The 217,063-nt window shown below is 36.0% G+C and overlaps 4 protein-coding genes, 2 long non-coding RNA genes and 1 other non-coding gene across 18 annotated transcripts; 4 read left to right on the top strand and 3 right to left on the bottom strand.

Moving 5' to 3' along the window:
• The first annotated feature begins 17,625 nt into the window (after positions 1-17,625).
• Positions 17,626-37,845, top strand: PDC (phosducin). Of its 4 annotated transcripts, XM_012444652.2 has the most exons (5): positions 17,655-17,728; positions 26,746-26,848; positions 31,851-31,935; positions 34,812-34,963; positions 36,910-37,845. In XM_012444652.2, exons 3-5 carry the CDS (start codon positions 31,875-31,877, stop codon positions 37,432-37,434), a joined length of 738 nt encoding a protein of 245 aa, XP_012300075.1. In that variant the 5' UTR covers positions 17,655-17,728; positions 26,746-26,848; positions 31,851-31,874; the 3' UTR covers positions 37,435-37,845. The 4 variants fall into 4 exon arrangements, with proteins under 4 accessions (XP_012300074.1, XP_012300075.1, XP_012300076.1 ...); XM_012444651.2 differs by lacking the exon at positions 26,746-26,848 and having other exon boundaries at positions 17,626-17,728; XM_064370569.1 differs by lacking the exons at positions 17,655-17,728; positions 26,746-26,848 and adding an exon at positions 29,541-30,334.
• A 3,477-nt stretch (positions 37,846-41,322) lies between these two features.
• On the bottom strand, positions 41,323-45,305 carry LOC135272274 (uncharacterized). Its single transcript, XR_010340374.1, has 3 exons — positions 45,237-45,305; positions 44,738-44,911; positions 41,323-41,522 (listed from the first exon to the last, which is right to left on the bottom strand). It is a non-coding gene; the product is annotated as an uncharacterized LOC135272274 (long non-coding RNA).
• Positions 45,306-55,667: 10,362 nt separating this feature from the next.
• ODR4 (odr-4 GPCR localization factor homolog) lies at positions 55,668-99,885 on the bottom strand. 6 transcript variants are annotated; one of them, XM_064370728.1, is made up of 14 exons: positions 99,696-99,884; positions 96,440-96,560; positions 92,849-92,983; positions 90,259-90,354; positions 88,199-88,305; positions 87,113-87,149; positions 85,895-86,035; positions 84,797-84,892; positions 82,778-82,846; positions 78,238-78,366; positions 77,628-77,724; positions 70,458-70,643; positions 59,161-59,271; positions 55,668-58,021 (listed from the first exon to the last, which is right to left on the bottom strand). In XM_064370728.1, exons 2-14 carry the CDS (start codon positions 96,536-96,538, stop codon positions 57,954-57,956), a joined length of 1,371 nt encoding a protein of 456 aa, XP_064226798.1. In that variant the 5' UTR covers positions 96,539-96,560; positions 99,696-99,884; the 3' UTR covers positions 55,668-57,953. The 6 variants fall into 6 exon arrangements, 5 of the variants coding, with proteins under 5 accessions (XP_064226798.1, XP_064226796.1, XP_064226799.1 ...); XM_064370726.1 differs by having other exon boundaries at positions 96,440-96,565; positions 99,696-99,883; XM_064370729.1 differs by having other exon boundaries at positions 70,458-70,645; positions 77,636-77,724; positions 96,440-96,565; positions 99,696-99,883.
• A 653-nt stretch (positions 99,886-100,538) lies between these two features.
• Positions 100,539-167,118, top strand: TPR (translocated promoter region, nuclear basket protein). 2 transcript variants are annotated; one of them, XM_012444396.2, is made up of 51 exons: positions 100,539-100,800; positions 102,203-102,307; positions 104,593-104,666; positions 107,663-107,759; positions 110,798-110,901; positions 111,556-111,720; positions 112,193-112,285; positions 112,704-112,784; positions 112,862-112,949; positions 113,688-113,828; positions 114,225-114,316; positions 114,590-114,787; positions 115,907-116,014; positions 116,937-117,163; positions 118,090-118,253; positions 118,772-118,905; positions 118,984-119,132; positions 120,944-121,106; positions 122,357-122,491; positions 123,004-123,144; positions 124,096-124,261; positions 125,654-125,820; positions 127,135-127,287; positions 127,778-127,894; positions 128,878-129,081; positions 129,371-129,555; positions 129,982-130,129; positions 131,970-132,107; positions 132,204-132,335; positions 133,612-133,742; positions 135,438-135,648; positions 136,472-136,615; positions 136,938-137,136; positions 138,087-138,292; positions 138,493-138,554; positions 139,084-139,292; positions 140,401-140,673; positions 141,427-141,593; positions 142,189-142,272; positions 152,044-152,244; positions 153,073-153,204; positions 153,449-153,539; positions 155,503-155,687; positions 157,030-157,098; positions 157,208-157,302; positions 159,354-159,460; positions 161,021-161,116; positions 161,253-161,409; positions 163,244-163,362; positions 166,060-166,155; positions 166,914-167,118. In XM_012444396.2, the coding sequence occupies exons 1-51, from the start codon at positions 100,650-100,652 to the stop codon at positions 166,967-166,969; spliced, it is 7,110 nt and encodes a 2,369-aa protein (XP_012299819.2). In that variant the 5' UTR covers positions 100,539-100,649; the 3' UTR covers positions 166,970-167,118. The 2 variants fall into 2 exon arrangements, with proteins under 2 accessions (XP_012299819.2, XP_012299820.2); XM_012444397.2 differs by having other exon boundaries at positions 100,562-100,800; positions 141,445-141,593.
• PRG4 (proteoglycan 4) lies at positions 167,061-184,224 on the bottom strand. Of its 3 annotated transcripts, XM_012444399.3 has the most exons (13): positions 184,167-184,224; positions 183,522-183,626; positions 180,389-180,511; positions 178,930-179,049; positions 176,437-176,586; positions 175,762-175,890; positions 171,809-174,376; positions 171,089-171,166; positions 169,815-169,951; positions 169,382-169,538; positions 168,602-168,799; positions 168,077-168,208; positions 167,061-167,259 (listed from the first exon to the last, which is right to left on the bottom strand). In XM_012444399.3, exons 2-13 carry the CDS (start codon positions 183,595-183,597, stop codon positions 167,162-167,164), a joined length of 3,966 nt encoding a protein of 1,321 aa, XP_012299822.2. In that variant the 5' UTR covers positions 183,598-183,626; positions 184,167-184,224; the 3' UTR covers positions 167,061-167,161. The 3 variants fall into 3 exon arrangements, with proteins under 3 accessions (XP_012299822.2, XP_064226678.1, XP_012299823.2); XM_064370608.1 differs by lacking the exon at positions 184,167-184,224 and having other exon boundaries at positions 183,522-183,628; XM_012444400.3 differs by lacking the exons at positions 175,762-175,890; positions 176,437-176,586 and having other exon boundaries at positions 184,167-184,223.
• On the top strand, positions 169,050-169,153 carry LOC135272352 (U6 spliceosomal RNA). Its single transcript, XR_010340513.1, has one exon. It is a non-coding gene; the product is annotated as a U6 spliceosomal RNA (small nuclear RNA).
• LOC105711612 (uncharacterized) lies at positions 173,552-197,594 on the top strand. Its single transcript, XR_010340383.1, has 5 exons — positions 173,552-178,626; positions 188,225-188,340; positions 189,628-189,747; positions 194,058-194,150; positions 196,658-197,594. It is a non-coding gene; the product is annotated as an uncharacterized LOC105711612 (long non-coding RNA).
• The last annotated feature ends 19,469 nt before the right edge of the window (positions 197,595-217,063 follow it).

The raw sequence follows: 217,063 nt of genomic DNA, 5'->3' as shown, positions 1-217,063 counted from the left end.
GGCAAGGAGATATGCTTTAAATGCATAGTGGCCTGAGTGCCAGACAAAAGGAAGTGTTGTTTTACATTTAAACATAAATTCAATAAGTTAATGAAACATTTCTCAGCATATCTGATATAGATAGAAAATCTGAATGGATTAATAATTGTTTAGACTAAGTTATGAATGATGGCCTTGTAGATCAAGAGATCTTAGCTTTTAAGGCTGATGGCAGGACAAAACATCATATCCCACAATATATTCCTCTCCTTCTCTGGAAATAGAGCACTGGAGTATGTGAGACCTGGACCATGAAATTGATCCAGTAACAATAATAATTCCTTGAGCAATGTGCTAGACACTGGGCAATGCAGTTCATATGTTTCAACACATTTACTTCTCACAAATCACCTATTAGGTTGGCGCTGTTACTATTGTTGTTGTTATTATTATTACTCAAATGAGGAAACCAGGGTGTGGAGGTTAAGTAATTTGCTCCAAATTGTACTGCTGTAAGTAGCACAGCCACGATTCAAGTACACATCTGTCTGACTCTGGAGTCTGACCTCTTTACCACTCGGCCTGTTTTTGCTCAGTCTGTAATCTACTGTTGTTTTGGAATTTTCTTTTACAAAGGGAAATTTCTGTGTGTGTGATTCATTACATTATAAATACTAGCTTCTTTTAAAAAATTTCATTCAAGCAAAACACTCATTGTCTAGGCAATCCAGCTTCTTTTAATTTAACTAAAACAGCAGACATAAACAAATTACAATTTATGTAGTCTGAATTTCACTACCATAAAACCAGAAGGCACAGTGTACATTTATCAATCCACAATCTTTTCCTAGAATGGTCTGAAAACCAACAATGACATCATTGGGGGGCAGACTAACTTCATACCATATGACTGTATGGTGATGTGTTCTGTGTATGTTATTATCTTGTTTTTTAATAAAGGTCATATGGGTAACACATCAAATAAGATATTTTTAAAACGTCAGCTTTTCCCAAGTCAGCCACATCGTCCAGTCTTTACATCTACATATTTGCACTGTCATTTCCTGGGTAATTTTCTATGTCTAATTTGACACCACTGTCTCCTATACAGTCTGGGTTCTTACTTAAAAAAAAAAAAAATCCCCTGTAAATAATTGTTCAAGTGATAATTTTATGCTCTGTAGGAGAATTTAAGTTTTAAATATTTATACTGGATCTGTGCAATGAAATAAAAATGTGTACAATGAAAGGAAGTACTTAGGCTTTACCAAAACTAAGTCTGACATCCCTTTCCTCCACCACATAAAGAAGCACAAATATGAACACAGAATTCACAAGGTTTCATTTAACATGATGGTGGTTTGCGGGCCCCAGCATCTGATGGTAGTAACTATAGCCTTCTCTTGCCAAATTTAGTATTTTTAAAGTTGAGTCAAAGTTTTATTGAAACCTAAATTTCAACCATTCATAAAGTTATTTTTATTATCTAGTCAGACATCTCAAATGCTGTTTCTCAGTGATTATCTTGAAACTCCAGAGACAGCCATTAAAAAATGTTTTCCTCCTTACATGCTCTGAAGTGTTAGGTTTTTGCCACTACTCTTTCATCTTTTCAGCTTTGTATTTCTAATTTTTTGGCCAGACCTAGTATAATTAAAGTCTAAAGCTATTCTAAAAGAGAGTTAAGATCCTGAGCAAATCACTCTACAAGCTCTTTTTATGTATTCTTTCCTAAAATGTTTTATTTGGATGAAATATTTAACATTTAAACTGGAAAGCTGCAAAATGACAAACCTGTTCAGAAGAGTGTATGTGGAAGAGAAAAAAATTGGAGATGTTGAACTCTAAGTGTATGAACAGGACTTCCCCACTAATTTTTTTTTTTAACCAGCTGAAGAAATACAAACTTAACCAACCATCAAAATCTGTGTGTCAATTTACACTACATCATTGATAGGTTTTAGGAAACTGGGACTTCAAGCAAAACAATGTATAACAAAAGTGGTTTTTATCACAGGCTAATTGACATAAACAGGAATTATATGGCATATTTCTGGTCATAAAAACATCACCAACCTCTAAACAAAGACCACAATACTTCCAATATTAAACATTTAAATAAGTGTGAACCCTATATGTATTTAAGAAAGATTAATAAAAACAAGATAATTATTTACCTAATTATTCCAGTTCAGGGTGGCTGCTGGCTGGAGCCTCCCTCTCCCAGCAGTTCAGGGCACAAGACAGGAACCATCCCTGGACAGGACACTATCCCATGGCAAAGCACACTTACACACACACACACACACTCAGACTTGGACCTTGTAGACATGTTAGTTCACTGAACTTGCACATCCTTGTAATGTGGGAGGAAATAGAAGTAATTGGAAAAAACTCACGCAGATGGAGAACATGCGATCTCCACACAGACAGTGGCCTTGGCTGGGAATTTTTTTTTTTAATCTCATCAATGTTGTTACAAAATGACATTGAATGGAATGATGTTATTCGAGGTCCTGATATATTTTGTTGTTGTTAGAATCAAGCCTTTCATTTAATTTAAACCATCGTTTTGGTCAGTCAAGAAAGTATAGCGATGTATTTCCTCCCACCCACTATGTGGCACTTGTAAAGTTATTCTTGCTCAATTCTCCAATGTGCGATTGTTGCACATTTCAAAACAGACTTACTCTGTCTTGAAATGAAATCCAGTGCCATCAATTCATAAAAACTGCCCAAAGTATATTTAATGATAGAAACAGGAGATGACAATACTTTTCCAAAACACGTTCATGGTAGGCTGAATAATGGCCCTCAGAGATACTCAGATCCTAATCCCTATAGCTTTTGAATAGTGCTTTATTTGGCAAAAGAGACTTTGCTGATTTAATTAAATTAAGAATTTTGAGACAGTGAGATTCTCCTGGGCAATCTGGGTGGCTCCAAATTAATCTTAATTTGAAGATAGAGAGTGACCTAACTACAGAAAGGAAGAAGGCCACATTATCACTGACGAAGAGATTGCAGTGATGTGACCAAGAGACAAGGAACACCAGTAGCCTCTAGAAACTGGAAGAGGCCAGGAACCCACTTGGCCCTGGAGACTCCAGAAGGAACAAGTCCTGATATGACAACCTTGACTTTAGCCCAAAAGATTCATTTTGGAATTCATGCCCTCAAATGTGTAAGAGAATAAATTTCTGTTTTTAAGACAGTAGAAATTAAAAGCCAGTACATTTGGGGTAATTTATTATAGCACCAATAGAAAACTAAGGTAACATTTTACATACATGGCTACATTTTATAAATAGGAGAATTGTTGCCAAATATGTTAAAGTCAATTTACTGATCTTTCAAAACCAGCATTTTTAAAGTTAAGTAATGAAGTTGAGAGAACTTCTGGTTTCCCGTTCAGTATGTAAGGAGCTTAAAAGTTGCTTCTGTATCCTAACAAGTTTTAAAAAACTCAACAAACTGAAAAATCAATTCTTCTTTAATCTGTCATAGAAATGAGGTCATAGGCACTTACCATTTTTAAATTTGTCTACATGGATTAACACAACTATTAACTGTGAGACAGAGAATTGAGGGACATTTTACAGACACAGAAATGTTAAGCAATTTGCCTAAGCTCTGTCCTCCATTGCACTCTGAGAAGGCACTAATGTTTTTTCTCCCTCATATAGGTAAACCCTTTCCATGTAAGCTGGCTATTTTTTGAGGTACTAGTTTGAAATATCCTTTCAAATAACTATCATTATTTAGGTTTACAAAAGATAAAACAATACCTAATGATCAATTCCAAGTTCTCCATTATAGTGAGATTTGAGATTACATTCTTTAAAATGTATCGATTTATCAAATGCAAATAAAGAACTTCTACGTGCCAGACACCATTGCAGTAGAGTTGGCCACTGAGGAGCTAACAATCCACCAAAGAATCGCCATGAGTAAGTATAACAAAGAGGTGGTCAGATAAATCATTTCCAAGCAAATGCTTTCTTAATTCACTGAGTTTAGATATTTTTAAACATTGAATGTATTTGTTTTCCTAAGTTTTGTCATTCTTGGCTGGGGTCAAAAATAAACGTCTGTTTCCTTATTTAATGTTTTCTTTACCAACCTGCTCACCACCAGTGGTTGTTTCAATTAACCAACTGTTATATAATCTAGCTTAAAAGAAGGGCCAGGCCTGGTGGCTCAAGCCTGTAATCCAAGCACTTTAGGAGGCAGAGGCAGGAGGATCACTTGAGCCCAGTGGTTTGAGATGAGCCTGGGAAATGTGGTGAAACCTCGTCTCTACAAATAATACAAAAATTAACCAGGCCTGGGGGCTTGCACTTGTAGTTCAGGCTACTAGGGAGGCTGAGGTGGGAGGATCACCTGAGCCCCAGGAGGTCAAGGCTACAGTGAGCTGAAATCACACCACTGCACTCCAGCCTGTGTGACAGGGATTGTAAAGGAGAAAAACCACTGAACAATTTAATCCAAGGACTATTAATGGTTTTACTATTATATGGTGAATGAATGAATAACTATGGTAAAACTAACTGAATTATAGACTCAGCGTCTGCTCAGTTCCAGAGAGTTGAACCACAAAATACTTTCCACTTCATGAGTAATATTTTTACTAATACATGGAATTCACTTTTTCTGCGTGAAGGATTTCAAGTAATACAATGTCTGTAATAGCACTGACTAGCTCTTTTCTGACAAGTTTTCTCAGTAGCAATTTGAGGTTTAATAAACTGTAAACCCTGGTAAGCCAACAATGTATTGCAATGGTAGTAAGAAATAAATATTCATTTAATTCAATAAAGTAACTCTTCAATGTTATTTTTATATTGGCCAAATATTTAAGCAAGAATAAGAATAAACAACTAAAAAAATCCAATGCAATAAAATAAATAGTAAACTTTCTGCTTATTTTTCAATACTTGTCAACTTTTATCAATGTGCAGGTCCTATAAAAATAAAAAAAAATAGTAATAGTTTCCAAACTATATACTCAAAATACAAAGCAAAAAATCAGATATTCTCAAAGAAAAATAATACAAATATATTCATTATGAAGGTATATATTTCTAATATTCAAAGGGAAGATATATAGATGTCTGAGCGTGCTAAACTGTAGTCTCCCATAAAAGAAATGAGTCTTGAACATCCCAGACTTAAAGGAAAGGATAAGGTTTAAAAGTAGATACTAAAATTATTTGAATTGCATTAGGACAAAAGAAAAGATACATAGAAAAGAGGGAAACATTACTTATGTGAGTATACTTAGTATACTTAGCACCCAAATCTTGATTTCTAAACAATGTCTTCACTAGAATAAATCAAGGCATTTTGGGAAAGAAACTAGGGCTGGATCAGAGAAAGTGAACCTGAGATATATCTCATGCCAAAAATTAAAGCATGCTAAAAAAAAAAATCATGGAGATGTATCAGAAGGAAACAGGAACCAGCTTGAGAGGGCTCTTTTTACTTAACACCATAACGGCTAGTTATCATTTTATAGATTAGAAAGCAGAGGCTCAGAGAAGGATGTCACTGCAACAGTAAGCAAAAGAACTGGGACTTGAGCATGGGCATTTCTTACTCTAAACATAATGTTATTAACCACTGCCATGTGTTAACCTACTTAGCAAGCAAAAAGAAATAGGAAAAATGAACTCTTTTAATTTTGTGTGATTTTTTTACTTTGAAATAATTTCAAGCACACCTAGAGGTAAGAATACTACAAAAGAGAGAATAATTAAACAAATGTGATAAAATATTAACAATTGAGGGATATGGGAGAAGAATATTATAGAGTTCCATGTATTTCCTTGTAACTTTTAGGTATGTTTAAAATTATTTCAAAAGTCACAAAAAATTTTAAATATGTATTTTTACACATTTTTTTCCTTAATCTGAATCATTAGAGAGTAAATTTTTTTTCAGATATGGTGCCTCTGGTCTCTAAGTACTTCAGTGTATATTTCCTAACAGTAAGAACATTCTCTTTTATAACCACAGTACAGTTGTCAGAATCAGGGAGCTAATACTGATATAATACTATTATTAAATCTGTAGGCCTTATACAAATTTTACGAATTGTTCTCAATAATGTCCTTAAAACCCAAGAACTATTACAATCCAGAATCTTGTAATCCAGGGTCATATATTGCACTTAGCTGCCATGTCTCTTTAATCTCCTTAATCTGAAATAGTTCTTTTTCTGTCTTTCACAACCTTCCCCATGGCAGGCCAGTTACTTTGTAGAATGCTCCTCAATTTTTGTTTTTGTCTGATATTTCCTCATGATCAAATTCAGACTGCACATTTTTGGTAAGAATGCCACAGAAGCTGTGTTGTTTCTTTTTCAGAATCAGAATGCACATGATGTCACTTTGTCTCATTGTTGGTGACTTTTAACTGATCATGTCATTAGATGGTTTCTATCAGGTTTTTCCACTGTAAATTTGATTTTTTTCTCTTTGTAATTTATACATAATTTGTGGGGAAATAACTTGAGGCTATATAAATATCCTGCTCCTTATCAAACTGCTACATAATAGGTTTAGTATTCATTAATAATTCTTGCCTGAATGAAATATCACCATGGTGGTTACCAAATAGTCATTTTAAACTCTCCTATTTCTTCTGCACCTTAGCTGGCATTATACTATAAAGAACGGATTTTCCTTTTTCCCCATTTATTTACATCAATATATACTCATAAGTCCTTATTTTATTCTATAGATTAAATCCATTATTATTGTTATTTTGATGCTCAAATTTTTCCAAATTTGACCAGTGTAGCCCTTTCAAGCTGCTTCCTGTATCCTTCTGAAACAGCTCCATGATTTTTTCAGCATGCTTTAATTTTTGGCATGAGATTATATCTTAGGTTCACTTTCTCTGATCCAGCCCTAGTTTCTTTCCCAACACACCTTGATTTATTCTAGTGAAGATATTGTTTATAAATCAAGATTTGGGTACTAAGTATACTCACTACTACTGGGATATCATTGTTTTGGGCCCTTTTAGAGCACAGAGCTGGGAAATGTATGTATGTGTGTTTGTATATACACACATACATAGGTAGATGAGAGGACAGATGGATGGATAGATAAACTTGATAGAAGATGGACAGATAGGTGATAAACAGAGATAGTTCGATAGATGATAGACAGATAGAACAAGCTATAAATTCATACTGGTATCTTCAATCCCAATCCAACATCACAGGATTCACTCTAATCTTTTCCCAATCCATGGCTTTCTGTCAACAATGAGAAATCGGACTTCTTTTACACTCAATTTATTTGTTTGCCCAATCCTTAAAAACACATAAAATAGTACCATACTACTGACTTACAACATCCCAAACAACAGTGCTACTTATTAAAGTTCAATATTTATGTATAGTTCTTTTGATCTTTATTCCTGGGTTAAGTTTCCAAAATACTGTATCAAAGAATAACTTGGGTCCATTGCCCTCACCTTCAATGTGACTGTATTTTTTGTTTGAAATAGTTTCACTTGTTTCTGTTTGTATTCCATTTTAAATTCCTCTGATTTTTAGTAGATTTACTTTATTTTGTGGGTTTAGTTTGAGTATGCAAAATATTAACAAGATTACAAAAGTTAAAACTGTATGAAAAATTATACTTAGGGAGGCATCACTGTCTCATTCTCAACTCCTGATTTTCACTCATTCCTAGTAAGTAACCAATCTTTTTGGTTTCTGGGTTTTTCATCCCTGCATTTCATTTTGCAAAAATACACAGACACATGTATATTTTCTTGTGTCTCCTCTCTCTTACCCAAAAGATAGCATGCTATATATACTTCATACAATTTTAACTTTGCTTTCCCAACTTAACAATACGTTCTGCAAATCACCTCGGATCAGTCTTAGAGATCTTTTTCTTTCAAACCTCCATAGTACTTCATTCCGTAAATGTGCCATAGTTAATTTAGCCAACCTCCTATGGATGGACATTTAGGTTGTTCCTAACATTGTACAATTATAAACAATGCTTCAATAAATGCATGTGTATATAAAAATTTCCATATAGAGATATATTTTCAGGGTAAATACTCAGAAGTGGAATTGCTAGGTCAAAAGGTAATAGCATATGTAATTTTGTTAGATAATGTCAAATTTTCCTCTATAAGTTTTGTACCAATTTTTATTCCTACCAGGAATGAATGAAAGTTTTATCCCACATCTTGCCAGTAGAATATGTTGCCAAGATTTTTGAATTCTTGCTTATCTGATGTCAGAAATTATATTAGTATAATTTTACTTTCTCATATTCTCATTTCTCATATTATGAGTAATACTGAGCATAATTCCTTATGTTTAAGAGCCATCTATGTATTTAGATATGTTTTTTATATAATATACATATTATAGAATATATGATGTTAGAAGTTAGGATAATGATTTCTCTCAGAGAAAGACAAATGGTGACTGGCAGCAAAATGTAAAAATTCAACAAGCTCATGATATGTGCACTTTTTGAATATATTTCATGAAAAGATTATTTTTAATAATGAATGTCTTTCAAATACAAGAAGAAATTAAAAGGGATTAAAGAAAATATAATCAATCAAAAGGAAGTTTGGTAATAAGAGAGAAAGGCAAAATTTAATCTTATGAATGTCATTAAAAAATTCAAACAAGGCTGGGCGCGGTGGCTCACGCCTGTAATCCCAGCACTTTGGGAGGCCGAGGTGGGTGGATCACGAGGTCAAAAGATCGAGACCATCCTGGTCAACATGGTGAAACCCCATCTCTACTAAAAATACAAAAAATTAGCTGGACATGGTGGCGCATGCCTGTAATCCCAGCTACTCAGGAGGCTGAGGCAGGAGAATTGCCTGAACCCAGGAGGCGGAGGTTGCGGTGAGCCGAGATTGCGCCATTGCACTCCAGCCTGGGTAACAAGTGCGAAACTCAGTCTCAAAAAAAAAAAAAAAAAAAAATTTAAAACAAAATAAAATGATAGGTGTTAAATCTATCACCCATCACAACAAATGAACATGGACTAAATTATCCAATCAAAAGAGAGACAGTAGCAATTTGGATAGAATACACAGTATATACCTATACGGTATTTACAAAAGCATTGGTTTTTAGATAATGGCCATCCTAACATAGATAAGGTTTTAAAAATATTTTAAAGTGGTTTTGATTTGCACTTCCCTGATAATGAGTAATGTTCAGCATCTTTTCATATACTTATTGGCCATTTGTATGTCTTCTTTGGAGAAATGTCTATTCAAATCCTTTGTCCAGTTTTTCTTTTTTTAATTTACTACTGCTCTGCAAAGGTTTAGACTTTTTAATATGGTTATTTGCTTTTTGCTATTGAGTTGAAGTAGTTCTTTATATATTTTAGATATTGACCCCTAATCAGATAAGTGGTCTGCAAATATTTTCTTCCACTTAATAGGTTGGCTTTTCATTATGTTAAATGTTTCCTCTGCTTGAAGAAACTTTTTAATGTAGTCCCATTTGTCTATTTTCATTTTTGTTGCCTGTGCTTTCAGTGACATATCCAAGAAATCACTGCCAAGACTAATGTCACAAAGTTTTCCCCTATGTTTTCTTCGAGGAGTTTCACAGTTTCAGATTTTACATTTAAGTCTTTAATCCATTTTGAGTTGAATTTTGTACACAGTGTAAGATAAAGGTCTCATTTCATTCTTTTACATATGGAATCCACTTTTCCCAACACTGTTTTGTTAAAAACCTAGTCTTTCCCCATCGTGTATTCTTTGTACCCTTGTTATAAATCAGTTGACCATATATGTGTGGGATTATTTCTGGACCCTCTATTCTGTTGCGTTGCTATACGTGTCTGTCTTTATGTGAGTACCATACTATGTTAATTACTGTAGCTTTGTAATAAACTTTGAAATCAAGAAGTGTTATGACTACAGTTTTGTTCTTTCTAAAGATAGTTTAGGGTATTTGGGGTCCTTTGTGGATTTTAAGATTTTTTTTTTCTATTTCTATTTAAAAAACCATTGGATTCTTGATAAGAATTAAATACAACCTGTAGATTGGCTTAAGTGGTATTAAAATTTTAACAATATTAAATCTTCCACTCTAGGAAAATTGGATGTCTTTATGTTTTTTTTTTTCAGCAATGTTTTGTAATTTTCAGGATTTAAGTCTTTTATCTATTTGGTTGTTAAGGATTTTATTCTTTTGATGCAGATTGTAAATCAGATTGTTTTCTCTAATTCCCTTTCACATAGTTCACTGTTGGTGTTTAGAGACAAAACTTATTTTTGTATTTTGATTTTTATCCTGCAATATCATTAAATACATTTGTTAGCTCTATCAGTTGGGGCTTTTAATTTTTTTATTGATACAGAATAATTTGCATATTTATGAGATATTTTAATACATGCCTACAATGTTTAATGATCAAATCATGGTATTTAGGATATGCATCAACTTGAACATTTATCATTTCTTTCTGTTGGGAACATTTCATTTCTCTTCTAGACAATCTATCGTTATTAGCTATGATTAGTAGTCACCTTAGGGTGCTATCAAAACTTATTCCTTCTAACTTTAGTTTTGAACCCATTAACCAATTTCTCTGCATCTCCTATCCCTTCCCAGCCGCTGTGAACTATGATTCCATTCTCTACCTTCATGTGATAAACATTTTTAGTTCCCATTTATAGATAAGAGCATGTGATACTGTCTTTCTGTACCAGCTTGTTTCACTTAAGATAATGTCCTGTCTCTATCTCTTTCCCTCTCTCTTAAAAAAAGTAGGAAATGTAAACTAAGTGAAAGAAATTAAGCAATAGTTAAGCAATGGAGCATTGATTATTTCCTTAGAGAATTTTATGGCCATGTGATGTGCTGACCAGTCAAAATAATAGTTCTGAGACTTGAAATACCTGGTGCCATACACTCACATCACAGAAAATTTCACTCAGTTGTCTATTTCTCAAATTAGATGTTTGAACTCATACAAATTAAAAGGTAGATTTGGCAAAATCAGCCCCTATTTTCATTCCTCTTCTAAGACACATATATGAATGACCTTAAATGTGTCGAAGAACTCATCTTCCATTGAATGTAATTATTTGTTTCCCAAATTCTTATCTCATTTGTTATCTTTCACCCAAATGCTTTGGTACTGTATAAGTAATATAAAGTGACCAAGTGCTTGGCTATCACAGAAGTCTTAAATAGTCTTACTTCAGTCTATATTAAACTTTGAAAAACATGAGAGAGACAATATTTTAGCTACATTAGAAAAATTAAAACTGGGGCTATTTCTAAAATCACATATTCTTTTTTAAAAATCCAAGCATGTTTCAATTTTACTCCATGTAATTTGCTATCTTCACAGGAAATGCATCCCAAATCCAACAAATAATACACTTTTCACATTCCATTATGCATATTTTTGCAGAAAATGAATGTTATTCTCAGAAGAGAACTCAAAAAGGATTTCTATGAAGTCTCTGGCAGAAAACCAACAAAGTTACAAATCCAAGTGGTATTTTCATTTTCTTCTTTTAAAGACCATGATGTAACATGAGAAAACAAAATACCAGAAGTGAAAGGCTGGCTCCACTAAAAATGTTCAATAATGAGGTTTTGTTTTTTTAAAATCACATCTTTTATGGGCTCTCTGGTCATGGAAACGAGATCAAGAAAGGTGGTTTTCTGGAGAGTTTGCAATCAAAGCAATGAAGATTTAAATCGGAATAAAAGGTAATGGAAAAAAATACAGTAAGGTAGAAAAAGATGATTCCTTGAAAGACATCAGAAATCAAGCCAGAAAAAGAGCAATGGTAAAGATTCACAGGAATTAAAGAAGAAATTGTGAAATAATTGGGAAGTGGTTTTAAATAATGATGTCAGCTTTTTTACATAGGATGTTAGATACTACGGTGCTATATTATTATATCATTTAATCCTCATAACAAGATATGAAGGGTACTATCACCTCTACTTTACTTTGGAAGCTGTTTTGGAGAGGTCTAGTAGCTAATTAACGGTCATATTACTAGGAAATAACAATCAACATTCTAACCCAGGTTGCAAGTCCACTGTACCTCCACTAGATCACACATAATCTATTTCTGTACACCACTGTATGGATCATAGACAATAAAATTAAACCTAAAATTTCAACAAAAGCAAGTAAATGCATCTTGGCATTTTCCACAAATATTTGGAATGACAAAACTTAGGGGAAAATGATAGTAAAAGAATAAAACATGTTTAAAAACATAAACTACTCTGAAGATAATTATACCAGGTCTCCCAGAAAGGAAGCATTTGAAAATCTGTGGGCCTAACAAAGGAAGTATCTGGAGATATGAGCAAAAACGCAGCATAAATAAAGTGATATTGATGTTGACATGTGCAGCGCAGATAAAATGAGAGCCTGTTATGTTCCCTACACAGGTCATAAAACTAACATGGGCAAGTAATGAGAGAGGCCGTTTCTTAGAAGCTGATACAGCTTGAATATTTGGCCCCTCCAAATCTTATGTTGAAATGTGATCCCCAGCTGGGCATGGTGGCTCATGCCTGTAATCCCAGCACTTTGAGAGGCCAATGTGGGGGGATTACTTGAGGTCAGGAGTTCGAGAATAGCCTGGTCAACATAGTGAAACCTCGTCTAAACTAAAAATGCAAAAATTAGCTGGGGATGGTGGTGCAGACCTATAATCCCAGCTACTCAGGAGGCTTAGGCAGGAGAATTACTTGAATCTGGGAGGCAGAGTTTGCAGTGAGCTGGGATTGCACCACTGCACTCCAGCCTGGATGACAGAGCAAAATTCTGTCTAAAAAAAAAAAAAAGAAAAGAAAAAGAAATGTGACCCCCAAAGTTGGAGGTGGGGCCTATTTGGAGGAGTTTGGGTCATGAGAGCAGATACCTCCCAGCAGTAAGGAGTTCACATGAGATCTGGTGGTTAAAAAGTCTAGGACCTCCCTCCTCACTTCTCCCCCTTTCACCATGTGATGCAGTAGCTTCCTTTTGCCTTTTGCCATTAGTAAAAGCTTCCTGAGGCCTCACCAGAAGCAGTTGCTGAAGCCATGCTTCTTGTATAGTTTGCAGAACCGTGAGCCAAATAAATCTCTTTTCTTTATAAATTACCCAGCCTCAGGTATTCCTTTATATATAGTGACACCAAATGGACTATCATGGAAGCTTCCTTCAGTACAAATAAAAATTTCTTGACTAGTTTCACTGACAATATTTTTCAAAAGATGGAAGATAAAACATTAAATTGCTACTCCAGAGTTATTTCTGTTCAGCAAAAAATAACCAGCAGGCAACAAGGATGTGTTGTAAACCTTCAAAAATAAACTAAGGTGTTTAAGCTACAAAAAGAAAAGAAAGGGAAAGGCTGAGTATAGAAGAGTAAGTGCTACAGATACACAGAAAGCAATAAGCATTGCAGGAGGCAGGTGCCTATAATCCCAGGTACTTGGGAAGCTGAGGCAGGAGAGTTACTTGAGCCCAGGAGTTTAAGGTCAGCCTGGGTAACATAATGAGACCCCCTTCTCTTAAAAAAAATAATAAAGTTAGATATTCTTTTGCCAAAGACTCTCTAAAAGAAAAAAATCAGGAGATAATACAATTCTGACAGTAACTATCTCTGTATATTTTTAGGAAAGGAGAAAGATAAAGTGGCCGATGGTGTAACATCTCAGCGAGTGCCTAGATTGATTTGTTAAGGGATACTATGAAAAGGTGGAAAAAAGGGTATGCAATCAAGTATGATAAAATAATATTAGGAATCCTACAATCCAAAGTGAACTAGGTTTCAGAAATATGTTAAGAAAAAAATAGATTTAAAATTAGGCATATAGTAAGAAGACAATGAAGAAGGATATATCTCCTCTTTACATGAATAATAACTTGCAAAGAGAAAGAGAAACTGGAATTCTAACCTTGCTTTCCTCTTCTCAATCAAGAAGAATAAAATTCAGACAAGAAAGAGTAGAATACATATTGGAAATGGGAAATAAAATCTTAAACAGAAGAAATCACAGCACTATCTCATTCTGGTAAATTGTTTCAGCATTATGGTCTTGTTTCCAACATGCCCTTCCAGCTCTAAATTTAATTCTGCTATTTGAAGATGAGGGACATGTTTTCAAGTTCTAAGTAGGGAAGGGTTTATTTTTAGTAAAAACCAGGTCTACCACAGTGCCTGCTTCACTTACAGCCTTCAATACTAAAAATGCCCCAGCCCCAACTGAAAGGGTAGCCCTATGTAGATCACATAACCTTGCCTTCTGGCTAAAGCTGATTAGACCAAGAGTGTGACCTTGGCCAAATTATGCCAGTGGCATAATGAAGCAAAATGATTTGGGCTAAACAATCAGATTCTCTCAAAATACTAATTTGGAAACATGGAAAGAGCTAAGGTGTTACCAATAGATGTGAGGCTTAAAAAATTTCTATAGATAGATGTCTTGAGTAGAGTCAAGGCCATGAGGGGTGTTATGGAAAACAGAACAAATAAGAAAATATATATTGAGGAAGCACAGGCTGTAAAGTAGAGAAAAGGTGATACGGAAGGCCTTAGGAAGAGTATTAACCACTGACAGAAGATCAGCCACAGTGGGAGGGGCAGGCATTGCATGAGGTTAGTGGGTGTAAAGCTGCAATCTTGGTGTTTGAACCCTACTGGGAAGATCAACAGATCCCGTCCAGCTGCTGAAGTGTTTACAGCAGCACTGTATACTCCAAGATTCTGAACTGACATTCCATTCTCCTAGGACTGGAGTGCATAGCTGTCCTTGAACTCTTAAGAAATTCATGCTTTTCTGTCAATTCTGTCCTTAGAATTAACTCTCTCACACTCAAAAAGAAAAAAAAAAAGAGGAAGTAGGTATGTATGACAGCCCTGGAACCAGAAAGATCTCCATTGGAGGCTGTTCAGGATTTAAAGGAAATTCTATAATTTCATCTTTTTAGAATGAATAATTTAATCTGCCCTAGGGAGGGGACTTTACTGGTTAATAGTGTGGACCACAGAATTAAGTCATACCTGAATTCGAACCCTTGGGTCTGCATAGACATAATGTCAACATTTGAAACATAAAAACTGTTTTCTTGCCAGTGTATATAGAAACATCTTGTCCACAGAAGAGTGCTTTCACACAGTAGGTACTCCACAAATATTAGGGAATACATGTATCAATTAGATAAGTTACAAAATTTATCTAAGCCTGTCTCCTAATCTCTAAAATTATACTTGACCTGCCTCAGAGGATTGTTGTAAAGATTACGTGAAGTAAACATTTACTGCCTCACCTGGTATGATGAGCACTCAGGAAGTATCCTAATTATTAGTATTTTTATTCCTGTTTCTAAAATATTTTCAGCTGGTTTGCAATATTTGTGCTTTGTAAAGTATTTAGTATTTGTAAAATTGGATGTAAAATCATATGTAAAAATCTAAACACTATATCAACATATAATTTTAAATGTTTTTACATCGATCAAGCATCATATGTGTGAAATAATGACCTTTTAGGCTTTGACTCTTTTCTTGATAAGTTTTCATGATCTACAAAATTGCTCAATTCATAATTGCAGCAATTAAATCAAATATGCTTGTCCAAATTGGAGGCAAGTGTGTGATGTCCATAATGCCCCCCAAATCCCTCCAATAAACAAGTGCCAGAGGTAGCACAAAGTAAAAAGCAAATTATGGAAATATCTGTGTTGGGAAGGTGGGGTAGGATAGGAATTGCTATAGTAATTTTTTTTTTTACCGTAACTCTCTAAACTTGTGCCTATATCACATATTTGAACATATGACTACCAAACTATATTTGACAGTAACTTAAAATGTATTTTTTTTTTTTTTTTTTTTTTTGAGACGGAGTCTCGCTCTTGTTACCCAGGCTGGAGTGCAATGGCGCGATCTCGGCTCACCGCAACCTCCGCCTCCTGGGTTCAGGCAATTCTCCTGCCTCAGCCTCCTGAGTAGCTGGGATTACAGGCACGTGCCACCGTGCCCAGCTAATTTTTTTGTATTAGTAGAGACGGGGTTTCACAATGTTGACCAGGATGGTCTCAATCTCTCGACCTCGTGATCCACCCGCCTTGGCCTCCCAAAGTGCTGGGATTACAGGCTTGAGCCACCGCGCCCGGCCAACAAAATGTATTTTTTAATGTTAAAACCACCATGACATTTTTTATCAACAAACTGAAATATTAAATTTCTTCACATTTGCCATCAGAAGGCATCTTTTTTTTTTTTTTTTAAGACAGTGTTTCGCTCTTGTTACCCAGGCTGGAGTGCAATGGCGCGATCTCGGCTCACTGCAACCTCCGCCTCCTGGGTTCAGGCAATTAGAAGGCATCTTTTAAGTTACATTTGTATTGTATCTGACTACATTCTACATTCTTTAGCTAGAGAGAAAACACTCAGTTCATAAAACCTGAGAGTGAATTGCCCTGAGAAACTTTGTAGAAATGCATATGTATAGCATACAAACTGGAACATGAAACCTGCTAAATGGAAGGTAAACATTTGACTTAAGGATGAAAATGAAAGTTAGTTTAGAAAATACTTTGATTTCTGGAAGAATCTCTATGAAACTATTTATGGTTGTGACTCTCTTAATTACTGTAAATTTTTATACTTTTCTCTATTCTTCAAATCAAATTCTATAATAACAAAATATATAAGCCAACAAAGTTCTGAAATGTGACAGTTTTCCTTCCTACTAACAAAGAGAGTAATTAAAGAACAAATTAATTTAGTATAATAAAACGTAACTATTAAAGTTTGTTGAGACACTATCACTGTTTAAATTGCATAAAGATCCACTTAAAGGTTTTGGGTGAAGTTACATATGACTAAATTTTATAATTTAAAAATCTAAATGTATTCATTTTAAGTGCCGTTAATATTAAAAATTTTGTCCTCTTCCTAACTAAAAATTTCCAGTTTTAAGCTTAGAGTAAATTAAATCTCCTACTTTGGCAAAGTTAGATGAGAATTAGGCTGTGAGAAATGGAGATGTTAGGAAGAGATGGAAGAGTGAAAATATGCATCTACTTCCCCTACATCTCTAAACTCCATTAAAAAACAGCAGGAAAGGAAGTTTTAGTGGTAAAAACCAGAAACAATAAGAAGTGAAAAGGAGAAAATGCCAATAAAACCAGAATCCAGAAAGCAAGTACATCTGTAAATGACAGGCCACCTGAAAAAAACTGTATTAAAAGCCTATAATGAGAGAAGATGAAAACCATAGTATCTCTCTTACTATTCCCAATGTTGTAGAAATCACAGCACTTCATTGTGATTATCTTTTTTACTTACCTGGACTTCGAGCCCCATGACATAGGAAATAGGGTTTATTTTTCTTTGTACCATAGTGCCTAGCTACTGCATGTTTCACATAAAGTAGGTGCTCATAGATGTTTATGGGACTAATGAATACAACTCATGTTACTGTGATAAACAAGTATTCATAATAACCCCTGTCTCATCCACTCGATGTGTTCTGTAAACTATAAACTGACTACTCTTAGTTTGTTTGGTTTTGCCCTATTATTAATCAACAGGCCTTGCTAATTCTTTAAATCCTATTACTTGTTCAGAGCTATTTCCGCAAAGGTCATCAATATCCAGGGATCTTAAATCTAAGCTTAAACCTGCCGAAGTTCAAGAGGAGTTCAGTAGACAGGGATTCTCACCCACTGAACAAGGACACCAGGCAGAGATCCAAACTGTGAGTCCACAAGTAGTCTTCTTGATCATATAATTTAAAAAATTTTACCTTAGGGGAAAAATAATGATTCACTGTTTATATATTATTGTATTAATTTAAAATAGTTCAAAGCACATAAAGTATTGATTTCTCTACTATAAAGACAATTAAATACTATGTATCCTTCTCTCTTTAAGTGATTTGCACCAGTCATCTTCACTAATAAAGATTCAGAGTAAACATGCAATTTTGAGCCTGATATTCTAGACTGTTAAAATAAGACCATGACTGGATAACTCATTTTGGAATTTTAAATTTCCTTTGACTGAAGAGAGAACTGAAGGGAATAAATGATAATTCCTTGCACTTTATGTTTGAAGATTTGGCTCCCAAGTTGTGAAAGGGAGTGCAGTAGTTGCCCTTTATCCAAGAGGAATATGTTCTAGGACTCACATTGGATGCCTAAAACCGTAGATAGAACTGAACCCTGTGTATACTATGTGTTTTTCTAAACATACATACCTGTGATAAAGTTTAATTTATAAATTAGACACAGTCAGAGGTTAACAATAATAACTAATAATAAAATGGAACAATTATAATAATATGCTGGCATCGTAATGTTTGCTCTTTGGGACTTTATTAAGTAAATGAGGGTTACTTGAACACAAGCACTGCAATAGTCAATCTGATAACCAAGACCGTAGTGCATACAGGGTGGATATGGTAGACAAAGAGATGACTCATGTCCCAGGCCACACAGAGCAGTATGATGTGAGATTTCATCAAGCTACTCAGTGCACTGCACAATTTAAAACTTGCAAATTGTTTATTTCTGGAATTTTTCATTTAATATTTTTGGACTGAGATTGACCAAGGGTAACTGAAATCAGAGAAAGCAAACCCTTAGATAAGTGAGGACTACCATATTCGTCCAGCGCTAAGGCATGTTTTGAGGCTTTTGCTTAGTAGTATGTTGTTGTGGTTTGTTGGTGGTTTTTAATTTTTAAGTGGAAATAATGTTTGTTTCGAAAGGTAACTTTAGAAATTTAATGAAAGAGAAATAATGTTTTTAAAAGAAAAGAACACTGAGAGTTTGCTGATATTTGTTAAACTCGGTAAAAATTTTCTTTTAACATTTTTTTCTATTTTGTTCACATGGAGGTTATTATTATTACTAATAAACCGTACAGTTTGCATGATGAAAATGAGTGCAGTAATTGATTTGCAATGGAGTATTTTTATTATCTACAAAAATAGCATTTAACTATAGCATCCATTTTAAATATATATATAAATATAAATATATACATATATATAAATATATATATAAATATATATGTAATATATATTTGTCCATCATATGTGCTACATAGAATCACTTTAGATCAAGGCTAAAACTTTAGAGGTCATCTAATTCATCGTGACAATTTCTGCCTAAATATTATGTTTATACATGGATTTGATATTATATGTCATTATCAAACTATAGTGAACCATTCATAATAATGTCTGCAGTGTAATTCAAACAATATGTACAGGAATATGTATATTTATAAGACAAAGAGATATCTAAAAAAAGTAACTGTTATAAATTTCTAACAATTCTATTTTCTCCAGAACAAGTAAAAGAATATCTGTACATTGTAGTAGCAAACTTGGATAGGTGGATGTCTTTTCACTAGGAGCAGGAATTCAGTTATGACTTTTAAAGCTCATATTCCCAGAGTAAGTTTTTTTACTGATAATACAGGATAACAGATAGAAAATTGATGTTTGCTATGCATTCCTAGCATACAAATTGTTTAAAAGGCTCCCTACAACTCCCCTACCTGGTCTCATTTGTTGAAAAAGCAAAACTGTTTGAGTAGGGTAGAAACAGGAAATATTACATCTGTTCTACAGTGTCTTATATCAAAATTTCTATCATAGTTTTTCTATCAAAGTTGTTATGAACTCTATCTAGATACTGGGGGTGGGGGGAAATCAGGCATAAAGTAAGGAACATTTTCAATAGCATCAAGATGAGTGTTTTATATATATATATATATTTTTTTTTTTTTTTTTTTTTTTTTTTGAGACAGAGTTTCGCTCTTGTTACTCAGGCTGGAGTGCGATGGCACGATCTCGGCTCACCGCAACCTCCGCCTCCTGGGTTCAGGCAATTCGCCTGCCTCAGCCTCCTGAGTAGCTGGGATTACAGGCACGCGCCACCGTGCCCGGCTAATTTTTTTTTTTTTTGTATTTTTAGTAGAGACGGGGTTTCACCATGTTGACCAGGATGGTCTCGATCTCTTGACCTCGTGATCCACCCGCCTCGGCCTCCCAAAGTGCTGGGATTATAGGCGTGAGCCACCGCGCCCGGCCGAGTGTTTTATATTTAAAAGAAAGAAAAACTAACATTTGCTGACTGCCAACAATTTTCTAATTTGTTATAGCCATTTTGAGGACCATGTGTCCTATATTCCACTCATGCATCTCAAAATTTAATTTTAAAGAAAACGCTTATTATGATACCACAAAATGTAAAAGTTGATCTATCCCAAAATTAACAACTAACATAAATGCAGGTAGCAACAAAAATCCTAAGTTTTGTCTTACTCCGTTAGAGAAATGAAATTCAAAAAACATATGCAAAGCATTACAACATAAATGCAAAAAGGAAAATCAAACAAAAAATCACTTATGATCTGCAAAATCATAGGTAGGGAAGACAATTCATTGAAAAACAAGTATATTACATTCAAATTAAATAATCATTACCATTTTCACTTAGGCATACACCTTCAGAAAGCCTTTTTACTATTTTTCAGGGCAATTTCATGGCTTTTTTTTTTTTTTTTGAGACAGAGTTGTGCTCTGTCTCCCAGGCTGGAGTGCAGTGGCATGATCTCGGCTCACTGCAACCTCTGCCTCCAGGGTTCAAGCAATTCTCCTGCCTCAGCCTCCCAAGTACTTGGGACTATAGGTGCGCGCCGCCATGCCCAGCTAATTTTTGTATTTTTAGTAGAGACGGGGTTTCACCATGTTGGCCAGCATGGTCTCGATCTCTTGACCTCGTGATCCACCCACCTCGGCCTCCCAACATGCTGGGATTACAGGTGTTAGCCACTGTGCCCGGCCTCATGTGCATTTTCTTAGCCTATGTTTCATGACCGCAAAATTAGTCTCCTTTCTATTTTGTATGTTCCTAAATGCCTTGAGGCAAACAAACATTGCCAAAAATAAATCAAGATATTACAATAAAGGATCTTAGCCAATAACGAGATAGAAGAATATAAAAGATTTAAGAAAAAACGTGCAATATGCATGTGACTATGTACACACATGCACACACACAGAAACACACACACACATTCTTTGGGCAGGAAAGCTAACTAGGCATAAACAGTGCATATATATGTTATTTCCTAAATATAATTTATATTAGTTTGACTATGTTCATTATTAATTTCAAATATTTGGTTTTAGTATTTTTAGCTTTTAATTATTTACTAATTATCAAGTCTTTACTCAATACCTATTGTCTAGTACAAATAATGTAGACTTTGCATAATTTCATTCATTTAATCTTCATGGGCCTTTTGAAGTAAACACTATAACTACTATAATTTTACAGATGAGAAAGCTTAACCACAGAGAATTTTAGTGATTTGCTCAAGGTCACACAGCCAACAATTGGTTGAGCTGTATCTGAATCCGCATTGTCCAAGTGCTAATCACTACGATATACAGCCTATTGGAAGCATTGTAATATATAATTCCCGCCGTCACAAGAGGCTTAATTAATCCTTTGAGGAAAAGACAAATATAAATAAATCAGAGAATAATTCAAGAAATTGTTAGGAGGCATCAAATCCCCTCTTTATTGATTAAAGCCTAAATACATCTCATACTTATTCTCAAGGTCATTAAATAAAATAGGGGCATGGAGTAGAACAAGAGGAAATTATGGCTTGGCCAAAATAATTAGATCCACCTTTATGATTTCAGAGACACTGAAGGTCTCCACAAGCCCAGTAATACTTCCATGATCTCGCATGGTGTTGTCGAACCTATCCGATATGAAACGCTCCCCACTGAAAGTTTATTTTAGTAAGAAAGAAAAGGCAGAACTGCTTTCTATAGTGTCCAATATGACACTGGGGAAGATACTCATGGCAGGGGTTAAAACACTTCACATTAATGTATCTGTCATGGTGAGCACATTCGCTTGGCTTAGTTGATCAGATTAGCCCACAGTCACCTTGAAAAACAGGAAAGCAGAGACGTAAGGAGATGTATGGTTCCAGAGGTAGAGAAAAGTACGACACAAAGCCCTGCAAGGGTGACCAGAATACAGTGTGACACTCTGTGGCGCACAGCTCCAGACACCAAATGTAGATTTCTAACAACAGAATGAAGCAAAATGTACATCCATGGAAAGATGTCGGGTATCCCATAGGTAGAGAGATAAGTTAATGTTTTGCTGTTTAACTTCTTTACTTTGTACTTGGGGAAACTAGGATCAGAATAAGACAGTGAAACCTTTCATCATAATTTGCAAAAAGAAAAAAGGTATGAGGATACATTTACCTAAACTTCAGCCCTTCTAAACAAAATAGATTACTTCTATTGAGCATTGCCCTTTTAGTTTGCTAAGAATAATAACAGTTATTGAAATGCTAAAAATATTTTTTCTTTGTGTGGAAAATATTGCATATGATATTTTTTTAGATGTTCTACCACTTGATCTAACCTGGACTAAAGTGAGTACATATGCTCTATACTATGTCTGTATACCACTCTTCTGATTCACTTTTTTAGAGCAATACCCTTGATTTTACTGCAGTTAGTGTAGAATACTAATATTTTCCTTAGACATCAAAACAAGCCAGAAACTGGCCAAAGAAATAACTGACATTTGCATTACCTAACATGCAGGGGAATACTGGCCTATATTTTTGTGGGCTGTTCTGTGGCATCCCGAGATTGGGGGTCCACAGGCATGGAAAGAACTAGTGAATAGTCAAAAAAAAGAAAGAGTTATTTTAGATATGCTTCATTTTCCTAACTGCAACTTTAAAGGGTAGGTGGGGAACCCTGAAAAATCCAGAGGCTCAAAGCTTTAGAAATTAAATAAAAGGCAGGCTATGGAGACACAGAAATAGTGGACAGCATCTGTGTAAAGTCATTCTTCGCAAAAGTCAGAACCAGGAGCCATGAACTGAATTATATTCTCTCAAAATTTATACATTGAGCCCCTAACCTCCAATATAACAGTATTTGGAGATAGGGACTTCGTAAAAGTAATTAAAGTTATATGAGGTCAAAGGGTATGGCTCTGATCCCATAGGATTACAAGATACCAGAGAGCTAACCTGCTCTCTGTCATATGAGGACACAGTGAGAAGGCAGCCATCTTTGATCCAGGAAGAAGGCCTGCACCAGAAACCAGTCTTACTAGATCTTGATATGAAGCTTTTAGCCTCTGGAACTATGAGAAAGTTAGCTTCTGTTTATTAAGCCACACAGTCTATATTTTGTTATAGCAGCCCAAGCAGACAAAGGCACCTGGCAACTGTGCTTATTTGTGACTTCTGACAAATAGATGAGTGGCAGAAAGTTTGAGAGACTGAAGTTTTAGTTTTCAAACATAAGCCACAAACTGGTATTTTATACAAAACTTGGGCTAGATCATGAGAGGCTTAAGAAACAGACTTATTTTAGAAATTGATCTTAAAGATTTCTGAATTTGGACGGGCACAGTGGCTCACGTCTGTAATCCCAGCACTTTGGGAGGCCGAGGCAAGCAGATCATGAGGTCAGGAAATCAAGACCATCCTGGCTAAGACAGTGAAACCCCATCTATACTAAAAATACAAAAAAATTAGCTGGGTTTGGTGGCACATGCCTGTAGTGCCAGCTACTTGGGAGGCTGAGGCAGGACAATCACTTGAACCCAGGAGGTGGAGGTTGCAGTGAGCTGAGATTGCGCCACTGCACTCCAGCCTGAGTGACAGGGCAAGACTCTATCTCAAATTAAAATAAAAATTTAAAAAATTTGAAAACAGTGTCTAGAGTACGCAGCACATAGTAGCTTCCTTAAAATTTACTGCTGTCATTTATGAATTATTTACAACATATGAAACAATTATAAGAAGTGCGACAACAAATAAAAACTTGCCTCCGTCCTCAAAGAATTTACAATAGTGGAGAAAAACATGTAAAAATAAACACTATAAGTTGTTGTGGATGCTAGGAGAGAAGTCAGTCTGTATCACAGAGTGATTAGATAATCCCAACTATTTGAAAATCTGCCAATAAACTACAATAGCTAGTCTTGAAAGCAAAGCTCTAGCCGGGCGTGGTGGCACATGCCTGTAATCCCAGCTACTCGCGAGGCTGAGGCAGGAGAATCCCTTGAACCTCAGAGGCAGAGGTCTTGGTGAGCTGAGATGGCGCTATTGCACTCCAGCCCTGGCAACAAGACCGAAACTTCGTCTCCAAAAGAGAAGAAAAGAAAAAGAAAGCAAAGCTCTTCTTAAGCAGTACTAAGAATCTACAAGTCAATTTAAAACTAGATATTCTGATTAGATTAAACAGATTTGAAGTAACTAAGGATAATGATGAATGAAATGTTTAGGGGTAGATTTTTTTTTAACCCTTTTAAAACTAATGTTTAAAAATTTTACTCACTTTCTTTCTATGCTAGATCATTGCTATCTTATGCGAAACAGGAGAAACAAGCAGGACCATTTATATTTGTCTCATTTTATTTCTTGGTAATTACTAAACCATAGTTGGGAGGTGTTAGAATTTTGAGGACAAAGTTTGAGAAGTGTTATCCTATATAAGCTATTATTTAAAAATATTAAAATCCTAAATTAAGAGTAAAATAAAACCCTAACTTGCTAAAATTCTATTTTAAGCTGTATTTCTCACCAATATTAAATTTCAGTATTACTCTTGAAGAGAGTGATAATATTATTTTAAGTGCAGGTTATTCTGTCAAAGGTCATCCATGGCCAGGCGTGGTGGCTCAAGCCTGTAATCCCAGCACTTTGGGAGGCCAAGGCGGGTGGATCACGAGATCAAGGGATCAAGACCATCCTGGTCAACATGGTGAAACCCCATCTCTACTAAAAATACAAAAATTAGCTGGGCATGGTGGCGCGTGCCTGTAATCCCAGCTACTCAGGAGGCTGAGGCAGGAGAATTGCCTGAACCCAGGAGGCGGAGGTTGCGGTGAGCCGAGATTGCGCCATTGCACTCCAGCCTGGGTAACGAGCGAAACTCCGACTCAATAAAAAAAGGTCATCCATATACAATTTTACTTAACACAGATTTTCACTGTAACAGTATTATAACTATTTAAAATAAAAAACATACAAAATCACATATTTTTATAATTATGCGATGTGGAATTCTTTTGAACCAAAGCAAATCTTGGTGAAGGTAAGATTTTTACCTTCTGTCTTCTTGCCTTACTTTATTACCAATTTCCAATCACACAAAGACGTGCTTACCCAAAACCCTGTAATAATCCTATCATAATTTTAAATGTTTCAGCCTAAAGTAGACATGGAATTTTTTAACCATGAAATAATATCATTGTAAACCAAATGTTGATCATATTTCTAAATGGCTGACACATTGTATGTACATATGCAAAAGATATATTTTTAATTTATTTAACAGACTCACAAAACAGTTACTATGTGCTGAGATCTAAGCACTTTGCAAATATTCCAATTACATTACTTGTATCAGCCAGTTGGCTCACGCTGTAATCCCAGCACTTTGGGAGGCGAAGGTGGGCAGTTCACTTGAGGTCAGGAGATCGAGACCAACCTGGACAACATGGTGAAACCCCATCTCTACTAAAAATACAAAAATAGCCAGGTGTGGTGACTATGCCTATAATCGCAGCTAGTTAGAAGGCTGAGGCATGAGAATCCTTGAACCTAGGAGGCGGAAGTTGCAGTGAGTGGAGATTATGCCACTGCACTCCAGCCTGGGCAACAGAGCGAGATGCTGTCTGAAAGAGGCAAAAAATAATTACTTGTATAATGCTAATGTACATTTTGAAGAGGATAAGTTTTTTTTGGGATAATCAGAAAACCCCAGAGTGAGTTGGTGACCGTTAATTAATAGGAAGGTAGATGAAACCTATTAATAGCTAATAATAATCTACTTGTGTCTTCCTCTAGGTGCTTCATGCAGTGCAAACAAACACACTCATGTCTTAATAGTTTTCTTTCAATCTGTTCACTGCTTCCCTGGCAGTAAAGACTAACAAATTTTGCCAATCCTTGTACTCTAACTCAAATGGAGGCATTAGGTAAGGATGGACTCTGTCCTTTACTTAAACAGGCAACCCAGTACTTAGTACTAGCGAGCACCATACTGGAAGAGTTTTGTTCTTCATGTGATTCAGAGCCCAGGAAATGCCTAGCATTAGTCTATTCTCAACATATATTAATCCAATCAACAAATAAGTTTTGCCTTAAGTAACTGGATTATCTTTTCATAAAGGGATTCCTTGAAATTGGTGAAAGCCTTTTCTGAAAAAGGCATTTCCTTTTCCCAGTAGATTGTCAACTAGGTAAACAACAAGCAAGTCAAGAAGAAAGCTGTACCCTGTGCCTTCAGCATTTGAAATAAAATTATTTTTAGATTTTCTAAGAGTTATGTATATTTACTGAGAATAGGAGCTACCACAAATTAACAATCCAGTCTTAAAAAGTAAAGAGACTGGATTGAGTCTCTATTTTTCTGGGAACTGAAGAGCTATTGAAATTACCAAATAAATTTCCATTTCTTTGTTCTGTAGTTTTCTTCAAAAATTTTCATGTTTTTTGAGATGTAAAATTTATTTTTAAATAGTTGCAGTAATAAAATGGGTTTTTGTCCAGTAGTTTTTACTTATTTCCACTTTCCATTATGCTTTTAAATTACTAAAGCCATTAAAATATAATTCTTTATTGTATTTATACTTACCTAAATATTGTAAAATTGATTGGCTTTCCCTTGACAGTCTTTTCTTGTTCAAATAGAAAAAATCAAGTTGGCAAAGACATTTGACCTCCAGTGATTCTGGATAGGGATTGCAAAAAGAGAAACAAAATTGCAGAACCAGTCCAGGTGTTGAGACCAAAGGTAAAGGCAAAAGAGAAATCAAGAGAAGGTTCTGTCTTACTACCCTGTGCCTTGGGAAGACACCAAAGAAACCAAATGTGGGATTGAAGTGTAAATCTACAGAAAACTAAGATGAGTTTCAAAGTATAAACTGTGCGATATTAGTACTTAAAACTGACTTCAAAAGAAAAAGGCAAAGCAAAAAAAGTGAAATAATAAAGCATAAAAAGAAGATAGTTTATCTATTATTGGTATGTCCTCCCTGACTTGAAAACTTCAGGAAAATCACAACTATCTGGACACCCGAGAGAATATGTTAGCATGTATAATAACTGAGTTTTCCAGATGGCCCAAAGCTAAACAAGGAAATGGGTTTGAGAGTGTGAACCAGATAGAATTAAAGAAGAGATTCTACATGAGGGCACCATGGAGTTTCATATGAATAAAAATCCAAGTGCTTTTAGTGATTTTTCTATTTTAGCCTCTCAAAAATACTGTAACTGACAGGGTGTGGTGGCTCACTCCTATAATCCCAGCACTTTGAGAGGCCAAGGTGGGAGGATCTCTTGAGGTCAGGAGTTCAACACTAGCCTGGGCAACATAGCAAAAAATTAAAAATACTTAGCAGGGCATAATGTCACACACCTGTAGTCCCCGCCACTCAGGATGCTGAGGTGGGAAGATCACTTGAGCCCAAGAGTTTGCCGGTACAGTGAGCTAAGACTGTACCATTGGAGGAGATCCACGACAGCCGAACAGGAACAGCTCCGGAGTGCAGTTCCCAGCAAGAACAGCGCAGAGGGTGAGTGCTCACCACATTTCCAAACAAGTTTTCACGGCCCACAGACCAGGAGATTCCCGGGCCGAAAAGCGCGACGAGTTTTCAGCATGGCGGTTTCAGCCAGTGCCGCGTCTGCGCAGAAACTCACACCAGTCTGGGCGGCCCTTTGGCGCCGCAGCTCAGCAACGCCTCTGCTAGCAGACTGTGACTAGACTACTCCGTGCGGGGTAGCTCTGCACGGAATGGTGGAGCGCCCAGCACAGCATCTGAGCTCCTATAAGGGAAAGACTGTCTCCTCAAGCAACTCCCTGACCCCGTATGCCCAAAGAGACACCTCATAAAGGACAGCTCAGGCCGACATCTGGCAGGTACCCTTCTGGGACAAGAATAGCAGAGGAAGAAACCAGTAGCAACCCTTGCTGTTCTGCAGCCCCCACAGGTGATCCCCAGAAAAGTGGGGTCTGGAGTGGACCTCCAGCGGTCCTGCAGCAGAGGGGCTGGACTGTTAGAAGGAAAACTAAGAAGCAGAAAGAAATAGCTTCAACATCAACAAAAAGGATGTCCACTTAGAGACCCCATCCGAAAGTCACCAACTACAAAGACCACAGGTAGATAAAACCACTAAGATGGGAAGAAACCACTGCAAAAAGGATGAAAACACCAAAAACCAGAACGCCTCTCCTTCTCCAAGGGATCACAACTCCTCACCAGCTAGGGATCAAAGATGGATGGAGAATGAATCTGATGAATGGACAGAAACAGGCTTCAGAAGGTGGATAATAACAAACTTCTCAGAGCTAAAAGAACATGTGCTAACCCAATGCAAAGAAACTAAGAACATAGAAAAAAGGTTAGATGAGATGCTAATGAGAATAAACAGCTTAGAGAAGAATATAAATGACTTGATGGAGCCGAAAAACAGCACGAGAACTTCATGAAGCATACACAAGTTTCAATAGCCGAATTGACCAAGCAGAAGAAAGGATATCAGAGATTGAAGATCAACTCAATGAAATAAAACAAGAAGGCAAGAATAGAGAAAAAAGAATGAAAAGAAATGAACAAAGCCTCTAAGAAATATGGGATTATGTGAAAAGACCTAATCTACGTTTGATAGGTGTACCTGAATGTGACGGAGAGAATGAATCCAAGCTGGAAAAACACTCTTCAGGATATTATCCAGGAGAACTTCCCCAACCTAGCAAGGCAGGCCAATATTTAAGTCCAGGAAATATAGAGACCACCACAAAGATATTCCTCAAGAAGAGCAACCCCAAGGCACATAATCGTCAGATTCACCAGGGTTGAAATGAAGGAAAAAATGCTAAGGGCAGCCAGAGAAAAAGGTCGGGCTAACCACAAAGGGAAGCCTATCAGACTCACAGGGTATCTCTTGGCAGAAACCCTACAAGCCAGAAGAGAGTGGGGGCCAATATTCAACATCCTTAAAGGAAAGAACTTTCAACCTAGAATTTCACATCCAGCCAAACTAAGCTTCGAAAGCAAAGAAGAAAGAAAATCCTTTATGGACAAGCACTTGCTGAGAGATTTCGTCACCACCAGGCCTGACTTACAAGAGCTCCTGAAAGAAGCACCAAACAAGGAAAGGAACAACCAGTACCAGCCACTCCAAAAACATACCAAACACAACCATCTGATCTTTGACAAACCTGACAAAAACAAGCAATGGGGAAAAGATTCCCTGTTTAATAAATAGTGTTGGGAAAACTGGTTAGCCATGTGCAGAAAGCAGAAACTGGACCCCTTCCTGACACCTTACACTAAAATTAACTCCAGATGGATTAAAGACTTAAACATAAAACCTAACACCATAAAAACCCTAGAAGAAAACCTAGGCAAAACCATTCAGGACATAGGCATAGGCAAGGACTTCATGACCAAAACACCAAAAGCATTGGCAACAAAAGCCAAAATAGACAAATGGGACCTAATTAAACCCCAGAGCTTCTGTACAGCAAAAAAAACAATCATTAGAATGAATCAGCAACCAACAGAATGGGGAAAAATTTTTGCAATCTACCCATCTGACAAAGGGCCAATATCCAGAATCTACAAAGAACTAAAACAGATTTACAAGAAAAAAACAAACCCATCCAAAAGTGGGAGAAGGATATGAACAGATACTTTTCAAAAGAAGACATATATGAGGCCAACAAACATATGAAAAAATGCTCATCATCACTGATTATTAGAGAAATGCAAATCAAAACCACGTTGAGACACCACCTCATGCCAGTTAGAATAGCAATCATTAAAAAATCTGGAGACAACAGATGCTGGAGAGGATGTGGAGAAATAGGAACACTTTTACACTGTGGGTGGGAGTGTAAACTAGTTCAACCATTGTGGAGGACAGTGTGGCACTTCCTCAAGGACCTAGAAATAGAAATTCCATTTGACCCAGCAATCTCATTACTGAGTATATACCCAAAGGATTATAAATCATTCTATTATAAAGGCACATGCACACATATGTTCATAGTGGCACTGTTTACAATAGCAAAGACCTGGAACCAACCCAAATGCCCATCGATGATAGACTGGACAAGGAAAATGTGGCACATATACACCATGGAATACTATGCAGCCATTAAAAAACGATGAGTTCATGTCCTTTGAAGGGACATGGATGAATCTGGAAACCATCATTCTCAGCAAACTGACACAAGAACAGAAAATCAAACACCCCATGTTCTCACTCATAGGTGAGTGTTGAACAATGAGGATACATGGACACAGGGAGGGGAGCATCACACACTGGGAAGGTTGGGGAGGGATAACATAGGGAGAAATGCCAGATGTAGGTGATGGGGGGATGGAGGCAGGAAACCACATTACCACATGTGTACCTATGCAACAATCCTGCATGATCTACACATGTACCTCAGAACCTAAAGTACAATTTAAAAAAATAATAAAAATAAATAAATAAATAAACAAACAAACAAATAAATGACTGTACCATTGCACTGAATGAAGCCTGGATGACAGAGTTAGACCCTCTCTCTAAAAACTTTAAAAAGAAATACCATAGGCTTAGCTACTGGCTATTTGCATTTGCTTGGTGGGTACTGTTGTCATGAAAATTTGTTCCATGGTCTGGAGAAATGCTATTGAATAGTGTTCCTTACACCATCATTCTTTTTTTTTTTTTTTTTGAGACAGAGTCTCACTCTGTTGCCAGGCACTAGGCTAGAGTGCAGTGGCATGATCTCAGCTCACTGCAGCCTCCGCTCCCAGGTTAGAGCAATTCTCCTGCCTCAGCCTCCCAAGTAGCTGGGACTACAGGTGTGCACAACCACGCCCAGCTAATTTTTGTATTTTAGTAGAGATGGGGTTTCACCATGTTGGCCAGGATGGTCTCAATTTCTTGACCTTGTGATCTGCCCGCCTCAGCCTCCCAAAGTGCTGGGATTGCAGGCATGAGCCACTGACCCTGGCCTAGACCATCATTCTTTAATGCCAATTCAAAGATTAGATTTGCCAAATCATACTGAGAAAAATGACTCTATTGAATCTTGTTTGAATGGTATGTTAATTTCCAAAATGGCATAATGATTAACAGTTGGCTCCAAAGTCAAATAATCTAGGTTCAAATCTTTGCTCCACCACTTACTGTGTAATCTTGGGCAAGTAACTTAAACTCCCTGCCCTTCAGCTTCCTTGGTTATAACATGCCACTAACAATTGTCCCTACCACATATGACTATGTGAGAATTAAATGAGTTTTGACGGATAAAATAATTTAAACAATTCCTGACACACAGTGAGTGTTCATAGCAAGTATATCATTATTAATAATTTTATTTTATATTATATGAAATAAATAACATTACTTCTTATATATTCAAATTTCATATATTATGAAATTAGGAAAATCAGTAATAAATAATGTTCACTAACCACACAGACTTAACTGGATGGCTTGAGTTAAAACAAGACAAATTATGAATTATATAAAATCCTTAAGTCCAGACATCTTTAATAACACATGTTAATGTCCTTTTACACTGCAGGCAGAAACATTCTAAATACTTTATCATTTACTGGTTATCTTTAGCTTACTATGGAATCTGGCAGCAGGAGGCTATAAATATGCATATACCTATATATGTGTATATATGTATGTATTGAAATATATAGGTATATGCATATTTATATATGTATGTATGCACATCCTGGAATTTATCTGTCATTATTATTTCTTTGTTCCATCTATAGATTATATCAAATCCAATCCCTGAAATGGAAGAAGCCAAAAGCCTAAGTTTGGAGGAAGACTTTGAAGGACAGGCTACACATACAGGCAAGCAAAACTAGAAGAAAAAATAATCATTAAATTAGAATTAAATCTGGCAATATCTATTGTTCTTATTGACACTATTCAGTATGTACATTAAGTAATATCTTTATATAAATTTTTAGACTAATTTAAAAAATATTTGAGTGGGCAAATTAATTTTTGAAATCAAATAATTCCTAACAGTTTTATTTAGAGGTATAGAGGAAAAAAAACACTAATTATTGATAATTTATTGCTGCCCAACTATCACAAGACCTCTTGTCTACGCTAGAATTAAGCCACTTCGCTCTCTCTTGATTGTACCCCACCCTCACTACAAACTTTCATTGTAAATAATATTAGACCAAAGGTAAATAAATGGCCTTTAATTTTAATTTTTTTGAATCTAAAAATATAAAGGGAATGATAAGATATTCCCTTTAATCTTTTGAATAAATATTTTTTTGAATCTAAAAAAATAAAGGGAATGATAACATATTCCCTTTATTTTTTTGACTAAATAAATTTCAGTATTCCTCCAGAAAACCTAAAATTTTATTTTATCCAGAGTCTGTTTTCTTAATCTGTTAAATTATGTTTGGCTCTCTATATGCTACTCCTAAGAATTTAAAACTTAAATATCATGATTTAAAGTTAAAAATTCACATTTAACTCTATTCAATCTTATTTGAATGGTAATTTCCTATCTCTTTTAATTTGGGTTGAACCATCAAATTTAGCCAGAAGTTTGAAAGAATTCATACAAGTACTAGTTAAAATGTGTGATTGATTTTATAATAGCAATGTGAGGAATACTTTCCTAAGTATGACAAACAACAACAACAACGACAAAAAGACCATTAAAGGAGAGGTTGGTAAGTTCAATTATAAAAAGGAAGAAAGGATGATGGATGAAGGGATGGAGGGAGGGAAGAAGGGAAAGTGGAAGACAGCGGAAAAAAGGAAGGAAATATCTGCTGTCTGGTAAAGGTCACCGGGAACAAAAGTCAAAAAACATTTAACAAATTGAGTAAAAACACTGGCAACTCAATCGATAGTGTTCGTTTCCTAATATATATTAAGAGCTCCTACAAATCAGTAGAAAAGAAACCAATTACTAACTAGAACAATGAGCAAAAGATAGGACAGATCATGGGGGAAAAAAGAAAAAGAAAAAAGTAACACAAAAAACCTTAATGAAAGTAAGTAAGTTTAATAACACATTCTTGGCACCCTCATGCATTGTTGATAGCAGTGTAAGTTGGTACAATCTCCATAGGGGCAGCCTCACAATATCAAAATTAGTAATGTATATGCCCTTTGACCAAGGAATTGTACTTATATAACCATAAATATACCTGCACAGATTCCTTTAAAACGTATGCACAAGATTCTTCACTCAGCATCATATGTCATAGAAAAAAATGTAGAAACAAACAATATAGATCACTATGAAACTATTTAAGTAAATTATGTACATCTACACAATGGAACAGCATGCCTCCATTTTCCAAATTTTCTAAAGGAAGAACCTCTTCGTGTGTATACCAAAAAAATCTCCAAGATATAGTATGAAACAGATAAAGCAAGGTAAGGAAAAATGTGTTTAATACACCACCATTTGTAGAAACCAGGAGCAAAATGGAGTCTATTTCTTTAAACAAACATACACACATGTATATTTTGTATATACATAAAACATATCTAAAAATATTGATATGAACACTATATATGTACAGAAAAATCTTTGATTGCCTGCATATAATATAATACATTCATGATGAATTTATATTAAATATGTATCATATATATAAAACAAAAATTATTAGGCAATATGGAGGAGAAAGAAAGAATACATCCACATATAGAATATTATATAGAATATGACATTAAAGGTGTGGATATAGCTAAGCTTTAGTGAAGGATAGTAGGTTTAATATTCCTTGTTTTAAAGAATTTAAGACCTTCTTAAATGAATAATGCTATTAGTCATCAGGTCAACTGAATATCAGAATTCCAGTTGAATCATCCTTTATTTAATTAGTTTTTCTTAAATCTGCCAACTGGCCAGGCACAGTGGCTCACACCTGTAATCCCAACAGTTTGGGAGGCTGAGGTAGGCAGATTACTTGAGGTCAGCAGTTTGAGACCAGCCTGGCCAACATAGTGAAACCCCATCTCCACTAAAAATACAAAAATTAGCAGAGTGTGGTGGCACAGACAGGGGAAGCACTTGAACCCAGGAGGTGGAGGTTGCAGTGAGCCGAAATCACTCCAGCCTGGGCAACAGTAAGACTCCATCTCAAAAAAAAAAAAAAAAAATCTGCCAATCCTATTCTTTCTATGTTTGTAAAAGACTCCTAGAATCTTAGAAAAATGGGATGGTTACGTAATCATTTTCTTAAAGACATTGTAGTTTTGTTGAGGTCAGGCCCCCTGCTCACCAGTTGTCATTTACATACTATTGTTATTCTTGTTTCCCCAACATGCTGAGTTTCCTTTCTTAATACTGTAATGCCAATTTTAGTTTGTTGCTGAAGTTTTTTTCTTAGGTAATAAAAGTACTATTTTTTCCAAAATTCTAGTATCCTCCTTAGACTCTAATATTTAAATATACTAACCCCAACCTTTTGCCAGTAGTTCAAAGTGCATAATTTATATTTTCATTAGTGCAAATGTTTCTGAAAGATTCCTCACCAAAACCCATTTAACAAGATTAATGTGGGAGCATATTTTTATGAGCAGGGCAGTCAGAAATTTATAGTCCAAACAAGATTTTTTTTTTCTGATGCAGGAGATAATAAGTTTATTCCCATGGCAATACTTACACAAGTTTCAATTATGCTAATAGTCCTTTTGAAAATAAAAGGGGAAACAATTTATTTGTAATTTCATTCCAGGACCCAAAGGAGTAATAAATGATTGGAGAAAGTTTAAATTAGAGAGTGAAGACAGTGATTCAGTTCCACCTAGCAAGAAGGAGATTCTCAGGCAAATGTCTTCTCCTCAGTGTAGGAACAGCAAAGATTCAAAGGAACGAGTCAGCAGAAAGGTAAGATAATACAAAAATCAGTAATAAATAATTTACAATGTGTTTTCTAATCTAAATAATCACTTTAGATTATTAAAAATATATTGATTGCAATATTGTTTATGCTGGCAAAAAATGGAAATGAAGTGAATGCCTATTGTGGCATTCCATACTAAGAACACATACAGTTATGAAAAGAATTAGTTACAAATACATGAGTTGACTTAGAGATAGTTTCACAATATGAGAAAGTGAAATACAGAGAATTCCATCTGGGGAATTGTAACAAACCTGCTCCATTTGTTTTGAAGAGATGTGAAGAAAAAATAAATTTAAAAGTATTTTGAAACACATAAAATACTATGAAAATGTGACACATACTCATTATTAAAAATTTTATGCTAAGGTTAAACTTTGAAAATGTATCTGAATGTGTACATATCCATATGTCTGAATATGTGGCTAAAACAACTTTTCATACAAATGCTCAAACACATCGTCAAGTCAGATTTGTATGGTCTGGTCTGTTAAATTAACAGAACTATGGCAGCAACTTAAGAATTATATGAAACATTAGGAATTTTTAGGGTTAAAACTAAATTGGGAGAATATTATTATTATTACTATTACTATTTTGAGACAAAGTCTCACTCTGTCACCCCAGCTGGAGTGCAGTGGCACGATCTTGGCTCACTGCAACCTCTGCCTCCTGGATTCAAGTGATTCTCCTGCCTCAGCCTCCCAAGTAGCTGGGATTACAGGCACGCGCTACCACGCCCGGCTATTTTTTGTATTTTTTGTAGAGATGGAGTTTCACCACGTTGCCCAGTCTCTTCTCCTGGACTCAAACAATCCCCCTCCTCTGCCTCCCAAAGTGCTGGGATTACAGGCATGAGTCCCCACACCCATCCTGGAACAATAATCTTAAAACAGAAAAAAATATGATAAGGAAAAGAATGACGACATTAGGGAAACAAATATAAGAAACAGAAATAAGAGAAAGAAGTAATGAAAGCATCATAAACTTTTATTTAACCTAAATCTCAGTGTCTTCTGTAAAATAACACTAATAATACCTATCGAAGAGGTTATTTGTAAGGATTAAATAACATAATCTATGGGAAGTGCTCAACACCCAGTAGGTTTTTTATAAACATTAGTTTCATGTCTTCTCAATTCTCTTCTACTTTAAAAATTGATAGCATTTGCTGTTTGAGAGGTTACATGATGATAAGGAGGCAGCAGATGATCCCACATGGGAACCATCTAACTTCCATGGTTCTGAGCTGCTCCACATCTATCAATCACACTATGTCCCATTGTTCCTTTATACCTGTTTTCCTTTTTGATTGGGGGAATGGGTACTTAATATTCTATGGAATACATTAGTAATGGATTAGCTATTATGAAAGGGCCTGTAGGTAACTTTATATTCCAACTGCAATGAAAAGTAGCTGTCTTAGAACATGGAATTTAGGTCTTTTCTTACTTTAGCCTAAACTAGTGAATAATAATAACCTGGAGGGCTTGTTAAAATATGGATTACTTAGCTTCACCCTTATAGGTTCTAATTCAGTAAACCTAGGGTGTGATGCTAATGCTGCTGGTCCAGCAATTAACCTCTTGGATGATCTGATGAACTCCAAATGATAAGAAACACTGTCTTGCTTGAATTCCATCCCACATATTCCAAAAAAATCAGTTATGTTTTAAGACATAATAGTGTTTATTGCTATAAAGAAAATAAACCAGTATAAAGAATGGAGAGTGTGAGATGGGGACTTTTTAAGGTAATCAAGGAAGGTGACATTTAAACAAAAGCTTGAATGAGGTGAAAGAGAAAGGCACATCAGGAATAAAAGGTCCAGGCAGAGAAAACAGCAAAAGTAAACTCCTTCGGTTGAGAATGGGCTTGGAATAAAATTTCTGACTGAATAATTTCTATCATTTCCTTAATCTATTCTCAGATGAGCATTCAAGAATATGAACTAATTCATAAAGAGAAAGAGGATGAAAACTGCCTTCGTAAATACCGTAGACAGTGTATGCAGGATATGCACCAGAAGCTGAGTTTTGGGCCTAGATACGGGTTTGTGTATGAGCTGGAAACTGGAGAGCAATTCCTGGAAACAATTGAAAAGGAACAGAAGATCACCACAATCGTTGTTCACATTTATGAAGATGGTATTAAGGGCTGTGATGCTCTAAATGATAGTTTAACATGCCTTGCAGCAGAATACCCTATAGTTAAGTTTTGTAAAATAAAAGCTTCGAATACAGGTGCTGGGGACCGCTTTTCCTTGGATGTACTTCCCACATTGCTCGTCTATAAAGGTGGGGAACTCATAAGCAATTTTATTAGTGTTGCTGAACAGTTTGCTGAAGAATTTTTTGCTGGGGATGTGGAGTCTTTCTTAAATGAATATGGGTTACTACCTGAAAGAGAGGTACATGACCTAGAGCATACCGAAATAGAAGAAGATACTGAATAAAGAATCACTATGTCAATACCTCCTGTTTATCCTTTAGGCATTGGATGATGGTTTTGGTAGTATCCATATTGCTTTAGTGAACACAATATGGGCATGGCTGTTAATTTGACAAAAATGATTGATGCAACAATTGAGCTATTAGCATTTCTTAGTATTAGTTATTCAAATTGATACAATGCTTCACTACAAAAGACAGTTGTCTTCAGCAACATTATTAGTAGACAAAGAGAATGTGGATAACATTATGACATTTTTCAAAAATCCCTTTCAAGTTATGTTTTGGCTTTTTTACTCCATGTTTCCTCCTCACTGTTATTTTTATTTGGGCTTTCCAAATTAATTATTAATTATCATTGTATTTGTGTAATAAAAATAAATCTCATGAGGAAATAAATTTTCTATTTGAAGTCTATTCTTTCTCAAGTGTTACATTACCAAGGCCCTAAAACATCATGAAGCCCAAAATACAAAACATCATTCAGTAAAATATCTTACATTCCAACCAAAGAAACTTAGATCGCTGTGCCAAGTTAAAGTGGTATTTAAGAAAGGAAGCAAGATCTTTTTATTCTCTGGGTAGAATAATAATATTTAGGGGCAATAAAATTACAATATTCATTTGCTGATTGCCTACTACGGGCCAGTATTTTATACCTATCATCTCCAATTCTTAACCACAAATCTGTACCTAGATAGTATTACTCCCATTTTATAAACAGTAAAACAGAGAATCAGAGAAGTGAAGTGGAAGTTCTAATTTTATTTCCCTTGAAAACATTTGGAAGTCTTTCCTCCAACACCAAAACATTTTGGAGACACAGTCTCTCACTGTCGCCCGAGCTGCCAGCTGGAGTGCAGTGGCACAATCTCGGCTCACTGCAACCTTTGCCTCCCAGGTTCAAGCGATTCTTCCACCTCAGTCTCCCGAGTAGCTGGGATTACAGGCATCTGCCACTACACCTGGCTAATTTTTGTATTTTTAGTAGAGATGGGGTTTCACTATGTTGGCCAGGCTGGTCTCAAACTCCTGACCTCATGATCCTCCCGTCTCGGCCTCCCAGAGTGTGGGGATTACAAATGTGAGCCACTACACCCAGGCTAAAATGTTCTTAAATGAACAATGAGATGAAGAGCAAGATAAAAGAAATCCCTACGTGTCTGAATCACAGTAGAGAAATAATGATGAGTGAGAGCTGACATATATGGGCTACAATTAAAGATATCGTACTTGATAAGTACCCAGAAAGGGGCTCCCTGTGAGAACATGTTTAAAGCAGGATAGCACATTTTCCTGTGACAGCCCAATATTGAAATCAGACATTTGCCACAAAATCTACTTTTCACTCTCCTGAATGACTACTGTTATAGCTTCTCTCCTTTCCGTAAACCTTTTATATCACTTTCCTCCACTTGAAACATTTCATCTTACTCATACTTCATTGAGAAAATAGGAGATACCAGATGAGACCTACTTCATCTTTCCATCACCAGATCTAAAATGGACAAATGAAGTAAACACGTTTCTACTGATGTCATAATGGAAGAAGTGTCCATTCTAATGCCAATTCATCAAACTGTGCTATGAATCCTACTCTTTTTATCCACATAGTAAATATTTCTCCTGAAATTTTGACCCCCCGCCCCCTGCCCGCCGCATCATCTCTTTCTTCCTTCTCTAGGTTGTATTATTTATATTGGCTTATATGTGAATTTTTAAATTGTCCACTGTTTAAAATATGCCCACCTGTAACTTAAATTTTCCAGCTGTCACTCACTTCTCTGCTTCCCTTTACAATCATGTCTCTCAAAAGAGGTATCTAAAGTCACCATCTTTATTCCTCAGTTCCATTTTTTTTTATCTCACTCCAAACAGGCCTCTGTTCCAAGTACTTAGAGTCAAACTTAATAGCCAATTCTCATGCCTTATATTTTTCTCTCTCTCTTAAAACTATGTGTCATAGTTGGCTATCTTCTATACCACCCCCCGACCCCATTTTTTTTTTTTTTTTTTGAGATGGAGTCTTGCTCTGTGGCCCAGGCTAGTGCAGTGGCGTGATCTCAGCTCACTGCAACCTCTGCCTTCTGGGTTAGAGTGATTCCTCTGTCTCAGCCTCCCGAGTAGCTGGGACTACAGGCATGTGCTACCATCCCTGGCTAATTTTTGCATTTTTAGTAGAGACAGGGTTTCACCATGTTGGCCAGGCTGGTCTCAAACTCCAGACCTCAAGTGATGCTCCTACCTCAGTCTCCCAAAGTGCTGGGATTACAGGCATAAGCCACTGTACCTGGCCTCTTCCGCTTTTTAAGTTACTTCTTTGGCTGATTTGACACCTCACTGCTTGTTTGCCTTCTATTTCACTGACTATTCCTTCCAAGTTTCCTTTGCTGATTTATCCTCTAAACACCCCCGGTAACATCCTCCAGTTCACAGTCTTAACTACCATTTATATTAAGGTTACTCTCAAATTCACACCTCCAGTTTATCTCTGTCCTAGATTCTAAAATCCTATATCTGAAATGTAGACGGGAAGAAAGGAGGAAACAAATGGGGGTAGGGGAGAAAGAAGGTCTGCAATTGAACTAGATTTTGGTGAAACAAAAGTGGGTAAGATAGAATTCCTGACTGTGACCAGTTCCTAATACATGGTCACTTCAATAGGTACTGAGTGTTTTTGCTCATGAATCTAAACTTCCATCCTCTATTCTTCTTTATCAATTAGGAAAGCAATTTTAATTGTCCCATTGACTATTTCTAACTTGATGAACAACAGGCATATCACATGGAGGAAACGTGCTAGAAAGGAGACATTCAGGGTAATTACATATAAAGTAGCTTTAAAGAAATAGTTCAACATGTTTTCTCCTATCAAGTAATTGCTAACAAATGTATTAATCCCATACAGAGTTCTTTGCTAAGGAATTACTGGACCTAAAAAACTGTAGCAAAAAACAGAATCCTTGCATAATATATTTATAATTCAAAAATGCCTTAGTGAAACAACTCTTTATAAATTGACATTAATTCCATGGACTGAAAGTAAATATTTACAAGAATGGTAGCAAGGCAGTAAGGAATAACAGTCAAGTAAGCATCTTAAAAGACAGCAATATTTTAAGAATAAAATGTAAGTTCTTTTTCATCACTAGCCATTGTTAACTGCAATGTAATACAGTTTTGTAAGCCAGAGGCAGTAAAGCAAGGCTGAACAGTGAAACACTCATCTACAGAAAACAAGAATAAAAATGAGTGCTTTGAAAGATTCCTCCCTAAAGAAACCTTTACTCTTGAAATAACCTACCGTGCCTTAATTTAAAATAGAGAACTAGCAAGCTTAAGCAGGACTAAGCTCAAGAATGCATTTAACCCATAATAGCCAAAACAAAAGAAACTAGGTGGCACCTGTTTAGAGAGTAAATGATGATAGCAACCATTCTCAAATTAAGCACTTGATGACTAACAGATGCCAGGGTGAAGCTTTGATCACAACACTCATCAGGAAGAGTTGAACAAAAAGCAGCATTTGTCTAGAATATTTGAAGCCTGCTGCTGCAGAAATCCTGGATTACAAACTCCCCTCATGTAAACACTTAATCTGCAATTTTTGACAGGAGGAGGAGGAGGAGAAGAGATAATTTTTGTCTCAGCAAAAGAATGAAGTTTTAAATGTAAAGGTTTAAAATGTCATAACATGTCTCAAAACAAATCACCCAAATCATAACTGGAATGGGCTTGAAGGAAAAGCCAAGAGTGTTAGCTGTAAAATAATAGGAAAATTTGTAGGAAATAGCAAAATTATTCTGTAAAGTCAGAAGCTCATCCATTTATTTATTCACAAAATACTTATTGATAAGATGCCATCTACCAGCCAGTGTCCTTGATCTCAGGGATCTTAAGGTAAAGGAAACAAACACTCAAACAAGCAACAGAAGATAAATGAATTGGCATTTATCTTGTATTGTTAATACGTATCCATGTGTTCATATGTAGTGGTGGTTAACATCTTGAACACTAGATCTCCTAGGTTTGAATTCATTCACTGATTTTGTGACCTTGGACAAATTAGTTAACCTCTCTACTGTTTCCTTATCTGTAAAATAAGAATAAAAATAGCAAATGTTTATTGAGTTGTTGTAAAGGGAAAAATGAGAAAATTATGTAAACAAGAGCAGTGCCTGACACACATTACTCAAATGTTAGTTTTTCTTATTATTAATAGATACACATGAAGTGAAATGGTGCATACAATACATAGATAAGTGATTTTAAGGACCTGCTTATGTAAATAAAAATTTGTTAAGAGGTTGAGATTCAAGTAATCTATACTAAATACACCACTCAGATTTCTCTATATTAGGAGCTTATTAAAAATTTTATGTGTGGGACTAGAAATAGAGAAGTCCTAAAAACTGCCACTTCAAAATGACTGTAGATACCACAATAAGCAAATTAAGTTCGAAAACAGAATAAACTTTAGCACATAAATAAGAAAGTAATTCATTTTGAAACTTTATACTGAATTTACTGTAGAATGAAATTTAACCATATACTTACCTATTCAAATATATCTAATATATTATCTCATGATACAATTTTTATATATTTTGTTCCCTTTCAAACATTTTACAAATGTCTGAGTGTCTAATACATAAAAGGAATTATGTTAGATAACAGAAGAGATGATGAAAATGTGTAAAATATAATTGTTCTTTCTTTTCAAGGGATTTACAGTCTAGGAGGGGAGCACACATTTCTTAAATAAGATACAGTGACATTTTAATTTTACTTATCTATTAATGTTGAGATCTTATATTTTGGAACCCAGCTTACATTGAATTTCACTGAAGAAACTGTCATCCACTCATGGCCCCTCTGATTAGCTAACGTATAGTGGCATGTAGTTCTTCCTTTTACTGTCAACTCCCTTTTTGAAATCTTCAATTTCAATATACCATTCTCTGATGATAGCCATCTACCCTTCCAGTTCTCTCAATTCTTTTTTATTCTCCCCAGGTTCAAGCGATTCTCCTGTCTCAGCCTCCCGAGTAGCTGGGATTACAGGCGCCCACCGCTGTATCGGCTAATTTTTTGTATTTTTAGTAGAGACGGGGTTTTGCTATATTGACCACGCTGGTCTTGAACTCCTGACCTCGTGATCCACCTGCCTCCGCCTCTCAAAGTTCTGGGATTACAGGCGTGAGCCACCTACCATGCCTGGCCCTCTCAATTCTTTTCTACCAAACCACATGTTGTTTAAGACCTGCAGTTTCTCAGTCTTGCCTGTTTGACACTGTCTTTCTCCACTTTCATGGTTTCTATCCTTCCTATGCAGCCTAAACACTTGACAAATGTCATCAATCACCTTGCTTCTGGCATTTTCCACATTTTTAATCCCCTTATTCTTCCAAAGCACTTATTTAAATCCCGAAACTTCCAATCGTTTCAACCATCTGATCCTCTTTTTCTAATGACTAGCTGGTAAGTCCTACTCAAGAAAATTCTAACTTGCTGAATATTACATACATATATCAACTAATCAATGCTCTTCAACTAGGGTCCATAGCTTGCTTAGCAAACAGATCCCTCTTCCATTTCCCACAGCAGCTATTCCAAACCTTTATTGTCCTCAGTCTCCCTCTCCTAAATCCTTAAATGACCTGCTTTCAACATCCCAGTAGAAACCGAGTCTACTAGGCATGAACCTCCCTAATTTCTTACCCCACATCTACTAGCTCATCTGTTTTCCATTTCATTGTTCCCAAAGATCTATTTCTGTGTGGGACTAATATTGTCATCTTTGTCAATATTGTTTTTTAATTGTATTACAACACATTCACATTTCTTTTTTGCTTGTATTACAATTTTATCTCCTTGCTCTATGCTTCTTATTGACAACCTAAAAACGAGTTTCCATCTCTTATTTAAAAACTTGTCCAGGTTCTTCCAAATTATTACTACCTATTATCGTCTCTAGTATTATTCTCTTCTTCATTCCCAAAACTCCTTGCAAAAAATCAAACAAAAACTCAATGTATTTAATCTTCTTCATTTCTTTCCATTTATTTTTCCACCTATCTGCCTCAACTATTCCACTGAATGTGGTTCTGATACAGATCAACGATGACCTCTGTGTCAGAAAGGTCCCTGGCAAGAAATGGCACAAACAGAAAAGGTATGATTAAGGGAGATTAAAGAAAAGACTGTTTACAAGGGTGTAGGCAGGAAACTAATAAGAGACAGTGAAGCACCACCTATTAACAGGTGAAAGTGACTACTATCCACAAGCCCAGAAGGGGCAAGAAACCAGTGAGACCTGCAGCTACAGGAAAGAGCTGCCCAATGGGAGCTTTAGCTTTTGGAAGAGAAACACTGTCCCCGCCAGTCTGTGGCCTAGCAGGGACAGAGCTTCGGGGAGAAACAACCTGCACCCTCTCCTCTTGCTCTTCTCTTTCCAGGACCTCTCATTGTCAGAATCTAGCTGAAAGCCAGAGGGCAAGAGGACCCTGTTGTTGAAGTCTGCTAAGTCAACCTTCTCTAGGGGTAAAACAGGAGGGAGAAAGACAGAATGCAAATGGAGAGTATCCGGTACAACCACCTAACCACCAAGCCTGTTCTTACTTAATTTTTGGCTGCACTGAATACCGATTAGCACTCCCAAATTGAAATTCTTTCCTCGCTTGGTTTTCATAATACCACACTCCAGATTCTTCTCCGCGTCTGTGACATGCTCCTTGTCTATCGGCGTTTTTTTGGATTAGTCTCCTCCCTCACACTTCGGATACTGTTATTCCCTCTGACGGCTTTAGGTACTACCTACACTGAGACTTCTAAAAAATCACCACTATTGACATTTTAGGCCAGATAGTTCTTTGTTGTGGGGAGTTGTTTTGTGTATTATAGGATGTTTAGCAGCATTCCTGGCCTCTAACCACTAGATACTATTAGCACCCCTCCCCAAGATGTGGCAACTAAAACTATCCTCTGATATTGCCAAATGTTCTCTGGAAGTTAAAATCATCCCCAGGCAAGAACTGCTTACCTCTACAAACGGAACAGCTATCTTCTGTCCCCTAAGTTCCAGACTGATGGAAACTTAATTACCATAATCTGTCTCCCAGACAATTGCAATCATTTCCTAACTGGGCTGCACAATGCTCAGTCTTCATGCTCACACCAGACTGATATAAAAGAGAATGTGAATGTGTGCGGAAATCCCAAGGCTGTCAAGCCATGCAGCCAAAAATATTCTTGAAACATCCATGAGACAATGAAAAGAAGTGGAATTGTTAAGAGTTTTTGACTTACATTCTGAAACACTGGGGATGTAGAAGCTCTCCTTGATGACCTGTGACTTGTGGGAGTGAAGTAACTCTGCACAGAAATATTGTACCTCCCATTACAGGAAAAGATATTCTTTCAGAAGAAAGTAAACTCAACAGCAGCATTTCTCAGGTCAATTTTCCAAAGTTTGGTCTCTAACTGGAAGTTTAAAACGTGAAAACAGTACAATAACTAAAATGGTACTAACATATTTTTAGATAAGAATGTGCAGGTTTTATGACAAAACAGTTATCATCTTTTACACCAATTGGACTTGAAAAATTTACACACACACACACACAATAATCATTTTAACTTGACTTTTCAAGATAGGTGCTACTTCAGTAACTTCTGTGCTTTTAATAAGAAAATTTTGAAAAATCATTTAAGAACCAATACAACTTCTAATTACTCTTCCTTTCTGCTTAAGTCTTGTAACCATCATTACCCTAAATTGCTAAGCCCTTATTTGCTTTCAACTCACCTGTCTATTAGGCAAGTCTCCCAAATATTGCTCTTCATTTTTCTATTCTTGAATCAGAGAAGACAAAGATTGCTGGGGGGAAAATATACAACTTATTAATTTATGATTACTAACCTCAAAAGGAGTTTACCACTGTCTGGCAATTCCACTATGTTTCTTTGGTCAGCTTGATATCCCTTTCTTTGCAGTAATTCTTACAAATCTTTATTTTCATCTCCTTTCACTCTTGGAAGATGACCTTGACAACCTTGTAGAAATCTGAGACGTCAGATGAGATTATCTTCAACTTCTCACCAGCACACCTACAAGTCCATATATATGAAAGAAAATACACCTATTTTCTTCCTCCTCTGAACTATTATGCTAGAAGAGGTGTTCCTTCTCTAAAGGCCAAGAGCCACCTGTGCTTTAGAGTCTATCCCCTCCCACATTCCCAAAATCTTACATTTATGTTTTCTTAGTCTGTCCAGTCATCCATCTGGTTTCTACACACTTAATTATTCCCTTTCATCAGTATGTTTCTCCTTAACCTGTATATGTGCATTCATCTTTAGGCTTAGCAAATGACTTTCCTGAACCTGTTTCTGAATTGTTAAAAAAAGGCCGGTGGTGGGGGGAGCATGATAGAAATCAAAGTACTTTGTAAACTGTAAAGCATTATTTATTGAGAGCTATTGTAATGTTATCATTTGTTCCCACTTAAAAATCAAAGGAATTAACTGACTTCTCAAGGTTTTATTATTTTTCTTTTGGCAGATCTGGGAGTATAACTCAACTCTCTATAATTATTAACTATTTATAATTAAAAACTAGAAAATATTTTTAATAGTGCTAACTTGAAAGCATAGAAAAAAACTATTAAAATTATTTGGTTATTTTTGTTTAGAAATAGAAATTGCAGTCTAACATCTTAGCTTATTGACATTCAGAATTTTAATCATGGGGGTAGGCATCTGGTGTTTCTACAACTAATTGGATTTGCCTAAAATAGAATCTAAGACCTGATTAAACTACCTTCATCCCAGTCATTAAGTTCTTCTTCACCATTCTGTAAACAAAAAAATCCCCTCAACAAATTGAACAAGTTGAATAAAGGATAGTTTTCTAAAATATCAAGCCTTTTTAACTAAGGATTTTTGTACAAAGTTCTTTTGGGATCAGAAGTTCGACAGTACAGTGTAAAACCTAGCTTCACTGAAGGGTGTTAAGTAAATTAAATACCTATAAAATATTTTTACAAAGATGAAAAAAGAAGGATTAATCTATTATTGATTATTGAGATAAAGATAATAGCTATTTACCCAAATATCTACTCTATGTGTTCTTGTGAATAATAAAGTCTATTTCTATCATATTAATAAAATTCAAATCTATTTAACAAATCTTTGCCCTACTTACAAAACTGTTATAAAAATCCAATGAAATAATGAATCTGAAACACTTTCAAAATGACAAAAACAACCATAACTTCTAACTCTACTTCCATCCTTTATTCTTACAACTAATAAATCAATACCTATTAACTTATTAATTTACATTTTAACATGTTATAAATTTTATGAGACTCATTGACCACCCTTGATTAATATTCATTAACATACGTGATATTTCCAACATAATTATTTATTAGGTTAAAGTCAGAAATCAAAAATAATTTACCAGATATTTATTGTGCAATGGTTTATTTAGACAAATCTTTTAGGTAAGAGTCAACAAACACAGTGACATTCTATTATAATAGAGCTTGATTATCCCTAACGATATTGATTTTATAGTCATGAACCTATTGACTATTGAGCACTGTAGGGGTAGGTTAAAAAAAAAAAAGGCATTTTATTTGTCCACAGAATTGTCACAGTGAAAAGGAGGAAGACAGAAGCACTTTAGTAAAAGACAGACTGTGATAATGGTCATATGTGGATTTTTTTTTTTAGTAGTAACTATTTCTTAGGGATCTCTTTTGTCTCTTCTTTGTCCTAAACAAGCATATCTTATTTTATTGTAGCTGGTTTTATTGCACTTCATATATATTGCATATTTTACAAGTAGGTTTTTTTGTTTTGTTTTTGAGACTGTCACCCAGACTGGAATACAATAGTGTGATCTCCACTCACTGCAACCTCTGCCTCCTGGGTTCAAGTGATTCTCCTGCCTCAGCTTCCCGAGTAGCTGGGATTACAGGCACATGCCACCACACCGTGCTTATTTTTTGTAGTTTTAGTAGAGATGGGTTTCACCATGTTGGCCAGGCTGGTCTCGAACTCTTAACCTCATGATCTACCCACTTCAGCCTCCCAAAGTGCTGGGATTATAGGAATAAGCCACCCCTCCCAGCCAAGTAGAAAGTTTTTGACAACCCTACATCAAGCAAGTGTATCGGTGCAATTTTTCCAATAACCTATGCTCATTTTCTATGTATCACATATTGGTAACTCTTGTAATATTTCAAACTCCCTCATTTTCATTATGTCTATTTTTTTTTACTTGAGACAGAGTCTTACTCTGTCACCCATGCTGGAATGCAGTGGCACAGTCATGGCTCACTGCAGCCTCCACCTCCAAGGCTTAGGCAGACCTCCCACCTCAGCCTCCCAAGTAGCTGAGACTACAGGCAAATGCCAACTACATCCAGCTAATTTTTGTTTGGTGGTGTTGTTTTTGTTTGTTTTTGTAGAAACAAGGTTTCATCATGTTGCCTAGCCTGGTCTCAAACTCTCAGGCTCAAGTGATTTACCCACCAAAGTGCTCAGATTACAGGAATGAGCCACCGTGCCCAGCCTCATTATATCTGTTACAGTGATCTGTGATCAGTGACTTCGATGTTACTATTATAATTTCTGGGGGGCTAAATGAACCATGCCCATATAAGATGGTAAACTTAATTGATAAAATTGTGTATGTTCTGACTACTAAACCAATCAGTCATTTCCCTGTCTTTCCCCCATCCCTATTCTCTGAAACACAATGATATTGTTATTAGGCCACTTGATAACCCTACAATGGCCTCTAAGTGTCCAAGTGAAAGAAACAGTCACATGTCTCTCACTTTAAACCAAAAGCTAGAAATGATTAAGCTAAATGAGGAAGGCATGTTGAAAGACAAGACAGGCTGAAAGCTAAGCCTCTTGCAACAAACAGCCAAGTTGTGAGTGCAAAGAGAAAGTTCTTGAAATAAATTAAAAGTGCTACTCTAGTGAACATATGAATAAGTGAAACAGGCTTATTGTTTGTTTATGTGGAGAAAGTTTGAGTGGTTTAGATAGATCAAACCAGCCACAACATTCCCTTAAGACAAAGTCTAATCCAGAGCAAGGCCCTAACTCTCTTCAATTCTGGGAAGGCTAAGAGAGGTGAGGAAGCAGCAGAAGAAAAGTCTGAAGCTAGCAGAGGTTGGTTCATGGGGTTTAAGGAGAGAAGCTATTTCAATAACATAAAAGTGCAAGGTGAAGCAGCAAGTACTGATGTAAAAGCTGCAGCTAGTTATCCAGAAGATCTAGGTAAGATAACCAATGAAGGTAGCTAAACAATAGATTTTCAATGTGGATGAAAGTTTTCTATTGGAAGATGCCATCTACTTTCATAGCCCGAGAGGAGAAGTCAATGCCTGACTTCAAAGCTTCAAAAGATAGACGGACTCTTGTTTTAGGGGCCAATGCAGCTGGTGACTTTAAGTTGAAGCCAAAGCTCCTTTGCTATTCCAAAAATCCTAGGGCCCTTAAGGATTATGCAAAATCTACTCTGTCCATGCTCTATCAATGAAAAGTAAAGCTTGGATGACAGCACATCTGCTTTTCTCATGTTTTACTGAATATTTTAAGCCCACTGTTGAGACCTACTGCTCAGAAAAAGATTCCTTTCAAAATATTATTCCAAGAGCTCTTATAGAGATGTGCAGAGATTGATGTTTGTTTCGTACTTACTAACACGGTATCCATTCTTCAGCCCATGGATCAAGAAGTAATTTTGACTTTCAAGTTTTATTATTTTAGAAATACATTTTGTAAGGTGACAGCTGCCAAAGATAGTGATTCCTCTGATGGATCTGGACAAAGTACAGTGAAAATATTTTGAAAAAGCTTAATCATTCTAGATGTCATTAAGAACATTTGTGACTCATGGGAATGGGTCATAACATCAACATTAACAGGAGTCTGGAAGAAGTTGATTCCCATCCTCATGAATAATTGAGGGGTTCAAGATTTCAGTGGAAGAAATAACTAGAGATGTGGTAGAATTAGCAAAAGAACCAGAATGTCACTAAAGATGTGACTGAATTGGTGCAATCTCATGATAAAACTTGAAAGAATGAGGAGTTGTTTCTTAATGATGAGCAAAGAAAGTGGTTTCTGGAGACAGAGTCTACTCCTGGCAAAGATGCTGTGAACACTGTTGAAATGACAACAAAGGATTCAGAGTATCACACAAATTTAGTTGAAAAAGGAGCCAAATGGTTTGAGAGGGCTGACTCCAATTCTGAAAGTAGTTCTACTGTCGGTAAAATGCTGTCAAACAGCATCACCTGCTACAGAGAAATCTTTCATGAAGAGTCAATCAATGTGGCAAATGTCATTTTCTTTTTCAAGAAATTGCCATGGTCACCCCAACCTTCAGCAACCACCACCCAAATCAGTCAGAAGCCACCAACATCAAGGCAAAACCTTCCACCATCAAAAAGATTATGACTTGCTGAAAGCTCAGAGGATTGTCACTTTTTTTTTAGCAGTATTTTTAAATTAAGGTATATATGTTGTTATTTAGACATAATGCTATTGTGCACTTATTAGACTATAGTATAAAAATAATTTTATATGCACTGAGAAAACAAAAAAAAATGTGACTTTTGATATTAGCTTAGTTTTGGTGGTCTGGGACCCAGCCCATAGTATCTCTGAGATATGCTTATATTTTCAATCTTCCTTTTTTGACATATACTAAATACGTATAGTTACAAATCTCCTGTGATGACTGCCATCAATTCTTTCTCTCTCTATAAGAATGTGCCACTTCCCCAGTGAGATATGGGCTTCTTTTTCCCCTCCTGTGGAAACTGGGCTGGACCTGTGTTTGCTTTGACCAGTAGAATGCAAAGTGACATTCTGGGACTTCTGAGAAGACCAGGCCTTAAGAGGACTGACAGTTTCCACTTCCTTCATCTCTTGGAATGCTCCCAGTTGGAATTCAATCACCATGCTGTGGGGAGCCAAACTCTCTGGAAAAGTCACGTGAAGGAAAATCAGATAAACTGTCACCATGTGGATGAACTGTCTTGCATATCACAGCCTTTAGATAGTTGAATGCCCCTGCCAACATCACGTGGAGCAGAGCCACCAACCTGAGTCAGCTAAGCTCCATCTATGCAAAGATTGATAAGTTAACAAAATGGTTGGTTTAAGCCACTAAGTTCTGAGGTTGTTTGTTGTGGAGCAAAAGATAACTGAAATAGAAACTGGTCCCTAGAAATAGGGTGGCATTAGGTCAAACCCAAACCTATGTAGCCTCAACTTGGAACTGAACAGGAGATGCAGACAGTGGTGGCTAAAAGATCAATGAGAAAACAGAAAGGCAACACTTACATTTGCAATAATCTGAAAGGTAGAACTAATAAGCTCATGGCAATTGCTAAAGGGAAAATGTAACCTAATAAATTTGTGAATCTGTCTAAGGAGACTTCCAGGCAAACATTGAAAATGCCACCTGACTACTTCTAGCTAGTTATCGTCAGATACGAGAAGAACTAAATAAGAAACTTCAGTTTTGGAGCAAAATTTGTAGAAAATATAAAATGTGCAAAGAAAATATTTGTCCAGCCAGCAAGAGGTTCTCAAGGAATAAATCACCTTGGCAAAGATCAAATTGAGAATTGTTAGTAAAGCATAGAATTAGGATAATTTCGAATCAATGGTGCATCTGTAATACCCTTTAAGGTTTCAGAAATATTTAAACCAGTGCCTCATAGACCTCTTAGATAGACAAAAAGACTTCTAAGAATCTTATGAGCACATTTTGCAGGTCATTCTGCTCGACAGTGAGTATCTAAGACAGTTAAGGGTGCTGTTCCTCAACATCCTCTCAGTTCAAATTAAGAGAGAGGACTGTCTTGAAGAGACGAGTATGGATTTTGTCTAATGGAGTGGATTATAATTCAATTCAAAGGGAACACAAGAGGTTTTAAAATGAGTTACATCAGCTTACACTAAAAAAGACACACACAGTTCAAGCTGGAGACTTCTGGGCCTTCGACCTCCAAAAATCAAGAAGCAGTTTGAGAAGGCTACTCAGCTTCAAACACAAAGCAATTTCTCATGGAAAAAGATGGCTCAGAGTAAAATAAAGATCATACAGGGAAGAGCCAAGAACTAAGAACCACTCTCAAGTAGAGTTAGTCCCTAATTGAAATACATTCTCTGCTCCCAGAATCATGAGGCATAAAACGTGCCCAATTGGAGTTCAGAATTGCTATGAACCATTCACTGCTATGTACCTCTCATTTTTCCTCTTTTTTAAACAAGAGTGTATATTGCCTAACTCACCACTGTAGGCTGGGTGAATATGAAAAAGAAAACTTATCTTTAGTTTAGCACATCTTCCGACTGAGAGAAACTGTAGTAAAGGCACTGCATATGTAACTGAAACTGGTTTAGATGATGAAGTTCTGGGTCTTGAGCTTGAAACTGATGTCATATTGAGATGAAACTTGGTTTCCTGGGAGGTGGTGGGAAAATTTTCCACTGGGAACATAAATTGCTATGGTCAGGGCGTACATTATAACTACCAAAGATTTCTGCCGTCAGTTTCTTTCTTGTTTGTATATGCGTGTCCCCTTCCCATCAAAAAGGGTTTTTTTCCTTCTTTAAGCTAAGCTGGCCCTGTAGATTACTTTGACCAATACGATGCAGTGAAAATAATGTTCTGGGACTTCCAAGCTATGGCCCCAAGAGGACTTAACTTCTGTTTTCCTCTTCTTGAAACGCTTACACTTGGGATGCTGCTTCTTGGATCCCAGCCATAAACAATTACAAGCCCAGCCACCACGACTGGAAGAACTCCAAGTCCCATGGAGAAGCCACATAAACTGAGGTGTGGCAGCTGAATTCCCAGCTGATAGCCACCATTAACTGCCGATCATGTGCTTGAGTATCTTCGATGCTTCAAGCCCAATCAAGCCCCTAGATAACTGCAGCGAAAGTCATCATCGTGTGGAACAAAACCACCCAGCAGATTCCTGTCAACTCACAGAATTATAAGGCCAGTGAAATGGTTGTTATTTTAAGCCAATTAAGTTTGAGGTAGTTTGTTAGTAACAGACGACCCCTCACAATTTATGTTAGTGCCATTAAATGAAATGAAGATCAAGAAACCCATTACCCAAGAATGAAAGTATCACTAATATTGTTTTATGTATTCATGTGCTACACCTTGCCACTGTCCTGAATTTTATGACTTCTTTAAAAGAAAGTTTTATCACAAATATACGTATTTCTACAGAATACAGTTTAGGTTTCCTTCATAGCTTTATAAGAACTGTAGCATACTCTGTGTAGACCTCTGAGACTTGCTTTATCACTTTTCAGATTACTTTATGTTGTTGCATGTAGGTCATTCTCCCTGTTGAATAAAATTACAAAATCCATAATTTATTTTTTGTTGTCAGCGGACATGAGCGGATAAAAACAGGGCTGCCATGAGCATTCTTACACGTGTACTCTTAAGGTACATGTATCCAAGAATTTCTCTAAGGTATTTATGTAGAGGTAGAACAGAAAGGGTATGTGAATGCTTAACTGAAAGTGCCAAATTGCTTTCTGAAGAGCCTATCAATTCAAAATCCTACCTGCAGTGTGAAAGACTGAGGCACATTATCTTTATGGTTATTGTCATATTTCTTAAGTTTTCAATCTATTGAATGTAAAATGTTATGCATTATGGTTTTAATTAGCCAATCACTTATGAGGTTAAACATCTTTTCATGTGTTCAGCCACATCCTCTGAAAATACCTGGTTTGTCTTTTGCATGTTTTTCTATAGGACAATGATAAATAAAAGTGGTGGCTGGGTTCAGTGGCTCATGCCTGTAATCCCAGCACTTTAGGAGGCCAAGGAGGGTGGATCACCTGAGGTCAGGAGTTCAAGGCTAGCCTGGCCAACTTGGTGAAACCTTGTCTCTACTAAAAATATAAAAATTACCCGGGCATAGTGGTGGGTGCCTGTAATCCCAGCTACTCAGGTGGCTGAGGCAAGAGAATCGCTTGAACCTGGGAGGCAGAGGTTGCAGTGAGCCAAGATCTCACCACTGCACTCCAGCCTGGGGGACAGAGCAAGTCTCCATCCCTCCCCCACCCAAAAAAAGTGGTAATATCCATCCTTGTGTTCCTGATTTTAAAGGTATACAACTTATTCATAATGTACTACCTCTTTTAATATGTCAAAGTTTATTAATAGTGCTTTTGACTTTTACATGTGTTAGTGTTATTAGCCAGTAATTTTCTTTTCTCCTACTGAATGCTTCTGATTTTAGTATCAGTAAGTTATATCACCCTCACACAATATGCTGGAAAGTACTCCCTCATTAGCCATTTTTCAAAGAGCTTGTATAAAATGTTGGAATTTACCCCCTTGAAAGAGGGGTAAAACTTACCTGTAAACCTGTGCCAGGTCTTGTCAAAAAGTTAATTATTGTTTACTATTCAACCTATGAATAAGTACATTCAGCTTTTCTATTTCTTCTTGAGCCAATTTAAGTAAATTGCAGTTTTCTAGAGTTTGGTCTATTTTGTCTGTTTTCAAATACATCAGCATTAAGATCCTCCTGGTAGTCACTTTTTCGTGCTTGCTTTATCTATGGATTAGGAATCCTTTTTCAGTCTTCATGTTGTGTCCTGTTTCATCCTGTTCAATTATGCCAGTTTTACCATTTTTGTCATTAAAACAACTTTGATATATGATTCTTTATCATTTTCAAATTCATTGATTTATTCCCTTACCTGTATCTTCTTGCTCCTACATCGCTTTTGCTACTGTTTTTCTAAGTTATACATTTAGTCTTTTCCCTTAATTCAAGCATTTAAAGCCATTTTCCTCATAGTGCCGTTTCCCCTGCAATACCCAATTTAAAAATATATATACTACTTGTAACTAGGTTTTAAGTATTTCCTTTTCTCTGTGAAGATTTCAACATGTAAGATTTTAAAAAAATTAACCTTTATTACTGACCTCTACTTGTTTCTGATTATCCATTTAATACCAATTATTTGATGTTTTGTGACTTGCTTCGTGCTGAAAATACATGGTCAATTTTTGATTATACACAATGTTTAAGAAAAACATTAATTGTTGAACATGTTATTCTAAATGTTTATCGAATCAGTGTTACATTAAAATGCTTTCACTAATTCTTTTTCAATCATTAGTTGTTGAAATCTCCCACTGTTGTTCAATTTGTTGCTTCAGCACTATTGTTGCTTCAGTTCACACATTTTGAGGCTATTTCACATGGTAGATACACACTGAAAATTGTTATATATACCTAGTAAATTAATCCTTTTACTATTTTTAATGGCCTTCTCGATCTTTAATATCATAAATCTATTTTTATTTAGTATCACTAAAGTTACACGAGTTTTTAGTGTTTACCTACTGAATTAAAAAAAATTTTTTTAACTTACAACTACCCATGTCTAATATTTTAGGTGTTTTTAACAGCCTAGTTGGATTTTTAAAAAAATCTGACCAATGCTATCTTTAATTGGGTAATTGTGTATTTATATTTATTTTAATTAGTATTAGATTTGTTACTACTATCTTACTTTCTAACTTCACCCCCTGACCTCCATAATTTCTTCCTTTATTGGTACTAGGTTATTGCATACCTATTCCGTATTTTAAATTTCTTTTCCTTTGGAATGATTCATCCCCCCAACCCTCTTTTTTTTTTTTTTTTTTTTGAGATGGAGTCTCACTCTGTCACCCAGGCTGGAGTGCAGTAGCGCAATCTCGGCTCACTGCAACCTTTGCCTCCCAGGTTCAAGTGATTCTCCCACCTCAGCCTCCAGAGTATCTGGGATTACAGGAGCATGCCATCATGCCCAAATAATTTCTGTTATTTTTTGGTAGAACAGGGTTTCACCATGTTGGCCAGGCTGGTCTCAAACTCCTGACCTCAAGTGATCTGCCCGCCTCAGCCTCTCAAAGTGCTGATTATAGGAGTCAGCCACCGTGCCTGGCCAATCTCCTATCTATTCTTGTGGCAGTTACCCTTGAACTTTGACTACACATATTTATTATAACATAATCAATTTTAATGTTAAAGAGCATCTTAACCAGTTTTCTGAATAAAAGAACTCAGAACACTCTAATTCCAATCACACCCTTCTGCCAGCCAGCAGCTATTGTCCAGTTTTTCAATTATATCCTTATTTAAAAATTCGACATTACTAATGTTGCATAACAATGTTTATTTAGTTTTACAATTGTTTACAATTTCTTATACTTTTCCTTATAATTGTTTTATACAAACAAGTTTAAATTTACATGTTTATCATTTATTTGCTCACTAGTTCTTCAATTTCAGATCACGCTTTAGAATCATTTTCGTTTTTGAAGATCATCCTTTTGTAGTCTTTTTGCTGAAGTTCTGCTGAAGATAATATCTGTTTTTCATCTCAGCATGTGTTTGTTTCAGTTTTCCTTGTAGCAAATTCTAAGCTAATAGTTTTTCTCAGAATTCTACCCTCTTTTGGGTACACTGTTGCTGTTAGGAAGCCTACTAAGTATTTGACTGTCTTCCCTTCATTGATGATCTTTTTCTCCCCATGGTTGCTTTTAAAATCTTGTGTTTGGTATCTTGTCATTTACAACCTTGAGTCTAGGCTTGGATTTTATTTAATTAGATGTTTGGTATATACTGTGCTTTCTTTCTGAATTTATGAATTCATGTTTTTCCAACAAATTTAGAAAACTGTGTTGTCTCTTCAAGTATTGCCTCTCCTTCATTCTCCAAATTCTCTCCTTCTAGTATTCCTAGTCTTTATAATTATTCCCTCCAACTGTCTTAATTTTCTAATGTTTTCTATCTCCTTGTTGCTCATTGGGTAATTTCTTTAGATACAGTTTATAGTTCACTTGTCTCTCCAGCCGAGTCTAATATAATATTCAATATGTCTGAGGGCTTTTTTCTTATTTCAATAAATATTTCTCATTTCAAGTCCTATTTGATTCTTTATCAGATCTGCCTATGGTTCCAACTTCGTTTCTTATCTTGGTGATGAAACCTTGAAGAACTGAGTTCAATGTTTATTTTTTCTGTAGCTCCCTTGTCATGTTAGCTTGTTTCAACTTGTGCCTCTGATCTCTAGTCATAAAATACTACTACTTGATAATAATCTATAGGAGTCTTGGAACTAAATTAGGAATGTTTCTCTCTTGCTTCTGCCAGGAACTAGAGCACTACAAACTGAGGGCCACTCAATCTTCTTTAACTGTCCTGTCTAGGGCAGCATCTCAGGTTCACATCTCTTCATGTTTCTGATTTGAGACAAACTGCATATGGCAGTGTTGCCATTGGTATGTGCCATCCAGACAATCATAGTCCACTTGTATGGTTAATATAGTATTCATGACTCCTACCTTAAAATGTGTTCATTGTTTGTGGCAGAGGAAAGGTAGAAGTATGGTGCTTGAAAGTTCTCCTACTTCCTATGAACCTATTCAAAAGTAGAATTTATTCAGGATCTAGTTGTTTTATAACAGCTAGTCTAACATACTTGCTGGAAGCAAAAATCTTATTTTATATATTAAATATATTTTAAAAATTATGATACAGTAACCTGAGAAAGCACATATTTTATGTCATTTCTTATTAACAGAATCTCTCTGGAAAGGTTCCCTACCCCTTGATCAGAACAAAACTCACAGTATATGGGAACCAAGTGAACATTAGAAAGGTCCTAGAGGATGAACCTATCCGAAGGTGGTTGTCTCATCACTCGGTAGAAATTTCTACTGGTGCCCTATTATTATTAGACGTTGCATCAACATTGACTGTTGAAATTACTATTTTTTTGTTTTTAAAATTTACTTATTTATTTTAGCGACAGGGTCTCATTTTGTCACCCAGGCTGGAGTACAGTGATGCAATCATAGCTTGCTGCAGCCTCAAACTCAAGTGATCCTCCTGATTCAGCCTCCAAGTAGCTGGGACTAGAGGTGCATGCCACCATGTCCAGGTATTTTTTTTTTTTTTGGTAGAAACGGAATGTCATTATATCAACCAGGGTGGTCTCCAACTCCCTCCTAGTCCCAGGTGATCCTCCTGCCTCAGCCTCCCAAAGTGTTGGGATTATAGGTGTGAGCCACCATGCCTGGCCTCTGTTCAAGTTTTAATGTCCTGATTAATATGTGATTCAGATTAGTAAGACTAAAAATCTATGATCATATCCCATCATTTTGAACCTTTTAAAAAATAGATAATAATGATTTGTTACATGCAGCTTCCATCTAGAAGCATAACTTTATTTTTGGAAACGTAGGCCACCTACAATTTAAAGCAGGCTAAACAAGGCAGCTTGTGATTTCATTTTAGTCAGAAACACACCTAATAGGCATCATGGCAGCAGATCTGGCTGCTACTGTTTTAAATATAGGTAGACTGTCAACATCTTTATTGTTCATAATTGTCTGTCAATGTTCTCTGGATGATCAAGAAAATCTTTGTGCCTCACCCTAATCACTGAAGTAATGAAAGGAGATACCAGCAGCAAGGACTGCAACTGTAAATGCTGCAATCACACCTAAAAGTAAAACAAACACAGAACAAATGAATATGGAATGAGCAAAAGAAAGGCTGAACTAATCCTAGGCTCTGAAACGTGGGTAACTGATGGGCCTCAAAAGCAATACACAAACACACAATCATACATACACATACATATGTATGTACTAAAAGGCAGTAACATCTTAAGAGAAAAATATAGCAATGAGTTGAAAAATTAGATTTTGAATGTTGGGCAAAGTATCTCTCTTGCACACATGTGCACTGAGATGTATTTAAGAGAAAAAATAACAAACACTTTAAAGGGCTTATATAATTATTTATATTGGCATACCAGCTGTCTTATGCTACTTAGGTTAAAAAAAAAAGGCAGTTCTCAGTCATTATAATGTAAAGCCACTGTGCAGCTATTGAAAAACTGCAGAAGTTGATGTTTGACCATTATAAAATCTAAGAATTAGTATATCTGAGTTGTAACTTTTATTTTTTCCTGATTATAGTAAGCTAAAGAAAGAAACTGACCATAGTAGTCTAGACAGACAGATACAGACACACACACACATACACACACACACGAAAAACTTAATTAAATTTAATGAATGATAAGAACTACAATTAAATCTTTTGGCTCCTAACTCTCAGTCAGAGGTCTTAATACTTAGTATATTTCAAACTGTTATCTGCTAAACAGCAGTCTTTGTTCAAAAAGTCTGAAAAATGTTACAGTAATTCTGCATTTCTTAGAGACCTTAAAATATAAAATTACATTATAAAATTCTTGACTTGAATTTGACATTTTTTGTCATATGTGTTCACACACATCAAAATCTCCTGCGATAGTAATTCTAGGAATACCGGTTTATAAAGCATTAGCCCTACCATACTAACTGATTCCCAAAACTCTGCATCTTTTTCTTTTAAAAACATTTTAAAAATTAGTAAGATGTGTCATCTTTGAGGGCACTTGGATGACAATGTATGAATTATTAAATCTTCCTATCTCTAGGGCCTGGCACTTTCCATCCATAATACCCAATAAATACTGGCTAAGTCTAGCACTCTTAAGAAAGCAAAACGAAATACAAATAATTTTAAAGTAACAGGAAAACTCAAGTCCAAATATGTTTTCAGTGTTATAAAAGAAATAAAATTAAATACCTATGTTTTGCTGAATTTTCAGTACTATTGTAGTTTTAATTGGCTGTTTTGGTTGTTCATCATCTGTGTTGTCCAATGAAGCTTGACTATTCACAGAGGAACTCACACAAACTGAAAAAGTATAATAATAATAAATTCTACATAAAATAAGGATTAACACTTTAAACTGAGTTTTAAAGAACATTATAAAAAAATCAACAACATTTTCATTCTACTTGTTTTTTATATAATATAACTTATTTGTTCATTATCAACTGTAGGTGAATTAAATTTAATGGAATATATGTCCAATTGACACAGTTTTCAGAACACTTAATGTGGCTTTATCATTGAACTAAACCAGACGGCCACACAGCCAGTTCTGAATAACTTTTAAAAATCATAATTTGTTGGCCAGGTGTGGTGGCTCATGCTTGTAGTCCCAGCACTTTGGGAGGCTGAGGCGGGCGGATTGCCTGAGCTCAGGAGTTCAAGATCAGCCTGGGCAACAGAGTGAAACCCCATCTCTACTAAAATACAAAAAAATTAGCTGGACATGGCGGCATAGATCCAGTTACTCGGGAGGCTGAGGCAGGAGAATTGCTTGAACCTGGGAGGCGGAGGCCGTAGTGAGCTGTGATAGTGCCACTGTACTCCAGCCTGGGTGACAGAGGGAGACTCCATATTAAAAAAAGAAAAAAATTATAATTTGTTTACTATATGGTAGTAAATTTATGCCAAAATTCACAGCAGAGTAAACTTCACTGTTACTTGAGATTAATTTATATCATTCTTTTTGTTGTTGAGACAGAGTTCGGCTCTCTCACCCAGACTGGAGTGCAGTGACACAATCTCGGCTTACTGCAACCTCCGCCTCCCAGGTTCAAGTGATTCTCCTGCCTCAACCTCTGGAGTAGCTGGGATTATAGGCGCCCACCACCATGCCTGGCTAATTTTTGTATTTTCATTTAATTAATTTATTTTTTTGAGACAGAGTCTCATTCTGCTGCGCAGGCTGGAGTGCAATGGCATGATCTCAGCTCACTGCAACCTCCACCTCCCAGGTTCAAGCGATTCTCCTGCCTCAGCCTCCTGAGTAGCTGGGACTACAGACATGTGCCACTACACCCATATAACTTTTGTATTTTTAGTAGAGATGGGGCTTCACCATGTTGGCCAGGCTGGTCCCGAACTCCTGACCTCAGGTGATCCACCCACCTTGGCTACCCAAAGTGCAGGATTACAGGTGTGAGGCACTACGCCTGGCCTAATTTTTGGATTTTTAGTAGAGATGGGATTTTGCCATGTTGGCCAGGCTGGTTTTAAGCCCCTGACTTCAAGTGATCCACCCACCTCAGCCTCCCAAAGTGTTGGGATGACAGGCCTGAGCCACCGTGCCTGGCCTAATTTATATCATTCTTATTAGTGGTTTTAGTGATTAATAATTTCAAATAATTAGGTATTAATAAAATCAGGGACCAGCACATTGTATTACATGGGCCAAATCTGGCTCAAGACCTATTTTTGTAAAGGTCTTAAACTAAACATCTATTTTTATATTTTTAAAAGACTGTTAAAAAAAATGTGAAAAAGCCTTTATGTGGCTCACAAAGCCTAAAATATTTATTTGTACAAAAAAAGTTTGCTGACTCTTTATCTAACTTGAAATTTAAACTGTGATAAAAAATTTGACCTTAAAACCACTTGAATGGCAAGCAAGGCAAGGATACCATCTCACTTTACAATTGAAAAACATAACCTGGGAGGGTGAGTGCATAGCTGACCATCGGGCATTTGACTGATGAGCTGGACACAAGTTTTCTTTCTTCTCCATTATGCTGACAGCAATTTATGCATGTTGGCCTATTCGAATTTATTTAACACTGAATGAAGTGTGTGAACTGATAACATCCTTAGAGACCATGCAGGCCAATAGTTTCCAATTTTTTTTCCCTAGGGCTGAAGAATCCTATGAAACCAAAGAAAATCTGACAGAAAATCCCAGTGTGTAAAATAGATGAAAGCATGCTGGCCAGGCTGAAGCTGGGAGGGATGACTCCTGGAGTCAGACCAGCTCCCTTCTTCCATCCTAGAGGTTACAGTAGAAACCTACTCTATAGAACTCTAGGGAACTAGGTTATGAAAGCAACTATCTTAGATTTATCTCTTTATTTACCTGCCCCCCCCCCGCCAAAGAAAAAGAGAGACAGAGGGAATTCAAGAGTGAGAGACAGTAAATATTACTATTTAAATTCAAAGTAAAATAGCCTATTGTTTGAATTTATGTTTTTATAGACATCTTTGTACTCCAATATACTAGCGCAAGCTCACAAGAATGACATATGAACTTACTGAAATAGGTATCTACGACACCAACATGGAAGAAAAGGAAAAAAAAATTACCTACTTCTCATTCATTTCCCATAAAGTTTATGATTTTCATAAATAATTCCCAGTAAATTATCTTATTAGAATCAAGGGCACCAACATTCTTTTTTCTTTTTCCTCTTCAAGAATATAACTAAAATACTTTAAAAACAACCAACCAAAAAACTCTCCTTTTTTCTATTCTCACATCAAACCAGTTACAAAGAACAACAAATTCTTATGAACTGTCTCTAGGAATATCTAGTCTTCTATATTTCCAGTTTCTAGTTTTCTCAAGGGCTATCATACCTCAGTTCTAGACTATATAAGCCCAGTAATATAAAATGTCTTCCAGCTTCAGTTCATAGGTCTAAAAGTTGAATGGCTAATACAATTCTACATTAAACGAAAACAAAAACAAACTTTGGCTCTGCTATTAGCAAGTATCTCTGCTAAAAAGGGTATTTTTTTTTTTTTTTTTTAAATATTTGGGCCAATAAAATCCTTACATCAGATAACAAAAACAATAGACGGCATGAATTATACCTATTTGCTATAGGAACTTTTTTACTTGAATACTTGCATACAAAGAAAATAAAATTGTTTTAGTTGTCATATTATTTATACATTTAATATTCAATTATTATATATGAAGATCATACTCTAGACGGCTATACTCTGCACAAATAATTTACTTTTATAACAGACATTCCATTGCCCTGCTATTTCTATTTTTAAATCAGTCATACAAAATCATGTGGTTTGATATAAATTTGAGGTAATTTTACTGAAGCAGAATTTTTTCAATAATGAATAAGCCCTTATCACAACAATTTATTTGTCTGTTTATTTTTGGTGGGAGCTTGTAGGACTTTAAATCAAATCTCAGGTACTATTTCATCAATATTTTAATATATGAAATTTAAATGCAAATAACACAGTGACTCAATACAGCATTAGCTCTCAATCATTCCTTAAAGCCAAGTAATTTTAAATTCAGACAAATCAAAAATTGATCATGTTAAGAAAGTAATCTTCATGAACAGCAGCAAAAAAAGAAAACAAGGACCATGGTGAATGCATGCAAAAGTTGCAGATGTGTTCAGATTTCATTCCAAGCTGCTGATAGGTAGTAGGCAGGACTATTCAGAAGCTTAAAATGAAATAGTTAAGACTTGAACTCTTTAGTTGGCTGTGTTCTTCCTATCCCTACATCCTAAATTACTGATGTATCATTATATTCAGGGATGTAGCCATAAAATTATATCTTCGTTATTACTCATTTTTCCTTTTCATCAATGTTTAACCAAATGATAAAAATTAATTTCAGCTCTGTTATTGGCAAAGATGAGGCTCACCAGATTTTAAAGGTGTGACTTCAAATTTTTTAGGTGGTATTGTTGATAAAGAAGTACACTGAGGCCGGGCGCGGTGGCTCAAGCCTGTAATCCCAGCACTTTGGGAGGCCGAGGTGGGTGGATCACGAGGTCGAGAGATCGAGACCATCCCGGTCAACATTGTGAAACCCCGTCTCTATTAATACAAAAAAATTAGCTGGGCACGGTGGCGCGTGCCTGTAATCCCAGCTACTCAGGAGGCTGAGGCAGGAGAATTGCCTGAACCCAGGAGGCGGAGGTTGCGGTGAGCCAAGATCGCGCCATTGCACTCCAGCCTGGGTAACAAGAGCGAGACTCCGTCTCAAAAAAAAAAAAATAAATAAAAATAAAAATAAAAATAAAAAAAATAAATAAATAAATAAAAAAAAGAAGTACACTGAACTTAAGTTAATATCTACTAGCAGATGACTAGCACAGCTAAGAAATTTTAAAGCCATAGTTATCCCTCACCTCAAGTGAGTCATTCTGACAAACTGCTCTTCATCTATTAAGTCATTTAAAAGTATGTTATTTTAAGATACTTACTTGGTAAATATGTATTTTAAACATGGCAACTACTTGGCAACTATACTATAGAACAGAAATAAGTAATAATTAGGTAAATAATACACGTTTAGCATCCCTTATCTGAAATGCTTGGGGACTAGAAGTCTTTTAGATTTCAGTCCTTTTTAAAAAAATTTTGGAATATTTGCATTATACTTACTGTTTGAGCATCCCTAATCTGAAATCCAAAACCCAAAATGTTCTAATGAGTATACTTCCTTTGAGTATCATGTTTGTGCTCGAAAAGTTTCTGATTTTGGAGAATTTTGTGTTTCAGACTTTCAGATTAGGGAATAGTCAACCTGTAATGTTAAATACTTAGAAGATAAAGCAAAATGCTTATAACAAATTTAATGCTCTTAAACATGTAGCAATCGATTTCAATTTTTGAATTTGAACATTTGAGCTCCACTTTTTTATGGTTTATTTTATATGGAAACTCTAATTTCAAATATTTATATAGGAAAACTTACACATATTATAAAACATTTCACACTTAACAGAATTTTTCATTACAAGTCAGAGGTTCAGTATTTAAAAGTATAATAATGTGTTAATATCATCCTCCATTCATATATCTCTTTCTGTTTAGAAGGTATTTTCCCCAAAAGTTTTACCATATTCTTGAGAATCTAGGACGCAGAGGGGACTTGTTTAAGGTTAAACAGTTACAAGTGGCAGGCCTGACCCTGGACATTATCTTCATAAAATTATGACATCTAATATCTTTGAGTCAATGAATAAAAAATGAATGAGTAAATGAGTGAATAAGTGCATATAATTCTAAACCAATAGGATGTTTATGTAAAAGCACTTAATTTTTCTATTAAAATGTATGTTATTATTCTATCTGAGAATGTGTTCTTTATAATAAATATGGAGAATTACTAAATCATTCCTTCTCATTTAACAAATACTTGATGAAGCAAAACCAGCACACTTCTAGGTAAGTCATATTCTTGGTTGCTATACATCTCATACCAGTGCTCAATTCCTAAAAAGCTACTTTTACTTGTATTCATCCTTCAAAATGAATTCAAAAGCTCTAAGAAGCTTTCCCTGAATCCCTTACAGAGATAGCGCCTCTGCTAAGAGTTCTGGTACTTCTCTGTTCATTCTTCTCTTATAGAATTATTAGTGGTTTTAGCAGTTAATAATTTCAAAGAATTAGTTATTAATAATAAAACCAGGGATCAGCACATTGAAGTATATGGGCCAGCTTGTTTTGGAATAACCCATTCCTTTGTACTTCCCATTGCACTGTGCACTTTTTGAGAGTCAGGACTATCTACTTTATCTCTAGACTCCTAAAGCCTAATACATAATAAGCAGCCAACAAACAGTCATCAATCACTCACTCACTTGAGATTCATGTAAGTTTTAAAAACAGGGCAGTATCCTGAAAGGATCATACCTACCACACTGAAGTAGTATCTTCAATACATTATACATTATTAGTAAAATGTGTAGTATCTAGAAACCATGAGTTTAATATGGCATACATGTAAGTATACACACCTAAAATTTCCAAATTGCTGTTTTGCTTCCTTTGTTCTTGTAATATTAAACTCTTCCTACTGTTAATCCATCTCTATACTAGACTGTCAGCATAAAAAAGAAAGACAGCAAATAATTTTTAAATAAAGTATGAAACATATAAGTTTTCATGTTAACGGTTTATGAAAATTAAAATCCACAAAACAGACCTATGTAATAATATTTATATGTTATCTAAGATTTTTAAGTTATTTTAAGATATTTCATATTTACTGGTTCATGCTAATATTTAACAAGGTACAAATAACGCTAATGATAAAGCTTACTGATGGAAGCCAAGAAAGAGGACTAAAATATATTTAGTACATACATAAATGATAAAAGCAATTCATTAGATAACAGCATTTACATCTGACAATAATGGGAAAAAATTACAATGTTTTGAGGCTAACATTAAAACTTTCATTTATTTGCAAAACTAAACATCATTCAAAACTATGAGATTTTCGATACAAGTAGAATTATTCCTGTATACTACAGAGCATCCACTTATAAAACTGGTGTCTGCTTTCAGTGACCTTTCAGTTGAAGTGAAACATACAAGTAGTACAGGTTGAGTATTCCCTGTCCAAAATGCTTGGGACCATAAGTGTTTCAGATTTCAGATTTTTTTGAATTCTGGAATATTTGCAGTACCCCAGTTTAGCATTCCTAATCCAAAAATCCAAAATCTGAAATGCTCTAATGAACATTTCCTTTTAGCATCATATCAATGCTCAAAAAGGTTCAAATTTTGGAGCAATTCAGATTTCAGATTTTCAGATTAGGGATACTCAACTGTGATAAATAATAAAAAAAGGGGAATAATTTACTGAACTTTTAAAATAGCAATAACAAAACTTTGTTACTATATATCATAGATTACTGCTAATGCTTATAAGACTTTTTCCTGATTAAATTATTAGCCAAATCACTAGAGACACCAAAATTCTGACCCCTAATCTTGATGGAGTTCTTAGGCACTCTTAAGACCTTACTACATTATCTGCATAACTATTCATGCATATACATTCTATCTTTCCTCTAAGCTGCTAAGGGAAAGGAATCAAGTTATTGATTCATATCTATCATGTTGTCTTGAACAGAGCTTAATAAACATCTGATAAATAGACACACTAAATGCGGTAAACTGGATTAAAATTTCTGGGGCAACAACTAGTGCTACACATTTTCATATAAAAGATGCAGTTTCATGTCTTTTAAATGTTCAATACTCCTGAAAATGTTCTGAACTACTGAGCCATACAGCTATGACTATTACATCCTTTTTAAACCTTCATCATGTTCAGTAAACTATACTACACAAACCTTAAAAAGCTTGTCTGGCCCAGCATCAGCTTATAATTTCTAAAGCATAAAATAAACGTGAAAACAGGATGTGCTGTAGTTTCCTAAGAATCATTTATTCAGTAACAAATACTTAGGAACACCTACCAGGTTTTAGGCACAGATAAATAAATATGCTCAAAAATCTTACAGTCTAATGTGAAAGATCAATATTAAATATGCAATTGATGATTTAGTTACAAGTATGTAAAGTGTTATAGGAGAACGGCATAGAAAAGGGAACTAAAAGAAAGTTTCGTGAAGGAGTTAACCTAGTCTGAACTAGTATGAAGATAATAAAAATATAGTATCTACACAAACTTTAAAAAAAAAACTCTATTTAGCTCCTTGAAGACAGGATCAGCATTCTGCTGTTGTTTAGACCCCAACCCCTAGGACTGACAATATAAATAATTTATTCAGTCAACAAATATTTACTGAGTACCTATGACGTGCTAAGGCTAAGCTCTTAGTAAAGTGCTAGAAACACAACAGTAAGCAAGAGAGGCAAAGGCCCTTTTGCTCTCTCGACAGATGTTTTCTGAAATGCACATATAATGGTTTCGTAAGAATTTGAATTTATTGGGTTTTAGTTTTGTTTCTGGGAGACTGTCATGCCAGGTTGCAATAGTTACTTCTTAGGAATACATCACAGTGGTCGAAGCTACTTAATTTTTAAATTTTTTTTTTGAGACAGGGTCTTATTCTACTGGACTGCAGTGATGTAAATGAAGCCTCTACAGCTAATTTTTGTATTTTTTTTTTTTTTTGAGACGGAGTTTCGCTCTCGTTACCCAGGCTGGAGCGCAATGGCGCAATCTCGGCTCACTGCAACCTCCACCTCCTGGGTTCAGGCAATTCTCCTGCCTCAGCCTCCTGGGTAGCTGGGATTACAGGCATGCGCCACCATGTCCAGCTAATTTTTTGTATTTTTAGTAGAGATGGGGTTCCACCATGTTGACCAGGACGGTCTCGATCTCTTGACCTCATGATCCACCCGCCTCGGCCTCCCAAAGTGCTGGGATTACAGGCTTGAGCCACCGCGCCCGGCCAAATTTTTGTATTTTTATTGTAGAGACAGGGTTTTACCATGCTGCCCAGGCTAAATTTTTTAAAATGTCTTAGCAGTATAAAGAAAGAATATTAAGCTGTTAATAACTGTTTGTTAAAATATAACCTAAAAAGCACTGGATAAAATACAAACTAGTCTATATATTTATGTTTAACATACAACATAAAATTAAACGAGTTAAAAATACTTCTTAAGACAGAAATATTTTTTTAAAATTCTTTAAAAAACCTAGATGAGGCTGGGCATGATGGCGCCCACCTGTAATCCTAGCACTCTGGGAGGCCGAGGCAGGCGGATCACGAGGTCAAGAGACCATCCTGGCCAACACAGTGAAACCCTGTCTCTACAAATATACAAAAAAAATTAGCTGGGTGTGGTGGTGCGTGCCTGTTGTCCCCAGCTACTTGGGAGGCTGAGGCGGAAGAACTGCTTGAAACTAGAAAACAGAAGTTGCAGTGAGTTGAGATCACACCACTGCACTCCAGCTTGGCGATATAGCAAGACTCTGTCTCAAAAAAAAAAAAAAACTAGATGAAATCACTCTCTCTTCCTATTCTTTCATATCTGACTTTTAAAGTAACTTATGAATGGGGCAAGTTTTGCATACAGTGCTACCCTTAGTCATTCTTAGTTTACAAATGTGATATGCACTAAGAATGTGACAAATAATTTGAAAAATTATATATAAACACTATATATTTTAATATTTTATTTTATAATATTTTATATATTGTTTATATTATATATTTTAATAAACATATATTTACTTATAAACAAACATGTTTACATAAACATTTTTGTTAACATATAAACATAAAAAATGTTTATATTACATTATGTTTATATATGTGTATGCTTATATTATAAACATATATAATTTATATTATATTTACACATAAACATAAATTATAGATCCAAGATTCCAGCCAACAAATGAGAAATTATATTGTCATAATCTAGATGAAATTAAACCAGGATAGTGTAACATCATTCATTTACACTTGAAAATTTTGAAGGGATGGAATGAAGAATGTCAGGCTAAAATATGTATCTAGATCATGGAAAGTAATCATACTATACTTCATTATTTATCTCCTACAGAAAGGCAGTAAAACAACATTTTTAGAAAAGAAGCACAGACTCTAGAACTAAACTACTTAAGTTTAAATTCCAGCTCCACCATGACAAGCAACGTAACTTCGAAAAGTTACCTGGACTTTCTGAGCCTCAATTCTCTCATCTGGAAAATAAGACTAATATATTTACTTTCAGGGTTATTATAAGGAATGATAATTTAGTATTTGTAAGATGCTTAAAACTGTGCCTGGCAGATATATAAATAACAGCTGATATTATTTTTTTTTTATTTTTTAATTTTTTTTTGAGACGGAGTTTCGCTGTTGTTACCCAGGCTGGAGTACAATGGCGCGATCTCGGCTCACCGCAACCTCCGCCTCCTGGGTTCTGGCAATTCTCCTGCCTCAGCCTCCTGAGTAGCTGGGATTACAGGCACGCACCACTGTGCCCAGCTAATTTTTTGTATTTTTAGTAGAGACAGGGTTTCACCATGTTGACCGGGATGGTCTCGATCTCTTGACCTCATGATCCACCCGCCTCAGCCTCCCAAAGTGCTGGGATTACAGGCGTGAGGCTTTGAAATATTTAGAACACAGTCGTTGCTCTCAAATTTAAAGCATGGTCTCAGTGAGGAAGCGATACTCAGGTTTTATTGCTGCATATTACTGAAGAAAGAATAGGTTACAGAAAGGCAGATTGGTATTTAGAATAAAAAAGAATAGAATCTGAATCCCATCTCCTAGGAATATAGTTTTCAGTATTAAGAGGTTATATTAGGTCAATTCTAATGATCCCATCAACATTATAAGATCTATTCAACAACGGAATGGCTCAAGAACTATTGCCGGGCACTATCAACAGAGAAGTGATCAAAACAAACAAAAATTCTTGCCCTCATGATTCTAAGTTTGGTTAGCAGAGATAATGCAGTCACTAACCAGGGAAAATAAATTTTGGAAAGTAGTAAACATTTTTACCAGTCTACTTTCAAAAAGCAGACACTTTCCGTCTGCTAGAGAATATTCTACAGTTATACCTTTAAAAATATTAGTTTTCATGGGATTAGAAAGTAGTTGCTACTTTATTTTAACATCAGGCACTGGGCAATTTAGAACAGTTTATTTTCCCCACTGAAACACACTTATTGCTCTGCATCATCATCAGTGCTAATCTGGCATTGCTAAAAAAACTAAAGGGTGGTCTGCAACCAACTTGAGGCAGTTTACTGAGAGATTTGAAGTTCCCCAATCAAATACTTACTTGACTCACCATAATCTCAAGCGCACTCTGAATTGAACAACCTATTCCAGAAGGAAGAATTAGCTATGCAAAGAGGAATAACTAAGAAATCAGAAAAAGGACTTACATATTTATTTATAGACATGTTTTCATACCCTGAACTCACTAGAAACAAAAAGAAAGCAAAGCAAAACAAAACAGTTTTCCAAAGTGTAAAGTCAAATGTGAAAGTAATGGCTAGTGAACAAAAATGTGTTGCAAAGCTTAGATAGTACAGCAAATCTATGCTCTATAAAACTAATTAATTTCTGGAACTGTCCATTTTGGCTTAGTATCCCAATTAGATGAAAGGGATATGAAAAGAAAGGCAAATAACATGGAGAAAATGTTGAATAAATTGGTATTTTAAAAACTTTCTGTTCTGACATGATGCTTTACCAAGATAATGAATTTTGAGAAAACTTTTATATTAAAAGAAATACCTTAAAGCTTTGTAATTTTACCTACTTAATGCTGAACTTTAGTATCTTAAATTTTGGTTCAATTTCCTAGGAAATACTCACTGTATGTCTAGACATGTAAAAATTAAACATATATTTTTAAATGTCTGTTAATATTCTGAACTGTCAAATAGAACTAGCTTTATAAAATCTAAAGACGTGATATTTAAACTAGACATCTCATAGGTAATCTTAGCTGTAATCTAATTAGGTTCTTAAATAGCATCATATAATGACCTGTGTTTATTTCCTCTCCAATTTCCACATCTTCTATTTGAATTGTATGATCCAACATCTCCATAAAATGGTCTCTGATTTCTTCAGCCGATTCATCATCAAATTTATAATCACACAACATTACAGTGGATCCAGGAAGGGGAACAAAGACTCGACGAGGGAGGATGTGGAACTCTTTTTCAGAATCTAAAAGGAGAAAAAATATTAATATTTAGATAGGTTTGTCACTGGTATCAGTGATACATATTTTATAAGTATATAAAAACAAATACAAATAAAGCTTAAAAGGTCAATGTTTTTTCATTTTCTAGTGATCTGGCACAAAATTGCTGTTACTGAATTCTGCTTTACCCCAAAACCCCTGGCCTCTGCAAGGAACCTAAATGACACACCTACAAAAAATAAACTTATCACCAGGTGCTGGGGCTCACGTCTGTAATCCCAGCACTTTGGGAGGCTGAGGCAGGTGGATTATTTGAACTCAGGAGTTTGAGACCAGCCTGGCCAACATGGGGAAACCTTGTTTCTATTAAAAACACAAAAATTAGTCAGGTGTGATGGCCTGTAATCCCAGCTACTCAGGAGGCTGAGGCAGGAGAATTGCTTGAACCCAGAGGTGGAGGTTGCAGTGAGCCGAGATAGCACCACTGCACACCAGCTTGGGCAACAGAGCAAGACTCCATCTCAAAATAAAAATAAAATAAACTTATTGCCTTCAATGTAAAGATGTTGATTACACATTCTTATGTGACACACTGCCCTATGAAGGACACTCAAGAGACAATTTTGTCCTTGGTGTCAGAAACTACTGTCCTTCTTGTTTCTTTTACCCTCATAGGCACTGTACATTTTATTGTGGTTTTTCTCTTCTTCTTCCAAGTTTGGAGCCAAATTAGTGGCCGCCTTACACTAAGGGCGCAGGATCTGACAGCATATATTTTTGTACTAATCTAACCATGAATTTCATCTTACTAGATGTAGCCCCCCTTCCTATTCAAGCATGTTTAGGACATCAAGTCATATATACATTTTTGTGTACCAATCTCACTACCAACTCCATTTTGCTTTCTTTTTTAACCTTCCCTTTGACTCTTTATTACTAACATTTATTTTCACTTGTTTGCTTATCTTCTTTGTAAAAAGCTTAAATCATTTTTAGAAAAAATAAATCTAAATAAATAATATTTCATTCTTCTTTGGATATTTACAAACTGAAATTATTATTTCCCCTAATTTCTAACACAAAGAGTCATTGTTACATGTAAATAAATAATTACTTTTTAGTTCAACACTACGCTTCTTATGACTCTCACAAAGATAGAAATTTTGTGAAAAGAATGACCTCTTTCAGCAACAGACATGATTAAAAAGCACTAATGTAAAGATCAAGTAGAAAACTAGGGCTTACTTTAATAGTAACTTAGACTTTGTTGTCAAGAAACTAGTGGTAACTTTACATAATGACAAACAAAAGATGACGAACAATGCCTTAAGTATCACAGGAAAGGCAATCTCGTTCCTTCCAGATTCTGTGTATTATTTCGTTTGCACATGAGAACTGGGAGATAAATTTTACTCTTTGACCAGACTGCCTCCTAGCTGTAGAAGAATATTACTGCAATTTGAAGTACAGTACAAAAATTGTCCACACATTGAATTTAGGACTATATTATTTTGGGCTACAGTTACTTGAAACAGATTAAGTAAAAACTCAAAAATGACCATAATGTATATGTGCAATTGGCATGCAAAATTTTAAAACCATTTCAAACTACATCAATTCTTGGTATCTCTGAAAAATAACAAGCTAAAAAATCAAACGTTAAGGAACTGGTTCCAATAAATTTAAATTACTCATTAAAAAATAAAAAAACACTTATAATTTTCAAATTAAGACATTAAATTAGCAATTTAGTATCTAAATAAGACTCATTTTCTGTTGAAATGGGAGGAGAAATCTTTCTGAAAAGACCCATCTCAAAAAGCATTCCAAAGAAGACTCCTTTAGGAATAACCTCATGCCACAGTATCTAGTTCAACATTATCTGAATAAATTCAAAACAAATAAAAAATTTTAAATTTTGGCTAATATAATAAAAATTGAGCTTCTATTGGTTAAATATCCCAGCTGCTATCAGAGTATTATAGGAAGTTTTAAGTTATTTAACTATTTTTATAGAAACTTTTTTAGAATAGGCAATAGCAGAGCTGAAGCTTAAAGGATAAAAGGACATCTGCATAAAGGGCTACAAGTACCATTCAGAGAGTAGAATCATGGCACAGGCAGCCGAGGATTACAAATTTTCTGGGAAGACAGTGGAGTGGTACGGATGAACCGGGGTAGGGATGGACAAAGATAGGTTTCATAACTGATGACCTACATTTTCACGAGTAAGTTATCTATGAGAGTAAGTTGAGCAGGATTGAATGAAGACTTTTAACAGTGAAGAAGGCTTAGGCTATATCTTAAGAGGAATCAAAGAGGAAAATCATAATAAGTAAAAGGATTAATTGGAGTTTTTTTTATTTTTCCTGACATTGAAATACTAAGTTCTTTTATCTGGATAGCCAAAATTAAAAGCCTATGTTTACTTTAGAGATCAGACATATAAAGCTATTAGGTCCTTTACAGACTTCCTCGTACATGCAAAAATACTCTAATTCAGGTTAATTTTATGGCATACACTCTACATTTTACTATATTACAGTATCTATAAGATTTAATCAGTATATAAGAAAAATAAGGTAAGTAAAATGAGGGCAAAATCTAAAATCTAACAATTTGGTGTATAAGTTCAACATCAGAATTTACATTTATTTATGCTTGAGGGGATGGATAACTCATTCTCCAAGATGATTATTTTATATCACATGCTTGTATCAAAGCATCTCATATACCTCATATATACATGTACTATGTATCCACGTAAGTTAAAACTTAAAAAAAATTTTTTCTTTTTTGAGACGGAGTTTCACTCTTGTTACCCAGGCTGGAGTGCAATGGCGTGATCTTGGCTCACCGCAACCTTCACCTCCTGGGTTCAGGCAATTCTCCTGCCTCAGCCTCCTGAGTAGCTGGGATTACAGGCACGCGCCACCATGCCCAGATAATTTTTTGTATTTTTAGTAGAGACAGGGTTTCACCATGTTGACCAGGATGGTCTCGATCTCTTGACCTCGTGATCCACCCGTCTTGGCCTCCCAAAGTGCTGGGATTACAGGCGTGAGCCACTACGCCCGGCCCCCCAAAAAATTTCTAAATTTACATTTATTTACATTATCACACTTTCAACGTATTCTTTTATCTTGATATCTAAGATGAACTAATACGCTGTTAGAATAACTATCCTGTTACTAAAGCATTGGATATAATTTACATCTTATTTCTGTTTGAAATATGACAATTAACATACGTAATTCTCCTCCTTCATCATCTCTAACATGGTATCAATACTACTTACTGAGGGCTTGGCTTACATCAATTTTATTATGGGTCTTACAAACATCATCTCATTTAATCTTTCAGCCTTAAAAAGTAGCTACCATAATTCCTGTTGTACATATAGGAAAATGGGGCCAGTCATAGTGGCTATAATTCCCAGTGCTTCAGGAGGATTGCTTGGGGCCAGGAGTTTGAGACAACATAACAAGGCCCCATCTCTACTAAAAAGTAAAAACTAAAAGATTAGCCAGGCACACTGCCATGCACCTGTAGTCCCAGCTACTTGGGAGGCTAAGGGAGGAGGATCCCTTATGGCAAGGAGTTCAAGGCTGTATTTAGCTATGATCATACCTGTGAACAGCCACAGCACTACAGCCTGGCCAACACACCAAAGACTCTTGTCTCTCCAAATAAATTTTTAAAAAATTAGCCAGGCATGGTGGCCCTGGCCTATAAGTCCCAGCTACTCAGGAGGCTGAGGCAGGAGGATCGCTTAGGACCAAGAGTTCAAAGCTGCAGAGAGCTATGATTGCACTATTGCATTCCAGGCTGGGTGACAGAGAGAGACACTGTCTCTAATGAAAAGGAAGGAAGAAAGGAAGGAAGGCAAGAGGGAAGAAAGGAAGGAAGGAAGGGAGGGAGGGAGGGAGGAAAGAACGAGGGAAAGAGAGAACGAGGAAAAGAGAGAGAGGAAGGAAGGAAGGGAGGGAGGGAGGGAGGAAAGAGAGAATGAGGGAAAGAGAGAACGAGGGAAAGAGAGAGGAAGGAAGGCAGGCAGGCAGGGAGGCAGGCAGGCAAAGAAAAGGATGTCTACAAAGTCATTTGCCTGAGGTCACTCTGCTAGCGGCAGGACAGACACAGAACCTGAGAACTTCAAAGTCTTACAGAAAGAAAGGAGAAAGAAAAAGAAAGAGAAAAAGACAGAAAGCAAGCAAGAATAAATAGAAAACATGAACAGACTAATAAAAAGTAACATGATTAAATCAGTAATGAAAAGTCGCCAAACAAAGAAAATTGCATCCAAGACTAGATGGTTTTACCATGAATTATACTGAACCTTTAATAAAGAAATGATACCAATTATTCTCAAATGATTACCAAAAAAAAAAAAAAAAAAATGAAGCACAGAGAACTCTGAACCCATTCTGTGAGACCAGCGTAATCCTAATACCAAAATCAGACAAGAACACAGTAAAAAAAGAAAACTACAGGACAATACCCCAATGAACCTTGACACAAAAGTCCTCAACAAAATACTAGCAAACCAAATCCAACAGGACATCAAAAAGATAATACATCATAATCAACTGGGGTTTACTCCAGAGATTCAAGGATGATTCGACATATAAAAATTAATAATGTGATACATCCCATCAACAGAATGAAGGTCAAAACCAATGTGATCAAAGAAAGAGAGAGAGAGAAAGAGAAAGAAAAGAAACAGGAAAGAAACAAAGAAGGAGCAAGAAAGAGAGAAAGAAAGGAAGGAAAGAAAAGGAAGGAAAGGAAGGAAGAAAGGAAGAAAAAAGAAAAGGAAGGAAAAGGAAGGAAGGGAGGGAGGGAGGGAGGGATGCTTATAAAGTCATTTGCTTGAGGTCACTTGGCTTGCAGCAGAATAGACACAGAACCCAAGAACTTCAAAGTCTTTGCTCTTTCCACCAAACTACAGTCTATGCTCTTCACATAGGTAGCAAGGCCACAAAATTACCGGTTAAAAACTTTTTCACTTTTTAAAAATTTTGTATTAGGCTATAATATTAACTTCTAAATATATCAAGTTTAACATACAAATAGTACAACTGCTGTTAGGGGCCATTACTTTTACTAATTGGATATTAGCAGAAATTTCAAAATACTAACTGAATATAAAAGAATACCAGGATAGCCATGTAATACCACTTTAATAAAGCATTTTTAAATGGAAAAGAGTATACGGATGTGTCTGATAAAGTAGATCTTTAACATTAATGGTGGATTACATCCCTTTACCCTGAAAATCCTGAAACTCACAATGCAGCTATAACATACACTGTTGCTCAGAAAGTGAAGCAATGATTTACACCACAGGAGTTACCACAAACTCAAAGTCAAGTTGCAAAAGCAAAGCCACACTGAGATGGGGCTGCTAGGCCGACGGACTATGTGAATAGGTCCTATATAAAGCTCTCCCAAAAACTCTCAATCCAATTGCTGCATGTAAGATTCAAATTCATGTTCTAGTAAAATTATAAATTAACAGCAAATGGAACTCCTCCAGGGTTGTGAATTAAGGGAAGGATAAATGTTAAATCTGGCAATCATAGAGTCTCGAATACTAGGAATATAAAAAAAGATTGTAATTAATCCATCAAACCCAATATGCTAGCTATCAGTAGTACTAAAAGAAGTTGGTTATATAGAGGAGCTATACTTTTTTTTCCTATGAACATAAAAATATTCTCTTCAAAAGCTAATATGGGTCGGGTGTGGTGGCTCATGCCTGTAATCTCAGCACTCTGGGAGGCTGAGGCAGGTGGGTCACCCGAGGTCAGGAGTTTGAAACCAGCCTGGACAACATGGTGAAACCCCCATCTTACTAAAAATACAAAAATTAGCCGGGAATAGTAGCAGACGCCGGTAATCTCCACTACTCAGGAAGCTGAGGCAGGAGAATTGCTGCAACCCGGAAGGCAGAGGTTGCAGTGAGGCGAGATCACACCATTGCACCCCAGCCCAGGCGACAACAGCAAGACTGTCTCAGGGGAAAAAAAAAAGCTAATATCAATGTTTCAATTATGTACATATCTAACCGTGAATTGCAAATCCAGTCATATCGCAATAAGAAGAACGGGGAGATGATGATGTAGCTTTAAAAAGTGTACTCAATATTTTAATTTGCTTTTCGATTAAAAAAAATTTTTAATACAAATTACTGCAATTGTATAAATTGTTTCCCAAAAGTTGCAATTGTTATTAAAGAGTAAGGTACTGTAACTCAGTCTTTTTTAAACCTAATGAAGTCTGTTAGAGTAACAGCTGAGAAGCATATAAACTAGTGCAGTTTATATAAATAGTACCTATTAAAGGATCTACTATATATTACTTAACACTGATAAATAATATTTTGATTATGGCTAAATTATTTAAAATACTCACAGATGTTAAGAAAAAAATATTAACTTTAAAATGTTAACAAGGTTTACTCATTCTGGCAGAAGTTCACTGGGAATTAATTTTTTTAAAAATCCTCCCTGAAATTGTTAAGTGTTGACAAATTTGCCATTACAAAGTGTTCAAAAACATTTTTTTAGAGCTGAGCATTGTGGTTCACACCCTGGCTTTGGGAAGCCAAAGATGGTGGATCACTTGAGTTCAGGAGTTTGAGACCAGCCTGGGCAACATGGAAAAGCCCTGTCTCTTAAAACAAATACAAAAACTTAGCCAGGCATCATAGCATGCATCTGCAGGTCCACCTACTGGGGAGGCAGAGGTAGGAAGACTGCTTGAGCCCAAGAGGCTGAGGCTGTAGTGAGTCATGATTGTGCCACTGCACTCTTGCCTGCGCAACAGAGCGAGACCCTGTCTCAAAAAAGAAAAAAAATTTCTGAGTAGCAACTGAAAAATTTTCAGTCAATAATAAAAGTAAAAGATGATACACTGTTTGAAAACATAGGTAGCTATAAAGATGACACATCTGCTATATCTTGATATCAGCTGAAGTTATGCAAAAAAAGTACTTATTTTAATACTCATAACTTTTTCTTCTGGAATTTCATTCAAAAGGAGATCCTCAAATAGTATTTCACAACGATCAGCAACTGTGTTCATTATATCCCTCTTTACTGCCTACAGGGAAAAACACACAAAAACACAGTAAGAAATAAAATACTTTATATTTATATTATTTAACTAAAAAAAAAAAAATTTGCTTTCCAGTACAATCATGTCCACTAAATAACTGATAGAGCATTCAATTTTTTATTTCCACTTATTTAGCACACTTAACAAATTTATAGTTTAATGACAAATTTGCCTAGACCATATCTAAATAATTAAAACCAAATAAATAAAATTTCACATCTAAAAAAATAAATCCAGTGTTCCAAATCAGATACTAACATGTACAACTGTGGAACACTTACTAAACTTGTATAGTCACCATTTTTAAAAAGGCACAAAATAGATACATATGAAAATCTTGACACCAATTATATGGTACATTTGGACTACACAATAGATTATGCCGTTATCAGTTAAAATTTAATTAATAACTATAAAATATAAGATTGAAAAAAGGTAAAATTTTAGTTTTTTTTAATAGTTAACAGAGTTTCACATACTAGTCATTCCTTTTTGTACCTGCACAGCCTCTTTAACTTTGGGTTTACTGTTGTGGATATAAGCTCTGCATTTCACAGCACCTTTAAGGTTTACAGAACCGCTACATATCTGGACTGTGGCTGTGGATCTGTGGTCTGAATTCAGGAGCTGAAAGACAAAATCTGTTTAAGTTCTAATAACCAACGATGATTAACTACAGGAAATGTTTAAACATTATATTAGCAGTTATATGAAGAGAGAAGAAAGTTTTGACTGAGCCAAACATTTAAAATTATTCTCCTTAAATTAAAGGCGTTCATATTTGTTTTTATACGTTATATATTATTTTCCAGGTATTTTGAATGTATACTGAAATGAAACATAACTACATCTAAACTTTTCTAACATAACCATCTAAAATGGTTCAATATTCACTCAATATATTCCTAAAAATATATTATGTGCAAATTACTCACATCAGTACTGCAACGATTAAAAGATGTATAAAGAAGACATGATACAGTAGATGTAAGGTGTGCAATGCAAATCAACTACAAAAATAACAAATACAAAGTGAGACGTGATAACTACGGTAAAGCTATAAGCAATGCACAGACATATATATTCACACACTTTCAACCGAAAACTTTCAGACTAAAATTAATGGTATGCTCCAGAGCAAAACTGAAACAAGAGAACTGTGCCTCTATCAGAAAATGACATCAGTGGTCGTAAGCAGTCACTTTCATCTCACAGTCCTTAGATGCAATTCCTCTTTAGTCTAAGGAATGCCAGCACTCGTGTTTGGTTTTCAGGTGTTTAACATACATTTTCAACCTCATCATCTTAATAAATGCCAAAACAAGGAAAGTATCAAAATATTTAAAGTATTATACAGGTTGAGAATCCCTAATCTGAAAATCCTGAATACTCCAAGATTCCAAACTTATTGAGCACCAATGTCATGCCCAAAGGAATGCTAATTAAAGCATATAAGATTTTAGATTTTTGGATTAGAGATGCTCAACCAGTATGTATTCTGCAAATATTACAAAAGCTAAAAAATCCCAAACCCAAAACACTTCTGGTCCTAAGCATTTCAAATAAGGTACACTCAATCTGTAATAGAGGCCTATAATCACAATGGAAACAAAAATCATGATTAAAAAAATGGACATGATAAGGAAGTAATTTATGTTCTAAGAACACAGAGTATAAGTCGTTAAACAACAAAGTCAATTCTGAAGAACAAAAATCGAATCACACAACTTGTGAAAAGTGCGTTGGGCCCATGTGCTTATGCAATCAGGAATAAATGCAGAAAAATAATGAAGGAAGAGTAGAATATCTGAATATGTAGCTACTGAAAGAGCATTATTTGATGTCTAGTGTAATTCAGTCAATGTCTAAGGTAATGTAATTAGGCCAGACCTAAATCTAGGTGTTGTTAAACAATTTAAACTTTAACATGGTCAAGGACTTGTTGATAAAAAATTTATCACCGATCACACAACTCCAAAAGTCCTCCATTCAAAAAATGGCTATCATCAAATCAAGCAGCACTGTGATGATGCTGATATGATCTCTGGAATAAGCTTCCATTTGACACATGTAGAGTTCATCGATATATCAATACGGTACGGTTGGACGAGGAGTAACAGGCTTCCCCTATCTACTCTATAAATTTTTATTGTAGACAAAACTACTCTATTTTTAAAAAGAATGCCCTATTTTATATATTTGACATATAATTTATATTTTTTTAACATATAATGCATCTATATATTATTACATGTAAATATGTGTATATATACATATATCTCTATATATTAGGGCACTGTTTTCCAAAATAGACTAGACTATTAAAGACTATACACACACATATCAAAGAAAGGAAGGTTTTTTTGGTTGGTTGGTTGGTTGGTTTTGTTTTGTTTTGTTTGAGGCAGGGTCTCATTCGGTCGTCCAGGCTACAGTGCAGTGGTGCTATCATGGCTCACTACAGCTTCGACCTTCCAGCCTCAATTGATCCTCCCACCTTCGCCTCCTGAGTAGGTGGGACTACAGGTGCACACCATCACATCCAGCTAATTTTTGTAGAGACAGGGTTTCATTTGTTGCTCAGACTCATCTTGAACTCCTGGGCTCAAGCGATCAGCCTGCCTGGGCCTCCCAAAGTCCTGGGATTACACCATGCTCAGTCAGGAAAAGTTTTAAGGAATATAAAGTCTGACTCATTCCTTTTTGGTAGAAATGTAAACCAGTTGGGGTCTACAAATGTAAACTCTTTTTGGTTACCTGGACTTAGGAATAATCTGGCTGACAAACAGCCTTTAGGAAACTAACTGGTTCACAGGTGAAGGAACTTCTATAAGGATGACATGGTATTTGAAAAAGAGAAGATCCCCATTTCTGTGGTAACCAAATGAAATCTTACACAAGTAGTGGCATTTGGGCTAGGTCTTAATGTACAGATAGGATTTTGACAGTTTGGGTGATGGAGAAAAGAGCAAAGACATGAAACATGTTCAGGAAGACAGAGTTTTAAAGGCACAGCAAGAATACATCTAGAAAATAAGAATAAAAAGGTATGCTGGGGCTATAAAGAACCCTGAGTTGGAGGTCTATAACTAGACAGTACAGAACAATTAAGAAACTCTGAGCAAGGAGAATAGTACAATCAGTGTCTGGTTGTTGGACAAACTCAATAAACACCTCTTGAAAAAAATTAGTAAGTGAATGAATGTAAACTATGATTCAGAAATGATAACCTGAATGTATAAACAGGATAGAATAGATAAATGGAAAGTATTTCAAAAGACATACCAACAAAGCTAGAAGGTTTTAGAGAAACAATCACTTTGGACAAGAATGCATAGATGAACAGAGAACAGTTAACAGTTAATTGTGCTAATTTAGGTAAAATAATACTGTTGTAAGGCTAATGACAGTAGGACTGTATGGAAAACAAAAGATAAGCTTAACATGACAAATAAAAAAATCAATAAGACTTAACAGGAAGAAAAGTGGCAGTAAGTACTATTTATTATATATTAGTCACTTCAAAATTTCCAGTTAGGTGATTGGTGAATAATCAATATTAGACAAAATATATTAGACAAAAATATATTAGACTATATAATATTACTATGACAAATTATTTCATGATATTATCTTCCATTCATCTCTCCATATTCCCACACTCTATATATATCTCCCAACTACAATTTTATACTATTAATAAAATAATCTTAACTAAATTGTTTAATAAACCAAGAAGTAAGCCTAACTAATGAAGAGCATGTAAGTAGAGGAATAGCCAGTCTTAAAACAAAGGACACTTCTAAAATCAAGACAAGTAGAAAATCAGACTAAAATACCTCGAAGGTATTAAAAAATCTGAGAACTCATGTTGAGTGGCATAGCCCGATGACAATTTACTAATGTTCTATTTTTTTTTTGAGATGGAGTCTTGCTCTGTTGCCAGGCTGGAGTATAGTGGCGTGATCTCAGCTCACTGCAACCTGCATCTCCCAGGTTCAAGCGATTCCTCTGCCTCAGCCTCCCGAATGTGTGGGACTACATGTGTGAGCCACCATGCTCAGCTAATTTTTTGTAGTTTTAGTAGAGATAGGGTTTCACCATGTTGGCCAGGATGGTCTCAATCATACTGACCTCGTGATCCACCTACTTCAGCCTCCCAAAGTGCTGGGATTACAGGCGTAAGCCACCGTGCCTGGCTGCAATATACTAACACTCTACTGTTAAACACAAAAAAGAAGAAACTAAAATATCCTCAAATGCCAAATTGCTTTTAATTCTATTCTATTCAGTTCAAAAAAATCCAAGTCTTGAAGTATTTCTGTTTCAAAATCCAGTATAATATTGAAATGAAGTTTCCTACAAACAGGCATGTGCTATTTTATAATGTGCTATTTTATACCCTGTCTGTTCTTTAGGATAATTTCAAGTAGGATTAAAATCAAAGGCCTGTATATTTTTAGGAGTAATTCGTGGCTTTAACTTTTTATTCCTCAAGATATCCAACTTTTAAATTTTCAAAAAGATGTGTAAATTAAAGCAACCATACAGAAATATAAAACTTGCTAATTAATACTTGGTGATTTTTATCAAATTAGGAGGTATAAAACTAATAAATCTACTCAAATTAAGCATGTGACCACTCTTTGCACCCCTGTGCACACATCTTTTACTTTCAATTTGTTAAAATTTCAACTTTAAAAGCTACAACCCAAAATATTTACAAACATGCATACATATACATGTATGTATGTATATGTACATGTTTTTTTAAAACTATTTACTTGACGTTAAAATTTTAACGTACTTGAGGCAAAAAACCCAAACAAGTTTTATTAAAATGACATTTCTTGGGAATAACCTTCCTATATCTAGATATTTTATACAATCTCTTATAGAATAAGAATAAAATTCTTACTGAATAAGAATAAAATAAAAGAATAAAATTCTTTTATTCTCTAATGAGAAACATAAAAACAGAAACAGTTTCATTACGGTCATTTTAATAATTATTTAAGTGGTATTATAAAATATTTACCAACGGTGTTAGCACTCTGACATCAAAAGAATGACCAGTCGCTTGAGTATTTCCTCTGGAATACTTTTTCTGAAAAAACACAAAAGTTAAAAAGTCAAACTGTTAAGACTATGTAACATAAAACACAACTTAGAAACTATTGCATATATACTAAGGAAGTTAGAAAAAAATGTCTTTTAATTATTTTAATTTAGCTTTTTATGTAGATATTACTTTATGTATTCTGTATCAATCAATGTGCACTCTTTAAAACAATTAATTCTGTACTTTTATTCCTCTAAAGCAACCACTGGCAAACCATTGCCTGTGGGCAAATATCCGCACTGCCACCTGTCCTTGTAAATAAAGTTTTACTGGTATGCAACCAGGATCATTCACTTACGTATCTCCTGTAGTTTCTTTCATGCTACACAGTAGAGATAAAAATACAGCCTGTGAAATCTATATACGTAGTATTTTTCTCTTCACATAAAGTTTGCTTATCCCTGCTCTAATAAGGGAGAGATCACAAAAGTTCCTCTTCCTTCAGGTCAAAGCTATTTTAGAAGCCTCTATAGACCTCTCTTATAAAATGGCCATAGCTTTTGAACTGCCATCAGGGCAGAACAACGTGTGGCCTTTGGTTGCAAGTGGGCAGTTTGCAATTTGAAAATTAGAATGGAAATCAGATGACACTCCCGTAAAGTTTCAGGATTCCAATTGTCATTCTTTGTTCTTGGACTTATTTATTTTTTAACTTTTAAGTTCATGAGTACATGTGCAGGTTTGCTACATAGGTGAACTTGTGCCATGGGGGTCTGATGTACAGATTATTTCATTACCCAGGTATTAAACCTAGTACCCATTAGTTGTTTTTCCTGATCCTCTCCCTCTCCCACCTACTACCTTCCGACAGGCTCCAGTGTGTGTTGTCCCCTCTATGTGTCCATGTGTTTTCATCATTTAGCTCTCACTTACAAGTCAAAATGCATGGTATTTAGTTTTCTGTTCCTGTGTTAGTTTTCTTTTCTTTTCTTTTTTTTTTTTTTTTGAGATAGAGTCTCACTCTGTTGCCCAAGGCTGGCGTGCAGTGGCATGATCTTGGCTCAATGCAACCTCCACCTCCCAGGTTCAAGCGATTCTTCTGGCTCAGCCTCCAAGTAGCTGCGATTACAGGCAACTGCCACCAAATCCAGCTAACTTTTGTATTTTTAGTAAAGACAGGGTTTCACCATGTTGACCAGGCTGGTCTCAAACTCCTGACCTCAAGTGATTCGCACACCTTAGCCCCTCAAAGTGCTGTGATTACAGGTGTGAGATACCATGGTTGGCCCCATGAATTAGTTTTCTAAGGATAATGGCCTCCAGCTCCATCCATGTACCTGCAAAGGATATAATCTCATTCTTTTTCATGGCTGTATAGTATTCCACGGTGTATATGTACCACATTTTCATTATCGAGTCTATCATTGATGGGCATTTAGGCTGATTCCATGTCTTTGCTATTGTGAACAGTGCCACAATGAACATAATACATGTCTTTACAATAAAACAATTTATATTCCTTTGGGTATACACCCAAGAATGGGACTGCTGGGTCAAATGGTATCTCTGTTTTTAGGTCTTTGAGGATTCACTGCCTTTCACAACGGCTGAATTTATTTACACTCCCACCAACAGTGTGTAAGCATTCCCTTTTCCCTGTAGCCTTGCCAGCATCTGTTATTTTTTGACTTTTTAGTATCAGCCAATCTGACTGGTATGAGATAGTATCTCATGGTGGTTTTCATTTGCATTTATGTAATGATGAGTAATGCTGAGCTTTTTTTCATGATTCTTGGCTGCACGCATGTCTTTTTTTGAAGAGTGTCTGTTCATATCCCCTGTCTACTTTTTAATAGGGTTGTTTCTCTAAGAAAAACATTTGCCCTTTAAAAGAAATTAGAAATGAGTAGATGAAATCAGTTTTCTTATAGGCAAGGACTAAAGATTAATCATCTTTTATTAACAATTTCATAAGATGATTTTCTCTTATCTCACCTGTCCTTCTAATAGGTCACAATCTTCATCTTTAACTTGTCCATTAATCAAATAAACACCATTTTCTATTTGCTTGGCCCAGCGTGTAAGTCCATTCTTAACAGAAACACAACATGGAAATCTTTCAGATATAATGTCATCTCAATTAAACTTCTTAAACTCTACTTTTTTCCACTTAACAAACTGAAATATTAAAATCCCTAAGTCTCATTAATACAGCATTTAAATCTAGTTTCACAAATTAAAAAAAAAAGTATACCCTCCAATTCTTGGTACCTTATGATATTTAATAATATAGTTTTTTTGTGATCTTTATCCCAGTATAACATTTATGTCACAGACTTGGGAGTTTAAGTACATGACCAATCAAATAAAATTTAATGCCCATTACCTTAAAAAAAAAAAAAAGTGAGAAAAAAGCCTCAAATAATATAAAAGTACAAATAATTTTTAAAAAGCTCTATTTCACATCTTCAATGTGAAAAATGAAGAAAAATAAGATAAAAATTTAAAAATGGTATAGAAATACCAGAAAGAACTGGAAAAAGGAAGACAAAAAAAGTGAGTACCAAGAGAAAGCTAAACGTCCAAACAGTATAGCTTCTCACATTAATTACATTTTACATATGTTAATTAATGAATATTTATTATGTGCCTAAGAGGCACACAATGAATACCGGTGTATTTAGTTTAATGACAAAATAGGCACATAATAATATTTAATAGGCACGTAATAAATACTAGTGTATTTAGTTTAATAACTAAATTTATTTATTAATAAACTAAAGCACTCTAGCCTGGGCAACAGAATGAGACCCTGTCACACACAAGAAAGTTTTCCTTACCTGTAATAAAATTAATCATATTTCAAACCATAATAACTAAATTTAGTTATTAAACTAAATACACTAGCATTATGACATTGTTCCATTTCTAACGATTTCTAAGTTGGCTGGAGTAATAAGTTACTTACTCATATAACAACATTATTATAAACAGAATATAATTTGTGAAGATGGTAAAATGAATGACACATGAAAGAATAAAAGCAGATTGTTCACTAGCAATCACTGAAGAAAATTCATTTTACCCTGATACCTTTGTATTTTTCTCCAGAGTATAGCTGACAGAAGTAGCAGAAAGTGGGATGTGAATATTAATGTGAACTGTACACTCTAAAGAAAGCCATGAAGATGACAATCCATTTTGATACTTCCAATCTGCCGGTCTTGCTGAACTCTAGCAGTGGAGAAGGGAGAAAAATAACTATGATGTGGTCTAGGTAAAATACATGGATCAACAAAACATCATTAAGTATACAACCTAAGTAGCTCATATAAGCGGATATCTAACATATATGGCTAAACGCTTGATCAAAAGATTATAGGTTGAACTAAATACAAAATAAAGCACATGTTAAGTTCAGTACTCTTTAAATACATTCTTGGCAACACTTCTCCTCACAATGGTAAGCAGAAAAAGAATCAGAAATGTCCATATTTAGAATTCTGAAAGGTCTTTTGATCCTCCAGCTTCAACAGTATCAATACTGAAGATTCTGATGTGAAGCAAATAATCACTGAGCAACTCCTAGGTGACAGGCATTCTCCTTTCTGTCCCATCCTTGCTAATAACACTGCAAAGTTACTTTTTCACAAAGCTTTTAGAAGCGTTAGCAAAATGCTAGTCTGGGTTTTGCTGAATACATGTAGCTTGCTTAGTAGGCATTGCAGCTACTAAAAATCTTCAGTCACTTCTACTACCAGCCTCTCAAACATAAAACTAAACACACAAACAAGGTAGGAGGGTATTAATAAAGATATTTTAACAATTTTTTAAAAAGTTGGCTGGGCACATGGCTCAAGCCTGTAATCCCAGCACTCTGTGAGGCCAAGGCAGGCAGAGCACTTAAGCCCAGAAGTTAAAGACAAGCATGAGTAACATGGTGAAATCCTGTTTCTACCAAAAACAAAATAAAAATAATTAGCTAGGTGCAGTGGTGCACATCCGCAGTCTCAGCTGCTCAGGAGGCTGAGGTGGGAGGATCCCTTGAGCCCAAGAAGTGGAAGCTGTAGTGAGCCGTGACCGCATCACTGCACTCTAGCCTGGGCAACACAGAGAGACCCTGTCACACACAAAAAAGTTGTCCTTACCTGTAATACAATTAATCATATTCCAAACTACAAAAATTACACTTGGTTATACACATCAATAGGAAGTGATGGCAATGGAAATTATTAAAACTAAATATAAAGCTGAATTTTGATTGAAAATACTTTGCAACACAGAAAAATCTTTAAAGAGTAAATTTCTTACCTTTGGATCATGGATATCATAACTTCGACAAAATATTCTTTACTAATTAAGGACGAAATAACCAAAAAAGGCATTATTGATAACTAAAAGAAGATAAACCATCAAAAAATAAACTAAAAAATGCATGTATCCAAAAGTCCTTACAAAATCCTAACACTTCATATAAAGATAGGCATATATATGCATATATGTATGTGTATACATACACTCATACATATAAATTGCTGTCACTATAGTACTTGCAGTGCTTGAAAATCATTTCCTACCTTTTAGAAATCCTGCTAATTGCAATGAATAGAATGAAAGCATCTGAAAAATTCTGCTCAAATACACTCTCTCCATAACAAAAAGTAGCACTGTTTTATATGAGGTCAAGCCTGAGACTATTTATTGGATTAAAGGGCTTGTATATGAAACTTTGTAGTTAAATACTAAAGATGTGGGGCAGGGAGGGGGGCGCCCTGCTTCTGCTGGAATGGTCACTTTTAAAATTCTGTCTTTGGAAGTTCATGGATTGTGTCATTCCTTTGGTGAGGCTGATCCTTGCTTGGGAGGTACCCTTGCCCTGGCAAAGTGCAGACAAGAGAAGGTAAGCAGGCCCTGCAACTGGCTTTTAGTGTCATTTCATCTTGGCCAAGGACCTAAGAATTTCTTGGATGTCCTATACCGTCCAGCTCTGTGACCTGTGCTTTGAATTGTACATCATTATCTATAGAAATTGGAAGTGAAAACTTTACCATAACAAAAACATTACTTTACCTAAGCCATCAGTTAGGCATTGATCTCTCTAGGGAACCTACTGTGCTTGGATGTACAGGGGCAGATAGCTGGTAAAAAAATTCGGAATCCTGAGCCTTTAATATTTCAGATCTCAAACTTTTCATGACCTGACCCTGGGACATGATTAACAACAATTATGGCTATTATTATTATTGGTAGCTCTAATTCCATGTTATTTACAGAAAAATTTTACAAAACTATGCCTATTTTTTAAATGATAATTTAAATAAATAGTGAAAAAACCTTGCAGGAACACTATTTTGGTACTTTGTACTTTTAAACCATAAACAACTGAATAAAAGATACTTTTTTGTAGAAGCACAAATGTGAAGTGTCACTCGTTCTGAGACCTCCTCCTCTGTGAAATTCCACAATCTCTTTCTATTTATAGACTTTTCCACAGCAAACATTAGCTGAAAAAGAGAAAAACACACATCAATTGAATACAAAATGAAAAAAAAAAAAGTGAGTATTGAAATAGGTAATTATAATGTCCCCAACTCTCATCTAGATTTAAAATTTCATAGCTGGGACTACAGGCATGTGCCACCACTAATTTTTCTTTTCTTCAAATTAAAGACTGGAGCTAATTATTAACCTTTTTGAATTCCCTTTTTTAGGAATTTATAAAAAATTGGGTTTAAATAGAAAAATGTAATTCACTGTCATTAGTGACTAACTGTACATGAAAAATTAATTTGGAGCAAGCAGACTTTACATAAACTATAGAATAGAGATTTTATTTTAATTAAAATGAGAAATGACAAGTGATTTTAATGAAAGAAATCGAGCATGTAGCCCATTTAGCATTTCTTATTTAAATATCACAAAAGACTTAAGGCAATATATAAAGACAGATAAAATATAGAAATAACATATATTAAAAGTTAAAAAAGTAGAACAGTGACATAAATTTGTGTCAGAAATGAGAACTGTAAAAATGCATATAAAAATGCATATAAGGGGAGGTAATACATTTGGCTCTAAGCTTTCTAATAATAATATGCAGAGATGAATCTAACCTGTAACCTAATTTGCATGGTCTGTAAACTGAAAAAAACAATAATCAGAAGAGGCACAACTTTCCTCATAATACAAAAAGAAATTTCTTCCAGAAACACAATATTAATGTACTATAATGAATAAAGTTCTTCACAATAATGGGTGACACTGACAAGTTTTATAAGGCTGATTCTTATAGTGTTTGCCAATGTAAGCCAATGGAAACAGATAACTGAAACTCAGTAATTTCAGAGATAAAGCATTTCTAAAGTTTTATATGCTTCTTAGGAACAAAAGATATAAAAGCAAAAGGAAAGTGGACCTGGCTATATCTCTCTAGCACCGGGCCCACATTCACCCAACTCAAGTCAGCACCAGCCACAAAAGGGTGCACAATCAATGCTACTAATATTAAATATGCATAGGTTTAGGTTAAAGTTCAAAATGCCAAAAGGAATGAACAATTGTGAAAGAGGTAAATTTATTTAAGATGGAAAAATTGGCAAAGGGCTAAACAATTTAATAGGGAGGAAAATATCTCCATTTTCTTCCCTTACTCCCTTAGGTGCAAACATCAAAGTCTTGAGACTGGGACATCTGACAGGAGAGGTTACAAGACTGAAAAAATCTATAACATCTGAAGTTCTCAACTGCACACTTTTCTTACCTAAAAAACGTTTTTTTCTGGGATACTTTGGGGTTTTATACTTCTCAAGATTATAAGGTCCTCTCTCTTGGGGTATGAAATACACTTCGAAAAGTTCACGTGGATCATGAATGCTAAAAGAGATGATAGCTGACTACACAGAGTTTACCTTAGGTTTGGGTTTAAGGGAAAACCGCTTGTGGACCTTGATATTTTAGATTATGTTACCCAAATCTCTAGTGCAGTAATTAAGCAAAAAACACAGGAAATTCCTGATAGATACTGTGTCCAGGAATAATCTGATTGTTTCTTTATGTTTTACTCTTAGGATCTTGGGAGAATTGAAAAGAAGGCAAAGAATTTCAGTACCTATTAATTTCGTGTAACGATCACTAGGTACTACATGGAAGGTGTGGCAGAATACTGCTATTGCAAAAGAAAAATGGTTAAAGCATTCTAACTTGTTTCCTAATCGTCAGAAATTATCTCTAAAATAAAGACTATTTTAAAATACGTAGTTTTGATTAAAAATATAAACATTTATTACACTCAAGATGTCCAAGCAATTGAGTGAAAAAAGCTCTTTCAATGTAACCCCAGCAAAAAGAATTATGGAAACTGGATCTTAATATGCTTAGAATTATTATATATACTCATAATCAATAAAAGTAACATATAACTCTAATTTTATCAAGAATTTTTTATATATCACACTTACTCTACGCAGGGCATTTTGAATATCATTTGCCAGTTCTAAAGTAGTAATAATAAATACTCCAAGAACTAAAAGTCCTCCTGGTAGCATTCTGGATACCTAAAAATAGAAATAAAGTATTAGCTAACAGAAGCATTTGGCATTATATGCAATCCTTTCTGTTTGAGAAACTAAGTGTCTTCTTAGAGTGTCCTTAGCTTTTCACCGTAAAACTACTTTATAAATAAAACTATCTGATAACATCCTTTAGCTACATCAATAAATAAACCCGTTTCTCAGGAAATCAAAGACTAAAATATTTTTTTCAACGGCCTCTCACCATCAGCTAAATGTCTCACCTCTACTGGATACTTCAAAGGCAGTTTGAGGAAGCTGCCTTCTCTAATCCTTTGATCTCTGAACCCCACAGGGCTTCGGTGTAGTGCTCCCATGGACTTTATCACATAGCCTTGTTACAATTATCTGTGAACCCTACCAATTGGTCAGGGAGCTCCTTAAGGAAACAACAAGTAATTCTACCTTTGTATCCCTATTTTTAGCAACATACTAGATCTGAAATTTGAACAGAGGGAGTCTGACTTGAAAATCCATTACTTTCTATTGCATAGATCTACCTCAAATTTTTAAACTCATTTATTGGCATTAGGCATTTATGTTATATCTAATTTTACCTTAAAATAATATTGATTAAAAATCCTAGTACATCTTTCTGCATTCACGGGATTATTTGTTTAGGACAAATCCCTTGAGGTGGACAACTAGGTTAAGAAGTTACACATACTTAGGTTTTTGATACATATTACCATGATATCTCCATATCTGTATTTCCCTTCACATGATTATGGCCAGTTCTTAATACCACATGGGTGTTTTTCTACCATCTATACTCAGAAATTAGAGTGCTTCAGTCAGCTTTCGTTTACTTAATGTATAAGCAATCAATCCAGAGTACAGTCTTAGAAAATTAGATACCATACTTTAATGCTTAATCTACTTGCATTATGTCTGCTGGTGGTTTCCTCTGATTTAATAAATTCTACTTACTATAGTAATACAATTCTAACAAAGTTTTCATATTTACCACAGGGAGCCTGCATATGTTTTCAAAATCACCAATGCAAAAAATTAACCATTTGTTAGGAGATGGTGGTGAAGGCAAGAAAGGGGAAAAAAAGTAAAATTAACCTTTTCTTTCTAGAGGTTAAAGCTTAAGCTAATTCACTATATAAATTGATTCACATTCTCTGTGTGTGTGTGTGTGTGTGTGTGTGTGTGTGTGATATATAATTTTATGAGAGACGAAAAGCAAAATTAGAGTAGAATGTTATTTACAAACCATTGGGAATTTAACTTTACAATACTTGATATTTTCTTTAGAAGACAGCTGCTATAGCTTGCAAGTTTGTCCCCTTAAACATCATGTTGAAATCTGAACCCAAGAGGGGCCTAATGCAAGGTGTCTGGGTCATGGAGCAGATCCCTCATTAATGGTTTGGTTCCATCCCCTCAGCAATTGATGAGTTCTTGCTGTATTTGTTCCCAGGAGAGCTGGTTGTTAAAAAAGCCTGGCACCTCGTACCACTTGTTTCCTCTCTGGTCATGTGATCTCTATACACCAGCTCCACTTTGCCTTCTGACATGAATAGAAGCAGCCTGAGGCTTTCACCAGATGTCCAATCTTGCACCCAGCAGACTCATGAGCCAAACAGGCCTTTCTTCTTTATAAATTACTCAGTCTTAGGTATTCCTTAATAGCAACACAAATGGACTAAAACAATAATAATTAAATATTTCTTGAATTTCTTTTTGTTTGTTTTTTTGAGACAGAGTCTCACTCTATCACCTAGGCCTGCCTCAGCCTCCCAGGTAGCTGGGATTATAGGCACCCGCCACCATACATGGCTAATGTTTTGCATTTTTAATAGAGACAGGGTTTCGCCTGTAGGCCAGGCTGGTCTCAAACTCCTGACCTCAGGTGATTCAACCGCCTTGGCCTCCCAAAGTGCTGGGATTACAGGTGGGATTTCTTTTTAACTATATACTGCCCCACAACTACAAACACAGACACAGAGATTTGTCCACGTATATATGTATACATACACAGAAACACGTTTGAGTTTAAAAGATTTAAAGTTGATTTGAAGGAAAAATTTCTTAAAAAAAAAAAATCCCTTTTCTTAAAAAAACAAAATGGGATACATGTGCAGAATGCACAAGTTTGTCACATGGGCATACATGTGCCATGATGGTTTGCTGCATCTATTAACTCATCCTCTAAGTTCCCTCCCCTCACACCCCACCCTGGAAAAGAAAATAATTCTATTTTTACCTTATTCTAACATTCTTTATTAGACAATATATAATTCATTCAATAAATACTTGTAAGTGAATTAATTTAGTCATTATTCCCACTCACCCATCCCAAATCTGTTTCTTCCTCAAGTAATGCCAACGCTATCCTCCTAGACACCCAGGCTAAAAATCTCAGTCATCTTTAGCTGCTTTCTCCCTATGTCTCTTCTCCTTACTCAGTCACTAAATCTTCTTGACTCTAGCTCTTTTTTGAAATAAAACTTAAAAAAAATAAGATAACCTGGTAAGCATGTTCGGCGGCCCATTCTTCATCCAAGTTATCCAACTTAGCTTTGGGATGTTTGAGGTTCTCACTTTGTTCCTCTTTGGGTGGCGTTCTAGTGGCAAGAATCACATAATCCTTTTGTGAAGAACACTTCAAAAACGAAATATAAAAGCTTGTTAGAGTGATACCTGACTACTCACTCTGATTAGAGCGATACCTGATTCCTTAGCTTTTATTACAAATATTACTCAGTTTGTGTATGTCATAAGTTAAATCATTAATACCCATATTATAGTGGAAACTGGAGGGAAGCTATTTTTCTAGGATGGCCTTACAACCTTTCCCTCACATGTTGTTTATCTTTTTTTTTTTTTTGAGATGAGGTTTCGCTCTTGTTGCCCAGGCTGGAGTGCAGTGATGTGATCTCGGCTCACCACAACCTCTGCCTTCCAGGTTCAAACGATTCTTCAGCCTCCCGAGTAGTTGGGATTACAGGCGCCTGCCACCACGCTCAGCTAATTTTTGTATTTTTAGTAGAAACAGCGTTCCTGACCTTGTGATCTGCTTGCCTCAGCCTCCCAAAGTGCTGGGATTATAGGGGTGAGCCACAGTGCCTGGACTTATCTTTTAACATATTTAATATCAGCTTCTTATTTATCTGTACAACCCAAATGTAAATCACAGAGTGGTCCCTAAAAATGGTTTACCGGATGAGTGAATGAATTATATTAACTAAAAAGCAATACGCTTACTCAGTTTTCTAATTATATTTGTTTCATAAATTATTCGAACACATTGGATGTTTAACAAACATAAAATATCAGTAAAATTAAATAACAAGTGACCTTTTATATCTTATTTTAACTGAAATGATGACAGTGGGGAACTTCCATATAAATTTCCACAGAATAACAAAAGGGATTTGGGACACAATTCAAAGTGATACCAGATTCTATGTTCTTCAAGGAGGTTTTTTGTTGTTTTTTGTTCTCTCTGTGTGTGTGTGTGTGTGTGTGTGTGTGTGTGTGTGTGTGTGTGATTTATTCAGAGACAGGGTCTTGCTCTAATGCCCAGGTGTGTGTGTGTATGTGTGCACGTGTGTGTTTATTTATTTAGAGCAGGGTCCTGCTCTAATGTGTGTGTGTGTGTGCGCGCGAGTGTAATGCCCAGGCTGGAGTGCAGTGGTGTGATCATAGCTCACTGCAACCTTGAACTCCTGGGCTCAAGCAAACCTCCCAAGTGGTCTCCTAAGTAGCTAGGACTACAGGCTCAAACAATCAGCCACAGCACCCGGCTAATTTTTTCTTTTTCTTTCTTTTTTTTTTAACTTTTTGTAGAGACAGGGTCTTGCTATGTTGCCCAGGCTAGTGTCAAACTCCCAGCCTCAAGCAATCCTCCCACCTTAGCCTCCCAAAGTGTTGAGATTACAGGCATGAGCCACCACACCCAATCTGTTCTTCAGTTGTAATCGTAGTTAAGTAGTAACCAAAGGTGGGAGATCTAAAAATAAATTCAGGGAACATTTAATAGCTCAGTTCACTAGAATGAAAGTTTCCTATAAAAAAGAGTGAAAATAAGGCTGATAATACAAGTTAGCATGGTATCCTCCTCACACATGACCTGAAACTCTGATCATTAGTATCATCTTGGGATAGAAAATAAAAGAAGACTAATTATTCCTACAAGTTATTTTCAGGAAGTTACATTCAAATAAACACAGGAAAAAAAGGTAGGCCTCGATTAAGAAGGCTCCCCTTTTTTTCATAAAATGTATAACTTTGAAAAGAGAAAGAAACTGACAGAGACCAGGAAACAGGTAAGCTTAAGTGGAAGGAGAGGAAAAAGCAATAAACTCTGGAAGAAAGGGGAGGAAAAAGAACACAGAATACTGAAAGGAATGAAAAGGCAGCATAAAGATAGATGGAAGGAAGATCCTAAATTATGAGACACTCATTTGTAAGATGGCAGTTTTTGCTGAGCTTTAGAAACAACCTTTACCCAGTTAAGACAAATTTAGAAGAGGGTCTTTCTCTTTTGACTTTTTATCTCTACTGATCATATCTTTCTCTAAGACCTTTCTTCCCTTAAATAGTTTAAACAAAGAGAAGGAAAAAAACTTAAATAGAAAACTTCTAACAAAAAGAGTTTAGCACATTACGTCCTAAGGAACCTGAATCAAAAAGACATTCACACTGTTCTCAAGAAAAGCAGTCTGGCTGTCTAATGAGAGGCCTCACAGGGTGGTACTACCTGGTTGAACCATGTATATTTGCCAACTGTCTTGCAAACTAAGAAATCTGATTTACAAAAATTCTGAAAATAAGTCTGTCTTTTCATGGCCAGACTGACATTAACTAAGTTCATTCAGAATGATGTAGGAAACTAAAATGCCATGAAGGCATCTGAACACATGAGTCCTCTGGACAGTGTTTTCTTTATAAGTAGATAAAATATGGGGCATCAAATTATAAAATAAAGTAGCTTGAGAATATGGATAAAATCAGAATAAGAAAAGTTAATTATGTAATTTGAAGATTTTAAGGCATCAGGTTAAGATATCTAGAAAGAAAATTGTCCTAATAAGAGGTTTAGTTTCTTTTCTTTTGCTTTGTACTGCTGACTAGTCCCTCCTGCTGATGAACAGGTTCTTCCTTCACTCATAATAAATCAGTGGCTGTTTATGCATTTTAAAATAAGTATCTGAATCTCTGTTCCATTTTGGCTTGATTTTTAAGACTTAGCTCTAAGAAGAAAATAGAATTTGCCTAAATTCCAAATTTTTCCCAATCCCTTTCCCTCCCTATTGATCCAACATTAAAAAAAAATCAATAAAATGAGTACTATAGCATATAACAAAAATATGACCACTGTTCCTGTAAGTCTGCGGTAAGACAAGACAAACTAGAATGGAAATAAAATTTTCAAAAGCTCCTTTTGTAAAGAATTAGACAACCAGAAATTAGGAAGATTAGAAGGGAGTACAAAACACTGAAAAGAAAACAAAGTGTAAATAATCTGGTCAAGGCCGGGCACGGTGGCTCAAGCCTGTAATCCCAGCACTTTGGGAGGCTGAGGCGGGTGGATCACGAGGTCAAGAGATCGAGACCATCCTGGTCAACATGGTGAAACCCCGTCTCTACTAATACAAAAAATTAGCTGGGCATGGTGGCTCATGCCTGTAATCCCAGCTACTCAGGAGGCTGAGACAGGAGAACTGCCTGAACCCAGGAGGCGGAGGTTGCAGTGAGCCGAGATCGTGCCATTGCACTCCAGCCTAGGTAACAAGTGCGAAACTCCGTCTCAAAAAAAAAAAAAAAATCTGGTCAATAAACATTCTAATTTTGAAGTTTCCACCTTATAAATTACTTATACACGGTCAAAGGGGAAGGTGTCCTGACTTGAGCAAACCTGGGCTAGGTCCATCTACTTCTCCAGGTTTCCTTAAAGCTCTACTTTAAAATTATTCCTTCTACAAGCCTTCCTTCCATCCCCTAACCTTGAGTTTGTTATTAAATAGCATCTTTTAACTTTAAATAAACATGTAATTTGTTTTAATAAATTACAGAGTAATTATTTAGTAATAAATGCAGAGTAAAAGATACATACCTGTCCTATTAAAAGGCCAGAGACAAAAGCCTTTCCTTGGAGATGTATGTTTGAAAGATACTGGCCCACAGTCTCTTCTACAATATAGGTTCTTCCCATTTTGGGGAACTAAATTAATCTCCTATACTACAAGAAAAAAAAAGATACAGCATTTTTAGGTAAAATATCATTTGCAATGTTTTTATCATGGGAGTTCTACAGCAAGAGAAGTGGTACTATCCTGATGCTATCACATGCCTTATAGCAAATGCTTATTACATAGATGGTATTCCTTCTTGCAAAGTTCAGATGCAGTTCCAGAGTTCTTCTCAACACAGTGCAGCAGGAAACAACCACAATCAACCAGAGCTGACATGAGAGCTCACACCTTTTTCTCATTCCTGGGATAAGGGCGGGGATACTAAACTAGGAGGCAACACACCAGATTTCTTATTTTAGATCTACTCCTTAGTTGTATTATCTTTGATAATCTATTGCTAAGTCTCAGTGTTCTCATTGCTTAAATAGTAAACATGAATTTCCGAATAGTTCATTGGGAGGCAGAAAGAATCAAATTCATTTACTTGATAAGCATATACGAAAGAACCATACTATTTGCTTAGAAATTATGCTGAGTGGGATAACACAAAGATGAGCAACATGATCTCTGTCCTTGAGCAATACATACTACAGCAAGAGTTAAGTAAATAAACAGCAATACAATAACAACAAACATTTATATAGCTTCTAGTTTGTACAAGGCATTATTGTAAGTACTTTCCATGTAACATTAACAATTCACAAAACCCCAGGAAGTAGGTACTATCATTATAATCATCCTTTAATAGACGAAGAAACTGAAATAAGAGAAGTTGATTAAATAAACTGCCAAAGTGACAAAGCTGGTTAAGTGGCAAAGGAGGGATTTAAACTCAGATACTCTGGCTCCAGAATTCATGTTTTTCAAGACCATACTCATAATGAGGAATAGAAACCAGTCCCTCAATCAAATCATTACTAAGGGTAGCTCTTATTCTGCTTTCTCTCTGGTTTGTGGATGGAAATCAGTATATTCATTCCCTCTATTGGCTTATGCTCCTTTGATTTGCATTTCTGTAGCCAACAACCAAAGATATTCAATAAAAGAGTTAGGCAATATAATAAATGATTAAATCAAGGAACTCATAAGCAGTGAGGATGAAAATGTAAAAGAGATGATATCCAAAAGAGCTATAAAACAAACAGAGACTGCAGGAACACAGTTGCAGTATTTTGAACACTGCAATTTAGGAATAATCATCATTTGGATTTGGTAAAAATATGAATCTTATTCAGTACCACAAAGCTAAGGCTACTAGAGATATGCAAAACTGTCTCGTGACTGACAGATGTACTGGTGTCAGATAGACCTGATTTTTGCATTTTAAAACTAAACCCCAGAGTATGGATTAAGTTTGAAATGTCCTATTGGACGCTGTTTAATTATTGTTGAGGCTTGTCCAGTTTTCTCTCAAAATACATTAATTTCTTCCTAGCTCTTTTTTGACAACAGAACACGTGAATCAGATTTGCACATCATGTTTTAGAGACGAAGTCTAGGAATGCTTATCTAAACATCATTGATGCCTCTATGAAGTTAAGGGCTTTTAATCTTTAGTAATGCCTTCAGGTATGCATTTCTATGTATTAACTTTCCTCTACTTCGGCATATTATACTCCTTTTTCTTCTGCTCTAATAATTTTTAATTCTTGCAACAAATAGAAGTAATTCCAAAGTTATGATATTTAACCTTATAACCTTATTTCTTCTAGGGTGTCACCTTGTAGCCATATTAATGTGTAATAAACCGAATGCAATAATGAGATGAAAATCTATTCAATTATGAAATCTGATAGAATGTCAGATAAATTTTTCTTTAGTGCTCTTCAAACTTTTTAAATGTAGTCAACCAAACTTTATAAAAGCTAGTACTAAAAACGTATATAGTCAGTCTTTTGTATCTGTGGTTTCTACGTCCATGTATTCAACCAACCACAGATTTTAATTTTTTTTTAAAAAAAGCATGATTGCACTTGTACTGTTAGTGTAAAGATGTTTCTTCTTGTCACAATTGCCTAAACAATATAACAACTATAGCATTTACAATGTATTAGGTATTGTATGTAACTTAGAGATGATTTAAGGCATGCAAATGCTATATTATTTCACATAAGGAAGTAGAGCATCCACAGATCTCCATGGGGGTGGACAGGTGAGGGTCCTGGAACCAATGGCCCATGGATACCAAGGGACAACTGTCTCTTGCCTTGCACGGTCATAATTTTCTAGAAATGTTGTGTATCAGCCAAAGCCTTTGTGGTCCAAGCACTGTGACTGAAACACCTCAACCTTCCTGGACTCTGGTTTTTTAATCTATGAAATAAAGAATTTGGATCCTAGCAGATCTGAAAACCCATCTAATTTTAGGATTCTGTGAATCTAAGTACAGAAAATCCACATTTCCCAAATGACAGATCAACAGTATGATAATATTGTGGGCCTAGGACACAGCATGATATTCCATATACCAGCAACTTTAATTATGGTGCTTACCTAAAAAATATTTTGGGGAAAAATCAACCTTAAGCTCTGTTGCTGATTTATTTTTTCTTAGTTATTACAAAATATCATAAAATGCTTCCATTTATATTTCTTAGCCTCGCATAATTCAAAAGTAGGAACTAGAGAAAAAGAGAATAAATTTCACATAAGAACTAAATCAGCAATTCACAGAAGGCCCACAACTGTGGGAACTGCAGAGAGAACGGCATTGGGAATGCATTATTTACAATCAATAATTTAATAAACTCTTTCGGAAGAGTAATTAAACACGAAACAATCTACAGAATTATGATCTGGAAACGTACAAGTTGTTACTGAAGCAATTAAGAATATGTTTAAAAACTTCAGTTATGACAGTTTTCAATCTTACAAACAGTATGTTAGGTAAGTTTCTGCAACGAAAACATAGGCTACACTCAAAGTGCTACCGGTTTCTTAATTCTCCTCAAGAATTAACCCGGCTCCTTAAATTCCTCTTGAATCGCTTAGTATCACCTCCCCACCGCCAAAAAGGTACGCCGTTTCACACAAGGTAAGTTCGTCAGAAGTGTATGCCGGAGAGACGGTCCATTTTTCCAACACTCTGTTCCTTCCTTTTTCTCTTGAAAAGGGAGCTGTGTGCTCCAGTGCACGCGCGCGCGCGCACACACACGTATTATACTCAGGCTGACTTACCTGTTTTCAGAATGTGCACTCGTGGCAGACAATATACGTCGGACTGTCTGTTCGCCGGAAATGGGGATTCGGGTGCAAGTACCAGCCTCTGGCGGCCAGATTCCCTCTGGTCTCAGTTCACTGCCAGTTAATTCATCAGAAAGCGACCTACTTCCCACACCTCACTTCCACTCCAAAGCCAGGGTCTCGGGAGTCAGGTGGCGCAGACTGATGACGTACAACGCCCCCCTCCCTTCACCGCAGAGCCTCAGCCAAAGCGACTGCGGTCGCCACCCCGCCCCCTTCTGGGCGCCATTGAGAGCGTGGCGGTAGCCCGGAGCCTGCCGTCTGGCCCTGCCAGGACCGATGCCCTCTAGTGGCTCAGTGTCCAGAAGCCGCCCAAGAGGACGACCCATGGCATCCCGGGGCTTTGACGGTAAGGTCACCAGCTCTTCAGGGAGGACTGTGGGGTGACGAGTAGTATGTGGCGCCACCGCGCGGACAGCGGTTAAGCGGCAGAGATAGGAGAGCCCGGGGGCGGGGGAGCGGAGAGATAAGCGGAAACGGAAAGGGCGGTGCGGAATTGGGCTCCCAGTAGGGAATGAGAAAAACACTACGTTTCCCAGAGGCCTGCAACGCCTGAAGTGGGTGGAGGTGGAAGCCGGAAAATTGGGTGCGCAAGAGGATCAGAGGCGGCCTCTGAACTCGGAATCCCAGGGTGCGCAGCTTCCGAGGGTTGCGCGCGCACTTCGGGCGCGGGCGGTCTGGTGGTGTCGCTCAGGCGCCGCCGCTGCTGAGGCTGGACTCGATTTCCCAGGGTCCCGCCGCGGGAGTCTCCGGCGGGCTGGCGCGCGCGAGCCGCCGAGCGAGGTGATAGAGGAGGCGGCACAGGCTTCTGGGTCCTCCTGGTCTTCGCCTTTCTTCTCTGCTTCTACCCCGTCAGCCACTGCCACTGGGGCTCGTGGCACCACCGACATGGCGGCGGTGTTGCAGCAAGTCCTGGAGCGCACAGAGCTGAACAAGCTGCCCAAGTCCGTCCAGAACAAACTTGAAAAGTTCCTTGCTGATCAGCAGTCCGAGATCGATGGCCTGAAGGGGCGGCACGAGAAATTTAAGGTGGAGAGCGGTAAGTGAGATGCTCTTTCCGCCCTTGGTTGTGGGCTCCCGCTCTTGGGTCTGGTCTTCCCCCTAGCAAGTTGGAACTGGGTACGACGCTTTTATTTAACCTCACTTCCTGGGCTCTGGATATCCTGAGCCTTCGCTTTCCTGCTCCTCACGGTTTGATAAGAAGCCTTTTTTAAAACAAATCCGAATCTTAAGTTTAGTACCGTTTTCTTTGTAATTAGGGTAGGCTCCTATAGGGACGCTTATCTTTGTCGGACAAACGGTAAGCAGACTTGCTAGAGTCTGCGAACTCATCTCTCAGCCTAGAGAACCTTAACATGTTTTGTTGCATTTCAGCTGATAGTGACTCCGCCCTATTTTCTAGTCACCTGCATTCTAGGCCTTTGCCAAGTTGACCACTCTGTGCACTTGTTCTTAGTGTGTGCGTCGTCCTGTGGCCCCAGAACGAATTAGATATTTACAAAAATGGACATTAGGTGCATAAGAGGACTGGAAACACAGTGAACATGCAGTACAGAAGTTTAACGGATCTGATTTCTCTCAAAAAATTGGAGTTTGATAGAAAACATTAAAATTTTCTTACAATTACCTGAATTAGGTCTATAAGTATGAAAGTTACTGACAATAATGGCTTGAACATCCTTGAAAAAATATGAAGAATATAGTAATTACCATTAGTAAAATACAAACTTCCTGTTAATGTGTTTTGGTTTACCATTTGCTTGGGGAGGTTAATATTGTTCTTGCTATGTTGAATGGAAATTCTGAACAAATTTTTACTTCAAAAAAAGATGTAACTGTCAAGCAGAATTGACCTTGAAAATTAGTTCTCTGATCCCAGAGCCGAGTATAGTACATTGCATTCTATTTATTAACTCGCTCCGTAAATATTGAGTGTCTTATATGCTCCTGATACTATGCTGAGCATGATATTCAATTCCTTCCCTTGGGAAGTTTACACATTTACTTTTACATAAATTTAGTAGTTTGATACTTTCAAGTAATATCTTGACTACTTTAAAAGAAGCCTTTTAAAACAAAGGATTTTTTTGTCTAAACAATTTTTTCCCGTTTAATAAATACTTTATGCTAAGTAGTTTACTGATGTCTGAGGAAAATACTAAGATAAATGAGACATATTACATGCCTTGAAGACATTCATTCATAAAGCCCCTTTTAGGCCTTATTTTATTTCTTATTTTTTGTCATGTAAGTCATTTGGAATTGCTATTAAGTCCCTTTCAGTGCTCAGTCTATCTTTACTCAGATTCTCTTACTTGGAGTGCAATTCTAATACTATATCTTAAATTTTAAAATCAAGGTTATTAGAAATAAATGCCAGTATTGACAATGTATGTACATGTATTTGTTTTTGTTTTTTGTTTTTTGCTTGTCTGCTGCAGAACAACAGTATTTTGAGATAGAAAAGAGACTGTCCCACAGTCAAGAGAGACTTGTGAATGAAACCCGAGAGTGTCAGAGCTTGCGGCTTGAGCTAGAGAAATTTCGTAAGTATTTAATTCCTCTTTGTAGGTATTTTCTGAGTATTGAAATCTTCAGAGACTCCTTTATATACTTTGGAAACATTTACATGCTAAATATGAAAATATTGATTAAGCAGCACTGGCTTTTATTATTATGATATTTTGATTTTTCACTTAGAGGTTTTGTAAGAACACAGAGCTTAATGGTCAGGAGGCCTGGATTCTTATCCTGATTTTGTTGTTAAAAATGCTTTCGCCACATGTAAATCTTAACAGTATCTGATTATTTTTTATACAATGGCTAGAAGCACATGTCTGTATACTTACACAGCTTTGTAAATCAAATGAGATAATATTTCTCGAAATCCTTTTAAAAAGGTGAAAGCATTATGCAACTGAAGAAGTAGAGAGTAGTTTGTAAATCAAGTGAGATAATATTTCTTGAAATCCTTTTAAAAAGGTGGAAGGATTATACAGCTGAAGAAGTAGAGAGTGGTTTGTTTTTATGAATCGAAGTGGTTTGAAGAATCGAAGCCTGTTGCTTTTATTATGTTTTAACTATTTTTTAGTAATTTTTATAAATACAAATCTCAGGACATTTCCCTTTTAAGACTAGTTTCTGTAAAAGATTGATAATCTCTTTCTTAGTTTTCTTACATGATTAAGTCTTAGAAAGTTCACAAGATGTTAAAGATCCTGATATTTCTTAGGAGGATGATATGTCCTGTGCTTTGCTTCTCCCATCCAAGTTCTAACCAGGCCCAACCCTGCTTGGCTTCCAAGATCAGAAGAGATGGGGTGCCTTCAGGGTGGTCTGACTGTAGACTGCTTCTGATTTAAGAAAACAAACATCAGAACATTAGGAAGGATCTCTATAGAGGCATAATTATTATTATTATTTATTTTTTTTTTTGGAGACAGAGTCACACTCTGTTGCTCAGGTTGGAGTGCAGTGGTGTAATCACTGCAGCCTCCGCCTGTGTTCACATGATTCCTGTGCCTCAGCCTCCTGAATAGCTGGGATTACAGGCATGCGCCACTAGGTCCAGCTAATTTTTGTGTTTTTAGTAGATAAGTGGTTTGCCGTGTTGGCCAGACTGGTCTTGAACTCCTGACCTCAAGTGATTCTCCCACCTTGGCCTCCCAAAATGTTGGGATTACAGGTGTGAGCCACCGTGCCTGACTGGCATAATGAACTGATATTCAATATAGTTCAATTTTAATTTGATCAATGGAGAAGGAACACAGGAAGTTCATAATCAGAGGAATGATTAAAATTGCAACTTTCCTTCTTAATGGGTCCGTGACCGTGGACTGTTTGTTTAGGTTATAACTTTTTTCGGCTACTTTGCCTAGGCATAATAAAAAGATCTGCTTAGCAGTAGTGCTGAGCAGTTTCAGAAAAATGACTATGAATACAGCTTTTACGAGATATGGGAAAAGAGAAAACTATAAGGATGAACCTAGAGATACATCAAATACCTTACCGTGGTATACTGTTAGTGTGTGTGTGTGTGTGTGTGTGTGTGTGTGTATGTGTATTCTGGATCAGTAAGTCTTGTCTGGAAAGCAGTAAATAATAGTAAAACAAAATAGAAAATTTTGAATTTTTTTTGCTTGAATAGTCCTCTTAAATAGAAGATTAGAATTAATTATAATGTATTTGCTCATTGAATTGCTAGCATGTAATAGAGATATGATGATATTTTTTGGAAAAATTTCAAAAATTATATTCTTGCTAGTTAGCTTATGTTTAGAAGAGAAACTGTGTAAAGGAAAAGAGCCTGTTTTGAGTGGAGATTGAGAGATAAGTACGTTATCAAACATAATGCTTTTCTCTTTCAAGGCTCTCTTTAGAGTGATAAACAAGATAGGAATTGCAAATATTATTATGATTTGCTATATATACACGTTATATACTTTAAATGCTATTTTCTCTCTTGATCCTATCTTTTTAACTCCTTTTTCTTACTGCTAAATACAGTTTGCTATTTCTTATGATACATGCTGATCTAGAAGATGTTATTGAAAAATACAGGAATTACTAATTGCATATGACTTTTCCCATAAATGTTGGCTAGGATTATTGTGCATTTGATTTTGGAGACAGGACAGCATATTTAAAATTTTGGTCTAGAACACAGTAAATTTTGAATATATTCATGAATTTGGAATGTGATATACAATACAGTCTTACTGCGCTTCTGTTTTTTTCATGTTTAAAATGTGTAAGATTGACAGTTACGTAAAAACACTCATTACAAGTTTTAAGGGAATGTGTATGTATGTGTAAAATTCTTTTTATCCAGACAGTCAACTGAAGACAGTAACTGAGAAAAACAAAGAACTTGAAATTGCTCAGGATCGCAATATCGCCATTCAGGTAAGAGATATTCCTGTGAATAAGCTAATTGTAAACATGTTATTTGAGGAAACTTTCTGTTGTGATTGTTTATCAGTTATTAGTCAATGGAAGATGTAACTGATACCCTATTAGGAGCAGCTACCAACAGAAATATGTATCTGTAAATTTTTTAATTGGATCTTACTATGTTTTATTGATAGATTGGACATTTCTTTTACTCGATAGAAATTAGCTATTAAATGCTTACTGTATTCTGGGTATTATACCAAATGCTGTGATCTAGTTGGGGATTTGGGTGAATTCACATTGGTAATCATTTTCTTAGGGCAGTTTTATTTATGAGAATAACAGTTTGAATATGATCACAGGGATTGCTGACCAATTTGTTTAATTAAGTGGTCATACCCAGTTATTTTTTAACCAGATACAACTTGATACTTTTGTCATTGCTTTTTTAAAATTTGCATTTTATTTGGTGTTAAAAGATAATTTCTTCAAATTTCTAAAAGGCAAAAAAAATCTACTTCCAGAATCTGAATAGGAGCAAAAAAGCCCCACAATATACCTAGAAAGGCATTGCAAGAAACATACTTAGGAAGAAAAATTCAGTACCCAAGAAAACTCAAATACTTTTCTGAAAACTATGAGAATATACCTTTATAAATGAAGATATTACGTATTTCTGGATGGAAATGCTTTCCAAATTAATGTGTTGGTAATACATTTTGAATCTTAGTCCAAGTCAAATAGCCAGAAACTTGTTAATGTAGGTCTAAAGATGATTAGGAAAATAACATAGTAATAGATAGGATGCTTCTAAAAAGAAGAAGTATCAATTTAAAAGTCTTTGCATAGCCACATATTCAAATATTTTATAAAGCTGTGGTGGAAACATTACAATGCTGATAGAAGAATCGGTACAGAGAATAAAAGGCAGTTCAGAAATAAAACCCAATACAGAGGATCTTAATCTTTTGGAAAGAAAGCAGAACTGTCACAAAATCTTTATAAATCTTATGAAAGCTGTGGATCTGTAGCCCAAGAAAATAGTGTGCACACAGTCATGTAAAATTTTGCAGGGAGGAAAAAAATCTATGAAATAGCTTAAAAAGTAATAAAACTTATTTAACTGCTTTGTGGCTGAAAAAAAGAAACTGAAAGCTTTTTCAGTAAGATCCAAGCAAGGCTGGGATGCCCACTCCCCACTTCTGTTCAGTGTAGTACTAGAAGTACTAGCGAGAGCAATCAGACAAGAGAAGGAAATAAAATGCACCCAAGCTGGAAAGCAAGAAATAAAATTATCTCTACTTAGAGATTCTGTGATTCTATATGTAAAAAATCTCAAAGATTCCACAAAAACCTGCTAGAGCTAATAAATGAATTTATACAGTTGCAAGGTACAAAATGAATATTCAAAAATCTAGCAGCGTTTCTATACAAAAACAATGACCTAGCTGAAAAATCAAGAAAACAATTTCATTAGAGTACCATCAAAAAAACAAAAAAACAACTTAGGAATAAATTTAATCTAGGAGGTGATAGACTTGTACTGAAAATGATATAACTGATGAAAGAAATTGAAAATGCAAATAATTGCAAAGATATCCCATATTCATAGATAAGAATTCATATTGCTAAAATGTCCATGCTGTATAAAGCAATATACAGATTTAGCCTAATCCTGTCAGAGGGCATTCTTCACAGAAATAGAAAAAAAAAAAAAATTCTAAAATTCTGATTGAATCAGTTAAGAAATCCTGAATAACCAAAGCAATATTGAGCAAGAAAAACAAAGTTGGAGGCATCATACTTCATGATTTAGATAACTACTATAAAACTATGGTAATCCAAATAGTGTGGTACTGACATAAAAACAGAAACATGCACCAGTGGAATAGAATAGAGAGCTCAGAAATAAATCCAAACATATGATCAACCAGTTTCAACAAGCGTACCAAGAAGACACAGTGGAGATGGGATCGTCTTCTCATTAATAGTGTTGGGAAAACGATTTCCACATGTGAAGAAATGAATGTTGGATGCTTGTATTACTTACATCATAACACCAAAATCAGCACAAGATGGATAAAAGATTTGAATGGAAGACCTGAAGCCATAAAACTAAGAGAAGTGAACATAGGGGAAAGATTCTTGACGTTGGCCTTGGTAATGATTTTTTTGGGTATCACATCAGTAGTTGAAGCTGCAAAAGGAAATAAATGGAACTACATGAAACTAAAAAGCTTCTATAGGAAACAAGAATATTAAAAGGCAACCTGCAGTTCTAGCATAGGTAGCTCGAGATTGGTATTTCTAACTCAAAAGCATATAAATTTCCATTGTGTTGCTGGGAAGCAGTTTGACAAGTTTTTGGTGTTTGAGACAGAGTATCGCTTTGCTGCCCAGGCTGGAGTGCAGTGGTGCACCTCCACCTCCCAGGCTCAAGTGATTATCCCCACTCAGCCTCCCAAGTAGGTGGGACCAAGGCATGTGCCACCATGCCTGGCTTTTTTTTCCTGCTTGTAGAGACAGGGTTTTTCCATGTTGCCCATGCTAGTCTTGAACTCCTAGACTCAAATGATCTGCCCAGCTTGATCTCCCGAAGTGTTGTGATTACAGACATGAGCTACTGCACCCCACTGACAAAATATGTTTAAAAAAAAAAAAAAGAAAAAAATAAGGTTTCAAGTAATTCAATTTTTAGGAATCTTTCTTGAAAAATAATTTGGACTAGGTTGTAAATACAGTGATATTCTAAGTAATTAGAACATTTCTATGTGATTAAAAGGGACAGGAGAAAAAAAATTCATAAGCCTTGTAAAAATGTTTTTAAAATCCAAAATTTAAATAGAAAAATTGGGATTGTGGTTACTTTTTAACTTTCTGATGTGTAAGTTATAAGAGAGAGCCAATCATTTAAACTGCAGCTGATGTTAACTAAAGTGACAATTCTATGTTCACTTTCCTGTATTGCTCTACTTGCTTTTCTTATTTATTATTCCTTTATATGACAGAGCCAATTTACAAGAACAAAGGAAGAATTAGAAGCTGAGAAAAGAGACCTAATTAGAACCAATGAGAGACTATCTCAAGAACTTGAATACTTAACAGGTATGAAGAAGTGCTTTTAGCTCTATTCCTTTTTCTAATAGAACTAGGAGTTAATTCTCAGTCCATTTCTGTTGCTGATTTTTTTTGTTATGGGTGAGTATAGAGTTCAGTGTAATGTCCTATTATTTTCCTACTAATTTATCTTTTAATCATTAACAGGTGTTTAAAGAAGTGTCTAGAAGGTGCACAAATGAAAAACATCTCAAAGAAGTAGTAATTTGGACCAAATTTTACATGCAAACATTTTTACTACAGTGTTATACATAATATCAAATTGGAAACAGTTTTGTTCATTTGCAAAGGTTGAACTATTATTCTTCAATTTATATGGACATCCTTGCTATATAATAAGCATTCAATATAAGAACCTATACTCAGCCTATATTTATAAACAGATTGAAGGAGGCAGGAACATAAAATATATAAACATAAACTATAATATATAATACAGCTGATATAGTCAGGTGACCTTGACTCTGATGTTAAGAAATTTCCTTTGGTTTTTTTTTTTTATGGGTTTTGAAATTTTTTATTTCTATAAAATAATTTTCAGATATTTATGTTGTTATAAAATAATATTCCATTAGTTAAGTATACTTTTCCAGTCTCACAAGAGTTGTTTCAAAATATTTGTTGAGTGTGTTGATCAACAACTGGTAGTTCATCTAGTCATCTTCTGTTTATTTCTCTGATTAGCTCTTGGATTTCTCCAGGGTCCGTATCTTGAAGCCCTTCATCCCAACTTTTTTGCCATATCTACAATCTCTTTCATGATTTTGTTGATTGGCTCTGTTATAAATTTTGTGATTTCATGCACAACATCTGGACAGTTTTCTCCAACAGGAATTTACTATTTCAGCCTTTATGGCTTTCATGACTTTTTCTGTAGCAACGATGGCCTCTTCAATTGTGTTATCCTTTCAAACTTTCATGATATTTTCTCTGTTGGGGTTCGCATCCACAGTGTTGACTTTTTTTTTTTTTTTTTTTGCATAAAGTATTATCTCTAATGAGACGTAAAGGTCCTTATGATCTCCTGATCTAAAGGCTGTGAATTAGAGACATGTTTGGGAGCAAGTAGACTGCTTTGACACCCTCCATGTGGAACTTCTGGGTTCTGGGTAGCCAGGGACAGTGTCTAAAATCAAAAGAACTTTAAAGGTAGCCCCTTGACAGGGCTCGGTGGCTCACATCTGTAATCCCAGCACTTTGGAAGGCTGAAGCAGGCAGATCACCTGAGGTCAGGAGTTTGAGACCAGCCTGGCCAACATGGTGAAAAACCCCATCTCTACTAAAGATATAAAACTTAGCTGGGTGTGATGACGTGCACCTGTAATTCCAGCTACCCAGGATGCTGAGGCATGAGAATTGCGTGAACCAGGGAGGCAGAGGTTGCAGTGCATGGGGGATAGACCAAGACTCTTTCTCAAAAAAAAAAAAAAAAAAAAAGGCAGCCCCTTTACTGGCAAGATACTTTCTGACTTCAGGGACAAAGCATCAGTGGAACTGATTCAGAGAAAAAGTTCCCTTGTTGTCCAAGTCTTCTTGTGTAACAAAAAGACAATTGCTAGAGTTTATCTTTTTCCTTTGGGTTTTGGCTCTGGGGTTAACAACCTTATGAATAAGGGCAGTTCTGATCATAAATCTGACTGCATTGCGCAATACGGTAGAGTTAGCCTATCCCTTCCTGCCCTATATCCTGGTGCTCTCTTCCCTTTTTAACTAATAAATGTCTTTTGTGGCATTTTTTTCTAGAATAGGACACTTCCATCTGCATTTAAAACCTGTGCAGGCATATAACCTTTGTCAATGATTTTCTTAACAGCATCTGCTGTTTCTTGGTTGACAGAACCTGCTTCTTCTGTTTTCTTGACTTTTTTTAAGTCGAACCTCTTTGTAAAATTATCAGACCATCCTTTGCTGACATTAAATTCTCCAGCTTTAGATCCATCACCCTCCTTTTACCTTAAGTTGTTGTATAGTGACATTGTTTTACCTCAAATCATATTAGAGTCTATGGGTATGTGATAGTAATCCTGCACCCCATAAAAGTTGCATTTTCAATACGAGACAAGAAGGTATTTTGCAGAAATGCACTTTTTTATGTTTGCTGTGGAGTAGCTGCAGTGATGGCTTCACGTATTTTATTTCTCTTTTTCTTTTTTTTAACAACGGTCTTTGTACAGGATTCATTTATCTTGAAATGGTGGGTAACCAAGCTGTAGTCCTCAATTGATGGTACATATCAAGCAATTCAGCTCTTTAAAATATTGTCATGACTTTTCTCTGCTTCTTAGAAGCACTTCCAATGTCACTAGTGGCCTTCTGATGGATCCCATGTTGTTATTCAAGGTTTATGTTATTGCACTAAACACAATGACAAATATGCAAAAACTTCAAAAGATTACTATTTTCTTCATTATGCAATTTACTGGAGAGATAAACTGCTCTCGTTAGAGTCACAGCATTCTAAACATACTCAAAACACTTGAACTTAACGCAGTAGTATCAGGAAGTGGCTATGAAAGTATTACAGTAATACAGTATGTATTACAGTTAATTTTATGCAGTGATGGTTTAATAAAGCATCTTTACATTTGTTTATATTTCTCTTAATTACATATGAGGTCGTGTCCTGTTTGTGTGCATAAGTTTTGATAAATTTTTTAAGTTTCTATCATAGATTTGTATGTATTTTAATGGAGTAAATCTTAAAATAGACTAGTATTTACATATATTTTATACACTTATAACATAGTAGATTTTTCTTAGTTTGTTTCCATTTCTGGGCTGCCTGGACTGGTCTGTGGTCTCTGAGTTTTTCACATTGTTGCAAGTTTTTTGAAAAAAATTTCAACATATTTATTGAAGAAAATATGAGTGGAAGTGAATCTGCACAGTTCAAATCTGTGTTGTTCAAGGGCCAGCTGTGCTTACTTTGTATTAAAGGTTTATATTCCTAGAGATACATTTTTGATGTTTGGTTCCTCTGAATGTTAATTAGTCATTATTTTTTAATTCTTTTTTCACCATTCTAGAGGATGTTAAACGTCTAAACGAAAAACTTAAAGAAAGCAATACAACAAAGGGTGAACTTCAGTTAAAATTGGATGAACTTCAAGCTTCTGATGTTTCTGTTAAGGCAAGTAACAGGTGATTCCTAATGCATAAACTGTATTTTTAAATTAAAACTCACCTGAATTAAGTTTCAAATATAGGCAATAAAGTAAGAAGCTGGATTTTGGCCGGGCGCGGTGGCTCAAGCCTGTAATCCCAGCACTTTGGGAGGCCGAGGCGGGTGGATCACGAGGTCAAGAGATCGAGACCATCCTGGTCAACATGGTGAAACCCCGTCTCTACTAAAAATACAAAAATTAGCTGGGCATGGTGGCGCGTGCCTGTAATCCCAGCTACTCAGGAGGCTGAGGCAGGAGAATTGCCTGAACCCGGGAGGCGGAGGTTGCGGTGAGCCGAGATCGTGCCATTGCACTCCAGCCTGGGTAACAAGAGCGAAATTCCGTCTCAAAAAAAAGAAAAAAAAAAAAAAAAAGAAACTGGATTTTTTGTTTTTAATGTCAAAAAATTAAGCATTAGGACAATTCTAATTCAACTGTTTAGCTTATTTGAAATTTAAGTTTGTTACAGTTCTTAATGTTTTCTAGTTAAGAATCTATGCAAATACTTAATTTCTGTTTTAAAATAAAATTCTACTTGTGTCCCTTAGTTATAGAACAAATCTTTTGAATAAACATATATCATCTTTAACTGTAGATGTTACTTTCTTGGATTTCTTTAGTATCGAGAAAAACGCTTGGAACAAGAAAAGGAATTGCTACATAATCAGAATACATGGCTGAATACAGAGTTGAAAACCAAAACTGATGAACTTTTGGCTCTTGGAAGAGAAAAAGGAAATGAGATTCTAGAGCTTAAATGTAATCTTGAAAATAAAAAAGAGGAGGTAAATTAGTAAAATTGTATTTTCCTTCATGTTGGGTATAACTTACATTTCTGTGTCAGTTTATTAAATATGTATTCAATAGTGTGTACTTGATTAATTGTAAGAGTAGGGGTTAAATGTTAATAACCCATTAACATTTGGCATAGGAAATCAACCAATTGCATCTAAATAAAGAATTTAAGATAGTCTTTGTCAAAACTGGATAGTAACTGCTATCTTATGATATGTCTTTCCTAAAATACATGTTTAAGAAGTGGTGTGTGCCTAAAGAAATAATGGTAAGTTTTTGTGAGCTAAATGTAAACACGTTGTTCTGTAAGCAGTTATTCTTAATTTTCTTACTCATATTTTAATTGCTTTTTCAGCTGGGGACGGGGAGTTACTCAGCTTTTTCTTAGCAGCATGAACCTCATATCAGAGTAATTTCAGTTAATATAACATCCTTTCCTCCAGCTCTGTTATTTGTTTTTAGGTTTCTAGACTGGAAGAACAGATGAATGGCTTAAAAACATCAAATGAGCATCTTCAAAAGCATGTGGAGGATCTGTTGACCAAATTAAAAGAGGTATAGATGACCATTAAATTTTTTTTTTATAAAATATTAAAGCACTTATGAAGCTGTTATTTTACAAAATAATGTCATGTTTTAATCTCTTTAGCCCCGTAAAATGGTGAGAGTACTAATTCCATGTGCTGTAACTAGGCTGTAATAGAATCAGAAATAGCAATTATATGTTATATCCAAAATACTATCTAAAAAATGAGGGTTGGTTAATTTTTTTATTGTTTAATTATTCTACTTTGAATTTAAAATATCAGTAATATTTTATCCTTAATTTATCTTGGTCATGAAGACTGATTTGAATTTGAGTGTTTTAGTTTTTATCTCTTACTTTACAAAATGGAATTTTTCATCTTGTCAATTGATAAGTATTCTAAATTTAGTTGAAAGTAGACTGCTATAATTGGGCTATCTTTTTCAGGCCAAGGAGCAACAGGCCAGTATGGAAGAGAAATTCCATAATGAATTAAATGCACACATAAAACTTTCTAACTTGTACAAGGTAAATACGCCACCACACATGTGAGTATCTAAATGTTGGATTGTTGACTTAGGTAACTTTTTAAGATTAACTTTTAGAGTGCTGCTGATGACTCAGAAGCAAAGAGCAATGAACTAACCCGGGCAGTGGATGAACTACACAAACTTTTGAAAGAAGCTGGTGAAGGTAAATGCTTTCAGTTATGGGAATGTTATTTTTGTTATTACATAGAAGGCATTCTTTTTCTTTTTACCCTTGTTTTGTATAGATTATTGAATTTAGGTGTTAGACTTTATTTGGGATGGAATTAGGTACAGAAGAAAGAACTTTGGATTAGGAAATTTGGAATTATATCTTAAGCAAATGTAAGTCCTTTATATATTTTTGAAAATATAGACAGCAGGGGGTTTTTTGCTTGTTGTTTTTCATCTAATAATCTTGTATAATTTCCTGATTTCTAATGAGAAAATTTTCTTTTCTGAAACATTTACTCTGATTATGTTTGAATACTCTTTCACTTCATAAGTAAGACATCCTCTTTATCATTTGCGTTTTGGAAAGTCTTTTATTTCCTTAAATTTTTACTTTTTTCAATGTAAGATATTTATGGTCTTTTCCAATAATGCCCTTTACTTAGAATTAAAGATCGAAATTGAAATCAAAGTTAGACCTAGAACCACTTTTTACCCTTTGAGTTTCCTTATTTTCCTTGTGGGTAAGAGACATCAAAAGGAGAAATACTCACCAGCCAAGACAATTCCAAAATTATAAGTAGAGCAAGAACTTTCAGTAGATAATGTCACCTGTAGCTTCTCTACAAATGTAGTATTGTCTGCTGAGGTGAGAAGTGACTGATCTGGTGTATTTTGTAAACTAAAATTTTAACTATATGTTTGAATATTTGGTCTTTAAAATTGTTTTTAGCCAACAAAGCAATACAAGATCATCTTCTAGAGGTAGAGGAATCTAAAGATCAAATGGAAAAAGAAATGCTCGAGAAAATAGAGAAATTGGAGAAGGAATTAGAGAACGCAAATGACCTTCTTTCTGCCACAAAACGTAAAGGTATGGCTGATAATGGTTGTTAGTGGCTTGAAATACTATAGCTTTCCTACATGAAAGTCATTTAATTTCACTAATAGTGTTTCTCTGTCATGCTGTGATGTAGGGAAACTCCATCAAGTTACATTGTTAGAATTTGTTTTAAAATTAATGGTCTGTCTGTATCTTTGCAGAATTAAGTATCTAAGTACTATTTGATCACACACTATTTTGTGAATTCCCAGATGATTGCATGATTTTTAGAATTAGATGTGTTACATGACTTTTTGATGTCATATGTTAAAAATGTTTATAGCAATCACTATATAATGTACAATACATGTGACTTATCTTGAAAAGCTTATTAATGGTTTGTAGTTTGGAATTTTACAAATTCCAAATTATATGTTTTGACACAAGGGGCCATATTATCTGAAGAAGAGCTTGCAGCCATGTCTCCTACTGCAGCAGCTGTAGCTAAAATAGTGAAACCTGGGATGAAATTAACTGAGGTAAGATTGATATTAAATCTTGTTATTTTCCTTCAGGAAAGGTATACAAATCTCTCTGAAATTTAATTCTCTCAAAAATTGTTTTGAAAATCATCTTATAATTAATGGATTATTCTAGGAAAGTCTTTCTGTAGTTCCTAGTTCTGTGTATCTAACATATAGTAAACATTTCTGTGTTGTGTAAGTGTTAAAGAATGTTTATTATGAAACTAGATAGACTACATATTTGTGTTGTTATGGTTAGATTTCAAACAATCCTTCTTCTGCTTTCAGCTCTATAATGCTTATGTGGAAACTCAGGATCAGTTGCTTTTGGAGAAACTAGAGAACAAAAGAATTAATAAGTACCTAGATGAAATAGTGAAAGAAGTGGAAGCCAAAGCACCAATTTTGAAACGCCAGCGTGAAGAATATGAACGAGCACAGAAAGCTGTAGCAAGTTTATCTGTTAAGCTTGAACAAGCTATGAAGGTTGGTTCCATTCCTAAAATTTAGCTGTGGTAACGATACAAATGAGAAATGATTTACTAGATATTTTTTTATTAGGTGATTGAGTCAAAAAATCTAAATATGATTTTCAGTAAATAAATTTTGAAACTTCTCATTACATTGTTAACACTGCTAATCACAAAATGTTCTACCTTTATTTAGCAATTTTTATTTATTTCACAATTGGTATTTAAAATTGTGAAAGCATTTTAACATTTTTTTAATGCATTTGATATGTTTTCCTTAGGATTCTCAACAAGAAAATAATAGCCAAATCTCCTTATACATTTCTTCAAATTAATCTCTCTGTGTAATAAAACTCTCCTATTTAGTGTAATAATTCTTTATCAGACAGTTGCAAGATCCTGCCTAGAAATAATGATACTGTTTGACCATAGGTAGAGCTCCTTTTTTCTACCATTTCACAATTTGGCATTTTGTTATTGCTTTTTTGCTTATTAAAAGTGTTAAGGAAATTTATAAAGATTTTTTCTTCTTTTTAAGAGATACTGATAAAAAAAAGTTTATATTCTGAATGTAGTACAACTATTAACATTACTAAGGGAAATTGTCAAGATTGCTTGAACAAGTTTTATGGAGGAAATTCAGCTAAATGAATTTACTCTTCTAAACTGATAAATTGTTTAACTTTTTTGGAGAAGACTATAAATATATCCCTATTTGAAAATTAAATCTCTGTTGCTGTTATAATTAGCAGTCAGCTTAAATCCAGGTACCTTATTATATTAACTGGTCTTTTTCTTCTTCATCAAATGATGTCTAGCAGTCTCGCCTGATTGGGAATATTGGCTTTTTTACTAGCAGTGTAGTTTGCAAAGAGAGCCCTTGGGTCAATTAGAACTTCCTTGAATTTTTCTCTCTGTTGAAAGTGAGAGTTTTACCTGAAGCTTTTTATTGTCTGAATAAGAAATGATGTGTTCAAATTTATACAGAACTTATTGTTTAGTGGTTACTGTATTATGTAGAATATTTTCCGTGTATAGGTTGATTACTGGTGGTATTTGAATATTGTGTATTTTTATTATTTGTATAAATCCTAGAAGGAAGTACAAAATTTTCACTTGAATTTACATTTTAAAGGAGATTCAGCGATTGCAGGAGGACACTGATAAAGCCAACAAACATTCATCTGTACTTGAGAGAGACAATCAAAGAATGGAAATACAAATAAAAGATCTTTCACAACAGGTTAGAATTTTGTTTGTTTTCTTAGTTTTTAAAACCTGACTGTCCAGTAATCTTTGAATCTGTTTGAAGGTATCTAAGACAGAACTACCAGATATGAAATTCTAATTAATTCAGAATAGTACTCGAGCGGAGTTGTAGCCTCATTATTTCTTTTCATAGCCCCTCCCTTTTTTCAAATTTTTGATAAATTTTTAAATGATACTTGTTGGTTGCAATAAACGAAGAAGTAATTCAAAAATAAATAAAAGCGTTGTCCAACTTCTACCCCTCTAACCTCTCAAGTCCCAGAGTGTAGCCTATACTAATGGACTGTTGTGTATTTTTTTACATCCTTCTCTTTATATGTATATATATGAGCATATATAAGCATATGTAAGGATTGTTTGATTTTACTGAAATAAAATTGGACTGTATGCATTACTCTACCACTTTTTTAATATGCAAGTCAATAAATTTAATGTCATTCATATATTTTACCCTAGTTTTTATATGTATGTACATATGCACAACACGAATGTAAAAATTTCACATGAATGGCATTATATATATGCTTTTTGTTTAAATGTCTATTTTTCATGCTCTGCCCTATCATATAATATATACAAAAGCACACACAAAATTTATCTCTGTGGGTTTTATTTAATCATTGTTTTACAAAAAATGAAGCCATGTTTGGGAATTGTAATTTGGCTACCCTTTAATACATAATAGCCTTCATTACATACTTAAAAGTAATTTTATTCTATTAAAATTTGATTGCTTAGATTTTAATATCTAAGGATGCTTTGTTTTTAAAGATAATTTGAGGTAGTAAAAGTTGAAGATTTTTTTAAGTAATGTGTTAGTTGAAAAACTTTAGTTCTAAACATTTCCAGAATTAAAACTAACAATATTTTATAACCTATCAAAACTTTGTTTTTAGATTAGAGTGCTTTTGATGGAACTTGAAGAAGCAAGGGGTAACCATGTAATTCGTGATGAGGAAGTAAGCTCTGCTGATATAAGTAGTTCATCTGAGGTAATATCACAGCATCTAGTATCTTACAGAAATATTGAAGAGCTTCAACAACAAAATCAACGTCTTTTGGTGGCCCTTAGAGAGCTTGGGGAAACCAGAGAAAGAGAAGAACAAGAAACAACTTCATCCAAGTAAGCAGTTGAATACCTCAGCTTGTCTGGTCAACATTTATAAAAACCTCAGCTGAGCTCAGTGTCTCATGCCTGTAATCCCAACATTTTAGGAGGCCTAAATGGGGGATCATTTTAGCCCAGGAGATTGAGACCAGCCTGGTTGGATGACGTAGTGAAACCCTGTCTCTCCAAAAAAATTAGCTGGATATGGTGGCACTTGCCTGTAGTTCCAGCTACTCAGGAGGCAGGCTGAGGTGGGAGGATGACTTGAGCCCAGGAGGTTGAGGCTGCAGTGAGGCATGATCATGGACTGCACTCTAAGTGGACGACAGAGTTAGACTTTGTTCCCTGCGAAAAAAATCTATATGTCCCTAACAGTGCTAGATACTTGGGATATAGTGATTTAGGGAGGAAAGAACTGAGCAACAATGCCAAAACAAAAAATTTCTGCTCGAAGACCTCAGTTAATGGATAAGACAGATATAATAAATAGATAATAAAATTGATAGGGAAGTAGACAATTTCCATTCAATGTGATTAGTGCATCTGTAGGAGCATAGAGGTAGAGGACCTGTCCTAGATTTCAGGGAGCAGGCTGGCTTCATGGAGAAACTATGTAAGAATCAGAGATTTTTTTTCAAAAACACGTATAATGCTAGAAGAGGAAGAATGGCTAAGAAACCAAGTAGACTAGAGTTGGGAGTGAGTAGAACTGATTTAATTTTTACAAACAAATTTTTCTGATTGCATTGGTGAGTACCTGAATCCTGTGTGGTGGGGATTTAAAAAGTAGTTCATAAAATATTTAGCAGAAGGAAAAAAGGATGAGAGAGACAAAAATGGTATGCTTAATGGAAGACAAAGATACTTCGTTAATTAAGGTAGCAATTACAATCTGCTAACTCTCAGTTCAGTCCTGTGAAATAGGCTGACTTTTTCTACAGAATCACCGAACTTCAGCTTAAACTTGAGAGTGCCCTCACCGAGCTAGAACAACTCCGCAAATCACGACAGCATCAAATGCAGCTTGTTGATTCCATAGTTCGTCAGCGTGATATGTACCGTATTTTACTGTCACAAACAACAGGAATTGCCATTCCATTACAAGGTAGGTTGTTGTAAGTTATTTTAAGGAATAATTTGGAAATGTATATTAAGGGATTCATTTTGCAATATAAGCAATAGCCACTGTAATGATGGTGGCTTCAAATTTGACTACCATACATGATTGCTTGTAACATTCCATCAACTGTGAAACATACCATTATTTTATGTATCACTAAGAAGAAATGCTTTCTATTGTTGAAAAACGTGCATCTTAGAATCAATGAATTACAGTATTTATTTTGGTTATGTTTTAATAACCAAAAGAAATAATATGTTTTAATAATCAAAACATAATTATGGATTATGTTTTAATCCATAAATACTGAATTATCTCTAATAATAATCAAAAACAATCTTAATACCTCGTTTAGTGGATTCCTTATTTAAAAACTTCTATAATCTTATTTCAACAAGTGTAGCTTGTTTATTTGGTGATAATGTATTGCAAAGAAATATTAGATTTAAACTGATTTATGAAAGCCAACAAAGCATTTTATTAGTCTTTTTACTTTCCTGAAGCTTCAGGCTTAGAGGATATTTCTCTTGCATCAACTCCAAAACGTCCAAGTACATCACAGACTGTTTCCACTCCTACTCCAGTACCTGTTATTGAATCAACAGAGGCCATAGAGGCTAAGGCTGCCCTGAAACAGGTAAAGATCACACCTTTGTCCTGGATTAGGTTTTTAGAGAACACAGTGTGTCGTCGTCTCGTAATCTCCAATATTTAGTTGCAGGAAATTTTTGAGAACTACAAAAAAGAAAAAGCAGAAAATGAAAAAATACAAAATGAGCAGCTTGAGAAACTTCAAGAGCAAGTTACAGATTTGCGATCACAAAATACCAAAATTTCTACCCAGCTAGACTTTGCTTCTAAACGGTAAGTTTTCTTTTGTTTAAAATTAAGTCTAAACGTTATACTTTACAGTTCAAATCATTTAAATTCAAGAGCTAATTTGCAATAGTGTTGCTTTTTTGAAAACCATGTTCCAGAATGAGAACCTCTAATAGTTCATTTTTTTATATTGATTAATGATTCTCTGGGCAGTGCTAAGGGTTTAGCTTGTTTAGTAAGTTGAGGCTGGGCACAGCGGCTCACGCCTGTAATCCCAACACTTTGGGAGAATGAGGCAGGTGGATCATTTGAAGTCAGGAATTTGAGACCAGCCCTAACATGGTGAAACCCCGTGTCTACTAAAAATACAAGAATTGTCTGGGCAGTAGTGGTACGTGCCTGTAATCCTGCGCACCTGTAATCCCAGTTACTTGGAAGGCTGAGGCAGGAGAATCACTTGAGCCGGGGAAGCAGAAGTTTGGTGAGGCGAAATCAGACCACTGCACTCCAGTCTGGGTGAAAGAGTTAGACCCTGTCTCAAAAAAATATTAAGTTGAGGGAGGCCGAGGCGGGTGGATCACGAGGTCAAGAGATCGAGACCATCCTGGTCAACATTGTGAAACCCCGTCTCTACTAATACAAAAAAATTAGCTGGGCATGGTGGCGCGTGCCTGTAATCCCAGCTACTCAGGAAGCTGAGGCAGGAGAATTGCCTGAACCCGGGAGGCGGAGGTTGCGGTGAGCCGAGATCGCGCCATTGCACTCCAGCCTGGGTAACGAGAGCGAAACTCCGTCTCAAAAAAAAAAAAAAAAAAAAAAAAAAATATTAAGTTGAAGTTCATGTGGGGAATGTTGGTAGTTTTCCTTCCTGAGACTGAAGGACTTGTTTCTGTAGGACTTAATTCTTTTATAAATGCACCAGATGATGAAAGAAATGGGAGCAAAGTTTACTCCACCTTTTCTAGGTAGAAGAGAAGTGAGTGCTATGTAATTTTAGGAAAATTAATTTTCTTGGTTATATCCAAAGAAATAATAATAAATATTTCATGGTTATTTGTTATTAGATTCATTGAATGCTTGTTAGTTTAGCTTGTTAGGGCAACATTTATTTTTATATAGTACATGATAAAACTTTCTGTTTTATAGCAGGCAGGATATATTGCAGGCTGTTACCCCTATACATCTAATAGTTCAGCACTCCCAGGTAAAGCACTTTGATACCTCTAGACAGCCATTATCTAAGCTTTCAAGCACACAAGAAAATAAAAGATTATAGAAGAAAAGATTAGCAAAAATCCATTACTAACCCTGTATACTATCTTAATTTGCATACTGCATTATAGTGGGTGTCTGGTGTTATCAACATTGTATTGGCATTATTTTCAATGTAATTGTTCTTTTAAAAATAAGATTAAAAGTTACTTAGCATGAAATACTTTGCTTATTTAGTTCAAATTTAGAATTTGAACCACTAAATTTGGAATTGAGAAAAAAGAGTGAAGGTTTTGCCTTATTACACAAGACACTTTTTCATAAATCATAAAATTAGCCCCTTTCCCATTTAGGAAAAAAAAGTGCAGCTTCCTGCCAGTGTTCATTTAGTTTTATGTAAACATGCTGTTTGAAGTTGAGGCAAATGTGACTGATTTTCAGTGTGAAAATAAAATGTAAAAACTGTTCTTGGAGTTGTTTCTAAACAGAACTTAATGTAACAGAAATGAGTATGATGTTACATTAGGATTAGAGACAGTATTCTCAGGACAGTTGGGGAAATGGGTTAAGCTGTTGCAAAATTTCTTCAAGGAATTAAGCTAGGATATCATTTCAGTTGCTTATCGAATGTTTTTTTATATAAGTTATGAAATGCTGCAAGATAATGTTGAAGGATATCGTCGAGAAATAACATCTCTTCATGAGAGAAATCAGAAGCTCACTGCAACTACTCAAAAGCAGGAACAGATTATCAATACAATGACTCAGGACTTGAGAGGAGCAAATGAGAAGCTAGCTGTCGCAGAAGTGAGTCCAATATCCCTTATCTGACTTCTATTATGAATTGCATTTGACATTTCCTTTGTTTTTACTTTGAATTTTACTCACTGATATGACTTAAGTATTTAAGAAATTTGTAGATTAAACCAAGTAATTAATACATAGTTTGCAAATAGCCAGTGTGTGTTAGTGGGGTGATTGTTTCTATTAAGATAGAAGAGGGAAAGGTATTTGTTTTTCTGCTGGACTAAGATTTACTCGCAAGTTCAAAATAAATTTGTAGGTTAGTGTTTGATTATAACAGAGACAAATGAGTGTGTTGTATTCATTCTTGCTCATCTGTAATAAAAGGCATATAAAGACTACATTGCATTGAATTTGTATTTCTGAATTTTAACTTGAATATAGATGTCCCTTTGAAATTAACCATACTTCCAACTGAATAGTTCTGTGATGATAAATTTTTTATACAGGTTTTTTTATTCAATTATCTCTTCTGTCTTTGATCATTACTTATAAGCTAAGTATAGTTGTCCCCCAATTTACCTGTGTATAACAAACTCAAGAGCTAGTATATAATTTGCCTACGTTGAGACAGTCATGAGAGATGGGTTGCTTAGGACTTGAACCCATGTCTTATAATTCTCTTTTAGGCTATATTCTTTATTTTTATCCTGCTTCAACTCCATTGTGAGGAACAGGCATCAGCACTTTTTCAAACTCGTAGAGTGAATTTTATGGTTAATAATTTATATGAATCATGTGTATAAATATGAGTACTTTGAGAGTATTGGTTTTCAAAACACTCTCCCTGGTCCCCTTGAGACTTAGAGTATACTCTTGGGGTTGAGGGAGGGAGAAACTTGAAATAGATAAGTCATCACTTTCAAACAGGTACTTAGAAACCAGTTTGGATTCCAAAACTTGCGTAATTTAGTAGTACTCAGGTATGACTATAGCAGTCATGCAGTTCTGCTTTCTAACTCATGCATATTAAATTTTTCTTGCTGTTATTTTTTTAAAGTCTGGATTGTTAGAGCAAGGAACCGTAAGTATTTGTAGTAATTGAAAGATTTTTTTCTTTGATTATTCCCAGTAATTTTTGCTTCATATTTTAGCACATGAAACTAAATTTCCTATTTCCTTATACAATGAGGAGGTGTAGTCTCTTAAGTAGCATTAAAAATATGTAGTGATGTATGAATCATTTTAATTTTACAATCTTAATACTTTTGACTCCATGATTTTCAGCATTTTTTATTTCACTTGTACTTAAGGTAAGAGCAGAAAATTTGAAGAAGGAAAAGGAAATGCTTAAATTGTCTGAAGTTCGTCTTTCTCAGCAGAGAGAGTCTTTGTTAGCTGAACAAAGGGGACAAAACTTGCTGCTGACTAATCTGCAAACAATTCAGGTAACCAAATAAAGAGCACATGTAGAAAAAATTTGTAAAAGTTAAATTTAGATAATTTTATTTTTGTATCCTCTCAATTACCTTAATTAGAAAATTTATCCAACACTTTTGTCATCCATTATGATCATAGAATTTTGGAGTTTATTAAGACATTTCAACATTTTAAATAAAACATTGAAAGAGAATTGATTGAAACCATACATTGATACGTTTGGTCCTCAGGCTGTACTTACAGTGTTCTGTGCAGTTTTACCATTTATAAGATTAATTCTGTGGTTTATATTTTCTTTAAAAATTTGGGAAATCTTGATGATTATAATATGTTCCATCTCTTTTCTGTATAATAGATATTTTAATATGAAAAACGCCAGAATACTTTCTTGGTAAATACTCTAGATTTTAATTTCTTCATGTAGAAATGGGTTGTAATACAGTAATTCTCTCTTCCCTTCAATTTTTATTTTTTTTGTATTGCCTTTTTCTTAAACATAACCAAAAATCTTTTATTTCAGGGAATACTAGAGCGATCTGAAACAGAAACCAAACAAAGGCTTAGTAGCCAGATAGAAAAATTGGAACATGAGATCTCTCATCTAAAGAAGAAGTTGGAAAATGAGGTGGAACAAAGGCATACACTTACAAGAAATCTAGATGTGAGTCTATCAGAGTTCTGAATTTCTGTAGCGTCTTTATATTCTGTAATTAATCTGGTGTGTGGACAGTCTGCCATCCAAGATGAAGCATGATTCTGAAAAACTTTCTTACTAAGTTTTTCTTGCCTCACTCTATACCCAGTAATTTTTTCACTGGGTGCTATGTATTGTGAGTTTTACCGTGTTGGGTGCTGAATATTTGTATTCCTTTAAATCTTTTTGAGCTTTATTCTGAGACGTAGCAAAGTTAATTTAAAATGGTTTTGATTCTTTTGCCTTTTGCCTTTTATGATGTATTAGGTGGGCCCGGAGCAGTGTGCTTTCTAGGACTGGTTATTCCCCACTACTGAGGCAAGACTTTCTTGAGTACTGGTCCCAATGTCCAATGCAATTATGGGCTTTTTTAGTCTGGCTGCTGGGAACAGACATTATTCTTGACTTTCTTTGAGTGCCAGGTATTCTTTACTCTGATTCCTTTGGACAGTTCTTCTCCTGTCTAGGGTAAGCTCCTTACATATATGCAGTGATCACTACTCAGGTGAATATTTAAGGAGGACCCTCTGTAGAGCTCCAGGGTAATGTGTATGCAACTCTCCTCTCTTATATTCTGTCTTACAAATTTGAGCTGCTTTAGTCTACTGGACTCTCAGAGCTATGTTCTTATTCACAGAGTCTCCTGGCCTCTGCCTCATTTCCCCTGCCTTGTGTTATAGCCTGGAAACCTTTAAAACTGTAAACCACTGCAATGTAAGGTTCACCTCTTGTTTTCCATCTCAGGGATCTCAGTTGTTTGATGAGTTTTGTCTGGGTTTTTTTTTTTTTTTTTTAAGCTGTTTCAGGTGTGAAGTTGTAAATCTGTTTTCTGTTACTCTCTCTTGGCCAAATTCCAAAGGTCTATAAAAAGATATTTAGGAATCTCAAGAGTGTTACAAAGGTTAATGTATTTTGTAGGTTCAGCTTTTAGATACCAAGAGACAACTGGATGCAGAGACAAATCTTCATCTTAACACGAAAGAACTACTAAAAAATGCTCAAAAGGAAATTGCTACATTGAAACAGCACCTCAGTAATATGGAAGTCCAACTTGCTTCTCAGTCTTCACAGAGAACTGGTAAAGGTAAATAAATAAGTAAACCAATATAATTGGAAATAAGTAAGTTGTTCTTTAGGTTTATAATATATCCAGTAAGTAAATAGCCTTATTCTTTGTGAATGCTAATAAAATGAAAACAAACAAACAAAAAACAACCCTTTATATAGTGGTGCTCAGTTTTGGGCTTAAACTAATAAATTTGCAGTCTTAAAAGATTTAAAATAATTCTGCTTGGCATTGATCATGCTATGCACCCAGTTTTCTATTTCTTGACACTATTTATTGATACTTTAAAAACTGTTCTATAAAAAGAGGGTTATTCGATTTTTTAACCCGGGCCCCTTTGAAATGAGGTTACTTACCAAAACTACAAGGATAAGGTTCTCTTAAAGAAATAGTTGATTTGTAGTCTCCTGTAAAGCAGTATTCACAATTTTTGCTTATTGGTAGCCTCAGGTCAAAGATTTGTTTCATTAGATTTTATTTCCTTTTTCAAATATGCTGTTTGAAATTCAAAGCCTTTGTGTCTCGGTAATCTTTTTATATGGTTTTATTTCTAAATAGAAGGGAAATAGACTTTCTAATTTACACAATTTTTTCAAGCTATTGGGCAAAAGCAGTACACATTCAGTAGAAACTACTTCAGTACAGTATTTGTTTAGTAAATTATATGAGATATTCAACACTTCATTATAAAATAGGTTTTGTGTTAGATGATTTTGCCCAAGTATAGGCTAATGTAAGTGTTCTGAGCACATTTAAGGTAGTCTAGGCTAAGCTATAAGCTAAGCTATGGTGTTCAGTGAGTTAGGAGTATTAAATGCATTTTCAACTCATGATAGTTTCAAATTATGATGAGTTTATCAGGATGTGACCTCATTGTGAATAGAGAAGCATCTCTCTATATATGTGCCTATATACAGACACATAAATATCTGATCCATATAAATTATAGGTATATAATTATCTAGTAGTCCTTAACATCATGTGATAAAACATTCTTTCCAACTTGTAGTTTTCTATTTTATGTACTTCAGATAAAAATTGGGCCAAATTTCAGATTTAAGATTTAGTGTTTTAGTGTAAATAATGTTTAATGAATTAAGAATTCTGTCATTTCTTTATATAGCTATCTCAGTTTAATGGAAATATTTGGTTGTTCTCTTTTGAATATTCTTTTCTTAATTTTCGTAACAGTAGATTTCAAATATTAATAATTGAATTTTTTGTTTTTGAGAAGTAACATAACCAAGTACCTGTTTTTATTTTGGTATTCGGCATGGATTGAAATACACTTTCTAAATGGTTAAATATATCTATATTTGAACCTTAATGCTAATTTCGTAAATTCTTTATAATAGTCATCTCAAATACTATTAAAAATGTTAATTTTAACAGAGTTGCTGTATCTTTTAGGTCAGCCTAACAACAAAGAAGATGTGGATGATCTTGTGAGTCAACTAAGACAGGCGGAAGAGCAGGTGAATGACTTAAAGGAGAGACTCAAAACAAGTACTAGCAATGTGGAACAATATCGAGCAATGGTTACTAGTTTAGAAGAATCCCTGAACAAGGAAAAACAGGTATGTATAATTCTGAATTCACAGTTCAGTCTGAACACATTTGTTAACTCTGTTTTTATTAATTAGAGGACTACTTTGTAAGGCACTGGTATGAATTAGACCAACGTCATTGCTTTTAACCTCATGAAAATACTTGAGTCTCATAAGCCAAATAAAACAAAAACACGAAAAATACATGAAGCAAGGAAGTTATACTTGCTGTAGGAAAGGTACATATCAGATATTGAGGAGAATGAGAGGTAGGGAATGTTCTTTGTCTTTTGGGTATGCATGGCTTCACAAGACAGATGGCATTTGTGCAGATAGAGCCTTGAATGAAGGTATATGCATAGGCAAATATAGTAGAAAGGTATTTTTATGTACTAGGAACCCTCAGGCATGGTAGCAAGGCTTCAGAAGATGACAATTTGTAAAGTGAATAGTGAGGGGATACAATTACAAATGTAGTTGAGAACGAAATGTGAAAGATTTTGAACATCATGTTAAATTATATTCTGTAGGTTTATTAAGAGCTACTGATTTTTTTTTAACATGTCACAATTAGATTTTTTTTTTTTTTTTTTTTTTTGGTTAGAAAATTAATTTGGTGGTCAGGCACAGTGGCTCACACCTGTAATCCCAGAACTTTGGGAGGCTGAGGCAAGTGGATCATTAGTTCAGGAGATTGAGACCATCCTGGCCAACATGGTGAAACCCTGTGTCTACTAAAAATATAAAAATTAGCCTGGTGTGGTGGCACACGCCTGTAGTCCCAGCTACTCAGGAGGCTGAGGCAGGAGGAATGATTGAACCTGGGAGGCAGAGGTTGCAGTGAGCCAAGATTGTGCCACTATCCAGCCTGGTGACAGAGCGAGACTCCGTCTCAAAAAAAAAAAATTAATGTGATAGATTGGAAGATACAGAGTTCATTTTGAAGACTGTATCAGTAGTCTAGGGCTGCAATTTTAAAAGATCTTTTTGTGGTTGACGTCACTGTAAGAAATCGAAATATGGGAGGAAAATACCTTTCAGTTCTAGAATAGTTGGATTTGGCAAGTAGATGCGATGATTGAGGGAGAAATGAGAGATTGGAAATTTCATTTCATAAGAGAAAAATGGCCAGTAGCCAAGTTAAGGCTAAGGTAAATACTTGTGGATTTATATGGTGTTTTTGCTTATTGTTGAATCTTCTAATCACCTTTGATGGATTCTTTTTCTAATATAAAGCAAGCATTAATTTTATTACTTTGCAAATTAGTTTTGATTTGGAGAAAGTAATTGTATGCTTTTAAATGTATATAATTTTCATATCCTACTGTTTGTAATATGGTGAAGGTAACAGAAGAAGTACGTAAGAATATTGAAGTTCGTTTAAAAGAGTCAGCTGAGTTTCAGACACAATTGGAAAAGAAGTTGATGGAAGTAGAGAAGGAGAAACAAGAACTTCAGGATGATAAGAGGAGAACCATAGAGAGCATGGAACAACAGGTAAATCGGTTATTAACCATATTAAGGTTTTTTTGGTAAGGATTTGGATTATTTTAACTAGGTTGTTAGTTGCCATTTAGTTCATCTCAACAAATTTATTGGACACGTAGACGAAATTAGTTTTATGTTTTACTCTTTTCTGTACATCTATATACATTTCTCTTTGAAACTTTTAGACTACTTTACAGAAATGGGTATCAGTGGTTCTTTTGTTGTTGTTGTTTGTTTGTTTGTTTGTTTTTCTAGTGTCACAGGAAAGATCAGTGATTCTTTTTAAAAGCCCCTACCTGAGACTTGACTTTTGCAAACATTAGTTAGGGAATGGATATAAAGGTGGAAAACTGATTATGTCAGGGTGTATTTTAAATTTAGCAGCAGTTTTTTGGGCTAATTAGATCTTTAAAAATGAGACTTCAATATAGTAATATATACAGTATTTTCTAAGTAAGTTTGAACTAACTTTGTTTTTAATCTTGTTCTTTCTATGTAGTTATCTGAATTGAAGAAAACACTTTCTAGTGTTCAGAATGAAGTACAAGAAGCCCTTCAGAGAGCAAGCACAGCTTTAAGTAATGAGCAGCAAGCCAGACGTGACTGTCAGGAACAAGTAAGTTGTGCTCTTACAGCCAGTTACTGAGAAATGAGCTTTGATCCTAGAGAATGATTCTTAAAGTATATTTATGCACTGTGAGAACTGGTGGACCTTACAAAAGTTCCAGATTATTTCCACTTTTGTGGAACTTAGATAAGACAAACTGAAAAGTATTGATGAAGGCTAAAAATAAATAGTGCAGTGTTCATTAACAAAGCAGTCTTGGCAAGTGGAAAAAAATAAAAATAGGAGTAGGAAACTAAAATTTGTACTTGCTCTCATTTGGGAAAATTATTTTATTATTGTCCTTCACTAGATCTGGTTATAAAATTATAGATATAATTGAGTAGCGACAACCTTTTCTTAACAAGAACCTCTTGATAACATTTTTAATGCAATACTGAGTTTGCAGAGATATCTATATACTTTTTATAAAATGTTAAACATTATTTTGAGTTTATATATGTACATGCACACACATGTTGAAGGTTTTTATAATTTTTTATGAACAAGAAATGATAAAACAATTCAGGAGTGGGAGTTACTAAAATGGTAGGATGGGATAGGAGTACATGTGAGGATATTGGTAATGTTCTTATTTTAAGTTGGGTGGTATGTGAATAGCTATTCATTTGGTTACTGTTCTTTATTGCTTATATATGCGTAACGTGTATATCAGTATTTTAAACTGCAATACAGGGAAGAAATGCTTCAAAGTAAATTTCATGAAAATCAATTGATCTATAATTTAGTATTTACATAGCTGAGTTATGTGTAGCTTCTTATATCAAAAGGCTTGTCCAAATTGCTAGTCTTCTAAGTTTTACTTCTGACAGTTTTATAATATTTCATTAAGTAGCTAAAGCATTACCTTTTAATTATGTTCTACATTTAGATTGTCTTATTTAAAAAGTCCAATGTGTATCTTTTCCAAAAGTACTAACTAGCTTTATGGATTTTTAATCTTTGGTATCAATTGGGAGATAATTTTCTTATAGGCTAAAATAGCTGTGGAAGCTCAGAATAAGTATGAGAGAGAATTGATGCTGCATGCTGCTGATGTTGAAGCTCTACAAGCTGCGAAGGAACAGGTTTCAAAGATGGCCTCAGTCCGTCAGCATTTGGAAGAAACAACCCAGAAAGCAGAATCACAGTTATTGGAGTGCAAAGCATCTTGGGAGGAAAGAGAGAGAATGTTAAAGGTATTACTGTAAATCTGAATAGAATGTTCTGGAGAATTGAAAGAGTTGTTTGTTTTATTTTTTTACAATTTTTTATTTTTTGAGACGCAGTCTAGCTCTGTTACCCAGGCTGGAGTGCAATGGTGCGATATTGGCTCAGTGCTATCTCCGCCTACCGAGTTCAGGCAATTCTCCTGTCTCAGCCTCCCAAGTAGCTGGGATTATAGGCATGAGCCACTGTTCCTGGCTGAGTTGTTTTTTAAAATGTGCATTGGAAAATTGGCTACTCTGATAGACTCTTGGCTTACAGGATGAGGTTTCCAAATGTGTATGTCGCTGTGAAGATCTGGAAAAACAAAACAGATTACTTCATGATCAAATTGAAAAATTAAGTGACAAGGTCGTTGCCTCTGTCAAGGAAGGTGTGCAAGGTCCACTGAATGTATCTCTCAGTGAAGAAGGAAAATCTCAAGAACAAATTTTGGAAATTCTCAGGTAAATCATATTCTTACTGCATTATTTCTGTGGTATAACAACTATGAAATGAAACTACAAATGCATAAATTAGAGAAAATGATTATACACAATTTTGATATAAAGCTCATTCTTTTATTTGTCAAAAAACTATAACTTTTAACATTTAGACATATTAAATAAGTGACTATAGTTGAATCTGAGAGATTGGAAACTAGAGCAGTTTTCTCTTGAAAAAGTAAAAATCAGATCATTTTAGAGATAAACATTCTAAAGCCATTGTCTGTAATAAAAAATAGAAATGCATCTCCCATTATTATTTATTATTAATGAAAACATTTGCAATAGTTATTAAAGTGGGTGCTTTTTGTCATCTTACGAAGTTATCCAAGTTTTGAAATGTTGGCTTTTTAAAATTCACTTAAAATTTTAATATCATTTTTGTAGGTTTATACGGCGAGAAAAAGAAATTGCTGAAACTAGGTTTGAGGTGGCTCAGGTTGAGAGTCTGCGTTATCGACAAAGGGTTGAACTTTTAGAAAGAGAGCTGCAGGAACTGCAAGATAGTCTAAATGCTGAAAGGGAGAAAGTCCAGGTAGGTATACTAAACTTTAAGAAAACACTTGTTAAATAAAAGAGAAGCACTCATTTATATCTCTACCATTTAATGTAATGTAAAATTTAACTTGAAGTAAGCGTTCTTCTGAACTTGTAAATTTATTAAGCATTTGCTAAATACTAATATTAAATATAGTACTTAAAAGTAAAGGCTTAGTTACTTCATCTGTAATATTAGGATAGTAATGAGGATTAATTGAATTTGTGTACATGAAGCATTTACAAGCATGTATGGTATGTAGTGGGTGCTTAATAAATTCCAGCTATCTTAATTTATTATAGTTGTCATGGTTTATACATGTAGATGGCCATTCTAGGATAAAGTGATTTAAACTGCTATAGAATATCTTTCTCAGCCAAGGAGCAAAAAGTAGTAAAAACTGACAACCAAAGGAAAAGGTGTGATAGTGAAATGGATGGTAATTAACAAGCTTGACTCCTTACCCCACACTACCACCAAAGCTTATTGTTCAGTTACTTCATTCTTAGGAACTACAGTAGTATACGCCCGCATCTAGAAGGAAGCAAATTAAGATCTTGAAACATTTACTTTCTTTTAACTGATAAGTAGTTAAAATGACTGTTAAAGAAGAAACCATTGAACAGGGAAAAGTAAATAATTAAGTTTATGGGATTTATCTGTTCAGCAGAAGCTAAAGGTTCCAGAATAACATCCTGTTTAATTCACATATATCTCACCATGGAAATAATAAATAGAACCTTCAGTTCAATGGAGTTAATACTTGGAGGAAAAGGAACAGAATCAGAGTGTCTAACAAAGATTGCATATTGTTTCAGTCTTTTCTGCTTTTTTTATTCCTTTGGGCTATAGAAAGTAAATACTAGAAAATGCCCGTCCACAAACAAGTTCTTAGGGGGAAAACCAACTCTCAAATACAGGAAGAAGAGAGTCAACAATTAACATAAATTATATAAAAAATAGTATAACGTCTGTCTAAGCATGAACGGTGTAACATGGCAACCATGAAATACGCCATAGCTTTAAAAATAATGGGGAAAGAAAGTGATACCAAGTGCAGAAGATGGATAATTATACCCTATGAGAAGGAAAAAAGTTATTCACAGATAGTTCAGTAAAATTGCTCATAACCAAAGTGATGAAACAGTGGATCAAAATGAAGAGAGATTTCCAAACAAGAGGGAAAAAACAGCATTAAAATAACAACATTTTAGAACTAATAATGGAATTCAGTGCAGCAAGAAAAATATAGATGCAGAAAGATACAGATTTGGATTGATGTTTTTACCTAATGTTAATACTGTTTATTTGTTGGTGGGATTTGTAGCATCTTTTCACTTTTTTTTTTTTTTGAGACGGAGTTTCGCTCTTGATACCCAGGCTGGAGCGCAATGGCGCGATCTCGGCTCACCGCAATCTCCGCCTCCTGGGTTCAGGCAATTCTCCTGCCTCAGCCTCCTGAGTAGCTGGGATTACAGGCACGCGCCACCGTGCCCAGCTAATTTTTTGTATTAGTAGAGACGGGGTTTCACCATGTTGACCAGGATGGTCTCGATCTCTTGACCTCGTGATCCACCCGCCTCGGCCTCCCAAAGTGCTGGGATTACAGGCTTGAGCCACCGCGCCCGGCCCACTTTTATCTTTGTACTTCTTGAATTTGTTTAAACTCTGCAGTTAGCATACCTCACAGAAAAGTAAATGTGAACTTTCAAAAATGTTAGTTCTTAAAGTTGAAACTTAAATCCTCTTTGTTGTAGGGGAGATTTGAGCTCATAGGAACAGGTAGACTTTCAACTATTGTTAGATGTTGATGTGTATATGTATTTAAAATGTTTAGGTAACTGCAAAAACAGTGGCTCAGCATGAAGAACTGATGAAGAAAACTGAAACAATGAACGTAGTTATGGAGACCAATAAAATGCTGAGAGAAGAAAAGGAGAGATTAGAACAGGATCTACAGCAAACTCAAGCAAAGGTTTGTTGCTTGGTTATCGAGAGTGGAGGCATGTTATTTTTAATAATAAATGAATTTTTACATTTGTTGTTAAAATAATATTGGCACTATTTTCAGGTGAGGAAACTGGAGTTAGATATTTTACCCTTACAAGAAGCAAATGCTGAGCTGAGTGAGAAAAGCGGTATGCTACAGGCAGAGAAGAAGCTGTTAGAAGAGGATGTCAAACGTTGGAAAGCACGTAACCAGGTAAATGCAGTTAAACCATTCCAAAACAGAAACATGTGTTTTTAATAATAGGGGAAATTTAGGGGAGTAAAAATATTTGAGGAACTAGTGAAAATTATTGTTTATCAGTGAAAGTCTAATGTTATTAATAGGTGTAAATATGTGACAGATGTTAAACGTACAACTCAATTTATAAAATGTTTTGGTTACATCTTATAATTTCTAAAAAGCAGTTACTTTATTTTCCATAATTTTAAAGTTTTAGGCTTTCATTTTATCTACTAAAATACTTTTATACATGAAAGTAGAAATCTGAGGCCAGACATAGTGGCTCATGCCTGTAATCCCAGCACTTTGGAAGGCCAAGACGGGAGGATTGCTTGAGCCCAGAAGTTTGAGACCAGCCTGGGCAATGTAGTGAGACTCCATCTCTACAAAAAATTAAAAATTAGCTGGGAATGGTTGTGCATTCCTGTAGTCCCATCTACTTGGGACGCTGAGGCCACAGGATCACTTGAGCTCAGGAGGTTGAAACTGTAGTGAGTTGGGATCGTGACACTGCACTCCAGCCTGGGTGAGAGAGGGAGACCCTGTCTCAAAAAAAAAAAAAAAAGAAAAATAGGAATCTGTATAATTTATTGAATTTACTGAAGCACTTTAAAAAGACTTGTTCACTGGTACATTTTTAGGTAGATGAAACCATGTAACATACTGTGGTTAGAAACTCTAGCTCCTTATTCAAAAGGTTAGAAATCTCCCTTGCATGTAATAATTATATGACTTGGGAGAGTTTCTTAACTTTTTGGAGCTTCAGTTTTCCTTATCTGTAAAATGAGGGAAACTCTTACCACCCTTCATGTGATAAAAATTCAATAAATGTAAAGCACATTACCTGGCATCTACAAAATGTGTGTTTAGTTTGTAATGCATTATCTATATTTTTTTCTTGTAAATTTCACTTCAGTGAAATTAGGTACTTAATATTAAAAGTTTTGATTCTTTGGATCCCTTTATTTGGCTTCTTTGGAACTAATATGAAACATTTATTCACAAATATGAAAAAATAATGAGCAGTTAATGACATTTGTTTTTTGAGTTTTTTTCCTTCCATTTTGGCTAGACTTCTTAGCTAAAAAACCAAAGCTTAGTTTAATCTTAGTATCTTGTAGTTCCATGCTTGATCACTTTACATGCAGGACACCTAATGTAAACATAATCAGATATTCTGCCATTTTCTTATAGCACATTTGTTTCATAAAACCTAAACAAAATCAAGTATGCATTTCTGTTATTCTAGCATCTAGTAAGTCAACAGAAAGATCCAGATACAGAAGAATATCGGAAGCTCCTTTCTGAAAAGGAAGTTCATACTAAGCGTATTCAACAGTTGACAGAAGAAATTGGGAGACTTAAAGCTGAAATTGCAAGGTATATGGAAAGGAGCCTTAAATCATATATAATATATAAAATCTTAAAGAAATTTATTTCACTTATTTATGTGACTCCCTAAGTGCCTGCCTCCTGGTTTTAGAAAGAATGGAAAGTGCTAGAGGACCTGTATCCGACTTCTCTCTACTTTGTAGAGTCAAGCAAACAGTGATTTAATATTATCCCTTTGTATATAAAGTACATATACGAATATTTTCATTATAGATAATTATTTCTCTGTATTTCATTTTTTAAAGAGCTACTCAATAGAAGTCTAAAGCTAACTTTAAACCTGTCAAATCACTTTTACAAGTAGGTTTTTTTGGTTGTTGTTTCTTTTGGTTAGCTTGTATTTGTGACTCTATAAGGGAAGTGGGTTTTATTGTTTTGGCTTTTGTGTTCACTTTTGTGGAGAACAGGGTTTCTCTCTGTTGTCCAGGCTGGTCTCAAGCTTTCCTCCCTGCCTCCCTAAGTGCTGGGATTACAGGCATGAACCATCATGTCTGGCCAAAGGAAGTTTTTAAGTCTAATATTTTCTTACCTGAACTAATAGCAAAGTATTTCCACTTTAAAATTAAGAAATTAAATATTAAAATAAGTGTTTCTGTTTTACCTTTTTTAAGCTTTAGTGTGATTTGTCCATATCATGGCCCCATTTATACATTGCTGTACAACTTACAGATTTTTGTCATACACACACACACACATATATTCTCTTTATAGCAACAGTCTTAGTATAATAAGTAGGAGAGTTATTTTTTAATCTTACAAATGAGGAAGCTGGTGGCTCATACCTGTAATCCCAGCACTTTGGGAAGCTGAGGCGGGCATATCACCTGAAGTGAGGAGTTCGAGACCAGCCTGGCCAACAAGATGAAACCCCGTCTCTACTAAAAAATAAAAATCAGCCAGGTGTGGTGGTATATACCTGTAGTCTCAGCTACTCTGGAGGTTGAGGCAGGAGAATTGCTTGAACCCTGGAGGCAGAGGTTGCAGTGAACTGAGATCGCACCACTGCACTCCAGCCTGGGCAACAGAGTGAGACTCCGTCTCAAAAAAAAAAAAAAAAATGAGGAAGCTGAGATTCAAAAAGATTGATTACCTAAAGTTACAGAATTAACCCATACCCTTAATTCAGGCCATCTGATTTCAAGCTCAGTTCAGGGTATAGTACAGTGATTGGCAAACTGTAACCCATAGACCAAATGTGGCCCATGATTTGGTTTTGTACAGCCTTTAAGCTAAGAATGATTTTTATATTTTTAAAGCATTGTTTTAAAAAAAAATGTAGCAAAGACTGTGGCTTGCAAAGCATAACATATTCTGTCTGGCCCTTTACAGAGAAAATTTGACAATACTCAATGCAGTAGAAAGATCCAGGTTTTGCTCTCAAGCAATTCTGAATTAAAATCTGGGTACCGTCACTTGATTTTACTTTGTAAAATTGTGTGTTTTACTTGACCATTGGTAGCTCTGTGTTTCTCACCTCAAATGTGCGTATAAACCTATGAAATAAGATCTTTCTGAAGGGCTGTAAATTCATGAGGTCTTACCTTTTGAAGTATATGGGTATTATTTAGGATTTTCAAATTAAAAAATGTTATTAAAGCAATATAATACAAAGTTACATTAAACTTCAAAATTTGAAAAAAGTCTCATGTATTTAATCTTTCTTCTTTCCCCCATTTTTTAAAGATCAAATGCATCTTTGACTAACAACCAGAACTTAATTCAGAGCCTGAAGGAAGATCTGAATAAAGTAAGAACTGAAAAAGAAAACATCCAGAAGGACTTAGATGCCAAAATAATTGATATCCAAGAAAAAGTCAAAACTATTACTCAAGTAAAGAAGATTGGACGTAGGTACAAGACTCAGTATGAAGAACTTAAAGCACAACAGGATAAGGTATTTTGAAGAAGCTTTTCTTACAAAAAAAGATGAATGTTACAAAATCTTATTTCTTTGTAATTTAGAATATTACTAACTTTTAGATACTAAACTCTTGTGTAAGCATATATGGTATGTTTATTTAAGATTAATTCTTTACTATGTCTGAAAATGCATTATAAACTCAGAGATTTTGGTAAATACTAGATGTTTTAGTTCAGTTTTCACCTTTCAAATATTCTCCATTTTCAAAACTACGTTGTCATAACTCATTACTAATTAGAATTGTGTATCTTAAAAAATGATGACTGATCAGATTTTGTATAGTTTTAAATAAGTTGCTTATGTTAACCACCTATCAAAAAAAATTCAGAAATCATTATTTTGAATCTAAATATTCTTTTTACTTCCTGAAAGTAAGGAATTTGTATGTTGACAATTATGTATTTATTACATGTTGGATTAGAAAATAAATGTAAAGAAAAAAATTCACAATTCTTAGTACATTAGTATGCTTTTTCATACATGTAGGCGATGTGTTCTTCCAAAGAAATAATATTATTTGCTGATATTGTTTTGTAGTCTGCTTTTTTCACTTGATTCATTATTATGAAAATACATTTCAGTGTTGAAAATTTAACTATAATGTGTTATTTTGTAGCTTTTTAATATTCAGTTATATGGAAAACGATAACTAGTTCCCTATTTTTGGAGATTACAATTGTTCCATAGAAAATTCAGTTTTGAATACCTTAAAGGATAAAATTTCTTTGCAAGCAGTGATTATTTTCTTAGACAAAATACAAATATATAAATGTATTATTACTGTTTGTTGTCTTAGGCTTTGGAGACATCAGCTCAATCCTCTGGAGACCATCAGGAACAGCATGTTTCAGTCCAGGAGATGCAGGAACTCAAAGAAACGCTCAACCAAGCTGAAACAAAATCAAAATCACTCGAGAGTCAAGTAGAGAATCTGCAGAAGGTAAGAGTATGAGAACAGTAAGTTACCTCTTCCTAATTCTTTCCTGTTTTACATCTAAAGAAATATATGTCAACTAGTGACACTTCCTCTTATCATGTGGGAATGGATGCATTTTATTCTTTTGACTTTGAATGGCTCATGGGTGTAAATAGTATCTAATCATCTTCAAGTGTGCATTTAGTTGGTCTGACCACCATTTGTATACTTACACTTCCATTTAATCTACAAAAAAGCAAATAAGTTATAATTTAAGTTGCTAGCACATACAGTTTATATTGAAATGATTGAATTCCATGGTGAATACTTTGTTTTCCTTTAAAAGACATTATCTGAAAAAGAGACAGAAGCAAGAAATCATCAGGAACAGACTGTGCAACTTCAGTCTGAACTTTCACGACTTCGTCAGGATCTTCAAGATAGAACCACACAGGAGGAGCAGCTCCGACAACAGATAACTGAAAAGGAAGAAAAAACAAGAAAGGCTATTGTAGCAGCAAAATCAAAAATTGCACACTTAGCTGGTAAATTTCTGTTTAAGGTTTGAACTTGGTAGTGAAAATTATGTGTTACAGGCTTAAAATTAAATGGAATAGATAAAAAACAAAAGGTACCTACAATGAAGGGTATGTGTGTGTTTGCGTGCCTTTGTGTGCTTTAAATATTAGGAATATTTAGTTGGACACAAGGAGCAGTTCTGATTTTCAAGTGATGAGGGTGTCCTTGATATATTTGTGAAATTTTTCTTAATTGTTGGCTAGCAGTATATAATGGAGTACTGCTATCATTCTGCTTTCATGTATAACAATTCTATCTTGTGACAGAGATCCTTTGAGCCCAGACCATGCTGCCTAGACACCTTATGTAGGCTGCATAAGGATTTTTATCAGCTCAGGGATTTCTTTGTGCCTGATTTGTTGGAGGTCTTCTCTGGCTCTTCAGGAAGAATATCGTGAAATTTATGAAAAACCTAGTTCTTCAAGGCTCAGGGCTTTATTCAGCCTTGCCTGTCAGTCTGCTGAGTAGTTAAATAAAATAAAATCAGTTGGGTTTTGTTACAGACATTTTTTAAAAATGATCTCTAAGACAGTGTTCTAACAACTTACTTGATTTTAAAAGTTCTTGAATTATTTTTAAACAGTGCTGTAGATTATATGAAATAAAAATGTTGCAATTCATAATAATGAATGATACATGGAAATATAAAAGGGCTTCTGCTAGCTAGGATCTTTAGCTTTTTGAGATTTTAGTTAGGAAAAAGTAAATTTTTATGTTGGAGTAAGTATATTTTATATTCTAGTAATAAGTTAAACATGAATGTACTTAGAACTTTGCTCATTGACATGTATAGTGTATTATAACTGATGTAGATGTTATGGTAGAATCTGATGTGACTGAGTGCCAACTAAGTGCATAAATGTTGTTTTAAATATTTGATTATAATATTACCGTAATCACCTGGTTACTTCTTTAGGTGTAAAAGATCAGCTAACAAAAGAAAATGAGGAGCTTAAACAAAGGAATGGAGCCTTAGATCAGCAGAAAGATGAATTGGATGTTCGTATTACTGCTCTAAAGTCCCAATATGAAGGTCGAATCAGTCGCTTGGAAAGAGAACTCAGGGAACATCAAGAGAGACACCTTGAGCAGAGAGATGAGCCTCAAGAACCTACTAATAAGGTAATTAGCTAATTCTGCTTAAGTAACAAATTATTTTTATTTGTACATTTTACTTAAAAGTGCCTGGTGCTATAGAAGCCTTAGAGTGAATTTTGGCTAAAATTCAACATAGAATTAACAATAATGAAATCTTTTTTTTGTGGCATTTTCTGTGATTTCTTATGGGCTAGGAACAACAGTCAAGAGCTTTCTCTTTATAGGTCCCTGAACAGCAGAGACAGATCACACTGAAAACAACTCCAGCTTCTGGTGAAAGAGGAATGTGAGTTTTAGTTCTTTCATAGTCTTTTTTCTTTTACAGTTCAGGGTATATCTAGTGCTCTTTGGGGAGGAAACAGAAATCTGTGTATGCTATTATAAAAACATACACTAAAGAGTTATTTTCTCTGCAAAACTGTATCATGTATTTGCCAACTTGTTTTCAGCATACTTTCAGTCCTGTCAGTTCGAAGCTTTGTGATAGAGAAAATATCTCTCATCTTTTAGTTTATGGTTGGTTTCTAAGTTAGGCTGCTACTGATTTTCCCCATGATGTTGCATGATGACAGATATAAAATACTGGGCTGAGACTTGGGTTCAGCAATTCAACAGTTGGATACATTCTGCATTGTCAGGATGCACACCCTGGAGCATTCCCTGCATAGTTTTTAATGCTTAAATTCAAAACAGCTTTAATAAGGTTCTGAAATATTTAGTGAACAAAAAAATAAGAGACCTGTACTCACTGTGTTTTTAAAAGTATTTGTGTAATAACTTGTTATTAATTATTCGTGCATTTTTTCCTCTGTAAGTGCCAGCATATCAGATCCACCAACAGCCAATATAAAGCCAACTCCTGTTGTGTCTACTCCAAGTAAAGTGACAGCTGCAGCTATGGCTGGAAATAAGTCAACACCCAGGGCCAGTATCCGCCCGATGGTTACACCTGCAACTGTTACAAATCCCACTACTACCCCAACAGCTACAGTGATGCCTACTACACAAGTGGAATCACAGGAAGGTTAGTAAAATAATACAGATATGGTTGGACTGATTGCCTATTTAGATTTATTACGAGAAAATGACAGTAATTTTGAAGATAAATGAAGCATCCACTACAGCTGAACTTCTATCATTGTAAAAATCAGCTAACTAAAGAAAATGAGGAGCTTTTAATATTTGAAGTACAAATATTAAATTTTTATTTTAATATTTTAGTTTAATATTTGAAGTACATACTTCCCAGAACTTGCTAATACAGCAGATGTCCTCCTTTCTTTCCTTCCTTTCTGCTCTGCTTTATTTTTAGCTAAAGAAGGGGGAAAATACAGCGTGTTTAATTAACTAGGACCAAAATTTTCACTCATAATGACTAAGAACATGTGAAATCCACTTTGGAAAATTATACTAAATTACTGGCTCAACCAAACATTGCTTTCTCACTGTAACTGACCTTTTCATTGCTTTCTTCAGTTTTTTCCCATGGCACTTTGTTACTCATCACAGCAATTACAACTTCGTATTTTATTCTGTGGTATACGTGCCTTTTTATTCCACTACATTGAGCTCCTCAAGGGCAAAAATCTTGGCTTCTTACTGCCTAACTCCACAGTAGATATTCATTAAAACTTTGCTACATGCATATTTCCTTAGATTCTTATCTTGACAAATGTTAGAATTCAGTAAATTATTTAAATATTTCTGTGCTATGAAAGTACAGAATGTTTTATTTCAGCTACACCAATAAAATATTTATATTTACTAAATATTTTACTAATTAAATTTACTATTATGATATCAATTAAAAACAAAATGATGCTTAATGAAGAATTCTAATTTTACTTTGAGCTTAATTTCATTAATTTTATTCAATAGTAATTTAAATGAATAGATGCAAAATTAGTTTCAGATATTTATTTAATTCAGCCAACGTTTTATTTCGTGCTGCCATATCAGTTACATAGGGAATACAAAAATGCATAATGCATTACGTTTACCCACAGTTTATTTGTCTACTAAGTACCAAGAGAATCTATGCAAAAGGTGACCTGTAACACGGAATAGGGAAGGATGATTTCAGCTTTGATAAGAGTAGAAGGCTTACATTCAGCATTATAATTATTTTTCAGCTATGCAATCAGAAGGCCCTGTGGAACATGTTCCAGTTTTTGGAAGCACAAGTGGATCTGTTCGTTCTACTAGTCCTAATGTCCAGCCTTCTATCTCTCAACCTATTTTAACTGTTCAGCAGCAGACACAGGCTACAGCATTTGTGCAACCTACTCAACAGAGTCATCCTCAGATTGAGCCTGCCAATCAAGAGTTATCTCCAAGCATAGTAGAGGTCGTTCAGAGTTCACCAGTTGAGCGGCCTTCTACTTCCACAGCAGTATTTGGCACAGGTAAAATTAATTTTAAAATGAAGTTAGAATAGACTTACGCATTTATAAGATCTTGGATATCTATCTTGAGTATTCTTTGTACAAATGAAGTTAGAATAGACAAATTCAATTATAATATCTTGGGTATAATATGTCTCAAGATTCTTTATGCATACTTGCTTTCTACTAGATATTAGAATGAATGAATGTATTACTAATATTTTATTTCATGTTTACTACTGAATAGGACTGTTTTAGGTCAGTTGTTTGTCATTACGATGGATTCTTCCTCTCCAGTTATTTTTTTTTTACTGATTTTTACATATTAAACAGTGCAAAATGTGTTGTATATAACTTAATGGAGGTCCAGAGGACTAAAAGATACCTAAGATAAGACTATATGCTGATTAACATACAGTGTAAATTTTTTCTTTTTCAAGGAATCCTGAGTTTTATGGAAGGTCCCATGTAAACTTCGTAAACATCAATGTATTAGTCAATCTCAGTGCCTCAGATCTATCTTAAAAGTTGGCTGGCTTTATTAAGCAAAGCTTGGGTTGGTATAAAAACATTGATTCAGAGTATAAGTTGCTCTTTGTTTACCCATCGCTTAGCATAAACAAAGTATGTTGATGGACATTGATCTAGGACTTACTTGATTGTATTTTAGTAATCTGTACAATTAAATGTTTACTGTGTTCTCCTTTAGTTAAGTGACCATATTGGCTAAGTTATCTTTATCTAAATTGAGTTATTTTCATGCTCTAATTCAAGATTTATGTAATTTCAAAGTTTCGGCTACCCCAAGTTCTTCTTTGCCAAAGCGTACACGTGAAGAGGAAGAGGATAGCACCATAGAAGCATCAGACCAAGTCTCTGATGATACAGTGGAACTGCCTCTTCCAAAGAAGTTGAAAAGTGTTACACCTGTAGGAACTGAGGTGTGTAAAGTTCTTTCTGTTTACTTTAACTTTATCAGTAGAGTTAAGGTACTCTTTTCAGTTACAGCATAATGAAAATTAACCCTGGGGCCAAAGTTTATTATCTGGAAAATAATTTTATTAACCTTTCTACAAAGATTCCACCGACAACCCAGGTATTATTGTCAACAGTGTTTTATATTCTTGCATATCTTTAATTGAATTTGTTTATATTTCAATAAAAAACAGTTTTAAAAACATAAGTTGAATTCCATTTCAAACTTAAGTCTCATGGACATAAACTGTTAGCTGCTATCTTTTTCTAAGATTAACCAAAATTATATTCTTTTTTTGTTAAGAATAAATTGTAATGAAGTAGGTTTCAAATCAAACATTAAGGCTACTAAATTAATTTTATTAGCTTGTATTAGTGTTCATAAATCTTACTTTGTGTATTCCGAGGAGGAATATGTTTATAATTTATAAATAAAAATATTTATTTTCCTATAGTTTCATAAAATTATAGATTGGAAGCGTTTTTTCAAATGAGAGAACTAACAAACAGGTAACCTTTACTACACTGATATGGTTAATATATTTGTGTATTATGATACAGGAAGAAGTTATGGCAGAAGAAAGTACTGATGGAGAAGTAGAGACTCAAGTATACAACCAGGATTCTCAAGATTCCATTGGAGAAGTAAGTAAAAACATACCTAAAGTAGCATACTGTTGCTTTTCATGAATGAAATTAGCTTTGACAAATTGAAACATTATTTGGTCTTTTTTTTGTTTTTTACTTGTTCTTATTATAGTTAATGGAATATTATTAGAATTAATCATTGCAGTGTCTACTTTCTTTTACTCATATGAGTTTAGTGTACTACCTTCTAAACTTGTATTAAATAAATATTTTTGTTCCTGTATAGCACAGATTTCCAGATATTTTAGAGTTGTGAACCAGGATTATTCATTATTTTAATTACATGGGAGACAAGAGAGCTGGTTACATCTTGAGTTAATTCATAGTACCCCATTTGCTGGTTCTCTTACTCCCCTGTATTATTTCCCTTACAGAATTAAAGTAATCCATAAAAGGAAGTGCATTTGTACACTTCTTCATTTTTTGGACTCTCATTGAGGTTCCCCTAGCGGAAAGAATGTAGACCCTGAAGTTACAAAGCGTGAGGTTTCATTCCTAGATCCACCACTAGGAAGCTGTGTGACTGTAAGAATGTCATTAACTCCCTGCATTGTCTCATTTGTCAAAAAATATAGTTTTTAAGATTGTAAAATACCTAAAATAGTACCTGCCACATATTAGGCACTCAGAATATTATTACTTTCCTTTCTGCCCCCTGTCCCACAAAATGAGAATTCATATTGTCATCCAGAAGACCCCCCAGGGTGGCTAAATACTGTTTAATAGAAAGGAGAGCTTTATTAGTGACACCATTTTGCTAACGAGGAAGAGATAGTCTCCAGTGTGGACCAAAGGTGTTCTGTCTTCACACAGGGAAGGGACAGGTATGCTTTTATGCCTCACAGGGTCCTTATTACACAATAGAGTCATACATATTCATCAGGTTTTGGGGGAAACCTATACATATTTATGAGGGGAACTGAGCACATGCACAGTAGGTAAACCTATATAACATACATCTCATATTCACTTTGGGGCAGGGTTTTAGCACTAAATTGAACTGGAATTTGACTGTTTACGTCAAAAGGTGACCTCCAGGACACAAAGACAGTTTGTGTGCAGCCTCTCTAAGCAGACTGAAACTAGCTTACGATGTCCGCAGTTGCTTGCCAGTGCTCTCTACAGTCAGAGTTGTAGTGGTCTGGATTGTAAATCAGAGATAGGAGTCTGATAATTTGCCCGATAGTTCCAATTAAGGAGTTTACGTAATGTGTATTTTTTTATTGTAACCATATGAATTTAGAAATTTGCCATGCCAGCCAGGCCCTGAACCCCTTGACCTTTGATTAACTTTTGTTTCCTTAACCTTAGGGTCTGTCTTAGTTGACGAAGGGGAATCTATTTTGGTCTCTCAGATCACAATGATAATAGTTGAAATATCAATATTTAACACAGAACTCATTACTATATGATCTAAGAAATTTTTATTTATTAACTAACTAAATCTTCATTATACCTTATAGTTACAGAAACTGATACTTAGGTAAAGTAATGTACTAAAGTTCACATAGCGTTGGAGCTTAGATTCAAACCCAGGCTGTGTAGTTTTCAACTGTCCTCTTAAACTTGAAACAGTACTTTACTCTGGATAAACTTTCTGGATCATCTTATGCTGTAATTATTTTATCCATGTAAAATTAAGGAATTGTCTCAAACTAACCATAAATAGCCATATTGCAAGTAAATTTTAGTTTCTTAGATGCATTAATTTTGTTAATTTTACCAGCTTTCTTTGACTAAAAACACTAAACTAAATCTTTAGATGAATATGTAGTACAGGTTGAGCATCCCTAATTTGAAAATTCAAAACTTTTTGGGTGCCAAAATGAAAGCCACATGTGTAATGTTCCACACCTGACTTCATGTGATGGGCCACAGTCAAAACTTTATTTTATGCACAAAACTATGAAAAATATTGTGTCAGATTAACTTCAGCCTATGTGTAAAAGGTGTATATGAAACATAAATGAATTTTGTGCTTATGCTTGGATCTTATAGATATCTCATTATGGATATGCAAATACTCCAAAATCCTAGAAAATCAAAAATCTGAAACACTTCTGGCCCCAAGCATTTTGGATAAGGGTTATTCAGAGTGTACTATAAATGCCATCTTTTTCATCTGTCTTTCAGAGAGCATTATTTCTAAAGAACATAACAATTTGAAAATAATAAGATGTGAATTTCTACTTTATTGTCAGACTTGGTTAAATTATACTGAAATCTTCTGTGAAAGCTTTTTCTTGAAATTGGCAAAATTGTGACTCCAAAGTACCATTTGAATTTTTATTCCACCCTTCTAGCATTGTCTACTGAATGTATAACAGTTCATTTTTTCTGATTTTCTGACAGTGAAGCAGATGTTCTTTATAAGTGTTGCTTTTCCTGAAATAAGCATGTCACTTTGAGGCACTTTTTAAATTAATACCATGACTTACTCATTGTTTCCATTATGGTATATGTAATTTTTTATGAATGTCTTAGTTTAAAAGATATTATTGCTGGCTTGTGTAAATGATTTTAGTGAGTGCTTAAGCCAAAAAGACATTTAACTTTTGATAGTAAATATCAGAAATGAAGTTAAAATAGTAATTTCTTTCAGAAGTTAACAAAATAGAATTGTGTAAATAGGTTGAGCAAGGAATTATTTAATGTCTATTTATTTTGGTTTGAAGCCTTGGAATCATTGGAGTTTTGGGGAAGGAAAAGCTGTTTGTAAAAAGAGAATGATAATAACTTATGTAATCAGTGCATTTCCTTGTAAAAAGACAATGATAATAGCTTATTTATTCAGTGCATTTCCAATTAGTTCTAGTTTGGGAAAACCTTTTTAAACATTGCGGGCCCATGAGTATTTTTTTTTTTTCTGACTTTGGTCTGCAGCTGTACTGTGCAGTAACCACACTGGCTATTGAACAACTGAAATATGGCTGTCCAAATTGATATAAAGTATATATCAGATTTTGAAGACTTAGTAGAAATTTTAAAATGTAGAAATATTTGTTTAATAATTATTTTTTTTAATTGCATTTTAGGTTTTGGGGTACATGTGAAAAACATGCAAGGTTGTTGCATAGGTGCATACATGGCAGTGTGATTTGCTGCCTTCCTCCCCTTCACCTATATCTGGCATTTCTCCCCATGCTATCTCTCCCCAACAGCCCTCCGCCGCTGTCCCCCCCACTCCCCCCCCAACAGACCCCAGTGTATAGTGCTCCCCTCCCTGTGTCCATGTGTTCCCATTGTTCAATACCCGTCTATAAGTGAGAACATGCGATGTTTGATTTTGTGTTCTTGTGTCAGTTTGCTGAGAATGATGGTTTCCAGTTTCATCCATGTCCCTACAAAGGACGTGAACTCATCGTTTTTGATGGCTGCATAATATTCCATGGTGTATATGTGCCACATTTTTCCTGTCCAGTCTATCATCGATGGGCATTTGGGTTGGTTCTAGGTCTTTGCTATTGTAAACTGTGCTGCAATGAACATTCGTGTGCATGTGTCCTTATAGTAGAACGATTTATAATCCTTTGGATATATACCCAGTAATGGGATTGCTGGGTCAAATGGAATTTCTATTTCTAGGTCCTTGAGGAATCGCCACACTGTCTTCCACAATGGTTGAACTAATTTACATTCCCACCAACAGTGTAAAAGTGTTCCTATTTCTCCACATCCTCTCCAGCATCTGTTGTCTCCAGATTTTTTAATGATCGCCATTCTAACTGGCGTGAGATGGTATCTCAATGTAGTTTTGATTTGCATTTCTCTAATGACCAGTGATGATTAGCATTTTTTCATATGTTTGTTGGCCTCATGTATGTCTTCTTTTGTAAAGTATCTGTTCAAATCCTTTGCCCATTTTTGAATGCGCTTGTTTGTTTTTTTCTTGTAAATCTGTTTTAGTTCGTTGTAAATTCTGGATATCAGCCCTTTGTCAGATGGGTAGGCTGCAAAAATTTTTTCTCATTCTGTTGCTTGCCGATTCACTCTATTGACTGTTTCTTTTGCCGTGCAGAAGCTGTGGAGTTTGATTAGGTCCCGTTTGTCTATTTTGGCTTTTGTTGCCAGTGCTTTTGGTGTTTTGGTCATAAAGTTCTTGCCTACACCTATGTCCTGAATGGTTTTGCCTAGGTTTCCTTCTAGGGTTTTTATGATGTTAGGTCTTATGTTTAAGTCTTTAATCCATCTGGAGTCAATTTTAGTGTAAGGTGTCAGGAAGGGGTCGAGTTTCTGCTTTCTGCATATGGCTAGCCAGTTTTCCCAACACCACTTATTGAACAGGGAATCCTTTCCCCATTGCCTGTTTTTATCAGCTTTGTCAAAGATCGGATGGTTGTAGTTATGTTGTGTTGCCTCCGAGGCCTCTGTTCTGTTCCATTGGTCTATATCTCTGTTTTGGTACCAGTACCATGCTGTTTTGATTACCGTAGCCTTGTAGTATAGTTTGATGTCCAGTAGTGTGATGCCTCCCGCTTTGTTCTTTTTGCTTAGAATTGACTTGGCTATGGGGGCTCTCTTTTGGTTCCATATGAAGTTTAAGGTGGTTTTTTCCAGTTCTGTGAAGAAGGTCATTGGTAGCTTGATGGGGATAGCGTTGAATCTGTAAATTACTTTGGGCAGTATGGCCATTTTCACGATATTAATTCTTCCTAACCATGAACATGGAATGTTTCTCCATCTGTTTGTGTCCTCTCTTATTTCGTTGAGCAGTGGTTTGTAGTTCTCCTTGAAGAGGTCCTTTACGTTCCTTGTTAGTTGTATTCCTAGGTATTTTATTCTCTTTGTAGCAATTGTGAATGGCAGTTGGTTCTTGATTTGGCTCTCTTTAAGTCTGCTATTGGTGTATAGGAATGCTTGTGATTTTTGCACATTGATTTTGTATCTTGACACTCTGCTGAAGTTGCTTATCAGTTTCAGGAGATTTTGGGCTGAGATGATGGGGTCTTCTAGATATACAATCATGTCGTCTGCAAATAGAGACAATTTGACTTCCTCCTTTCCTAATTGAATACTCTTTATTTCTTTTTCTTGCCTGATTGCTCTGGCTAGAACTTCCAGTACTATATTGAATAGGAGTGGTGAGAGAGGGCATCCTTGTCTAGTGCCAGATTTCAAAGGGAATGCTTCCAGTTTTTGCCCATTCAGTATGATATTGGCTGTTGGTTTGTCGTAAATAGCTTTTATTATTTTGAGATACGTTCCGTCGATACCTAGTTTATTCAGAGTTTTTAGCATAAAGGGCTGTTGAATTTTGTCGAAGGCCTTCTCTGCATCAATTGAGATAATCGTGGTTTTTGTCTTTGGTTCTGTTTATGTGGTGAATTACATTTATAGACTTGCGTATATTGAACCAGCCTTGCATCCCTGAGATGAATCCTATGTGATCATGGTGGGTAAGCTTTTTGATGTGCTGTTGTAATCGGCTTGCCAGTATTTTATTGAAGATTTTTGCATCTATGTTCATCATGGATATTGGCCTGTAGTTTTCTTTTCTTGTTGAGTCTCTGCCGGGTTTTGGTATTAGGATGATGTTGGTCTCATAAAATGATTTGGGAAGGATTCCCTCTTTTTGGATTATTTGGAATAGTTTCAGTAGGAATGGTACCAGTTCCTCTTTGTATGTCTGGTAGAATTCGGCTGTGAACCCATCTGGACCTGGGCTTTTTTTGGGTGGTAGGCTCTTAATTGCTGCCTCGACTTCAGACCTTGTTTTTGGTCTATTCAGGGTTTCGACTTCTTCCTGGTTTAGGCTTGGGAGGAGGCAACTGTCCAGGAATTTATCCATTTCCTCCAGGTTTTCTAGTTTATGTGCATAGAGTTGTTTGTAATAATCTCTGATGATGGATTGAATTTCTGTGGAATCTGTGGTGATATCCCCTTTGTCATTTTTTATTGCATCTATTTGGTTATTCTCTCTTTTCTTTTTTATTAGTCTGGCTAGTGGTCTATTTTGTTGATCTTTTCAAAAAACCAGCTCCTGGATTTATTGATTTTTTGTAGGGTTTTTCGTGTCTCTATCTCCTTCAATTCTGCTTTGATCTTAGTTATTTCTTGTCTTCTGCTAGGTTTTGAGTTTTTTTGAGCTTGCTCCTCTAGCTCTTTCAATTTTGACGATAGGGTGTCAATTTTAGATCTCTCCTTGCTTCTCATGTGGGCACTCATTGCTATATATTTTCCTCTAGAGACTGCTTTAAATGTGTCCCAGAGATTCTGGTATGTGGTGTCTTCATTCTCGTTGGTTTCGAAGAACATCTTTATTTCTGCCTTCATTTCATTGTTTATCCAGTCAACATTCAGGAGGAAGTTGTTCATTTTCCATGAAGCTGTGCGGTTCTGGGTTGGTTTCTGAATTCTGAGTTCTAACTTGATTGCACTGTGGTCTGAGAGACTGTTTGTTATGGTTTCCGTCTTTTGCATTTGCTGAGGAGTGATTTACTTCCAATTATGTGGTCAATTTTAGAGTAGGTGTGATGTGGTGCTGAGAAGAATGTATATTCTGTGGATTTGGGGTGGAGAGTTCTGTAAATGTCTGTTAGGTTTGCTTGTTCCAGGTCTGAGTTCAAGTCCTGGATATCCTTGTTAATTTTCTGTCTCATTGATCTGTCTAATATTGACAATGGTGTGTTGAAGTCTCCCACTATTATTGTGTGGAGTCTAAGTCCCTTTGTAAGTCTTTAAGAACTTGCCTTATGTATCTGGGTGCTCCTGTATTAGGTGCATATATATTTAGGATCGTTAGCTCTTCTTGTTGCATTGGTCCTTTTACCATTATGTAATGTCCTTCTTTGTCTCTTTTGATCTTTGTTGCTTTAAAGTCTATTTTATCAGAGATGAGAATTGCAACTCCTGCTTTTTTTTTGCTCTCCATTCGCTTGGTAAATCTTCCTCCATCCCTTTATTTTGAGCCTTTGTGTATCCTTGCATGTGAGATGGGTTTCCTGTATACAGCACACTGATGGGTTTTGGCTTTTTATCCAATTCGCCAGTCTGTGTCTTTTGATTGGGACATTTAGTCCGTTTACATTTAGGGTTAATATTGTTAAGTGTGAATTTGATCCTGTCATTTTGATGCTAGCTGGCTGTTTTGCCCATTGGTTGATGCAGATTCTTCATTGTGTTGATGCTCTTTACCATTTCGTGTGTTTTTGGAGTGGCTGGTACTGGTTGTTCTTTTCTATGTGTAGTGTCTCCTTCAGGAGCTCTTGTAAAGCCGGTCTGGTGGTGATGAAATCTCTGAGTACTTGCTTGTTCACAAAGGATTTTATTTTTCCTTCACTTATGAAGCTTAGTTTGGCTGGATATGAAATTCTGGGTTGAAAGTTCTTTTCCTTAAGGATGTTGAATATCGGCCCCCACTCTCTTCTGGCCTGTAGGGTTTCTGCTGAGAGATCTGCTGTGAGTCTGATGGGCTTCCCTTTGTGGGTAACCTGACCTTTCTCTCTGTCTGCCCTTAGTATTTTCTCCTTCATTTCAACCCTGGTGAATCTGAGGATTATGTGCCTTGGGGTTGCTCTTCTAGAGGAATATCTTTGTAGTGTTCTCTGTATTTCCTGGACTTGAATATTGGCCTGCCTTGCTAGGTTGGGGAAGTTTTCCTGGATAATATCCTGAAGAGTATTTTCCAGCTTGGATGCATTCTCTTCGTCACATTCAGGTACACCTATCAAACGTAGATTAGGTCTTTTCACATAGTCCCATATTTCTTGTTGACTTTGTTCATTCCTTTTTACCCTGTTTTCTGTAATCTTGCTTTCTTGTTTTATTTCATTGAGTTGATGTTCGACCTCTGATATCCTTTCTTCTGCTTGGTCAATTCGGCTGTTGAAACTTGTGCATGCTTCGTGAAGTTCTCGTGTTGTGTTTTTCAGCTCCATCAGTTCGCTCATATTCCTCTCTAAGTTGTCCATTCTCGTTAGCATTTCGTCAAGTCTTTTCTCAAGGTTCTTAGTTTCTTTGCATTGGGTTAGAACATGTTCTTTTAGCTCACGGAAGTTTCTTATTATCCAATTTCTGAAAGCTGGTTCTGTCATTTGATCACACTCATTCTCCATCCAGTCTTGTTCCCTTGCTGGTGAGGAGTTGTGGTCCCTTGTAGGAGGAGAAGTGTTCTGGTTTCGAGTGTTTTCATCCTTTTTGCGCTGGTTTCTTCCCATCTTTGTGGATTTATCAACCTGTTGACTTTGTAGTTGCTGTCTTTCTGGTTTTTGGTAATTTTAAGTCTGCAGCAGCAGAACTCATAAACCCCCTTTTCTTCCCCCGAGGTGTTCTGTCCCAGGGAGTAGGGGTTTATGATTTTCCGCTGTGTGGTTGCTGTTTTCCCTGCCCACAAGGTGGCAGCCTAGTCACACTCAGCCTGCAGAGGCTTCGCTGAGCTGCTGTGGGCTCCGCCCAGCTTCCGTGTGAACTTCCCTGCAGTCCTGTTTATATGGGTGTAGTTAGAACGCTTCCGCTATGTTGGCCCGCCCCTGTAGTGACGGAGTCTCTGTAGTGGCGGGTTGCCTTGGTAGATTGCCCTGGGAACTGCAGGGTGCCTCTGTAATGGAGGACACCCCTCCTCCCCAGAGCTGGACCGTCCCGGGTTCAGTTGTGTTTGCAGTGGCCCTTTTTTTGCCCGGAAATCTCCTGGCTTGACTCCCTGTTTCAGCTCCCCTTGCTGGCTAAGAGGGGACACCGCCTCATCTGCTCTGCCTCCGGAGCCGCTGCGTCGGCTGGAGCCGCGGCTCTGAGATTCGTGGCGCTGGCCTGGCTCCCCGTTTCAGCTCCCCTTGCTGGCTTAGAGGAGACTTAGTCTCTCTCACTCTGTACAGGGAGCCGCTGCCCCAGGGTGCAGGCCAAGCGGCCGCGCCGTTCGAACCAGTGGCGCTGGCGACCCATGGGGCTCCTCTGCCTGTGAATCTCCTGGTCTGTGGGCAGTAAAAATCCTTCTGAAAGTGCGGCGTCCACTCACCCTCTGCGCTTTCTCTCGGAGCTGCAATCCCGAGTTCCTCCTAACCGGCCATCTTAGATCGCTTCCAGTTGTTTAATAATTTTTACATTGAGTACAGGTTGAAATAATATTTTGGATATAGTGGTTAAGTATATTATTAAAATTGATTTCATGTTTTTTTTAAATAGCTACTAAAAAATTTAAAATTACATATGACATATTTCTGTCTCACAGCACTGATACACAATATCACAGTAGTAGTTTTGAACACACATATATTTGTTTATTTTTTTCTCTTTTTCTTATTGGAGTATTAACCAATAAGATATATAATAATTCTTCAACAGGAAGACATTAAAGAAACTGAAAGATTCATCCTCTTTCTTCAAAAATACTTGATATTTCATTTGTAAAATTAAATGCAGCTGGGTAAGGTAGCTCATGCCTGTAATCAAAGCACTTTGGGCAGCCAAGGCAAGCAGATCACTTTAGTTCAGGAGTTTGAGACCAGCCTGGCCAACATGGTAAAACCCTGTCTCTACTAAAAATATAAAATTTAGCCTGGTTAATGGGGGTGCCTATAGTCCCAGCTACTCAGGAGGCTGTGGCAGGAGAATTGTTTGAACCTGGGAGGCAGAGGTTGCAGTGAGACAAGATCCTGCCATTGCACTCCAGCCTGGGCAACAACAGCGAGAGTCTGTCTCAGAAAAAATAAGTTAGATGCTACTGATCCCTAAGTATTCATTAATCTTTACTTTGACCTATAATGATACCTCATACAGTTTTAGGTATGTTTTTAGGGGCTTTGAATTTTTTATTTTACTTTTTTATTTTTAAAGGGAGTTACCCAGGGTGATTATACACCTATGGAAGACAGTGAAGAAACCTCTCAGTCTCTACAAATAGATCTTGGACCACTTCAATCAGATCAGCAAACAACAACTTCATCCCAGGATGGTCAAGGCAAAGGAGATGATGTCATTGTAATTGACAGTGATGATGAAGAAGAGGATGATGATGAAAATGATGGAGAACATGAGGTAAATTTGATTTGAAATCAGCTAGTGTTTTTAAACTATTGGATGAAAGTGCTCAAATCCTTGAGATTGCTAATGCATTGGTAAATTCTGGTTCCCCATCAGCTTAAATAGATTATATTGTTGTTATTCTGTCTTAATTAGTTCAGAAATCAACATTTTATAATGAAAATTAGTGTAGAGCCAGTGATAGAAAGCCCATTTAAAAAATTATTATTATTATATTTTTAAATGATTGATGAGTCTTTTAAGTCTTATTGATAAGTGATGGTGTGACTTTAAATGTAACTGCTATGGTTTCTGGAGATAAAAAGAAGAAACAAAAATTGTTTTTGTTTCCTCTTTGAGCCCCATAGTCCATTTTTGTCACTGAAGTGTATATTATTTATATGTATAGTCAAATTTTGTATTTTATTTTGGGCTTTAATTCTGTATTGACAGCTTCTCATTTAGGATTCTTTCATTAATAAAGCAACATTTTCCTAAAGCTCCTGATATAGTGTAATTTTATCGTTTTCTTCAACTTCACCTGTTTAAATTTAGAATTAAAGTGGACCACTTGGCATTTAAGGTCTGACATCTAAGGTCTATATCATCTTTGAACAATCTCATGCAAACAGTTAGAATTCAGAATTCATCATTATTGTACTAATTCCAGTAAGTGTCACAGTTGTGATATTTGGTGCTGCTATACTAATTCCATACAACTCTCAGGACAATTCCTGTCTTCTGATATTAATGAGTCACTTACATTTCTAGATTTGGATCTAGACATGCAGAGCTTGTGGCCCATATTCTAAACTTATTTATACCTGTGGAATTTTCTACTAGGACTATGAAGAGGATGAGGAAGATGATGATGATGAAGAAGATGACACAGGGATGGGAGATGAGGGTGAAGATAGTAATGAAGGAACTGGTAGTGCCGATGGCAATGATGGTTATGAAGCTGATGACGCTGAGGTAACTGGCTAGAATTTTGACTATTCATAGCTTCTAAGAGCTTGCTTTAACTTGTTGTTTTCCAAAAATACAGAAAGGCCTTTGAAATTCACTAAAACCTTGGGGGTTTTGTTCATTTGTTTTGTTTTTTGTTGTTATTGTTGCTTATTTGTTTTTGCTGTGGTTTGGTTAATTATTCTGTCTGTTTTTTTTAAAAAACATATTTATTTTATTTGAGCATTGTGTTATCACACTTTGTTTTTAGGGTGGTGATGGGACTGATCCAGGTACAGAAACAGAAGAAAGTATGGGTGGAGGTGAAAGTAATCAGAGAGCTGCTGATTCTCAAAACAGTGGTGAGTTTTTTTATTAGTCTTTCTTGAATTGAATATCTCTGGTAGTATTTTCTAAACTAGAATTGCACTTAATTACAATATATAAATTTATTTAGTGAATTGCTAAGGAAGAGATTGGCTCTTCTTCTAGCTTTGTGACTGTTACGCTCTCATAAAAAGTCTTCTATATTTATGACCGTTAGGTGCTGTCATTATACTCTTTTCTGCCTTACTGGGCTGCTGTAAGATTCAAACACATTTATAATGCTGTATGCTGCCACTGCTCTTAAGAGGAACAGTTAAATTAGGGACTACTTGTAACAGAAGTTCACAACCAGAAGAGGTCAGTCTGATCAAGCTGCATGCTTCAAGATTTGGGGATATCAGAGCTTTGCAGTGTGGTCTGGTTTTCCAGTGAGTAAAAGATTTGGAGCAATACAACATATATTTTGTTAAATCTTGGAATTGATGAGTCCTGCAGGTCCATTGAAAACTTGTGGGCATTAAAAGACTGTGGAACTTACAGAAAATAATTTTATTTTGAAATATGTATTAAAGAACTAGTGGTTATGTGGATAATAGGTAATAATTAACAACTAATACTAAGCCAAAATCATTAGTGTTGACATAGTTAAACCTTAGATGTTTAGACTAATAGGAAATATTGTGTCCGGGTTTCTGTAGAGGCCTGAGTATTTAAAAGGGCAATATATATTCTCATTTGAACTAATGTAAAGCAAGAATAGACATAAATTTAAACTTTTAAATTTTTTAAGAGAAAAATATATTAATATTAAGTCATGTAATAAGTAATACTATTTTTACTTTTAAAAGGAGATGAGAAATTGATAAACTTTGGACAACAATTTACATTTTACAAACAATTTGTAGTTTAAGAAACATTTTTGTGTATCGCATAGTTGAAATATAGAGGGAGGAATTTTTGCCACTATAGGTACTATCACTAAACATTTTTTGAGAGCAAGTATTCATGACCATTTTTCCCAGATATAAGACATGTAATAGATGCTCACTGATTACTTGTGAGGATCTCTCTCTCTCTCCTCTTTGTCCTTCCTTCTGTCCGTCTGTCCATCCTTCCTTCTTTCCTATTTTTTTATTTTCATTTTTGCAACCAAGCAAAAATAGACCTAGTGGCCTGAATAAAATTAATGGATGGATATGAATACATTTCAAACGACTTCACTTGTATTGAATTATTTAATTCTTATGGTGAACTTAATGAGGTTTAAGTACCAATGAAGAATCTGAATGACAGAAGTAAAATGACTTGAGGTCACATAGCTAGTAAGAGCTCTAAGTATTAGAACAAGGATCTGAATCTCTGAAATTCTGTGACATCCTGTTCAACTTTTCATAGTGGAAGACAGCTTCTTTTGTTGCTGTGATGTATGTAGAAGAATATGCAGACAATTGAGAGACTGTTAAAATTCAAAATTCGGGAAAATCAAAAGATTAAAATGTAGTTGTAAGGCTTTTCTTTTGTCTTTATCATATTTGCTTGTTAGACTGATTCTCTAGTGGTCTAACCTTTAACTAATTTGCCTACTTTATTAAAAATTACATAATCCTAATTTATTAAATTTTAATTTTACTTTATTGTTTTAATTTATTAAATGTTTATCATGTGTTAGCTAAGAGCCTTGTGTTCATTATCTGATATCTTTAGAAAAGTCATTTTAGAAAAACCGTACTTGGAGGTTACCTTTGCTCTGTTAACCAAAAAATAAGACTCAAAGAGGTTAAGGGACTTGCTTGCCCAAGGCCACACAGCTAGTAAGTGCGGATCCCATTATCTGTGGGTATAAAGCCCACATTTGTTTCCATCACACCTCACTACTTTACTTCTGAAAGTATGAGAGTAGTGAACATTCTTGTTCGCAAGATTTATGCTAATAAGGATTGTCCAGGTATTTTTGTGGTAAATTTGGTAGTTCAAAAGTAAGCTTCTCTTTTCCTGTAGGTGAAGGAAATACAGGTGCTGCAGAATCTTCTTTTACTCAGGAGGTTTCTAGAGAACAACAGCCATCATCAGCATCTGAAAGACAGGCCCCTCGAGCACCTCAGTCACCAAGGCGCCCACCACATCCACTTCCCCCAAGACTGACCATTCATGCTCCACCTCAGGAGTTGGGACCACCAGTTCAGGTATTGAAACTACTGGTCATTATGAAAAATGAACTTGAAAAAAAATCACTGCTTTTCTCCTTTTCCATTATATATTTCTCTCTTGGGTTTTAAAATTAGAAATCCCATGAACTTTTTGGTATTTTTGTACATTTTTATAAAATTCTTTGAACCAAAACTAATCTCTGAGTGATGTTAAGAAAGGCAAGGTTTACTAAAAGTTGTGCATATATTGAAATGATTATAGTCATAGCAAATAAAATTCTGTTATTTCTCAAGTGAAAAAAGAAAAATTTTCTTGGGTTATTTCTTTGAGATGGAGTTTTGCTCTTGTTACCCAGGCTGGAGTGCAATGGCGCGATCTCGGCTCACCGCAACCTCCGCCTCCTGGGTTCAGGCAATTCTCCTGCCTCAGCCTCCTGAGTAGCTGGGATTACAGGCACACACCACCGTGCCCAGCTAATTTTTTGTATTTTTAGTAGAGATGGGGTTTCACCATGTTGACCAGGATGGTCTCGATCTCTTGACCTCGTGATCAACTCACCTCGGCCTCCCAGGGTTTTAATTAAAGTACATTTTAGCAGCTCACCACTATCTGATTTGAAAGTTTTGTTCTGTACATTGCATGTATTTATAAAAGATAAAGGAATTTCTGTTGTACTTAACAGAAGAATATTTTTTCTCTCATTTTTTTGATAATCACATATTTTAACTTTTAAATTTAATGAAGGTACGTATGACCCCTTACATTTATAATGTAGTAGGGTTGGGCATCTCTTAATCAGAACTACTTGCAAAAAGAGTAGGAAAAGTATAAACATTCTATTAATCTTGCTTAAGTTTTACCCTATGACATAGTACATGTAAACACTGTCAAGTATAGAGTCTGCTAAAGTACCACTAATGAAAATAACTTCATGATGGGAAAAAATAAAGTCTTAAAAGGATCATTTATGGAAGCTGCAAAATATGTCCAATCTGTTCGTTTAGAATTGTCTTAACTGGAAAACAGTTTATAAGATAATACTGCTGTTTGAACTCCAAAAGAGTGCTTTCCAACACTTCCAACTAAGGAAATAGGAATTAAATTTGTTTATATACAAGATGGTATCATAGATTGGTTTTAAGTATTGATTAATAATTGATCTGTTGGCTAATAGAATGTTTTTTGTTGGTTAATATTATAGACTATATAGTTTAATATTTGTCATTGATTAAAAGTGATTTCTTGGCAGGTTTTCCTGAGAAAATGTCCTAATAACATATCTGCTACCTGTTTTGTTGGCAGCATAATAAGGTGTATTTTTTGATATTTGATGTTTGTTTCTTAAAACAAATGTAATTCCTTTTTCTTGACATGCAGAGAATTCAGATGACCCGAAGGCAGTCTGTAGGACGTGGGCTTCAGTTGACTCCAGGAATAGGTGGTATGGTGAGTACTTACCCATTATGTAAAAGTAATTCATTTCTTCAGCAAATATTTATATAGTCCACATGTGCGGTGTTTTGCCTGTTAACTCTATTTTCTCTCTTTGTTTTAGCAACAGCATTTTTTTGATGATGAAGACAGAACAGTTCCAAGTACTCCAACTCTTGTGGTGCCACATCGTACTGATGGATTTGCTGAAGCAATTCAGTAAGTTAATGAAAGAGAAACATATTTTGTAACTAATCAAACTTTTAGTCTTTCTCTATTAATTTGTTTATCATTTGATTAACTCATTATTTGTTGAGTACTGTGTACTCACAGTAGTACTCTACTGTGTACTAATAAGTACTTGGGGTAGGTCAGTTGAGGATGTATTGTTAGGGAAAATTATACAGAGGTGAATGAAATACAGTTACTTCTACCAAGAATTTTGAATTTAAAGACTATATAAGAGTGGTTAGGAACATAGCCTCTAGAGTCAGAATGCCTGTGTTTGAAACCTAACTCTACTGTTAAGCAATAGGCTTTGTTATTACAAATGAAGAAGTAATTTATTTCAACAATTAAGGGAAAAGAATATGAGATGATTTAATGGGGATGATATTAAATTCAGTCTTGGGGAAGAATAGCATTTATTGAGCATTTTCATGCATTAATTTATGTAATACTCATAACTTAGGAGTGTAGACACTATTAATGTTTTCATCTTACATATAAGTATACTGAAGCATAGACATGTTAACTAATTTGCCAGAGGTCAGACAGCAACAAAGTAGCAGTTTTTAGTTTCAAACCAGTTAGTCTGGCTGTAGAACCTATGTTAAGTGTTGTGCTGTACCATGCCTCTTAAAGGACTGAAAGACTTTCCATGTGAAAGTATACATGTTTATTTGTGACTAAGGTAGTAGTTGCGTAACAGGATGTATTTGAAGATCAGAATTCTAAAATTTCTACAAACTTGGGGAAAGGTTGATCGTTCTGTAGATGTGGTAACACGGCAATTAAAACGAGTTTTAAACTTCCTCAGTTAGCCACAATTTACCTTGGCTAACACATTTTTGCAAGCCAACCAATCAATTTCAGCTCCTTCCCTCTGAAAGTCAGCATTTGGGAACAGACTCATTCCAATAAACACACAGAATTCTGAATACCAGCAATCAACAGCAATTTCACTCAAGCGAATGTCACTATTCCTGTGCCTCTAGAAGTCAGCACTTCCTGAACTCCATGTTTCCTAAAGACATTAATAGCTCACTAGCTAAGGAAAGATAGGATAAGGAATAGGCAGAGGAAAAAATAATGCTGAGTTTTATGTACTGAATTATAGGCAGAAAGGTAAATGATAGGGTGTTGATAAGGGAGAAAGTAAGTATTTAGCTATCTAATATGAGAATTTTTGTAAACCTTGGGAGCTAGCTAGTGAACTCATAATAAACTAGAGTGGTGACCTGATTTTTCTATGAATGTAAACTAAGATAAAACTTTGGGGAGCCGCGATGGCTCCGGCCAGATGTCCTGGCGCTTGAGGAGGCGAGGCTATGAGTTTGATGCCAAGCTGGGCAATACGAGAACCTCTCATTCATTGAAGAAAAAAAAAAAAAATTTAGCCGGGCGCGGTGGCTCAAGCCTGTAATCCCAGCACTTTGGGAGGCCAAGGCGGGTGGATCACGAGGTCAAGAGATCGAGACCATCCTGGTCAACATGGTGAAACCCCATCTCTACTAAAAATACAAAAAATTAGCTGGGCACGGTGGTGCGTGCCTGTAATCCCAGCTACTCAGGAGGCTGAGGCAGAAGAACTGCCTGAACCCAGGAGGCGGAGGTTGCGGTGAGCCGAGATCGCGCCATTGCACTCCAGCCTGGGTAATGAGCGAAACTCCGTCTCAAAAAAAAACTTTGTCTCGTGACTTCATTCTAACTCTTTTTGTTACGTCTCGTATTGAGTTTGTGTTGCTTTTAATATATCTATATGAGGATATCAGACATTCAAGAAATGTGAGGCATAGTTCAGGAGAGCTGAAAGTTATTTATATATAAATCACAGGTTCTTATTATTATTACTAAATTCATTGACAGCTGATACTGTAAAAGGGTTTTTATGAGTAAGAAACCTTTCAAAACAAATAGACTTTATTTTCAGTCTGTTTCCTTCCCAGTTTGTTGATCTTCATTCTTCCTCCTTCCTATATTCTTTCCACCATTGTGGTTTAAACAGGTTACCTTTAAATTTCATCTTAAATTAGTTATTGTCCACTTAGTTCCCCACAGGTTGCTGGTGTCCCTAGATTCCGGTTTGGGCCACCTGAAGATATGCCACAAACAAGTTCCAGTCACTCTGATCTTGGCCAGCTTGCTTCTCAAGGAGGTAAATAGTTAAACCTTTAGATCTCCTGAATTTGTATGTTTTTGGTAATAAGGTATTGCAATGTGATATAAGTGGGGGGGGAGCAAAAATAAATATTTAAAAAATTGATATTTAAGTAATCTGTTTGCTAATGTATTTTTAAAAAGCTATAATATAGTTATTAAGCACTGCCTTACATCTTATTTTTCCGACAAAGTTCTAATGCTTCTTTAAGCATAAGGGTTAGCTTTTATATTAGTATCTCTTCTGGCTCCTAGTGTAGTGTCATACATGTCGTAAGTATTCAGGAGTATGTGTTGAACCAGTAAATATAGGTATTACTAGCCATTTTAAAATTGTTGGAAGGAATGCAGCATGTTTTCTGTTTATAGTTTGACACTTATAACATTCCTAATTAAATATACAAGACTAGTTGTGTTTTTTGTATTCACATTACTTAATAAAACAAAAAATAAAAAGTCAAAATATGTGAAATAAAATGACCACTACATTAAGTAGTAGAATTAGCTAGTTTTCTACATGTGAATTATGCTATTTGTGGAATTGATTAACTTTTAATCCTCAGTTGGAATTCATATTACCCTCTGTATTTCTGGGAAGCTGTCTGGCACTTTGTAAATGAATAGAGAATGCATACTAGTTTTATAATAATCTCAATCTCTAGCCTTCATAAAAGTCATATAAGGTAACATCTGCTTGTTTAGGATATTAGTTGTAACACTGAAGGCCTCTACTTAGATGAAATTGTAAGTTGACTTTATAAGTTTAAATGTTATGCGATTTTGTGACTGTATGTTAGTAAAATTTCCTAGACTTAGGCATCAGATCTAGGCTTAAATTGGAATGCCAACACTTACTAAGCTGTGTAACCTTGAGGAGATTACAAAGTAATTAACTTTCTTGATCTGCAGTTTCGTTAGCAGAAAGAGGGATGATCAATAATACCTTGCTGTTTTGGTAAGGAATAGAAAACAACATAATGCCTAGTAGTTCATAGTTGGATACTCGATAAAATTCACTTGTGTGAAACTCTAAAATGTTTTAAGGGTACTTTAATTAGCATTAGAGAGTTTAAAGGATGTCTTTAAATTGTATTTAAAATTTTGAGGCCCAGTGCAGTGGCTCACACTTGTAATCCCAGAACTTTGGAAGGCCAAGACAGAGGATCACTTGAGGCCAGGAGTTCAAGTGCAGCCTGGACAACATAGCAAGACCAACCGCTGTTTCTACAAAAATGAAAAATAATTAGTTGGGCATGGTGACCTGTGTTGGTAGTTGTAGCTCCTTGGGAGGGTGAGGTGGGAGAATCACTTGAGCCCAGGAGTTTGAGGCTACAGTGAGCTATAGTAGTGTCACTGCACACTAACTTGGGTGATAATGAGACCCTGTCTCTAAAATAAAAAATAAAAGTTTGAGAGATGGATTTTTGCTTGATGGAATAGTTAATTGTGGGCTTTAGCAAAGTTGTGTGTCTCCAATAATATTTTTCTTTCAGATCCCTGGCTTGTTGACAGTTTTATGTTTTTTTAGCCACTCATTAATGCTCAGAATTGTCTTTAGGTTTAGGAATGTATGAAACACCACTGTTCCTAGCTCATGAAGAAGAGTCAGGTGGCCGAAGCGTTCCCACTACTCCACTGCAAGTAGCAGCCCCAGGTAGGGTTCAAACGCAGAGAGTAGGTTCTGTGTTTTATTGGTAATATGAAACCCTATGAAATATCTTCTGGCTACAAATTTGATAAACCACAAAGTTTTAAAGTTCTATTTCTTTTCTTGTCTTTTCTTTTTAAAGTGACTGTATTTACTGAGAGTACCACCTCAGATGCTTCGGAACATGCCTCTCAGTCTGTTCCAATGGTGACTACATCCACTGGCACTTTATCTACAACAAATGAAACAGCAGCAGGTGATGATGGAGATGAAGTATTTGTGGAAGCAGAATCTGAAGGGTAAAAGTGTATTTTGTAGTCTTTGCTTTTCAGCAGACTTTTACATTTGTTTTCCTTTAGCCAAAAAAAATCTGCTAAGCAATAGCATCTTACAAAAAAATAAGCCAAACCATATATTTTGAAAAACTATTTTGCGTATAGCAATATATTTTAGAACTTAGAGATTATTGTAGAAGACAAATACTTTTAAAAACCATTATCTCCTTGAAAATTGCCTTATGTATTCTAGATCAAAGTGTTTCTTTGAAAGTACTATTACTATTCCATTAACATAGCTGTTTGGGCTTTTTCCTAAGAAGTCTTTCTTTGAAAATTAGGAATGTCAGGAAATGACTCACTTTCCATTTAGCAGTAGACTCTCAAGTGATCCTCACTTATTTATGAAATACAGGCTTCATAAAAATTAGAGACATTCTAGTAGCTTACAAGCCAGGACTACGTGTTTAATGCATCAGTTGTAAAGAAAACTCAACAAAAGCAGTGTTTCATGACAAGTTCTTTGGATTTATTTTTATTATTATTATTTATAAGCCAAAGGTAATGGAGTGATTTAATGGAAAGAACCATTGGACAGTGACCTTAGAAAAGATGATTTTCAGAATGGAACCTATTTTTTTTTAAGAGATGGGGACTTGCGTGTCGCCCAGGCTGGAGTACAGTGGTGCAGTCATAGCTCACTGCAACCTCGAGCTCCTGGCCTCAAGTGATCCTCCCGCCTCAGACTCCCAACATTTGGAATTACAGGCATGAGCCACTGTGCCAAGTCTAATTTTTAATAAAATGAAAAGGTTGGACTACCTCATAATCAGAAGCATAGCTAAGAAGTAGAATCCAGTTTTCCTAATAGAACTCAAGGATTTATTTTATTTAGCGACTTTTTTAGAGTAATTATAGGCCAACTCTTGTATATGATGACAAAACCAGGTCTATTGTGATTCTTTTGTTATTCTTTAACACAGTGCCGCTTAATTTTGAGAGGTTACAGACCCTTTTGAAAATACTAGCTGACATTAATTCTGTACCACATATGCAAGTCACTTTACAAATGTCATTTCTAACCTATACAGTATCCCTGTTAAACATTGTCTCTATGATACAAATAAGAAAACTGAGGCTCATAGCATGTTAAAATAACTTGCTTAAGCTGCACTACTTGGGAAGTAGCTCAGAATGGATTGGAAGCCCTGACTTCAGCCCATACTCCATACACTTCACCAACAGTATTCGGTTTCGGCACAGTCCTGGGAGATACTCAGATGAATTGTTAGCTAATGAAGTTTGCATATAACTTAAACTGGAGCAGATTCATGTTATTCTTGTACCATCTCCCTCATTTGTGTCTTGAATGGAAGGCAGAAAGATGGAGTTGTAGCCACTGAGCCAGGAATTTTACATACTTATTGCCTATGTCATCTGGGCTAGAGCCTGTGGTTTAGTTACTAATATACTGTTTAATAGTGTGACTTGTGAACTTTTTAATACTGTGCTTTCCTAAAATGTTTTGAGATTTATCAAAATCTGGACCATATATTTTATGAGTGTCAAGAATGTGAACGTCTTTGTTAAAAGGAAAAAGGAAACATAAAAAGAGGAAAATCATAAACTAAAATTGGAACATGTCATAGTGAGAAAAGGAGTGAGGAAAAAACAATTGTTTGAACTTTTTTCCCCTCTGCTCCTTTGAAAAACATATATGGTTACCAAATCAGTCTGTAATTTTTTTCTTTAAGGGAGCTCTGGATTACTTAAGTGATAAAATAGATTTAAAAGAGTAGAAATAGGATAGACTCTAGAATCAGTTTTATATTTTCTAATTAATTTTTCTTTTCATTAGTATTAGTTCAGAAGCAGGCCTAGAAATTGATAGCCAACAGGAAGAAGAGCCGGTTCAAGCATCTGATGAGTCAGATCTCCCCTCTACCAGCCAGGACCCTCCTTCCAGCTCATCTGTAGGTGAGTCCCTGCCCTTGACTGCAATACAGCTTTTATACATCAAACTTGTTTGTGAAAACACTGCTTTATTAGTAACAAATTAATAATCCTTGTTTCCTTTATTTTAAAATGCTTTATTTAAAAGAGAGATTTTATTATTAAAGGTAACTTGGTTTATATTGAAATCATTATTCTAAGAATATTCTGGCATCGATAATAAGAAATATGGACATGGTGGATCCATCCCAGAAGAATAGCTCACTCATGTTTCATCTAGAATAATGGTTGTCGACAGATGTTCTGTAGAGCTCTTGGGTCTTTTAGAGGTGCTATGGGGGTTGTAGTCAATGGGTACACTGGGAGGGAAGCTAAGGAGTGCTAGGGTGTGCCAGGCCCCTTGCCTCTGTTTGAACCACAGCAGCTCCATTTTTATTTATTCTGCATACTGGGGTTCTACATGAGATTTGATGTGGAGAGTTGAGGGGTAGGAGTTCTGTTGCTTAAGCAAATTGTTTGAAATTTACTGAGGTAACCAGTTTCAGAGTTTGGCTTTTCAAATTTTTGAAGTTAATTTTGAAAAAAGATGTATTATTCCTGTAATAAAAGTTTTTTTTTAGAATGACAGCATTTACTGAACACTTACTGTGTATCAGGCAGTATTCTGAGCCCTTTACCTATATATACTCATTTGATTCTCACAACTCAGTGTGGTAGATACTCATCCACATTCTATAGATGTGGAAGCTGAGGCACAGAAAGGGTGAATAACCTCTTCAAAGTGAAGTAGCTAATAAGTAATGGACAAGCAACAATTACACTGAAGAAGTCTGGCTCCAGAGACTCCACTCTTAAACAATACAATGTGCTAGCTTATCTATCTCAGATTTTTAGACAGAGAATTACCTTTATTATTAAGGATTTACAGTAGTTGGTCATTCACTCTGATTATTTTAATTTTGAATTGTTTACAGTGGTAATTCTCAAACTCTGCCATGGAACCTTCAGATTTTATGGCACACCTGCTCAGTTATTTATTACTTTTTTAAAATCACAGAAATTTGCTATCCCAAGATCTCTTCCCCTGCCTCTCAGTTGCTTTGATGTGACACATCAACCTATTGGTGGCTAACCTCCCTAAGTTCAGATCCAATATCTACCTTTTCCTATCTAGTAACTTTAAATTTCTGTACATTTATATAATGTGGATATTCATAACTAATCTTGCAATCAGGATTTAAAATAACGTATGTAAATTATAGAGCCATTTCATAGGCAGCAAGGCTCAAAAAATTTATGACTATCATATTAATAATTACTGAGCTTTTGTGCCCTCAGTTATATTTTGATGTCCATAAAAATTGGCTTCCCTCCAGAGAATTGGCACTTACTATATCTTATCAGAACTTTCATGAGAAAATATGGTTGTTGGTCCCTTTGAAAGTATAATATGAAATTAAGATGTCTTTAAATTTATTTGATAATGTAAAATGTAGTTCTGAGTAGTTACTCGTTTGGTCAACAAATACTTGATAATGTAGCAGGCACTTTCATAGGAAGCATCACTAAGAGAAGGTGACATTTAAGTAAAGACCTGAAAGAAGAAAGGGATCAAAGCTGTGCAGTTATTTAATAAATAGCATACTGGATCAAAGAAAATATTAATAGATGTCAAGTCCATAAGGCAGCAGGTGTCTGCTTGTGTTCAGGGTCAACAAGGAGGCCATGTGCCTGGAGCAGAGTGAATGAGAACAGAGATTAGCAGGAGATATGTTAGGGGCGGGAGAGGATAGATCAAGCACATAATTGTAATTGCCTTGGCTCTCTCATGGATACCGGGAGCTATTGGAAGGCTTCACGCAAATAATGACCTGACATTATCTGATCAGTTTGGCTGCTATGTACAGAAGAGATTGGAAATGAATAATGGACAGAAACAAGGACAAACTTTGGAGGCTCTTGGAGTAATTCAGGAAAATATAGTGGTGGCTTAGGTGAATGGTAGAGTTGGGGTTGCGAGAAGTCATCAGATTTGGGATATATATTTAAATTTGAGCATTTTGGATTTGCTAATGATTGCATTTGGGGTGTCTGAAAAAGAAGAATCAGGTATAATTTGTGTTCTATTGTAGGCTATTGCTGAGGGACTTGATATTTTGTTTTCTTTTGTATTTCTCAGCACCTGGCACTATGCTTGATAAATGAGTCAAGAAGTAAATATTTATTAATATAAGTGAAGAAATGCAAACAGTCAAGTGCTTCTGTTTTTTTCTGAGGCAGTATCTTGCCTGTTTCCCAGGCTGGAGTACAGTGGCTTAACCATGGCTCACTGCAGCCTCAACCTCACCCGGGCTCAAGTGATCCTCTAGCCTCAGCCTCCTGAGTAACTAGGATTGTAAGCATGTTTTACCATGCCCAGCTAATTGTTTTATGATTTTGTAAAAATAGGGTCACGCTGTGTTGCCCAGGGTTGTCGCAAACTCCTGAGCTCAAGTGATCCTCCCATCTTAGCCTCCCAAAGTGCTGCTTTTATGTTGTTGTTGTTTAACCATTTACCCTTTTTGGTTTGTTAAATGTTCCTCATTGTTTAAAAAAAGAAAGAAATATTGAAAGCAAATGGACAAGGCTGCATCTTATTCATGCATTCATTTAGTAATTAGTTTGCATCATTATAAATGCTTTCTCATTTTTCACTTCCTTTTATCTTAATGTTTTTCATAGATACTAGTAGTAGTCAACCAAAGCCTTTCAGACGAGTAAGACTTCAGACAACATTGAGACAAGGTGTCCGTGGTCGTCAGTTTAACAGACAGAGAGGTGAATTTCTAACATAACTGGATTACATGATAGAATGTGGGATAGTAATAAATGGAACAAGTTTTCTAATCCTTAAGCCTCCAATTTACTTTTTTTTTATATTCCAAGTTTTTATTAAATAATTACATGTTGAGCAGGTGATATTTACCCATCTGTAAACTTCATGTAGACAGATTTGTATACCTTAGGTATATAATAAGTATATGCTTATATTTTATATTTATTGATTTCTTCCTTAGATATTAAGATTTGGAAAATATAAAGTGTTATATTTTATATATATCCTTTCAAATTAAGATTTTAATATCCTTCCAAAATTATACAATTAATTTGTAAATTATAAAATTATATTTTAAATATATCCTTCCAAATTAAGATTTTATATATCATTCCAAATTAAGATTTGGAAAATATAAAGTGTTACAGTGTTATATTCATTTGTTGTATCTCTACCTATTGTCATTATATTGTTAAATTTTTTTATACAACAGGATAAAGCTTTGTGATTATGTTTTAGCTAGTAAAAATGTAAAATTTCAGTATTTCCATGTTTTCCAATGTAACTTTTAAAATTGTCCGCATGTCACAAAAATGTTAATTTGCTTGTAATAATTTCCATTGAAGTTGTGGAATACCCAATAGTTTTATATCCACAATGCCTAGATATTCCTTATAATGAACTAGGGTAAGTGAATACACTAGTTTTGAATTCTTAAAAGATATATTCAATTTGATTCTTTTTTTTTTTTCTTTTACAGGTGTGAGCCATGCAATGGGAGGGAGAGGAGGAATAAATAGAGGAAATATTAATTAAATGGTCTGTAAACAATAACAACTGTGAATAAGATTGTCAAATCTGTGTTAGTGTAATGATTGTCAAGTTTAAAAACATTTTTATATTTAAATTGGTATACTTGTCTCAATATTCTTTATTAATAAAATGTTTTTCAGTGTCAAAATTTATTATTCTTTTCTTCATTAGTTGACTCCTCCTTTGCTCATCAGTCTAAGGACAGTTGTACCAAACTTTGGATAGGGTCTGCCCAGAACGGGTAGTAATTGCTCTTGCTGTTCTACTAGGCACATCGATGTTATAGTATTGATCTAAATGGAAGAGAAAACATTTTTTTAGTTGAAAAGAAAACAATGCCCAAACTAAAAAATAACTGTGTTGACTATTATGCTCAGACAATATTTATCATTTGAATAGAGATGTTTTTACTAATTAATTTGAACTTTCTAACAAAAAGAAAAATAATTTCTTTAAATTTATTTGATAATGTAAAGGTTGACTTTTCAACCTTTCAGCTTTTTTGACGTTTCAAAAGATTGACCTTTCACCATCTTTTTGTAAAATCAGGTTCAACTCTCCTTAATTAAGTGAGCATTTAATTGTAACCAAATTTGAAAAATAATTTACTTGGGTTTATTCTTTTTAAAAAATACCTGCTGATGTCATTCATATTATAGAATTACAGGCAGAATAACTTAGATTTCTGGGCATTTTAAAGAAGAGCATCCTGAGTAATATAATTTAATTAATAAAATTAGTTTCTCAGGAACTTCTTTCTGATTTTACAGGCTGTGTAATGATGCAAATCAGTATAACCTTGTTGCAAACAAGGTATCTGTTAAATGCCACAAATGACTGAAGTAAAATACTATCATCAGTAGCAAGTTTACTCTAGTAATTGGATGTTTTATTGTAATCTCATGAAGGTTAGAGCAGAATTGAATTGCAATGCCATTCAGTTTAATTGAAATTAAAGCAAAAGTCTTAGCTCTTTTCCATAACAATTAGAATAAGTATCATAGTGTAACTTTTCACATTCAGTCACCATTGCAGCCAGCATTTTTACTTTATCTTCATATTTTCACAAATGATACCACCTCCTTGGGACGCTATTAGTTAATAACTTACCTTTAGAAAAGGCATAGTAATCATAGCCATCAGGTTTTCTGATATTAGGCAGTGCTATAGCTGAGGTAACCATATTTGGAAGTCCTCTCCACAGTGTACTCACTTTAACTTCATTATGAAGGAAATCTGTAGCTGACAAGTTTAATAAAAAATACCAGATTAAAAGGCAACGCACTACCTATCTTGGAAACAGCCAGACAGATCTGAGTTTTAATCTGATTTTACCCTCTGATGTACAACTATTGAGGGTTGTAGATTGGTATATAATGTTCTTGTTAAGAAATACTTGATAAATAGTATTGGTTATAACTAACAAACCTGAATGAACTGCTTTTCTTACCCACAAGGAAAAAGAAAGTATTGGTCTTTGTTACTCAGTAAGGCAAGTGGATGAGTTTTTCATCAGTAAACTTAAATTATTAGGGCTGTTTGATCAGTATTTATATTTCATAAGCCTTACTGTATAAGAAACTGTATTACATCTACTTTATGTTTAAAGATTTTTTAACACAATAAAAATGTTACCTTTGTCTTGATAAGGCAGTCTGACAGGTGAATAGTGAATTCTGATGGTGTGTGTTTGAGAAGGTCCAATAGCACGTTCAAAGCGACGTCTCCTAACCTGTGTCGTTTCTCCGTACACTGGATAATTTAGAGCAGGCCTTCTTCCAGGGCACTTCTGTACAGGTTCCTGTTTATAAATATACTTCTGAATGTTGCCACCTGTTATGTATTAGAATATCACATGGAAAATGATTAATGTTAATCCCCTCAGAAAAGGTGGAAAAGAACTTTTACAGTGCATAAGAAGCAGTCCATTTTGTTCTTATTTTTCATATAATATGCCAATATTAATGATGGCTATTAGTCAAGAATATTATAAAAATAATTATTAAACCCTGAAATATTTGTTGACTGAATAAATGCAGCAGATTACACAGTTATATATTTTAATTTCAACTGAAAGTGACAAGTGCTCACTTTGGTAGCACATACACTAAAGTTAGAATGATACAGTGATTAGCATGGTCCCTGTGCAAGGATAACATGCACATTTGTGAAGCGAAAGTAAATGATGACATTCTATCTGTGACCTGAAAACTCAAATGAATTGTGATTTGCCTGTCAAGAAGACTAAATAAAAATTGAGGGCCATAAGAATACTACCCTCAATTTTTATTTTTTTCACTGAAAATATTTGATTCCACCCATTAAAGATAACTTTTGACAATAAACCCAATAATAAATGAAAATACTGAGTATAATTCTTTAAAAGTTTTGTGATCTCAGTTATGTAACACATACCTCTCTTGAAAAAATACACAGATTCAGGCCGGTTTTTGTATTTAGCTATTGAAAGTGCTGCCACTATTTGTCCAGTTAGTCCTCTGAATCCTTTTACAATTGGTTTGGGATACCCTGCATCTTTTATATCATTGGTAAAACGCCAGTACTGAGAATCCTGAGAATTAAAAAAGGTAAATTATGTTAGCAACTTTGGGGAAAAAAAGATTAGGAACTCATTTCTAGATTCCACTATAGAATATGTTAACCTAGTTACATAGGTGAATGTTGACCATTAATGTTATCAAATTGTGTTGAATTATGATTACATTTTGATGACAGAGTAGTTTATTTAAAAGTGGGGACATTAATATTGGAGGTTAAGGTGATTAATGCTGTAATAATGCAGTTAGAAATTATAATTAAATTTCTCTCATGAAAATATTTGTGTTACCTTAAAGAAGAAAGTTTTTCCTTCACAGTTGCACCTAGTAAAAACAGTATCAATGGGGGAAGGAATACCCCAAACTTCAGTAATTCTGCGAGCTGGAGATGGTGGACTGAATGGACTTAGCATCCAGAAATAATGACCTAAAATTTAAGGAAAGACATCAGCCTGCAAGTTGAATGCTAAAACCTATCACAAAAGAAACCAAAATGGAAAAAAAAAAAAATGTTTTCATAAAGAAAAACGTTACTAATTTTGTGACTGGAAGTTTAGTCAGATACAAAAGGTAGTATTTGAACATTTCTGAGAGCAGATATTTCCCAAGTCCGAAATTTAGCACAACCTTTAAGATATTTTAGTTTTCTAGTTTCTTTAGAAAAAGCCCATAGGTTGGGCCAGGTGCAGTAGCTCAAACCTGTAATCCTAGCAGTTTGGGAGGTCAAGGCAGGAGGATAGCTTGGGCCCAGGAGTTTCAGCATGGGCAACATGGCAAAACCCTGTCTCTTAAAAAAACAAATACAAAAATTAGCCAGGCATAATGGCACACGCCTGTAGTCCCAGCTAATCAGGTGGCTGAGACAGGAGGATAGCTTGGGCCCAGGAGATCGAGCCTGCATTGAGCCGTTACTGCGCCACTGTACTCCAGTGTGGGTGACAGAGGGAGACTATCTCAAAAATGAGCCTTTTGGCTTTGTGACTTAACAGTTATTTATCTCTCTAGATCTCAATTTCTTTCTTTTAGAGCTAAGGAATTATAATTTAATGACTAACATTTCTTTAGCCTCTACAAGTGTGATTTGTTTTCAGATTCAATCTAAATACGTATTAAGACTGGACTAGCAGAGAGTACGGCAGAGACTTAACATGAAATAACTTCTGTTACTCTCCCACAGAGAGTGTAACACTTTTGAACACATCACAAGTGAGATGTTATTTTCCAATAAAGCAGCAAGTACACATGCTGGTGTCATTTCATGTGATATGAAATTAAAATTTGAACTACCCTCCCCCCACAAAAAAAAGAAATACTTGAACTGCCTTTTAAAGCTTAACAGTAGGAAAAAACCTCAGTAGTTTCAGTTTAGGGTCTTGGTTTTGTTTTGTTACTTTGTCTAATTTTCTTAATCCAGTATTTCTGTTATTACCTTCAGATTCTCCTGTGAGATTTGTTTACCAGTCAGATTCCCCTCCAGAAAACCCAAACTAGCACTCTTCCTTGGCTTTGGTTCTCATAAATGCCAAAACAGAATGATGAGAAGAAAAATGTGTACATAGCTCACCTCGGAATGCAACTAATGTCCCATTGCGCAAAGTAGTCAGTCCATCTACTGGCTTACCATTGCATATATTGGTCTCATCTAAACAAATTAACAAAACAGAAATAGAACAGAATGAGAAAAGTATGCATGTTCTTTTCAAGTTTTTTTCACAGGCTTCTATTTCCTGTTTACCTTTTCTAAGATGTTAAAGGACACAGTTTGAGGTGTTTGCATCGTTACATACTTGATAATTTTACTTAAAGATGATACTCTTTAAAGGTATTATATGAAATAATTTATGAATGGGAATGGGCCAGGTTACCTTGATCTTCATGTAAACTAGACATTTATTGGATGTATGAACTGAGTGTAAAATTGCATCTTTCAGTTCTAATTGACCTCCTATTGGGTTAGTTTGGAAAATAATACTACAAACTTTTGCTTTGCATTGTACTTTTAAGAATAGACTCCCAACTAAATGTTTTTGACTTTCTATATACCATCTCTGCTGCTCACAGACACATGCTAAATTCCTAACCCTAAATTATTACTCTATTTTCTAGATAATGAATAAGCTTACTATGGTTACACCTCTGCTTATCTACAGGGAAGCTGTAAAACTTCTCAAGTTAACAAGGTCAGGTAATATATCTCAGTTGAGTGATAACTAAGGCGTTCTGGTTCAGAGAGATGTAAACTAACATTACCAGCTTTAAAATGAAAGTAACTGATTCTTAATACCTGAAAGCATGGGATTGATGAAAATGCCTTGATTGGGTACTCGCAGTAAGTAATCCACGCCTGGAATAACTATAGGCGTGAACACATGGGGCCTGAGAATCATGTGAGGTGTTTCTCCTTCAGCAGCATTTGCATCTTCATTCTTTGGATTTACTTCAACTAGTCTGGAGTCTGGAGTTTGGTTAGGCCTGGTGGTGGTTTGGATCATGGCTTCTGCCACTGTTGAGGTAGGGTTCAATTCTGGCATTGTCGATGTCATCTTGCGGGGAGTTGGTGTCGTCTTCGGTTTTCTCACTCTAGGTGTCGTTTTTGGCTTTTTGGTAGAAGTGGGCTTTTTGGGTGCTTTGAGGTTTTCTTGGGTGTCTTTTGGCTTTTGAGGTTTAGGAGTTGTCGCTTTAGAATTAGTAGCTGTATCTTTTGGGTTAGCTGTTTCTTCAGGTGTGTTCATAGTCTCAGTTGTAGTAATTGTCTTTTTTGTTGTAGTAGTTACTTTGGGTGCAAGAGTAGTTGCTCTAAGAGTAGTAATTTTGAATGGTGTGGTATCTTGAGTTGTGGTAGATGTCACCTGTGTGGTCGTACTTGTTACTTTGGATCCGGTAGTTTTTTCTGTTGTAGTTGTCTCCTTTGTCATCTTAGGTGCAGCAGTTGTAGTTTCAGGTGTAGTATGTATGTCTTTTTCTGTTGTCTTGTCTTTAGCTGTTGTAGTCATTTCAGGGTTAGTCAATGCAGGAGTCTTAGTTATGGGTTCTGCAGAAAGCTCAGGAGTTGATTCATCAGGGCTCTCAGTGCTAGTGGGAGGCTCCATGGTGGTAGCTGGAGTAGAGGCCTCTGAAGTGGTTGGAGGAGGTGTCTCAGGAGTTGGAGCAGGCTTCTTAGGGGTAGTGGGTTCAGGCTTCTTGGGAATAGTGGGTTCAGGCTTCTTGGGAGTAGTGGGTTCAGGCTTCTTAGGGGTAGTGGGTTCAGGCTTCTTGGGGGTAGTGGGTTCAGGCTTCTTGGGGGTAGTGGGTTCAGGCTTCTTGGGGGTAGTGGGTTCAGGCTTCTTGGGGGTAGTGGGTTCAGGCTTCTTGGGGGTAGTGGGTGCAGACTCCTTGGGGGTAGTTGGAGCAGTCTCCTTAGGGGTAGTTGGAGCAGGCTCATCATAGGTGGTGGGTGTGGGCTTCTTGGTGGTGGTGGTTGCAAGCTCCTTGGGGGTAGTTGGGGCAGGCTCCTTGGGCATAGTGGGTACAGGCTCCTTGGGAGTGTTGGGTGCAGGCTCCTTAGGGGTAGTTGGAGCAGGTTCCTTAGGGTTGGTGGGAGCCGGTGCCTTGGGAGTGGTGGGAGCGGGCTCCTCAGGGGTGGCGGGTATGGGCTCCTCAGGGGTGGCAGGTATGGGCTCCTCAGGGGTGGCAGGTATGGGCTCCTCGGGGGTGGTGGGAGCGAGCTCCTCAGGGGTGGTGGGTACAGGTTCCTCAGGGGTGGTGGGAGCAGGCCCCTCAGGGGTGGTAAAAGCAGGCTCATCCACGGTGATGGGTGTGAGCTCCTCCGGGGTAGTGGGTGCAGGCTTTTTGGAGGTGGTAGGTGCAGACTCCTTGGGAGTAGTTGGGGCAGGCTTCTTGGGAGTGGTGGGTGCAGGCTCCGTGGGGGTGACGGGTGCAGGCTTCTTGGTGGTGGTGGGTGCAGGCTGCTTGGGAGTGGTGGGTGCAGCCTCCTTGGGGGTAGTTGGGGCAGGCTTTTTGGGAGTTGTGAGTGCAGGCTTCTTGGTGGTGGTGGGTGCAGGCTCCTTGGGAGTAGTGGGTGCAGGCTTCTTGGCGGTGGTGGGTGCAGGCTCATTGGGAGTGGTAGATGCAGGCTCCTTGGGAGTAGTGGGTGCGGGCTTCTTGGTGGTGGCAGATTCAGGTTCCTTGGTGGTGGCGGGTGCAGGCTGCTTGGGAGTGGTGGGTGCAGGCTCCTTGGGGGTAGTTGGGGCAGGCTCTTTGGGAGTAGTGGGTGCAGGCTTCTTGGTGGTGGCGGGTGCAGGCTGCTTGGGAGTGGTGGGTGCAGGCTCCTTGGGGGTAGTTGGGGCAGGCTCTTTGGGAGTAGTAGGTGCAGGCTGCTTGGTGGTGGTGGGTGCAGGCTGCTTGGGAGTGGTGGGTGCAGGCTCCTTGGAGATGGTGAGAGCAGGGCCTTTGGTTGTAGTTTCAGCTTTCAGTGTAGGTATAGCCGGCACTTTAGATGTGGGTGCTGAATCTTTAGCAGATGTTTTCTCTACACTTTTTGTCTCTTTAGCTGCAGTGGTCTTCTCTTTTGCATCAGTTGAAGTCTGTTTGTTTGTTTTAGTAGTTTCTTTAGTTTCAACTGTTGTCTCTTTATTGGCTGTCAAAGATGTCTCTTTAGATGTATCAGAATTAGGTGGAAGACTGGGTCTGGGATTTATTGGTTTTGCTGTTGTAGTCTTGGGAGATGTGGTGACTTTATTGTGTGGGGTGGTAGGCATGTCAGGAGTTGTGGTAACCTTGAAGTCATCATTGTCCAATCCACTTCCAGCTTCATCTTCAACTGGTGGTTTGGGGGCATGTGTCTTTTTAGCTCTGTTCTTCTTGTTATCTTTTACTAGAGAAAAAATATGCATCTTATTAGTGTAAAATAGTTTTTTTCTTTAATAGTGACATAAAGATCCCATCTTTATCATTGACTAGCTGTGTGTGTCTAAGCAAATTGCTAACCTCTACTATGTCCTTTAATTTGTTGTAAAATGGTAAATACTCAACCTATCTTAGTGTGTGGTTTTAGGGAATGAATGAGATAAGGGATGAAAAAGCACAAATTAAACCCTATACAATTAATACATGGAAGTCAGTGGCAACTTTGAAATTACTAACATGATAAATAACACTAGTTCATCTGTTTATATTAATGTTCTTTACCCCTCACTTTTCCCGTTCTTATTCTTCAGTGCCCAGTGCCCCTTCCTTCCTCCTGGAAACCTAGTACTGCCATCTCGCTGCACCAGTTACCTCAGAGGCCTCTACAGCTACCTCTGAGCAATCTGCCCCAGTCACCCCACAGTCCCTGCTGAGCCTTGTTCCCATACATAGGGCTATTAGCCACTCCTTTTCTTCTGCCCAGCTAAACTTGCAAGTCCCAGGGGACATAAGATTAGGGTGCCATGGCAGAAAAAGACAATATTTATCAAGGCTTTCCCATAGCAGCTACCCCACAGGTGAACTACAGAGCCCCAGGGTGGATTTGGGCACGATTTTCTGGGTGACTAAAAGATTAAGTATCTGGCTATTTATCTAGAGAGAATGCTTCAGAGGAAATCACAACCATTTGAGTTCTTTAAAACTCCCATATCCAAAAATCCAGTATTTTCTGGAGAAAGAGAATATATTTTAGAACCAGAACGTAAGGAAATAATAAAGAGCAAAGGAAATATCTTTTGGGGCAATAACAGCCTACTCTATAGCATTCTCTACTAGAGAAAAATCAGCCAGATATGATATATAAGTTATGAGGAAAATAAAGAGGATTTGTAAAATATGGATGGTAATATTTTTTCCATAGGGGTTTATAAGAATTTAATAGATTAATACTTATAAAACACTTAGAACAATAGTATATAAATGTTTGTTAAAATAAAGCTGGGGAAGGAAAATGAAAATGCAAGGAAGATGACGGGGAAGAAGCAAAATGATATCAAGTAAACAAGAATGACAATAGAACACCATAAATAATCATCTCTGGTGCCATCCTGTGGTTCCAAGTCACTGCTACAGGATCTTCTTATCCTTTGCTTTTAAGAGTGGCTTCTTAGATGCTTGGCACTAATTTCCTGTAGGAAGTATTCATTTGGTACTTTCTAAGATAATATTTATAAAGTTATGACTCCCTCCCCCCTTATGGAGATGTCCTCATTCTGCCAACACACATTACTTTTAAATAATCATTGTTAGTATGGCATTGATATAGTCTTTGATCTTTATCAATGCTCAAACCTTTGGGTTTCTTCTGTAATTCTTTATTAGCAGCTGAATTTTTGGAAGACTTGATTTTCCGAATAGTTGAAGAAGAAGAGGAAGAGGAGGAGGAGGAGGAGGACTCTTGATTTTCAGAAACAGAATGTTCTATAAATCAAATAGAAAGTTTGATCACACCAACTGTGATTTAAAACAAAAAAGAACCACCAGTCCAAATACAGCAAAAAGTGCTATTTACTAATCTACAAGTATCTGGGTTCTGCTTTTATTAGTAATATGATCAATTGCCTTTTCATTTGTCAGTTAAAAACAAGGCACCTGGGCTTATCACAGATACTAGCAGTATTACTAGTACCTCTCAACCTTCCCATATCCTCCAAAACACAGAATCTAATTATTCTGCAAAGAAAATCATGGGGTGGTTTTTGTTTTTTATAATAAGATTTGTCTCTTTTGATTTGTTTTAACCCAAACTCATGCTGGGTTTGGTAAATAGAGAAAGACTATAAATAACCTGAGAGTTTATACTTTGTCTTAAACTTTACTTAAAAGCAAAGTCAAAAAACTTCAAGTGTAATGAGCTTCATGATTCCTAAGATTACCCTGTTCTCTGAGAACAGGCTTAGATAAGCAGTCACCTACAAGTTACTTCATCTAAGAAAGCTCCTTTGGTTATATCTGTCATCTTCCTACCTTCTGTTATTTCCTCTGATTCTACAACTTTCTTAGTCTTCTTCTTGTTTGGTGGTTTGGGTGAACGTTTGGTTGTTGATTTGATGGTTTGAGATGCTCCTGGAGGTGAAGGTGCTTTCTTTGAAGATGGTGGTGATGTGGGATTATGCACTGAGGCCAAGCAAGACAAGTCGGTTAACATCTTGTTTATATTCATCAGTGGCTCTAACTGTGAAAAACATGGATGCATCTAGCTTCAAGAGCAGATGCTGGTGACAGCCAGTGCAGGCAGGCTGCAGCCCAACATGAATGACTCCATTTAATTCTAAGGATGCATTGCTATAAAATACTGGCTCTCAAATGGTAAGTTATGACAGGGAGCAAAATCTCAGGAATCAGAAGATCTGAATTCCAGTCCTAGGCCTGCGGGCCTCTACCATGGTGACCTTAGGCAAATAATTCTCTTGAACTTCATCTTCTTCTCTACAAACTCAGATGTTTATTCAAGATGATTTCTGAAGGTTTTTTGCCTTCAGAAAAAATTTTTTTGTTTTAATATTCATTTAAATTAAATGATGCCAATTTGCCTTTTGTTTCTTTTTTTAATTACAAAAATTCCACATGAATATTCTTGTGAAAAGTTCGCACTTTCACATTATGCTTTTCCTCAAAATGTGCCGCCCTTCCCAAAGATAAACAACTGTTAATGGTGTGGTATGTATCTTTTTAACCTTTTAGTCCCCTTCCCTCTTCCGCTTCTCAGTCTAGAAGAGAAAACATGGAACTTTTTTTTTTATAATCATTAGAAACAAGAAGAGGGACTTCTAAAGGATAAGAAAACAGAGAGCACTGGGGACTCTCTGAGTACAGAAGAGTTGTAATAGATTGTGCTGCTCCCAGCAGCATCTCCTCAGAACTCCATTGCTATAGTCTCCATGAACTGGCCACTGCCCCTCTCGTTTCTCCTCCCACCCAACAAAAACATCAAGTATCTCCATTTGAAAAACAGATCTGCCACGTACTGGCTAATGCTCTTGGCCAAAACAGTTAACCCCCTGGACTCTGTTTTCTCTTTCACATTCAGAGGCACTTGGATGGCTGGGATTCCTTTAATTCTTGAAGTGTTACGATTTTAGATATATAGACATCTGTAAGTAGTATTTATTCTGAAACAACTATGTAGTGAATCTCAAGATAGTTTGGTTATTATACTTAAAAAATGAACTATTGAAACTCTGAGTGGTTTCCTTATTTTAAGTTGGGACCCTGACTATCTTATGAATTCTGTAAATGAAGTTACCAAGCATTGCCTTCATCAATTTTTCTCCACTGAGTTCTACCTAAACTTTAAGTAATCCAACCGAACATTTCATAGCATAAAGTATTATCTTTATCAAAATGTTCTCTCAATGTCTCATCACTTTCTAATCATCTTCCCTTCCTGCGCATTCTCTGCCCAAAATAAATTCTTAGATTTTTGTGTCATAGCCAAAACAATCAGGGTAATGAGTAACTATGTATCACTCATCATGGGGCCTGCTAAAAGCTGCAGGAAGGCTGAGCTCTGAGTTTTTTATTACAAGGGTGTTGTCTTCATTATTTTTGGAATGTTTTCCCATGAAAACATTGAACAGTTAAGAAACATTCTCAACTCTGCTGATTAAGTTTTCCACTCTGTTTCTTCACTGTTCTAAAGAAGCAGAAGGTGCAGGCTTGTTTAAATAAAATGATAAGATTGATTATGCAAGCAAAGCTTAGCTTCACTTTTACCTCCACAGATTACTCTTATTTTAACAAAGTAGAATTTAATAACAACCATTTGGTAAAGGAAAGTCATCCAGTATTTAAGTATATATATTTTTAATCTTTTGTAAAATCTGGAGCCTTTTGTTATACTCTAGAGTAGTCCTTTAAGACCTATACATAGAGAAGATGATTTTAAGATGAGAATATCCCTTGTTACTGAATTGGAATAGGGTCAACTGAGGAGACTACAGAAATGGGAAGGAACGTGACAGTTAATGACATGTTAGGTCAATTTGCCTACCCGTTTAATGGCTTAAACTAATTCATAAATTTACTTTTTTAGGGAAGCTGAAAGTGTTGATTGTGTCCTTAAATATATACTCAAACACCGAGGCCAAAAGCACAGATAGCTCAAAGGATAGTTGACTTCGTGAAGTCAGCAAGGGTGAGACAAGAAATCATCAGGTGAGTTGATTACTATTGATTTAACCTGAAATTGAACCATATCAGAAGAGAAAAAAAACATGTATGTTCAGCCCCATCCTCTCTGTTCCCCCTTTGGCAACATCTTGTGTTCCTGGAGCCTGGCTGAACCAGGAGGTGCTGCTGTTGAAAGGCACTCACAAAACAAAATGATTATGAAATAGCTTGTATGTTAGTAAAATCAAGGCCTGAGATGGACTGCGTGTTAGGCATGACGAGTGATGGGAAGGGAGGTGCACAGACCTGGCTGTAATGAGAAGCGTTGGTTGGTACTGGGATGCTTACCTTCTTCACAGAAACTGTCGTAATCAGGACAGCACTTGCCAAACTTCGTACATTGGGCATCACAGTCACACTCCCTCCCTCTCTCGAAGGACTCGAAGCAGCGGCCTTTACAGGAAAGCTCTACCCAGAGCAACACAAGAAGTCACAGATTATTCATTATGAAGCCAGGCCCATGTATTTGACAGCCCCCACCTTAGACTTGACTAGCTTTCCAAAAGTTCATTTCTAAGTCTTTTATTTGAAATTTGGAGTACATCATCCAGTAAAAATTAGATGGTATCCCAGATGGAGACAGCCCAAGTCAAAAAAGAAATATGGTGACTGAGGGTAACTCTTCTTGCCCTTCAAGACTCCAAGAGACATCCCGATGGTGCCTGAGTTATTTACATGTATCACAGTGAAAAATTGGGAAATGTCTAAATAGTGAGGTACGCTTCATATGGAATCTCTTCATCCTCCTTTTCACATAACTGCTTTGAATGTTCAGATCTCAGCAATATATTCCACATAAATATATATATATATTCCATATAAATGGGTCACTATTGAGGCCTAAAAATCTTTGTAATGCAGAGACCCTTCTTATGATGAACTGGGAAAGGTGTATAGTTGAAAGCTTTTAGCCTAATCTTATAGTGTGGACTATATTAGGGAGGACTACTCATTTAAAAAATGAAAATTTAAAAAGCCTTGGTTACAAGCACCAGGGACTTACCAAGGCCTATTTGAAATAATTACCTATCCAATACAAAAATTATACAATATATTTCTCAGCTTTACGTGAAAATTCTAAAGCAAATATACCTTTTAAATAATTTTAATTATAATTTTCTTAAATTGAATAGGAAATGTTTCTGTATTAACAACAAAATGGCCCAAATATATTCAAGTGAAACACCACTCATAATTTAAAATTCAGACCTTCGAGTTTTAACTGAAATTCATCATTAAACACTAGCATTTTTCCTTTAAAGTGCCTTTTCCAGGTAATTTAGAAATGTATTTACATGAAAAAGTCAAATAGTACACAACATTATTTCATGCTCATCTATTCTTTTGACAAAACTACTGAAAGCCCTCATTACTAGTCAAGGACATCTCTGATTGTAAATAATTACTCCTTACTATTTACTTAATAGCTACTGACTCACCGTATTTTCTCTAAAATAAGACATTTTACTTGGAACTAGTCAATAACCTCGTGCAAGTGACAGATTTCCAGGCTCTCCTTACCCTCCCCAGTAATCACAAGCTTTGACACCATCCTTAGGTACAATACGCTGCAACATTTATGCAAGTGAAGGAAAAGGCACTTAAGCAAAGGAGGTGAAACAGTGGGAAAACACTACTGCAAGGGGAGCAGGGGGAGGCTCAGTCTCAGCACTGCACAGAAATGCAAGGGGGTCTCACAGACTCACATTGTCGCTTGACAGAGGAGACACTCACTCTCAGGACTTACCCACAGTGCAGACTCTCTTGAAATCGAGGCAGCAATCCATGTAGTGTTGACAGTTAAAATCACAGCTGCAGGTGGCATCTCTAGAATACCCTTCCCCACATCTCCCTGCACAGCTTGATAAATCTAAAATTATATAATACTGGCGTAAATATGGCCAAACCGCTTTATAGAAAGGGAGCGATCTAATGACGGGGACAAAGCCGCTTGGTGGGAGAGAACTGTATTGATCGAGAAGGTGTTGGAATGATGTCAGCAAGAGGCCCAGCTGATATTTGGCTGCTGTCTTAGGTGATTTCGATCATGTCGCTTTATTTTTCACTACTGAGATGATAAATACACTTTTGAAAAGCAGGCAAAGTAATGGCTTTGTCTAAAGAGGGTGATATTTCTAAGGGAGAGGTGGCAGCTACAGCTACTGCTGATACTGTGGCTATGATGATTAGTAGTTGCCATTTATTGAGCTTCTCTATGCCAGGTACTGAGTCATACCTTATCTCTAATGCTTATGAAAATGTTTCTGGGATTTAGTAGCCCTTTCTTAGAGATAAGAAAGCTGAAATACAGAAATTTTGACAACCTTCTCAGTATCACATGGCTAGTTAATAGTTACAGTATATTTGCATCATAGGTTAATTAATACCTCCCAATTAAGTATAGTGAACTCTTTTATTCTTATAATTGTCCTAACTTATGGTCACCTTAAGTAAACAATCTATCCAGAATTTGAACTCTGATATAGCTGATTTTAAGCCTGAGATTTTTCCACCCACCACATTGCCTCCCATTCCTGACGACGAGTTTATAGCAAGCTATTGCAGCAGCACAAATTATACTGGGCTTTCTCTTCCTTAACTGGTGGGGATAACTGAATTTTTAAACTGTCAGGGAAGCCCGATGCTTACAACCACTGCTTAAGTAAGAACCCTTAAAATAACTGGGCATAACTATAAAGGTCATGAACAGAGGTATTCCCAGCAACAAATAAGCAAACAATAACAAAAGCATACTCATTCTCAAATATTTTTTAAAAGACATTTGGAAAACAACACAAAACTTTCCCTGAGAAATGACTGCAGGAATGTGACAATGGAATCCATCTCTGGAATAGAAATTGACAGGTGCAATGTCTTAAATCCACAGAGGAATGTTGAAACACACTGAAAACGAATCTTAATAGAGTCCAGGAATGACAAAGTCTGAATATGCAAACAAAACAGTAAATTGTAAGACAACTTTCAGAACTTTTTGCATACATGAATGCATAATGCATACAAAAACGCATATATAGTGTATGTATATAAATACATATATTATATATAAAGAAAAAAGAAAATGAGAAAAGGTTGAGAAAGCAAGGGAAGCAGACAAGACAGTATCAAGAGATTGTTCTTTTATAGTTGGCAGATTTCTGGCATAAGAAGTCATCTGTAATCCCAGCACTTTGGGAGGCCAAGGCAGGTGGATCACCTGAGGTCAGGAGTTCGAGACTGGCCTGGCCAACATGGTGAAACCCCGTCTTTACTAAAAATACAAAAATTAGCCGAGAGCGTGCCACTGCACTCCAGCCTGGGAGACAGAGCAAGACCCTGTCTCAAAAAACAGAAGAAAGAAAGAAAGAAAGAGAGAGAAAGAGAAAGAAAGAAAGAGAAAGAAGAAATCTTCTGTCCTACCTTTATTGCTATTAATTGTAACCATTGATTTTATTTATTTATTTTTGAGACAGAGTCCGGGTCTGTCGCCCAGGCTGGAGTGCAGGAGTGTGAGCTCGGCTCACTACAACCTCCACCTCCTGATTCTCCTGCCTCAGCCTCCAAGTAGTTGGGATTACAGGCATACGCTACCACACCTGGCTAATTTTTGTATTTTGTATAGAGACAAGGTTTTGCCATGTTGCCCAGGCTGGTCTTGAACTCCTAACCTCAGATGATCCATCTCCCTAGGCCTCCCAAAGTGCTGGGATTACAGGTGTGAGCCACTGCACCCAGCCCCATTAATTTTAATTTCATTTATTTAATGAAAATTAAAATTAAAGTAAAATTGGTTTAGTGAACAACTGATCGTATTACAGAGGAAAAGGCGGTTTAGAAAGTGTCCCCAGTGTTGTGAACCTTGTCATATCATTATGAAAAGGCTGAAGGGTCTGGAGATACTGGTGTACTCATCATTCTTTTTGAATATTCACATTTGCTTTCCTTTGTTTTCCCATCTTTTCTTATCTAAACAATTCTGCAGCTTCTGCCTATGCAGGCAGTTACACTCATATTCAGGTTTCATAAGAATCTTAGTATTTTACTAGAAGTGTTTACTTTAGAAATGGAATTTCATTATAACCGTCGTGAATCTTGATTTTTATTCTCTTTGAGTTTGCTTATCAAAGGAGAATAAAAGGAAAAGAAAAGGAAAGGAAAATCCAAAGCTTGGCATTGTTACTCTTAATCCATCTGGATGGCATGCTAGCATCTTTTACTAATGTGATTACATTGAATGTACTTTAACATTCTCTAAAAATGAATAACAAGAACTGTTCATCCAGGACCTGTTTTGGGAGGACTGTGAAAATTTCAATATTATAATACAAAATGACAGTCATATCTGTATATGTCTGTACCTGGATGAATTGTTCTTGTAAGAAAGAGAACATTTTCAAGACTAATAAAATGCCATTTGAAATGTTGTAAAGTTTATTATAATATGGTGTCTGTGTCTAAATGATGCCAAAATAAGTTAATCAATAATTTATTTGATTTGAAAGGCTAAATTATTCAATATATAGGCAAAAATTATATGCTATCTAAATGTGTTTCTTTTTTAGTTATTTTTATGATATTATATAGTTCCAGCATAATTTTATCATGAACTGTCTGCACCTTTTAATCTTTTGGGAGAACCATAGAAATAACAAGTACCAAAATTATACTTTACACAAGCTCAAAACTCTTGAAAGGTGAAGATGAAAATTCCAAAGCACTTATAAACATGCTACGTATGTTTCATATTATTGTAAAATTGTATGATATATTAAACTCAAGCAAATATAACTTTTTAGAAATCTATTTCTGTCGATGTTATAAAAATCAGGACTTAATGATTAGCCATAGATGTTAAATGAAAGTATGTTTGATGGTTAAGGTACCTTGAGATGAAACTTGCTGAATCAAGAAGACAGACAGCAGCAATAGCAGGTAAATGGGAAGTGTTTTCCACGCCATGGTTGTTTCAGGTACTGTAGGTACCCTTGCTGAAAAGAAAACAACAGTATCAGAAAACTGCTCTTTAATCTCACCACTAACTTAAGCTTGCATTATATACATTACAGTAACTTTAAAAATGTAACTTAATAATAAAACCATCCCATTCTTAAAACAAGACTTTTAAAATCAGCTTTAATTCTATAGAAAATATTTGACCACTAGACTTTATCTTATGCAGAACAAATCAAGTCACCCTCAGCCATGTTACTGACAGTTATAATAATTATGAAATATCTAACATAGAAAACTTATCTGAAAACTCCAAAGTGTAGCATGTACTTAACAATGCAAGGTTAAAATTTTATCTTAGGAAAATAATAAATGGTGTCAGTAAAATGTAATTTAATAAGCATCATGGAGTTATTGTTCCAACTTTTCCTTAACTCTCAATATAAATTCAGAGGCTTCCAACAGGTGTATTACATAAATATAATCCTTTTCAAAAATTTCCAACTACTATCCTTATACATTTTTTTCAAATACCTCTAAAGAAAACACATATGAAGCAAGTTAACTTTGACACTTACCCGTAAAGGATAGATGAGTTTCTCCAATGTCCTGGAAGTCTTATATATCAGTGCAAATATACTGGGATGAACCAATTAGTCCAAAGGTTAGACAAAATCAACAGTGACAACCTATGAAATCAAACTTTCCTCATGTGTTGGAAGAGGGCCCAGACGACTAGACTTGGGCAACATCTGGAAAACACTTCCATTAAGCAAAATGACTACTACAAAATAAATTTAGATTTATTGGCCAGAGCACATTTCTAATTTCTAAGTGAAGTGAACAAATTGTCCTGAGATGGTAAATAGCTCTGGGAGACTTTCACTAGTATATTGAAGCAACAACTTCTTTCTTCTGCTTTTTCCAGTTAAATCTAGCAAAAATGGCTTTGAAACTTACCTAGTGTTAGACACCTATATCTCAATCTATTGCCAACATCCAGCCCAGTGTTTCACCAAGGTTATATGATTAAAACACGCTCAGGCCAGGTGCAGTGGTTCACTCCTGCAATCCCAGCACTTTGGGAGGCCGAGGCAGTTGGATCACCTGAGGTCAGGAGTTCGAGACCAGCCTGGCCCACATGGGGAAACCCCATCTCTACTAAAAATACTAAAAATTAGGTGGGCGTGATGGCAAGTGCCTATAATCCCAGCTACTCAGGAGGCTGAGGCAGAAAAATCGCTTGAACCCAGGAGGTGGAGGTTGCAGTGAGCCGAGATCACGCCACTGCACACCAGCCTGGGCAACAAGAGTGAAACTGCATCTAAAAAAAAAAAAAAAAAAAAAGGAAGAAGAAGAAATAAATAAATAAATATAAAAAATAAAATAAAATAAAACATGCTCAGTGAACCACAGAGTTGTAGACTGGATTCTGCTGTCTACTCTCCATTTGGTAGGTGCTGCATTTAATTCTTACAAAATGCCTTTAAGTTAAATATAATCACCCACATTTACAATTAAGAAGATGAAGACCCACAAACGAAGAATGTGTGACCCATCCAAGGATCTATAAAGACTGGAGGCCAGAACCAAGGTTTGAACCCATGTCTTTGCATTTTAAGTTCCATCATGTTTCCACTACATCCAGCTCCCTTTTGATCAAAACCATCACTAGTTTGTAATCATTATACTAAGTTTTACTCCTTTACTCCACATATATACATAGGTTTGTGAGATTGTGATTTTTTTTTTTAAGACTAGGAATTATAAGCATCTATTTTCTTTACACAGTGCTTATTTCTGGACTAAATATATAAAGACAATTTGGAGGCTACCTGCTCATCTCTAAATAATCCCTCTTTCTGGGAACTACTTCCCTTTTGATCAGGGTATTTTCCTTTTAGCTCTGGTTATATATGTTATCTTCCTACATCAGCCACAGCTGACAGGATTAGGAGTAACAACTTGAACAACCTGAGACAATAGGTTTTCTTCTTCTGGAAATTTGAAATTATAGTTCAGAGATTACAAATTTGTCTGTCTCTGTAGGCCAATAATGTGTACATTTTTGCCCATGGTCTAAAGGAGTAGTGAAAGTCCTTCAGAATAAAAAGATCTATATAAATGAAGCAACCATGCAGAGAGAGAAATTTCTGATAACTTTCTAAGTCTTGGTTACTCTGTTTTTGAGACCTGACTTCTTGCTCTGCATCTTTATGGCAAGTTCCCCATTTGGAGCTGAAGCCCCCTAAAGATGCTTTGCTGCTTGAAATCAATACACAATAGATACACAAAAGATTATGTATGGAGTTGTACATTAAACAGAATTCTCTTAATTCTTAGCTCCACTGAAGCTACAAGCTTTGTAAATTTTCCAAGTAAGACCTCTGCAGTGTTGCTTTATTATTTCTTTGGAATATTGGGAATGCCCAAATCAGACACAAATATACATGGAGATACATATTTTTAAATAAGAAATAAATTGTTTTCTAATCATTGCCTTTTGAACTACATGCAATATCATTTTCCTCCTTTATATTAATCTCATAACAGTGATGGCAAAGAAAATTCTCGAATTGATTAATATCCTCTTATTCTTTTTTTTTTTTGAGATGGAGTTTCGCTCTTGTCTCTTTACTAGATAAGTAAAGAGAATTGTATTAACCCACCAGGTAGACAATTTTGTAGCTGAGATTTGAACAATGTTCTGACCCATCCAAAGCCCAGCTCTACCTGTTCACCCCTCTGCCTCCTCCTTTCACATGATATTTGGACTATTTGTTTCTGGCTACCTGACTAGTCCAATAAATGCTAGGGACCAGAGAGTCTCTCTTGCACATATATGTATCTCTAGAAATTGATACTAGGTTTGGTGTGTAGTGACCACTATTTGATAATTTCCCCTCAGTACAATAGAATGAATGAACCGATTGGATGAACTTTGCTTCTTAGAAAATTCAGTAGAGAGAATTTTTTATTCATGCACATCTAAGTTTATGCATTGAAATGGCCTGGAGTACAATGCATTGAAATAGTTCACTGGAGTACAGTGACATGATCGTGGATTACTGCAACCTCCATCTGCCAGGTTCAAGCAATTATCCTGCCTCAGCCTCCCGAGTAGCTGGGATAACAGGTGCCCGCCACCATGTCCGGCTACTTTTTGTATTTTTGGTAGAGAAATGAGGTTTCCCCATATGGGCCAGGCTGGTCTCGAACTCCTGACCTCAGGTGATCCACCCACCTCGGCCTCCCAAACTGCTGGGATTACAGACGTGAACCACCACGCCCAACCCCACTTGTTCTTAAGTCCAAGTTCCAGGTTTGGAAAACTGATAAGCGTGCACGCGCACACACACACACACACACACACAGACACAGTAGTATGGCCAATACAAGCTATAACTTTAGTCATATACATTAATATGGTCTCATTGTCATCAAGTATGTTTTTTCTGTGTAATGTATGAAAAGGATGAGAAACTACTGAATGTCCGGCTCATTAAGTTTAACTCATAAATACCTGGTTTACCTCATTTTATTGGATGAGGAGGCTGTCTGGGTAAACTTTACCCTTGAACCATGGAAAAGTTTTAATTTTATCTATTAAACATATTCTTTTAAGCTGCACTAAATACTCCATTCTGTGAATATTGATCCGTTTAACCTTCCTCGTTGGTCACAGCACAATCATCCCATTAGTTTATAGGTTCCTCCTTTAAGATGTCCTTTCTCATTAAAGGTATTTTTTTAAGGTTTATTTAAATCTCATTTAAATGGGAAAAAGTTATTCCAGAATTGTTTTTTGATGTGTGGGAAATGGGGAGAGTAAAGAGACAAGGAGAGGACGTATATAATATTAAATCCTAGACTCCTCTTCTAGGGTTGATTTTCACAGGGGACAGCCTCATGAACATCAGTTTGATACTTGGCAGCAGCACAGTGATGCCTTAGAGAACACTCAAGCAAGTCCAGGGATGTTTTCTCTGTGCTAGATTATCCTAGACTGTGGTGCCTTTATATGTTGTCTCCATGCCGGCCATTAGCTGTCACTTAGCCCTTTAGCCAGAGTGTCTGCACCGAGTGGCATCCCTCCACCTTTCCACACCTTTGATGTGTTTCATTTCCTTCCAGCAGCAACCTAGGAAAAACTGAAGCATGCCAGGAGAAAACCCCAGATGTGAGCTTGTTCTTCATTGCTCTAATTTTGCTCACAATGCTAAGTTGGTGTGCTGTAGATATGAAATAACTCCCCTGCTTGCACATGAAATAGAGATTAGGACTTTGGGACTACGCCTGCCCATTCTGTTCGGGCATTCTCACATATTAGAAAGTATTGTGGCTTTTGTTTTTTTCTGTAGATTTGCTCAAAAGTATGGCTATTAGATCAGTGAAAGTATTACTATATTTGCTTTTGGAGACTGTGGCAGTCTGATCACTGGTCCCAATCTCTTCTACCCTCTTCTAGCTGCCCAGCTAGAGATTACATTTCCCACCTTCTCCTTCAGGTACTTGTGACCATACGACTGTGTTTTCTCTTGTAAAATAGGAACAGAAGTAATATGGGCAACTTGCACTTATTTTCCTAACAGCGAATTGCTTGATCTGGACTTTCTCTTTTTCCTGCTTCTTGCAGACTAGAAAGGGGGCGTCAGAGACAAGCTTTGATCACGCAGACAAAGCTAGCAGCCTAGGGAATAGTAGTCGTGGTGGAATTCAGATGGTCTCTCACTCCCTGCACTAGTCAAAAAGGTAGAAAAAGAAATACATTTCTGTTTTATTTGAACAACTCAAACTTTAAATCTTTTTTAGACATTATCCTATCATAGAGATCATAATAAATTTCTAAATATTTAAAGGAATTACATTCTAACGTTTGATTTGTATTCTCTACGGCAATAAAGAAGAATGAGCTAAATGAGCTATCAGTAATAAACTATTGGTATTGGAGAGGGGGAGGTAAATTATCTTTATTTGCAGATGACATAATTGTGTATGTAGCTTTAAAATCCTGAAGAATCCAAAAGCTATAAGAACTACTGAGTGAATTTAGCAAGATTCCTGGATATAAAATCAACAATCTTATATCCAGATTCATACTGAGGCCATTTCAATGCATAAACTTAGATGTGCATGAATAAAAAATTCTCTCTACTGAATTTTCTAAGAAGCAAAGTTCATCCAATCTGTTCATTCATTCTATTGTACTGAGGGGAAATTATCAAATAGTGGTCACTACACACCAAACCTAGTATCAATTTCTAGAGATACATATATGTGCAAGAGAGACTCTCTGGTCCCTAGCATTTATTGGACTAGTCAGGTAGCCAGAAACAAATAGTCCAAATATCATGTGAAAGGAGGAGGCAGAGGGGTGAACAGGTAGAGCTGGGCTTTGGATGGGTCAGAACATTGTTCAAATCTCAGCTACAAAATTGTCTACCTGGTGGGTTAATACAATTCTCTTTACTTATCTAGGCCTCAGTCTCCTTATCTGCAAAGTGGGAGCAATAATTCTTATTATTTGGCATTGTAGAGATGCATAAAAAATCTGAGAATTATATTAAACATTAGTGACACATACAGAATAAATTATGGTGTTATTGTTATGGTTGATTATGATTCTAAACCTGCACACAAACTGTTACTGAAACATAGACGAGGAAGTGCCAGCTCTACCCAAGGAATTCTTTGCAGATGAATGACATAAAATCTAGAGTCTGAAGACTCCTACGGCTAAAAACTAGGACAGTAGCCAAAGGCGACAATAAGAGAAAAAATAATATAGCTCCACTTTTTCATTCTTCTTACCTACTTGTTCTTTAGTTCCTGATAACATGGCTTTTTCTTCCTCCACAAAAGAGAGCTTTGGGAGATAAAAAGTAACCTTATAATCATTCTAGTATAGGCTTTTACTAGTGGGTCATTTTAGTAACCTAATAATAATAGAAAACATGTGTTGAGTGTTTATTTTGTTAGTGGCATAAATGTATGACTTTATTGAGCCTCACAGTAATTTTTTTTTTTTTTTTTTTTGAGATGGAGTCTCGCTCTGTCGCCAGGTTGGAGTAGAGTAGCGCAATCTCAGCTCACTGCAACCTCTGCCTCCCCGGTTCAAGCGATTCTCCTGCCGCAGCCTCCGAGTAGCTGGGACTACAGGTGCGTGCCACTACGCCCGGCTAATTTTTGTGTTTTTAGTAGAGCCAGGATTTCACCATGTTGGCCAGGATGGTCTCGATTGCTTGACTTTGTGATTTGCCGGCGTCAGCCTCCCCAAGTGCTGAGATTGCAGGCGTGAGCCACCGGGCGCCTGGCTGAGCCTCACAGTAATCTTATGACATAATCGTTATTATTATTCAACCCACTTCACAGTTGAGATTATCTGAGGCACAGGAAAGATAAGTAATGTGCTCAAGATTACAAGCTAAAAAGCCAGTAAATGGTAAAGTTCGTATCTTAATCCAGTCATTGTCTAACTCCAAAGCCCACGATTTTAACCAACTCAATGACTCACGTGCTCTAATATCCAGGGTTAGTAATTTCCTTCTTTGTGCTCCTACATAACTATTTGCATCTCTCAAATGGCATCTGACTTATCAATATCCATATGTTATAAGCTTCTTAAGGTTTCAGAATGATTACATTTTGTAGCTTTTTCACAGCTAGCATGGTTCCTTCTTATACATGATAAACTTAGGTTTACTGTCTTTCTTCTACCAGCCACTTTGCCATCATATATCTGTTTTCTAATCCAAAGTACTGCAGCACTGTGATCACTGAAGTCCGTATCACGTGGGTTCCAGATCTCAGGGAAGCATACTATGTGACAGCTCAGACAGGAACATTCCAGACTTATTTTCCAGTAGCTAACAACATGAGTAATTTCCAACATGGATGAGTGCAAGTGAATTGGGGTGCTGTAACTCACTGTGACAAATACTTCAGAATTGGGAAATTCAGAGAGTGGGAGCAAAGCCTGGGTGTGGTTGAAGGACCCATAGGTAGGTGGGATAAGAGGGAAGTCTCCCAAGAGACATAGTAGAAGACATTTTATTGAGTCATTCCAAAGCAGGAACACGAGGCTGTTAAAAGATACTGAGTATAATGCAGTATTGTGTGATTGCATTATATTGCTTAATAATCCTTTTAAAATCCCTTTCCCTAACTTCTGTCAAAGGGATTAGGAAGCAGGACGTTTGCAATAATTGTCTCTATGCAGCTTATGTTAAGCTTGATACAGAAAACTCAATCAGAAGATTAAAATTCAACATTTCCTTCTCTCTTTTGGTTGATTGCTGATGAAACAAGACACCAGAGGATCTCTATATCTCTGATGGCTCAATAAATGTTTTTGAGTGAATTCATGCATAAATGTCACTGCTAATATTAGCACTTGCTCTGATATCCCACCTGTCTTTTTTCTGGTTTGTTTGTCTGTTTAGTCTTAAAGCATATTGCTACAGATATGAATGCCAGCAGTGAGAACAGGCCCTTGGTCTTGACAAGCACATGGGCTTGTTGTATGTGTCACTTAGACCTCAAGATTCTTGAAGTGATGGAGAGCAGACATGGAACAAACAGTCACCTATTTATCCTTTTATTTATACTCTGCTGTTTGTGCAAAGAAAACATTTATGGGAGGGGCACTGATAGAGATCAGACCCTTTATTCCTCCAAGTCCTCCTCAAATTAATATAGTGGGAAGCTGTGTCCTTTACAGAGGCAAACTAAGGGTCACAGCTATGCTTTGAAGAGTCCTATTCCAGGCTTTGGACACCACCTCCAGGAACCATCAATATTTATTAAGTATTGCTAGGTACCAGATATATATTCTGATTAAAGCAAAACAAACAAACAAAATGAAAATAAGAAAAATCAATGAGGTAGCTTTTATTATTATCCTCATATTACAAATAAAAAAAACTAAGCATCAAAATTTCAGTAGCTTTTTCTGTGAAAATGGCAGCAGTAGGATCCCAGCCCACATTTGTCTAAAAGTTATGCAATAGATTTCTTTTAATATTATATTGCAAGTTCCAACCCCAAATTACTATAAGGACCCAAAGAAGCTTTGGATACTTAAATTTATTCTCAGTTTAAAAGATGTCTTTCTCCTTAAAAGTGTCTTCCTCCTTCATAGATGGCCTGTTATTATGGTGAATTCAGCAGAATATGGAAAGTAATTCTAAGCCTCTAATTTTCTTTTGTATTTAACTATAAAAATACTTTAATGAAAGAAAAACACTCACCTATAATTTTAACATCCTAACATACTATTTACATTCTTACCTATTCTCTTCCAGATTTAGTCCTTAGGCAATTAATTAAGCCCTATGCAATTAAATTAATCCTTATGCAATTAAAATTTCATAAACTTATTCAAGATCAATAATTTATATTTTTTATTGTTTACTATCAACTTACTATTGAATTAGCTAACATGTTTATGTTTTCTTCATAATTGTCATATTAATTACTGTAGAATACTTCATGTAGTTAAGATACCGTAACTTAATTTCATTGAATGAATTTTCTATTATATTTCTGGATTTTTTGTAATAAAAATGTACATTTAGCTTTTTCTCTTTTATTAAAGATAATGGGGATTCTACATAGAAAATACATGGGTAACTTGTACTTTTTTGTATTTTTTGAGATTGGAAGAAGTAGTCATAGAAATAGCCTGAACTACAGCTACATAGATTTAAACTTTGTGTCCCAAAGAAAACTTTTACATCCATGCAGCCTATACTTAACTGTTCCCCTAAACCTGTTGATAGTGTCTTATGGACTCTCCTTGTTCAGTGATCAATGTATAATTCTGATTTACTTAAAAGAAATAACCCTGTAATCCCAGCACTTTGGGAGGCCAAGGCGGGTGGATCACAAGGTCAGGAGATGGAGACCATCCTGTCCAACATGGTGAAACCCTGTCTCTACTAAAAATACAAAAATTAGCTGCGTGGTGGTGTGTGCCTGTAGTCCTAGCTACTCGGGAGGCTGAGGCAGAAGAATTGCTTGAACCCGGGAGGCGGAGGTTGCAGTGAGCTGAGATCATGCCACTGCACTCCAGCCTGGCGCCTGGCGACAGAGCAAGACTCTGTCTCAAAAAAAAAAAAAGAAAAAAGAAAAGAAATAACCTCTCCTTGCCTCAATATCTACAAACTCCTTGACCCTATATATTATACTTCTTAGGGAATATTTGTCCTAAATTTTTCTAACCACAAAAAGAAAAAGATATATTAACAAATGGGGTATAAAAATGAAAATGCCTTTATAGTAAAATTGAATTTAGCAAATATCAGTGGTGTAAATCATTAGGGTCAATCTTTCTGTTTTATCTTTACAATTATTATTCTAAATGATGGTATAGTATTTAGATCTTTACTTAACTATCATTCTATTATTGACCTCCATACAAGTTGTTTCTAGGTTTTTGCTAACGACTAATGCTTCAATAAATTCATTTTTTTCATGCAACTTGTATTGAATTTTACCTTTAAAATAAATTCTTAGGAGTGAGAACATCTTTATAATTCTTGATAAATATCAACAAATTATCTTGCAGTTTAGATTGTAAATTCACAAAGGCAAGGAATTTGCCTCATATATGTTGTATTCCCAGCACCTAGTGGTGGACTTGGCACATAAATGTTTGATAAAATATCAGGTTGAATTTAATGAAACTGTAGGGTTTTCATCAGTATGACAGGCATTATTAAAATTTTCTTTTCTCCAAAAAATGAAGTAAGTTGGTGCTTAGAGACAAATACTGCTTCTTCCTGACAGCATGCATTAATAGGCACGAGACTGAACTGATGGATGTGACCCGTGTAGGCTGCAAAACCCAGTAAAGTAAGGAACAGTGCTGGGAAACAAATGACTTCTCAGAACTCGGAAGAGTTATGGTCAGTCCTCCAAAGCACTGAAAACAGGAACTGCTCTCTACTTTGGTTCTTTTTTCTGGTTTGTTTGTCTGTTTAATCTTAAAGCACATTGCTACAGATATGAATGCTAGCAGAAGAACACAGAAGATCAAAGCTGAGACAAGTAGCCAAAAACTAATTTCTTCCCACCACCCTTTATCTCTTCCATGTTTCTTGCAGAAGAGGAATGTGGAGGCTTAAAGATAAAATAAATGAAAGGTCAAAAAAAAAAAAAATAAGTCCTGATGTAAATAGATGACACAGCTTGCACATAACCATTTATCTTATACCTGGTGGAGGCAGGCAGGAATGTCAGAGGGGAAACAAAGTAGAGTAATTTATATCGATGCTGGTAAGACTATAATTGGGATTGTCTAAGGTTTTTTGGAAATCAATTGAACTACTTTGTGGTTCTGTTTCTGGATCTAAAAAATTAGTTTAACACAGGAAAGTAAAGAAACTATGTATTATGAAATGTAATGATCTGGACAAAATATTTTTTTTGAAAGCAACAATTAATTTTGCCTCTATCTTGCCTTCCAGAAGAAAGACTGATTTTAGTGAAACAAGATTTTAATAAGCTCTCAGCTAAACAGAAGCTGGACAGCACCCAGAGATTCTGCACAATAAAGATAGGTAGGAGGAAGCAGAGGGAGGGAGGGGAGGGCTGGAATAAAAGGGGAGAGAGGGAGGAAGGGATCTTGGATAGAATGATGGTAAGGCTGAAGAGAGAATTTAGGTAAACAGCAATTGAGATTTATTAAGATATGTGCTGTGTGGAGTGAAATATAACTCCGTTCCCTGTTCCTTAACATAATCTTTAGTAAATCCTATAAACTTACAAAAGACTTTGATTTCAATGGATTTGTTATGGTGGTTGTAGAAATTAAAAAGCAGATTTTTTTGATATATACATATTGGGTCATGATTGACACTGGGCAAACTAGAAACTACATATGGGTGACTCTGATCCTTTATTGCTAAGGATACTAAATAATGACATTACATCTAATGTACAAAATATAGAAAAAGGAATATTGTCAGAGCTGCTTTCAGAGGCTGACAACTGCAAGGAGGGTATGGGCTGAAAGTATAAAGTCTCTAATAAGTTAAGGAATAATCGGAGGTGATCAAAATGTTAGCCAGAACATCTCTGACTGGGAAACTGACACAGAGGCCTATGGGGCAGATTCCTGCCATCTCTCCAGGGCCTCTGTCAGGTGCAAGTCCTGGCTGGGCTGATTCTTGGTCTGTCTCATGAGGCAATTCTAGAATCCTGGGTCGAGGTGTCTAAGGATGGGAGAGATAGCAGTTTAGTTTTTTGCTTATATTTTGCTTTATCATTGAACAAAACAATACTTAGGCATAATATAAAGAAAACAATTCCAACAGCAAGTGAAAAATTTAAAATATAGGAAAGCTGTTTAAAAGGGGAAAAAAGAGGAGTATGGCTATTTGTTGATCATGGATTATAGCCAGTTCTTTCTTCCTTGATGGTGATTCTTATAAGTGATGTGCTGTTATAAACTGGAATAACATCTAATGGCCAGAGTGACTCACTGATGGGAAATTAGTCAACAAAGCACAACAACTTTTGGGTAATAAGTCAATTTCCGTCTTCTGACCTGAGCCACTCTCCCTCTCCCTCTGCTCCTAGAATTTCACCTGGACTCTCTTTTCTGCTTTATTGCATTAAGGAAAGTTAGGCTCAACTCTGATTTTTTAAAGCCTCTTACAGGAAGCAAACCTATGAATCAAAGACTAATGGAGTGACCTAATCGCTAGTCCAGGCTTCCCGCCATTGGCAACCCACCAAACCATTCCCTCCTTCAGAAGATTTCTTTATAGAAGTTGTGAGTGCTAATTATTTGCAGCTGTTGCTGACTATGCTTTAACAACCTGCTGGGCTTGCCCTAGGAGCCTTGCACACTGACCAGCCCATATGGGGTTATTGACCAAATCCTATGAAAACCAAAGACACTGGAAGTATGGAAATTATATGGGGGAATCCTAAGGAAATCTCAGAAAAATCTCAGTAGAAATATATATTTTGCCTAAAAGCAGCCAATTTCAGAACTCTTCGCTTTAGAGGCAAAGTACCAACAGGGAATTGTAGAACATAAGAAAAAGGAAAGATCAGTGAGGGAGGATTAAGGAAGGAAAGAAGGAATCAGCACTTGGAGACTCGGATCTAGGAACGCAATTCCTCCCCAGGGTGGCAGGTCGGAGTAAAGGGGACAACCATTCTTCATAGCTGACCCAAATATTTTATGACAATGATGTAGTGATAAGTAATTAAGATGTATATACAATAAAATAACACTTAACTATTCATCTTGGCCACTATAAAGTTTAAAGTTCAATTTATGGCTTAGATCTAACAAGAGTCTCTTGAGTCACATAATTGTTCTATAAAGAAGTGTGTAATTCAGATGCTTCAGTAAAATAAATTCCCTGGGAGAAGTAAAATAGACATAGGAGATATGTTCAAATAGGTTTTATAAAAAGCACTTATCTTCTTGTCTGGCAACAGCCGCTTTTGAGAAAGCAAATATAATGGACTGAATGCTCATGTCCCCCCTCCAAATTCATATGTTGACATCCTAACCCCCAATATAATGGTATGGGGAGCTGGGGCTTTGGAGGTAATTTAGGTTGTGATAGTGGAGCTCTTATGAATAAGATTAGTGTCCCCACTAATGGAAAAGAGACCCCAGAGAGTTCTCTAGCCTTGCTCCCACCATCTAAAGGTACAAAGAGAAGACAGCAGTCTGCAGCTTGGAAGAGGTCCCTCACCAGAGGCCAACTGTGCTGGCACCCTCATCTGAAACGTCCAGCTTCCAGAGCTGTGAGAAATAAATTTCTATTGTTAATAAGCCACCCAATCTATGGTACTTTGCTATAACATCTCAAATTGACTAAGATAGCAAGTATATTAAAAATGTTAATGATATGAATACAAAAATTATGACAATCTCCAATCAATATCCAAATGATAGCCTACAAACAAATCTGGGGAGTAAAGAGTACTGAAACAACTGTCCAGAAACGTCACTGACATAAATTTAATATGTAGTGTCTGTTAGTTTAAGTCTTCACATCGAAATTGAGGAAGAGAAAATTTCTGTTCCCTTTCTCCCAAGCACACAGTTGGATTGCATTTACCAGCATTCTTTATAACTGGGGGACCACGTGATTGTGTAATGGATTATGGGAAGAAGTGATGTACACCCCTTTTATTTTGGACAAAGTGGAAGAATCCAGTGCCCTAGATGATGGCAGAGCCTGTGCATGGGAGAAGTCTGGATCCATGAATGACCATCAACCAGAGGCTCCCCTCTCCTCTTCCCTGCATTGGACTGTGCCATGAAGCATAAATAAACTTTAACTGTGTATTAAAAATATGAGAGTTTTTTTTTTCTTAAATGGCAGCATAGCCTGACTAAAACAGAACTCTTACAAAACTAGTAAAACATAAATTGAATTTTCTTCTTGTGAAATAGAGTGCACCCTTGAGATAAAGTAGAAAAGCACTCCCATCTCTGGTGAGTAATTTTATGAAGTGCCTGTGGCACTTGGTAAAAAGAGGCTGCTGAATGGAAAATCCCCTTTCATCAAGCTGTGAGCAGCTTAGTTGTCCAAAACTGATCCTCAACTTCCCCATTTTGGGAACCTTAAAATGTGATGAGCTGTTTCAATGACACTATTCCACACAGTATTACATGTTTTAAAGTACCATTTTCACCATTATTTTTGTAAAGATATAGAGACTATTTACTTGTCACAAGTCCTGGACACAGAAGCAGAGCCAATGTCCAACAGGAGGGGAAAGAAGCTTGGAGACAGACTTCAAATGCTGGTATTCCAAGCAGAAGAATCTTCCACAAGCCAGTCTCCTCTGGTCTCCATCTTGGAATGGATCTAATCATCACAGGTTTTTGTAGGATTCAGCAAGCTTGGGATGATCTCTATTATCCTTGGGGTGGCGTAATGAGAAGGCAGTGGCTCTGCTAGAGGGCCCAAAAATAACCTGTAAACCACTGAATATTCATCCACCGAATAAAAAACTATAAAGACTCATGCCCCTTTGTGCTCAAAATAATATCTAATACGTCAGTACAGAACATAAGTGCCTTCATGTTCTGGCATGTGTTCACAGTCAATGGCAGCATCAAAGAGACAAGAGATCACTAAAAAGAAGTAACATTTAGGATGGAGCAGAAAAGCAGGTGGATGGGGCTGTTTCAGCAACTTAGTTTGATGATGGTGGCAGATGCGTTCATTTAATCATTCAACAAATCCCTAAGCACTGAGGCCTGAGAGATAATAGGGGCAGACAAGACTTGAGCTCTTCAGGGGTGTGTGTGTGTGTGTGTGTGTGTGTGTGTGTGTGTGTGTGTTGGGAGTGGTGGAGGGCGGGGTACACTAGGAATAAAGTGCAATGACTGGAAGACGTTGGCATACAGACACTTGGAGGAGGACATAGATCAAGCAAATAACCAGATGGCTTCCCGGTGGAAAGGATATCTAAGCAGAGGCTAGAAAGGTCAAGACTACTAAACAGATGTCTTAGCATCCTCTCACAGCACCACTTCCTTCATGCCAATCAGTTGCCTCGTTGAATCTCTGTTCAATTAACAAGTGGTGGAGTAAGTAGGGCAGATCTTTAGCAGCTGTAAGAAGGGAAAAATTATGAATAAAGAAAATTGTGATTGAGAAGGCACAGGGACAACTGAAGAAACTTTAAAATGTTCAGCATGGCCTGTGTAAATTACGAAGGAAGAGAGAAAAAAGAGAAGGTTGGTGCAAAGTAGAAACATATGATGAAAGTAAGGCGAGTGCCCTAAATGTAAACTTGATCTACACAATTGCTGAGAATAGGCGGTAGAATTGTTTGCTTAATATAGTGCACTTATGGTGACAATAATGAAATCAGAATTGCTGATTTCTTCAAGGTCAATTTGAGACCGAGGTTTCGAGCATGGGATGAAGGAGTAAATTTGTTTGTTTTTAGAAAAGGCAGTATAATGATCACAATCTTCAATCTTAAATTGCTTTCTTCATTTAAACAGATGTTTAAAGGGCAAATGGTGAATCTAATATACAAGAGAATATCATACGAAGAACAGGAAAGAACAGGAGAGAGAATGTTCTACTCTTGGCTTCTTTTGGCTCTTTAAGAATATTGCTAATGAGCCCCATCTGTGTCAGCTTCTGAGTCTTTGCAACTTGTTTCTGGTTAGACTCACATCCCTGATTTTTCTTTTATGGAAAACAGCAGTCTAAAATCAAGCCCTCCCGCAGGGAAAGGTTGCCAGGCCATCTGGGGTCCTTCTGGGGACAAGAACAGTTTACCATACCCCATTAGAGGCAGGCAGATAGGCTCTACATAAAGACCAACAGCTGCCTAGCAAGTAAAAAGAGAACACAAATCACCAAAAACAATTTTTACTGCACTGCTTAAAGGAAAACCAAATTTGGTCTCTGCATACCAAAGTTACTGTATCTCTAGGAAAGCAGCAAACTGCCCTGGGGGCATTGTGATGTCCTGCTTTCATTTTTCCAAATTCGTATGCTTTCATCAGTTTCATTTACTGCAGATTTACTTAGAACCTTTAATATGAGTTAACGTACAGCATGACTTTCTGAATGGGGAGTGTTACATAAAGCATTTTCCAAATATGTCTTGTAATATGTTGGGATATTTGCATAGGCCAGTAGTTCTCAAACATTAGCATGCATCAGAATCACTTGCAAGACTTCTTTAAAGAGGAATTGCTGTTCTACCCTGCTCTGTAGTTTCTGATTCAGCAGGTGTGTAGTGGGGCCCAGAATTTGCATTTCTAACAAGTACTCAGATGCTGCTGCTGCTGCTGGTCCAGGGACTATTTGGGGGACCACTGACCTAGGTATATGGTACTCAAACCATTTTAGTTTAAATATGTCTTCAGGGGTTCTTTATATTTTTCAATTCCCAATAAGATATAAACTAAAAAATAGGTCTCAACTCACTGGAATTTGCTGTTTTTGTGGTTAAACCTCCATCTAGTATTTTCAGAAGTATAAACAAAGAATTACTAATGTTCTATTGCAATTCTGCAAGAGACCTACAGGTTGTTCTTATTTATTTATTTGAGACAGTTTCGCTCTTGTGGCCCAGGCTGGAGTGCAATGGCGCGATCTCAGCTCACTGCAACCTCCGCCTTTTGGGTTCAAGCGATTCTCCTGCCTCGGCCTCCTGAGAAGCTGGGATTACAGCCATGTGCCACCATGTCCGGCTAATTTTTTGTATTTTTAGTAGAGATGGGGCTTCTCCATTTGGTCAGGCTGGTCTCAAACTCGCAACCTCAGGTGATCTGCCCGCCTTGGCCTCCCAAAGTGCGGGGATTACAAGCTCATGCTTGTAACAACCGTGCTTGGCCCAGGTTGTTTTATTATGTGTGTATAATATGACAACATTTGGGTTTCCCACAATTAAGGAACATTGACTTACAGTATTTTACAATTTCAGATTCCATCCTGTTGATGATTCATTAAGAGAAGCAGTCTTCTTACAGATTATGGCAGGGATTTTTTGCATCAGAAGATACTTGCTGTACAGGTGTTTGGATTTGTTTTTTTGTATTTCATTAAATTTTTGGTCCTGGGGAAAAAAACCAACTTCTAGGCACTTCTCAGAGGTGCAAAAGTTTCTCTGTGGCCATGAAGATAAGAGATGGTGGAAATATCAATAAAGAGCTCCGAGGGCCGGGCAAGGTAGCTCATGCCTGTAATCTCAGCACTTTGGGAGACTGAGGCGGGTGGATCACTTGAGGTCAGGATTTCAAGACCAACCTGGCTAACATGGTGGCCAATCCCATCTCTACTAAAGATACAGAAATTAGCAAGGCATGATGACAGGTGACTGTAATCCTAGCTACTTGGGAGGCTGAGGCAGGAGAATCGCTTGAACCCGGGAGTCAGTGGTTGCAGTGAGCTGAGATCACACCATTGCACTCTAGTCTGGGCAACAGATTGAGACTGTGTCTCAAAAAAAAAAAAAAAAAAAAACCCAAAAGAGAAAAAAAAAGAGCTCTGAGAGCTGTGAACCCAGTGAGTTAAGTACCAAACCTGGTTTACAAACCAATTTTAAATCAAATATATGTGTATAGATATTCTCTATTTGGTGTAAATATCTAAGGCGTACTTTCAGGCCAACTAATCCCAAACCTGCCTTTTCATTAAACATGCATCTGTTGCTCTTGGGGTCCAAGAGAGAAACCAAAATTGAAGTTCAGTATTTATTATTATGCTAGTGATTATCAGCAACAATCCTGGTACATACCTGTTATTCAAAAACTCCTGGAACTAGATGTGTTTCAAAGTTGAAAATTCAGAATGTCTACCATTTTGGAATGATAAACAGTAAACACATTTTGGAATATATGTAACATTTCCAGCAGGGTCCAGGACAGCACCTGATAAAGAAATGAATTAAAATTTCTACAGAAAATATACACATAGTCACACTAAGTGGCATAAATAAAGACAATGAACAGTTTTATAATGGTTACATTTTGCTACCAAGTAAGTTCAAGTTAAGTCATATTTTTTCTTTAACTTTAAAAAATAGCTTTATTGAGGTATAACTCACATTCCATAAAATCACTATTTTAAAGTGTACAATTCAGAGGTCTTTAGCATACTCACAGATCTGTGCAAGCATCACCACTATCTAATTTTACATTATATCCATCACTCTATTTCTCATTTCTCCTGGCTCCTGGTAACCACTAATCTACTTTCTGTCTCTATGGATTCACCTGTTTTGGACACTTCATAGAAACGGACTCATACAATATTGGCCCTTTGTGTCTGCCTTCTTTTGCTTAGCATAGTGTTTTCAAGGTTCATCTATGCAGTAATGTGTATCAGTACTTCATTGCTCTATGTTGCTGGATAATATTCCATTTTATGGCTATACCAGATTTTGTTTATCCATTCATCAATCAGTGAACACTTGGGTTCTCCACCTTTTAGTTATTATGAATAATCCTGCTGTGAACCATTAGGAAAAAGTTTTTGTGTTAACATGTAGATATACACATAAGAGTGGACAAGTTTTTGTGTGAACATGCAGATATGTACCTGAGCGGGCAAGTATATATATCACACACATGGAATTATATCTAAGACATATATGTATATGTATGCCTAACAGTGGAATTTCTGGGTTGTGTGGCAATCCCGTTTAATTATTTTTTAGGAACTGGAAAACTTGTTTTCCAAAACAGCTGCACCACTTTCCATCCCCACCGGCATGATGGTTCCAATTTCTTCTCATCCTTGCCAACACTTGTCCTTGTGCATCTTTTTTATTATAGCCATCCTTGTGACTGTGAAGTAGTATTTAATTGTGGTCTTGATTTTTATTTCCCTAATGGCTAATGATGTTGACCTTTTTTTCATGTACTTATTAGTCATTTCTATATCTTCTTGGGAGAAATATTTATTCAAACCATTCACTTATTTTAAAAATTGAGTGATTTCTCTTTTTGTCATGGAGGTATAACAATTCATCATCAGTGCCTCTTGAATTGTTGCAAGCCTTTGGTTAATTTGTAGAGTTCTGAAAAAGTTGGATTTTTAGCATTTTTGCGAATATTTTTATAACTTTTATAGAGGGTCTGATTTGCAGAGCTTCTTATCCCGCCATTCCGGAAGTGCTTCCCAGGTCATGTCTTATAGACTATAAAAAGCCTTTCATTTTTCAAAACTTTTTTGAGCTGTAGAACTGTGAATCATGCGTTGCTCTGAATATAAATTCTGCCCTCATTTCACCTTTTTGGTGTACATATGATTTGAATAAAGGAGATGGCAAAATTGTGTAACTGAAAATATTACTTTTCAATGTAGAGTAGAACCTAGTGATGAGGATGTGAAAAGAAAATTGAAAATGGAGATGATTATGTCAGAGTTGTCTAAAAGGGAGCTGGGAGGACATGAGGAGTTGGACCTCAGTCACATACACACCCAGACGGAATTTGACCTATTTAACTGGGCCAAATTATAAAACCAGTTGCATTTGATTTGAGCTGTAGTCCTGGGCCGGATCACCGACGTCCTGGAGAAATAGTTACACAAAACTAAGTTGATCTTCAACTAGAGACATCCTAAACTGATAACCAGCCATCATCAATCATGAACTGTGCTAAAACCCTCCAGGGTATGAACTTACAATAGTCGTTATAAGCCCTGCCTTACCTTGCCTGGATAGAACACGATTTAGCTGCTTGCTAGATTTGTGTCTCTCAAATTGCAATTCCTAAGGCCCTGATTAGAACACCTATTCTTGGCCTGGTGCATTGGCTCACACCTGTAATCCCAGCACTTTGGGAGGCTGAAGCGGGCTGAGCACAAGGTCAAGAGATTGAGACCATCCTGGCCAACATGGTGAAATCCTGTCTCTACTAAAAATCTCAAAATTAGCTGGGCATGGTGGCGCATGCCTGTAGTCCCAGCTACTCAGGAAGCTGAGGCAGGAGAATAACTTGAACCTGAAAGGTGGAGGCGGCAGTTAGCCGAGATCATGGCATTGCACTCCAGCCTGGGGACAGAGTGTGACTGCGTCTCAAAAAAAAGAACGCCTATTCTGCTTGCTGCTCTGTAGAGTTGGTTGTATTTCTTACTCATTGACAAGGAAGAGGTAAACATATATCCTACATTTTTATGTTGATATTGTAGAACAACTTTGTTATAATGCTACCTACATGAGAAGAAACAATATTAGTGTTGTTAATTTATATTTATTTTATATTAAGAAAGACTTGTTTTCATAACAGGCCAAACCCCAGATGTTTTGGTTTTTACTGGCAGAAAGTAAAGGCAATATAAAAATTTAATTAAGGTTGTAACTCTTCCATAAATTTATAAATTTCACTGACAACCAATTACTCTGTGTTTTGATATGTTCTGCCCTTTAAAAATATGAGAATTATAAAAATTAGTTGAATTATAAGAATTTATTGAAAAACCATCAAAGTTTTAGTATTAAGTTGCTAAGAGTTTCAAAGAGTCATGTTTTGCTTATAGATTTTAGACACCAGGACAGGATACCAGAAACTCGCTTGGTAGTGTAGGAGAGAGAGAAGTGTCTTCCCTCCACCTTTCTAGGTTCTTTGTCTAGGCTATAAATTAAATCACCATTAGACAAATTAGCAGGAGAAAAACCATGTTTAGTTAAATGCATACACACAGGAGTTCCATGAAAATAGATAATTCAAGCTTACACAGCATCCTGAATTATATACAGAAAGGAATAGGGACTTGGGGCTTCTGGTGGGCAGTGGAGAGAAATTTCAGAAGGATGAGGGGAGGAAATGTATGGTGAATAAAAGTTGTCTTGTTATGCAGATTAAAAGTCAGCTAATAGAGTTGTTAGAGCAGCCCTCTTTCTGATACAGATACTTTTACTGATGTAGATTTCTTTTATAGACGTAAATTTCTTGTATACAAGGATGGGTTTTCAGAGCTACTCCTGTGTCTGCAGAGTATCAGAATAAGGAGCTCAAAACATGCTAAAAAAGCTTATTTTGGGGTGGCATATTCTGGTGTCCTATATGACTATATTTTGGGATGTCCTGAGTCTCCACACTAGCAATGAACAACTCTTGGGAGCCTTAGAACTGGTATTTATTGAGCATATACTACTTGTCTGGGAACATGTGATTGTGTTTGGAGATAGGGCCTTTAAAGAGGTAATGAAGGTAAAATTAGGCCATGTGGGTAAGCCCTGATTCAATATGACTGGTGTCCTTCTAAGAAGAGTAGATTAGGACATAGACTGAAGTTTGGCCACGTAAGGTCACAGTGAGAATGTGGTCACCTACAAGCCAAAATAGAAGCTTCAGAAGAAACTAAACCTGACAACACTTAGATCTTGGGCTTTCAGCCTTCAGAAGTGTGAGAAAATAAACTTCTGTTGTTTAAGCCTCTCAGTGTGTTGCATTTTTTTAATGGAAGCCCTAGCAAGCTAACCCAATGGGGCAAGAAGATAATAAAATAAGAAAACACGTGTGACAATGCGATGCAAGCACAAGGAAGAAAGGAGGGCTGAAGGGGCTGCTGTATGTGACAGCGTGGCTCAGAGAAGACATCTGTCTCTAGTGACATTTGGGAGACTTGCGTAAAGTGAGGAAGTAGACCTTGTGGACATCTGGGAAGAGATGGAAAAGGTAACAAGTGCAGAATTTCTGAGGTTGAAATGTATTTATCACCTCATGATGACTGCTCTTGCATTCCGAGACCAGGGAAAACAGATGCATCTTTAAGAAATAGGCGAGTAGGGTCACTTGGCCTGAAAGCACTCTGAGACACACAGGGTTTGGGGCTGTAGGAGTGGTCTCCAATTGCCTGGTGGTACCTAGAGATTGGTTGGTTTGCATTTGAAAGACAGGCCCATTGAGTCCTTTGCTCTCTCTGAAAAGTGGCTATCCCTGGATGGGACAGTCTCTGGTCAGCAAGATTTTAAGATGTCAAAACATCATAAAATACAAAAAAAAAATTAAAAAATGGTTAATACAAGCAAATAGTGAAGATCCATGCAGATACATTTGATCTAAAGTTAGTTTGTTACTAGGTTTGGTACTTAACTCAGGATTCATAGCTCAGTTCACTCTCAGAGTCCTTTAGTGATATTTCCACCATTCCCCATCTTCTATCACAGCAACAAAGAAAGTTTAGCACCTGCAAGGAAGTGTCCGATTTCACTAAAAAAAGTTAGAAGTTTTTTCCTAAAAACATTAAACGTTCTTTAGTGAGATCAGATAAATGCACGCGCGCACACACACACCCCTCTATAAGTTTTTAGACATAATTAAAGCGAGGCTTAGGGCAGTTAAATAATATTCCTAATATCAACAGAGAGTTAAAATTTTGTCTGATTATAAATCTCATATTTTACATTTTTTAAAATCACATTTTTGAAAACAATAGAGGCTTAATTTCAGATGCTTAGGGAATAGTCTGATGGTTTATTTGTCCAATCAATGGTGTCATCTAGTGGCAATTCATTCAAATTTCAACCGAATACCCTACAGGGATATATATGCTAAAGTCATTAGAGAGTATGACTAAGCAAAGCTGCTCCAACTTAAATGACTGTCAAATGATAGTCATCACTTTTTGAAATAATTAGATTCAGAGGAAGTTACAAAGATATTACAAGGAGGCCTGTGCACTCTTCATCTAATTGTTTCATTTTGTCATTCTTACTTTTTGCCTATTGTGAGTAGTGCTGCTGTGAACATATGTGTGCAGGTATGTATTTAAACACCGGATTTCACAGTTTGGGAGGATATATAAGAAGGAGTGGAATTGCAGAGTCATATAGTAATTGTATGTTTAACTTTTTAAAAACTGCCAAACTGTCGTACAGAGGCTGAACCATTTTGCATTCTCACCGTCTATGTATGTGTTCCAATTTCCTACATCCTCACCAATACTTGTTATTTTCTATTTTTAAACCATAGTCGTCCTAGTGGCTGTGAAGTGGCGCTTATGGTGGTTTCAGTTTTGTTTTCCTCACAACCAGTGCTCTTGAGCATCTTTTATGTGCTTGTTGGCCACTTGTATATCTTTTATGGAGAAATGTTTATTCAAGCCCTATGCTTATTTTTTAAATTGGGTTGTTGACTTTTTGTTGTTGAACTGTTTTAAGAGTTCTTTATACATTTCTGGATACTGGGCCTTTATCAGATATAATTTTTAAATATATATATATATAGAGAGAGAGAGAGAGAGAAAGAGAGAGAGAGGAAGGTGTCTTTTAACTTTCTTGATAATAATATCCTTTGATGCCCAAAAGTTTTTCAGTTTGATGAATCCCAATTTATCTTTTCTTCTTTTGTTGCTCATGCTTTTGGTATTGTGTCTAAGGATTTATAACCAAATCCAAGTTAGTGAAGATTTATTCCTGTTTTCCTCTAAGAGTTTTATAATTTTAGCTCTTATATTAAGGTGGCTGATTCGCTTAGAGTTAATTTTTGTATATTTTTTAATATATTGTGTGAAATATAAAACATTCCCAGAATTAAAGAAAAACATGATTTAACACATGAAAAGGCTCAACTAGTTGCTAAAAACAAAATCTATTAATTAAAACACCACATATATAAATGTGGGGAAAAAACCTTGGTTAGTTTTGAGAGAGGTAAAAACAGATTTCCTATAAAGAACTGAAAAAGAAAATTAAATCAGAACTAAAATGACAGTGGATAATCTCAAAAGTTTTGGGGAAAATATCCCTTAACATAAAATTCTAGCTAATTATCTTTCAACTGTGAGTGCAAAATAAAGAGGTTTTCATTTAAGTAAAGACTCAGACATTTAACTTCTAAGATACCCTCTGTAAATCAGTTACTATGAGATATGCCATATTTAAAAAATCCAAACTCAAAAATTCTAGAGGAGTAAGATGTAAGGAACAATGTAAGCAGAGAAATCAAATAAACAATATTGGTTGTAAACAAATTCTAAGAATAAACAAAATGTTAAATAAACATTTGGGGAAAATGGAAATACCAATATGAGAGGTTTGTGGCTTTGCAGCATTTGTGAATGGAGGAAAGTATTAAGATTTCTACATTGCTTAAAGGCAAGATATGCCTCTTTAGAAATAACCTTTAGGTTGCATAATGGCTGCTTAAAGATGTCTACATCAAAATCCCACAAACCTATAAATATATTGCCTTATATGGCAAAAACAATTTTTAAAGTGTGATTAACTTAAGAATGTTGATGTTGAGGCCGGGTGGGGTGGCTCACGCCTGCAATCCCAGCATTTTGGGAGGTCGAGGCGGGCAGATCACAAAGTCAAGAGATCGAGAGCATCCTGGCCAACACGGTGAACCCTTGTCTCTACTAAAAATATAAAAAAATAGCTAGGTGTGGTGGTGCACACCTGTAGTCCCAGCTACTTGGGAGGCTGAGGCAGGAGAATCATTTGAACCTGGGAGGCGGAGGTTGCAGTGAGCCGAGATCATGCCATTACACTCCAGCCTGGCGACAGAGCGAGAGTCTGTCTTGGAAAAAAAAAAAAGAATATTGATGTTGAAAGGTTATCCTGTATTATCCAGAAGGTGAGCGCAATGCAATCAAAAGGTTCCATCTAAGAATTCAGAAGGAAAGGAAAAGAGGTCTGACAACAGAAGCGAGAAGTCAGAGTGACGCCATGAGCCAAGGAATGAGGGAAGCTAACAGGAAGTTAGAAAAAGCAGAAACGTGGATTATTTTCTCCAGAAGTAACACAGCCTTGCCAAAGCGTTTTGGACTTTTGACCTCCAGAACTGTAACAGGGCTGCGTTGTTTTAAGCTGTAAAGTTTTTGGTAATTTGTTATAGCAACAATAGGAAACTAATACAATAGCTTTAAGTATTTGTGTTAAAATTTAAGGGTGACTCACGGAAGAATAAAGATAGAATGTATAATTTCTAAACCATTTAGAAAATGGAACAAAAAAATTTGAACAATTCAACAAATCACAGAAGTAAACAGAAAAAAAAAAGAAAAATGCAGCCAGTAGAAAGCCAAATATTAAAATGTCAAGAGCAAATCTAAATATAGCAATAAAAATCGCAAATATAAATGAGTTACACTCACCCATTATAAAACAGATTCTCAGGTGACTATTAAAAAACAAAACAAAAGCTACACTTTTCTATGTGCTATATAAAAAGATTCTCCTGAGACAAAATAATAGCGGGATGTCTGCTTTCGGGCAGAAGGGAATATTTGATGCTGAACTAGCCTTCTCGCTCCCAACAGCTAGAGAATTAGACACAATATAGGAAATAACTGTTTTCAGACTTTGTACAATAGGCGATGCAAGACTGATTCTTGACGTTTATGTAATTATTTTTTTGGCTTCATCTATTTTAAGTAGTAATTTAGCAAATTTAGCTTAAGACTCATTTTGCCTTTATCACTACTTTATCATTTGTTGAATACCGAAAGGTAACATTACTTTCTATTATTTTTTGTTAACTTTGACGTCTTCTCCAATTGAGTGCTGAGAGTAACATTTTCATCAGTGCCTGGGCTGATGAAATCAGAATCTCTCAAGATGAAGCCCAGGCCTTCAATATCTTAAAGCTTCAGGTGATTCTAAAGTTCATGAGGGCGGTGGGCGGTGGCTCACGCCTATAATCCCAGTACTCGTGGGAGGCTGAGGCGGGCGGATGACCTGAGGCCAGGACTTCCAGACCAGTGTGGCCAACAAGGTAAAACCCTGTTTCTACTAAAAATACAAAAATTAGCCAGGATGGTGGCAGGTGCCTGTTACCTCAGCTACTCTGGAGGCTGAGGCAGGAGAATCGCTTTAACCCAGGAGGCAGGGGTTGCAGTGAGCCGAGATCACGACACTGCCCTCCAGCCTGGGTAACAGAGCAAGACTCTCAGAAAAAAAGAAAAAAGTTCATTAGGATTGGAAAATGACTATTATATCTGAAAACAAAATCAAACAGAAACTTGTTTAGAATAATAAGTAATGAAGGACATTTTCTGCAGATTATTTTGTCATATGAATTAACTATTAATTGAAGCCAGGTGCGAGTTATAATGATGCATCCTTTTAATCAATAGAAAGATGCCATGTAGATCAGACTTTCTACTATATTTTTTCATTCTACAAAAACATATTGAATGCTTACTATAATCTAGGCTTTGTGCACTGGAAACCAGAGTGAACAAAATAGTCATGGTCCCTTCAGAACTTTATGGACTGGAGGAGCCAGACATTAAACATACAGTCATACAAGTCAGTGTTTAAAAATGATCGGTGGCAAATGCTATGACAAACAGTACCGGGGCTCAGAGGGCCTGCGTGGGAGGCTCCTGTCCTCGTCGAAAATGTCAGGGAAGTTTGAGTTTTCGTTGAAATATTTGAGTTGAGAAATTAATAAGGTGAAGGGAGGTGGGCAAGATAACTGTTTCCTAGGAAAGAAAGGAGCGTCTGCCATGTTTCTAAGATGGAAAGTTGTGCAGGGCAGCCCTCCTTACACTCTAGTGTGCATAAGAATTGTCTTGGGGGTTGGTGGGCGCGGTGGCTTACCCCTGTAATCTCAGCACTTTGGGAGGCTGAGGTGGGCGGATCACCTGAGGTCAGAAGTTTGAGACCAGCCTGGCCAACGTGGCGAAACCTCATCTCTACTAAAAATACAAAAAGTAGTGGTGCCGAGATGGCACCGCTGCACTCCAGTCTGGATGACAGAGTGAGACTCCGTCACACACAAAAAAATTGTCTGGAGGGATCTTATTAAAAGGCAGTAAATCGACAAACCTGCAGTGGAACCTGCTTACACGTGATTCTAATTGATGTTGCTGGTCCACATTCCACACTTTAAGTATCAAGAGAAGGACATTCAAGAAACTGAATGAATTTTGGTATGGTTTGGACCCCAGAGCTGGAGAGAAATAAAGCAGGAGCCTCATGGTACTGCAGGGCCACTTATGTCATTTAGTGCTAACAGTTTGCCACTTAAATCTTGCATTGTGTAAATTGATGGTAATTATCATCTAGAATTTACAGCTTTTTTTTTTCCCTCTCTCTTCCCACCTATCTCTTATGGAGAAAAATGATTGTAACTCTTTCACTGAATTGGGTGAAAACCCTTAGCCAAAGACTGCAAGAAATGCGCTTGTAGTTAAAGTTAGGCTTATTTGTTTAGTTTGCTGCCAGAAAGAGGGAATGCATTGCATGTAACCATGGGGCTTCCTATAATGTTTAGGATTATGGCGAGTGGTTCTAAAGAGGGTCTAGGGAAGAGAGGACACATTCTGGGTTGGCTCGTGTCTAGAAGCAGCAGTTTGGTGTTCCAGTAATCCCGTCCTTTTCTCACCTGCGTACCTCCAGAGATCAAACTCTTTTCTTTCTTTTTCAGCACTTACTGAGTCCATGTCTGATAATGCCACTATCTGAGTCTCCTATAGGACTGTTTCTTTTTTCTTCTGCTAGTTTTCATTCATGTTGTGTGGTCCTTTCACGAAACTTAAAAAAAAAATTATTATTATGCCAGACTTTGCATTTGTAAAATTACAGAAACAATTGGTGTTCCGGGAAGATGTAATCTACTAGAGTGGATTTACATTACTTTTGTCTGGCTTCTTCGTATTGTTCCAACTTCGGGCATTGAGCTAATTTGAAACTGAGCTTCAGTTTCCCTGAGGGCCATCCACTTCCAGTTCACCCTGCTCCTAGGAGGCAACTCTGAAACCGAAGAAAGAAGGTTCATTAAGCACTGTTTTGGCAAGTTCTGGATCTCATTTCCGTTCTTCAAACCCGGTGACTCTTAAAAGCACTGTTCAACCCCTCAGACTCCTCCTCTGGGATTGACACAGGAAACCTCCAGGATTGGCAAACATCTCCAAGGGAAAAGTGACCCTCCCCGGGCTTTTGGCTCAATACTTCTTCATACTTTATTAGCTCTGTGATTCCACCAAGCAGTTTTTAAAAAATTGTCCAGCCTTTCTAATTGTCTTCAGTGGGAAGCTTGATCTGCCATTCCTAGAAGCACAAGTCCATACCATATATAATTTTTATAAATTAATTATATTTTATTACCTTTAAAGTTCTTGCATAAAATTGGCTATCTGGGTATGGTGTATTTATAAACTCTTTATTAGTAGAAATAAGTTGTTAGCCAGTACCTCACTCTTCCAAACCATGGTGGTTAACCAGACTAATTTGCCTTTCTAGAAGAGTAGTTTGCATTTCTTTAAAGGCAGAGTCTGCTAGAAACTTGCTGTTGCCCCGCAATGCTTCTCAATTAAGTTGTCCAGTTCTGTTTTCTCCTACTGGCTCCTCTTTAATTAATCAAAGATTTAGACACTCCTGAGGGGAAATAGCAGTTATAACCCTCCACGCACTGAAGTAATAGATTCATTCATTCAGCCTTTGCTTTTGTAAGACTTGTCATCACAGAAGGTAGAGTGTCAATGGTAATTTGGAGACATTACGTCATTACCAATGGATCTGAGACTGTAATGGTTTCCTTTCCTAAACCATGTGTATCATGCACATGTGTTAAAAAGGAGAGTTGTTTGCAGAGTCAATACAATTTTGCCATTACAAAATCTGCAAAGGGACACAACAGAGTCTCTTCCAAACTTGCAGTTTAAACATAATATTTTCTTTACCTGCTTTCCCGCTGACGTTAATTTAAATTTACACTAAGCTAAAGGATGTTTATAGTTTGAAGGAAAATGCTCAGTTGAAGTTGTGAGGCCAACAGAGCAGAAATGGAAACTTTCCAATCTGAAATCATTTCATAGTATGATTTAATGATGACAAAACCTGAGTTCCCAGAAAAATATAATTTCCATTTCCCTTACGCCACGTGTTCATCCGGTTTGAATTGTTGATATCCCTGAACCTGGACCAACATCAGGAAGTGCCCCGAATAGAAGTGATTTTGCAGTTATTTCCCTAGATCTGGAAGGCGAAACTGCAGCAGAACATCAGTGGGCCCAATCCGATCATATTAAGTGTGTCTCAGGGAAACTGCTTTGTCAGAGGCCAGCATTACTATTAGAGATTATAAAGTTATTACTGCATTTAAGGATGTTAGAGAAATGTCATACTAACGGGAATGTTAAGAGCCATCTTAATGACTGTGGAAACTTGGAACAGAGGTATATTTTAAATATTAATTAAGAAAGACATTATGGAAATCTATCAAAATAGTGAGTTAAAAATAGGAAAGGAAGTGTGATGAAATTGGTTATATTTTTGCCTCGTGGTAAAGACAAACAAACAACAATAAAAACACTTCAAAATTGAACTGTCTTTAGTCACTCTAAACTCCAGAGAGAGAAAATGAATTACCAGATAGAAATCACCTCTGGTCTCCACACAGAGGCAACATGTAACTACTGACCTCTGCCTGCCCGATTTCCACACTGTTTCTGGGAGAATAGCCTATCATTCTTTCCCTTCCAGGGAAGCACACCAAGCAAATATGGGCAAATTTTTGAAGGATTCATAAGAAGCTGGTAGTGGGGCTACAGTACATAACTGTGTTATTCTGTTCCCATGAGCAGAGCTAATTGAGTGCGTTATCCTATAGTCAAAAGTTTTCCTTTAAAAATTGTGAAACGAGTCAGTTTCAGTAAAGATGAATCAGGCTTGTTAAGAGTGCTAGGGGAAATGATCATGATTTAACAATACTTTTAAATGCTTGGCAACAAGATCTACCCAGGCTTTTGTAAGGGCTCTGGCATTTAATATGTGTTACATGTTCCCAAAGAAAGGTATTTGATTTTGAATCATAGATCTGCTTGAAGACATATTCTTTAAAAAAAAAGTTGATGCCAGTCCACGACGTGTTCATGATCTTCCGTGGTCATCAAAGTCCACGCAGATGCCCAATTTAATCCTGTCTTGTGGGTGGTTATATGATATTACACATTACTTGTTGTTGAGCTAATCCTGTAGCATGGATGGTGTGTTAGTTTCCTATTGCTGTTGTGACCAATTACCACAAATTTCCTGGCTTAACATAACACAGATGTATGATCTTAGTAAATTGAAGTTTTGGAGGTCAGAAGTTGGAAATGCATCTTCCAGGGCTAACGTCAAGGTGTCAGCAAGGTAGAGCTCCCTCCCCAGGCTCTGGGGGAGAAAACTTCCCATGCCTCTTCCAGTTTCTAGAGCTGCCTACATTTCTTACCTCCTGGCTGCATCCACTCTGACCTCTGCTTCTGTTATCACATCTGTTCTTTGACCTTCCTGCCTCTCTGTTCTTGTAAGGACCCTCGTGATTTTTCTGTCAAGCCACTGTCAAAAATGAACACAACTGGACATTAAAGCAGTGAATACAGATTTTATTCAATAACCACTGTGTGTTGGGGAAGGAGCCAGCTCCATTCTGATTTGTGCAGAGGTAATTGGGTATTTTAAAGAAAGAATGAGGGGATAGGGAGAGGGAATGTCAGGGGTTGAGTAGAATTAGGAAAGTGAACGATTGCAGTCAGTGGAAGGGGGAATTGGTGTGCGCGAAACCCATCTGGGTTGGCTAACTGGCACTTGTTGAAATGTGGCTCCTGCCAACAGAGGCCCCATCTCCAGGTATTGGCTGGAACAAACGGTAAATTCTTCTGGCAGTCTTATAATCACCAAAGTTCAGATTTTATGAGTAATTCTGTGATGACAGTGATTCTATTTAATTTCCAAATAAATGTATTTATTTATGCAATTAAAAAATATTGAGTATTAGCTATAAAAGCTTTAATTCCTCAAGGGGTCTTCATAGAGACTATTTTCTTTACCCCTGACTCTCCAGTCCCTACCACAGTGCCTTGGACTTCAATAATCAATAATTCTTTGACATAGGTAAGTGAACATGTTTGATGCAGCTATGAGAGAAGGAAGCACAGGAAACACTCCAATGGATAGGACAGCACAGGGCATGTGATTTGGAAACTAAAATACTTGTGATCTTAGTAATGTAGCAGGGGTATGCCAGGGAGCTGGGAAAATAGGATTATGAAGGGCATTGAGGAAAAACAATTTCAAGGTTGATATTGTAGAAGACAGAAGGTGAAACCCCGTCTCTACTAAAAATACAAAAATTAGCTGGGCGTGGTGGTGGGTGCATGTAATCCCAGCTACTTGGGAGGGTGAGGCAGGATAATCACTTGAACCCAGGAGGCAGAGGTTGCAATGAGCTGGTTGCACTCCAGTGTGGGTGACAGAGCGAAACCCTGTCTCAATAAAAAAAAAAAAAAAAAAAAAAAAAAAAAAAAAAAGGATAAACCAGGTGGAGATGGGAAAGGCATCAGAAGAAGAGGGGAGAAAAACAGGAAGCACATCGTAGACAGCCAGCTACGACTTTGTCACATAAAACGTTATTAAAAATGTTCTCTACTTGAATTTAAGGAGTGCAGGCTGTTTCCTCGGGTACATTAGTGTATAATATACTTTGCCTATTTGATACTACAAATAACTAATGAAGAGTTTGAGCTGTGTGAAATTAAAACATTTGAAGATAACCTCTTATTTCCTACATGGAAGTATCCTCTCATTCATCTTCAAAGCAAAATGTCAATTTTTGATGGTTAATCCATCATCCAGGTATAGTCAATGATCGTAATCAGAAGAGGCTTGGAACCCTTTTAAAAATGCATGCAAATAGTGAAATGAATTTAAGAGACAGTATAAAATGTTTTGCAAAAGCTTCCACACCTATTTCAGCATCTCAGGCAAATTAAGAAATTAAAACCTGAAGCTGCAAAGAACTACAGAATCAGGAAATCCTTCAATACTAAAAGATGTTTTCTCTGTAAGTAGTGCTTAACATATTAAACCAAAAATTTCATAATGAAAAATCTGCTTTTTACATGGCTTGGAGAGAAACAGAGAGTTGACTTCTCACAGTATATTATAGCCACATGTCAGTTCCTCTGACATGTTCCCTTTATACGTGTATTTTACCTGTATTACTTGACCCATCCCCTCTCAATGCGTTTGACACACTCAAACACTTTCTTCTTCAGTAAAGGACATCCTAGCCTCAGTAGCTCAGATCATCTTGAGTCCTCTCTTCCCGTCACAGCCCCACATTCAAACCAGCAGGGCTTGTTTTGTTTATTTTCTGTCTGCTCTCCTTGGATGTAAGCTCTGAGGGAGTGGGGATCTACTCAGTCCTGATGGTAAACAAATCCTCAGTGTCTAGACAGAGTAGATATTAAATGCATGTTTATTGAATAAATTAATAAAAACTTTAATAATTTTTTGTATCAAATATTCATTGTCTTTGGTGGTATTTTCTTTCTATAGACTATTTTTAGGGGCAGTTCTAGATTCTCAGCAAAATTGTAAAGAAAGTACAGAGATTTCTTTTATACCTGTACTCCCCTCACAGATGCAGAGCCTCCCCCATTATCAAATCCCCATCGTTAGTTACAATTGATGAACCTATATTGATACCTCATTATCACGGAGAGTCCATAGTTTACATTTGGGTTTCCTCTTGGTGTTACGCATACTGTGGGTTTGCACAAATTTATAACAGCATGTATCCACCATTACAGTATCATACAGAGGAATTTCACTGTCCTAAAAAGCCTCTGTTCCCCTCCCACTCGTCCCTTCCTCTCCTGTAACCCCTGGCAACCACTAATCTTTTCACTGTCTCCATAGTTTTGCCTTTTCCAGAATGTCATGTAGTTGGAATTATACATTATGTAACCTTTTCAGATTGGTTTATTTCACTTAGAATATTACTTCTTTCAGGGTTCCTCCACTTCTTTTCATGGCTTGATAGCTCATTTATTTCAATTGCTTAGTTTTGAAAGAAACTGTCATGCTATCTTTTAAAGTGACTCTATCATTTTGTATTCCCACCAGCAATGAAAGAGAGTCCCTGTTATTCTATGGCCGTGTCAGCCTTTGGTGGTGTCAATTTTGGCCATCCTAATAGATGTGTAGTGGTATCTTGTTTTAATTTGCATTTCTCTGATAACTATGATGTAGTATATTTGTTCATATGCTCATTTGCTATCTGCATATCTTTTTTGGTAAAGTATCTGTTAAGGTCTTTGGCTCATTTTTAAATTGGATTGTTTTCTTATTGTTTGATACGGTTTGGCTGTGTCCCCACCCAAATCTCATCTTGAATTCCCATGTGTTGTGGGAGAGACCCAGTGGGAGGTAATTGAATCATGGGGGCCAGTCTTTCCCTTGCTGTTCTCATGACAGTGAATAAGTCTCATGAGATCTGATGGGTTTAAAAAGAGGAATTCCCCTGCACAAGCTCTTTCTCTCTGCCTGCTGCTATTCACACAAGATGTGACTTGCTCCTCCTTGCCTTCTGCCATGATTCTGAGTCTTCCCCAGCCATGTGAAACTCTAAGTCCAATTAAACCTCTTTTTTTTGTAAATTGCCGAGTCTCTGGTATGTCTCCATCAGCAGTGTAAAAACGGACTAACACAGTAAATTTGTACCAGGAGTGCAGTGCTGCTGAAAGATGCCCAAAAATGTTGAAACAGTTTGGAGGGCTCAGAAGAAGACAGGAAAATGTGGGAAAGTTTGGAACTTCCTAGAGACTTGTTGAATGGCTTTGAATAAAGTGCTGATAGTGATATGGACAATGAAATCCAGGCTGAGGTGGTCTCACATGGAGATAAGGAACTTGTTGGAAACTGGAGTAAAGGTGACTTTTGTTATGTTTTAGCAAAAAGACTGGCAGCATTTTGTTTCTGCCCTAGAGATTTGTGGAACTTTGAACTTGAGAAAGATAATTTAGGTTATCTGGTGGAAGAAATTTCTGAGCATCAAAGCATTCAAGATGTGACTTGGGTGTTGTTAAAAGCATTCAGTTTTAAAAGGGAAACAGAGCATAAGAGTTTAAAAAATTTGCAGCCTGACAATGCAATAGAAAAGAAAATCCCATTTACTGAGGAGAAATCCAAGCCGGCTGCAGAAATTTGGAAAGTGATGAGTAGCTGAGTGTTAATCCCAAGACAATGAGGAAAATGTCTCCAGGGCACGTCAGAGGTCTTCATAGCAGCCCCT

The sequence above is a fragment of the Aotus nancymaae genome, unplaced genomic scaffold (assembly GCF_030222135.1).
Source record: "Aotus nancymaae isolate 86718 unplaced genomic scaffold, 86718_ANA_hifiasm-v0.15.2.pri h1tg000108l, whole genome shotgun sequence".
NCBI classification, from domain to species: domain Eukaryota; kingdom Metazoa; phylum Chordata; class Mammalia; order Primates; family Aotidae; genus Aotus; species Aotus nancymaae.
Note: the sequence above shows the minus strand (reverse complement) of the source record. Positions and strands in the feature narration are given on the sequence as shown.

What these genes read in the sequence shown, in the direction of transcription:
- PDC (XM_012444651.2), top strand. Translation starts at nt 31,875, where the DNA reads ATGGAAGAAGCCAAAAGCCTAAGTTTGGAGGAAGACTTTGAAGGACAG. An exon ending in AGGACAGGCTACACATACAG is followed by an intron (nt 31,936 to 34,811) that starts GCAAGCAAAACT and finishes ATTTCATTCCAG; the next exon opens with GACCCAAAGGAGTAATAAAT. An exon ending in AGGAACGAGTCAGCAGAAAG is followed by an intron (nt 34,964 to 36,909) that starts GTAAGATAATAC and finishes ATCTATTCTCAG; the next exon opens with ATGAGCATTCAAGAATATGA.
- ODR4 (XM_064370728.1), bottom strand. Translation starts at nt 96,538, where the DNA reads ATGGGAAGAACCTATATTGTAGAAGAGACTGTGGGCCAGTATCTTTCA. An exon ending in CTCTGGAGAAAAATACAAAG is followed by an intron (nt 84,893 to 85,894) that starts GTATCAGGGTAA and finishes GTTTCTGTTAAG; the next exon opens with AATGGACTTACACGCTGGGC. An exon ending in TCAGAGTGCTAACACCGTTG is followed by an intron (nt 78,367 to 82,777) that starts GTAAATATTTTA and finishes TTTGTCTTTCAG; the next exon opens with CTCCTGAATTCAGACCACAG.
- TPR (XM_012444396.2), top strand. Translation starts at nt 100,650, where the DNA reads ATGGCGGCGGTGTTGCAGCAAGTCCTGGAGCGCACAGAGCTGAACAAG. An exon ending in CACTTACAAGAAATCTAGAT is followed by an intron (nt 123,145 to 124,095) that starts GTGAGTCTATCA and finishes TGTATTTTGTAG; the next exon opens with GTTCAGCTTTTAGATACCAA. An exon ending in TGCTGATTCTCAAAACAGTG is followed by an intron (nt 153,540 to 155,502) that starts GTGAGTTTTTTT and finishes CTTTTCCTGTAG; the next exon opens with GTGAAGGAAATACAGGTGCT.
- PRG4 (XM_012444399.3), bottom strand. Translation starts at nt 183,597, where the DNA reads ATGGCGTGGAAAACACTTCCCATTTACCTGCTATTGCTGCTGTCTGTC. An exon ending in CAAGAGAGTCTGCACTGTGG is followed by an intron (nt 179,050 to 180,388) that starts GTAAGTCCTGAG and finishes TGCTCTGGGTAG; the next exon opens with AGCTTTCCTGTAAAGGCCGC. An exon ending in TGTGTATTTTTTCAAGAGAG is followed by an intron (nt 168,800 to 169,381) that starts GTATGTGTTACA and finishes AATACATAACAG; the next exon opens with GTGGCAACATTCAGAAGTAT.